General features: G+C 44.1%; 7 protein-coding genes across 24 annotated transcripts; 5 read left to right on the top strand and 2 right to left on the bottom strand.

Moving 5' to 3' along the window:
- Nucleotides 1-16,230: 16,230 nt before the first annotated feature.
- DLK2 (delta like non-canonical Notch ligand 2) lies at nt 16,231-41,028 on the top strand. The gene is made up of 6 exons (XM_035110518.2): nt 16,231-16,408; nt 21,250-21,351; nt 29,016-29,079; nt 35,782-35,912; nt 36,912-37,056; nt 37,948-41,028. Exons 2-6 carry the CDS (start codon nt 21,279-21,281, stop codon nt 38,714-38,716), a joined length of 1,182 nt encoding a protein of 393 aa, XP_034966409.2. The 5' UTR covers nt 16,231-16,408; nt 21,250-21,278; the 3' UTR covers nt 38,717-41,028.
- A 5,362-nt stretch (nt 41,029-46,390) lies between these two features.
- On the top strand, nt 46,391-86,449 carry LOC118082703 (zinc finger protein 318). Of its 5 annotated transcripts, XR_009557381.1 has the most exons (8): nt 46,391-46,747; nt 50,706-50,878; nt 60,037-60,589; nt 63,270-64,799; nt 66,226-66,325; nt 66,614-66,886; nt 84,968-85,098; nt 85,439-86,449. XR_009557381.1 is itself a non-coding variant. In XM_060272915.1 (7 exons), exons 1-6 carry the CDS (start codon nt 46,451-46,453, stop codon nt 66,859-66,861), a joined length of 2,901 nt encoding a protein of 966 aa, XP_060128898.1. In that variant the 5' UTR covers nt 46,391-46,450; the 3' UTR covers nt 66,862-66,886; nt 85,439-86,449. The 5 variants fall into 5 exon arrangements, 4 of the variants coding, with proteins under 4 accessions (XP_060128898.1, XP_060128896.1, XP_060128895.1 ...); XM_060272915.1 differs by lacking the exon at nt 84,968-85,098; XM_060272913.1 differs by having other exon boundaries at nt 84,968-86,449.
- LOC118081792 (uncharacterized) lies at nt 75,459-82,645 on the top strand. The gene is made up of 2 exons (XM_035108233.2): nt 75,459-77,962; nt 78,128-82,645. The coding sequence occupies exons 1-2, from the start codon at nt 77,320-77,322 to the stop codon at nt 78,718-78,720; spliced, it is 1,236 nt and encodes a 411-aa protein (XP_034964124.1). The 5' UTR covers nt 75,459-77,319; the 3' UTR covers nt 78,721-82,645.
- ABCC10 (ATP binding cassette subfamily C member 10) lies at nt 84,858-108,805 on the bottom strand. Of its 7 annotated transcripts, none has more exons than XM_035108227.2 (22): nt 108,691-108,805; nt 104,063-104,270; nt 102,072-103,452; nt 101,154-101,381; nt 99,759-99,915; nt 98,887-99,026; nt 98,623-98,702; nt 97,931-98,102; nt 96,903-97,001; nt 96,507-96,696; nt 95,551-95,628; nt 94,554-94,745; nt 94,040-94,172; nt 93,179-93,362; nt 91,605-91,948; nt 91,285-91,454; nt 89,806-89,966; nt 88,811-89,064; nt 88,500-88,645; nt 87,845-87,942; nt 86,448-86,560; nt 84,858-85,579 (listed from the first exon to the last, which is right to left on the bottom strand). In XM_035108227.2, exons 2-22 carry the CDS (start codon nt 104,233-104,235, stop codon nt 85,444-85,446), a joined length of 4,629 nt encoding a protein of 1,542 aa, XP_034964118.1. In that variant the 5' UTR covers nt 104,236-104,270; nt 108,691-108,805; the 3' UTR covers nt 84,858-85,443. The 7 variants fall into 7 exon arrangements, with proteins under 7 accessions (XP_034964118.1, XP_034964114.1, XP_060128894.1 ...); XM_035108223.2 differs by lacking the exon at nt 108,691-108,805 and adding an exon at nt 107,603-108,412; XM_060272911.1 differs by lacking the exon at nt 108,691-108,805 and adding an exon at nt 107,603-108,412 and having other exon boundaries at nt 104,075-104,270.
- LOC118081789 (zinc finger protein 318) lies at nt 108,485-136,500 on the top strand. 3 transcript variants are annotated; one of them, XR_009557380.1, is made up of 11 exons: nt 108,485-108,895; nt 112,951-113,180; nt 117,402-118,005; nt 118,321-119,667; nt 120,860-120,959; nt 121,263-121,561; nt 123,668-123,868; nt 124,539-124,638; nt 125,064-125,182; nt 125,832-131,692; nt 131,808-136,500. XR_009557380.1 is itself a non-coding variant. In XM_035108221.2 (11 exons), the coding sequence occupies exons 1-11, from the start codon at nt 108,680-108,682 to the stop codon at nt 131,395-131,397; spliced, it is 8,028 nt and encodes a 2,675-aa protein (XP_034964112.2). In that variant the 5' UTR covers nt 108,485-108,679; the 3' UTR covers nt 131,398-136,500. The 3 variants fall into 3 exon arrangements, 2 of the variants coding, with proteins under 2 accessions (XP_034964112.2, XP_034964111.2); XM_035108221.2 differs by having other exon boundaries at nt 125,832-130,634; nt 131,389-136,500; XM_035108220.2 differs by having other exon boundaries at nt 125,832-136,500.
- Nucleotides 136,501-141,040: 4,540 nt separating this feature from the next.
- Nucleotides 141,041-154,167, top strand: FAM98A (family with sequence similarity 98 member A). Its single transcript, XM_035108235.2, has 9 exons — nt 141,041-141,250; nt 141,609-141,716; nt 144,712-144,860; nt 145,530-145,664; nt 146,500-146,684; nt 148,267-148,347; nt 148,985-149,101; nt 149,905-150,072; nt 152,357-154,167. Exons 2-9 carry the CDS (start codon nt 141,664-141,666, stop codon nt 153,131-153,133), a joined length of 1,665 nt encoding a protein of 554 aa, XP_034964126.1. The 5' UTR covers nt 141,041-141,250; nt 141,609-141,663; the 3' UTR covers nt 153,134-154,167.
- Nucleotides 154,168-158,693: 4,526 nt separating this feature from the next.
- RASGRP3 (RAS guanyl releasing protein 3) lies at nt 158,694-213,489 on the bottom strand. 6 transcript variants are annotated; one of them, XM_035108236.2, is made up of 19 exons: nt 213,408-213,489; nt 213,185-213,326; nt 211,725-211,808; nt 185,868-186,057; nt 184,546-184,648; nt 183,640-183,702; nt 182,050-182,181; nt 180,654-180,801; nt 178,798-178,971; nt 177,309-177,425; nt 176,518-176,793; nt 170,787-170,864; nt 169,685-169,801; nt 167,186-167,301; nt 166,048-166,195; nt 164,121-164,157; nt 162,332-162,457; nt 160,697-161,061; nt 158,694-159,732 (listed from the first exon to the last, which is right to left on the bottom strand). In XM_035108236.2, the coding sequence occupies exons 4-19, from the start codon at nt 185,935-185,937 to the stop codon at nt 159,724-159,726; spliced, it is 2,079 nt and encodes a 692-aa protein (XP_034964127.1). In that variant the 5' UTR covers nt 185,938-186,057; nt 211,725-211,808; nt 213,185-213,326; nt 213,408-213,489; the 3' UTR covers nt 158,694-159,723. The 6 variants fall into 6 exon arrangements, with proteins under 6 accessions (XP_034964127.1, XP_060128889.1, XP_060128890.1 ...); XM_060272906.1 differs by lacking the exon at nt 213,408-213,489 and having other exon boundaries at nt 213,185-213,395; XM_060272907.1 differs by lacking the exons at nt 211,725-211,808; nt 213,408-213,489 and having other exon boundaries at nt 213,185-213,395.
- Nucleotides 213,490-213,826: the final 337 nt, after the last annotated feature.

The following is a 213,826-nucleotide window of genomic DNA, read 5'->3' as shown; positions in this document are numbered from 1 at the left end:
AGCACATGGAAACGCTGTTTACCTTCCCGCTGTAGCGGTTCCTATTTATCTACTTGCATTTTGACATGCTTTCGAACTGCTAGGTTGGCAGGAGCTGGGACCAAGCAACGGGAGCTCACCCCGTCACAGGGATTCGAACCGCTGACCTTTTGATCAGCAAGCCCTAGGCTGAGTGGTTTAACCACAGCGCCACCTGGGTCCCACCTTATAAATATAATACAATTATAATTTAAAACACACTAAACTCAACAATAATATAAAAATTAGATAACTGCTCAATCTAAGGATCAATAAAATCTGGTATTAAAATATCAGGGAATGTCAAAATACCAGAGTAAACCAATGAACTATCAATACTGGCTAGCTAACCTATTTCTTTCCTGCAACTGGGGATAACATTTCATGCTATTGATCAAGAAGACTGTAGTCCACAGTATATCCTGCCACAATACACAGGTTAGTCTTTTGAAATGCAATAATAAACTTCTGCCTGCATCGTTTCCGATCAAGTAATTTTTGTCTACAGCCTGAAAAGTTTTCTGAAGAAGGGTCTCTGAACAATTGCCCTGGGGGAAGATTGCCAAACCAGGACCAGATCTTTCATAATCACATCTCAGGAGCATCCTTCAGGAGAACCCACATGAATGTAATTCTGACAGAATAAAGTAATTCAGGGAGTTGTTTCAAATGACACTAAAATCACCTGCAATAACAAACTGAGCAATACTGCAATCTGACTTGGAAATTATGTGTGCCTATTCAGTCCTATTCAGGGACCCAGGTGGCGCTGTGGTTAAACCACAGAGCCTAGGGCTTGCTGATCAGAAGGTCGGCGGTTCGAATCCCTGTGACGGGGTGAGCTCCCGTTGCTTGGTCCCAGCTCCTGCCAACCTAGCAGTTCGAAAGCACGTCAAAGTGCAAGTAGATAAATAGGAACCGCTACAGCGGGAAGGTAAACGGCGTTTCCATGTGCTGCTCTGGTTCGCCAGAAGCGGCTTTGTCATGCTGGCCACATGGCCTGGAAGCTGAACGCCGGCTCCCTCGGCCAATAATGCGAGATGAGCGCGCAACCCCAGAGTCGGTCACGACTGGACCTAATGGTCAGGGGTCCCTTTACCTTTTACCTTATTCAGTCCTATGCATACCTATTCAGAAGTAAGTATAATTGAGTTCAAAAGGACAGACTCATAGGTAAGATTGCCAACGGAGTCCTGTTAAGTACAACACCCATTCAGCAAATTAGCCTGTTGAGGTCTATGAATCACTTGCAACAAAGGCTGAAATTCCAAGCATAGGCTTCTCATCAGAGTACTAAATTTCTAGGGCTTCTGCCGTAAACTCCTGGAAACTCCCTGCTTTCTCTCCAAAATCCTGAAGTGACCTCTAAGCATGCATTTTGCTAATACTCATCTTACTGCTCAACTGTTCTTACTGTCATAGCTGCCAAGTTTTCCCTTTTCCCTTTAAAAAAGGGATAACTTGGCAGCTATGCTTACTGTGAAGGGTGTCTGCATTGGACAAAGAATTGTACATTTTACCATATGTGGTGGGATTACAAGATTATTTTTTAAAAAGGGAAATGATATACAAGGAATTGAAAAAAATGTTTAAAAATTGGACACTTATGTATGCTACAACAGCAGCAATATTAATAGCACAAAAATGGAAGACTGGAGAAGTACCATCAAAAGAACAATGGCAAGAAAAGCTGATGAACTATGCAGAGTTAGCAAAGTTAACGGATAAACTGCGTTAAAAGGACAATAGTGACTTTGAAAAGGAATGGGAACCTTTTACAACTTATTTGCAGAAACAACAAAAAACATGGACTCGTTGGCAGGATTTAAATAAACATTTACAACTTTATTTACAGAGAACAATAAATATAACAGGTGACAACATAATATTATGTATAAACAGCAGAATGTAACATTTGCTGTAATAAACCAGAAATGGAAGTTGGGGGTAGGTAGGTAGGTAGATAGATAGATAGATATTGAAGTAGAGTATATGGCAGGATCTTGCAAGCAATGGTGAAAGGTAATAAATAATTAAGAAAGGGAAAACAAAAGGGGGAAAGTACTGTATATTTTATAATGAGAAGAAGAGGAGTTAATAATAATAATAATAATAATAATAATAATAATAATATAATTTATTATTTATATCCCGCCCATCTGGCTGGGTTTCCCCAGCCACTCTGGGCAGCTTCCAACAGAAAAATGAAATAAAATAATCTATTAAACATTAAAAGCCTCCCTAAACAGGGCTGCCTTCAGATGTCTTCTAAAAATCTGGTAGCTGTTTTTCTCTTTGACATCTGGTGGGAGGGCGTTCCACAGGGCGGGCGCCACTACCGAGAAGGCCCTCTGCCTGGTTCCCTGCAACTTGGCTTCTCGCAACGAGGGAACCGCCAGAAGGCCCTTGGCACTGGACCTCAGTGTCCGGGCAGAATGATGGAGGTGGAGACGCTCCTTCAGGTATACTGGACCGAGGCCATTTAGGGCTTTAAAGGTCAGCATCAACACTTTAACCTGTGCTCGGAAACGTACTGGGAGCCAATGTAGATCTTTAAAGACCGGTGTTATGTGGTCTTGGATTTGATATCCTGCTTTATCACTACCCTAAGGAGTCTCAAAGCGGCTAACATTCTCCTTTCCCTTTCCCTTCCTCTCCCACAACAAACACTCTGTGAGGTGAGTGAGGCTGAGGATGCTTGTGAATCTAGCAGCTGGTTTCGGCTCCTCCACAGTGTTCATGTACTTGTATGTACACATTGTTGGCTGGCTGCTACAAACCCCAGACTTCTTTAACAGAGTTGGGAGGGAAAGAAAAGAAGATGACCCAGTGACTCTAGGAATAAATCTTTGAAAACTTCAATATGCTCAGTAGTGAATGCCGGGGGGGGGGGAAGGAATTTTCTCCAACCCCATAGTGGTTTCTCTCACTAAAATGACCAGGCAATTATTTAGCTGTACAAATGTACTGAAAGGAGAGAGTTATGTGGATGGGGACTTTTACAGACAGGAGAATACAAGGTAGTTATTGTAAGAATGGAACTGGACCTCTTCTCCCTTATGTAACTAGTTTCCAATAACTCTCTTCTGACTCTGTACCAGCCTAGTCCTAAGTACATCCAAGCCCATTGATTTCAAAGGCACTCCTGACTTTGCATAGGATGGGGCTCTGCATATCTGAGGGCAAAGCATAACTAGTTACTATGGTAACAGGTACAGCACCACAAACAAAGGATTCTTCTAAACTGGCTGTGGGACTAGGCAGTAAGGAAAAGGTGTGGGTGGAAAATGGAATAAACCATATTAGAAAAAGACGAGAGGTTGGGTGTTTCTGAAATATAAGGTAGTATACCTTTGGTATCAAGGTCTACTGAAGGTATCTCTGGGCAACTCTGTGGAATGTTCTCAATAAAGTACAGTACTCATTATTATTTGAGTCCTATACCACAATGCAGACCATATCCTGTTTGCTGTTTATTATTACTCATTATATTTGTGTTACACCTTTCTTCCAAAATCCTCCGGACAAAGGGTTATTTTCTCCCATTTTCCCACCCTTAAAACTCTTGTGGGAAGCAGGTCAGGCTGAGATTTCACTGGCTTGAAGTCAACTGGCTTGATGGTCATCAGGGATTTGAACCCAGCTCTCTGCAGTCTAATCCCAACCCTAGCTACTGTATCCAACTGACTCTCTGTGAATTAGAATCTCCAGCATCAGAAGCATTTTGCTTCTGAATACCAGTTGCTAGCAGGAGAGTAATGTTAAACTCAGGTTTTGCTTGTGGACTTCAAATAGATAGATCTCTGCTCGGACAATTGTGAGGAAAAAAGACCAGGATGAGTTCATACTCAGACCCTGCTGGGCTCTTCTGCATTCCTATCATCAATGTACTGTACACACTTCTTTATTAAATTAATTGTACGAAAAGCAGGTAAGGTAGGTGTCTATGACGATAACTGGCTGCTTATTTAATGATGCCTAAAACTCCCAGGTGGCGCTGTGGGTTAAACCACTGAGCCTAGGGCTTGCTGATCAGAAGGTCGGTGGTTCAAATCCCTGTGATGGGGTGAGCTCCCGTTGCTTGGTCCCAGCTCCTGCCAACCTAGCAGTTCGAAAGCATGTCAAAATGCAAGTAGATAAATAGGAACCGCTACAGCGGGAAGGTAAACGGCGTTTCCATGTGCTGCTCTGGTTTGCCAGAAGCGGCTTTGTCATGCTGGCCACATGACCTGGAAGCTATACGCCGGCTCCCTCGGCCAATAATGCGAGATGAGCGCGCAACCCCAGAGTCGGTCACGACTGGACCTAATGGTCAGGGGTCCCTTTACCTTTACCTTTTAAAACTCCTTTATTTATAGAAATTGAAGAAAGATGCATGCTATCCGGATAGTATCTAAAACACATTTGCCTTAAAATCATGGTGTGTGTGTCCCCCCAAGACTCACAGCCCAGTAGCAAACATTGCACACTTAAATGTAAATGGGAAGCATGTACAGTGGGAATAGGCACTTGGCAGGGTCCCACTTGCATGACCTTGGGAACATATTGTGCAAAGGAAGAGATTACTTCATTTGTGTGACTTCTGGGGAGTTAGCAGTACATCAGTTCATACACCAGTCAGGGATATTTCAAGAAAGGCACTCAGTACTTGGCCCTCCATAAATTCTCCAAATCCTCTCTCGGCACTGGAGTCAGATAACAGGCAGAAAGACAATGGCTCCAAGAATCCAGGCTGCCCATCTGCTCTACACTTCCAGATTCTTGCCTCCCTAGCGCCAGCTGATGAAATTTTCATAGCCACAATGAGGTTTCCCATTTCCGATAGGGCCTTCTGTCTTGAAGCCTTCACAGTTGTGCCCTGTTCAGGTTTCCGAGGGTGTCTGCTGTAGGTGACAATTATAAGAGCCATTTGCTCTTTTACAGTGCTCTTAAAAGCAGGGGATTTAAAATAAAGTAACACATTATAATCTTGCAAGAGGTTGTTTTACAGGCTTTTTGAGTTCTGCTCCAGGTAGGGGCAATTAATGCTTGAGCATGTAGTGGCATCTCAGATCCAGAAATTCTTGGCATAAATTTTTGGTCCATTTCGAAATGGCTTCAGGTCTGGTTTAAGGATGGAAGCAACTTTGGTCAGCTGAGTAGATTGTCTTTTCCAAGACCTAAAAAGGACCTCACACTGGAATTCAATACCATTGAGCATAATATCTTTCTACGCTGCCTAGCAGGGGAGGGTTTGGAAAGTGCTCTTCGGTGGTGGCTCCAGTCCTCCCTTAAAGTTCAGTTCAGGAAGGTGATGTTGTAGGGTTCAATTTTTGACAATTTGGTGCCCTTCATAGGGATCCATTCTATCCTCCATATGATTCATCTACATGGAACTACTAGAAGAGGTTGTCTACTTAGGCTTTGGAATACATTGTCAGCAGTATGTTAATGACACCCAACTCTTCTTTCCCTTTCTGTACCTAATGCCGTGAAAGCTGTTGGAGTTCTAAACTGGAGGTGAAGCTCAATCCTGACAAGATGCAAGTGATCCTGGGAGGAGGAACATTTTGGATGGTATTCCCCTTCAAAAAAACAGGTACACAATTTGGGTTTGCTCTTGGATTCAGCCCTGCATCCGGATAACCAGGTGGTGGTGGTGGCCAGGAGTGCTTTTGCGTAGATTAGCCTGATGTGCCTCCTGCGCCTGTACCTGAGGAAGTTAGTCCTGACTAAGCTAATGCACAAGCCTAATACCTATCAGGACTGGATCACAGCAATGCACTTCACATGTGACTATGGTTGAAGAGCCTTTGGAAGCTGCAGTTGGTCCAAAATGCAGCAGGAAGAGTGTTAGCAGGCACATGTCCTTGGGAACACGTGATGCCTACCCTCTGCATTGGCTGCCTCTTTGCTTCTGGGAACAATTCAAAGTGTCGGTGATTAAAGCCTTAAATGGCTTGAGTCCAGGTTACTGAAGGATTGCCTCCTCCTTTACCAACCTGCCCATGTCCTAAGATCAGTAGAGGTCCTTCCCTGTACCCCTGTTAAGAGTAGACACAAGACTGGTAGTGACAAAAGACAGGGCCTTCTCAGTGACTTTCCCAATATTGCAGAACACTTTGCGCCATGGTGGACCCTTTTTGCATTGTCCATTCCTTGGCTGGTCAAGACGTTCTTATTGTAGCCAGCTTTTGTCTACCGAATGCCGAACTTTTACTGAATGCTAGGTTTTATCTATATTCTCTTCCTTCACGTCTGACTCTGTCTTTATATTTTTGTTACATCTTTAATTAATGGAATGTATTGTGTGTGCTTTTTATTACTGTTTTAAATGTTTATAAACCGCTCTAAGTGGTGCATGGATGGGCACTAGAAGGACAGGAGGACAGAAATCTCTAAATAAATAAATAAATACATACATACATACATACATACATACATACATAAAATAAAATAAATAAATCCTAACTAATGTGCTCAAAATCAAGCAGAAACTGCTGTTCCTTCAAGGCAATTTGTATTTTGGTAAACCACCCTGTGACTGTTTTTGGCAAAGGGTGGTATAGAATCTTGCACACTGTGGTTCTTTTCGGCGACATTCTACAATATGGATGGTTATTATAAACTGTTGGAACATAGGCGGCTTCTAGGCTATAGAATGGACTAGTACTTTCAAGGTGGTTTGACTGTACAAGGCCGTGTTTGCAATGCAGAGGTTTAGATTACATCAACCGTCTGCAGTCTGGTGCCCTCCACATGTTTTGGACTACATCAATCCCAGCCAGTGACCAATGGTCAGGGTTCGTAGCATAAAACATCAGGAGGTATAGCTCAACTAGTTGGCTTTTTATGTTCCTTCAAATAATTTCATGATAAATATGCAGGAAAGTGCTGGCAGCAGAATTAAAGAATTCCAGTTCCCAGCCTCTAACTCTAATCACAACAGAAAACCCCATTCCCCTCCTCCCAATTTAAATACCAAACCCAAGACTCACTGTTGAGTGTCCATCATTTTCCCTTTCCTCAGGTTTCATTAAGCAGACCAGAAAGCTCTTTGCGCAATGGATGCTACGAGGGGAACTTGACTATGCAATATTATATTTACTATTATAAACACCATTAATACCACGGTGCTGCTCCCTGCTTGAACCAGTTGCTCAGTAAATCCTCTGAAGTTCAATTAACAAGCATCAGGTAATTTAACACTTGGCTCCCAATAATCCCTATATTTCAAGGGGGCTCCGGCTGATGCTGAAGTTACCACCACAGAGCCTTGGAAATACATTTTAGATTCTATTAAATACCAGCTGAATTTATGGCCCTTGGTGAAAAGCAGAAAGTAATCTCTTCAACATACTTTCCAAGAGTCAGCACTTTATATAGACTGGCATAAGTCCATAGAATAGACCATTGGAGGGTCATGTGTCCCTCTGCAGAAAGATGAATCTCTCTGTTTAGTAAAGCACAAGACTGAGAACTGACAGAGCGGATGCCAGGAACTTGGAGCATAATGCTTCATCTACAAAGAGAATTAACAGAACCCCTGTCTTCTTAGCTTCATAGTCATCCCATGTCATAATGGGGGGCTGTGCAGATTCTTCATGGGGAACTGACCAGGTTCTGCATGTTCCTACCAAGAAAATGGGGTGCCCATTCCATGCAGCAGTGGAAGGCAGAACAAGGCAACCTGTTCCAGAGGCAGAAGCAACAGAGGTACAATTAAAATGCAGGAAACTGACAGTGTTGTTGTTGTTGTTGTTGCTGTTGTTGTTGTTGTTGTTGTTACATTCAAATGTACATGATTGACTGGACCATGAAGATCACATGAGGATTGGACCATGCCTTGCATTTCAGGGAGATACGCATTGCTTTAATTACTCCACATGAAAATCTCAATACATGTAGAGCCTGGATAGCTGGGTTGGTTAGAGCATGGTGCTAATAACAGCAAGGTTACAGGTTTGATCCCCGTATGGGACAGCTGCAGATTCCTGCATTGTAGGGGGTTGGACTAGATGATCCTCAGGGTCCCTGTGCCAACACCTGCCATGCAAACTGTTCAGCCTGTTAAGGACTTACGATCTCCATGACCAAGAATGTGGGAACTGAGGAAGATTAGGAAAGTATGAAATGGATTCAGGGGTATATGTGGATTATGGATATTGGTTCTTGTGCGAACACAAAGTATACTAATTTCCCCTCTCCTCAAGAAGCTGACTAAAATGCTTAGTGGATAGGGGTGTCAGACTTTAAGATGGAAGAAGGATAAGGATTACAATATGGGTATGCAGTTGCATAGATTGCCACCTGTAGTTATGTGGGGGGGGGGGGCTAACCTGGTTTTCTGCACCAGATGAAGCCTCCTGAGGGGCGCCATTGAGGCTCCCATCGTGTGTGTGTGTGTGTGTGTGTGTGTGTGTGTGTGTGTGTGTGTGTAGTTGTTGTGTTTGTTTGCCAAACTGGGTCTTTGACCCAGGTGAAATAAAGCCTAGTTTCACCCCTGCCTGTGGGCTTTGGGGTGAGCGTGTCGCGAGTTGTGTGTGCAGTTTCACAGTGCTCTCTCTCTCTGGGTGTGTGTGGCATCGCAAGAGGAGCTTCCACACATGAAGGGGGAGGGGGATTTTCATCCTGTGTATTTCAGCAACACTTTTATGTTGGCAATTCACCGCAATCTGTGACTGCATTTGACCCCACACTCCTGATCACTCCAAGTCCCTGCCTGGTCTGATGCACAGTTATGCAGCATGGGGTGACGGGACCGTTGGAATGTTGCTGTTTCTGCTGAACATATCCCTGCAGCATCAAGGAGAAATCTTGTGAAATCCATAACACTGCTTTCCCCTGTGGAGCCTGTTGTTTATAGGGACAGGTCCAGGCAGGTGAAGGAAGAATTACCTTACCCTACGACATGGCTGGCGCTTAGCTGACTTCATTACTGCCTGTTCACAAGAAAACTTTGTGGCCAAGGAGTCATGTAGTCTGAAATGAACCTTTGGCTGGGAAAGAATATATTCAGACATTATTGTTCTTCTGCTAAAAGGAAGATGCAATCTGGGCCAGGAATCCTGACATTTTGGTGTAACCCATCATGATTCAGGTTGTAGCAAAAGAGTCAGTAGTTCATTGATCTATTTAGTACCTTGCCAACTAGACATACATAAATACAAACCAGTCGCTGTTGAATGTTTGTTGTTGGGATCAAAAATAAAATACAGGTAAGATCACACTAATTTGAAGATAAGGTCAGTGGTTAGTATGAACTTTAAAGTCAAAGGAAATCCAGATTTTAAGGGGGTTAACTTTACCCAATTTGCTTAATTTTGACACCCCCACCCCCAAACTGAGAATCTTGAATTGAGGATCTTGGGAAGGAAGCCAATGTCTGCAGCCCACACGAAAAATTGATTGAATATATATATATATATATATATATATATATATATATATATATATATGCTTAACAGATATTCAGGAGCATTCAATGCCATCCCATCAAACACTCCTGCCTTTCTTTTGATTAAAGCAAGTTCTGATGGAAGAATATGGAATTGAGAGGGTCAATAAATACTTCTGAAGCGCAAATGTTAAAGAAGACAACACTGTTTCCTTATGGTCCACTGGCAGGGCTGGGCGGGGGGGGGAATTAAAGGACAATAAGTAGAATGTACTGTTTTGGGTCATCTTGTTACAAATTTGGAGACTCTGACATACATACAACACCCCCCAAAAAAACCCAGAAAATATTTTGCCTTATAATCACATTAGTGTCTCTATAGCACACTGAATCCATTTTAAAGTGACAGGACAAAACACTAAAGGCCAGATTATAAAAGTCACCTTTTAGACAACTGAGACTGCTCACAAGTCAGAACCTGTCTATGTAGGTGATGGGTCCTTCTCAGGGGTTAGACCTGCACTATATATTATACAGTACTTTTGCAGAAGCTCATGAACACCCACTGGATTTGCAAAATGCCCATCTTCAGTCTGGGTATCACTAAATAACATCCTTTTTTATTTTCCAGTTTAACTATTTCAAGAAGGTAGTACCCTACAGTCCACTTTATTCATTCAGGTAGGATCAAGTTAGGATGAGGATGAATGAATGAATGAATTCATATGCAACTTAATTGCACATTCTTTTATTTCCCCTGTCTCCTAAGGGGTCATCCAGCCACACACACAGACAAGTCCTGGTCTATTACCTGAGAATGCCCTACCAAATGCAAGGAAAAACAACTTATCAGGGTGTATAAGTTGTTTATCCTTGCCTTTTGTAAGGCATTCTCATATAGTAGTTCAGGACCTGTCTGTGGGTCACAGGAACCTTCTAATGGATCATGAGGCTTATCCTAAATGTGTGGGAGAGATGGTACCTGTATACTACTCTGTCAGGAAACTTCATGGCATGCAACACTACCATTTTGCTGAAGAAACATGGACAGCTGTTTAAATCTGTATAGAGATGAATACAGGCAAGCCGCATGCGTCAGCATTGTCTCTACCCACAAACTCCACATGCTCAAGGTTTTTAATCTGCCCAACATCTGCACTACATGCAAGCCTCCTATGCATACACAATCTTTACTCTCTATTTTGGCAGAGTATAGATTGTAGAACCAGAGTCTCCTTTTTGCATGGGGCTGAACACATATGAGCTCCTATGTCAAGGGGACCTCAGATGTGTGTAGGGTGGGAATGAGGTTGATATGTGACATACACATACCCTGTTACATTTTCTGCTGTACAAAAGGCTTCAATCTTATGCCACTTTTATGCTTGTTAGGTCCTGGAAGGGATCGTGGCAGTTTAACCTTGTTCTGCAGTCTTGTTTCGACAACTGAGAAGAATGCAAAGGCTTGGCTATTGGCTGCGATCAAGGTTTATTATCAACAGAGTTGATTTAATGGGCAGATTGCAGGTGCATGATTTCACTTGGTCTGATTGAATCAATGTGCGGCCACATCAGACTAATTTGTGAGCTGGCTCTCAACACTTAAGAGGGAATAAGCTAACTCGGTTTCATGTTCATCTAGAATAGCTGCCACCAGCTTTATTACTACATATTTATATCCAAGCTGGTAGTCTGAATAACATCAGCCTCTCCATTCCCCTAAGGAATATTTATTCAGTAACACAGAATCAAGTAGTAGTATGACTCATACTACTGCTGCATGACTCACTATCTGGCCAGAGTTTCAGAATAACACAAAGCAAAAGGATAAATTAAACAATAAGATTGATTTTCAAAAAAACAAAACACTGAGAGCCAGTATTGTGTAGTGGATAGTATCGAACTATGTGGAGATCTGCTTTCAAATTAATTTTCATCTATGGTTCCTAGGGGGCCATGGGTCAGCCATTATCTATCACCTTAGCCTACCTCATGGGATTCTTCTGTAGATAACATGGGAGAAATCACATACACCTGGGAGAAAGTGCAATATACAAGAGTGAGAATTATTATTTTTAAATCAGCCTGCTAACGTCAATAAAAGTCTGACTGCTCTGTCAGGAATGTAGTTTAAATTTTAACAACTAAAATTTAAGTTTAAAATAAGAAAACAGCACATTGTCTCTGTGTCTCCTCTGCCAATTCTTTGTTCTTTTTCTTTCCCTGTTTAGTTCTGTTCTCAAAATAGTTGCAGCCAAAGGCCAAGAAGCCAAACTAATCTCTGTTTTATGGATGATAAGGTTCAATGGCTACTGGCCACGGTGGCTCTGTGCTACCTTCCGTGTTGGTGGCAGCAGCATGCCAGCAGCATGCCAGTTGCAGGGGAACACAAGTGAGAGAGCGCTATGAGCCTCAAGTCCCTCGTGTGGATGTCATAGCTGCCAAGTTATCCCTTTTTTTAAGGGATTTTCCCTTATGCTGAATAGGCTTCCTCACGAGAAAAGGGAAAACTTGGCAGCTATGCAGTGGATGTTGCACAAAGGCATTTGGTCAGCCACTGTGGGAAGCAGGACCCTGGATAACATATACCTGTGGTCCGATTCAGCGGGTCTCTTCTGATGAATTCCACAGTATAGCTGCAGATTAAGACAGGAACCCATGAACTCGGCAAATGTGATGGCAACAGAAGCAGCAGCATGTGCCTACAAAGGTATATAGCAGTCGGCTACTTGACGTTTTCTACACGGTCTATGCATGGGATCCATGCCATAGAACAAACCTTCTATTATCACCCTGCCAAAGAATAAGCTATTCACAAGCAGGCTTAAGTTGGATGACCAGGGTGAAGGGCTTTCGCTGAGGAGGTACGTTGATGCAGTGTAGCTGCTCCCACGGTAGCCTGGATTGCACAGGTTGATCAGTATGGAGCTAGCAGGTGGATGGCCTTGCCGTTGGTCTCTTCTGGTCTTATGAACTGAAGGACAAAATCAAGCACACCAGTCCCATAAAGGATCATAGTACATCTCTCTCTCACTCACACACACACACATACACAATCCAAAGGAAGATTATAAACACCTCAATCCTTTCCCCTCCAGCATGGATTAACCTACATAATCCTGACCACAGTATGCCACGAAAACGAGAGCTGAAGCGTCTTTGTACTACTGCACACAGCCTGCCTCCCGCTTTCAAAGAGGGATCTAATTGCTGATTTTAGCAGGCAACATTTGCATTGGGGAGTGGGTGGGCAGGGGGAGAGCGGTGGCAAATGGCAATTTGAGAGGGCGGCTACCTCTTTCTTTGCTGCGGCATGTGTAGAACTACATCTCGACAAAGCCAGCCTCCACTGGGGGACAGATAGATGAAATGGTGGAAATTACAAATAAAGAGCCAGAAGCTGGTTCACCTTTGCCCATCCTCTCTCCCTCTCCTCCTCCTCTCCTACACACACACACACCACACACACCTACTGCCCATGGAAGCTATTTGCAAGCAATCCTGGGCATGTGGGGAATGAAGCGCTGAATACCAAAGTGTATGCATGCACATGCGCGCACACATACATATATATATACCGTATATAAACAGTGTGGCTGCAGAGTCAAATATAGCCCTCGGGGAAGGGGAAACAATGGTCGGGCATTGGGTTACATCGCAGCAGGGCCAGCAGGCTGCTTGTTTGTTGTGGGCCTGGGTGGAATGGGAAGAGCGAGAGGGAGGGTGCAGCATGGGGGTGGCAGCGAGAACATTTGTTTCAATTCATAAAGCCTAACTTGGCATTGGCTTCTGCGTATGTGTTTGCTTGAGACTGACCTACAGTGAATGCCAATTTATGAGACACTAATTTGAGTTGGCAGCTCTGTGGGGTTTGTGGTCTCTCTCCAGCTGGTTTCCGCTGTGCCCCCTCCTCCCCACTCACTCCCAGCCTCCCTATGGGGATTAAGAGTGTGGGCAGGGAGCATTTCATCAAGTTCCTGAGCAGCAAAGTGTTTCATTTTTCTCTTTGTATTGTGGAATGACACTCAATGGGGGGATGCCATAGTATCATCTTGTTCCCTCCACTCGGCATCTGTGTTGTGCCACTGGTGTCCAGCTGTCTCCAAGGAGCAAGTTGCAGCCAGCCAAAGAAAGGGAAGCGGCACCAGCTGACTTTAGCAGGTAATCTTTGTGTCCGTGTGCACATGATGGCGATGACAATTGGAGAGGGGGGCCTGCCAAGGAAGCATCAAATGGAACTGATGCAAAAACACAGCACATGCACCAAGGCACCCTCCTCACCCCCGTTTGTTTCTCACGTTACTGGGTTTTGTTAATTGCAGAATACATATTGTTTAACACGTTCTTATGCAAAGACTCCCCCCTGCATTGTGATCCAGCAGCTGATTAGTTCAAGATGCCTCTGGGGGATTCGTGGCAGTAAGCAAAACAAGATGAAATATTCAGAATATCTGTGTAAGCTCTTCTATGGGTCTCTTATTAGGAAATGCTCTCCTTAAAAAAAACCCCCAACTACTTGGCTTAGTAATATTTCACAGAGAACACAAGAGTAATGTCAGTGTAGCATATTTACCATATTTTTCTGTCTATAAGATGCCCCCATGTATAAGATGCCCCCTATTTTGGGGGATTTAAGAAAATGTGGGAAGATGGCCCCGTGTAGAAGACGCCCCATAATTTTTGACATTTTTAGGAAAAAAACCTAGTCTTATACACGGAAAAAATACGGTACATTATGAAAGATTCCCCTTCCCATCTTTTGTGTGTGTGTGTGTGTGTGTGTGTGTGTGTGTGTGTGTGGTTTTGTTAGTATAGCTTTATCCTAAGCTTTCAGGGCTAGACAATGAGGTGCAAACATTTTCCTATTGCTGTATTTTTTTCTGTCCTTGAGGCTTAATCTGAGCTGGGGGTCTGTTCTGGAGGTGGTTTTCAATAGCCGGGCTTAGTTCTGCTAAAACAGTGTTCTTATGCATTTCAGTATCCGATGAATGACTTCTAGCCCAAATCAAGCCTTGAAGAGATGCATAATGGAGAAACCACACCTTACCATTCTTTCCCATGCCTGAGAAAAGCCTCTAGCACACTGGAATATATTAATAAAACCATCTGAAATGGTAGAAAATTGCCATTGTAGCCAAGGTGAATGTTTTGTTCTGGACAAACTCTTGATTCCATAGCTAATAAAGTTTACTGATGCTTTCTGGGTTATTGCTCCATTCAGAATGGCATCTCCCCTGGCTGAAAGATTTAGGATGTCTCTGCTATGTGAGGTAAGGGGTAACACTGGGCTCTTTTGATCCATAGGAAATCGTTCTACTTTCTCTGCCAGTGCTTAGAGCATGAGATTTACAAGCTGTCAGACCAATGGTTCATGTTAGCTCAGCATGCTGTCTACAAATAGTCTTCTTCTTCTTTGGCGATCACTCGTAGCTGAGTAAGATTGTCTTCCATAAGCATGGTTTTAACAATGAGTCCGTAAGTGACTGTGGAGGCCAATTCTGGATCCACATGTCCTTCCACAATGGGGACATTGGTTTCTGGGCAGGAGTTGATCACGGTGTGGATTTTCCAAGCGTGCCTTCCTCTAGTGTCTCCAAAAATTTTTACACATCACTTGGGAAGACAGGAGAACTAATACCAGTGTACTGGAAGAAGCAAAGATCTACCAACAGTGGCTGGCAGGCAGACATCTCAGTGCAGTTTACAAGTAGGGCATGATGCTGACATCCACCATCTACTGTACTACTAAACGCCAGCAGTCTTGGAAAGCAGAAGCTGCACTTTTGGCTGTCTGTGCTACTCGTGACCAACGAATCTGTCCTCCTTTCCTTCCTCTAATCCTTGTCTAAAAGCCATATATGCTAGTTGGCATCACAAACATCCTATGGCAATGAATTCTACAAGCCAATCATGGGTGGACTTGTGTTCCCTTTTATTTGCCACAAAACAAATGCCTGTCAATTTCAACAACAACAAAAAAAATAGATTTGTTTATAAAGGAGGAAAAAACAGTTTGGCTCTCTCCATGCTACCCAGTTGTGAAGCTAGGCAACTTTAAACTGCGGATTTAATAGCCTTATGGATGACAACATGTACGTACATGTGTATTTATTTATAACATTTATACACCACCTTTTCCTCCAAGGTGCTCAAAAGTAGCTTGCAAACTTTTCCCTTCCTCACAACAACCCAGTAAGGTAGGTTAGACTGAGTGGCAGTGCCTGGCCCAAGGTCCCCAGTAAGCTTCTGGTCTGAGCAGTGATTTTGAACTGTCATATTCCAACACAACTTCTGTGTTGCTGCCCCGATGGCACCTAGGCTCCCCCCCCCCCCAGGATCTCCCACCGCTCCTCGCCACGCAAGGCACCGACCCAGCCAAAGCAGTCATTGGAGCTGGTGGGGCGGCCTGCCGTCGGGCCAGCAGGCCCAAGCCAATTCCCGCTGAGATGAGAAAGAGGGAAAGGAGCTCCTGGCCCGGGTGGGGGGGAGGCGCCAATCCTGCTCGTAGTTCACGGAGAGGCGTCTCTCCTCCTCTCCCCCCCCCCGCTCCCTCCCCCGAGTCTGGGCTGAAGGAGTCGCAGGTGAGAGGTGAGCGGGGCTGGGCGTCCGCCTGCGGTTCGAGGGGCCCTGGGCTTCCTGGCTCCTCGCTCCTTTCGCGGCACTCGGGCTGCGGGAGGCGGAATGTCCCAGGGAGGGAGCAGGGATGTGTAGCCACACGCAGCCCCTGGCAGCCGGCCTGAGCGTGCACGGCGGCGGCGGCGGCAGCAGTAGCGGCGGCGGCGGCTGCTGCAGCAGGCGGAGCAGCAGCAGCAGCAGCGCTTGCAGCGCCAGCAGGAGGAGCGGGGAGGCCAGCAGGCAGCTTGGCCGCCGCGCCTCCCGAACCCCCGGTGCCCGGGCAGCGTAGGGCATGGCAGACCCGCTTGGCCGATACCCACGTTAGTCTCCGGGCGGGGGGCAGCAGGCAGGCACGCCCCTAAGGGGAGAGAGGAAAGAGCCGCCGACGCGAGCGCCGAGGTGAGGACGAGGGGAAGTTGCGCGCGTCTAGATATGTGTGTGTTTGGAGTGGGGTGGCGGCGCCCAAAATGGGAGCGATGTGTGGTGGGGAAAAGCTAGAGGAATGAGGGAGGGGATCCCAGGGGATGTGAGGGAGGCGGGGGAAGCTGCAGAGGGTTGGGGGTGTTTGGTTGTGGGTGGTTTTTTTTGGCCGAAATGGCAGGGAAGCTGAATTTGGGAGGGAGGATCCAACAGCACGCGGGCAAGGAGAGCGCCTGCAACAGCGGCCAGCCGGGTGTGGGTGGGAGGTGGAGAGGAGAAAATGGAAGAGATGGCAGATGGAAATGCCTCCCTGATGCTGCCCCCTTCCTCGGTACCCAGATTCCCCCTTCTTTCTCTTTTCTTTCCCTTTTGCTCCCGCGGCTTGGATGGTGGCTGTTTCGGGATCCTCCCTCCGCATGTGCGCCGCTGCTGGCTGGGCTGCGAAGAGAAGCCTCTCCGAGCTGGGAAGGGGCAGCAATCCATGTGGGCGCAGGGAGGGTTTTGCCCTACCTCGGGGTGGGGCGACCTCGCCGAGAGGATGCCAGGAGGGATGTCTGCCTGCCTTCCTGCCTGGCGGTGGTTGCTGTGGGGGGGGGGGCTGCGGGGAGGAGTGATCTGGAGTGGTTCCTTCACCTCTCCGAAGTGGGGAGGCGACCCCACTCTGGGCTAGGAATCCATGGTAGGGCAGCGACATGGTAGGGATCCCGCCCTGCCCTGTCCGCCAGTAGGGTCCAAAATGCACAGCACTAGGGAGATCAGGCCAGCACGTGGGGCGGGAGGCCTTTTTGGAGACACCCCCACAAGCCAGGTTCTTATCCCGCCGCAGCCCCAAGGGGTTGATGCAAAAAAAGAGAGTCATGTTTTTGCAGTCGCCGCTTGAAGTATCCACACGTTCTAGAAAGCAGCAACATCTCTTTAGTGTTGATTGTTAGCCAGTGGACGCTGGCTAACCTGCCATCACCTGCCTGCCTTCTTCCTTAAATTCATTCATTCCGAGGGGTGGCCCTGGCTGTCAGCTTCCTCCTCCTTAATTGTAGTGCTGCCAGTGTAGGACACGGAGGGGGAGGAGGGGGATCAGGACAAAACTAGAATGAGTGAGTTGTCTCTCTCTGCCTGTCATTGGCTCTCTCTGTTGCCATTGGCTCTGTTGATCTCAGTGGGCGCCAGCCACTAATGTTCCCTAGCATTCTTCAGTCCCTGATTCATTGAGACAGTGAGACCCATTCCACAGGTTACACAGCGACAGGGCAAAACCTGGGCTTGCCATCAGATGCACAAGCCACAGGGAGCTGGAGGCAGTCGTGGCTGCTTAGCACAGCTGCCGTTTTTTGACAGAGGGCTTCACCTGTTAACCTTCTTAGGTGTGTTTTTAAAACATCTAAGGTGTACCTACTCTTAGATGTGCACCTAAAAATACATCGTATGGTACTCGGGAAGATCTATGAGCCCCTCACAGGTTTGCTGCTTGACAAAGATTTTCCATCTGCAGTTGAGCAATGCATTTCCCCCTTTTCTTGTTAAGGGAGAGATGGCTGGCCCGGCGTGAAATTAGGGGTACAGGTTTGGGGGCAAACAGTGGAAAGTTCTGGAGGAGGGAGGCAACATCTACATTTGGGGACAATTTATAGCTTCCTCCCCAGTACATTGCCTCCATACAATAATCCATTTGACCGAGCCTCTGTTGGATGTTACTGTAGCAGTTCTCCAGCATTTTCAGTTGGCTGCCTAAAGCAGAAAAGCAAACATCCTATCTCTAATTATGCCCAATCCAATAAAATCCACAGACCTTTTTGACCGTGCAGCACAGTTTGCCTGCCTATTGACCTGAAGACCAGTAATCGGAGGATTCTGTCTATGAACTCTGTTACTCAGGCCTCTGATTGTCCCCTTCCTATGACTTCCTTGCAGTTACATAGTCTAGGATGTCATCTTCCCTAAATCTTATAGACCCATCTGGCGACCTCCACTCCAGTTAACCCAAGGAAGCCTCATCCACTTGCAAACCGATATAGACATCCCAAATCCCATTTGTTGTCCCAGGAACGGTTAACTCATCGCACCCTGCTATGATCAAATAGCCCTCCACTACTTGAGAGAGAGGGAGTGAATCAATTTGTAATGTTGAGAATCTGTGGCAGTTGCTTGTGTGACACCATTCATTTTGCGAAGGATACTTCAGCATGCTTCAAGGTATTGAAATTGTTGCTTGAGGACTAAATACACAAATCTAGGGAGGGGGGTTGACAATTAGGGGGGGAAATGCTTCAGGGTAGCCTTGAACTCCAAGAGGTCATGTCTCTGCTTTGGAGGTTTTATTGGGAATGGAAAAGAGAAATGACCTTTTCAATGACATGCGGTATTCAGCTGGGGTCCTAACAGCTCAGGAGGAATTGGCTGCCAACTGTTCATCCTTAATCCATAAATTATTTTATAAGATTCACAGGAATCACTTTGCCCTCCTCTGATATGCAGCAGCTGTTCAGCAGCACAAAGCACTACACCATAACACAATACTTCAGGGTAGGAAATGAAAGAGAATCTTCTGGCCAATTGTAACAGCAATTGGCACTTGGGGGAAGTAGTAGAGTACAGTTACCCAAAGCAGAATATGACTAGAATTCTATACAGGCTAATAAAAATAACACAGGCTTTTAATAATCAAACATGACTAGAATGTTTATCTGAAAGCTCACCCGAAATATCCTTCTAACATATTCTGTGTCATTGGCAGATGTGGCACAGATGTCATTTCCCCATAATAGTGCTATTAGGTGTCACCTCAGGAGTATAAGATCTACGCTACAATCTTACATCAGTTTTATGCCAGTTTGACAAGCTTAGGTTGTCCCAAGGAATCTTGGGAATTGTGGCTTAATGAGCTCTGGTCCATGGGGTCACGAAGAGTTGGACACGACTAAATGACTAAACAACAAAGCTTAATGAGAGTACTGCATATTCTGTTGGAGACTCCTAGCCATTTACTCTCAAAACAGCAGGCCTCAGGGTGCTCAAAGGAGAGGTAATAACTGCTAAACCAATATTTCTCTAGTGTAGATAAGCATATGCTGGAGATAAGCCCTCGGTGGGTGTGCCCTGGCATTTGAAGAAGAGTAAATATGTGACAGCTGGATAGACTTTGTCTTCTATCCCAAGGACCTCATTCATGTACTACTGTGTTTCAAATATGTTGTATTTCATTGAGGTCTCTCTTTGAAGTAGGAAGGGATTTTCTGTTTCTCTCTTTTGTGCCTGGCTGGGAGAAGAAGAAAAACATTATTTCCGCTGTCTTCCTTTGGTTGGGTTTATAGCCTCAAATGTACCACTAGCCACATATATCTGAACATTGTGAACAAATTCTATGCCCATAAGGTAGATAGGCATGGTTGCTGTCTTTTAGCATATGCCTCAGTCAGTTGTTCACACTTCCTTCAATATTGTAATGGCCACAAGCTTTTACACTATAATAAGTTTGATATTCATCCATTAACATACGCCAGAGCTTTTATTTAAAATACAAAGCATAAGATTCACACATCCTGGCCAAATGGTGCCTGCCTATAACAGTCCTCCTGAGTACAGCAATACCTTCAAGAGGGCGGGACTGGGTAGTAGCTTTCTCTCAGCATAATCCACCCCCCAGGATTACTTTGAGGGTACAATAGAATTGCCCCTGTATGCTGCTTGGAGTTCTTTGGTGGAAGGTGGGAGCCGAAGCTAAGTGATAGAGCAAATGCCATGCATGCAGGAAAAATTAAGTTCCAAAGTTCAACCCCTGACATCTCCAGTTAAAAGGATTGCATATTTATCTTCACCAGCAAGTCCCAGGATGGGTAGCAGATGATGGAAAATACCCTATCAGTCCAAATAAATGCTGAGTTATATAGACCAATCATCTTACACAGCATAATGCAGCTCCAAATGTTCATAGGGTTGGATGCAAATGTGATAATCCAGTACATAAACCTTATCATTTTAAGAAATGGCAGCAATACTGCTTCAGAGAGATTGATAGCGGATGGAAACACCCAAGAGTTGTTCTAGGGGGACATGGGAAGAGCTGTAACTAAAAATCAACATTTAGCATTGTTTTAAGCATCAGATTAGTGAGCTTCCGATCCCCACCTCTAGAACTCAACCCACACAAAAGTGCTCCTTATTGTATTAACCACCTGCCAAAGGCAGAGAAGTTGATTCTCTTTTCTCCCTTCCCCCCTGATTCTTAACAGAGTAAGAAGGAGCATCATTACTTAGGCTGTAATCCTATTTTCTTTCGCTTGGAAGCAGGCCCCATTGAATTCAATGGGACCTACTTCTGGGCTGACATGCAATTTCATTTTATTTTTGTTCAGCAATTTTCACCCTATTAGCATATGTCATGTTATCAGTGCACAACTCAGCACAGCTAGAGGTTTGCATTGAGAAGAAACGCAATACCGATATCATTTCAAAATTAGAGCCTGTGCTTTGGAATATCCTTGGGATGCTTTGATGGGAGATCTCAACGTTGTACAGGTTCAGGGGTGTTTTCTGTTTCCGTGGGGGAGGCGATAGGAGTGTGAAGGTAAACAAAAGGGGGGGTCCTACAAAGAGGTTTTTTTTTTTTCACTGCATAGGGGCAGACTCAGCAAGTCCACTGTTCTTGTGCTTTCAGCCTCCAAGCCAAGGGAAACGCCAACGCAGCTGGCATTTGTTTTACAGAAGAATGGAAACTCTCAGAAATAATTGTGTTTGGAATAAGCAATAATAGTGTTTTGAAGCTCCATGATAGCACTGTGGAGGTGCCAACCTCCTGGTCTGACTTTGCCTTCATCCCCTTGTAGGTGACTATCTCGGTGGGGCCACGCTGACCATGCTCAGGAGCTTCTGTCTTCAGCTCATGTCCTTGCTTTGGATCCTGGTGGCCCATCACCATTTTACACAAGGTGAGGATGAGTTCAATGTTTGTTTGGTTTCACCTGGGCATGAAGTCTCCTACAGCAGAAAGGTAAAGGGTTCATTCTGCAGCGGGGTGCAGAAACCACCATTTAACTCCCTGTGAATGATTCCTCTTGTTCAAAGAGGTCTCCCTTTCTTCAGGTGCCAGGGAAAAACACATGAGCATAAACAGTACTTGAGTGTGTGAGTTTCATCACTTAGTTGTCCTGTAGAGGCTATAGAGGAGGGAGCCAAACTAAGGTCCACAAGGCAGGGTGGTTACGAGAACATCCCTATCTACAGGGAAATTGCCTCCTGCTTCCTGCAGGGAGTAACATGTGGCTACTTTCTTATTTCAGGAAGGGCCGTAGTTCAGTGGCAGAGCACATCCTTTGTATGCAAAAGGTCCCAGGTTTAATCTTTCATGTCTCCACTTATTTCTGGGAAAGACTCTTGTTGAAAGCCTGGAGCAAAGCGAAACTGAGTCAGACTATTGGTCCACCTAGCTTAGCTTTGTCCACACTGTTTGGCAGTGGCTCTCTAGGGTAACAGATCAGGACTCACCACCACCAGCAGCAGCTCTCCCTGGAGATGTTAGGGATTAAACCTGGGGCCTGCCCGCATGCAGAGCAGATGCTCTGTCATTGACGTGTTGACCCTGCTGAACTCCATGGACCAATAATGGGCTGACTCAGTAGAAGGCAGCTTAGTTATTACATGTAAGGAGAGGAATGGTCTAGCCTTCTTCCCTGGTTGTGATCAAATTAAAATATCACTGGTTGACCCATCTTGTGTAGCAGACTGAGCTTTGTATAGTGCTGCATGAGATTAACATAGCTAGAGGGAAGTTTTTGTCTGTGTGTGCGTTCATGTCTGACTCTATGCTTCTGTTTGAGTTTGGGTAGACAAATGGTCAGGGCTGTCTTAAGCATATCCGGCGCCGTGGTGGCGTTTCCCAAAGTTGCCGACCTTTTTTTAGGGAGGATGGCACTACAGGAGACAGGCAGAAGCTGGAGGGCGGCTCCTCCGGCGGGGAAGAGGCAGAGGCTCAGTTGGCCGCTTCGTGCCCCAGTGGCCACTGCAGTCAGAGGCTCTGGGCGTGATGCTGCTTTGGCGCGGGCGGCATGGCAGAGGCGGGCAAGGGTGGCGAGCTGATGCCGGGAGGCACCACGCCCAGCCTCCGCCTCTTCCTTGGCGCCCTCCAGAACTTGGCACCCTGCGCCACTAGACTCTATGGGTAAGACGCCCCTGCAAGTGGGACTGTACTTGTTGGGTCTCATAATATAGTGCAGCATAAGAAACTCCCGTCCCCAACACATAGGTTTTAGCCAGAGTGGTATCTGGGTTGCCAGCAAGATGGACCTTATTTGATTAAGCGTAGACTAGATAGATTACAGTGATACTGGGAATAGGACATACTTTTTTTTTTCTATGATCATAGAATCATAGAATTGTGGAGTTGGAATGGACCCCAAGTGCAGGAATCTCAATTAAAGCACCCATGAAAGATGGTCATCCAATCTCTGCTTAAAACCCTCTAAGGAAGGAGCTACTGAATGAAATTGCTAATAATTGTATAAAGTATCCAAAAGAACAATAGGAAAATGCTCCATGAGTTTCCCTGCTCGTGTCCAGGTGGTCTGTTGGATAAATCCAAAGCAGCCTCAGCAAGCAAAAGATCTGAGTGAAGGAAGGGGCTTGGGGAAGGGGCTGCTTGACCCTTCCCGCTACGACCATCATTCTGCTCAAAGCCCCCCTCTCTGCTTTTCCACCCAGAGGAGGAGGTGACCTATGACTACCCCCATGTAGTTAGAAAAGCAGCAGGAGCGTCATTAGCAGTGGGGGAACGGTCAGATGGGAAAGAGTCCAGCAGCTCTTCCTCCATGATGTTCTTTGCTCATATTTGGGATTTACTGTGGCTGCTTTGGATTGAAAAGACAGAATGAAAAGCGCAAGGGAGAGTGACATGCAACTAGTACAACACTGAACTGGCCCAAGTGTCAAAGCTTAATATGTTTGTCCCCTGGCATTTCCCTCTGCTGTCCCGGACCCAAGGTGTGCTTACTCCCCCCCCTTGGTGTTTTTAGGCATGCAGTGACACCTGCTGGACATTCCGTGAAAGGCCTTCAAACGTCCCTGGTACAAGCCAGGGGCCAAACTAGACAATACAATATTCAGTGTATGATCACAATTGTGTATCTTCTCCACATGTTGTAAAACAGAAGCTGTTGCAAAGGCCTGAACTGGATTATGACCATAGCATGGAGGAAATGTGTGTGTGCTTTTTTTAAAAAATTAAAAAACACTGCCTCCCCCCCCCCCCAACAAAAACCACACGTGTACACAAGCTGCTATTTGCCCTTGGTGGGAAGATGTTATTTGCACTCATAGTTGCTTTCCTTACAGGGCAAATAGCAGGTCTGGGAGGCAATTTTAGTTACGAGAATTATACTGGGGGAAAGACTTAATTCCCCTATCCTCCATGCCACAGTCCAGATAGGCATGGACCAATCTGGTCCTCCACAATTGCTGTTTTTATTTTTATTTTTTAAGGGGACCATACATAACACATTTAATCAGGTATGTAACATATTGTTAAGTTTAGCCCTGGGAATATGGATGTATCTACACCAGAGACTTGTACTGGGTTAAACTCACTCCTTTTCCATTGGGAATTCTGGGAACGGTAGTTCTCTGAGAGGGGCTTATGTATAGGGTTGCCATACAGTGGTACCTCTAGATACATACCTGATCCATTCCAGGGTGCCATTCGCACCCCAAAAAGTACGTATCTGGAGCGGCGCTCCCACGCACGCACGCAGCGCGCAGGACGCTTCTGCGCATGCGCACACGACAGAACCCGGAAGTAAACACTTCCTGGTCCGCCGCATACTTAACCTGAAAGTACACAACCTGAAGCATGCGTAACTAGAGGTATGACAGTATTTCAAACAGTGAAAATCCGAACGCAAAAGTTGCTGAGCTTTATTTTTCGTAAAAACACACAAAAAATGCTGTTTTCGAGCTAATTTTGTTAAAATGTAGTATAAAACCAATGTAAGTGGATAAGGCTCGGGAGCGCACATGATCCAACAAGATCACCGGGATCCTGGATCATCACTTGCGGCACAGCAGATGACAGAAGGAACAAAAAGAAAGGTGAAAGTTAGCAGGCAGAAGCAACAGAGCCTTCAGGTGCCAGGAGGGAGGAGGGAGGGAGGGAGGTGGCAGGTCCAGGGAACAAACAGCTCAGTTACAGCCTTGGAGACATTTAAATAAATAAAGAGAAATCAATCCCTTGTAAAGGGTCTGATGCTCATCTCAAGTGCTGGGCCAGAGAAGTGGAAATATTGGGGGCCTCCAAGTCAAATTTCCAGAATGCTCCTCACCTATAGTTGCTTTGAGTATATCTGTTCCTCCCTCTGTGCATTCAAGGTAGCAAGGAGTCTCCCTTCCTCAGATTATGTTTCCCCCCTTAGGCTGGGAAAACAGGTGTCCTGTGCCTTGCTGTGGCTTTCTTTAAACTGATGCTTTAGCCAGCCTTGTGCCATCCATTGCAAGCTTAGTCCTGACATCTCCCACCAGCAACAGCTACCGCGTAGGCAGCAATCTTCCTTGTAGCAATTACAGACTTTTCGTGGGTCATTCTCTCCTGTGACGCTACAAGCCATTCTGGGCAAGAAATGTAAGCTTGGGGAAAGGAGGGCACCGCTAAGGGAACCTGGCTGCCAAGGGTGCTAACATAAGCATATTTACCAGAGAGAAAGTTGCATTGAATTCAGTGAGGTCCTTGCAAGGGGGTTGGACTAGATGGCCCTTGGTGTCTCATCCAGCTCTATGATTCTGTGATTCTATGCAGGGGTGAGGAACTTGTGGCCTACCATGTTGGAATCCACCTCCCATTGTCCCCAGTCAGTACAATACAGGATGATGGGAGCTGTAGACCAAAACATCTGCAGGGCACCAGTTGGGTACTCCTGCTTTAGATGATGATTTGTATCGCTTTGCTCACTTCAGAAGGTGGCAAGCTGACTTACCGGTAGTTGAGTTTGGGGGCTCTCCGGCACATTCTGCGGTGTGGCCCTCAAGCTGTGCTTCACACTTTGATCTGATGGCACCAGTTGGTGCCAGCTTTCATTCTGCAACTGTTCTGTGGTGGTCATAGAAGTGGCATGGCATCTGTGCTGCAATGGGGGGAAATGGACTTTTATCTTTAAAGGGCAAAGAAGGAGTAGATAGGTATTGTTTCACAAAAAGGTAAGGGGTGGGGAATGAATTAAACGTTTCCCAAAACAGCATTGTTATGGGGGAGACGTGCAAGATTGTCTTGCTGACAGCAGCACAATGGGTACTATCCAGAGGGAATTTCCCATAAACTCCTCTTGATCCACGCTGTTTTGTTTGCTAGAAGTTAATAGAAGTATTTGTTATGCTTAGCTTCATTCATACTGTCGGTGCTTAATCAGAGCAGCTTCTTAAACCGGATTAAAACTTGGAGTGCTTCCATATTAGCTTTCTTTCAACAGAATGAACAGAAATTAATTAGTTAATTAATTTTAATTTAACGAATTTATTTACTGCTTAATGTATTTTTTTTAAAAAAGCCATCCAAGCTGGTTGCATAAAATAATAGAAAATATATGTAGGAAAATACAATAATACCAACAGACTTTAAAAAGAAGTAGACGTAATAAAAAGATAAAAATGCAGACAAAACACAATTAACTCACTCAGTTTACTCCTGAGAGTTCAGTTGCCACTCTTCTCAAACAGTTGTGTTGTGCAGCAGCTGTGGGGGAAAAAGGTGAATTGCATGCTAGGGATCAGTAATGGAACTGAGAATAAAACTGCTGATATCACAGTGCCGTTATGCTGTGTAGTTGGAATACTGTGTACAGCTCTGGTTGCTGTACAATATCAAACATCAAAAATGATATTGCCAAGCAAAATTGTCAAGGGGATGGAGCGACTCCTTGTAAGGAAAGGTTGAACTCACAGCTGTCCATGGAGGCGCAGGTCAATTCTGTGTCCAGGGCAGCTGCCTACCTGCTCCATCTGGTATGCCCGCAGACTGTCTCGCCAGAATGGTGCATGCTTTAGTTATCTCCAGCTTGGACTACTGCAATGTGCTCTACGTGGGGCTACCTTTGAAGGTGACTCAGAAACTACAACTAATCCGGAATGTGGCAGCTAGACTGGTGACTGGGAGTGGCCACCGGGACCATATAACACTGGTCCTAAAGGATCTTCATTGGCTCCCAGTGCATTTCCAAGCACAATTCAACGTGTTGGTGCTGACCTTTAAAGCCGTAAATGGCCTCAGCCTTGGCTCAGTATACCTGAAGGAGCGTCTCCACCCCCATCATTCAGCCTGGAGACTGAGGTCCAGCTCCAAGGGCCTTCTGGCAGTTCTCTCACTGCGAGAAGTGAGGTTATAGGGAAGCAGGCATAGGGCCCTCTTGGTAGTTGCAGCCTTCCTATGGAACACCCTCCCACCAGATGTCAAGGAAATAAACAACTATCTGACTTTTAGAATACATCAACAACAAGCACAACAACTCTGGGCAATTCCCTCCCCCCAAACAAATTTGTTGTTGTTCAATAGGGGTCGTCTTATACATAGGGGCATGTTATACACAGAAAAATACAGTATGATGTTGTTGTTGTTGTTGTTGTTGTTGTTGTTGTTGTTTTTGTTGTAATAGCAGTTGGGCCTTTTCAGTTTAGAGAAAAGGTGAGTGAGAGGAGACATGGTAGAAGTTTATAAAAATTAAGCATGGCATAGAGAAAGTGGCTAGAGAAACATTTTTCTCTCTCCCTTATAAGACCAGAACTCGTGAACATCCATTGAAGCTGATTGTTGGAAGATTCAAGACAGGTAAAAGGAAGTTAAACTATGGACCTCGTTCCCACAAGGGGCAATGATGACCATCATCTTGGGTGGCTTTAAAAGAGAATCAGACAGATTTGTGGAGGATAAGGCTATTGGTGACTGCTAGCCGTTTTGGCTATGGTCTGCCTCCATGGTTGGAGTCAGTAATGTTTCTGAATACCCGTTGCTGGAAACTGCAGGAGGAGAGAGCACTCTTGAGGTCAGGTTCTGCTTGTGGGGTCCCCCCCCCAGGCCTTTGCTTGGCCACTGTGTGAATAGGAGGCTGGGTTAGATGGGCCACTGGCCTTCTCTGCATTCAGGGCAGGTGTCTTTCTGTGTGTAGGGCAGAGACACGTCAATTTCATCACTGCTTTGCTAAGTTTTAGAATTTAAGATATTGCAGTGCTGGGGAACACAGATCCTCTCCTTAAGGTGTGTTTGTGGGGGAAGGACCTTCTCCAAGAAGTGGCAGTAGCAGTACAGATGGCGGCCCATCCAGTCCAGCATCCTGTTCTTGCAGCGGCCAACCAGATGCCTGCAATAAGCTGGTATTCAGGAGCATGAAGAGAGAGCCGGCGTGGTGTAGTGGTTAGAGTGCTGCGCTAGGACCTGGGAGACCAGAGTTCGAATCCTTACTCAGCCGTAAAGTTCACTGGGTGACCTTGGGCCAGTTGCCATATCTCAGCCTAACTTGCCTCACTGGGTTGTTTGTAGAACTGTAAAGTTGGGAGGTACCCCCCCCCAAAGGCTCATCTAAGTCAACCCCCCTGCCATGCAAGAATCTCAGCTATAGGTTGGGAGGATAAAATAGGGAGGAGGAGAACCATGTACACCATCTTGGAGGAAAAGGCAGTAAATAAATGCAATAAGTAAATAAATAAAGTAATCGTGCAAAGAACATGTTTACTTTTTGGCCCTGGCTGTGACATTTGCAAGGTGGATGCAATTAAGTACAGTTGCCACGGGACAACTACTGTAGCATGAGCCCCTCCTCCCCCAAAAGAGATGTCATTTGAAACTAAGAAGCTACCGTAGCTTCCCCTGAGTCAGGCCACTGGTCCATCTCTCCAGTATTGATTTCTTTTCTGGACCAGGAATGACTCTACAGGATTCTAGGCACATAGCTCTTCCTAAATGGTCCTTTTAGCTTGTGATAAATCGAAAGCAGGTGCTCTTAACACCTGAGCTATGGTCCACTATCCATCCTGGGGGGAAAAGAACAGTGGGTTGCTCATTTGGAAAGGTTATTGTTGCTTCAGTTTCATTTCTTTTTTGTGCTTAATTATTATCGTTTGCATCCTCTTGTCTGATGATTCACTGACCTATCTGTGTGGCGATTGTCTCCGAAAGGACAGTTCTGTTCTGTATATTGCAACATAGATCTTGATGTCATTCTGTCAATTGCATATTTAAAAATTTCAATAAAATATGTACAGTATTTAAGGGGGAGGGGGACAACAAGCAGCATATGTTCCCAGCTACAAAATATGGAGCCTTCCATAGCTAAGAAAATGTAGCACTTCTACACTCTGAAGCTTGGATGGTATGCAATAAATGGGTAGAAACTTTTTCCATTTATCGCAATAGAAACTGGTCTTGTGATATTACAGGCGGCAGGGAGAGGTCATACACAACTGGGAGAAGTATATACTGGAAAGGAAAATAGATTCTACACACTTCTGTCCCAACCCGGGAATTTGTGATGGGTTCACCACCCTATTCCTGCTGCCACAAGTTAGCCATAGCTTGCAGTCCTGACTTCCTGGTGCAATAAGTCCTGCTCTCTGCTTTGCCTTTCAGGTGATGACTGCAGTGACCACTGTAACTTGGCTCATGGAAGCTGTGACGAGGACGGCAAATGCAGGTAAAACCATACTGTACTTGGGTGAGCTTTAAAGGAGAGGGCTGCTCAAATACAGCATCACTCCAGACCCTGCACATTTTGTGCCAATCACCCCAAGATGTAGTGTCCTGTGAGCTCCTATTCTCAGAGTTGCCCAAATACATTTTGCTGCCTGGTGCAGCAAAGGGCAAGATGGTGCCCCCTCCCGTTCAATGTATAGAAGCTGACTGAACTAGCCATTGATTTTTATTTCAACACTGGTGTTGCGACAGCCGTGCCTGAGGACAGCGGGCTGGCCTAGAGGGTGCAAAGTAAGCTGTGTGGCACACACAAACGTTTTCTGCAATACAGGGCCAGCCCACCCGTGAAGCAAGGGGAGGTGACTGCCTCAGGCAGCAGGATCCGTAGGAACAGCAGCTCCAGACTCTTAAGGAATGTGTTGCCCACTTATGCTGCCACTGCTGCAACAGCTATGGCATGCTCCTTGGAGGTCGAATCTGCTGCCTCCTCAGCAGCACCCCCATGCCACCCCTATAGTGACCTCTTGGTGAATATGAGGTGCTGCTGGTCTCCCCTCACCTTTGGGGAGGAAATGGTGGGGGCTGCCCTCTGGGGTCATCTGGGTTCTGCACCCGCCTGGTGTTTCAAAGCAGGCTGCCCCTCCCCCCACCATGGCCTTTGATTCCCACTTGAACCATCAGGTAAGGTTTATTTTATTTTTAAATACATTCTATTTTTCAGGTTTACAGAGATACAAATCCAGTAATTTCCCAATAAGCATTTATATTTTGACTTCCTCCCCCATCCCTTTTGCAGTTTCTTATATATTTTTTAAAAAAACAATACCTTCATTTCCCTCATTATTCCAATTAAGGTAAGGTTGATTTTATTCCCTCCCTTTTTCCCAGTGTAGATCTTCACTCCCCCCCTTGTTCCCGATGTAAATCAAATCAGTTTATTTCAGCTTTAAGCTCATAAAAATACAGAAGCAACCAAGGCACTCGTAATAAGGTTACAATTAAAATATGGATAGAAATAAAATATTTAGGAAATCCCAATGTAAAATTTTACTCCCCTCCTGTTCTTGATATAGATCAGGCATCCCCAAACTTCGGCCCTCCAGATGTTTTGGACTACAATTCCCATCATCCCTGACCACTGGTCCTGTTAGCTAGGGATCATGGGAGTTGTAGGCCAAAACATCTGGAGGGCCACAGTTTGGGGATGCCTGATATAGATCTTCACTCACCCCTGGATGGGTGGGCGCCATTTTGTTGCTTGCCTCAGGTGTCAACCCCATGCTGCCTTTCTTCCCCACCTTCCTGCTTCTGCTGCCTGAGGCAGCTGCTTCATTACTTTATGTTAGGTCTGGCCCTGCCGGTTTTTCATCCAAAAGTCCACTTCATAGGTGACATTTTTTTCTACATTAAAAAATCTCCATGCATGCTGAAACATATGTACATTTTCCTGTGTTATGTGGGATATGTAAGTTTATCTCACCACCAATCCATAGATGAGATGGCCGCTGTGTGCAGCTGTTGTCTGCTTCATGTACAGAAGAGATCGTTTCTCCATATACATCACACTTTCCTAATAGGGAGGCTATTTCCATGTATGAAAAATGTCCCATTTGAAGCAACTTGAATGGATGCAATGAACACACTTTACATTAGCCTTATGAACAAATCAACCAACGTTACTTGCTCTCATTTAACCCCCCCCAAAAAAAAAACTAGGATGGTTGCCCAAATATACCCATACTGTTCATTTGTGAAAGAAAATTTTGTTGTTGTTGTTGCTAGCCTTTCCAGTTTAGTTAATCATAGCTAATTCTTACTCACCATAGACAACCAAGCAAGTTGCTATTTACAAGTATGAATCATGGGCTGGGTTTGCATAATCTTGTTTCATTTGCATGCTTTCAGTTTGGGAAAAGTGAGTTTATTTCCCCCACCTTCGTCTATTTCACAGCATTTTACAGTGAATGGAAGAGAGTGCCTTGTGTGGGGGATTTGAACCCACTATGTAACACTGAGGTGTGTGGATCATGTCTGAGAGGCAAGGAGGAAGCACAGATCCAGGGTGAAAGACATTGCAGCAGATAATTTTGCAGATAACCGCATATGGATTTTCTCTATAAACTTGAGGGCTAGAAATTTACTTTGAAATTTAATTAACAGTGATATTTTCAGGGATCCAAATTCTGGCCCACCCAGAATAATGGAATATTTACAGTCCTGTGTTTGGGCAGCCATTTTTAGGGTAGATGTTGACTTGTTTTGCAAAGAAATCTCCCTTGAACAGTGAACATCCTTCTTAATTTGATAGGTTGTTCTTTTGGTCCATGGAGAACAGATTATTTAAGCAATCTATTTGCATCTGGGCAGGGAGATCAGCCACCTTGCTATAGGCATAGCTGCCAAGTTTCCCCTTTTCTCGCGAGGAAGCCTATTCAGCATAAGGGAAAATCCCTGTAAAAAAGGGATAACTTGGCAGCTATGGCTATAGGATACTGCAGCCTCAAACAGCTGCTGAAGAGCAGTGTCAAAGGGCATTGCCTGTTCAGCACCTGCTTACACTACTGAGGCTTTGTATTGTTTTTATGGCATTTTACAGTGCAATAAAACATCCCACATACGACACTCCCCAGAATAGGTGGATAATAGCATTTCAAAAAGTTTTATAACTTTATATGACTGTTCTGTGTTACCAGCCAACATTGCACAAGCTTTCGGATAACATATGTTGAATCTCTAGAAGTTGCAGCTAGGAAATAACCTGAGCTGCTAGGCTGTTTTTGTCATTTATTAAATTTATTTTGAATTGCCTAAATAAAGGCCGTGTCTGGAAACCAGTGTTTTCAGCTGAAGACGGGAGAGGCTTTTGCATAGATTCTATTTTAGATCCTCCCAAATCCCAGGATTTCAAATGGGCTCATTTCCTACAGAACAGCTTAACAGTATCAAAGAAACATGGGTAAGATAACTTGCTACAACACCGCAATAAGTTTCAGACATTATTTTGAGAGTTTTACAGTTGTGATACAGTACTGTTGCCATCCCTGGGTTGCATGCTAGGAGCAGGCCTCCTTTTCCAACCCAGCGCTGGATTTGGCAGTAGGAAACACATCCACGCTGCATGTGTCTTGCCCTGGCACACCGTCACTAATACAACAATTTTCAAAGCAAAAAAAAGCAGTCATTTACGGAGCAACCCTATATGCACATTATGCTGGGGCTGGCAATTTGCCACTGCTGTGTTGGTGCTACAGCCACTTCTATCTAATGAAATGCTCAGCCCAGGAAGGGAAAACCACAGCAAATGTATGGTGTTGGTGAGAGAGGGAGAGAAAATAGGGAGTTGTGCCATCTGAGGGCTCTGCCAGGGCTCATAGCCTCTCTCTCTCCCCGCTGCCAAGCCATTCACCTTTGGGAGTTGTAGCAGAACTCTGTGTTTGCGGTGGCTGTTTGTTATTCTCCTTGCATATGAGCTATGTTGCTACAAAGCAGCTGCAATGCATGCAGAAACACACTTGACATTCTGACAACTGTCGACTGCCATCAAGCACAGGTGCTCCTCAGGGCTGCGCAACCTCCCAGATCTTTCCAGATGCCGTTGGATACCAACTCCCATCAGCCCCAGCCAGTAGCCAGAGAGGATGTAAGTTGCAGTCCAACAACATCTGGAAGGCTATAGGTCCCTCATTTCTGCATTATGAGATGTGTCCCTCTTTCTCTCGCTTACCTGTTCAGAATGCTCTCTCCCTCAATTGTTGGAGAGGAGGTTGGGTGTTTGAACATGGTTCCCTGAGGCAAGGTACCTGTTAGGGGTCTGGAAGGAGAAGTGTGAGCAAGTTCCCTCACATGCTCAGGAGATGACGTTTGTGCAAAGTGCCCCTTTTGTGGTGTACCAGCCAATTTTATCTAGCATCTGCTGGCTGTTGGGATTGTAACCAAAGAATGGCACCATAGGTGGCCCCAGCAAAGTCATTTCTTATGTTCTTTGACAAGAGCACATACTTAGGATCACAGACCAGTTGTATCATGGCTGTTAATAGATACTAGGCACACCCTTGTGCCATGCAATTTAACACACATTAGCTGATGAAAGGGTTTCTATGTTATATACATTTTTTTTAAGGTAGACCAAAAAAGACTGAAGTCAGCCCACCCCTGCCCCACCTGAAGACATCAGAGACTGGTAGAAAAAGCCTGTGATTGTGTAGTTCAAGATGTACCTCTTCTAAGAAACAAAAAATAAAAAAAATCCTTCCAGTAGCACCTTAGAGACCAACTAAGTTTGTGATTGGTATGAGCTTTCGTGTGCATGCACACTTCTTCAGATACACTGAAACAGAAGTCACCAGACCCTTATGTATAGTCAGAGTGTGGGGAGGGGTATTACTCAGAAGGGTAGTGGGAATGGGTGATTGGCTGATAGGAGTGGTAAACCTGTTGACTACTGTTAACGACTGTCAACGACTGCAATTGGTCTTGCAGGAAAAAGCAAGGGGTGAGATGGCTAAAGAAAGCTTTATCATGTATAATGAGATAAGAATCCAATGTCTTTATTCAGACCAGGTCTCTCCATGGTTTTAAGCTTAGGGATGAGTTGCAATTCAGCAACTTCTCTTTCCAGTCCGTTTCTGAATTTTTTCTGTAATAAGACAGCTACTTTGAGATCTTGTATTGAATATCCTGGGAGATTGAAGTGTTCTCCTACTGGTTTCTCTGTCTTGTGATTCCTGATGTCCGATTTATGCCCATTTATCCTTTGGCATAGGGTTTGGCCTGTTTGTCCAATATAGAGAGCTGAAGGGCACTGTTGGCATTTGATGGCATACACAATGTATGTGTATGCCATCTTTCTCCACTGCATCTGAAGGATGGGGGCAGACGTTGATCATTCCATTGGTCAACAGAGTTGTCCTGTGTAGACCAAGTTGGTTTTTTTGTGGGGGCCTCACCCTTGACTTTATGTTTTCTGATTTTTATCCCTTCGGCACACCCAAGGTGGATTTTTTAAAAATATAACACAGATACCATTTTTTAATGCTGTATTTTCCCCACTTGGTTTGTGGTTTGTGAGGGGTATACGTCTTGTTTCAGTGGTTCCTTTTTTGCAGCTATGCAAATGGGAGCCTGAGCCTGTGCCTCTGCACCACTCCTTCAGAGTGGCAGGAATGTGCAGCTGTGCATTTATCTGCCATTAAAAGAAAAGAACTCTGTAGGGGAGGCGCAGACGAGCAAAATCCCCACCCACAGGTATGGCGCGAAAAAGAAACTACGCCCACAAAACCTGGGCTCAGTCTTTTTGGCACTGACTCACTGATTGCAGAGTAAACACAGGACTTGCATCTAATTAGTTGCAAGGAACAGAGAGGCACGAGCATAGTATGAATCCCATGTCACTGCTTGATCTTTGGTAAGCTGCAGCACTGGGGAAACCCAGCCAGATGGGCGGGGTATAAATAAATTATTATGATGTTCTAGCTATAAGTGTGGTGAACAAGGCTTCTTGCCGTGAGCCATGTCTTGGCACATCCTTCCATTTTAGTTTTATCTTCCAATCTTTTCTCAATATACTTTAAAATATGGGGGGGGGTGCTTGATATGTGTGCATTTGCTTAATTTCACAAAGAAAAAGTAGTCTGCGACATGCAATTGCCAGCAGCCCAATCTTAGGCAGGTTTATTCAAAAACAGGTCGCCTTAGTTCAGGGCGATGCACTCCTGAGTAAGGGTGTATAGCAGGGGGGGGGGGCAATGTGATGCCTTTGGAAGTTGCTGGACTCCAACTCCCATCAGTTCAAGCCAGCATGGCTAGTGGACAGGGATGATGGGAGGTGTAGTCCAGCAACATCCTAAGGGCACCACATTGCCTACTCTCCTGGACCGCAGCCTTAAGGTTTGGCACCGGCGCGTTCCTATTCTCTCTGAAAACAGGTCAGGTGTTACTGGGATGGAAAAGGAACAGTGGTAGAAGCAGGGTTTCCTGCCGATCTTGCACATCTGGTGTACAGCCCAGATTGTCCCTCCTGACCTATGGCAAAACCCCAAGGCAAATACCAAGGCTAGAGATTCCTCTGCTGTGTCCACACCCACACATTTCTTAAAATCAAGATAATTTTCTCACTGTCCCCAGGCAATCATTAGACAGGCGGCAGTCTTGGCTGGTTGATGCTCTTCACCAAAACTTTGTGGTACTCATAAGCCCCACCCCTCCTCTTGCCTCCTGCCCAAAGTGCCTCCATTTTGCCTCACCCTTGGCTCCATCCTGCTGCTGCTGCTGCTTCCTTCAAGAATTCCCCTCACATTCTTGTGCGAGGTACTTGTTCCTATCATGCCATTGAGACCAAAAAGGATCCTGGATCCTGCCTCCACCCATCACCAGGAACAGAGACCATTGGTGGATCTACACAGGGGGGGGGGGGGACTGCTATAAATAAGTCAGAAATTAAATCATTAACCACACACACAAAAAACCTGCTATGTAAAAATCACATAGATTTTTGATATTTTTTTTTTGCTCTCTGGCACCATCTGGTGTTGCATCTTATAACGCATTCAAAACGTTGTTTTTTGACTAATGCAGCTGAGTCCCATGACTATTAAACGCCGGTCTAATGCCTTGCGATGTTTACTGCACATGGCTTGGTTAGTGCCTTTGCTTGGTGCCTGCGGTGGTGTTCTCCTGCTCTGACTTTATGGTTTTCCTTCTGCAGGTGTGACAAAGGCTGGGAAGGGGAATACTGTGAACAGTGCGTGAGGATGCCAGGCTGCAAGCATGGGACGTGCCACCAACCCTGGCAATGCATCTGCCAAAGTGGCTGGGCTGGCAAGCTGTGCAAGAAAGGTGCGTCACTCCACTTGGAACAGGGTGGGGACTTATTGAGGAGAAAGGAAGGCACTGGAGTAGAAGCTTATTGGGAAGCTGCCTTATACCAAGCCAGAAGACATGGGCTGGTACCAGCTCTCCAGAGTTTCAGACAATAGTTTCTGCTGCTGCCGCCTTGAAAGGCTGAAACTCGGGTCCTCTGCATGCACAACAAGTTCACTACCGACAAATGATGCCGTTTCCAAACAACAGCAATTCAGCTTTAACAGAAGAACCACACAGCCTTATTAGCAGCAGTAATTCGGGCGTTATCCCATTTTCTGCTTTGAGGCCTCCCAGGAGAAAACAACCACTTTTGCTATTGACTCCAATACTTCCCAGCTACATAAAGTTGTCCTAAGGCAGGCACCCCCAAACTGCGGCCCTCCAGATGTTTTGGCCTACAACTCCCATGATCCCTAGCTAACAGTGGTCAGGGATGATGGGAATTGTAGTCCAAAACATCTGGAGGGCCGAAGTTTGGGGATGCCTGTCCTAAGGCCTTGGAGAACCACTGCTAGTCAGAATACCTTGGAAGTCGAACAGAATCCGTTCTGGAAGTCCAAAATGTTCAGAAACCAAAGCGCGGCTTCTGATTGGCTGCAGGAAGCTCCTGCAGCCAATTGGGAGCTGCGGAAGCCCCATCAGACGTTTGGGTTCCAAAGAATGTTCACAAACCAGAACACTCACTTCCGGGTTTGCGGCATTCGGGAGCCAAAGTGTCTGAGTACCAAGGTACGACTGTACGCAGTGCTGGGCTAGGAGGAAGGAAGGCAGCTTCTTCTGCTCCGATACAGGATCCCACTTCCACCTTCAGAATCAGTGGCCACCTTTTCTTTGTACAGCCTCCAGTATCACAGTGAATTAAAAAGGAGAGGGAACTTTTGTGGGGGTGGGGTGGGGGTGTCTGGCATGAAAAACCAGCCCTGAATACTTTTGACCTGCATTTTCTCCTCCTCTTTCCCCCATCTCTTTCAGACGTACATGTCTGTGAGCACCAGACCCCGTGCCAGAATGGAGCCCAGTGCATTTATGACCGAGATGGGGAATATTCTTGCCTGTGCCTTGAAGGATTCCATGGAAAGAACTGTGAGCTGAAGACGGGGCCATGTGATAAGGCAGGGTGAGAGATCCTAGCAGAAATAGATGGGAGGAAAGGCAGGCACAAGGAGCAAAACCGTTTAAAGGCTCCAGCTCCTGCAGCCAATCGGAAGCTGCGGAAGCCCCATCAGACATTTGGGTTCCAAAGAATGTTCACAAACCAGAACACTCACTTCCGGGTTTGTGGCATTCGGGAGCCAAAGTGTCTGAGTACCAAGGTACGACTGTACGCAGTGCTGGGCTAGGAGGAAGGAAGGCAGCGTCTTCTGCTCCGATGGGAGTAAGTCCCATTAAACTCAGTAGGGCTTACCTCTGAGTGAACGCGTATAGGATCAGCTGTAAAAGGCTTTAAAATGCACCATTTCACAAACAAGGATTTCAAGTTTTATGACGACTTTTTGTTGTTATTTCTTCCTGTGCGGTTTATTTTTACATGCACCTTTTACGTGCACATAGAAACCCCCCAGAGTGGCTGGGGTACAAATAATAAAATAAAAATAATGACTGTTATTAGAAATGCTAATGGTTAAAGGTAAAGGTAAAGGTACCCTTGACTGTTAGGTCTAGTCGCGGACGACTCTGGGGTTGCAGCATTCATCTCACTCTGTAGGCCAAGGGAGCTGGCATTTGTCCGTAGACAGCTTCTGGGTCATGTGGCCAGCATGACTAAACCGCTTCTGGCGAACCAGAGCAGCGCACGGAAACGCCGTTTACCTTCCTTACCTATTCATCTACTTGCACTTCGACGTGCTTTCGAACTGCTAGGTGGGCAGAAGCTGGGACAGAGCAACGGGAGCTCACCCTGTTGTGGGGATTCGAACTGCCGACCTTCCGATCGGTAAGCCCTAGGCTCTGTGGTTTAGAAGGGCGGCACATATGGGTGTTGTGATCGGTCCCCATTCTCTCCTTTCAGGTCCCCCTGCAAGAATGGGGGAGAGTGCCTGGACCAGAATGGCTTTGCTAACAACTACACCTGCAAGTGCCTGGCAGGATTCATTGGCACCCACTGCGAGATTGATGTTGACGACTGCCTGATGCGCCCCTGTGCCAACGGTGCCACCTGCCTGGACGGCATCAACCGCTTCTCCTGCCAATGCCACACTGGCTTTGAAGGGCGTTTCTGCAGCATCAATGTTGACGACTGTGCCAGCCAACCGTGCAGAAATGGGGCAAAGTGCTACGACCGCATCAACGATTTTGATTGCCTGTGTCCCGAGGGCTTTGCCGGCAAAACCTGTGAGCTCCTTGCTCCGGAGCCGACGTGGGTCACCGCGTTTCACCCTGATCCCAAGGGGCATGGCAACGACGCCGTGAGAAGCACGGCCAGCAGCAACCCTTGGACAACCCAGTCTGAGCCCGTCCGGGTTGCGGTGACTGGGAAGCGGGTCACTAGCTACAGTGAGAAATCAAACGGGGGAGGGCTCTTGATCTCCGTGAAAGAGGTGGTGACTCAGCAGGACTCGGGGCTGAGTCAGTCGCAGCTGATATTAGTGCTGGTGTTTGGGCTGCTCACAGCCATCCTAGTCTTGGTAACTGTGTTGGTGCTGCTGAAGAACTGGCAGAGGGGGCGCCGGAGGTGCCAAAGCCCCTCGCAGTCTGCAAGGAAACTCCAGGACCAAGAGTGCCAAGTGGGCATGTTGAGTACGGTCTTGATAGAACCCAGGAAAACAACTGAGCTGTAAGGACCCCCTCGAGTCGGAGCCTGGCCGACCTCTATACACCCACCAGATGAGTCAAGGAATTCTCTGAGCCGCGTCCAGGGGGATGCTCTGGCCGTCCGCCTCCAAAGCACTGCGGGCTCTGATCGAACTCAAGGCCGTGCATCACCAGGGAAGAGGATGTCCATGAGGCAGCAAGGGCTTTGCTTGAAAGTGGAGTCCTTGAATGCATACAGCTTAAAGCCACTGGCTTGGTGGCAGCAACGTCTTAAGGGCAGCCAAGGAAGTGCTGGGTCATGATAAAGCCAGTGCTGGAAAGAGCAAGCAAGATGGGTGGATGTCATCCAACAAGCGCTCCAAGGGAGTTGCTAGAATGAGGCTAAACATGCCAGAACAGGTTGTAGTATTTGGCTAAGCCCTTAAGCATCTGGTAACTCTTGGTCAGAGTCATTGGGGGTATCCTATGGCCTGTCTGTTTACTCAAGGGGGCCCAGGAACTGCTCTATGTATGCCCCACCACCCTCTAGAACAGGTGATATGGGACCCCCACTCTGCCTAGAGGCCTTTCAGTCTGTTTTCAAATCCCATAAGCTCTCCTAAGGACCTTGTGGTGCCATGAGCCACTTTGCTGCCTACATTGACCATTCTAGATCATTGTCTTGCCCATTGTGTCCTGTACTATGTCTAGTTGTGATCTGGCTGCAAATGTTTGTTTAGAACCTCTGAAACAAAACCCTTCTCTTTCCCCCCTCCCTGAAAGGTTTATTCAGACCCTGATTTCACACATCGTGCTCCCTAGAACCTCATTTTCTCAGCTCTGGTGTCAGGAAAGGTCAAAAGCAAGCACCAAGCCAACTTCCCCTTCTCAGTCTCAGATTGTTGGCCTGAGACTCTTCACTTGCCGGAAAAGAAATGGCTGTGTATGAAGCTGGAAATATGAGGTCTGTGAGAGATCAAACTTGGGAGTGAACCAGAAGTAACCATAATAGCACTTTTCAGTAGCACATGTTGAACCATACTGGTGCCTTAAGGCAAAAAAGTATACTTCCGAGGATGTATCCCAAAACATTGGTCAATCAAGCTTGGTAGTGTCTGCACTGACTGGCAGCAGCTCTTCAGGGTTTCAAATTGGGGGTCTTTCTCAGCCCTTCCTGAAGTTGGTAATGATGGAGCCTGAGATCTTTTGCACGCAAAGGTTCTGATCTGTTACTACAAACAGTTATTCTCCTTCCCTAAGTGGAAGTAAAGGCTGTGGGTGATCTCATAAAACAATTCATATTCAGCTACATAGTGACAGCAATGAAGGCAGTACACATGTTTGGGAAAGGGTTGGAAAACTCATTCAAAGACCCATTTGCTGGAGGGCAAGATAGTCTGTATAGACACTGTCTTGGGTGCATGTTCTTGATGCACGTCAAAATGCAGGTGGCGTCTATGCACACTGTTGCTCACATCTCGATGCACCCTTATGTTTGTGTAGGTAGAGATGCTCATCTGGAGAGGGGTGCTTGGGATGCTCTGTTAGCCCTGCCTCCGACTCCCTCCTCTGACTTCCGCCATCCTAACTTCTGCAGAGAATCTGCGTACATACAGATCCAGCATTTTTAGGATCACACCACACAAAAACGGAAGGTACAAACTGCACATTCAGAGTCTATTTGCATCGAGCTGTGTGCACGCAGTCCCCTGCGCAGTATACCAACAAACAGAGGTCACAGGTAGGATCAGTAAGCAGAATAACATTTCGACCCAGGGTTGGGCTTCAGACTGGGGGTAATGCAGCTTCATAGTCACGACAGATACCAGCCTGGTTGCCAAGGCAACCGAGGCCTGTTCCTCCTGCTGCCTTAAAACGTTTCTGTTCCCTTTTGAGGGAACACTCCCTGGTTAAAACAATAACAATAAATCCTCCCAAAATGGCAGGTGCATAAAAATGATCATAGAACTTTTATTCCCACCCCCATTTTCAGCTCAGCCTTCAAATCTCCTGTTTTAGTAAGAAACACAACTGAGTCAGAAGGAGGTATGGTAAACAGTCCCCTTACCTTCAGTGGCAAAGTGCACTCTATTCAGTAGGGCCAGTTCCACTTCAGATATGCCAGAGACAGTGGTCTCTCTGTGAGGGTCGTCCCTGAGGCTGTGGCTTAGGTAAGCCATGCAGGTTTTCCTCATTGACCTCCCTTGTTCTTTCCCCTCTCACCCCAAAATAAGAATACATGAGCACCCTAGTTTCATGGTCAAGGTTGCTATAGGTTACGTGTCTGGAAATGCAATTTGAGTAAAGCAAAAAAAAGGGGGGGTTCACCAGAAATATTATTTTTGTAATACGCAGTTGATGAATGGTTGTAACTTTATAAAATAAATTCAGGAAATTGAATATATGAAGCAGCACCTTCCTGCTCCCCTCCATAGACTTCCCCTCTCTTGGATGATGTCATTCCATGCCTTGTCCCATCACGTACCACTGGGCCCATCTCCAAACCACAATGGTTACCCTCTAACCACAGGTCCTGACCTGCCAGAATTGCTATCATCTTTGGCTCACTGTCAGCCCTAAAAGAAAGAGGGTTACCTCCTTTGCAAAAGAATTCCGAAATCCCTACAGAGGGGTAACAAGTGCTTGAAAATCTCTCATGTCCAGATTTCAAGAAAGTACGGTACTGCCAATTTGAACTGCTCTAAAAAGTCCAGAGGGAGGAGGTGTCCAACCAAGAAGGTAAGAGTAGAATCATAGAATCTTTCTTGTAGCTTGAATCCATTGCTCCGTGTCCGCTTCTCTGGAGCGGCAGAAAACAACCTTTCACCCTCTTCTATATGACATCCTTTATATATTTGAACATGGCTATCATATCACCCCTTAACCTTCTCTTCTCCAGGCTAAACATACCCAGCTCCCTAAGCCGTTCCTCATAAGGCATCGTTTCCAGGCCTTTGACCATTTTGGTTGCCCTCTTCTGGACACGTTCCAGCTTGTCAGTATCCTTCTTGAACTGTGGTGCCCAGAACTGGACACGGTATTTCAGGTGAGGTCTGACCAGAGCAGAATACAGTGGTACTATTACTTCCCTTGATCTAGATGCTATATGCCTATTGATGCAGCCCAGAATTGCATTGGCTTTTTTAGCTTCTGCATCACACTGTTGACTCATGTCAAGTTTGTGGTCTACCAAGACTCCTAGATCCTAAAACTAAAAACCATATGCAGTAGAGTAATTTCCACTATACTTTTCCATGTACAACTTGCTTTAGAATTATTATTTTTAATCAACTGTATCTCTGTCATGTGCTGTAGGTTAAGCAGGGAAATGGAGTGACTTACCCAAAACTATCCAGTATGAAGCATGACTTAAATGCAGAATGTGAAACTGTGTACCTCCCACCCCTAACTGCTCAAACGCAACAAAGCTTTCATGTGTAGATGGCAAAGGGAGCAGCGAGGAAAGATCCCAGTTACAAATTGTACGGAATGAACAGCTGCTTCGTGCTGCCTGGGTGTCATATGTTCAAAGCTTGCTTCATTCAGAGGGGAGAGCAGCTATTCAGGCCCTGCGGAAACAAGCCTACTACCCATGAGCAGCAAATTTAGAAAGGTGGGGTCCCTTCATGATAGTCGCAACCACACCCCTTCTAAGATTATACAACCTAAGATTACACAATTTTATAATTTTAGAATAGTAATAATTAGGGACGTATTCCAACAATCTATACACCTAGATCTTGTTTTTTTCTGTGCACATATATGGGCAAATGATTTGGAGTCATGTTTACCATGAAGTTCCATTGTACATAACCAAACTCGCACACCATTCTCTTAAAAATGAAACACCTTGTGTTTCCAGCATTCCTAAATGCTTAAAAGCCCCCCTTTCATTCTGACTGGGTGGTGCTAAGATGCTGGAGACAGGGACCCCACTGCACACACTGAGAAAAGTAAAAGTTTGGGAATGACCAAAACAAGCACTCCCAGGCAACCGGCTTATTGAGCATTCCTTCTGATTTGTTTGTAAGGAGGTCAGAAGACACGGCATCAAAGCAAAGTGTTGTCTCACATTTTCCAGTCTGTTCTCCTGTCATTTTCCATATCGCAAAGAGTCCAGCCTTTGGGAGAAATAGTTGCGCAAGACCGCCACATCAACTCTAGCTGTGCAACCTGAATTTGCCAGTATGTGGTTGAATACCACCTGGAAATACCAACAGCCTGGAAGCGTCGCAAGTGAGAATTGCATCAAGTAACACGGTGAAGTTGAAACTGCGTCAAGAGAAAGCTGGTTTCTGTAACCTGTCCATACCCTGCAAAATTGCCTCGGCCTTTTTGCATGCTTTATTTTTCTTCTGCTAGATGTGGGACAGGCATAGAAGCTATATCAGGCAGTGTCATCCATCCTAGGAATCCTGCCCTCCCCCTGGTTTTTTGAGACTTCACCAGTTATTGCCTCCATGCTTTCAAGCTCATCCTTGCAGGTTTTACTAAAAAGCTGCTTAACACTATCCTCGCCCCTAGCTGAAGTCCTGAGCAAAGGTGCTAGAATCTGCACCCAGTACCAATGTCCTTACTTTTGCTCTGAAAGCATGTAAGAAGTGGCTTTCCTATGGAGACTGAGAACAAGTCTTTCTGAAATTGGGATTTGAGGGGAAATGTACAGAATTAAGAAGCAGACAAAGGGAGATTGTTACAAGCATAGGAAGTGGCAGAAAATAAAGTGAGACTGGAGAAGGGAAGAAAAACAGCTGATGGCAGATGGGGCAGAGCAGAGGGGAGGATGCAATGAAGCAAACAAGCAAAGCATCCTTTGAATATGCCAGTTTGCTGTAGGGCTTTGTTGTTTGCTAGCTTCAGATAATAAGTAACGCACAAAGGGAGAAGAGCTGTTGCATGCTGGTCTTGCTGGTGGGCTTCCTGTATGAACAAGGTGCTGGACTTGATAGGCTTTTGGCCTGATGCATCAAATGTCTTCCTATGTTCTTAGCCACTTTTACCTGTGGAGTACATATTTTGTGCAAATTAACTGATGAGATGCACAGTCTGCAGACAAAATGGATAGCCAATGTTTCCAGAAATCCATTTGGAAGTTGAGGGCAGCGGGGAGAGAAGTCCCGGGTTCATGGAATAGTAGGCAGTGGTGACAGAAGAGTGATGATTCTTAAGGGGGAAAGGCAAAATTTTAATGTTTTAAAAGCATAATCTTGTTACAGGAAAATATTTATTTCTTTATGCAAACACCACCATTCTCCATACACATACTATTCCCAACCCAGAAAGGAATACCCCTCTTTACAGGTCCCACCTTTTTCAACATGAGGCGTGGCATGAATCTACCTCTGCCAAGCTCTTTCCAGATTCCAGCTGCACAGCAACTTCCCTGATTATTCTGCAACACCCACTGCTGAACATGTCAGGTTACGTACACACAATCTCTTACTTGCTCTTTAAAAACGTCGTGGAATTCCAAACATTACTTCAAACGTTCCATTAAAGGGTACTTCCTGATGGTGATTTTGCAAGCGGATCTAGTGCACCTCCATTGGTTTCAGTTTGTACACAATTCCATCCCCTACTGATTCCTGCCTCTCTGCCTATTTACACTGCAGATTGCAGTGAAGATAGGATCCAGAGTGGACATCACAAGTGTGTGTGCATACACACACACAGACACACAACAATGTAAAACAAGTACAGGGAATGTGTGACCCTCCAATGTTGTTGGACTACAGTTCCCATTATTCCTGACCATTAACCAAGCTGGCTAGTGCCAATGGGAGCTGGAGTCCAACAACATCTGAAAGGCCACGTATTTCCTATCTATGATGTTTCCTATCACAAGTGTGAATTCCCCCAGTGTTTCCCGTATGTAAAATGAACTTGTTCTTTTCCACAATGTATCCATGCTTTACCCCTTAAGATTATGTTGCATATATTTGTGTTCATACATGAAACTTGGTACATGCAAGCTGCATTGGTGCTCAACTAGTTGAGTGGTGCACTTTTAGTTCTTTCTTTCTGCATGTGAAACAGCAGAAATTGAATCTGAAGCCATTTGCATGCAACACGTGTGCTCTACCGCTGTTTATAATACTGGTGTCTTTCATAAGATGATATGCTTGGGTTCCATTTCCTTCCAACAAGTTACAAAGAATCAACAGAGGGAGAATCTGCCAAAAAAGCACTTGAACATATTGCCAAGGTGTGCTTGAATGCAGCAGAAGAGTTGTCGGCCAACTTCCTGCATTACTACTCCCAAACATCATTTCACTGGAGTAGCTATCCTTTGTCAGAGGCATAAATCTTGCATTTGCATGTCACTGCAAGCCCTCCTTCTGATGTGTTTTGTTCTGACTTTGTGTAGGTCTAAATGTCTTCATAGTTATGTTAATTCATATTAATATTTGGTTTCTATAAAGTTAGCTATTCCAGGAAATGTACTCTTTAAGGGTGCATTCCTGTACAGCCAGGCGGCTTGAATTTCATCTACAAAACTACACAGCATTGCAGCTTAAGTTAATAGATCAGGGGTAAAGGTAAAGGTAAGGGACCCCTGACTATTAGGTCTAGTCGCGGACAACTCTGGGGTTGCGGCGTTCATCTTGCTTTACTGGCCAAGGGATCCGGCGTACAGCTTCCGGGTCATGTGGCCAGCATGACTAAGCCACTTCTGGCAAACCAGAGCAGCGCACGAAAACACCGTTTACCTTCCCGCCAGAGTGGTACCTATTTATCTACTTGCACTTTGACGTGATTTTGAACTGCTAGGTTGGCAAGAACAGGGACCGAGAAATGGGAGCTCACCCCTTCACGGGGATTTGAACCGCCAACCTTCTGATCGGCAAGCCCTAGGCTCTGTGGTTTAACCCCCAGCGCCACCTGCATCCCTAGATCAGGGGTACCACCCTGCATAAACTGGAGTGGTACCTCTACTTACGAATAACTCTATTTACGAATGTTTCTACTTACGAACAGAGCTCCGTCCGCCATCTTGAATGAGGTTTAGATAGGATTTTTTCTACTTACGAATTTTTAGATAGGGTTGCTTCGACTTACGAATTTTTTCTCCCAATGCATTCCTATGGGATTCGACTTACAATTTTTTTCTACTTACGAATGTGCGTTCGGAACGCATTAAATTCGTAAAGTAGAGGTACCACTGTACTGTAATTCGTGTCCTCAATTGCACTTTGCATTCCTTCTGGACAGATGGTCCGGAGAATAGGTTCAACCGTTCAACATATTTCAAGTTTAATATGGCAATGGCAGACTCAAACCAAAAGAGTACCATAATGTTTTAAATTCCTTTCTGTTTATCTACTGTATCTGTATCAGAACGGCTCAAGATAGGTAACTCCTGAGCCAACAACTGCAACAATTAAACTGCACTCATCTCATCCTACTTCTCTGTAGGAGCTTCTGCACTACTTGCAGACAAAAGTCAGGTCTAAAACTGTACAGGAACTGTACAGACCCCTGTTGAATACAGAGCACAGCAAAAGGAGAACGGGAAACTCGGGGTATATTGCTCTACACGTTTTTTCTCTCTATAAATTCTTAGTTACCAGGCCGGACGGAGCCCATTGATATTTTTTTCCCCACCAGCGGCTTCTAGCGTCTGGGAGGATGCCTTACAGCCCCGGGCGGGCGCAAAGGCCACGTGACTCGAGTTCCGCCGCCGCCATTTTATAAGGACGTCGGAAGGAAGCGTCTCCCCCGCCCGCCGACCCCGGCGCAATCAGCGTTTGCGTCCGGTGCTACATGCGCGCGCAAAGTTGATGTGTGCGCAGAGCGGGAGGGGGCGGGCGCTGGGAAAGGAGTTGGTGAGAGCGGCCTTGCGCAGCGGAGGCGCTGCTGTGATCGTGATGCCCCGCGCCAGCAGCAGCCGTTCAAGCAAGCCGTCTTCCAGCCGGTACAAAACCAGCGGATCCAGCTCCCGTTCATCTAGACGCCGCAGCTCGCACCGCTCGCGCTCGCGTTCCCGCTCCCGGTCTCCGCGGAGCCGCCGCCGGCACCGCTCGCCCTCCAGCGGACGCTCTTCGCGCCGGTCGACGCCTTCGCGACGCAGTAGTCGGGTACGCTCTCCCCGTGGCGGCGGAGGCTGAGGGAGTTGCGGGTTGGGGAATTGGCCGGGCCTGAACGAATTTAGGCCGCCTCCGCCTCCCCAACGTCCAGGGGTAACGTCCGCTCGCTTGCCTCAGTACGTTCCCCAGGGAGCATCCCCCACCTCTCGCACCTAACTGCCACTTAACGGAATAGCCGGCCGTTTTCCTGCCCCCAGCTTAGTTATATACAGGTGATATTCGGAAAATTAGAATATCGTCGAAAAGTGCATTTATTTCAGTAATGCAACTTTTTATTTTAATTTTAAGTTTTACATACGCTTTCATTTGGAAATTCCACAGTAATAAAAACAAATAGTTGCAATAATACAAAAATAAACATCGCTATTACATTTCATTAATTACATTCCATTTATAATTGACCCGCCTAATTACAATTACAACAAATAAAGGCTTGACATATCTTGCTTTGCATGTCATGCACCTATCTCATATATTGGTTTCACCTTTTAAGTTGTGTTACTGAAATAAATGCACTTTTCAACAATATTCTAATTTTCCGAGTTTCACCTGTATAACATCATGGCCCACATTTCTGGGCGTGGGCCCAGCAACCTTGAGCATCTCCAAGCAATCTTACCTGCGATCCCAGCCTTGGCTCTCTGGTAATGCGAAGGAGGTCCAAAGGCTTGGTGACAGCTGGAGGGGAAGCTTTGCCTCAAAGTAGAGAATCATGAAAGTTGCAGCAGCCCTGTGCATCCTACATCTGGGAGGAAATCCCCTTAGATTTAGTAAGACTTCTGAGTAGACCCGTCTCAGGTTGAGCTGCACGCTCCTTTCTTTCCTTCATTTCTACATTAAGGAAAATGGCTGGTGGTTTTTGTGCGCGCACAAAATAACTAAACAGGTTAAGGCAATACCTGTAGACTTGGCTTGTGGTGGGGAGGAGCTTAGGTTTATTTTTACCAAAGGTTCATGGATTGTTGAATTGTTACAGACAACTTAAAGAATTCAACAGCAACACCAATCCTACTGATTGATCCCTGGCAATTCACATAATAATAATAATAATAATAATAATAATAATAATAATTTATTATTTATACCCCGCCCATCTGGCCGGGTTCCCCCAGCCACTCACATAAACACACAAATTCACACAATCTATAGAATAAGGAACCCATAGAGAAGGACCCCGTCACACAAGCACACACCCAGTAGAAGGAACCCATAGAAGGACCCTGTAAGCAGTCACACACCCAGTAGAAGGAATCCCATAGAAGTACCCCATCACACAAGCACACACCCAGTAGAAGGAATCCATAGAGGACCCCGTCACACAAGCACACACCCAGTAGAAGGCCATCACACAAGCACACACCCAGTAGAAGGAACCTATAGAAGGACCCCGTCGCACAAGCACACACCCAGTAGAAGGCCATCATACAAGCACATACCCAGTAGAAGGAACCCATAGAAGGACCCCATCACACAAGCACACACCCAGTAGAAGGAACCCATAGAAGGACCCCGTCGCACAAGCACACACCCAGTAGAAGGCCATCACACAAGCACACACGCAGTCACACAAAAAATGTTTTAGAACTTACTGGAAGATTATTTCAAATCTCAAGTCTTTACACAGCAACAAAGTTTCAAATTCTTACTTCAGCTAAATCTAGTTAGCCCCGCAACCCTCAATTTCCCTCTTGGTTTACTATTTGGCCCACTAGCAGTACCTTACTGCCCTCTGTGACCTTTCCAAGGTGGATCAGACCTTGCTTCTCCTTTTAAAAAGGAGGTTCCCATACACCAAGAATTTCATACCTTTCTTATCTGTTGGCCGTTTGTTGCCGGGACTCCGTCTCCTCCTCAGTTAGTTGAAACGCAGGTTGGGCCTTCTTTTTCCACCACTGCTCCTCCGGGTTTTCCAGGATTCTTCCCTTGGCACGCGCTTTGAAGAAAAATCCTCCGACTCGGCCGAAGTAGTAGAAGAGAAAAATGTCCCAAATCGTCCTGCTTCAACCTTGGTACATCCGAGTCACGGCACCAAATGTTGTAAGCCAAAAATGGCTTATCTTCTGAGTTAGCCAATAAAACTCAGAGACAAGAGGAGTTAGGAGTCCATTATGTTTATTGCAAAGCAATAAGGTTACAGTCGAATCATTTCGGAATACTGGAACCCCGCCCAAAGGCCAGGCAGGGGTATTTATAACATTTCAGACAAAGGATCTCAATTTAACCAATCACATAAATCATTACATTTTATATTTAATATTCATCATCTCATTTCATATTTAATACGTACGTCATTACCTAATCTAATACGCATGCGCAATAAGCGTTGCTAACTAAACTTTGATTCTTACTGTGATCTGTTACATATTGTTAGTTTGCATGTATGGGAACCTGTGTTACGTGTGGATGTAACAATTTATGTTCTAGTTTATGAATTGCTTCTTTGTGATTTACGTATTAGCTGACCTTCTATCCCAGTAGGGACGGCTTCTTGCTGAATCATCAGTTTCTCTAAAGCAACAGGTTACCATAATTCACTAATATAAGCATATTCCAGGATTTATAGGGAATTACATTATTAACTTAATTGGGGCCCTTTGGGCCCCTGCTACAGAATGAATTTGAAAAAATAGGATGGCTGCTAAGGCATACTGGGCGCCTAAAACGTAGTTAGATTACTTGAAAATTATTTCAACTGAAATCAACACAGCTAATAATGGATAGTCATGGTTAGGATCAAACTGTGAATTTCAGAGATTAGCTTTTGGAAATGATTGTGCTTCACTTTTCTTATTTGTCAATAACCAAATACTTAAAGATCTTAAAGGCTGGGGGAGCGATGAAGAAGTAAAGAGGCTGCATTTGGATGATCAGATCTTGGCTTAATGAGCTGAGATATGCATAAATTTACTGAACCCACATGCAATTTCTTTGGTCCCTGCGCCCTTTGTTCAAGTAGGAAACATGCCAGGAAACCAGTTAACCATAGTTATTCTGTTAACGAAGAATTTGAAAGCTGGTTAATGGCTTCCAAGGAGGCTAGAAAATGAAGCCATTGAAATAAAATTTGCTTCCAGTTCCTGTCTTGTTTGGAAGCCAGTGTTTGGATGTAACAGTACACTGCTATTAGCTTTGATGCCTGGCTTGGGGAACAGGGAGCTGAGCAAGCTGCATGTGGATTTGTAACTTTGCACATATCTTGGCTTAATAAACAGAGATTTGATTCTAGATAGCAGGAGGAAGCAGAGTGAGGAGATAAAAGCTTCCAAGAGATAAGTTCACCTATCTAAAAGTGTCTATTCCAACTTGGAAGTGCCCTATTTGACTGATGGGCTTATCCCCCTGTTCAATTATTAATTAATTTTAAGAAACAACCCATTCCTAGAATTGACCGTTTTTCTGTGAAATGGTTTTTTGGTGGTCTGTATCATTGGCAATAAATCGAGAGACTTCCTATTCTTCTAAATCAGGCATCCCCAAACTTCGGCCCTCCAGATGTTTTGGACTACAATTCCCATCTTCCCCGACCACTGGTCCTGTTAGCTAGGGATCATGGGAGTTGTAGGCCAAAACATCTGGAGGGCCGCAGTTTGGGGGTGCCTGTTCTAAATGGTACAATTGTCAATTTAGCTTACATTGTCTCATTACATTCTTGGTGTACATATTATCAGATGTCTTCACTGCAGATTATAAACATTACCGGTAGATACATGTAATAATAATAATAATAATAATAATAATAATAATAATAATAATAATAATAATAATAATTTATTTATACCCCGCCCATCTGGCCGGGTTCCCCTGGGTGTTTTCAAATCCACATCAATTGAAGTAAAATTTGCATACTGCCTTAATATTGGCTTATTTATTAAATAGCATCATGAACCCCCTCCCCCATAGTAACTTACTTGGCTATGAGGATTCTGATGTCTTTTTATTTTAATTGTAGAGACGCTCTCCAGCCAAGCGCTCTCGGTCTCCAGCCAAGCGCTCTCGGTCTCCAGCCAAGCGCTCTCGGTCTCCAGCCAAGCGCTCTCGGTCTCCAGCCAAGCGCTCTCAGTCTCCAGCCAAGCGCTCTCAGTCTCTTGACAAACACTCTTCAAGTTTGAGTGATGAGAACAGGTAAGGCTTCTCTGAAGGCCAGTCTCTCATAATTATCCTTGGTTATCTTTCTTGGTTCTTGTCCCATGGGTAATGTAAAACCCCACAACCTGGTTGTAAGATGTTGTAGGAAATGTATAGGACATGCTGGGAATCTCACATATAGGACAGACATATTTAGCTCTCTTAACTGTATTTTAATTATCTCCCTTGGTATGGATTTAAAATGTTAGGAATTAAAGAGAGGTATTGAAAACATGTCTCCATTTAATTTCATACAGCCTTTTTACAAATAAGAGCAGGATGGAGATAGATAAAAAGCACATAGCTCAGTTTTGAAACCCTTTTGTTTGATTGAAATCATTAGTTTTTACATCTACTTCTTTGAATTTTTTATTTGAATGTGGCTAGTGTCCGCTCCCGGTTCCCGTCCCCAGGCTATAGGGAGTTTGTCCTTTTGCAAATTTAACAGAGTTTCTTGCAGGTTCCAATTATATATGCTTTCTTCCCTTAGTCCTGCCACTAAGGGAGGTCAAATGTTCTTTTTGAAAGTTATAAAGTTCAATCCGTGGTAATGGCTGCCGGCAAGATAGCTGCGTCATAAACCACTCGGTGAGGAAGGGACCGACCTCCGTTTTAAAATCCACTTCCTTTCGCCAAATTTATTCCAAATAAAATGATTCTTGAAATTACTTACAGGCAAATCAATGTTTTGGAGGCATCTGCTGCTCATTTACCGTCGGCACGGAGCTTTGCGACTCCGGAGGAAGCGAATCAATCCAAGGCTCCGTCCCCTCGACCTGCTCTCGGTGGCTCTAACTGGCCAACCGGGCAGTAAAGGGGACTTTAAGGGGCACTGCTGGATAACCATGCTCTCAGAAAGCCCATTCTGAGATTTTTCCGGGTAGCCACATCGCCCTTGTGGCATTACCCCCTCTCCGTAGCGCTAGGAACCTCGGAACCGAGGTGATCCTCGCCTTTCGGTAATGGCAGCAAAAGCGGAAGTGTGAATTTTTCTGCCAGTTTTGTCTTCAGTGGATTCTGAGGAAGCTGTGAGAGTAGATTTTTAAAAAAAATAATTTTTATTGGATTTTATATAAAGAAGAAAAAAGAAAAAGAAAAGCGAAAAAGAAAAAGGTACAACAATACAAAACAATATAATCACATCTTATTTCTTCATAATTCTTCACTTCCCCTTCTTGCCATCCTATTATAATTAACTCATAGCATTTCCAAATCTTAACTAAACATCATAAGATTACATCTTGACTCCCATTTCGTATTCTGTTTATAAGTAATTCTTATTCATTTTATATAACAGAGTGAAGAAAAAAATAGAAAGAAAAAACCCATAATAATAATAAAAAGACATAATCATATTTTTCAATTTCTAGTCTAAACATTTCCGGACTTCCTCATTCCCCCTTCTTGAGTTCCTTGTTATTCACTAGTTATTGCAGTTTCTAAATCTAAAATTACATTCTTTCTTCCAATTTATAACTTCTTTTTAACTAATTGCCCTTCATACTTCTCTTTACCCTTATTAACCGATATTCTCTACCCTTTTACCCAAAAATATTCAAAATTAATTTTCAAAATCTTATTTTCCCTTTTTTTATTCCCACCCTCAAAACTAAATCTACCCCCTTTCCTTGGAATCGGTGTCTCCAGAGATTTCAGCCAGCTCCTTGATACTTTCCGAGTTCAAACCATGCTTTATCGACCTGTAAAAATTACCTCAATTTCCCCTCACCCCACTCCTGCTCTGTCCCAATCTAAATTCTGCTCAACCCTTCCCCCCCTGCTGTATTCCCAACACTTTATTTTCAATCTCATTCTCTTTCTGCCCCCCTCCTGCTTCCTTCTCCCCCTCTCTCACTGGGGTAACAACCTTTTTGTTTTTCCCCTTTTTGGGGGGCTTCCGAATCAAGACCCTTCCCTGTTCCACCCCTCCCACCGGTGGAACAGTGATTTCTTCTTCGTCCTCTTCTGTCTCAAAAATCAGTTCTGTTGGTTCAGCAGACTGCTCTCCCATGATTGTTGCGTTTCCTTCAGGATTACGATTTGCCTCTGCCATTTCCAGGGTTTCCCCTAAAGTCATATCACAGTTTGCGTCGTCTTCTAGTCCTTCCTCTTCTCCCTTTTCTTCCTCTCTAGATTCGTGTAGATCGTCTGTTTCAAAATTCAGTTCTATTAGTTCATCAGCCCTCTCATCCGTGCTTTTTAGGACACCTTTAGGGTTACAAATCTCTGTCATTTCCAAAAATCAAGTTCCATAGTGTACCATTCTTCTCACAGTCCAAAACCTTCTCTTCCTTCCTAATGGTGCTCTCTGCCTCCATAATTATGGCGGAGCAGGAAATGGTGTTATTGTTGTCCATGTTTTATATTTTCCAAATATTAAAACAAATAGTGTCCCGTCTGAACTGGATCCAACCTCTAATTTTTAACTTTCTATTATTCTGTCTTAGATTCAACGCTGAGTAGCCTTTAAGTCTGTTTTTTTTAAAGCTACCTCGTTTACTTATCTACAGCTCTCAGTCTCAGAATTCACATTCTTTTCCATTATGACGTCACAAAGACGGCTAGCCGATCCTTCCTTTGACCCGACTCCAAATTCCCGGGGGGTTTCCCCTTGTCAGATCAGTCTTTTGCAGAGATTTATATACATTTTGTCTTTTTCCCTTACTCTGCATCAGGAAAAAGTTCTCAAAAGAGAAATTTCTGGGCTTTCCCCAGCTGCACTGCATCGTCCATACTCAAGTGGGGGGGGCAACTTCCTTTTTAAGCCTCCTCCCAGCGCGAGGAGCCCGAGGTTTCTGCGCCTGAAGCTGTGAGAGTAGATGTGGAACTGAAACAGCTTCTTTTCTAAAAATGAACCCCAGTTGAAAAACAAAATGATGAAATGCCCTTTTAGTAAATTTCTTTTTTTTAATAATAATAATTTTTATTAGTTTTATACAAACAATACACACAAAACATATAATATAACACTGTCCCTTCAATTTCCCTCCACCCACCCGTCCACTTCTGCCACCAGTAGGACCCGTGGGCATTGAGAATCAAAGGGGGTCCATTATAAGTTGGGTTTGACCTCCCCCCTCCCTCCTCCCCCCTATCCCCCCCCCTGCCACTGAAAGGACAAGGATGGAGGAGCTCTGAGAGTTGGTTTCCCCCCCAACTTTTTCAAAAAGAAAAACACCTTTAAACAAACACACACAACAGTAGGGAAAACATAAATTCCCAAATTCTTATTGTCTTAACATTGTAATTGTGACTTCCTCGATACTCTTCCTCCTGGTTTTCCTAACTTCTCAAATTAATTGTGGCGGATTTTCTATTCCAATTCAAAATCTTATTCTTATAATAATGACTCAATCCTCCTCCTTTTCCATGCTGCCCTCCCACAGGCCCCCCTCTGCCACAGGAGGGACCTGCAGGGCACAGCACTTCCAAGGTTCCATTTTTTGTGTCTGGGTTTCCTTCCACCCCCTCCTCTCCCCTCCGAGCACCCCCTGCCACTGGGTGTCTCCAAGTACAAAGAGAAGGGTAGGCAGCTCTCTGCCCAGACACCTATCCTCACAAAAATTAATATTAAACTACAAAATTAAATTCTTTCCTCAGCCATTCTTCTAACTCCCTCCAGAAAACTCAGGTTGTTTTTTTTTACCCTTAACATCAAATCTCTACACTAAATCTTAACCATATACTTTATTACACTCTCCTTCCCCCCTCCCTATGTCTTTTCCCCCAATTGGTTCAGCATTTCCGTTAACAAGCCAAGATTTCGAAGACCGTCGTTCTAAGCAAGAAAAAACCTTTTAACTAAAATTTTCACCCCACACCAGTTCTTTCCCAATTCCATCTCCAGGCCTTTATTCCCCCCTGCCCCTGTCCTTCCCATCCCTGAGTAACACCAATCCGCGTATTAACTCCTCCAGGATCTTCAATTCCATTAATCTTCATGTCCCTTTGCTTCTCATTTTCTTGTTTTTCTTGTTTTTCTTTCTTTTGAAATCCAAGCTTTGCTACATCCAAAATATATTTTTTGTAGTCCAAGTCGCCTTCAAAATTCTCCTCAGGTTGTTTCTCCTCGCACACAGTCTCAGAGTCAAAGATCTCAAAATCCAAATTGTCCTCTAAATCCTGAACTTGGACTTCAGCCTCTACTGATGGTAAATTAGGATGTTGCCGTTCCTTGTAAATGTCCTCCCATATTTGTAGATAGTTCAGCACAGCCTCCTGGAAGGCTCGAGAATGCTTTGTTTTCATAGTTCTCTTAACCACAGACGAACAGGAGATAGGGAGCAAAGGGTGCTGGAAATTTCCTTCCTATTTGGACGATCGACTCCATCTTGGTTGGTCTTTCCCTTTGTCTTTAACTCCATCACAAATCCATTCTTAATTTCAATTTAAATAATTCTACCTCATTTTCAATTGATTTTTACTATTCACAGCGATGTAATAAATCCACCCGGTCTTTTAACAGTTTGACAGCTTTGACAGCTGTCAAAGCACTCTTCCCCTCCACGGTGCTGTACCTCAAGGGGTGCCGGACACGGGAGCTGAGAAGGTTCCGAAAAGTCTTTCTTTCTCTCGGGTCTACCGTCCCTGAAACTTTTTCGTCTTTCGGCTTGGGTTTATTTAAGCGCCTCCCAATTTGCCATTAGGAAGAGATCGACTTCCGTTTCTTTAGAATCTCTCTTATTTTTCCAATTGATGATTTTAAAGTCCAAATAAAAATTCCACTTACTTTATGGAAATCTTTTATTTTGTTTGGAAGAACCCGCCGCTTGCCGGGTCAGGACTCGGAGCTTCACTTCTTGGAGGTAAGATGTAGCCCAAAATGGCTCCCGCGGTTCCACCCCGCCGGCTCTCGATCGCTCTACTGAGCTCTCGGGCAGCGGGGGATCCGCAAAACGGAGCAGCCGCTGGGCGCGTGAGTCACCGGGACTCTCTACCCGGTGTTTTTACGGGGAGTCCGCTCGCTCTGCGGACTCCCCCCCCCCCCCGCGAAGCCAGGGACTTCGGCACGCGAAGTCCCTGCGTCCTTCTCTCCGCCGCGACGGACCGGAAGCCCCCCTTTTAGTAAATTTCTTGTCACCCCATGACAATTTAGCTGCTGTTTTAAACTCTCATGTTCCTGCAGGTGCAGAAACAGTGTGAAGATCTATATTATAATTTGCTTTCACTGTCCAAACATCCTGTTTCCCTAATCCATTTTTAGGGGTGACTTTCTTCTGCAGATCCCCAACAGCAGGTTTCTGTTTAGAATAGGGAGATATATACAGGCATGTACATGAAAAAGGGTATATTTAGGAAAGATAATTGCATGAGTGACAGAAGTTGTAAAACACTTTCACACTGAGCAATGAAACTTCCCTGTTGCTTTTACTTCTAGAGCCGCTTCTAGAGGTAGAAGCAACGGGGAGGTTTAATTGTTCAGTGTGAAAGTGTTAAAGCTATATCAACACTAGAATAAGGAAGATCCAAATTGGACCCACAAGAAAATGTTGCCACATAGAATGTTGCTGATCAGGGTTCTCTCAGTTATTCTATTCCATTCCTCTTTGCTCCCCTACCAGTGTCCTGTGTTTTTGTCCCCAGCACACCCAATATTCCATAGTTGGAATATTACCTAGTTTCCCTTGGGCTGGTTATTTCCTTATGTCTCTCCTTATAGTTTTTGAAAATATTTTTTGTGCATATGCAAATCTTGGGATTTCCCTGAGCCAAAATATAGCCCCCCCCCCTAATGTTTGGGTGGTCATTTTGGCTACAGAAGGATCCATTATTAGTTTGTTGTTAGTACAGTGGTACCTCGGGTTACAAACGCTTCAGGTTACAGACTCCGCTAATCCAGAAATAGTACCTCAGGTTAAGAACTTTGCTTCAGGATGAGAACAGAAATTGTGCTCCGGCGGCGCAGCAGCAGCAGGAGGCCCCATTAGCTAAAGTGGTGCTTCAGGTTAAGAACAGTTTCAGGTTAAGAACGGACCTCCGGAACGAATTAAGTTCTTAACCAGAGATACCACTGTATGTAGAACAGGGGCCTCCAAACTTACCGGGCTTCGGGCCGGTGCCTGCAGCGCTGATTGCGCGGCGGTATGGGGGAGCGCACGCCCATACGCGCGCACACACGCTATTTACGGCGCAATTTCAGGTTGCAGGAGCTTGTGCGCATGCAGACGGGCCTCCTCCGACCCGGAAGTGTGCTGGAAATGACACTTGTGCATGCGCGCAAGCTATTTCCAGTGCTCTTGCGACTCAGAAGTGGGCAGCTGCACTGCGCCAGTAAGAGCGGGCGGCGGGGGGGTGCCACGGGCCATATAAATGAGTCCTTTGGGCCGTATCCGGCCCACGGACCGTAGTCTGGGATCCCTGATGTTGAACATGGAAGTATAACAGCAGAGATCATTCAGTGTGTAATTATGTTGTCAGTACGTCATCTAAACAAGAGGGGGTAAGTTGCGACCAGGGAGGGTGGCATGATCTTTACTGAGATAGTAGCTGCTTTGGTAAGCTGCTTTAGAAAGCTGTCTAGCTGTGAGTGAATTTTCTTGTGGCTGTTTCATTGAATCTAAGACTGCTGTCAACAAGGCCTGTCAAAAGGAGTGCTGTGCTGGAGTTGGTTTGTTCGATAAACTTTGGCCAGTATTTTATTGCTGGGCACATTGCACAGTGTCTCTGCTAAGAGTGGTTTTAAAGATAATACAACTCTATCATGGTGATAAGAACAATGCAAATTATAACTTTTTTCCAACTGATAGCTTGATCCTATGAACTCCCCTTTTTAAAAGCTTCTAATAGCTTGAGCTGGTATAGCCCTGTGTCTTGATGGACAATTTTTTTCAGTTGAATCCAGTTTGCCATTATCTATCTTATTCTCCTGCAGTGTTCGAAAATTAGATATATAAGCTAGGCTCCCAAATGGTTCCTTAAACCAAGGTTGCTGTCGTCAAAATGGAATGCCTATTTCCATTTTGGGGCAAGACAGCTCCAGTCTTAGTTTTCAAATGATGGACTGTCCATGATAGATTAAGAGCTTTGAGAACTGAAAGAAGAAAAGCCACTTGATCCAGGGATAGTCCACATACATATATATTGACCTAAACTGACCTCTTTTTCTTAATGGTGACTGTTCTTGCTCAGGCTGCACAGAAAAAGCAATAAGGTTCCAGAAATTCATTCCGATTGTGCAGATAAAATGTAACTGATATAATTTTACAGGATGGGGTATTAGTGCGTGAAAACAGTTCAGATCTAATGATCCCCAGATGGTGATGTCAGGTGCCATCCTGGTGCCCAGGCATCTTCACTTGGTTGCAAGTAGTCAAAAGCCAGGGGCAAAATGCGCCTGGTGCATGGCTAATTTTGAACACTGCTTTGAACTGATAAGGAAGGTGTCTTCCATATTTTGATATTTTGCTTCATACTGTTTTTGAAATATTAGGTACATGAAGATCTCTTCAAAATTATTGTTGGGAAAGCGTTCAGCAGCCTGAGTGTGATGCAAACATGTACAGTGGTGCCTCGCTTTACGAATGCCTCGCACAACGAAAAACTCGCTAGACGAAAGAGTTTTGTGTTGCGAGAGGCATTCGTAAGACGACAAAATTTTCTATGACTGCCACTTCGTCTTACGCAGCGCGGCCATAGAAAGCGGCAAAGGAAAATCAGCTGTCAGCGCGGGAAGCTGACAGCTAATCTTCCTTTGCCGGGGGGACGGAGCCGAAACGCCCCTGCCTGTCTTAAGCAGCGCCCGCTGCAATTCGGCTCCGTCCCCCGGAGCCACCGCCCCGCCCCACACCACCGGGGAAGACAAGCGGGAGGCGGCGGGGGGGGGGAGAAGCGCTTCTCTCCCCCGCCGCCACACCGCGCACCAGTGGCATGAGACGGCGCTTTGGAGAAGGTCTCCGAAGCGCCGTCTCATGTCGGGGAGGCAGGCGGGAGAAGCTCCTCCCCCGCCGCAGCCTCTCGCCGCGCACATCCGGCACGGAGCGCAACTTCGGAGACCTCCGAAGTTGTGCTCCGTGTCGGGGGAGGCGGCGGCAGGAGAAGCTCTTCCCCCGCCGCAGCCTCTCGCTGCGCACATCCGGCACAGAGTGCAACTTCGGAGACCTCTGAAGTTGCGCTCTGTGTCGGGGGAGGCAGGCGGGAGGCGGCGGCGGGGGAAGAGCTTATCCCGCCGCCGCCTCTTGCCGTGCACAGCCGGCACGGAGCGTATTTAGGTTCAGTGCTTTCAGCAATCCTCATTTAAAACATGCATGAAAGTTATTTTCAGTAGTAATTCTGAGGTTGGTTTTTTTTTTGCTAAAGTAACATGCAGAAAACAGTATGTGAAGGAAATTATTTGAGGAGTAGAGGGTGAGAAACTGCTGAATTTGGAACTACAATATTGTTGCTGATGAAAGGGGGAATTCTACTACAGTCGTCCCTCGACTTACGAACTTAATCCGTTCCGAACGCACATTCACAGGTCGAAAAGTTTGGAAGTCGAAACGCGGCTTCCCATAGGAAAAAAAAATTCGGAAAAATTCGAAAGTAAAAAAAACCCCGCATGTAAAACTTTGTAAGTCGAAAAAACTGCATTTAAAGCCGCCAACGGTTTCCGTTCGGATGTAGGAAAATTCGTAAGTGTGCAGCCATTTGTCTCGTTCGTAAGTAAAAACCTATGGATGTTGAGTAATTCGTAAGTCGAGGAACCACTGTACTGTAAAAAATACCAAAACGTTCTGTTGCTCACTTTCCCCCTAGATAGCCAGCAAGACATTTGTGTTCTTGTTTTTCATGAGACCATCTAAAAAAGCTAAACACAACCCTAAATGTATGTTTTTCAAATCCACAGTTGAAGTATGCAGGCCTTCTGTGTAAGATAAATAGACAAACTGGAACCTGAGTGCTCTCAAGTTTGGGCTATCTCCTTCTGTTCCTGTTGCATGTCTCCTATGCTCATAAATAACAAGTCTTCTGAAATGAATTATTTCACTCACTGCAGCCTAGTTTGGACTGTTGAGGGGTGAAGTTATTGCTGAGTATATAAAATCTTCAGAACCAGCCAACTTGGGTTCAAGGCAAGAAGTATTCAGTTGTCATATGTAGGGCACTTTATGCCAGTTGGAGTTCAGGGGGGGGGGTTGTTCCAAGTTGCTGATTTTGTTCTGCACCTCTTTTATTAGGGATGACTTGGCTGATGGTCCAATATTTAGCAGTGACCTTCCACGCCCTCGAAGCATTGAGCGATATTCCTTGAGCAAGGAAACTCCTTCTAGTCCTTCCAATACAGGACAAAATGAGGATTATCTCTTTAGAGACAATTTTCTCCATCAGTCAAACTATAGCACGAGCTATAACCATCTACAATATCTCCCAAGCGAAACGGAAAGGTATAATATGCTACTTGGGAAGCCATCAGAGGATACAGGGCAAGACCTAGAACTTCCTAAGCATGACACAGACGACAGACTGCTTGAGATAGGCATAGAGCCTGAGGGTTTCTTGCCTGGGTCGTGGAACTTCTGCAAACAAGATCCTAGTAGGAGCCCAAGCCTGCCATTCCACGATGTGGATTTACGTGTACTTGAATATGCTGGGACAAAAAGCAAAGAGGAGGAGCTGAGCAGAAATTTCAGTCAAGAACCTGAACTTAAATATCTGTGTAGACCTAATGAAATACCAGCAATGCCCAAAAAATCTATCCTGAAGAAACCCAGGGATAATCCTTCTGTGCAGGTTTGGCATGTATTTCTCTCTCTGGTTAAACTGTCCTTTACACTTTTTACTGCTCTTTTATTGAATCTTAAATTTTATTATATAACTTAATCTCTGTTAATTCTGAAACAAATACCCTCAGAATAATATCCAGGCTCCCCTCACAGTTGTGGAGTTTGCTTGATATAACTTGTAGGATAATTGGCATATTAGATCCCATTTTTCTTGGAATGAGGATATTTTACTAATTTTGGTATTTAGAGCATCCCACTTCATGAGCAATTCTACCTTTCAAAAGTTTTCATTCAGCTTATTCATATAGCTTTAAAATTCACACATTATCAAAATTCTTACTTATTTTTTAAAAAAGCCCAAAGTTTTCCAGAAACAGATTTCCAGGTAGTATACATAGAAATTTAAATACAGGTGATTCCCCGTTAGTGTGGAATTTGCATTCCAGGTCATTGCACATGTCAGCAATTGTGCGTAAGCCCTTTTTGCCCCGTTCCAAAGCTGAAAGTGGCGCATGAAGTGGCGCATGTCTTGGTGGTCATATGTCAGGTGGACAGGTGCAAGGTGATCGCCGGTTGAACTACAATCTAAAACATAACCAAGAATACAATAAAGTTGAGAATAGCAGCACTATTCAGCTAGATAATATAATTTGGGGTGCCTGGGTGACAAAAATATTTTTACCTGGTTCGAGCACCAGATTCACCATCCTTGGCAGTGCATTCTGTAGCTGCAATGCTACCACACAGAAGAGCCTCCAATTTGTATATGTGTAATGTTTTTCTCCTATAGATAGAACCTACGGGAAGGTGCCAGAAATGTTTTAACACCTTGACATGTGAAGGCAGCTCTGTACAGTATAGGGAAGCTCTTTAAAGTTTAACGTTTTACTATGTTTCTATATATATGCTGGAAGATGCCCAGAGTGGCTGAGGTACAAATAAATTATTATTATTATTATTAATCTGGGCATGATGGGCGGTTTTCTACAGTAGAAAAATCAGAATAGTCAAGAGCACCAAATTAAGGTGGTTCTTGGAATGGTACATCTGGGATTTGTTTTGAACTATTTAATGGTACTTGCACTGGGTTGAATGTAAACAAAACAAGGGTACTATTATTCACATCTGTGTGTAGGCTGGATTTGAAGAGTTGGCATTTTATGCAGCACATTTACCATGTTGTGCATTTTTTTAACCTGCTTGAACCTAATACAAGGATCTTAATACTAGAATTACCTAGTTGGATTGGACTGCAAACATTCTCTCAAATTGGTATGGAATGCTCTGAACAGGTGACATTTCATACTATCATGACTGGATTGTTTTTCTGTTATGTAGCTGTGGAGACTATGATGTGGCAAGTACCTTTTTGGCATCCCACTATCTCGGGGTTTCAGCATATGAAAAAATCAGTTCATTTCTGATAATAGTAACAATATGCCTGTGGGAATTTTCTTTTTGAAGCTGCCATAACCAGAGCTGCACATAATGCTTGCTTGTGAATGTTTTTGGTGCAAAAACACTTTGGGTTGGGTGGAAAATGTTGATCTCAAATCTCCAAAGGTATTGTTTTACATATGTTTGTCCCTGTCCACAGCCACTGTGTTGGGTCTCAGTTACTCATTTGACATTGTTAATCTAAGCAAATCAGGTACCACAGAATGATTCTGATGGTACTGCATAGCCCATCAGCTTTGGCTAAATGACAGTGTTATTGAGGGCAAACAATGTCCTCTCACTGCCCTCACTCTGAATGAGGGTTGGCTTGAGTAGGGGCAGGAATTGCACAGCTCTTACCAAGGTATCAAGCTGACAAACCTTACCTCGCTGTACTGGCAGTTTTATGGCTCATTAGAGCAGTGTTGCAAGCCAGGGTTGGCCTTTAGTGGGGGATAATCCGTCACTTTCTCTTCCAGTGCCCTATTAAAGACGATCAAGCAGGAGTGTTGATTGTAGGCAGTGAAAGTGACAACATGGCAAAAGTGTATAAAATTATGCACAGCATGGAGAAAGTAGCTAGAGAAAAGTTTTCTCTGTCTCATAATACTAGAATTTGTGGACATTCAAGGAAGCTGAATGTTGGAAGATTCAAGACAGACAAAAGGAAGTACTTCTTCACACTGCACATAGTTTAACTGCGGAATTCCTGCCCACAAGAGGCAGTAATAGCTGCTAACTTGGGTTGCTTTAAAAGAGGATTGACAAATTCACAGAGGTTATGGCTATGAGTGGCTACTAACCCTGATGGATATGCTCTGCCTTCACTGTTGTGTTGGAGGTGGTATGCTTCAGAATACCAGTTGCTGGAAAGTGCAGCTGGGCATAGGGCTGTTGCGCTCAGCTCTTCCTTGTGGGCTTCCCTTGGACTTCTAGTTGGCCACTATGAGAACAGGATTCTGGGCTAGGTGGGCCACTGGCTGGGTCCAGCATTCTGTTCTCACGTTCTTAAAGTATGGCCCAGCCCTAATCAAAATGGCCATCTTATGCAGAAATAACTGTGTGGTATTTTGGAACTATTTTGTCTCTTTCAATCCCACTTTTATCTTTGTCTTAACAGTTTTCTGTTAGTGTTCTGAACTACTGACTATAAACCCTTTATATTAAAATTATGTCTGTCTGAATAGATTGGGAAAGTGATTAGCCTCCTTGCAAAATGTAATAACAAATGGCAATTTCTTTCTTTTTAGCCTGAAGTCTTTTCTAGCAATTCTGCCTCTCTCAAAGAGCCCTCTCTTCTTTTAGATCATCCTCCTTTTCCCCAGAGAACCAACAGCATTGCTCCTTTTTCAACTGAGGTGGTGAAATTCCTCAAACTGTTCAATAAAAATGTAGCTGTAGAACCTGCAAATATGACTTCTGAAGGCAATGTGCATAATTGGAAGCTGTATTCTGGCCAAAAAGAAAACATTTCCCATTATAAACAGAATTTTGGGAGCTTTTTGAATCAGAGAGAGTGTCATGAGTCCACATCAGAGCCTGAAGACCAGCACAGTGACTTCTTGCTTCCTCATGAAAGAGCCAGCCAGGATGGGAACGGCTTTTCATGCATTCTGGGTATGAAAACAGATTCTACCAGTGCTCAAGAAAAGAGAAGGAACAGCTTCCTTGATGATGTTGAGGATGAAGAGAAGTTTCTTTATGGTGATAATGGGGATGACTCATTTTTTATTCAAAGGATAACATTGAGTGGTGATAAAGAACATGGAAGAAAGACAATAAACTCTCCTCCTGCTAGTCCACCTGTAAAATCAGACACTTTAGAAGAATCCAGACCAGAGCATGAGAAAATTTTTGACTTGCTCAAAACTATTGGTCTTGACATTGGGGTGGCTGAAATTGGTAGGCTTGCTGCCCGCACTCAGGAACGACTCCATGGGAAGAAAGTATCTCGTTCTCCTGATCGTCATTCAGTGGCTTCTCGTAAACCTAGGAAAGAATCTAGGGAGTCTAAGGAAAGGCACTGCAGTCAAAGTGACACTCATTCTCCAGAGTCAAGGCGGAACCACTCTCCCTCTCCTCCTGATTCTTTCCCACCATCTAAAGAGATGTCTCCTGCTTCACATTCTAAGGACACTAAAAGCAAAACTGCATCACAAGATTATTTCCCACAAGAGCCTGTTCCCATGGCATCTCCAATTCCGTCTGCCCCACCTTGTCTTCCTCATATGTTTCCTTCTCCTATAAATCCCCAGTATAGCGTTCCATCCTTCTTACCATTTGGTGCAACTCATCTGCCACAAAACTATCCACAAAACTATCCACAAAACTATCCACAGAACTATCCACAAAACTATCTACAAAACTATCCACAAAATTATCCACAAAACTATCCACAAAACTATCCACCTAACTATCCACCTCCCACAATGCCCCCTCCTAACTATAATCCATATGGACAGTATTTCACTTATGCAGCTTCTGGCTGGTCCGTGTATGCTCCTCCCCAGCAGGCTGCTCCTCCCCAGCAGGCTGCTCCTGAATTTCCAAATGAACTTGGGTGTGGTATTCCAACAGTGCCACCAGATCCTTCACTTTCCAACCTCGGAGTTATTCCAACAGTTACCACAATACGAAGGAAAAATAAATCTACGGTTGTTCAAATCCCTCATTCCAAATTGCCTCCTCAGCCTACCCACACATTGCCTCCTCAGCCTACCCTCAAAGGTGCTAAGGAAAAAATATATGATGAAAGAAAGCGAGCTATTCAGAAACAAAAGGTGAGAATGTTTATCTTACAAGCAAACTTATCTCTCCCCCCTTCTACCACATTTCCTTTTCCTATTGAGAAGTGGGTAGTATCCTTATAGACTTACTTGTGAATGCCTTACAGCAGGCACCCCCAAATTGTGGCCCTCCAGATGTTTTGGCCTACAACTCCCATGATCCCTAGCTAACAGGACCAGTGGTCGGAGAAGATGGGAATTGTAGTCCAAAACATCTGGAGGGCCGAAGTTTGGGGATGCCTGCCTTATGGTTTAAAAATATATAATACTTTTTCTACTGCACATATTTTCCTAACACATAATGAAATGTGAAACCAAGTGCAGAATTGATTCCTTATTTAAGATTATATTCTTGGATTTAATGTCTGTTGTTTTACAGAAGTTCAAAGCACATAAATTTTATTAAGTTTTTTTCTGCACTTTTTATTTGACATTGGATGGATTATAGGTTTTTTTTAAACAGGATGTACCTCTAATGTCTTGGGCTATCTAACGGCTGTTTTTATGGTACTGTGGCAAGACATACCTTGTTAATTGTTTTTGTTGTTTATTACCTGCCCTTCACCCTAAGGTCTTAAACAGTCTCTCTTTAAGGATGCAATCTACATGCAGGTTCTGCTATTGGAACACTTGGTAACTGAAATCTCAGCCAAACATGAGCAGCAGATTCAGATACCCAAACAGATGGGGTTTGCCTTCTTCATCTTTTGCTGGTCAGCAGCAGCCATTTTGGGCAGAAACCAGGGAGGGAGGGGGAGAGATCAAACAAATTACGAAATAGAAGTGTTCCCATAGGAAATAATGGAAATCTAAGCTCATTATGTGAACATACTCCTAACAAACAATTTCCTGGGAACACCTTTTGTTCAGAAAGCAGGAGCTGCACGCATTTAAACTATTAAGCTTTAGTAAGTTTTGGTATGTTTCATGTTTAGTGGCATTTAGTATGTTAGGAACTAGGTGCAATGAATCACAGGCTGAGTTAGCAAGCATTCCACTTCTCCCCCCTCTTCCCGTGCTACAGCCCTTTGTGTTCTGCCGGTTGCCCCTCACCGGCAGAGACCAGCGGAACACAAAGGGGAACCAGCTGCAGCGCAGGAAGAAGCCAAAGGAAGATCAGCTGATCTTCCTTTGTCTACTTCCCTTGCTACAGCTGGTTCCCCTTTTGCTAGGTTTTGTGATCGGAGGTTTTTATGGCCACGCTTCGCAAGACGAAGCGGCGGCCATAGAAAACCTTGTTGTCTTGCGAGGCTACCTCCAATCGCAAAACCTATTCGTATAGCGGAAAATTCGTCTTACAGGGCATTTGTCTAGTGAGGCACCACTGTACTTCCTTTCAATGATTGTTGTCGTTTTAGTTTGGTTGTAATCCATGAAAGAGGGATTTTTAATACCTTCCTTCCCTTCACAAACTTTCCAGGTATTGGAGGAAATAGGGAAATTGAAGGCTGAACAAGAACCACGACAGAAGAAACTGCATTATATGACAGTTGAGTTAAACAGACTTACAAAACTGGAAGGTACTGCACTCATTTTATGCTTCCTTTTCCCCCCACAATCCTCTTTAGTGGTGATGCTGGACATTGCATAATTTGTTTTTATCTCTCGGTATTATCTTAAACATGGAATTAATTAGGGTGCAACCCAAATCATTGCAAGGTACTGTCAGTTCTTCATACAGTAATGCAAACACTGCTTCTGGCTTTTGGGTACACCAAAACGGTACCTTATAATTGATTACCCAAAATAATTTTGCATGTATTAATGATTTTCTTATGCTTCCCACTCCACCACTTTGACTGGCTTAGGGGAAATGTCGCGGAAGATGCGTAAGGCAGAAGATCCCTTGCTGGCGGAAGTGAGCCAACTACGACAGAAGATAGCAAATGAAGTTGTTGAGCTGGAGATACTTTCTGATTTGGCAGAGAAAAAACAATCTGAGCTTGACAAGGTAGCTCTGATCCTGGGGATTGACATTTTTGAGAAAGCTGGGAAGCAGTCTTCTGAAAATAAAGACAAGTCAGAAAAATCCAAGTCAGAAAATGGAAAAAAATAAGGAGAAAACTTGCAACTCAATCCAGGTAAAATAACCAGGCGAGCTCATATAATAATTACTTAATTAGCCTGGATATAAACGAGCCTTTTGCCCACGCATGTATCACCTTCGCTTCTCCCTTTTTACAAGCTAATAAACAAACCAGGAAGTCTTCAATTAACTTCCTATTTTTTGAGTCCTATGTTGTGAATTACTGTTTTATGTCTAAAGGAAAGTAAAATAGTTGTTAAGAAGTTTTGTCTCTTGGGTTTGGTTTAAGTTAAATGCCGAAACAATATAAAACAATATAATAACTCCACCAAATAGAAGGTAAGATATCTCTAAATTTTCTAAGCCGCTCAAGGTTAATCCTAAATCATTATCTACAGTTCCTCCCCTCCTTAATGGCTCTGTTTTCAGACTACAATGATGGGAGAAACTTTTTTCACTCCCAGCACTGGGCTGTCAAAACTCAGAAGTCTTTCAGAGGTAGGAGACTTTCACATGTAAAAGGTAGCAACAGAGAGTTCTCTCCCCCGCACCACCCCTTTTTATAAATAGTTTTTACTGTCATTGCAAATCAACAGTGATGTTTTGTTTTGTTTATTAAATTTGCATACTGCCCTAAATCTATAGATCTCAGGGTTGTTCACAACATAAAAACTTGACTAGGGGATGGGAGAGAAATTTGATCAGTTCTCATTGAATGCTGAATCTATCAAATTCTCACTTTTCAAAACAATATGAGAACTGAAACACAGCCATCCTTTAAAGTTCATCCTTACCCAGATTTTGCATTGCAGTTCTCCAGCCAAACAACCAAATGCATATATTTACAAAAATGCCTCTGTTGGGGGAAAGTGCATAAAAATTAATATATTAGTAAAAATAGCATACACATGATATTAGAGGAAATTGCAAAAATGTGTCCATTAGTCAGAACTGCATACAAAAATCTCTTAATTAGAAGAAATTCACACTAAAGTGCTGGTGTATTTTTATTATTTTTATAATTTTATTTTAATAGCAAATCTTTGTAGAAACTGCATTTCAGATTAGAAAAATGGGAACAGAGAGAACCAAAATGGATAGATCCTTCTATCCCAACTCTTCTCTCTAGGGCTATATCACTTACATGCATCTGAGAAAGGATGTTATGTTATGATGTAGCATCCCTCAATAAACATTGTGAGGAGAAAACATGGCTTCCTACTTCACCCTCCCCTCCAGTGCACTTGGAAGGATTATAAGTTGTACTGTAACTTTATTGTAGGGTGGTATAGCCCCATAGAGGATTCAGAGTACCAGCGCTGCTTTGCTTTGCTCTGGCTTTGCTATAGCAGCAAATACAGTGGTGCCTCGCTTAACGAATGCCCTGCTTAACGAAATTTCCGCTTAACGAAAGGATTTTTTGAGCGGAGGTTGCCTCGCTAGACGAATTCGTTTTATGAAAAATTCGTCTAGCGAATTGCGGTTTCCCATAGGAATGCATTGAAATTCAATTAATGCGTTCCTATTGGCAAAAAAAAAATCAATGCATTCCTATGGGATTCGCTAGACGAATTTTTCGTTATAAGAAAAGACCCGTGGAACGAATTAAATTCGTCTAGCGAGCCACCACTGTACTTTAAAAAGAAAAAGCCCTCTGCTGCAAACCTTTATCCAATTATGTCCCCACTACTGAAAGATCTCAGAAAGACTTGTCAACCCAGATGTAATTCTGTCACCTTCTTTCCCATTTCCTCTTTGACCTCTTCAGTGCTTAAGGCTCATATTAATTCTACTAAATTGGACTTCTATTCAGAATAGCAATGTATATGCGTGTGCACAATGTATATGTGTGTGACCAGGAGGATGGCACCTATTATGGGTAGGATGGAAACGATCATGGCAGTTTCAAGTACAATAGTTGCTATAAAATAAATGGTAATAATATATAAATTGTACATGGCAGTACTAGAACATTTAGACCATTCTCATATATCTATAAAGAAGTTGGGAGGCGGATTCTTTAAAAGAAAAATATCGAAACTCCACTGGTTTGTGTTTCAGTTGCCCTTTGGATATTCAAGAACTGACTAATAACAAACTGATCATTCAACATTAATAGAATGCAAAAGACAGATTAAGAAAAGTCTTATTGCAAAGCACAGTTTTTACAAGTGTTATGAGAACCAAATGACAGTGAGACATCATTCACATTGTTACGAGGAATTTGCATCATAGAAGGCAAAAGCAATAAAATGTGACTCTTGCAGCCATTCCAAGTATTCAGACAATTGTTAATTACAAGTGGCGCTGTGGTCTAAACCACTGAGCCTCTTGGGCTTGCTGATCAAAAGGTCAGCGGTTTGAATCCGCCTGACGGGGTGAGCTCCCATTGCTCTGTCCCAGCTTTTGCCAACCTAGCACTTGGAAAGCACACCAGTGCAAGTAGATAAATAGTTACCGCTGCGGCGGGAAGGTAAATGGTGGTTCCATGCGCTCTGGCTTCCATCATGGTGTTCCGTTGCACCAGAAGTAGTTTAATCATGCTGGCCACATGATCTGGAAACCTGTCTGTGAACAAATGCCGGCTCCCTCGGCTTGAAGTGAGATGAGTGTCACAACCCCATAGTCACCTTTGAGTGGACTTAACCATCCAAGGGTACTTTACCTTACCATTCTCAGTAAGGTGTTTGGGGCTGCAGTCTTAATTGTGCTGTTAGTAAAAATAAACATTATTCTAGAAGCTTTTTGTGGCTGAATATCAGTAAAAATGCTTAAAATATAAACAAGCATCATAAATATACCAATAAAAAGGACTCGATTTTGCAATCAGCAAATTGTATTACGGTATATCAAAATGCTTGGTACAGAAAGCCTTTTATAATCTGATTTCAGCTGTTAATGATTCTGCCATTGTGCATTCTAGGGCTCTAAATGTATAATTAGAAGTACATGTATAGATTACTCAAATTGCTACATTATATATTCAGAAAGATACAATTGCAGAAAGATACAATTTAATACACCAGTGTGGTGTAGTGGTTAAGAGCGTTAGACTTGTAATCTGGTGAACCGGGTTCACGTCTCCACTCCTCCACATGCAGCTGCTGGGTGACCTTGGGCTAGTCACACTTTGAAGTCTCTCAGCCCCACTCACCTCACAGAGTGTCTGTTGTGGGGGGAGGAAGGGAAAGGAGAGTGTTAGCCGCTTTGAGACTCCTTCGGGTAGTGATAAAGCGGGATATCAAATCCAAACTCTTCTTCCTCTTCTTCTAACATTTGCTTAGCCAACAACTGAAATTTTCTAAAACAAATTATTGTGCATAGTGAATTTTGCAATCCGAAAAAGTATGTATAGATTTGTGTTTTTGAAAAGATACATTTTATAGAGGATTTTGTGTACAAACAATCTGTTTTTCTACTGATCAGTAACAACCTGGTCACAGAAAAATCCGTATCTTGACAGTGAGTTACAGTGGTGCCTCGCTTTACGAATGCCTTGCACAACGAAAAACTCGCTAGACAAAAGAGTTTTGCGTTGTGCGAGGCATTCGTAAGATGACAAAATTTTATATGACCGCCGCTTCGTCTTACGAAGCACGGCCTTAGAAAGCGGCAAAGGAAGATCAGCTGTCAGCGCGGGAAGCTGACAGCTAATCTTCCTTTGCCGGGGGGATGGAGCCGAAACGCGGTGGTGCGGCAGCTGCCCCTGCCTGTCTTCTCCTTGGCTCGGGGAAAACAGGCGGGGGCAAGGAGCCACCGCACTGCTCCACACCCCGACACGGAGCACAACTTCGGAGGTCTCCGAAGTTGTGCTCCGTGCCGGGGGTGCGGAGCGAGAGGCGGGGGCAGGGGAAGACCTTCTCCCACCGCCGCCTCTCGCCTGCCTCCCCCGACATGGAGCGCAACTTCGGAGACTTCCGAAGTTGCGCTCCATGCCGGGGGTGCAGGGCGAGAGGCAGGGGCAGGGGAAGACCTCCCGCCGCCGCCTCTTGCCTGTCTCCCTTGACACGGAACACAACTTCCGAGGTCTCCGAAGTTGCGCTCCGTGTCGGGGGAGGCAGGCAAGGCGGTGGCTGGGAGAAGAGAGAGCCTCTCCCCCCGCCGCCTTGCACACAGCCGGCATCGGACGGGGCTTCGGAGACCTTCTCCAAAGCCCCGTTGCGTGGCGCTGCCAGTCCCCCGGAGCCTATAGGAATGCATTAAGTTTCAATGCATTCCTATGGGAAACTGGGACTCGCTAGTCGAAAAATTCATTACACGAATTGACCCGTGAAACGAATTTATTCCGTCTAGCAAGGCACCACTGTACTCTTAAAGGCATCTGTTTTCCACTTTGTCTAACATAATTATGACTATCACATGATTTCCTGTGCATACAATGTGTACCTATTTGAAACTTACCAATTGGATACTGTCAATGTCCACCTAGGAAACTGGCTTCTTCTGGCAACAGGTGTACTGCTGCCAGGCTCAGCCTGCCTAGAGGAGCAGCTCAGAAGACAAGAGAGCAGGCAACTGGAACAGCTGAGGAGCAAGTTTTTAAAATCCATTTAGCTTCTGCTTCTACTTACCTGCCAGGCCAATGGAAGCAGTGGAGAGTAGACCTATAGTATAAAAATGTTTGGAGGTTAGCTATAGCTGAGGAAATAACCTATACTGAAAGGAAAGTAAAAAACAGATGCCTTTTGTGCCATCTGATGGCCATGTATTTCATATACATGCAGATCCTGCTTTCCCAGTGCAATGCCGTCCTCTAAACAAGAAAATCATTTGTTACATCAGCATCCACATGACAAAGCTGATGATTTCCATTACTTCCTATGGAACATTTTTAATTTGTGATTTGTCCAATCTCGAGCCTTCCCTGGTTTTTTGCCTGAAACTCCCACAGCCAATCAGCAAAACCAAACAAAAGAAAAGCTGATTTGTTCAATTTCTCTTGCTCCCTGATTTGTCTGATCTTTCTCTGTCCCTCCATGGTTTCTGCTCAAAATGGTTGCTGGCAACAAGCAGAACATGAAAAAGTAAGGAAGTGGGCGAACTCCACAAGTGTTCCAGTAGTGGACCTGCGTGTACTAGTGAAAGGGGTCTATAAAATATGTTATCTGCATCATTACAAATCTAGATGTTGTGACCATGTATCCTTCTTGATAGTTGGATACTTCAGTTGGAGAAGATGACCTCTTTGTGGACGGATGCTGGCCTACAACCCTGAAAGAATAACGTCGGAGAATTCTGCAGAAAAACGAAAAGAGGGACAAATAGTATAGGGACATGAATACTTACCAGATATCTGGAGAGATTGCCGGGACGGTGTTACAGTTATGTTTATTTGTCTAGTTATATTTTGTTATACGTATATGAAAACCAATAAAAAGTAGTTATAGAAAAAGCAGTGGAGAAAGAGGCATTTGATAGAGTAGAATGGAGATTTTTCTTTTATGAACTGAAAGTATTTGGTATAATACCCCAATTCTTAACTTGGATTTGCTGGAAGTTGGGGAAGTGTGACCCTGTTGATTATATTGATGTGCTTCCAGAGGCAAGGCTTTTTGTGAACAAGGACATTGTTATTCCTTTTGAGACTGTGGAACTAAAAGTTACTATCCATACCATGTCAAACTTTTGTTTTCATTTTATTTGATCACACTATTTCCAGTCTATACCAGTGAGTGGATCATGCTAAGATATGTTTGGAACAAAACATTTCACCCTTTGCAACATATCCATCATCATTCCTATCATTTCCCTTTTCCACTCTTGTTTCCTGACCATGAATGCATGTATTTCATAGACCTGCATGTGCTTAAAAAAATTAAGTTGGAATGCTGGTATTTCAGAACTTTGACGTTCTGTTTGGCCATAGTCAGTTCTCCTTTTCCTACTGTACTTCATTTCTAATCACAATGTAATTTGTATAATGTGATTGAAAAACAGCCTATGTCTTCTGTACAATGACACATGCACACAATGTAACTGGCAAATACCTCTTTTTACTAAAAGTTGGAACATTTATTATGATCATTCATTATAAATTGCTAACAATTGCTGGAAACCTTAAATTGCAATTTTGCAAAAAATAAATAATAAAGCTGCAGGAATTTGTCCATATACACTGTGCGAAGGTCTTCAATAAAGAGATCTCTGGAACATTATAAAAGTAATAACATGCCTGGTAGTAATGGAAAGAAACAAAATTGCATGGATGGTGTGATCAGGTGAGAGCAGAAGAGAAGAGCTGTGATTATAGGATTGCTTTCTGGAATTTTCATTTGTTGTTGTTGTTTAGTCGTGTCCGACTCTTCGTGACCCCATTTACCCAAATCCAAACCATAGCCAAATAACCGTAAAGGGTAAAAGAGCAAAGAGGCATCCATACATAAAGTTTTTTGTGGATGAAAGGAAGAAACATCGTGGGATGTTTGCACAAGGATGACAAGATGGTGTGGATGCCCGGGGGGGGGGCACAGGAAACTGAGGAAAACTGCACAATGTCTGTCTCAAACACCGTTGATGTTTCAGGGGCTTTCAACCATGGCAGCCTTCTGGTTAGGCCCTCTTGAGTTGGAGCTGACTCCAGATGGTGGTGTTAGTTGATGATTGCTTGATCCCTTGCCAAACGTGCTTTGGGGTCCTACAGCATTCTCTCATTTCTCCAGTACCATTATACATTTAAACAAAAATGCTGGAAAAGGGTTTTGTAATTACGGAGTGAAACAGTTTAATAATTAGTCTGTAAATGGAAACTGCAAAGTTTAAAGTACCATAGTCATGAATGATTCTGGCAAGTATATGTAGAATAGATAGAAGACAGAAACATATGGTGTGCCTGGTAATTGAGATGTAACCCATGGATGTGAAACTTGTAGCCTTCCAGGTGACGTTAGCCTTGCCATCAGCCCCAGCCACCATGGGCAATGATCAGAGATTATGGCAGTTGTAGTTCAACATCATCTGGAGGGCTAAATGTTCGGTTTGGGGGTAGCAGTTGTGCATGGGTTCCATGTTTGAAGGTATAGGAGACAGGATGGATCGCAGTAAGGAGAAATGTGATTGAGAGGAGAGAGCTACTAGCAATTCAAAGAAGGAGTTCAGATTCTAATGTTTTGTTGAGAGTCCATACACAAGTAAGAGAGGTCAATGCCCATGTTCTCAAACAACCAAAAGAAGGACTTCTCTTTTCTGGCAATCTAGGATGAAGGCACTTCTAAAGGTGATTCTTTTGAACCCCAAGATTGCTCTTCTCTCCATTTTTGCTGCGGATGCCCAGGACCTTACTCAAATGGATCTTCTTATCTGCCTTATCGTGGCAGCACAGCTTACCCATTGCTAGACACTGGATAACTTTAAATGCTGACCTGTTTGAAGTGTGGTTAATGCAAGCTTGGGACTTAATTTTAATAGAAAAGGTGGCAACAATTTCAAGACCGGAGGAACAATGCTAAATCAAATATACGACATGGTTTTGGTTTTTTTGTATGCTTTGACAACAGAACAAGGCTACAGACCGCTTACAGCTCATGAAGATTTATGGAAGGACACTTTAATTTGACTTGGGAAATATTTACATGATACTGAATTACTTTGAAATGAGACCGTGCTCTGGTGAGTCTTTATATCCTTTCTTACGTTGCTCAAATGGAGAAAAAAACAAGTCATTTTTAAAAACCCAGAACTTTTTGCATCTTTACCCTGCTCCCAGCATTGACCATGGCAATCAGTCTCACTAGAGTCGATTTTCAGTCTTTATCTCTACTGGCCAGTCGGCTGCAAGGTGTATGCGCATGATTCAATCAGCAATCACTGTGCTGCTAGGTTCCACCTTGATCTCCAGCTCACACTTTTTTTCAAGCAATTCCTTCTCTTGGAGAATGAGCTTTTAGCAATTTCCATTGAATATAGCCTGAGAGGACATTCATCCCTCACCCGGAGTTTCCTTGTGATTGGCAACATTAGCCAATAAGAAGTCATCAGGACACAGCCATTTGCATGGAAGACAGGTGTTTCTAACTGATGCCCCCAACCAATCCTGTACTTGCTGTGAAACTCCAGGTTTATCCAGTTCTTGTGTGCTGCCCACTAACTGGGTCCTGACTCAGTCACACCTCCTTGGGCTAGGGTTCAGTTTGTGGTGGAGTGAGAACAAAGCAAGAGCAAAGCTGGATTGCTCAGCTACCTCCAGAGAAGCAGGCAGCAAAGGGGAAATCCCTCTTGCTTTTACAGTCCTCATTGTAGTTACAGGTAAGTAGCCGTGTTGGTCTGAGTCGAAGCAAAATAAAAAAATTCCTTCAGTAGCACCTTAAAGACCAACTAAGTTTATATTTTGGTATGAGCTTTCGTGTGCATGCACACTTCTTCAGATATCTTCAGGTATCTGAAGAAGTGTGCATGCACACGAAAGCTCATACCAAAATATAAACTTAGTTGGTCTTTAGTCCTCATTGTAGTAAACCTTTTAAGTTCTCAGTCAGGCTGGATGTTACATAAAAAGCGAGGGGACGCCGATGAAAAAACAACAATAGTACGTTGCTACTTTCTGATGTGTCATTGGATATTTAGTTAAAGTATTACATGCGTTTAAGAGTTCTCAAAGGAGGGGACATTGGTTTCTTGATCCTCTCCTTGATATGAATATGTTGGCAGGCACATAATTTGCTGAGCTATTCCTCATTTCTGTAATGGATGTGTATATTTTGATTCGGTGTTCTCAATAAACATAATTTCTATCTTGCAAAAGACCTGTGTGAGTCACTGGGTAAATCTGCCAAGATGCATTGATAACATAATTTAATCCTAATACATGGGACTCTTGGAATATGTGTTTAGTAAAAGCATGGTTCTACTCAGGAGGTGCATCAAATATGGTAGGAGATTTTACATCCATGCCGACACAACCTGACAAGGGGCCGCTCGGGACATCGTGCAAAGCATGGCCTCCATGGGGCTGTCCCTAAATATGGTTGGCCCAACTCATAGTCACGGACATGCCTTAGACCTGGTGTTCACCTCTAGTGACATGGGTGATCTGACACTAAGTAAAAGTGAAACAAAAGAAGTGCCATGGTCAGATCATTTCCTGGTGCAACTGGACTTCTCCCCAACCCTTCCCCTCTGCAGGGAGGTGGGACCAATTCGGATGGTCCACCCCCGCCACTTAATGGATCCAAATAGTTTCCAGAGAGCGGTAGGGGATGCTTTATCCCATGTTGATGGCCTTTCAGCTGATTCCCTGGTGACCCATTGGAAGTAGGAGTTAACCAGGGCTATCAACTGTCTGGCTCCGAAGCACCTTCTCCAATTGCATGGAGCTCGGACAGCCCCATGGTTTTCCTCTGAGCTGAGGGTGATGAAACAATCGCTGAGACAGGTAGATCACCGGTGGAGGAAAACTCATTCTGAATCGGACCAGACATGGGCTAGAGCTCAACGTCGAGCCTACCAAGTGGTGATGGCGAAGAAGACTTTCTTCACCGCCTCTATTGCATCTGCAGAAAACAGCAGCAGGAGACTCTTTCAGGTGGTTCGCAATTAAACAGAACCACCTTTACCATCGGGGCCTTGTAAAGACCCCAAGATCTCCTGCAACAATTTTGCAAAGTTTTTTGCAGATAAAGTCGCTCAGATTTGAGAAGAGGTAGACTCCACCTACCTATTCCAAACCCTCCCAATCAGGATTCCCCCAACCCAACTTCACAGATGGCAGAGAAAACCACTTTTTTATCTTCTCACATAAAAAACCAAGAATAAGCACCAAATATCTGCATCTCCCCACCTCACAAGGATGATGGGGAATCCCCAACATAGAAACATATTAAAGAGCCAGCCAAATATGACATATAATCCCATATATACTGGAAGATGAGACAAAACACCTAGAGAGGGACTCAATTGAAAATATCTGCACCACAGCATACCTGTTCCTCCCAAACAAACAAAGAAAAATTCCCACAATACTTAATAGGTACACAGAAACCATGTTCAAAGCATGGAAAACAAAAATGGGCAAACTATCCTCAACCCCATCCCCACTAACCCCCCTGGCTTGCCACCCATTATTCTACCATATAGGTGATATGCCCAGTTCTTTATAGCATTGCCTTGTCAGAACCATTGATAGTTTCAGGGTGGTTGGGACGGCTTTAAAGAGTTCACAGTCTGAGAAGCTACAGAAGGGGGAGAGATTTAAAAGCCCTTCCAGCAACTCCCAGAATCTTTTGCTGATAAGACTGCAGGTTAATAATATTTCCTGAACTGAGTCTCTTCTTAGTCTCTTTATCATCGTGTTTTTGTTATAAAGGCTCTTACGTAGACGAGGCTTAGAGGGAGCTTGCCTTGACGCCATTATCCCGGAAGTCCTCGCCATGCAGCATTAATAATATTAGTTATAATTAATTGTAATTAATAATAAATAAATAAAAAGTGCTAATTTGGCCTGTGCATGGTTGTTAGCATGGTTAGCATCCAAAGGATATTGCTGACAACAGTGTAATGGCTTCTAAAAGGAAACAACAGGCACCATCTTCTGCCCCTCCCCCAAAATGCCCCAGTTCTAGCGGGTCTCATGTTCAAGATGGGGCAGGGAGGTCTGGTGCGTCTTGCAATCCTAGAGCCTTGTCTCAATTTTTCTCTGCTTTTGAAATTTTTTATCAGCAGTTTAGGCTCATGGTCACTGGAGCAGCTTCTCCCATTGAGGATACCCCTGACTGCATACCAGATACGGCATCAAGCAGTGAGGAACTTCCTCGTTTTTCTGCCACCTTATCCAGCGATTCTTGGGGGGGGGGTAACAATCTTTCTCAGCGCCCCCAAACACATTCACAGGCATCGCATTCCCGATTTGCCAATCCCCGATCCTCTGGTAGTGGGGCTCGTTCTTCCAAGTCTAACCCTTTGCCTTCTCAGTCTACCCCTGACTTTCCTAGTATTCTGGAGGACTCACAACGCCCTTCTCAGGCTCTACCCATGGAAGCTGGCTCAGAAACATCATTGGAGGACAAGACTCAGGAGCAGCCGGCGGTTGCAGGACAACATCTAGTGATTATTGAAGTACAGGATAAGAGGAAAAAGTCAAAGAAGCATTCATCTAAGAAGAACCAGAGGAGTAAGCCTTCAGATACTGAAGAGGATTCAGGTACTTCTTCCTCAGATTCTGATATTGATGCCCCCTTGGAAGGGTATTGGGGAATTGGGGAGGATGTATCTGGGCTTTCCCTATGGGCTCATGAGAGAAGGGCAAACTCTCACCATGACATTCAATGGCTAGAGGAGGTAAAGACGCCCACTAATGTTTCCACAGATATCATCCTTGGGAATCACCTGTCCCGAAGGAAAAGGGCAAAAATATTGAATGGGGATTATGTGGACATCTCTCTGCTTCCACTGGCTAGGATCTCAGGAAAAGGGGAGAAGAAGCAATCCCATGGCAGGTGCAGGTACAGGGCTTCTCATGCTGACAGGACGTTCGAGAACTGGTTAGATAGGTTCCAGGTTTCTATGGGGGTGGTCGTTGCTGCTTACCCCAAACGTGCTATGCATCTCATGGCTTATATGTCCCATGTGAGGAGGGCCTTTGCTTTGGCAGGGGAGTCAGCGGTTCTAACGTATCATGAGGATTTTCATAGAAACGCTTCTCTGCTGCCCACCACACATTGGGACCTGAGGGACCAGAACTACTGGATGGAGCATGTGGGTCCTTATGTCGAGAAGCAGCAGCCTGATGCCACAAAATTTGGGAAATTCAAGGCAAAGAGAGATCCTTGCCGTAGGGTTTGTTGGGAGTATAACAAGGGTGTGTGCCAGAGGCCAAACTGTAAGTACGCACTCGAATGTGAGAGGTGCTTAGTTAACCACCCGGCATCCTCATACTTTCAAGGAAAACAGCCTTTTTGAGGCAGTAGGGGGCATTTCCACCAGGGGTCAAGAAATGCTCCCAGCCCCTTTCAAGGATCCTCCTCAAACCATTATTAATATGTCCCTTGGTCTGGCATTCTCTCCTGTTAAGCTCCCACCCTTGAGAATCCTTCTTGACAAATACCGTAATAAAGAGGTGGCAAAATACCTTTGGGATGGGTTTTCTTATGAATTTAGGATCCCTGTCTCGTACCCCCCCTAATTCTGGGGACCCCCCCAAGCCAAACATCTGTTAGGGAAATGCCAGCTATTGCAAAAAAGAAAATAAACAAGGAAATTTCAGCTGGCAGGTTGGCCGGCCCCTTCCGGGAGCCACCTATATTAGGTTTACACATTTCTCCTTTGGGTATTGTTCCCAAAAAGACCCCAGGAGAGTATCACATGATTCACAACCTATCGTATCCTAAAGGCGGCTCGGTCAATGATGCAATACCACAGGAACTTTGTTCCGTGAAATATGCCTCCTTTGACCAGGCAATAAAGCTTATTCGCAGGTTCGGCATTGAGACATTGTGACATTGAGTCGGCCTTCCGTCTCCTACTGGTTCACCCAGAGGACTTTTGGTGGCTAGGTTTTAAGTTTGAGGGTGCTTATTTCATAGACAAAGCCATGCCGAAGGGCTGCTCTGTAGCATGTGCAGCATTTGAGACTTTTGGTCCCTTCGCTTTAGAACTGGTTCTGAGGGGGTGACCCATTATCTTGATGATTTTCTTCTCGTCGCTAGTGCTAATAGCCCTGACTGTGCTTCTCTTTTAGAGGCTTTCACATCTCTTGCTGAGGAGCTCGGAGTACCTTTGGTGGCAGACAAGATGGAGGGTCCAGTTTCAACCATGACCTACTTGGGCATTGAGTTGGACATGATCACACAGACATCTCCGCTACCAAGGGAGAAGTTAACAGCCCTTAAGGAAATAATTCTGCAACTTCTTCCTCTCAGGAAGGTCACCCACATGCAGATTCAATGCCTCCTGGGTCACCTCAGCTTTGCTTGCCGGGTAGTGTGCATGATTGGCTAAGCTTTCCGCTGGACTGCGTGCTCCTCAACACAGGGTGTGCCTCTCTAAGGTGGTCAAGTCAGACCTTGAAGTTTGGTTAAAGTTTCTGAATAAGTATAATGTGGCAGGACAATTTGAAACTGTGTTCAGATTTTCAGGTACAGTCTGATGCAGCAGGTTCTTTGGGGTTCGGTGTTTACTTTAGGGGGCGATGGTGTGCTCATCGCTGGCCTACTGGCTGGCAGGGGAAATCTATTACGCGTGACCTCACCTTAAAAATCTTTCCAATCGTAGTTGCGGTACACCTGTGGGCAGATGACTTCAGGAATCACCGGGTATGCTTCTGGACCAACAACCAAGCGGTCGTCAGTATCCTGTCGAAACAATCATTGCGCTCCCTTAGGGTGGCAAGCCTGCTCCGCTCCTTTGTGCTGTTATGCTTAGAGTTGAACATCTATTTTTCAGCAAAATTTATACCTGGGGTTAACAATGATATTGCGGATGCTCTATCTTGTTTTCAGATGGACCGCTTCCGCTTATTAGCACCAGAGGCACAGCAATTGCCGGAGCCATTCCCGGAGGACCTTTGGAGCCTTGGGAACGTGACGTCTTGAAAGGAGTGTTGGCATCAGTGGCCCCGTCCGTCCACACTTAGGTCCTATAAAAAGGTGTGGTTGGATTTTATGGAATTCTGGTGCAAATCCACTAAGGCTAGGCCGGACACCCCCCCTAATAGGGAGGAGGTTCTGCAATACTTGGTGCATTTGAGGGAGTTGGGGTGCGCTGCAAATACGCTTAACATTCAGGCTGCCGTGATTGATTTCTTTCTTTTGTAAGTCTGTTTACTCTATAGACCAGGCATCCCCAAACTGCGGCCCTCCAGATGTTTTGGCCTACAACTCCCATGATCCCTAGTTAACAGGACCAGTGGTTGGGGAAGATGGGAATTGTAGTCCAAAACATCTGGAGGGCCGAAGTTTGGGGATGCCTGCTATAGACCCTTGTGTGGACTTCTTAGTCCGCAGGTCACTTGCGGGCTGGCGCAGGCTACAGCCTCCCAGCGGCGATGGTAGAAGGCCCATAACTCCCAGCGGCGATGGTAGAAGGCCCATATACTATGCCAAATCCATAAAAAATTACGGCGTATCTGTTGGTCCAAGTATGAGGCTCAACTGTTTTCAGCTGCATACTCCATCGCCTTCTTTGGTGCTCTCCGTGTAGGTGAAGTGGTTTGTGAGGGTCAACCTGATTCAGCTACTCGTGGAATTAAAAGATTTAACCTTGTCCAGAGCTAATCTTGTTTGTTCATGTCCGACATTCCAAAACTGACCAGCAAGGAAAGGGGACCATTATTCAGCTTCAGGCAACTGGTCGCAAGAGACCATGTCCGGTAAAAGACACTAGGCTTTTTTTGTACTTGAGACCAACCATTTCAGGCCCATTCCTGATACATCTGAATGGCTCCTGCCTTGCACGGCATCAGTTCATGCGGGTTATGCGAAGGGTGATTGTGGCTTGTGGCCTCCCCCCAGCTGAATTTGCTGCTCATTCCGTTTGAATCTGTGCTGCCACCACGGCGGTGCATTTGGGACTCTCAGCTGAAAGGATAAAGGACTTGGGGCAGTGGAAGTCTGATGCCTTCAGGGGGTATATTCGTAAGACCTTGTGATTTATCTAGATGCACCTGACTCGGCTTTGTTATCTTCTTTTGCTTCCAAGAGAATTTAGGGTGCACATTTGGATCATAGTCCAGAGCATCGTTCACTGGGCTTGAGCTCGCGCCTTCGATCATGGCCTGGGGTGCAGATTGGATCTACCTCCGAATGTTAAGTTTCCTGGATCGCTCAGAGGGGAATGCACTGGGCGGAATTCCTGCCAGCAGAGAAAGCCTGATGTCCTTGTTATTCAGCTGGGAGAAAATGACTTGGCCTATTGAAAAGGCGTGGACTTGATGTGGAACATCTACAGTGACTTTGACAAGCTGATTGCCTCTTTTCCAAATTTAACCCTACTTTGGTCATCGCTGCTGGAGAGGCGTGTGTGGAGGGACTGTGGGTGTCCTATTGTGATAAACAAAGCCAGGAAACTATTGGACCGTTCAGTGGTTTGTAGAGTGGCAGTGCTGGGGGGTCAGGTAATCGACCACCCCACCATTCAGTTCAGCAAGGTGGCCCTCTACCACGAAGATGGCATGCATCTTTCCAATGTGGGAAATGATGTGTGGTTGAATGATATAATTACAGGCATTAGGGATTGGTTGCAGGTGTTGAGGGTATTGGCAGCGAGGCTTTTTGGCTCGGGTGGCGGTTAAGCATTGGAATAGTTCTGTAGATGGAAAGAGGGGAGGCAGTGCCATCACCTGTCTGGCACATTGAAGGGTAGTCTGTTAAAGGATTCCGGGGGGCGTGGCCCTGTCCAAAGCCTAGGGAGGTGAGGGCCTAAGGCACGCCCTCTATCAGTGACCCTGGGGGAGCTCCTAGTTGATGTGCATCAGCAGGACTCTCTCTACTGGTGGTTAACCCTTCCCGGACTTCCAGCACATGGGCTGGAATCAGATATAGTCGGTTAGATCCAATGCCTAAGCCAATACTGCTCATCACCTGTAAACAATAAAGTTGTGGCCTGTTTTAGCCCATTAACCTTAAATAATTGTGTCATGTGTCATTTCTACCTGGGAGGGTCGGGAACTCACCACACAAATGACACCTTTGCTTCCATACTGAAAAAAGTACCAGAGCTCTGAAATGCTTATGTACCAAGTTTAGGTTAGCCAAGGATAAAATACAAGACACCTTCCTAGGGAAATGATCTCCCTTTGTTTCATACATGAACACTAACAGTGTTCTGCAGAGCAGGGGCATACCCAGGATCAAAACTAGGGGGGGGCAAGCCATGGTCGTTCAGGGGCGGGGCCAAGGCATGGGAGGGGAGGGGCCACAAAGTGGGAATGTGGGCAGGGCTACAGGGCCAGCGGGCCCGATGACTCTGCGGCGGCTGCAGCTGCTAAATGAACCCCCTAAACTCTCACACGAAATCCCCCTGCTCTGAAGCAGGGCCGTCTCTAGGCCAGGGTCCAGTGGTGCGGGGCGCCGCTGCGCCCGCTGAGAGGCGCGGCGGAGGCCACTCCAGGCGCACCTCTCAGCTGTTCAGCGGCTTCAGGCTGCTTTCCGGAGGTGCGTGGGCCTGGGGCCGCCCCCGCCGTGCGCAGGGGCGTCGCAACGGGGCGGGCAGCACCCCCTGGCCCAGGGCTGGCCCTACGGCCAGGCTGGGTTGCGCAGGGCTCCGGCCCTCCAGGCGGCAGCTGCGCAGTGAGCTGCGCCCGCTGTGCCGGGAAACGGGGCGGGGTGGGGGCACCAGAGGGATCCGTCACACCACGGTGCCAGGGCGCCAGGTATGCTTAAAACGGCCCTGCTCTGAAAACACCGCTCCCATCCATTTACGGCTACCCACCCCCCTGAAAAACCCCTTTGGGCCCCGCTTTCCCTCCTCCAGTTCTCCCCGAAGACTTGCCAGTTCCCACCCTATATATCTGGGATGGGGAAGGAGCTCAGAGGTCTGCTAGTCCTGGGGGGGCCATCCCCCCGTGGCCTGGGAGGATAATGGGGACCCTCCCGCCAAGCTGAGATCCTCAAAGAAGAAGAAGCTGCCACCGCCGCCTCCCCATCGCAAGGGAGCAAAATATGGGAAAGGTGGGGTGGCGCAGCGCAGGCGAGCGAGCCCCCCCAGCTGCGACCCTACGGCAGCTGCGGCGGCTCCCCCGCCCTCAACGCCCCTCTCTCGGCAGGGGCAGCAAGGGAGAGCGGCTGGGTGGGCATTGCAAAGAAGGAAACAGCAGCCAATGCCCGGAGAGGGCAATGCACGCAGGGGGAGCAGAGAGCTGTGCCGCCCCCCAAGGCAGCTCCTTTCCTATTGCCGGGGCGGGGGCGGCGAGGAAGGGTCACTGCCGCTGGGCTACTCCTGCCGCCGGCAATCCGGCGCAAACGCCCGCACGCAGCTTCCTTGCAGCAGCCACGACCACCGCCTTCGGACGCCGCCCCCCACTCCTCCTTTGCGGGCTTCTGCCCACCGAGGCTGAACTGGCTCCTGTCAGTGCACTTCCTCTCCCGGCCCAGGAGGAGTCTCAGTAGCAACTCCTAACTCAGGGGGGTAGGGGGTGCGGAGGGGGGAAGGGGGCGATTCCCAGCCCGCGGCGCCGATGATCGCAGTGCAGCCTACCGGGAGGCAGAGCGCGGCAGCGGCTGCAACCAATGCAGGGAGCCACTTCTCCTTCGCTTGCCAGCCCAGCAGAACTCTTAGGCAGGAGAGGTTGCCGCCCGGCAGGGCTTTCCATTGGGAGGCGCGAAGGCTTTAGTGGGCGGGAATTGGTGCAAATGTAGGCAGGGCGGGTTGAGAGGAGGAGCCGCAGCCGAGGAGCCGCGGCACCAGCAGTGTTTCCTCCCCCCCTCCCTTCCCGTGTCAACAAGCGGGGCGCCTGCGCAGGGTATTTGCTTCCCTAGTCGGGCCCGCGGTTTGGTCTTTTAGGGGGGCAGCTGCACCCCCCTGCCCCATGCTGGGTACACCTATGCTGCAGAGGGGTTTTTTCTCTTTAGAGAGAGGTTAGATTAGAGAGAGATTTCTCTCTGATGACAACAGGAACAGAGAGTGCAGTAGAATTTGGTATGGTTGATTTTATGTACTATTGCATGAAGGAAAGGAGGTGGACATTGTAACCCAAGTTTTGAATATTGTTTATTGAGTTTGTACTTCCATTGAAGAAGTTCATTAAAAAATCTTATTTTTATTTAAAAACAACAGGACTGTGCTTCCCTGTAAACCCCTCCCCCCAATCCCTGCTGTGCTTCTATCCACATATCTATTCAGTGGATATGCCTTTCTCACTGCCCCCAGGCAAGAATTAGACAGGCATTCCCAGTTGTTTGATGCGCAAAAGCCCCACACCAAATTCTGCCTCTTCCCCACAGCTCCCTTTTGCCCCATGCTTGGCTCCATCTACTTAAACGCTTCTCACCTGCCTGCTATTGCTTTCTGCAAGAACTCTAGCATTCTTATGAGAGGCGCTTATCTACATTATGCAAGAGAAACTCCCTCCACCCCCAGCATCGTCAATAATTGAGACTGTGACTGTTAGTGCAAAGCTAATTCCCTATGGCACTGCCCACCCCTTTTCCTATTTTTGCTACTTGTGATATGGTTGTTTTCTTGTTCTGACCCTCCTGTATTCTTTTTGTAGGTGTGACACAGGCTGGGGAAAGGAATACTGCAAACAATGTGTGAGGATGCCAGACTGTAGCCATGGGACTTGCTGCCAACCCTGGTAATTCAGTTGCCAAAGTGGCTGGCCAAGCAAGTTCTGTGACTAAGGTAGGCCACACCACTTGGGACAGGGTGGGGACGTCTTGAATAAAGTCGGGAAAGGGCACAGTGTTAAATGCTCAGCTGCCTTATACTGCCCACATGGCCTTGTAGCAAGCTCTCCAGGGTCTCACACAGCGTTCTTGATGCCGAGTGATCCAACTGCAACCCTTGGTAATCCTGGACAGAGAATGTTCTGTCACCTGTTCTCAATTCGTAAGCTGGACTCTCAGCTGTGTGTGGAGTGCATATTTAGTTAAGCTGCAGATATCAGGAAAGGGGCCCACATTGCAGAGGGCAACGTTCCCAGTCGTGAGGTACCAATTGTCCAGTGTTTGTGTCTCTGCAGGGACGTCACTGCTGCCCACTGTGCAGAAGATGCTGAAACAGGGAGTCTGGCTTCTGACTGAGAACGGCAGGGGAATCAAGCTCCGCCACCTTCCCAGCATGCATCACCAGCACTCGGTCCGAGTCCAGGATAGTGTTCAACCTGAAATAAACACAGCAGCAGGGTAAGCTCTTATTTTGGAAAGAGCAGAGAACTGAAAAGTGCTGCCCTCTCTTTTATTACAGTACCTCAAAGTGGGCAAAAGGGCACTCCCTTTCAGCTTCTGCTGTAAATCTATAGGCACCTAACCACTATTAGGTGGCCATCCAGCCTCTTCCTATAAGGCAGGCATCCCCAAACTGCGGCCCTCCAGATGTTTCGGCCTACAACTCCCATGATACCTAGCTAACAGGACCAGTGGTCGGGGAGGATGGGAATTGTAGTCCAAAACATCTGGAGGGCCGAAGTTTGGGGGTGCCTGCTATAAGGGATGCTGTAGAAGTGATATTCTCTGCCTTGACTTTCTGACCGTTGAGGTCCCTTGCAACTGTGTGGCTCTCTGCATCTCTCAGGTGTCAAAGAATTTATATATTTTTTGGATGCAGAAGCCTTCAAGCATGTGAGTAACAAAGCAATTTTGAAACAGCTTTGCTAGCTTGCTTGTTGTGTGTAAGAACTAGACCTAAGCCTCAGGTTTCTTATTTGTTACTCACTATTGAAGGCCTGCAAGATATAGGCTGCAACGCTGTGCAATCTCTTACTAACATGAAAAGCAGAGCTGCTCTTCTGGGGGTATTTTGCAACATTCGTATAGAAGAGGTCAGGTTGCATACACACCACCACTGTTTGCTGTCTTACAAGTGATTGCTGTAAGTCACTCTGGGAGCCCTGTCGGCTAAATAACAGGAAAACGCTCCCAGTAAATAATACATTGATACCCATGTTAAGTGATAATTATCTTTGACTACTACGAAGTCTGTTGCTGCTTGGAAGTTGGAGAACAGAGGCTAAAGGAGAAACAAAAAGGCACCTGTGAGCTATAGTCAGTACAGTTTTGTCTGCAAATCGCTGGCGGATAGTCTGTTGGAGTAATCTGTCTGTTTTCTGATCCACACTTGCTGTGGCTTCATCAATGCACAGAACCTGTCAATGAGACGAAATAAAAACACTTAGAAGAGTGTCGCTGATGAACACAACTCTTAGTCCTGCTTATTCATACTACAAATTTAATTTAACCAGGCACTGTGGAATCTAACCGTTGTAAGAACTTGAGAGCCATGCTGGGAATCCCACAAACAGGGCATGAATGCAAGAGGCCTTTCCACTGTAGCTTGGCCCCCAGCAACTGGTATTCAGTGTCATACTGAAAAAGGACATTGTCCACTGTTGCCCCTAGACTCTGCAATGCTGTATCTTTTTGCACAAGATTTCCCTGATCCATAAGGCTGAATGCTGTACCATTGGTATGTTTGTATAGCATTTTTAGCTCTGTGTAATTATATTGTTCTGGTTTTGTACCTTTGTACTCCTCCTAGAAGTATGACAGTGCTTCTTTAGATTCTAAAAATATTAAGCAATTTAGAAATACTTTTAAATAAAGAAATAAAACACTGCCTCTGAACCTGGAGGTGCCATTTAGTTAATAAATTGTTAGCCACTAACTGTCCTGTCCTACACTGATTTGTCTAAATTGAATAAAATTGTTTTTTTCAACACAGTGTGAGCACCTTCTCACTGCTTCAGTAAACATTTGGGGAATGACTTTTGTAGCCAGCTATCCTGGGGGCCACCACCACATACTGTGGTAGAAAATTCCATAAATTAATTCTGTACAGTGTGGAGAAATATGGTCTTTTGTCTGTCTATCTCAATAGGTGACTCTGAGTTCTAGAGTTTTAAGAAAAAGCCTAACCTTTCTCTATCCACTTCCCCCAACCATACAGTGGTACCTTGGTTCTTGAACTTAATACTTTCTGGGAGTCCATTCGACTCCCGAAACCATTCAAAAACCAAGGCGCGGCTTCCGATTGACTTCAGGAGCTTCATGCACACAAGCGGAAGCTGTGGAAGCCCCGTCAGACGTTCAGCTTCCAAAAATTGGAAGGTTTGCAGAATTCGGGAGCTGATTTGTTCAACAACTAAGTCGTTCGGGAACCAAGGTACCACTCTACATACTGTTATGGTCCTCCATAGTGTTCCCCCTTAGTCACCTTTTCTCTCTGCTCAAAAGACCTGAACAATGTCACCTTTCCTCACAGGGAGAATACTCTCATTTTTTATCCAGCTTTTTCCCTTTTTGTGATTGAGCTAATACATCCTCCTCACACCTTCCAAGTCTTGCAGTATGATACTTTCCCACAGTTGTCCCAAACAAACAAAAAATATCTGGCATCTTTGTGGAACCCACTTTGAGAAGACATCACTCACCTTGGCCTGGGTCAAGAGAGCCCTTGCTAAACAAACCAGCTGCCTCTGTCCTACGGAGAGACTCTTTCCTCTCTCCCCCAGTTCACAATCCAACCCACCTGCATGGAGCAAGAGAGTGGAGGAGTTAATGTAAGTTTCAAAACTTTGCCTCTACTTAACTCTAGTTCAGATGAACAAGAAAGGAAAGACCTGAATGTAGGCAAGAAGGGCTGAGATTGGAACAAGAAACAAAGATCACAAACCCTCTAACCTTTGCACTGCTATGAAATCTCCCTTCAAAGTACCACCCCCAGTCTTGGGTGCCCAGACTTAGTTGCCTTATAACCCCTTTCACCCCTGGCCATTGGCCTGCTGGCTCAAATGATGAGAGTTGTAGTCTAACGACATCTGGTGACCCAAAGATGAGGGAAACTGCTTTTAAGGGTTTTACTGAGGCCATTTTATTTATTTATTTTTAAATCACAACAGCTTCCACTGGTCCCCAGCAACCTCCAGCCCATAGGTGTTTAGTGAATTTTCCTTCCACTTACTACTCTAACCAGTATTCAAGACCAATAGGTCCTGGCCGAATCTTTTCTAGGCTCTTAATATTTTCATTTCCCTCCCAGCAAGCATAACAAGCAGTTCATTTCTGTTCTCCAAACAATGCACTCACCCATCTCTGTAATCACTGCCTGCAGATGGCATTGCTCTAGGACTTGCAGCAAGTCGGCATCTGTGTGTTGCCCCTGAGGGTCCAAGTTCTCACGGATTGTCCCACTGAACAAAAAGGGATCCTGGGGGATTATGGCTAACTTAGACCTAAGAGGAAGGACAGAGGAAGGCTCACGACTGCACAGCTTAGAGGCAAACAGGGCTAATGGGAACCTGACATTCTGAGACAGCCCCTCCCCATCACATTAAATTGAGTTTTCAAGATGCTGCAACAGCGACACTGCTGCCATTGTGGCTTACTCCTTGACCTACCTCAGTGCTTTCAAGCCTACAGAATGGCTGTCAATGTTGTCCAGGAGGATCCGGCCAGCTCTCAGCTCCACCATACGGAAAAGGGCCAAGAAGAGGGTGGACTTGCCGGATCCAGTCCGCCCAACTATCCCCACTTTCTCCCCAGAGTAGATTGTGAAAGTCACCCCATCCAAGGCATTGGGTAGGTCAGGCCGATAGGCCAGCACTACTTGCTGGAACTCTATGTGTCCCCGACTTGGCCAATCAGGTGAAACCTTGAAAGAAAAGAAAATGTGTAAGCAATAATGAAGCAGCAATACTTCCTTATCCTAAATCTTTTTTGATTTGCCATCACCATGATCAACAGTGGGAGCAGCATAGATCCAAGTGCCCCAATGTGACAATGCTTACTGTTGTCCCAGTTGCAAAGGTGACAGTGGCTGCCATTTTGAATCTATTGGTGTCCAGGTCTGGAAGTGAGATGAAAGATGACTAAGCTTCCCTGTGCCCTTGTCTGATGAGCTTTTGGGCTTGCTGTTGACTTCAGTAGGACTCTACTGTGCATACCATTGGCCACAGTGAAACTAGGGGAGGTTTACCAATCCAAATCAATAAAACAAGCTGCCATTGCATCAGATTAGCGGAAGGTCTGTCCCCTTCTGGTCCTTTTTTGCTAGGCTTTTAAAAATATCTCCTCCTCCTCTGCCTTAATCCCTGCTGACAAGCTGAATGAGGAGCGAAGAGGGAAATTCTTTGAAGGCCAGATACCTCCAAAAACCCTTGTTGTTCTGCTGAAGCAGAATAAATATGGGAGGGGAACTCTCTCACCAAAAGGGGCAGGAAGTTTGTTGACAGTAGTTACCCTCTCCAGGATGCCTACCTTCTCTAAAGAAGAATGCTCAACAGATGGAGAAATAATGCAGACCAAACAGCCTGTGCATATGGACTGTGTGGAATCAGATGTTCTGCAAGAGCACCTCCAATCATTCACATGAGACTCAGCAAGGAACCCTTACCTGGAGCAGCTCCTCTTGAGGCTCCACGGGAATCTCTGTTGCATATTCCTCGGTACGCTCCACACTCACCATCATGGTCTCTGCCTGGGTGAAGCTGTTGATGAGTCCAGACAACAAGTTTGTGACCGAAAGGGCATAGGAAAGGGCCAGGCCCACAAGTCCTGTGGGGACAAAAAGGGCTTTGTCAAAAGGCACAACAACTCTGAAACAAGGAAAACAACAGATAAGGGCCAGTGGCCCAGTTCCAATATGGGTAAGTAGAGGAGAAAGAGAGACGTCAGCATGTCAAGAAGGTGTCCCTTGAAAAGAATTGATGGGGTGGATTTTTCTTGCACATTCAAAACCTAACTGGTATCCTAAATGATTTTTAGGGTATGTAAGACTGGATTTCAATTCTTTTCTCTGCCCCTTGATGTCTGCACCAGCTCACTTGCTTCAGCTATCTGGATCGATCTAATTATCCCATACGTACACTGGGCAAGGTGAACATTGCTTCTCTTTCCTTCAGTGTGCTTCTGTCTGCTTTTTATGGCCTAACACATTTGGGAACAGAGAACCCTGTCAAACTATAGGGGAGTTCAGCTGGATCATTGGCTTTCAACTGGGCTGGGTTGTAAACTTAGGAAGGCTGCAGTATCCCCACCCCACCCCTTTTTCTTTTTTAAAAGAGAAAGATGGGAGAGAGAGATATGAAAATAGAGTGTATGCAGTGGGGGGAAATAAAAATGATCCACCACTGGATAATTGCTGAAGAGAGGCTGGATCTTAGAAAAGATTTTGCTGTGTATTGAGTGCCGAGAAAGAACTAGGGGAATTTAATGGCAGATGTCTGGAAAGTTCACTCTGTGAGATATTGATGGCTGCAGTTCGCATGATAGCTTGATAAGAGCAGAATGAAACAGAACATGACCTTGTACCACTCAGATAAACACTGCAAAGAATTGAACAATGAGAGAAAGAACTAAACACTTTCAACACTCCAGGTCTGGAAGGGCTACATACATGAAATGGATGCTATATCTACAAGATGAAATTGAGGTGAAGGTGGAAAAAGCAGGCAGCTGGAAGAATGGTTAAATGGCAAGTGAAGGACTTCAGCTGGAGACTAAATAAGAAATAAAGCAGCTATGGGGGAAATCTTGGACATATGATTGAAACGGGAGTGGGAAACCTGATTTTAAGAAATTGTATTAAATTAACTTGGTTTGATTTGTAATAATTTAGAAAATCTATAAAAAATGGGGGGGAATGAAAATAAAGTATAAAAAATGACAAATGAGTCCCATAGTACATGCTGGTATAAAGGTAGGTCCTGGGTGGATCAAACTACTATTTAGCTGCTTTCTAGCCCTCCCAAGAGCAGAAATCCAGGATCCATGCCAGAGAGTGGTGAAAAGAAGAAGCATTCTGAGATGTCAATGGTAAAAGATGACCACCGATGAAGATGCCTCCTTCAGAGGTCATAATCAAGTGGCTCACCAGGGTTTCCCATTTTTTTCTGGTGCTGGATGATGGCGATTCCTGCAATAGCAGTGACTACAGCAACTCCAATCATCTGCAGCCGAATGTCCAACCACTGCATTGCGGTGTTACTGGCAAAACGGCAGCGCTGATTCAGTTCAAGTCGCAGCTGGTTCTCTGTCTCAAACCTAGACTGGATACAACCCAGAGGTTAATAGGAGGAAGAGATCTATTGCAGTTCTCAGTACCTCTTTTTCCCAGCGGTCACAGGACCAGTTCCTCAAGTCAGCCCTTTCTGTGCATATTTAGACCTTCCCTGCCTGAAGAGCAAAACCCACCTGCCTGTGGCCCTGGTTGCTCGGATTGTGCTGAGGCCTGTCAGGGTCTCTGAGAAGTGAGTGTAGATGGGGGACAGGGTGAGACTGTAGAGGCGTTTGAGTTCGCGGGAGGTGCGCCGATAATAGCGCTGAATTGAGTAATAGATGGCAGCCAGGGGCAGCAGAACGAGGCCGATCCAAGGCAAGCCATAGGTAATCATCACAAGCATGCCCAGCAGCCCAAAGATGTTGGCCAGGAAGATGTTGAGAATGAATGGCAAGGTGTCATCCACACAGTACAGATCTGAGGAGAAGCGATTAAGGATGCGGCCTGTTGGCGTGGTGTCAAAGAAGGTCACTGTGGCCTGGCAATGGAAGAAAGAGAGTGCAGTGAACCATTGTGTGCTGTTTCACACTTTTAGAGATTCATCTGTGTCCAAAAAAGAAACTGTGTGCAGAGGCTGTTTTCTGTGGCAGCTAAGTAGTTTAGAGATTATGGCACACATCAGCTGCTTAGTTCTTGTACTCAAGACAATACACTTGTGCCGCTTCTCATACAATACACACTTTTCCCCAATGTGATGATGATTTGCCTTTTACATCCGTCTCAAGGAAATTACAGGCATGGCATAACCAACGCACCCCTTTAAAAGGTAGGTTTTTTTAATTTTAAAAAATACAAAACTCCTAGGGCAGAGAGGTTTTCTACAAGCTGGAAAAGCTTGTAGAAACAAAAAAATGCCATCAGTTGTTTCAGAAAAGTACAGATAGTGGACATATCTCAACAAGGAATGCTGTTCCAGTAAACCAGGGGCAGCCAAATTATATTCCATGATATAAAAAAACCTATCACATGAAACAGTTTTCAAGTGATAACATCACTAAACAAAACCAAGGGTTTGTTATAAAGGATTAGAACCAGTTTGCTTGATGAAATATAAAGCCTTTAGCCTAATTTTGTTTCTATCTCTGGGGCAAACCTCGCCATAAGCATTTTGATGGGCCATTGCAAGGACCTGCACCGAGGTGAGTGGACCAAAGCCCAAGAGGGAAGGAGGCTAATCAGATTTTCTTGCCACATAAACTATGGAGGAGAAACAGGGGAGAGTGCTAGTTTGGGCTTGCCCAATGGGATAAAATGCTGGCTCTTTTCCCTCCTCTTTACACAACAAGCCCTTAACAAGCTCAGTACAAAGTCACCTTCAAGATCCAGCCATGAGACTTGCTGTGGGAAAGAGGAGCATCCTATCTCACCCTAACCTTGGTTTGTGTGATTATTTTTAAGACAGAGATAAGGACTGTACAACACGTTCTAAACAAAGAGGAAAAATTGTGTTTCCAAACCATAGTGATGATTATTTTCTTGAGCCGTTTCTCTCAAGAGAACTCTGGGGTTTGTGGTCAACACTTCAGCAAAGGAGTAATACCTTCTACAACTTTCAGTTAAAATTAAATAGGGTCTGGACATATGAACCCCAAAGAAAAGAAAAGCAGGAAGGTGGGCTTTAAGAGCAGCTTCCCCTTCTTCTCCTGCTTGTTCCTGTCCCCAAGCAGAGCTTCCAGGACCCAGAGCTGTCCTGTCTGACAGACTTTACCTTCATCACCCTTTTGAGCAGCCTGTCGTGAATGACAATTGCAGCGTGAATGGTGCCATAGGCAAAGAGGAAGGCTCTCAGCATCGTGAAGACAGAATTGGCCCCAGCAATGCAGCCGTACACAGTCAGGTAAAAGTTCACGTCCAAAGTGCCATTTGAAGGAATGGAGGCAAAGATTGGAGAGCTGAGGAGAATGACAAGATCAGTCAGGAATGGCAGCTCATATGATGTCCAGCTCTTTTCCCAGGTCTTGAGCAAAGTCAATAGGACCGCTCTCAAAGTGTGAGAGGAAGAGATATTGCTGCTGGTCCCTCCCATTATGCTTAGGCCTGGGTGTGGCATCTGAGGCAAAGAGGCAACCCAGCGTCTCCCTGACAACACCCCAGTGAGTATGGGGAAAATGTCAGGCAGTGGCAGATCAAAGGGGCAGGGAGCTGAAGCAGCCAGCCTGCCAGCCCACTTGCCTGGTAGTCCTCCCTTAATGGCCAAACCCTTGAAATGGAAAAAAAAGTTGTGCCAGCCTGGGTGGGATTATCACCCCACCTCCACGCTTGATAAGCTTGCCAAGGAGACCCAGGCATGGGCCAGAAGTTCCCCAATCCTTCCCTGCACCCAGGTGCCCATTTCCTCTCAGCAACCCATCTGGTAGTTGATGTTTTTTTTAGATCTTTCCACCTCTTTTTCTGCCAAGCTTCTCTTTTGTTTCCCTAAGTTTTGTTGGCTCTATCAGTAGTGTTCAGCTTTCCACTCATGCCAAGGCAAGCCTTCACAAAGGGGCTGCCAAAACAAAGCCCACGTGTTTCTGCATATTCACTGACAGACTTAGTCCTCAGACTCAGTTCATAGCTTAGACCAACATACATGAGTCCCCCATGGGAGAAGAGCAGCAACTGCGAGGAAGGCAAAGCTGACAGGTTGCTGACAGAGGTGTTTTCTGGATGGGGTAGGCTGGAAATCCAGTGTGACAACCACCAATCGGAGACATTCCTAGAAGCTGTAAGAATGCACAAGTGAGATTTAACTTTACCCAATTCAAAAGTTAGCAGCTAGTTAAGAGGCCTTTCATGTGAGTTTTGAGTTGTAAAAGTTGCCACAAGGTGAATTTATCTGTCCATTTTAACTGTCCAAACTGTTAGGGTGCGATTCACCTCACGGGTCCTGTCAAAACAAGCCCTGTGCAAGGGCTTTGGCTTGTGCAATAGGCCTCCCCTCCTTCCCCACCCCTTGGTACTCCCTGAAATTGTTTGGGAGGACCACAGAGAACAGCATGTGGTGGGGGGTGGAGAGGGAGGATAGCTCCATCTGAAGAGGATGCAGAATTTATGGGAGACAGCAAGAAACCAAGACCAGAGGAGGAAGAAAGTGAAATCCTTACCTTGCATCAGCAGCAGTGAGAGAAGGATGAACAATGCCATGCAGCTGCCCACAGCCAGCCAATATGCTTGGTAGACCTGGAAAGCCACAGCCCCTTCTTTCTTCTCTTCCTCTCGCTTGAGGAGACAATTTGCTTCATTTGGCTCATTTTCCTCAGGCTGTACCTCTTCTTCTTGGCTATATTCAGTGGGTACTTAGGAGGCAGAAAACAACGACAGGTTATGGCGTGCAGGAAGGGTTCCTTGTTGGGCAACCAGGTACCCTTGAGTTTAAAGACTTCCCGTTTTGTGAAATATTTTCAGTTAAATTAAAATACCTGGCAAACCCACACTTCTATCAGCTGCATCCTACTTTGGTCTGTAAACCTGGCTGTTTAGTTTATAACTGGGAGCTGTAATCTTTTCCTTTTCAGGACAGACATGTCACTCCCAAATTTGCTTAAAGCAGAGGATAAGATCTACTGTGTCTCCCCCCCCCCCTTTACATGGAGACAAAATAAAGCTTCTGAAGAAACCTCATGCTAAGGCTAAAATGCAGTGTGTGTGTGTGTGTGTGTGTGTGTGTGTGTGTGTGTGTGTGTGTGTGTGTAAGGCCCTTATACTAAGAATATCTGGCCCCTGGTGTCTATTTTACTGCCTGTAGTAGGTTTAGGCAATTATTTTAACTTGATTTGACTCATTTATAGACCACCTTACACCAGCTTAGGATTCCAGGACAGTTCACAAGATAATGAAGAATAATCATGCATTAAATAAAACCAGGAGCTTATAACTCTTTGCTCAAAGTGAAACAAGGAGGCCTACATGCTCAACTGGGGAGTAAGCAATGTTCCTTCTTTGCATTAGATTTCCAAACTAGTTCACTCCTCAACCTGACCAACTAGTCCCAATGGGAGGTCTAAAAGGTCACAAACAAAAAGATTCATAAATGTTTTTGCTCAGTTACCATGTATCTGGCAGAAACATACTAAAATCCTCCTGAAAACACCCAGAACTTACTTTTATCCTTCTTTGTCTTGTCCATCTTCCTGAGTTGAGGGGCAGCTTGCACTAGTGGCAGGATCTCATTTGGAGTTCCTAGAAAAAAATATCAATAGGGTTGCATTCGGCAGAAACTTAACTTTGTATATGTTAAGCGTGATATCATCTGCCCGAGGCTCCTCTCTTTGGTCCTGAGTTGCCTTTCTGCATAAGAAAGAGGTACTACATGGAATATTCTCTAATCCAGCGTGGTCTCCTGTTGGCTAAAGGTGTGTGTGTTTTCGGGGAGTTTCACCAGTTGGCCTTTCTTTCTGCAATCCCCACAACCACTTTCCACTCTATTCTGGGGGGTTTACCATTCCTCCACAGCAGATCCTCAGGAGCACTGAAGGGGGAATTGGCAACAATGCAAAGAATGGCCTTCCCTCTTTTTCTGCAGGTAGGAACATCCTGTGAGTGGAGGTCTGTCTCTCCACATAGAGCAGCATGCCTAGAAAGATTTCTGCTCACTCTAGCTCTGTAATCTATTTGGAAACCTCATTTGCATCCCTTAACAATTCCCTTCTCCCTAATCTCATCTGCTCACCTGCATTGTTGCACTTTCCCCTATTTTGGATATTTTAGTAATACAACATATTCTTTGCAAATTCAGTTATTTGCTCACATTGTGGAAGTTTCTATTTAATTATTTGATTTAGCGTCCGATAAAACTTTCAGGTAGCTTACAAGATACCAAATGAACAAAACCACCTTTAAAAAAAACCATAGAACAACAATAAATGAAACAATTGAATCAATAATGAAAACGTATTTAAAAGTGCAGAAAAACCACAAACTGCACAGGGACAACTAAAACACTACCTGTTTGATTTCAAAAACACTGTGTGACTCACCCTCCGAATTCCCACTTTGAGGAGGGCAGCTCAGAACCTAGGCATAGAGAAACAAAAGTAGTAGAAAACACCAGGCTATACCTGTCTTGAGTATTCTGCCGTTGTCCATTAGCAATAAGATGTCAGCCTTTTCCAAAAACTCTGTTCTGTGTGTGCAAAGAATCCTGGTCTTACATTTGAGAATTCCCAGAATGCACTTCTGCATAAGGTGTTTGGCTACATCTGCATCCACAGCTGCCAGTGGGTCATCGAGAAGGTACAAGTCTTTATCCTAAGGAAAACAGCAATATAAATCTTAAGGCTTTCTGACTTTGAAATACTAAGGGTGGTTAAAAAAAATAGAAAACAACTGAAAATGAGCTTCATTTGTTTGTTTGTTTGTTTGTTTCACCCTAGTTCTTCTTTAGGGCAGGACCTGTCACCACTTCTGTTTCAAGTTAGTGCCATCTGATACTGGTTACCCAGCCCTTTATCTACCTGGTAAACAGCTCTTGCAAGCGCAACTCGAGCTTTCTGTCCCCCGCTGAGTGTAACTCCATTCTCCCCCACCTCTGTCTGATCGCCTGATGGCAAAATCTGAAAGTTAAACAGAGAGATGATAAGTAATTTAAGAAGTGTTAAATAGATGCACTGAGCTATAGGACCTCTGACTTTGGTTCACAGCTCTAGTGCGAAGTCCTTCTGGACAAGCAACCAGGTGCCAAAATGTCTGCACAGAAACCAAGGAGATTAAATGGCAGTTGGCAGCCACTGCCAAAATCAGACCACCTGCCGGTTCTGTTAATTTTGATCTGAATCCATTGAAAGGAAGGAAAGCAGAACCTTCCTAACGCATTGTGCTTGGGACACGGTTATATCATTGGCGTGAGCACAAAGTGGCAATTGTTGACAAGAGAATATGACAAACTTGAAGTAGAAAAATGCTGTTCCAGTTCTTTTCAGTCCAAAGGCAGAGTGAATATAAGAATACACCAAAAACAGAAGCTTACCCCTCAATATTTATGACTCCCAAAAGAAACATATAATTAATAACAGTACATTGACCATAATCCTAGGGAAGTCAGTTGCACTTAAGCCATTTGAAACCATGGGCCAGGTTAATCGTTTTAAATGGGGCTTTCACTGATTTTAGTGGAAAGTAAGCATGACTAACTTTTCCTACATAGGGACAACTGTATACAAAAAAATCATATTAAGAAAATGCAACACAAGATTCAAAAAGGAGGGCTCTTGGTAATGTTGCCAATTTGACTCGGTTTTGTTTACCATTGAAACAAGAAGCTAGGAAACAGCTCTGGAACTCCACATTACTAAGACTTGCATTACTAAGCTTTAGGTGGTCTTCTTAATATATTCAATTTGAGACTACACGGTTCCATATCCAGCTTTTACATCGTGCACTGGGAATTCACAAGGGCAAGTCATACATCAGATTGTTGAATGCACATAGAGCACCAATGGTCCCTAGGGAGCCAACCTATTTTTTTCCCTCATAGAACACTCACATTCAAGTCATCAGAGAGAGCACAGGCCTCAATGACTTCCTGGTAAAACCTGGCATCATATTCCTTCCCAAAGAGGATGTTTTCACGGATGCTGGTAAATTGGATCCAGGGCTCTTGTGTGGCCAAGCCAAATCCTTTTTCCAGATCCCAGACGTAAACTTGCTCACCTCGACTGTATGCATTCCAGAGATGGGCAGGAGAAACAGACATTTAAAAAAGGAGGAATTTTAAATTGCCATTAGAGTAGGTATGGAAAACAGGCCTTTTCAGTCATTAATTTCTATTAAGTTTGATGCTGGACCTCTGTGTGCTTAGGAGTTTTCTAATCAAGAATCCTTGTCATTATTACCTAATGATGAGGGGTAAACACTTTGAACGGGCCCAGTGAACAGTGTTGGAGAACCTGATACTGCAAGTATTGCTGAAGCTTAGAAATTGTGGACCTTGAATGGGAGACCACTAATAATTCCATATTTAAGAGGAGGATATAAGTATAATGAACACATCAATACTAAAGAAAATCACTGCAAATAATCAGAAGCACTCTTTTATTATTACCTTGTATGCCCTGGCAGTGAAACAGGTTTTGTGGCTACACTCTGGTGAGACCAGATTCAAATTAAGCCTTAAGTCTTGCAGGTAAAATCATGGGTTCTTAAGACACAAGAAGCAAAGCAGTATCAATTATTTACCTACTGAGTTCTCCAGTGATGGCTGCCAACAAAGAGCTTTTTCCACACCCAACTTTCCCGACGACTCCCACCAGTGTGCCCTGCAGAGGGAAAGAGGCACCAGCTGTTTCGGAGTTCATTCTGCAACCTTGCTGAAGCACTTCACAAACATTCATTCATTCAGAACACATCCTTGTTCTCCCTGCAGAATGGAAGTACAAAGACTCCCATATCACACGGCTGACCCAGCGGCATTTCCCTGGACCGTTGCTCCTTGCTGCTCACCTTTGCCACCACCAGATCTTGAATAAAGAGCTGCAAACTTCCTCTGGGCATGTGGGATTCAGCGTTTTCTTTGCTTGCTGGTGACCATGAAAAGGTGGTGTGGCGCATTTCCAGGACAGAAGATGGGTCAGAAGGGCCATCTGCAATGGAAAAGCAGCAGCACAGCTATAGGTAAATAGGACAGGATTTAACACAATGTTGTTACATGCATGGAATGAGATCTACTCACCCAGTGGTACTTCCCCTCCTCCCTCTGTGCGGCCCCTAAATCTACTCTGGTGAGTTGGGGAGAACAGGTTTAGCAGGTATGCGATTGGAGGAGAGGAGGGAAAGTCCTGCTGTGTGAATGAACCTAGTTCCTCACATGCACACCACACTCAGTGCCGTGCTGACTTCCACCCATATTCAAGAGGTACATATGGGAACTATGAAGTTTTGCAAGCTTTTGCAGGAAACTGTCTTGGACCATCAGCTGCCTCCTTAAGATGATCCAAAATAAAGAAGGTATCCATCTTTCCATAAAACTTGCTTATTCCTTCACCTGCCCATGGGTTTCACAACCTTGGGTGTTGAGAGAAATCTAGAGTGTTACCACTGGAGCTCCCTGCCTCTCAAAAGGTGGAAGTAACAAGATAGGAACTCTAGATTAGCAAATGAGAGGAAACTGGCATCCAGAAAAGGAGCACTGCCATCAGGATACACTTGAACACCAAATTTTGTGGTTGAGTCCGTACTCAAGCAGAATACCCAAAGAAACAAGCATCCCCCTTGCTCTTTTCACATCTATTCCAAACGATTCAAAAGCACTTATTTCCCTACTCTGGTAATCTTACCCAACACCACCTGTTCTCCAGTTTCCCCAGTCACCATACCTCTGCTATAGTAAGCATCCAGATCCTGATCTGTGAGCTCGAGGAAGTGCTGGACTCGATCCAGAGATACTTTGGCTTCTAAAATCCCATTCAGCACCCAGGGGAAATTATTGAGAGGTAGAATGAGCATCCCAACAAGTGCCAAAGCTGTAAACACCTATGGGGAGAGAGAATATTTCATGGGATGAAAAAGCTCAGAGGGTTGCCCACCATGTATCTAGCCATTTAAGCAAAGAACTGAAGTATCCAAAGAGAGCCAGAGAAAAGCTATTTTATTACAGTAGTTGTGAACAGTGTGATGTGTGCTCAAATGTTCAAGGGTGTGTTTTAGGTGGACTTCCATTAGGGAGCATTATCTTAGAGTCTATGTTTGAGAAACATCGGCTCAGATTTAACCTTGCTGGGCAAGCTTTAATTCCTGAACTGTGATAGGAGCCAAGGCTACAAAAGCCTAAGAGGAGGGTAGAGATGGGAAGGAGGAAACCATCACTCTGTTTAGTTAATATTTAATACTTTAATATTGTCTGCTTTCATATTATGACTTTACTAGAGAGTAATTTTTTTATAATAGTGGACAATTGCTTCTTTATTCATCTTGACTTCTAACCGATTCTGCTTTTATATATCGATATTTGTAACAAAAGAGTAAAGCTTGAAAGACAATTAACCTTGCTTTGTCTAGGAAATGCTCTGTATAGAGTCTGTCTCACTTGTGAAGCCACTTACTGTACTTCTCACATTCCAGGGAAAGCTATCACTCAGGTAGGAAGCCCTTACCTCTGACACTAAAAGCAATGTTATTTCCCCCTTTTTATTGCTCTTCAATAACAGCAATGTTGAAAATTGCTGGAAGTTTGCCTGAGCAGCGATACTTTCTGAAGCCTTCTCATACACCATGACAGTTTATTCATCTGTTCATTTATTTATATAAAATAAACCTTTCTATCCCATGACAATGAACATTCATCACTAAAAAAACAAAAAGAAACATAAGAAATGTAAAACGAACAATAAAAGCAAAATAACTTAAAACAAACACATAGCAGTGGAGGGGGAAATACCGGAAGTATGCTGGAACAAAGTTGCCTTCAACTAGCTAATTGTTAGGAAAGAGATACAAATCTCCTGGGGTATCGCAATGGAAAATGCCCTTTTGTGCATCCCAACCAACTTCTTCTCTGACAGTGGCAGGACATACAAATGGACCTCCCCAGTTGATGCCATTGGGTTGTTTAAGTATCCTGGCCCCAAACAGTGTAACACTTTAAAGGTAAATGACCAGTACTTTGAATTGAACCTGGAAATGAATGGGTAGTCAATGAAGCTGGAATAACAAAAGGAGTCAGCTGCGTATCCCAGGTAGAGGGATCGTCAAGGAATGGGCACAGCTCTTACCTTGGTAGCAGAGAGCTGGTGTCCAAGTAGAACATAAGTGATGAAGATGACAATGGAGACAACCACAGGCAATGCTGCCCAGAGGTAGACACACACAGCATCCAGGTATTTGATTGCTCGAAGGCTCTTCAACTCCTTGGCTCTGCAAGTATACACTCTGCTGGCAAAATGCTGCTCCCAGGTGTAGAACTTGATCACTCGTATGCCACACAAGAACTCCGTCATCAGCTGCAGGTAAAGGGAGATGCAACACAACAATCACTGGCATCTCTCACAAGCACAATGCCTTCTATTTCAGCTAGAGCCTGTTAGCTATATGAGACACAGCACAGAATCAAAGTCATGTTCTCTTCTTGCTTGGTGATTTATTGGGGAAACAAACTGCAACACAAATACTGGGATGATCCATTTAAAGTACTGTAGCCAGAAACCCAAATTCCTTCAGTGAAACAGTATACAAAGGGAAACATCTCCCAAGGAGGGCTAGAGCACATGCAAGAGGTTACAGCTTCAACTCCTTGTATCTTGTTAAAGGACCTCTGACACCAGAGCTGGGTAATATCTCTGCCTGAGACCTGGATGTACACTGTCCATTACAATGTGCAGTGAAAATGTGCTTGCTCTGGATTTCCTGCATCAAGGAGGACTAGGTGGCCTTCAAAGCTCTCATTTCATGGTAGGTCAGTTTCTGGAACTTGGTGACATATCGTCTCTTGGATTTGTGTGTGTGTTTGTTGGTTAACCTATACTGCTGGTTATTTATTTCCTGATAAATCATTGAAACATCCAGTTATTATTTCTGCTACTCAACGTTTTTAACATGAATACCTAAATAAGTCAACAACTTTAAGCCTAAATCACAAGATCGAGAGACAAGCAGTACGGCAAGCCTTCAAATACCACATATCCCTGTCTCACCTTGACACGTTCATCTTTGTGCTTCAGCATTTCCTTGTTGTTTTGCATGATGCGATTGGCAACCACTTTATTGATGGGCACAAGAAGCAGAGCCAGAGCCAGGCCTCCCAGGAAAGCTATGCCTACTTGCTGGTACAGGAGGTAGAGGGTGATGGCAAATTGGAAGGGAAGACTCCACAGCTCATGGAAACTGAGGCAGAAATTGATCAAGCGGTCAGTGTCAGTGCTCATGAAGTTGACAATCTCACCAGTGGTGAAGCCAGCCAGGCTGCTGCCACTCACCCGGAGGGCTTTCTGGTATATGGCAGAGACGACTGCAGTGCGCACCATAAGCATCATCTTGTTTATCTGGTAACTGAACTGGTTACGCAATAGGGCACCCAGTAAGGTACCAGCAAAGAGTCCCAGTGCATACATTATCCCATTGCCGAGAGGTTCTTGGCGTGACTCCATGAAACTGACCAGCAGGTTCAGAAGCAGGGGCCCAGAGAATGCCAAAAGACTGCCAGCCAGTTTGAGTAGGCCCAGGGAGTAATAGCGTAGCCCAAAGGCAGCATGCAACACTGACAGGAGATGTACACGCTTTTGGGTATCACAAGGATGTGCTGGAGATGAGAATTCATCAATTCTCACGTTACTTTTGGCAAATGATCTGTCCATTGAAGATGCAGTCTCTTTATCCTCTTGGCTGAGAGCTGCTTTTTTCCGCCAGCAGGAGTAGAAGTGTTCACAGACTGCATTGGCCTGGAGTTGTCGAGGGAGCTGAAAGACATCCTGTGGCCGATTCAGCATCCACAGGTAGCCACGCTTCATCAGAGGGTTCATCCAAGCATAGGAGAAACGAGAGAGCCAGCTCTCTCCATCCTCTGCCACTCCCTGCCAAGAAGGTGCGGGGATCCCGGAGTCTGTGACCAGGGGCTCTTGCTGCCAGGAATCATTGAGAGAGCAATAGTCTAGCCTGCTGGCTGTAGGAATGATATACCCAACTACATAGAGAAGCAGAGAAGCTAACTTCAGGCAGAGGATAGACAGTCGGAAAACAGTGTCAGGTTGAAGCTGCTGACCACCCATCTCAGTCTGGCAGCGCCACACCAAGGTTATAATAAGTGATGGGATTGGAAAGAAGGCAAGGATTAGTAGGATGGTAGGGCCACAATTGAAGCTGTATGGAGACTTGTAGAGAGCAAGTAGTGCCAGGCTGTGAGTAAGCCATGCCAATGTGCCTGTGGCACTTGCTAATACTTCCAGGTACAAGGGGTCCAATTTCTGTCGCCAAATGGCTGCTGGAATTATGTCAAGGATGGACAAACCAGCAAAGATAAAGGACGCAGCAATTCTGCATTTCCACCCAGTTCTGTACACAGTCCGAGAACCTAAAGACCTAGTAAAGACAGAGGAGAAAGTATTATGAAATGATCTTATCCCTTTTTCTAATGCCCTCTCACTATTTGTTCATCATTCTTGGAAGTCTGCACGCCTCGTTGCCTGGCCTCTCAAGCATCATTCAGTACACAAGAATTGCTATACTGATTCAGGCAAAATAATTGTGCTGTCCGACACACTATTTGCGATTATGTTTTCATTAGAAGAAAAAAAGATTCAACCCTCTGAACATTCACATTTACAATTATTCCTGTGACCTCTCGCAACAATTAAACTGGCTCTGTCTGGTCTTTCTTATGTATGTTTCAGTGGGACTAACTCTCCGGTTGTGGCTTTAATTGCCTTGTTTGTAAGAAAACCAAGTAAGTTTCTCACTACATAAAGAGGGTGGCAAGGATTTCACACACACACACACACACACACACACACATATATATATATATATATATATATATATATATATATATATATATATATATATATAAAATGGCTGAGGAATGTCCCATCACTTTAATTTTAACAGTCCACACACACACACAAAACACACACAGAGCTTAGGCACACAATATACATATTTTGTGTGGGAATAAGCCAGATGTTGCTCACACCTGTTGCTATACCTTGGTGTTCCTATGTAGCAGGCACTTATTACGGCAAGGACCATGTGAGGTATAGTGTTCAAAATCAGCTGGTTAAAACAGTGCCCGACATTGCTGTGGACCCAGACAGGGAGTGGATTTACGGGACTGGTCCCACACAGATTGGCTAGGATCTCCTCCATCCTCTGTCAGGAACAAGTACAATGGTCAATAGTTTCTAAAGGAAAAGACAGGAAAACAATGAATGAAGCATTTAAAAAAGTAATTCATGCCACAACCTGAACATTCTTGCAATAATGAATAAAACCATTTTACCACTATATTTCCCTCTTCTTTGTACAAGCATTGCAAAATGAGATACACCAATTAATTCCACCTACCATTTTTCCAGCTGTCAGGAAAAGTAATAAAATTCATAATTAATCTCATCAAATACAAAATATTGTATGTTGGAACTTTTGAGAGGGAGATATTCTGCTAAAGTTTCCAACATGACTGGTGACGTTAAAGAGGTATCCAGGACGGTCTAATCTGCATAACCCCACCCCACCCCAATCCCAGGATGCAGGAGTGGTGGCTGTAGTCATTCCTCCAAGTCCTTTGTGAGAGAAATGCATTTCCACAGAATCTTCTCCATTACTGCAGGTTTCATTGAAACTGTCAATGAGTACTGAAAAGAGGGGGCGGTGGTGGTTTGCCAACACTTCAGATCTTGTATGGCAGGTCCATACAAGGTCAGGATCCTAAATGCAATCAATTGTTTTACAACCCAAACAGCCAAGTAGATGTTTCTCCTTTAAGACCTAAAGCTTCCAAAGTGCTGCTTCTTCATACAGGCACTAACCTCCACCCTCTATCAAAGTCAAAGCCATGCTCCCCGCCCGCCCCCATTATTCTTATATGGAAAGCAGAAGGAAGGTCCTCTTTTCCCTTTCCACTCTGCAAACAACCACAAACTACGGATTTCCTCAGAGATCACACAGATCTTTCTGGTGCCACCTTAAAATGAAGAGAACGCGAACAGCAACTGTTTGCCGGGCAGCCAGGCAAGAGCAGAATTGCTTGGGCAGCTGATTTTTTTAAAGGATGGGGTAAAACCTTAAAAAGAGGCAGGGGCAGGGCGCCTCCAATTGAGGGCAACCTCATGTGAACGATGCCTAGAAATCATGGCCTCGGCCTCAAACTCACGGTAAAGCCCGGTGTGGGGAAGGCCTTCGCCTTCGCACGAGAGACTTAGCATGGACAGATGGATGATGACATGAAGGCTTGGAGTTTATCGTTACCGTCTGTTCTGAAACGTGACCATAAAATTTCCGTTGCACGTTGCAAATGCCTTTTCCTCCGTAGGAGCAACGGAGCAGTGCAAAAGAGCCTCCAGGAAGCTGTGAATGCACATAGGAGAGGCGGAAGCCTACTCTACCAAGCAGAGCGAGAGGGTGCGAGAAGCCCAGCGGCTCCACTCAGCCTCCTCTCCGGCGCTCTCCTCCAGTCGTTCCCCAGCCTCACGGAGGCTTCGGTCGACCCACCCAGAGACGGGATGGTTCACCCACCGAAGCCCTTTCTTTCCCAGGCAGTACCTTGACTCGGCGGCAGAACCGGAACTCCAAAGCCGGCTCCACCAAATAAATAAATAAATACAACGCTGCGCTTCCTGGTTATTTTTGCCACCATGCTTTGCTTTGCTTTTTCATACTTCGGAAACGTGAAAGTGACAGTTGCTAAATAGGAAACAACAGGGCAATCCGTGATTGTATCATAGCCGTGCTTTCTCCTCTCTCCCCTCGCCAACTGAGCAAACTAAAGTAGAACCGAAAGCAAGAAATAACCCAAGTGGGATCTGCAACGACACCAACACGTGTGCGTGTTGTGCTAGGTTGGTTTTAAAATTTAAGCAGGAGCGGGGAGGCTGGGATTTATTGTGCTCGTACTGCGGGTTAGCTCCTGTTAAATACTCCTAGTGCAAGGTCGAGTGGCCGAGAGTGATCTATAGCAGTTTTGCAATACCTTGTCTCCTTGTTGCAAGTGGTGAAACGGGCAGTGTGTGGCTTACAGCACCCTGTTATGTAGACCAAGGCTGTATCCAACTTTATACGTTTTGCTCAGAGGAAACCCACTGAAATTAATGCGCCTGCCCTTTGTCATGCCTGCTCATTTCAACGGGTCTAGTCTGAGTGTGACTAACGTTGGATGCAACGTTTGTTATCCTCGGACTCGGGAGGTATTTTGATCGCCACATTGCACACGAGACTGAGGTTCCTCGTGTTTCATAGACAGCTTTGAGAACTTATCACCTGTTACTCAGCCTTTTGGCAAAATGCAACATCAGGGATGCAATCGTCGGCCGAGCAAAGAGATAGGAGAGCAACAGCATTACAGTACAGGTATTTCAGGTGAAAGCGGCCGCGCTGGTGTTCTATGTCAACTGCAATGCTCCACACAATTGTATGAAAAACAGAATGCAGAACAGAAAAAGACAACCCATTCAAAACATACCTCGCGTAAAAGCAAATGTCAGTTGAGTGATCACTTACATCGCCCCCTTCAAACCCCAGCCCACTTTGACCCGCGCTTCCCTGAATGAGGACGCTGTTTTCATTGTAAAATGGAATCCCCCCCTCCAAAAACAGGAAGCTACGGGTATGTTGCTCTATCCCTTTTTTCGTCTATGGGCATTTCGTTCCCCTGCTGCAACCAACTTACTTTCCCTCTAGCGTCCTCTAGAGGGTGGGAGGGTGTCCCGGCATGTTGGCAGGGCGAGCAGAAGCTGGCAGCAGGTGAACTAATCGCGTTGCTGGTTATGTAATGTTGAGATCCCTTCCCATAGTTTGACTTTACAACCTTCTGGGCTGGGCAGAGGGAGTCCACCAACCACCCCACCCACCCCTCCAGGGCAGTGGATCATGAGAGTTAGAGTGTACACAAAATTATTGAAATAGAGCAGAACATAAATCACAGCTCTAGTGTTCGGCAGCACCACCAAAAAAAATTGGTCCAAGGCAAGAATCCTCATGATTTTTACATATATTGACAAAAAAGCCACCAAGAAATCACAGAACATAATGTATGCGGCAGTCTATGATTTGATGGTGGTTTTGAGGGGATCCTTTCTAAGTACTATGATGATCCATACGGATCTCTTTTATAATAACTGTGGCTTGGTTTTTTTTTAAAAATGCCCAAAGGCAAAATGTCAAGTAGGATTCAGAGAGGAAAGGAAGCTGCCTGATACCGACTCAGACTATTGGTCCAGTTAACTTAGTACTATCAACACTTGACAGGCAATGGCTTTCCAAAATTTCAGACAGAACACCTTCCCAGCTCTACCTCAAGATTCCCAGGATCGCATGCAAAGTGCTACAGCTCTGGCAGCCCCTGGGCCAAATTTGCTTAGTTGGTGGGCATTATCTGCCTGCCATCCCAGCAGAGTAGACAACAAATCAGTTGGCTGGTGAAACTTGCCTGTCATTCCTCACTGCCTTCTAATTCCTAATAAAAAGGTCAGAAGACCTCTCAACTGAAAATTCAACACAAAAAGTAATTGACACTTACCTAAAATCTTCACTGCATTTTAATGATCTATAGTAACCTCCGAACAGGTGGTTAAACACTACTAGAGATTCGCCATTTACCAATGACTTCCTATGTACCGTAAGTGCCCTCAGCCTTTGAATTATGGTACTGTAACTCCTTTCACATTCGACTTTGTTATACCTTATCTTGTTTTCGCGATATTACTGAAGATAAAGATACATTTTATGATCAAACTTTCTCCGTGACCAACGGCATTAAGAATGTTTATTCAGAAGCATTTTGTTTATTTACTCAAAACATCTATGCCCTTAACTGCCCGTGAATGGCCCCCAGAGCAGCTTGCATACGATATTAAAACAATTCAAGAGAACACAAACCTAAAATCAGCAATGAGAACAACATCACCATGAACAACAGTTAAAAACTGATCAGAAATCCTTCACAAGAATTGAATCCATGCATCTAAATTGATATCCCGAATGAAGCGTGTAACAGGTATGCATTCAACAGGTGCCGCTTCTCCTCGTTGCTAAGAGCTAAACCTCTCCTTAGTTTACTAAACTTTTCCCAACAGACATATTAAGCCCTCAGAGGACGTTGGCAGGGGGAGAGTTAGGGCACACATGGGAGGCGGAGATTGGACTGGGATCCTAATAAGGCGGACGGCGCTAAGCAGCAGTGCACACTGCAGTTTACACTGGGGACCACCTCTCGTGGCGCTTCTCTTCCTCCCCTATCACGTGACTCAAGGCCCGCCCCCCGCCATTTCGTCTGTCCGTGCGCCGTTCGCAGGGCTCGCTGATGGTCTCGCGACGCATCTTCCCCCCCCCAACCTCGCCTCTTCCCTCGCCCTCGCACGCGACACGTGACCCGCGTTCCGTATTCGCCATTTTGTCGGGGCGGCCAGAGGAAGCTTTTTATAACCTCGGGCTCGACGCTCTTGCGTTTGCATCCGGTGCGCGCGCGCAGGCACGCATGGAGCGTGCTGGGGGAGGATGGTCAGCAGGGAGGAGCGGGCTCGGCAAGGAGTGAGGGCGGGCGGCCTCCGGGGCTCCTTGAGCCGCCGCCGCCACTACTACCACCGACGGCAGCGCCATGTACCGTACCAGTAGCGTGTCTTCCTCCAGCCGGTCCAAAGAGAGCAGTAGCTCGGGTTCGCGCAGTTCCCGCTCCGGTGCCTCCGCTTCGACGCGAGGCCGGAGCCCGCGCCGCTCACGTTCGCGCTCGCCTTCCCCGCGAGGCCGCCGGAACCGTTCGCCGTCCAGCAGCCGCTCTTCTCGCCGCTCGCCGTCCCCGCGCCGCAGTAGTCGGGTACGGTCTCCGTCCCTGGGGAGCCGGAGCCTCGCCGGCTCAGAGCAGACTTGCCCGGCTTAGCGACCTTCTTGAGGACCGGGCCTTGGGAATATTAGTCTGCCCTCCCCTTTATTTCCCCCCCTCCCACGGCCATGGCAACGGCTCCCTGCCCGGTCGCTCGCTTGCTCGCCTGAGCCACACACCGAAGTGGTGACGAACGGAGTACTGTATATCCCCTTTGATCTCTTCCTGTAGTCACCTTTCCTGCAGGTTTCTGGAAATGCGACCCTTCCTTTCGCGCCCCCGAAGTGCACAAAGACCTCTCACCTCTCTGTGCCAGGGCCTAGCAACCTCTTGCATCCCCCAGCAGTTGTACCTGCAAGCACAGTTTTGGTTCGGGGAGGACTACCACAAAGGCATAGTTCAGCCAAAGTTGCCCCCCCCCACAAAAAAGTCACGGAGGACGCAATCCTATGCACACTTACTTGGGAGTAATTTAATTTAGTAAGACGTCTCAGTAAGTTTAGAGCTGGCCTAAGACGTTGCCTAAGGTGGAGGAGCAAGTGGGTACACCTGCCCTCCGTTTATGGTTCATGGTATCCAAGGCTGGTTCAGGGATTTTGGTATCCAATGCTGTTCAGGGGTTTTGGCACATGAAACAGAAAAGCCAGAAAAACCTCTTCCACCCCACTCGCTGGCAGTAGGAAGATAATAACAACAACAACAGACTGTACTTAAAATTCGCTGCCCTTCCATTACCCTTAAAAGCAGTTGCCTAAGGCACACTCTTCACTTCCTAATGGTAGGGTTGCCCAACATGTTTTTGGGAATTTATCTTCAGGTTCCTTGGTCATTATTCTTTTTTTAGAAAAGCAGAGAATGTGGGTTGTGGCAGTTGAGTTATTTGCGGATTGAATAGGAATGTAGGACTATACTGTACTAAGTTTGAAACTAAACATAGTATAGGTCAGGCATCCCCAAACTTCGGCCCTCCATATGTTTTGGACTACAATTCCCATCTTCCCCGACCACTGGTCCTGTTAGCTAGGGATCATGGGAGTTGTAGGCCAAAACATCTGGAGGGCCGCAGTTTGGGGGCAATATGTAGAGGAATGAAAAGTAGTTAAGCAGTTGTCCATATATAAGGCTGCAAATTACCTAACTAGGAAGCAAGTCCCACTAAACATAGTGGAGTCATTCTGAGTAAATACGCACATGATGATAGTGATTGCAAGTGTAATTGCTTTGGTTCCCAAAGTACTTGACTGATCTTTCGGCTTTTGATTTTCAGAAATTCTGCTAGTTTGAAAATTATTTCAGCTAAGCATCTGAGGAACAGTTTCTTAGATGGGGATATTAAAATTAAATAGATTATTTAGGAAGTATAAATGTTTTATAATTGATTTTGAACGTTGTTCTGATTGTTTATAGGTATGAAACCCAAATAAATTTTAAATACTTATGTCTATTAGCCTTTGGCTTACTTCACAATTCATCATCTTTTAATTTCTGCTCTACTGCTTTGCAGTTGTAACCTTAGAAGAGTTTTAGTATATTTGTTTTGATTTAAAATCTTCCAATGCTTGTTGGGGATAGCAGAATATAACACAATCCTAAGTATTACTGACTCAAAAATAAGTCTACCGTATGTTCAATGGGATTTCATTTCTAATAACTGTGTTTTTATGATTGCTATTACCGGTAGACAAATTAAGTTTATATAATGAAAATATATAAACTAGAAAATACTTATGCTCTGACTGAGGGAAATAAATCAGTGTTTTTTTTAGCCTAGCACGTAGATGGTACAGGCAATTCCTCGGAAATTAGAGGTGGCAGTCTCCAGTGTTTTTCAAACTTGGATCCACAGTTGTTGCTGAACTACGACTCACATCATCCTGACCACTGGTTCTGCTAACTAAGGTGATGGGAGTTGTAGTCCAACAACAGCTGGGGACCCAAGTTTGAGAAAAACTGCCGTAAGCAGTGTGGGGGCCAAACCCTTTCCCATCATTACAGATGAATTTAATGGTAGGGTAGCATTTAATGGTAGGGTAGCACTTTTTTTTTTAAACCCATGAGCCTTTAACCAGACCTTCAGGGACCTCATGCCTGTGGCCACCCCACACTTCCATACCCACACTCACATGTGCACACTGGGCACATAGGCCCTGGCCCTTAGCTGTTCCCCAAGCTGGCCCTCACATTCCCCACTCCAGCAGGGACCTCCCTGCTCATCAAGTTATCAGAATGATGGCTGAGTATGGATTGATTGGGTCGCCATCAGGGCACTGGACAGTGTGTGTGGTTTTTTTTTTTACTTCACCCACCCCAATATTATGTCTGTTTATTTGCTCCCAAAATTGGTAGGTTCTTTAGAGGGCCAGGGAAATGGTTTGGGAGGCTTGATTCAGCTTCCAGGCCCAGGGGCTAGCTACTTCTGCTCTAAGGAAAATAGTGCTGGGGGCACAGCACTGATGTTAATATGTAGGTCAAGAAAACTGAACAGAATTGTGGGGACCTTTCATTGAAGATCCTAGAGTATGAGTAAGGACCTGCTACTGGTCATTTTGATCTTCTGGCTTAGAATGAGCAGAGCTGCTTGTGATCAACCCAACCAAGTGAGCAGGAGCTTTCCCCAAATATTCAGCAGCATAAAAAAGGTGAAATTGACTCAGGCCATTTATAAAGTAATTGTACTATACTCAGACAAGAGTCCTTGAACTTAATAGTACTGTACAGTGGTACCTTGGTTTAAGTACACAATTGGTTCCGGAAGTCTGTACTTAACCTGAAGCGAACTTTCCCATTTAAAGTAATGGAAAGTGGATTAATCCGTTCCAGACGGGTCCGCGGAGTACTTAAACTGAAAGTTCTCAAACCGAGGCTTACTTAAACCGAGGTATGACTGTATAAAGATTTTCCTGAAGATCCAGACTGCTGACTTGCTGCCCAGTGTTATGAAAAGGAAAGGTTGAAAACTTGTGATAGCTGGGGAGTTGAAACCCAACTTAGAGGTGAACAGTAGCCTACTTGAGAGGGGCACAAGTCACTTCCAGGTTAGATGAAGGAGCCCCAAACTGCAATTATGGTTTCATATCTGCTCATGGCATAAGTGATACATTGTTGGAGTTTATAAAACTCTACCCATATTAAATTGCATATTTCTAAACATGAATTCACTGGTAGTCATTTACTGTGGCGAAGCAGTTATGTTAGTTTTCTGGATAATTTTGAATCAGAATTTTTCAGTGCCTTAAATTGATTCAGATTGGATTTAGTTTATTTGGATTACAGTGGTACCTCTGGTTGCACACGGGATCTGTTCTGGAGCTCTGGTCGGATCCCGAGGAATTTGCAACCGAAGATTCTGCCATGCGCGCAGCACGGGAGAGCGCTTCTGCGCATGCGCACGACGAAACCTGGGAAAATACTTACTGGTTTGCCACGTGTGTAACCCAAAGGATACACAATCAAAGGTGTGTGTATCCAGAGGTACCACTGTATTTGGTCTTGGGGATTTAATTAAGCGTTGTTTATACATGCATGCTTGAGCACACAAATCTACAAATCAGTAGTTCTCATGTGAGAGAGAAGATGCTTTCTAGAGACAGTCATCTAACTAAAAAAAGTGTTGTTGAAACTTTGAAATGCCCCCAAATTGACTATTCTTTCCATACATTTTATTACTAATTAATTTTATGAAACAATATATTCCAAGAAAGTGAGAATATTCTGTGGAAACAAACATCACTGGGATATTTTCTGCCCTACATCACTGGCTGCAATTGTTCTTAATGGTAAAGTTGTCAATCTAGTTCCATTGCCTACGCATGTGTTCACAGATGCCTTCAGTGCAGATGAGTGCAAGTTTGATGTGCACTATCTGATTTGAGTTGGCGTTGACACTGTTTAAATTGCTTAATTTCACAATGTTTTTGGCTTGTTCCTTGAATTTAATTTGATTAGTTTTCATTTCAAAGCAACAAAGGTGATGTCAAAGCAGCTCACAACAATAACATAATCTATCCTAATAACTAGCATGATGGAACTGTATTTTTCTCCAATTGCAGAGACGTTCCCCAGGCCGGCGCTCACGTTCCCCAGGCCGGCGCTCACGTTCCCCAGGCCAGCGCTCACGTTCCTCAGGCCGGCATTCTCCAAGTCGACATTCTGAGTCTTCAGTGGAACAGAATTTACGGATCACAGTTGGCAATGACCGTTACGGCATTGACACACCTGAGAGAAAGAGAATATCTGATAGACTAGGCTCACCAGTTGATAGTCTGAGTGATTTGGACAGGTATGCCTCTGAAGAATAGCCTTTCAGAATTACACCTTTTAGTTCTTGTATCATAGGTGATATAAATGATCACCAACTTGCTGTCAGATGGTATGGAAATTGTATTGGATGGAATATATCAAGAATCCAATATCTAAGAGATGTTTAGCTTTCTTCACTTTTACGTTGTAGTATATTGGTACTCTCAAGTAGTTGCCAAAACCCAGGGGTAGTTCTTAAACTAAAATTGTGCAGTAAGATTAGATTCTGAAGAACTGCATGCATACAAGTTTAGGAATAATATGAATGTATGATTATTGTTGCTGTAATGTTAAACATGTTGTTGATAGTGATGGAATATATTAGAAGATAAAAAAACATAAATTAGGAAGTTAACAGCTAGTTGACTAGGCTGAAGGCAACATAAGATTCTCACTAGATCAACACTTTTGAGTTTTTATGAGAATTTATTTCAGTGGTGAACTACTGTGGATAAAGTTTTTGTGTGTCTCAGTTGCTGGTAACAGTGGACTGTCCTTTATAACTGAATTGCTAACAATCTCAGAAAATATTTTGATAGATTAATTAACCATTGCTTAAATTTGTGAGATTCTGAAATTAAAACATTTGTCATATGTACCATTGCTGCTGATATTACTTCAGTTAGCATGCCATATCTATATCAGTTCTTAGACACTATGATTGCAGCAATCCACTTTGTACAGCTTGTATTTTGTAGTCAAGTTTGGTAAACTTATACTGCAAGCCTATTAGAAGTAAATCCCATTGAGTTCACTGGGCTAGGTAACTGTCTCAGGTTCCAGCTACTGTTTAACCTATATCATCTTAAAAGCAAATTGCATAGTATAAACTAGGCTTAAAATTAAGTGAATAGGTGTCAATTTACAGCTTGCATTTAGTCCCAAACAGTCCTTTTTGCAGTTTGTGTTCTCTTGTTAGAATCTTGTGAAGCATAATTTATTTTTATTTTTTATTTTTATTTTTTTTATTTTTTAATTATTTGACTGGAGGGGTACATTTAAATTTTGTTCTTCCCTGCTGTATGGTGATATTCCCCAGTATATATAAATATATAGGAGAGTGTATTTTATGAAATCTGCTGAATACTTTTTCTCCTTCCTGTCATACTGGCTTTTGTGAAGGCAGATGCTGCATTATTAAGAGTGGAAAATGACTAATTATTTTACTTGAATATAGGGGAGGAATCATTTAGAGACAGTTAACATATAATGTTATCCTTCAGAGAAGTTTACAACAACATTGATTGCAGTGACTGCAGTGGCAGGAAATAAAGTTGCTTTCATCCAGGAATTGTCAAGGAGTGGATCATTTACAGTTTAGTGAGATTGTAATCATAAGAAATTGCTGAGTGCTTGTTCACATGTAGTACTATATAGGATGGGGGGGGTCATTTATTTATGCGCCGCCTCTATATGTAGGACATGTAGTGTGAATTGTGGCCTGTTGGTATATGTTTGTAACAAGTGTGTTTCATTCAGTCTGTGCACTCTTCATAGCAAACATCACTTTAGCAGGGCCTAGTTGGTATGAATATTTAGTAAACACCCAGGACAAGCTACCGGAATACCACTCTTGCAGAATGTACACAATATTGCCCACAAAATGGAAAACAATAGATTTAAAACAGCATCTTCTGCTAGCATCGATGGTAGTATTATGAGAGGTTTTGAAAATATGTCTGCATCTGAGGAGTGTGGTGCATGCAAATAATTTCACACAACCTTTTCTGAAGAAGAATGGTGGGAGATAGACAAAAAGTACAAAGCTAGTTTTGAATAATTTTTCCTTAATTGAAATCATGAGTTTTTAATTGTTCAATCTACAGTACTACTTGTTTTTTCTGTTCATTTTATTTATAGTGGACTCTGATCTAAGAGGTTAGCAATAACAGCAAATTTGGAACTGAAATATTTGCTTTCTGAAAATGAATCGGAAGTTTAAAAGAGAATGAAGCACCCATTTAGTAAATTTACTAATTAGTGCTTATTGGGGGAATTACTATTTCTAGGATGAAACTGCTTTCATTTTCTTTATTTTTTCTGATATTTCTTGTGAAACGGAAAAGTCTTTGAGACATAAAAAGCAACAGCAAAATCATAAGGATGGTGCAAGTTGAGCCTGTAGTTGAGTGCCCATGCTTAGGGTGCTAGTTGTCTATACTTGTTTTCAGGATTTTCCTTCTCTGTCCATGCCCCTCAAAAGGGGTTCAGTATTTGTTGTCTACAGCAGGGATGTCCCAACTCCCAAGAGACTGCGATCTACTCACAGAAAAAAAATATGGCAGTGATATACCCCATTTGGGGCAGGGCGGGGTCAGGTCATTTTTTTAAGGGAGGGAAGTCAAAGTTGTTGACCTTTGGGGGTTCAGGTCAAAGTTGTTGAGCTTTGGGGGAGAAAAGTCAAAGTTGTTGAGCTTTTTTAAGAGGGGCGGGTCTAAAATGTTGAGCTTTTGCTTACCAAAAGATTGATCAGGAAACAAACTCCGCCTTCTGTTCTAGTGATCATAAGCAATAGGGGGACGGGGCAAGGGGCTGGGTCCAGGTCCTCTTTATCCCCCGCAAAGGAAAAATCGACCACAATTGACTCAAACCTCCCGGGGATCGACCAGTCGATCACGGTCGACCGGTTGGACATCCCTGGTCTACAGGATATACTCAATTGTCATTTGGATTCTTTTCCCTTAAGTCTTCTGTGTATTTCTACAAATCTTGGGGTTTTCCTGAGCCTGCTGACAGTTGCCTCGTGTGCATCAGTGCTGCTCTTTTGACTAAGTAAATTTCTATGCTGGAGAATTGAATTCACTATTTGTAATAGGATACTTGCACTGTCCATTGTTTGTAGCTAGTTCAGAGTGACAACTTAATCTTGGTAACAAACATAATTTTGATTGAAACTCTCTTCCAATTGATATCCTGATCCTATGGAGTTGGTTTAGGTGTAATTGGGTCTATAGTGGCTTAAGTGCTATAGCTAAACCAGAGCACTGTGTTTGATAACTGAGTTCATCAGTTGAGTCCCATTTGCCATTATCTACCTTATTCTCCTGGGAACTAACTACCTTTTGGTTGCAGATGCACACAATAGATTGTGAAAGACCTTAGAATGTAATTCTGTATTATTTGCTCCTGTCAAAGTGGCATTGCTGTTCTGTTTTAAAGGCAGTTCATATTTGAGGTTGGGACACTTTGGTCTGATTAGTTGAGCAGTTTCTGTGATGAGCTGCTCATAATGTCAGACCACAAGAAATCAGCAAAACCACATTTCACTGTTTATTCACAAATTACATTACAGTACATGCATATAGTATATAATTGACTGTTTTTCTTGAAAAATCTTTGAATTGTTAAGGACAGTGATATTTTGTCTTCTAAATGCTGGGTGCATTGGGGAGGGGGGGGAGAATATCAGAAAGCAGGTTTTGAAAATACTAGCAGGGAAAATGCTTATGTTCTCTTCTATAATATTGTTGCTGATGATGGAGGAATCATAATGGCCATGGTGTAAAAATACTTATAAGTAATGTTATGTTGCTCACTGATGATGCTAGTGCTTCCCTAGATGGTCAGTCAGACATAAGAATGAATGAATGAATGAATGAATAAATAAATAAATAAATAACTTTAAATGTATGTAGTCCAAACTAAAATAAAACAATTAAGGTGTGTGTATATATTGGAAATAATTTTACAAAAATTACTAGCCTGCAGGGCAAAGGAGGGACAGAGAACTGTGTTTCTGTGCTGGGCGCAGAGGAGGAGGCTTTCCTCTGGCAGCCTCTGGGTTGGACTCTGTTGGACTCAGAAGTAACAGAACGCTATGTTCCTCCTCTGCCAGCCTACTCACTCACCTGCATGCAGCCCGTTGTTGCCTGTGGCTGCCAGGCTAATGCTTAAAAGCTGTATAAAATAAAGATACTGGGTTGGATCCAGAGTTCTGTGGGCAAACTTTCACTCATGGGACAAGGTTCTCTCAGGTTTGGATCTCCCCTTCTGTTTACGTTGCATGTCTCATGGTCATAAATATAAAGACCTCAAAAAAGAGTGGTAAAGGTATTGCTGAATATGCAGCATCTCCAGAACCAGCAATCTTGGCTTCATGCATTTTACACCTTTGGAATCATGCATTTTACACCTTTCTGAGTTTAGGGGATGCTATTCCAAGTTGCTGACTTTGTTGTAACTTATGTGCCTCTCTTATCAGGGATGACTTGGCTGATGGTCCAATATTTAACAGAGGCCTTTCACGTCCTCGAAGCCTTGAGCGATATCCCTCCTGTGAGGAAAATGCTTCTAGTCCTTTCAGTATGAGACATAATGAGGACTCTCACAGTAGGGATGTTTTCCTCCACCAATCAGACTATAGCATGAACTATGACCATCTACAGGATCTCCCAAGGGAAACTGATAGGGATGGTATACCACTTAGGAAATCCTTGTATTCATCAGAGGATAGAGGGCGAGAGCCCAAACGTCCTCGATATGACAGAGACGACAGACTAATTGATATGAGCATAGAGCCTCAGGGTTTCTTGCCAGGGACACGGAACTACCGTAAGCGAAGTCCTAGTAGGAGCCCAAGGCCGCCAGATCTGGATTTCCGCGAGCTTGAAAGTGCTAGGAGAAAAAGAGAAGAGGAGCTGAGCAGAAATTTGAGTCGGGAATTGCCTGGACATGGTTATATGATCCCTGACAGGAGCAACCCACTGCAGTCTTCTGAACCTCGGTATCTCTATAGACCGGATGAAGCACCAGCAATGCCCAAAAAGTCCATCTTGAAGAAACGCGTGGACGATCCTTCTGTGCAGGTTTGGCCTATTTTCTTTTCTCGCCTTACTAAACTATCAGCTCCACTTTGTTGCTTTTTAGTAAATCTTATTTTACTTAATCTCTGGAGTAGATACCCTCAGAACAATACCCAGGTCACCCTTGCTGTTGTGGAATATTAAATGCCAAAATAACAGCATAATTAGGAACTGCTGTTTCTCTTTCACACCTTCCTACAGTTGACTGTTACTGTTCTAAGCCACTGGCTACGATCCTGGTGTATCAAAGTTTTGTCTGTCTTATTGGTTAGCACTGAATGTATTCACAAATGATAGTTCATTTCTTTTTTCTTTTAGCCTGAAGTCTTTTCCAGCAGTTCTGCCTCTGTCAAAGAGCCTCCCCTTATTACTGATCATCCTCCTTCGCAGAAGCGTAGCAGCATTGCTCCCTTTTCATCTGAGGTAGAGAATTTCCTCAAACAGTTCAACAAAAGTGCAGAGTCTCAAGGCAGTATGCATAATTGGAAACTAAATTCTGGCCAACAGCAAAACACTTCCCCCTTCGAACAGAATTTCGGCAGTTTTTTGAAACAGAAAGACTATCATGAGCCCATATCAGAGCCTGAAGACCGGCACAATGACTTCTTACTTCCTCATGAAAGAGCCAGTCAGGACGGGAGTGGCTTTTCACGCATTCTTGGTATGATGGCAGATTCTACCAGTGCTCAGGAAAAGAGAAGGCGTGGCTTCCCTAACATTGAGGATGAAGAGAAGTTTCTTTATGGTGATGATGAAGATGACTCTACCATTAATTTCCCCCCTACTCAAAAGCCAACACTTAGTATTGGTAAAGAACCTGAAAGCCTGAAAGAAAGCTCTCCACCTCCTGCTAATCCTTCTGTAAAACCTGAAAAATCCAGACCAGAGTATGAGAAAATTCATAACTTGCTGAAAACTATTGGTCTTGACATTGGGGTGGCTGAAATTGGTAAGCTTGCTGCCCGCACTCAGGAACGACTCCATGGGAAGAAAACATCTCATTCTCCTGATCGTCATTCAGTAACGTCTCATAAATTGGAATCTAGGGAGAGGAGTCGCAGTCGTAGTGACACTTACTCTCCAGAATCGAGGCATCACTCTCTCTCACCCTCTGGTTCTGAGCACACAAAAAGCGTAACTGTAGGGCGAAATAATCCCACTCCCATACCAGAACAGTCTGTTCCCCCAATATCTCTAATGCCGTCGGCTCCACCTCTTCCTAATTTGTCTTCTACTTCCACTTCGGTTTCCCGGTATAGAGTTTCTCGCTTTTCACCATTCACTGCAACTCAACTGCCACAAAACTATCCATCTCCCACAATGCCCCCTCCTGGTTATGATGCATATGGACACTATATGGCATATGCAGCATCTGGCTGGCCCATGTATGCGTCTCCTCAGCAGGCTGACCCCACACTTTCAGATGTACAGGGGCTTGTCACACTGACAGTACCACCAAAACCCGCGCGACCCAACCTCCGAGTAATTGAGACGGTTTCCACAGACAAAGGGACTCCTGATACCAAGAGAGATGACTCTGTGCTTGTACAAATCCCTGGTGCTACGACTTACTCAAAATTATCCCCTCAGTTTTCTCAGCATTTTCTTCAAAGTGTTAAAGAAAGAATATCTGATGAAAGAAATCGGGCTTCTCAGAAGCTAAAGGTAAGTATTTTTAATGTTATTGATAATTTTGTTTCTTACAACACACAATCTAAAGGCACAAGAATGCTGAGTATCTGTGTTTATTTTTCAGTCTTGACACTTTAGCACTCTCCACATGTCAGAATTTCCAGTGTTTAAAAATATTAGACTGTTCAATTAATTTGTGGCAGGAGATGTATTATAAACAATTGAAACAAGGGCACAGTTTATTACTGAGTTGAGTTTCTTAGTGTTTCAAGTACCATTTAAAATTCTTGAAACAAAGTGAAACAGATCACAGATTCTAGAATAGTAACTAGTATAAGATTAAATTCACCAGGAAAACAGGCAAATATTTCCAAAAATGGATCCTTAAATATTATTACATTGCAGTAGATTATGGCTACGTTCCAACAGAGTTAATATGTGCTGCAGCCCATTGATTTCAGTGGGCTTTTTTTTTTGTACCCCTGACCATTAGGTCCAGTCGTGACCAACTCTGGGGTTGTGGCACTCATCTTACGTTATTGGCCGAGGGAGCCGGCGTACAGCTTCCAGGTCATGTGGCCAGCATGACAAAGCCGCTTCTGGCAAACCAGAGCAGTAGCCCGGAAACGCCGTTTACCTTCCCGCTGTAGCGGTACCTATTTATCTACTTGCACTTTGACATGCTTTCAAACTGCTAGGTTGGCAGGAGCTGGGACTGAGCAACGGGAGCTCACCCTGTCACAGGGATTTGAACCGCCAACCTTCTGATCGGCAAGCCCTAGGCTCAGTGGTTTAGCCCACAGCGCCACCTGCGTAAACATCCAGTTGTGTCCCTCCTTTGACTGAAGATTTTTTCAGACTGTGGAGGCTTCTGTGGGCAGAAAGGGGTGTGTATGATACTTTTAAAATAACATTTTCCATCTGCTGCCCCTTCCCTCAGTTCAAAGAAGTTCCTTTGTAGTTGAGAGGAAAGCAAAATTATTTAACTTTTATTTTGATTGAAAAATCAACATAGATACAGCATAGAATAAATGAGCTGCAACCTCTGAGCAGAGATGCATTTGCATCAGATACTAATCCACAAGCCTACTTTAACATGATTATTGGAATTTCTCAAATTCAAGAAAAAGCATTGGTAGTCATCCCAGTGGTCTTTGCAGTGTTTCTTTGACTGGTCCATGAAAGAGGGTATTTTTATACCTTTGCTTCTTCGTTAACTTTCTAGGTAATGGAGGAAAGAGAGAAGTTGAGGTCTGAACAGGAAGCACGACAGAAGAAACTGCACTATCTCAGGACTGAATTAGATCGACTTTCAAAACAGCAAGGTACTGCTTTCTCTCATTTTATGCCTCATTTTCCCCTGTGATTCTCTATAGTGGCGATACCAAGTGTAGGATTTTTTTTACTACTACTGACTTAGGCACCCCTAAATATTATCCTAAACAGGAATTAATTTTTGTGGATCCTGTATTGATTATTGCCAGTTCTGCATTCAGTAATGTGGACAGAACTTTCTGGCATTTGGGCCCAACAAAATGGTGTGGGATACCTTTAAGTACATAAAATAATTTTGCATGTGTTAACATGATTTTCATATGCTTCCTACTCCACTACTTTGACCGACTCAGGAGAGATGCTGCGGAAAAAACGTAGGGAGAAGGATGGACACAAAGACCCTTTGCTAATAGAAGTGAACAGACTACAGGAGAACATTGTGAAAGAGATTTCTCAGCTGAAGTTACATGCAGAGGCTGCAGAGAAGAAACAATCTGAGCTTGACAAAGTAGCTCAGATCCTGGGTATTCATATATTTGAGAAGTCCCGGAAGCAATCTTCAGAAATTAAGGACTCATCAGAAAAAAACTCATCAGAAAAAAACAAGTCAGAAAATGCAAAAGGTCAGGAGAAAACTTCCAACTCAGTCAAGGTAAAATTCTAATTGCTGATTCTAACTGATGTTCTCATGTTTGGTAAAAACGGTGTTTGGAAGAATTTCTTGCCACCCGCAAACTTTGTTAAGCTGTCGCTTTTATTTGACATAATTTTTAGTTATTATTACTATCCTGACTTTGGGGGTCAGAAATTCTTACCATGTGACTTAAAAGTAACATTAAATTTGTAAAAAACACAATAAACAATATCAACATAGAAAAAAATAATCAAGATCCTTCCCACAGGGAAGTTGGTGATAGAAAGGCCTAAGACAGGGAGGTAATAGTATTTCCTGAATCCTTTCCACTGGTCCAGGAGTGGAGGGAATGATTTTAAGAGGTGGCTGGTGTTAGAATAATCTGATGACATTCTACAGAGTAGGGAAAAAAATAAGATAACAGTTATCAAGTAATTTCTGAAGGACCATGATTGTTGAGTTTTTCATGGAGCTTGTAATTTTAATTTCAAATAGCTTTCTGTGTGGTCCAGTTTTGAAAAACTTGCATAAATTGAATTAAATATAATGTTGATTTTTTTTCTCCCCTTCAGCCTGAGGAAGTGCATAAAGAGAGAAATCTATGTGGTGCTGAATATGATTCATTCCTGTTTTTTTCTTTAAAAAATTCTGTCTTAAATAATGCTATGATTATCTTCTGACTTGAAATTCTCTACCTCAGGCAGATTTTTCATGTTTCTGCAATAGCCTTCATTTTCTTTAATAAACATTTCAAAAAGGGAAGAAATCATTGTGGCATTTTCTGGTTTGATGTAAAGAATCTGATAATTATTATGGAAGGAGACAGTGTGCATGTTTTTTCTTGTTGATCACAAGTGTGGAGTAACACAGTCTCTGCAAAAATGACAGAAAAAACCCAAGAAAATTTAGTGGGAATGGGATTCTAATTTGGGTTGCCTTCCAAAACCTAACAGCCTGCTTGCATCAGGATGGATTTTCCCTTCTGCTACTCATTAACTTGGAAACTATGAGAGAAACATTTCCAGCTCTTCTGAAAGTGAAACACTATGGAAAACACTGGATATGTGATCTCCTTAAGTCTGCTTTGCCGACCAGATCCTGCTTGTAGGCTTCCCACAGATAGGATGCTAGACTAGATGGGCCATTGGCTTGATCACAGCATAGCGGCTCTTATAATCATGTAAAGACAACTCAGTTGTTAGAGCTCACAGCCCATTATTTGTGGGAGCAAGCAGATCAGTGGAAGACGAGGGGGATGTCTATATAATGCCAAAACATTTTTTATGATCCTCAAGGAAGAGAGCTAAAGGATATGAGCACACAACATTAAACATAATGCTTTTCTTCACTGATCTAAACATTTTTGGAAGAAAAAACTATCTTGATTGGTACACAAGGGTACCCTGGTCTCCTGATCCAGTCAGTTCTTACAATAGGTTGGAAGAGCAATTTATGTTTCCCTTGCAATTCTTTACAACTCGTTTAGGGAGGCTTTCCTAGGGATGTGGAGTTTTATCACATATATTACACTTCTAGGGGATCAAAGAGTCAAACAGCATAACATAATAGACCCTATTTCTCATGTATGTTAAATGCAGAGTCAGTAATTCAAGATTTGAGACAGACCAGATTCTTCTGCTGCAAGCTTTCTTCAGTGACAGCTTAGAATCTGAGCACTTGCGTTTTGCTACAATATAGAGTGTATCATATAAAGTAGAGAGAGTATGCAAAGTGACTGGCTTTTTCAAAGACTTTTAAATGCTTTTGAGAACTTACAAATACTCATTGGGAGTTGCTAGTTATTTTGTACTTAAGTATTTTGTACTTAAGTAAGCATACTGCACACATGCACCTTGTACTCCATGGGATGTCACCCCTTGATTGCTTAGTACCTGCAACCTTGGCAACATGCTTGATTCTCGTTGGAAGTTCTTTCCTGTTGAGTGAACAACATCTGAGTCAGCAGTGCCAGCTCACTGAAATGGTGGAATTATCCTGGGCATTGACTAGCAGGTGATATATAGTTGCATATATGTATATTTTGTGTGGTCTCTACTAAAGGCTAGTTTTGAGGCGCTGGCTGTTATTCCACAGTTAGTAATGTTTCATTTTTTTTCAATTTAGGATTTAAAAACTAATGACAAACCTGAGTGCAGGAGCCCCAAGTCTACAGAATCTCATTTTCAGCCATCCAAACAGCATTCCCAGGAAATCAATATTTATGACTATTATGACACGGGAAACCACTGGTGCAAGGACTGCAATACCATCTGTGGGACCATGTTTGATTTCTTCACACATATGCATAATAAGAAGCACAGGCAGGTATGTGCTATCAGGTTTTCATTAAGTAGTTTTAATTTGCTCTTACAAGTTGTAAAATAATGTTTTGTAGAAAGCAAAGAACTACATGTCAATCAACTTTCCTTTAAAAAAAAACAGTTTGGAATAAGTTCTCATTCCTAATCTTTTTGGGATGGTTTGTCACTTAGCGTGGTGTAGTGGTTAAGAGCGGTAGACTCGTAATCTGGGGAACCGGGTTCGTGTCTCTGCTCCTCCACATGCAGCTGCTGGATGACCTTGGGCTAGTCACACTTCTTTGAAGTCTCTCAGCCCCACTCACCTCACAGTGGGGGAGGAAGGGAAAGGAGAATGTTAGCTGCTTTGAGATTCCTTCGGGTAGTGATAAAGTGGGATATCAAATCCAAACTCCTCCTCTTCTTACTGTATTTTTCCATGTATAAGACATCCTCCTTTTTTGAACCCAAAATTAAGAAATCAATATTTTAAACATCAAACAGAAAAACATATATTTTCTTAAATATTCAATGTCTGAGGGTAACTATTTGAATCACAGCTTCATTTTGAGTGTCAATATGTGAAACTGTTCGGTACATGCCTACTTGGTATGTATAGTTCTGTGTTTCCTCAGTGCTTTTAGCATTTGGCAGGAAAGCAGACCTCATTTTAATATTTCTTTTGTCATTGTAAATAGACCTTGGATCCATATAACAGACCTTGGGCTTTGAAGACTGAAACTGAAACAAAGCAAAACCTTACAAAACGCATTGACAAGATACCAGTTCCTGCCAAAGGTAAGTTGCTTTTTATAGTTTGAGGTTAAGTGTTGTTTAGTAGGGCCAGACTGTTCACCCTACTACCAAGAAATGTTTTGTTTTATTAGTGTCAACAAAAGATTGCCACTTCTAAGTAAACTTCTGATAGCTATTTTGTCTGCATTAATTGCTCTGTTACTGAATTAGGTGGGGATTGAAAAGCAACATAAATTTGTATTTGAATGATAAACAAAGTCTATAGTGATAAGAATTGTTCAACAAGTGTAGGTTTCCATTCTTTAAATCAGTTTGTTTCAAGTAGAATCTATGGTTAACTGGCTCATTTCAATTGTAGGGCTTTTTTTGTCTACTTTTAGTGTTTCGTTTGGTTTTTTTGGTTGTTCAGAGCTGTAGTGTGTCTTCCTATCAATTTCTGTGATTGATTGTTTTGGGTGGCATTTCAGGTTCTGAATTTCTAATCCCAGTCACTGGATATTACTGTCAGCTGTGCCAAGAATTTTTTGGAGATCAGATATCAGCAGAACAACATGTGAAAAATTACCCACATAATGAGAAATATAAGGTCAGTGTATTTGTTTTGAATAAAAATGTTTAAAAGTCATCTTAGTGAAATGTCTTCTGTTGTAAAATTGAGGAGAAGCTATAGATAAGTGGCATGACATGCACTTAATATGCAAAAGGTTCTGAATTCTGTGCCTGGCATCTCCAGGTAGAGCTGGGAATGACTTTTTATGTTTCTGAGTCTCTGTAGATAGTATTGTTTGACTGTATTCCCAGTTGACATTTTGGTTGTGTGTTACTAAAATTTTACTGTACTGTACTAGATTTGTTTTATGCTGAGGTTTTGTCACCTCATTGGAATAAAGCTTTTCTCATATTACTTTATATAATCATAAAATTGTAGAGTTGGAAGAGACAACAAGGGCCATCTAGTTCAGCCCCCTGCAATGCAGGAATCTTTTGCCCAGTGGGGCATGAACCTATGATCCTGAGAGTGTTTCATGCTATACTGATTGAGCTTTGCTAATGTAGATATTCTGAATAATAATTGTCTAGGAAAACCACTCTTTCTCCTCCCTCTTGCATTTCTCAGCAAGTACAATTAGTAGTGGGGTGGTGATGAGGAAGATAAAATATTAAGGAAGATAAACCTGTATCACTACTGAAATTTCATATTAAGTAACAGCGCTGAAACTTCCTTGTCTTCACAGAAATATGTGGATGAAAATCCACTCTATGAAGAGAGAAGGAACATTGACCGTCAGGCAGGATTGTCTGTGATTCAAGAAACAGAACGCCGGTTGAAACGGAAGTTGTGTGAAAAGCAAAAAGAAGAAAGAGATGAAAAAGCAGTGAAAGTGGCAAGGAAAGAGGAACCAAAAAGTAATGAGGAACCAAAGAATTCCAAAGAACAAGGAGATGGGGATAATGAAAATGAGTCTAATAAAAGGAAAGGAGTTTCTAATGACCAGAAATATGGGACAAAGCTTAAATTGAAAAAAGATGACAAAGAGGTTGAAAAGAAGGAAGGGAAAAAAGAAGAACCACCAAAGGAGTCAAGAATGTCATCTTTTGGAAAGTTCAGCTGGAGGAAGACTGAAAGAGATGAAAAAAATCAAGGCAAAGATGTAACTGTCTCTAAGGAGGAGAGTATTGAGGAAAGTAAAGATAAAGAAAGCAAGTCACAATCTGGAAAACAAAATTCAAAGCCAATTGCAATTAAATTGTCTGGGAAAACTGTTATCCCACACACTAGTCCCTGGACACCAGTTGTTTCAACATCATCACAAGCAAAAATCAGGCCCAATTTACCAGCCCCCATGATGGTTCTCAGAAAGTCTGCAACAGCAACAGTAAGCAAGCCTGCACCTTTGAATACTTTCTTGTCTATAAAATCCTCTGGTGCTAGCACCAAGCCACTTCCTGTTGTAAAAGAGGGTAATCCAGAACTTGTTCTGCCTCCTGATATTATTTCAAAAGCATTTGGGGGAGAAGTAGTAGTTTTAAAGAGTTCACAGGAGAATGCAATGGTACCAGAACAAACAGAGGAACCTGAACATGAAGATGTGTCCCGGGTTGTAGAACATGCAAAAGCTGTGGAACATGCAAAGGCAACTGCAGCAGTAGAGGATCAAGCAAATGTTATGGCAAAAGTACAAGCAAAGGCACGGGAACTTGCTGCTGTGATAAAGGAGCAAGTTACAAGATTGGGCATTTTTGAGAGACCTAATCGGCATCCTCTACATCCACCACCACCAGGACCACCGCTGTCAGTAGCACTGCCAGTACCACCAGTAGTGGTATTCCCACCTCCACCTGCAGTGCCACCAAAACAAGCAACCATCCTTGCAGATGACATGGCTCCTGGTGTGTCTGAGGATGATAAAAACATACTGGCAGTGCCCATGTGCCCCCATCCTTTGCCACCACCAACTATTTTCAGCGACCATGTTAAAAAACTGGAGAAAAAGAACTCTTGCCTAGCAGCAGGTAATGCCAAAGATCTATACAATATTTTCTACAACTGCAGTGGGAGGAGTCCAGCTGATAGCAAGTCTGTGAACTCTGCAACTTCAGATAAAATCAAATCAAATCCTGTTGAGAGACAGAAAAAAACAGACCTGCTGACAGATCCCAAACCAAGCAGCAAGCCTGTCACACAAGAAACTCTACAAAACATACACAGTACTTCAGGTGTTAGCAAAATCCCTTTAAGTAACAAGACCCCAGAAACAGATGATGCTGAAGTTGAGAAACTTTTGGCAGCCTATGAAGAAAACTTTAAAACTAATGTTCAGAGGGAATCAAAGAAAATCTCTCTTTCAAATGCACAGTCAATATTAAAATATGAATCCAATGATTTTTCAGTAAATGCCCCTGTTTCCCTTCAGAACAAAGTAGAAATGGAAACTGCTGATCCAATTGAATTTAGTAAGAAATCACCAGACTTTGAGAAAACAGAGTTGGCAATACAGATACCTAAAAAGAGCCTTCTTTCTTTGGATAACCTTACCAAGAAACCCACAGGCATTGAGACAACAGATTTTAAATCTGATGATAAAGAATTAGCAATGCAGTTGTCAATAGATCATGTTGCTCTTTTAGAAGATGTTAGCAATAAACCATCTGAACTTGAAACAATAGAATTAGCTATGCAGTTGCCAGAAAGCAATGCTTCTCATTTGGAAGAACTTTATAAGAATTCCTCAGTATGTGAAGCAACAGAGGTTAAATCTCATGATGATGATGAATTAACAATGCAATTGTCACTGGAACCTGGTACTAAGCATCCATCGGAGCTGGGGACAGCAGAATTTGTGCTGCAGTTGCCAGAAAGCAGTGTTCCTTCTTTGGATGACTTTAGCAACAAACACACAGATCTTGTGACAACAGATTTTAAATCTGATGATGATAAAGAATTGGCAATGAAATTGTCAGAAAACCATGTTGATCTCTTAGAATCTGTTAGCAAGAAGCCATCAGAGCCAGAGACTGCAGAATTAGCCATGCAGTTGCCAGAAAGCAATGCTTCTCCTTTGGAAGAACTTCACAAGAATCCATCTGTGTGTGAGGAAGCAGTGTTTAAATCTCTTGATGATAAAGAATCAGCAATGCAGTTGTCACAGGAACATGATAACAATAAGTCATCGGAACTGGAGACAGGAGAATTTGCTATGCAGTTGCCAGAGAACAGTGTTCCTCCTTTGGATGATCTTACCAAGAAATCCACAGGCCTTAAGACAACAGACGTTAAATCTGACGATAAAGAACTAACAGTGCAGTTGTCAGAAAGTAGTGTTTTTCCTTTGGATGATTTTAGCAACAAACCTGCAGACCTTGAGACAACAGACTTTAAATTTCCAGATGATAAGGAATTAGGCTTACATATGTCAGAAGACCATGTTGCTCTTTTAAAAGAGCAGGATGTTAGCAAGAAACTATCTGAATTTAAGACAGCAGGATTAGCCATGCAGTTGCCAGAAAGCAATACTACTTTGGAAGAATTTTGTCAGAATTCATTGGAGTGCAGGACAGCAGAGTATAAATCTCCTGATTATAAAGAATTAGCACTGCAATTGTCAGAAGACCAGGAGGCTCTTCTAAAAGATGTTAGCAATAATCCTCTGGGGCATGAGATGACAGAGTTTAAATTTCCTGGTAAGAAAGAGCTAATAATGCAAATGGCAGAAAATGAGACTGACTTTACTGCTGAAGATGTTGGTATGGCAAGTGGCACAGACATCAGTGATGAGTCACAAGACCAGCAGAAAATGGATAAATCCAAATCAAACAAGATCAGTAAAAGTTTGGAGATGAAAGCATATTTGACAAGTTTAGGTGAGAGAGATGTAGGAGGGGAACATTCAGAATTTGCAGGACATCAGCTTGTTGTTAGTCAGGAACATGAGTCTCGGTTATTTGATACCCCTATGGGAGAAGGCCATACTATAACAGAAGATAAGCAAGTTGTTGAATCTGAATCAACAATTTCTATGTGGGTTTCAGAGGTGCGTGTTCAGAGTCCGCTGGCATGGGAGCCAGCCTCATCTTCAAAAGTGAATAAGGAAAAGCCTCAAATAGCAATGATAGATCAGAGTTCCAATAAAGAACCATTACTGGATCTAAAACGGGGAAATGTGGGCCTTGATAGGCTTGAATCAGCAATCAGTGATGAAATTCCGCAGACTTCAGAGGTCCAGAAGATAGATCCTGGATTGAAGCCTTTAAATACAGATGAATTTAATAATTCCTGTATAAATAATGAACAAAAATTGTTGACTAGCTCTCAACCAAACGATGGTGAAAATTGTAATGTAGTTGGTGCTCCAGTATCAGAACAGATGTCAAATGAGTGCCTTGCTAACGTAACAATGATAAGCAGTACACTAGGGAAACATGAAGAAATTAGCCAACATCCATTAAGCTGTGAAACCAAGGATTCCCAAGCTAAGGGAGCTGAAACTTTGGGCAGTATGTCTTCTGCAAATGATGAACTTAGTTCCAGTGCAGAATTAATGTTTATAAAAAATAATGGGTGTGGGTCTTCTGAATCTGATCTCAATTTAAATAACAATGCAGAGAGAGGTTCTGTAGAAACATATAGCACTCACTTTTCCAGTGTTCAGCCAGAGATGGTTCAAGAACCACTAGGTGCTCTTCCAACAGAAATCAGTGTTGAGCATCTTGGAGAGGTAGCCCTTACATTCACAGACATGAACACTGAGATCTTGGATACCTCAGCAGCTGATGACTTGGACTTGAATAGCACTTATTCAGAACTTAACTTTGATCATTCTACAACCCCTTCTCCAAAGTCTGGAGAAATAAAGCCTAATGATTCTCTTAGATTGAAACCAAGCCTGGAAATAGAATCCATAAATTTTAGTCTAGGAGATATTGAGGTAGAACGTGAACATCTCGGCATCCTACCACCTGAAATTCTGAATGAGGATATTGTAGGGAGTCCAAAGTTAGAAACCATTCCATCCATTTCTTTAGGGTCCAACGAAACTAGAGAATTGGGCATTGAGCAACCTACAGTTGAACCAGAAATGATTGCTTTTGTTGAGTTAGCATCTGGTGACGAAGAAGATAAATTTTGCTCCTTGGTTTCTGATGTAATTGTCCCAGACATAGTGTCTCCTGCATCAAATGGCAGCACTGCTGGACCAAGCATGTCACTCATCGAAATGCAGGACATGCCTCCAATTTCCATGGTATTGCAATCAGATGTTAGCAGAGGCAGCACTTCTGATATACTACCATTGAGTAGCGATGAAAAAAATGTACAATGCCAAGCAACTGAGTGCAAGGAGTCCTTCCTTCTAGATCTACAGAAAACATCTGTAGAAGTGGGGGGCTCAGGTGACAACGAATTGCACATTGTCAAGAATGATATGCAGGCATCTGCAAGGGAGTTAAACAAGACAGAGGAAGTGGAAAATAATGATAGTATATGTGAGATTAACAGTAAGTTGACTTCAGAAGTAACTGAAAGCTCTGCAGAGTACCTGGTAAGTTCAGATAATATTGATACTGATGTTTGAGTAGCTTTTGTGTAGATTTTGTAAATATTCTGTTTGAGTTTGACATGTTAGATATTTTGAAGCTTGCAGTAGATATTTGCGAAAGCCTGAACTTCATTTGCCCTGAAAAATATACACCTTTGTACATATTGGATTGTATAAAAATTTTTTTGTTGAACTTAGAACATTTCATTTCTATTCCTTGCAGTTAAAATGCAATTACTCATCTATAACTGACCTTCACATATAATACAAAAGCGTGGTTTAGCATTATCAGGATGCATAACAGTGAACCTTTAGCTTGCACACTTAATTTTACCTCTCCTCTGGTGTGACTGTGAAGAAATTGAACGTTGCATTAATCACAGTTTCACATTATGTCTGAAACACAAACTGTGGTTAATCTTAAGCTTCATAAATAAACTATGATATGAAGTTGGCTTGTTTCCACCAACCATAGTTAGGACTAGCTGAATTTTCTCTGGATATGGACAGCAAGACAAGCTAAGCTACAGTTGGTCTAAAATGTAAGTGAAAATTTCCAAACGCCATGACTGTACTGGAGGAAAAGGGTAGCAAGTGAGCACAAGGCTTGCTGCAGATTTTCCTTGTTTGGCATTTTGTGGGAATGCAGCCAGTGTGTATGTGGGCATTTGGAGGGTTTATTGCTGTTGGGGGGATATATGGGTTTGTTTGTTTTGCATTTTTCTTTGACTATTTTAATGGTTTCTGATTTACACAGCTTTTGTAAATAACATTCCAAGTGCAACAGTGACAAGCGCAAGAACACCTGTTCAGAACTTGAAGAAAAAAGAAGGCTCTTGCTGAAACATTTGAATAGAAAGTTTATTTGAAATGTTATGCATGTTTTGTTGCACAAAATGTAAAATCCATAAAGATTGTTCTGCATTTTTGACTTGTAATTACGTTGTTGAATTGCATCTGTAATCCAGACTGTAATGCCATGTTACTGTATGTGTGGATATCATCTCGCTGAGCAAAGGAGAAAAATCTACCAACTCACTTTTGGAGACGGAAACTATTTGGTAAGGCTGTGGCCCAACAACTGGACTCTGCATATTGAGGTCACTTACTTGATTTGAAATCACATTTCATTTAATTGTATTGTAATGCAGTAACTGTTTGTGTTGAATTGTTTAGCAGCTGCCCAGCACAGAAGAAATAGAAGATCTCAACTTTGCTCTCAGGATTGGATTCACTTCACATACCCAGACATTACATGCCTGAATGAACCCCTGAGCCGCAAAATACTGTTTTGTGAAGGTTTTTCACTTATTCAGCTTGTCAAGATATGAAGTAAACGTTTGCATGGATCTATATAAAAGGTTTATCTGTAAATCTAAAATAAACCCAATATGATCAAAGATATTGCCGTTTTCCCGTTTGTTCTTTAAATAAGTGGTTCTACAAGTTGTTGTTTTTTGTGAACATTCAGACAACGGGTTCTTCAGTTAATTTCCCATTTTCACCACTCTGGAAATTAAATCGAGCCATGAATTATGCAGCATTATGAGAAAACTTTGCTTAAATATTCAGCAAGTTAAACATTGCGTGTAACTTGCGTTCTTTCAATTTTAAAAGAAAATAGTATGGTAAAAATGCTTTGAAAACTTCTGGTTTCTTTTCCATTATGTTTTAAAAGATCCAGGCCCAGGATCCACAAATAAAGTTAGTGTTTGTAAAGTGGGATATGAGTGAACTGTTAAAAAACAGGAAAAGGGTTTATGCTAATTTAAAATGCAGTTGAATAAATAAGTATTTATGGTGGAGATACAATTAACTTGTATTATCAGTTGTTCAGCCTACACTGTTGCACTAGCACTTCTATGCTGACCCAGAACATTACACAGGTACAAAAGTAGGAATTGCTGCTAGCAACCACCATTACCAATATCAGAAGCAAGATAGCATAAAGGAAGAGGTGGAATTGTGGTTGCTTTGCCTGTCTTTATCCATAGGTTACTGACAACTCGGAAGCCAACTTTGCTGCTACAGTTCTATAGACTGCTTGATGATACAGTATATATAAACAGGATTTCAGGTGGTGGGGCAGCACAAGACATGATACTTACTTTGCTTGTAATATCAACAGGTGCAGTAGAGGTCACACTGCTGTTGCAGCTGCACACATCTCTGGATTCGTGGTTTTGATCAAAGAAGTAAGTTTAGTAAACATTTTCTGCCTCTCATAACTTATTCCAGTGAATCCAATAAACTGGTTTCATCTGATATTTCTTCCAATTTTATCCTTCCTTCAAGGAATTATAGGTACTCTTTTCTGTTCATTTTATAATAAACAACAGTTTTTTGAGGTATATTGAGCTAAGAAATAGTGACTGGATTAAGGCTACCCAACGAGCTTCAGAGCTAAGGAGGTATCTCTTCCACAGTGGTGTTATCCAATGTCTCCCAGATGTTGGATTACAGTTCCCATAATCCCTAACCAAAAGCCATGCTTTCTGGGGCTGATGGGAGTTTTAGTCCAACAGTGTCTGGAGGGTGTACCACATTGGCTATCCCTGTATTACACCACAATCTCTTGTTATTTTCTTATCCATATTGCCTACCATGACTATGCTTTTTCCCTCACAAACTTGGATTGAAACTCCTACTACATGTATAAGAAAGCTCCAAAAGGGAGGGGAAAGAATCTTTTTTTATTCTAAATGCCTTCATTTTATTGATAGAATTATAGTTTAAAAATGTAACAGGTAACTTAATTGATGTTAATTCATGTTGAGAGAAGTTATTTTAGTTCAGACAGAAATATGTGAAAACTGCATTACAGTATAAAATGATACTGAATAGCAAGATAGTAAGAGTTTGCCTATGCATATGAATTGACAATGTGGTGAAACGGAAACAAATTGCAATGACAAAGGATTGCCCTTATTAACAAAAATTAACTAATCACAGGGTCTGGGTGGCATTCATCTGGCATTTCTTAAAAGATTTCAAATGTGAAAATGCCGATCTTTTAACAAAAATATATTTCCTAAGATCAGACACTCTCTGAGGACTATAAAGTAGCCAATTTTGGGGGGGGGGGCGGAGGGAAATAACAGGCCAGTTAGCTTAAGATCTGTTCTACGGTAGGAAAGTTGGTGGAAAGCATTATTAAAGATAGAATTGTGAGGTATATAAAAGTACAAAACCAGCATGATTTCTGCAAGGGTAAGTCCTGTCTCAACTTTCTAGAGTTCTCTGAGAGTGTCAACAAGCATATCGGTTGAGGTGACCCAGTTGATACTTCTAAAAAGCTTTTGATAAAGTATCTCACCAAAGACTCCCAAGTAAGCTTAACAGACACGAAATGAGAGGTCCTCTTATGGATCAGGAATTTGTTAAGTAGCAAGAAGCACAGAGTAAGAATAAATGAACCGTTCTCCCAATGGAGGACTCCCAAGGATCAGTATGGGACCTGTACTTCTTTATTCATTAATATTCATTAATTATCTAGAGTTTGGGTTGAGCAGGGAGGTAGCAAAGTTTGCTGCTGATAGCAAATTGTTCAATGTGGATAAAAGGAATTGCAGGCAGTTCCAAAAGGATCTCCAAACTGGGTGAATGGGCAGTAAAATGGCAAATGCAATTCAAAGTAAGGTGCAGAGACATCCTACTTTTAAGTGTTCTATATGCTAATGGGACCTGAATTTTCAGTGACAGGCCAGGAATATGAGACTGCGGGTCATAGAGGATAAGTGTGGACCAAATGGCAAAAGTGATGTCCACGTTCAGGATCTTTAAAACTGCCAATAAAATGTTATACATAGCTGGTGATACCACACTTGAAATACTGTGTGCAGTTTTGGTCACCTCAAGCTGGAAAAGGTTCAGAAAAAGGCAACCAAATTGGATCAAGGGACTGGAACAACTGCATGAGGAAAGGTTAACAACATTCAGGGCTCTTTATTTTAGAAGAGAGGTGAGTACACTTGATCTTATCCAAAAGGCCAAGAAGTGATGATAAGGATGTATAGAATGATGTATGGTAGGAAGAAAAACTCCATTCTAGAATTTCAACCATCAGAGTGAAGCTGAATGCTGTAAGTTTCAGGACAAACTTTTTCTGGTCCTAGAAAAAGGGATAGAAATGGTGTAGTATACAGGACGGCTGGTTGTGTACAGGTGTAGTGACACATGTTGATTTCTCTTGTCAAATACAATTTAATTTTCTTGTAAGCACTAGAAAATATATCTGTGGTCACCAGCTACCTTAGTAAACAAAGATCACTGAGGTAGTTTTCTGTAACTTGAATGAAGGTTAATGTTTAAAGTTTATGCAAGCTGAATTAAGTTCTAGGAATTCAGAATAAATTGTTTCAGGTTATTAACATGTGCATGCATCTACAGTGTTGTCTTTTTTGTTACGGATTTGGGATTCTTCCTGTTAGTTGGGGAGACAATGGCATAGTTGCATTGAGGCATATAAGTAGCCTCTTGAATACTGTGGGTATAGTTCTCTGGCACATTTCTTATTCTCATCTGAATAAGAGGATTCTCATAGAATGTGACTGCATAATACATGTGCATTAGTGTGTTGCTACATTTGATTTAAGTCAGGGGTAGGCAACCTAAGCCCCGGGGGCTAGATGCGGCCCAATCGCCTTCTCAATCTGGCCCACGGACGGTCCGGGAATCAGCGTGTTTTTACATAAGTAGAATGTGTCTTTTTATTTAAAATGCATCTAGGTTATTTGTGGGGGCTGTCTGGTGTTGTTACATGAGTAGAATATGTGCTTTTATTTAAAATGCATCTCTGGGTTATTTGTGGGGCATAGGAATTCATTCATCCCCCCCCAAAAAAATAGTCCGGCCCACCACATGGTCTGAGGGACAGTGGACCGGCCCACAGCTGAAAAAGGTTGCTGACCCCTGATTTAAGTGGTCATATGCCACTTTACTAACGCCAAGCATTTGCTTAGATTTGAGACTTAAATTTTAAATACTTGGGGGCAAATAAATATTGGTATGGATACATTTCAGGGCACTTAGGTGAAATCTACACAAATATTAAAATTCTGAAAATGCTTTTTTTTTAAAAAAATTTAATACATTGAATTTTCCATAAGGCTCACTATCGCTATCTAATGTCACATTGTATATTGCACTTAAAACACACTTAATATGTTTTATTTGCAGCTATATAGCTGAGTCCTTAGATTAAAAAGTACAGGTAGTTAAAGTGCAAATAAGCTATTTTAATTCATTTTTTTCAGTGAGTCTTATGGCTAACGTTGGATAGCAGTCGAATTCTTTCTAGACAAGGAGTTGTTTATCACATTAGAGTGATTTAGACTTGTGTACACACACCATTTCAAGTATCCTGGGAACTGTAGTTTGCACCTCATGGAGCTACAATTCCCAGCACTCTTATCAAACTATTCTTCAGGTGTGTGCTTTAAATGTATGGTACATATGCAGTCAGTGATTTGTGTCACATCCTGATGTTTCGCAACTTGTTGAATCATTCCTGGGATCTTGCCCGTTAGCTGCTGAATTAGTGTGTCTTCCCGTCTCTCACTGCTCTAATTGCAGGGGAGCCTGTTGGTTACTGCATGGAGATCCAATGTAGTGCTTTCCAGGTGTTTTGAACTGTAGCTCTCAGCCAGCATGGCCTGTACTTAGGAGTGATGGTAGTTGTAAACACCATTTGGAGGGCACTGCATTGACTACCCCTTGATTAGTGTCTCTTGAGAGCACTTAAAGAACAACACATTCTTCCTCCTGCTGGTGTCTGACATTTACATTTACAGTTTTAAAAGTTAGGGGCGGGGATTGCATTCTTCCATGGATAGGGATTTTGCATCTCCACCCTCACTGCAACTTAAAATATATATATATACCTGGAAAAGCTACTGGCAGTCTCCATGCATAAAAGTTATATTTTCCCTCCACCCCAGCAAACAAAACAAAACAAAACACCATCAGAACAAGCAAAGCACAATGCTGATTCTCAAGTTTTTAGCTTTAACACTGGGAGGAAGTTCTCTGAATCTTGTTTAACATTTAGTTGAAAAGTCAGCAGCTGAACATAGGTTTGTGGAACAGAAATAAGACTGGTTGCCAAAATACCTGGCAATATTAGAATGGGGGGAGGGGAAAAATATTTTAAGTAACTTCCAAGCTGCTGTTTTTAAAAGCATGGAAACAGGGCAATCCAGGATGCATTTCAGGCCTCGGGAGCAGAGTAATTTTTATGTTGTGACCAGCCAGTACTTTGCAAGAGACCTTGGCATTCCATTCTAGAGAAGCCTTGGAGAGGGTTGCACAGCAGAAGCCTCTAGCATAGACAAAAGATTCCACCTAAACATTAGGAAGAACTTCCTGACAGTAAGAGCTGTTCGACAGTGGAATTTGCTGCCAAGAAGTGTGGTGGAGTCTCCTCCTTTGGAGGTCTTTAAGCAGAGGCTTGACAGCCATATGTCAAGAATGCTTTGATGGTGTTTCCTGCTTGGCAGGGGGTTGGACTGGATGGCCCTTGTGGTCTCTTCCAGCTCTATGATTCTATGAAAAAAACAAGGGTAATGACAGGGCAAAAAGAAATGGTTTGATATGCAAAGTGTTTACTCTTGATGACCACCTTCTTATTTCTAGTTTGAGCAATTCTGATACTTCCTGAAAATATTTGAACAGATCCAACAATAACAAGGTTGGTATTTATTTGCATGAACTTTGTCCCCCCCCCTTTTTTTTGGCTGGTGGCAGTTTTCCTGCCCAGTTCTTCCTGTCCTGAAGGTATACTGGAGTGGAATATTTCAGGTGAGCTTCAGAATGTAAAAGAAAAAGAGGTAGATAACAAAAATTAAGGTTAATTATCCATAGTTACCTGTTACTATAAAATTTCTGATATTATCACTGAAATGTGTCAAATCACTGTATTTTAAACAAATACATTAAAATGCTTATTGTAAAATTACTCTGGTGTCTGGGTTTTCTTTTTGGACTATGACATTATTTCAGCAACTTTTTTTAGTAACTACATCAGTGTGGCGTACCTGCAGCCTCAAATGTTGGGACTCCCGTACATCAGTCCTGGCCAACATGGCCAATGTTTGTAAGAGACTATGGGAGTGGTAGTTCAGCAACTTCTGGAGAGCAATTCCCCCAGCCCTGAACTACATAATTAACTTTATTTCAGTGCAAAGCACAAGTGTCTTATTCCTTATCTCAATGTGAAAACTGATTAATAATCCAAATGTTAAATGAGGACCTGATTGATACAGTGCTTCCAGTCACTATTTCATGAAGCCTGTCTAGCAATTGTTTTAAAAATGATGCCTTGGATCCAGGGAAGCATGGGGCTGCTGAAGCATGCCATGCATGGTGCTGTAGAAAAGGTGGGTGGGTCTCCCATAATACTAGACTCTGGGTTCAACCATTAAAGTTGAATAGTGAGAGATTCAGGACAGACAAGAGGAAGTACTTCTTCAAACAGCATTCCGTTTAACAATGGAATTCACTGCCAGTGTATCTAGTCTGATGCTTCTGAAAATTAATTGCTGGGAAGCATGAGTAGGAGAGAAGGGTGCATGCTGCTGTGCTCATTCCTTGCTTGTGGGCTTCCCATAGGCTGGCTACTAAACAGAATAGGCTTGGATAGGCCTTTGGTGTGATCCAGCCAGGGCAGGGAGGCAACATATCTCTCACGAATCTCCTCCAACACAATTATGTTTCAGGAAGCTTGCCCAGAAAATGCTAGATCACACAGGCCTTTGGTCTGAGCCAGCAGGGCTTTTTTCTTAGGTCATGACTTCCCCAACCTCTTGCTGCCAACAGTTTTCCTACTTTCTCAAAAAAAACATCCTGAGGGTGGGGAAACACTCCTGGATGGGTGAAGAATGGTTCATGGAAAGTTATGGTGATTCTTTTTCCTATTCAGGAGGGTCACTCAAGAGAGGATTCTTGGATAGCTGGGAAAGTCACCCTCCAACAGCCTCTCACCAGTGCTTTGATTGCTCCAAAATGACATCATGCTAAATAAGAGAGGTTCTGATTCTGCTAGCTGATGTAACAGATCTTGGATAAAATTATCTTCCACAATCTAAATCTGAAAATATGGCAAGGCAGTACCTCTACAAGTGGCATCATTCTGCATTTTGGGATGGCCAACTGCAGCCATATAAACCTGAGGTCTTCTGGTTCAATGCCAAATCATATCTAGATCACTTGGTTGTTTAGGTCTCTGGTGTGAGTCCAGCCTCATCCTACCCATGTGGTAGATTTACTGTATTGTCCAGAAAATTGGCTGCACTACCCCACCCCACCCCCAGGTTGGTATTTTGCATAAAACCTTTGGAGCAGGCCAGTTCTTCATGGCTACAAATTATTTGCCCACTATATCTTTTCACCCAAGATGTGTCTCAAGCATGTAAATTACTTGTAGCACATTTTGTTTGAGCTCAAAGTGGCATTTTACAGTTTATCTTAGAACATTTGTGAACTTACGGTTCCTTTTCAAACATACTGTATACCATGAAGCACCTTTTCAGCTAGTCTCCCAGGGCCCAACTAGATAGGATTTGCTCTTTCCTAAAGAACACCCTTGACATTGATAGCTTTGGGTTGCCTCGTTTCTGCTGTAGCTGCTTTCTTACCTGGGATCAACACTTTGATCTGTGCAAACCCTATTTTTCCGTTTTCTTGCTATAAACAAATGAAGTATTCACACACACACCTCCGCCTATGTTATTTAGCAAACTCACATAAAACATGTTACAGGTAGGTAGCCGTGTTGGTCTGACGTAGTCAAAACAAAAAATAAAAAAAATCCTTCCAGTAGCACCTTAGAGACCAACTAAGTTTGTCATAGGTATGAGCTTTCGTGTGCATGCACACTTCAGTGTATCTGAAGAAGTGTGCATGCACACGAAAGCTCATACCTATGACAAACTTAGTTGGTCTTTAAGGTGCTACTGGAAGGATTTTTTTTCCACATAAAACAATTATCATTTGACAGTTCTCACTTTATAAACCATGACAGGAGGAAGATGGGTGAAGTTGGCAGAATGAGAGAAAGTGGTCATGGTGGGGGCAGGGAGTAATAGTGCTAAGAAATAAAGCACTAAAACTGCTACTGGACTATGCAAGGCAGATATACTTTGCAGTTATAGCCTGACTTTGTTCCAAGGAGTTCATGGTTGTGTACATGGTTCTTCACCTATCCTCACAACAACCCTTTGAGGTAGGTTGAATTACGTTGGGGGTGGGATTTATACCGGTACATAGAATCCAACATGGAGCAAAGACTGGTTGTTGGGCTCCCATCATCCCTGACCTTTGCCTTAGCTGGCTGGGGCTGATGGAAGTCTGAAAAGTCACAGGTTCCCTCTTTGCATGTTAAAGAAATGGCTAGCTGTTCTCCTTAACCTTGATCTATATTACAATCCTGTTTTCATAAGATGTGTGACTAGCAAAAGAAAAATAAAATACAGCGGATGGAAACGGGCCTTGCCATCTCTTCTTTCAGCATCCTACAGACTGGCTGGGTATAAATGGAAGGCTTAGGCAGGCTGCAATCCTATACTTGCTTACCTGGGAATAAGACTGCTAGAAGGCAGTGTGGCTTATTTCTGAGTGGAGATAACATTGCAGTGTGTCTCCACTCAGGGAGGTCAGTGAGCAAGGTCTTCCTCTCTTTCCTGATTATCACACCTGCAATCTGAAGTGGTACAGTCCTGGAACAGTTTTACCTGCTCATCTACTTTTTTGTGCTCCTGAAAAGGCCCCCGTGTCATACTTTTATTCCCCCGTTTGCAAAAGTGGTAATAGCTACTGCAAAATTACCACTTTTCGGGGCTGAAAGTGGTAATTTGCAATAGCTATTGTTGGCCCGCCACTCTGTACTATTTTCATCATGCTTCAGCAACCCTCAATAACTAGAAGAGATTCCATTTCTCACGAGGGCGCCAATATTTGCTCCTTCAGTGCAGCTTCCATAAACGCTCTACGGCTACAGGTAGGTAGCCGTGTTGGTCTGGGTCGAAGTAAAATAAAAAAATTCCTTCAGTGGCACCTTAAAGACCAACTAAGTTTTTATTTTGGTATGAGCTTTCGTGTGCATGCACACTTCTTCAGATGCTCTACGGCTAGGAGAGTAGCGAAAGGCGAACCTTTGCATGCTGGTTCGTGTACTTTCACAAAGCGGAAAAGCCCGTCTCTTGAAGTAGTTTGTCCCTTCTCCCACAACGTCCACTCCTCCTTTCAGGCCCAGGGTTTTTTCCCCCCCAACGTGGTTCCTTTATATAGAGATAGGAAAGGGAAAGCGAGAACGTCCTCTTAGGGCTGTCCAACAGTTGTGCCTGAAGAAAATATTTATTGACGCTCTGAAATATAACTTCCTGCGTTAAGGGATAAAAAGAGAGGCTTTCTTAGACCAATATGAACCGTTAGAGGCAGAGTGTGAAGAAACAAGAGGGTTTTCAAGGCGCAGAGCGGAGCATTTTTTTCAATCAGGCGAGATTGGTGGCGCCCCCCTCGTGAGGTGAAAGGTCAGGCAAAGGGGGCCTTCCCCCTCTCCTCGCCCTTCCCCCACCTCCTGACATGCCAACCCAGCAGTCGGCGGCGGAGCAGCTGCGCAAAAGGTAGGTTGCGGGGTAGGAGATTTGGGGCGCTGCTGGGCGGGATGGAACGGCGCCCCTCAGTGGGGCGGGGAGGTGGGGGCCAGGCAGGCCAGAGCCAGTTCTTAACGTAAGCAGAAGCCCCTGGCCGCCTGCCCTCCTCTGGGTCAGTGTCGCCTGGAAAGGGAGGGGGTCGGTGGTCGGGCATTCAGTGGGGCTGTTCCTGGTGGGGGGGCAGGTCTGTGAGGTGCGACCTCGATATCCCCCTCTCCAGGCGAACCGTGAGGCGAGCAGGGCATTCAAGCCACTCTGCGCCAGTCATTATGGTGACCGCTGCATTCTCTCAGGCGTTGCTAACCGAGTCTTGGTTTGCTAATTGCAGGTTCTAGGTTTTTCCAACCCCCTTTTTCTTTTGTGCTCATTCTGAAGCCCCGGAAATGGAGTTTGAGCTCATGGAGAATGACATCCTAGAGTCGCTGGAAGACCTCGGGTATGTATGAGAGCAAATATGTGTAAATAACTTCGGTTTTTTTTTAAAAAAACTTTTTTTTGTTATGTGTCCTCACCCCCGTGCTCCGTGTTTTGTGGGGCAAGTAAACAGTCTCGAACCATATGATTCATTTCTGAAATAAAGCAGGTGTGGAGATGAACTGGATTGGAAACCATTATGAGCTTTATTTTGGAGGAGGGTTTTGATTTGGACCATTTAGTGAAATAAGCTGATATTTTACCAAAAGCGCCTATCATTTGCATCAAGATGGGTATACTAGTCTGAGGTTCCGAAATGAACAAAAGTATATCATCTGCAAATGAAACTAACTTATGTTCAGCTGAATTATGAACTGCTCTGTGAATCTCACAATGTTGTCTAATAGCACTAAAAATGGTTGAATACAAATCAACAATCTGCCTCCACCACCCTTCAAGGCATCACAAGATCACATATTATTTGGTGTTACTGCCCTGTGCTCTGCATTAAGGCAGGGCCACATCCATTCAGCAGACTTAAAAAAATAAAATCTGGCAGTCCAGCATCATTTTTAAAAAAACCCCACACAGAAATTTCTACAACTTCTACAATGTTGACCCCCACCACCACCTCAGTGCTCTTCCTCCATAATATTTACTGTTATTTCCTATAAATATATTCTACAATATAAATCGGTTGCCATTCATCCTTCCCTTTTAGCACAAAGTATTTCTCATGCTGCAGCCCTACACATATGTAAAAGTAAGCTGAAATGAACACAGTGAGACATAGTACCAAGGAAACCTGCCTAGACTAATGTTAATCATGCTTTAACCTTTTCTATGAGGCAAGTGTGTTGCTCCATTTGTGTGGTGTGGAGACTAGTAATGCTATTTCTCTCCTGTACCCACACCATTAAAAGCATACTGTACAAAAGGTTCTCATTGCTTTTGGAACATTTCTCTAGCTTTTTTTTTTTTTGAAGATGACACAAATTCTTGTAGCTTTTGTTTTGATTTGTTTGGTTTTTCAGGAAAAAAAGATGATAAGCTAGCGAGTATTTTAGAAATAGCTGCTGCAGAAAATTTTAAAATGCCTGCAACAGAGGATTTTGCTTACTGTTGCAAATCTTCTGAGTTTTCTGTAAATAGTAAAGGTAAAGGTACCCCTGACTGTTAGGTCCAGTCGCGGATGACTCTGGGGTTGCGGCGCTCATCTCGCTCTATAGGCCGAGGGACCCGGCATACAGCTTCCGGGTCATGTGGCCAGCATGACTAAGCCGCTTCTGGCGAACCAGAGCAGCACACAGAAATGGCGTTTACCTTCCCGCCGGAAGGTACTTTGCACTTTTACGTGCTTTCAAACTGCTAGGTTGGCAGGAGCTGGGTCTGAGCAACGGGAGCTCACATCGTTGCAGGGATTCGAACCACCGACCTTCTGATCAGCAAGCCCTAGGCTCTGTGGTTTAGACCACAGCGCCACCCACATCCGTTTGTAAATAGTAGTAATAGATAATACACTATGAACAGTAAGGAATTTGGTCATGTGTGTTCTCAAAAACAAATTTGTTTGTGTTACAGGTAGGTAGCTGTGTTGGTTTGCTGTAGTCAAAGCAAAATTAAAAAATTCCTTCCAGTAGCACCTTAGAGACCAACTAGGTTTGTTATTGGTATGAGCTTTTGTATCTGAAGAAGTGTGCATGCACACGAAAGCTTTGCTGCTCCAGAGAAGCGGACACGGAGCAATGGATTCAAACTACAAGAAAGAAGATTCCACCTAAACATTAGGAAGAACCTTCTGACACTAAGAGCTGTTCGGCAGTGGAATTTGCTGCCAAGGAGTGTGGTGGAGTCTCCTTCTTTGGAGGTCTTTAAGAAGAGGCTTGACAGCCATATGTCAAGAATGCTTTGATGGTGTTTCCTGCTTGGCAGGGGGTTGGACTGGATGGCCCTTGTGGTCGCCTCCAACTGTATGATTCTATGATTCATACCAATGACAAACTTAGTTGGTTTCTAAGGTGCTACCAGAAGGAATTTTTAAAAATTTGTTTGCATTATTCAGTAAAGGCCTGGATTGGGATCCAAATAAGTGCTGAAAATGCATGCATGGGGTAGTACTGTGAGTACAGTGGTTCTCAGTTTGAAAGAGAAAAGCTGCTTTTAAAGCAGAACAGGGGCTTATCTCTTTGGCATTGTTCTGGCTGGCTGGGCAGTTGTCCCAAAACATCTGCATCAGTTCTTTGAATTCTCTCCTTGGGTCTCTTGTTAAGGGTCAAGGCAGTGGAGAGAAGTAGCATGCCAGTGCAGCCAAAAAGAATGTATATTTCCCCCTTATCTTCACTACTATACTTTTATTGTTGTTTAGATGTATCTTACATCTCCAGTCTAAATGCAATCCAGAAGCTGACAAAAAGAGGATAGGTCCTTGCTCCAAGGAGCTTATAATTTAAATTTTGCAAGGGCAAGGAGCAGTAGATGAAGGACCAAAGGGAGAAAGAGGCAAGGGCATCAAACATTAGGGAGAAGAAGGAATAAGAGAGTTAATTATAACAAGGGAAGATTGTGAGCAAAAAAAATAAAGATGCTGATGAGGATATAGACTTCAATTCAAAGCATGCTAATTTGAAGGAAGTACCTTTGAAATCACTGGTGTTCCAGATAAATATATTGAAGTGTTAGTGGTGTTATCACCAAATACCCTGTTTTCCCGAAAATAAGACATACCCATAAAATAAGCCGTAGCAGAATTTCTAAGCATTTGCACAATATAAGCCATATCCTGAAAATAAGACATAGTGATAGGCACAGTTCCGGAGGGCGCCAAAGAAGAGGCGAGGCTGGATGCGTAATAAAAAATAAGACATCCCCTGAAAATAAGCCATAGTGTGTTTTCTTGAGGAAAAATCAATATAAGACAGTGTCTTATTTTCAGGGAAACAAGGTATGCATCGATTGCATACCTCAGAAAATGTACAGTAGCTTTTAATAACATGTTCTTATTTTTGTTTGTTTGCCAGTTACAAAGGCCCATTGTTAGAAGACGGTGCTCTGACCCAGGCAGCTTCTGGTGGGGCCAGTTCCCCTGAATATACTAAACTCTGTGCTTGGCTAGTGTCAGAGTTAAGGTTATTTTGCAAACTAGAAGAAAATGTGCAAGCAACTAACAGTGAGTAATCATGAGTCTGACACCATTGATTTATTTGTGTCTTTCATATTAACTCTGAAAACTTGTGGTGGTATAGATGCTTCCAACACTGATGTGATAGTGTGCCCAATGCCACATTCTGTTTTTTTGCCTATGTACCCATGGAATCAATTTTACTACTACAGTGATACCTTTACTTACAAATAACTTACTTACGAATGTGTCTACTTACGAATGGAGCTCCGTCCGCCATCTTGGTTGTAGTTTAGATAGGGTTGCTTCGACTTACGAATTTTTTCTCCCAATGCATTCCTATGGGATTCGACTTACAATTTTTTTCTACTTACGAATGTGTGTTCGGAACGCATTAAATTCATAAGTAGAAGTACCACTGTACTTGTCTTCCACTATATTTTGTACAAGTAAGCTTTTTTTAAGTGTTCATTTGAAGACACTATTTTTGCCATTCTGTATCACCTGAGTTCTTAATTTTGTTTGAAATGTTAATCATATTTTTGGGGTTTTAAAAATAGGAAAATAGGCTATTTTAATCTTCAACCTTGAATCTTGATAACATGTCTTGATAACATGATAACATGGAAGCAGTCTCTTCATAATGTAACTTTGTCTTAACTCGTGGCAAAGAGTTACTAGTTGAACCTCTTAAATGAAAATAATCTGTGTCTTAAGGTCCCACCGAAGCAGATGAGTTCCAGCTTGAAATGAGTGGGTTACTGGGTGAAATGAACTGCCCATATACAACATTAGTATCAGGAGACGTCACCAAGCGCCTTCTCAATCAGAAGAACTGCCTGCTGCTGCTCAGTAAGTTGAAAATAACAAAATACTTTTGTTCCTTTTTGTGCCACTGTGGAGATAATTAGGACACTTGTCCATTCCCTGATGCTTCTTGAGAACTTACGATACTATGATACTTAGAAAGAGAATATAGTCTGATCCGTTGAAGCTTTGGATTCATATCGTCTGTATCATATTGGAAACTGTCCAAGTAAAAAGAAAACCCAAGCATTTTTCTCTTTGCTTGTTATGAACAAACTTTGTCAACCTTTGAAAGTGAAAAGACATCTCATTCAGAAGTGATGTAGTGAACATGAAGGAATAGCAACTCTCCCCAGCTACTTAAGAACCATCCTGCTCTTGGGAGAGATCTAGCTTCTCCCCACCCCTACTTGTGCTTTGTCTGTGCTTAGTATAGAGTTTTAATTGATATTTATATTAATAGAATCAGAGAATTGTAGAATTGGAAGGGACCACGAGAGTCTAGTCCAATCCCTTGCAATGCAGGAATATTTTGCCCAGCATTGGGCTCACACCCATAACCCTGAGATTAAAAGTCTCACTCTATACCATATTCTTATGAAAAACAACATTGTGAGGTTTGCTTGAAAAACAATGTCTAAATATCTAAATTAATAATTCACATTCTGCAAAGGCATGCCATGCTTGCTTGAACACTGTTACCCTTAGCAGACCTGCCACTTGGTATTCAGTTTTTTAGATCCTTGTCTCATCTGAACCTCACCTCTCATTCAGTTAATATAAATATGTTATGGAATCCAGAATAGTTTCCTTTATGTTCACAGCTAACTAAGGCAGATATTTGTTAAAAGGTGCTAAATTGTCGCTTTTCTTCCTTCAGCATACCTCATCTCAGAACTGGAAGCTGCCAGAATGCTCTGTGTGAATGCTCCTCCCAAAAAAGCCCAGGAGGGGGGTGGTAGTGAAGTCTTTCAGGAGCTGAAAGGCATATGTATTGCTTTAGGCATGTCCAAGCCTCCTGCCAACATAACTATGTTCCAGTTCTTCAGTGGAATAGAAAAAAAGGTAAGAACCGAGGGTTTTGAGGTACATAGGCTTGGATCCATGATTTGCAGTGGAATGGCATTCTGAAGAGAGCCTGGCACTCAGAAGTGACTTTTCTGGGAGTGTGATGGACTATGGCAAGAATAGATAGGTGGGAAAGCTTGAATGTGTATGCAACGTAATGAATCTCTTAATTGCTGACAAATGAGCAATGCCACATACAATGCACTTTTGACCTAAGATGGATCTAGAGCGGCCCTCCAGATGTTTTGGCCTACAACTCCCATGATCCCTAGCTAGCAGGACCAGTGGTCAGGGAAGATGGGAATTGTAGTCCAAAACATCTGGAGGGCCGAAGTTTGGGGATGCCTGGTTTAAAGCAATGAATTTGAAATACTGCAGATAAAGTAGCATAAAATGTACAATAGGTAAAATTAGAGAGTGAAAAGCCCAGGAAAGGAAAGGTGCTGAAAAGACATTGGACTAGGCACCAAGCAAGCCACCTTGGAGAGAGCATTCCACTAATGTAGCACCACCGCTGAGAGTGCACTTTTCTTCCATCTCCCCCACCGTGCTGCATTTAGTGGGGACCCTTGGAGAAGGGCTTCCAAAGATGATCTTAGTATACAGGGTAGGCTCATTCTTAAGGACAACCTCCAGCATTTATAACTTGAGAGTGAAAAGTTTTTTTTTTTTTTTTTTTTTTTGGTGTGTGTTATGGCACTACCCACTGGATAGAAGCCTGTCCTTTGGTATCATTATTTCTAATAGCAATGCAAGTTTTCCTGTGCTTGTGTCCAAAATTGTACCACCCATGCACACAAGACAGTACCAGCAGATTTAGGATTAGGCTAAGGTTTGCAGATACTCACTTTCTTTAGAGGGGAAATCCAATTTTGGGGCGGGGCAGGGAAACAAGTCTTCTAAGTGGCATGGAATGTTGAGAGACTAAGAGGGGGCAGGGAAAAACTCAGTGGAATAGGATGGCTAGAAATGAAAGCTTATAAAGCACTATCTCATTGTGTGAATAGGTCACTTCCTAGTTCACACTGAGAAGCTATTTTAAATGGTCTCCCAAGGATGTGGAAGTGAGGCCTGCCCATAGATATTAATGGAGTGATCAGAAATTTTAATGTAGCTAGGGTTGGGCACAAGAACGTCCCCATTGCAAAACAAACAACTGGCCAGTGAGAATTAAGCATGCTCAGTGGGCAAAGAATGTTCACTGGCGGGAATGGAATGCAGCACCTGGAACCCTGAGCAGAAGCACTCACTGCAACCTATTTTCCCCGAGACGTACGGTTAAGAGGCTTTCATTCTTGAATTGAGATTTTTTTTTAAGTTGTCTGTCCTTCCCACATTAATAAGAGGTCGTTTACTTACTGATGTCATAATGATGTTATTAAAGAATTGCAGAATATTCTTATTTTAAACCACCACAATTTTCTGAAAATTTTAGGAATGTATTCTTTTGTGTAGCTTCTACTATGTATGAAGCATTCAAATTCCCCTTCCAAATCCATACGTTTGGTGGGGAAGAGAGCAAGCATTCACTATATGATACTGTGCTATTCTATACTAACATAGTATATTTTTGTTACAGTTAAAAGAAACATTAGCAAAGGTTCCTGCAAATCATGTAGGAAAACCGTTACTGTCAAAACCAATGGGTCCAGTTCATTGGGTAAGTTGTATGTCTGTAAAACTCTCTTTATTCTATCCTTGACTCTCTTTGTTAGTATTTATATATTTTCTTTCGTGTACATTAATAGTGCTGGAGGATACAATGCTGTCTTCCACTGAAAAACCACATGGGACTTTTCCCTCTTCTGTTATTTGCATGTCAAGTAAATGTGAATTGAATGGTGGATTAACCACCAAAGTCTGGTCTGCATGTAACACTTGTGGCTTCATAAACCATAGTTGATCAAGCCAGGAAAAATTGTTGACTCTTGTACTCTCCCTTAGCTTCTCCTTCTTGCTCAGTGACTTTTACCGTTCAATCCTGACCTCTTTAAAGTATTGTTTTCTGTTACATCCAAAATGGGGAGCAGTCATTTGATGTTGGTTTACTTGCCAGGAATCAGACCTTGCTTTAAAATTGTAGCTAGTAAACTAACATTAAACCGCAAATCCCCATTACAGTGGAGCCAGGGAACTATGGTCTTACAAGACTGGGATTGAAACCCCCAGATTAGCACATGATTGGGGAGCATATGGGCCTGAGATGTTGTTTCTTGGCTTAGTATGCTAATACATTGCACACTAGGAATGCCATGGCTGAGAGCCAGCGTAATAAGTGATATGCATTTTTATTTCAGGAAAAAATTGAAGGTATTAATCAAGCCATAGCCAATGAATATGAAGTCCGGAGGAAATTGTTAGTGAAGCGTCTGGATGTGACTGTCCAGTCGTTTGGCTGGTCAGATCGAGCAAAGGTACAGTTTGCATTCTGCAACTTCCTTTGGCCTTGCAAAGAGCGCTTTTTTCTTTTTGCTGTCTGCCCAAAAAACTGTCTGGTGGCGCTAATGGGAGTGGAAGTATCCCATAATTTAATTGACTTTTGTCTCTGAATGTACTAAGCACTTTTGTTTAAAGCTTATATTTCATTTGGCAACCCTTTTGTTGACACTTAGGACTAAATTTAATCATCAGCTGTGTAGTTGCGCTAGGGGCAAGTGAAAACCTCAGTGTAGCTCACTGCGTACCTGCATTTCACATGTGTTGCCAGTAAAAGAATGTCATTGCGAACGGATTATTACCACTTTGTACTTTTCTGCTTCTAATTGAACAGTTACCCCATAGCATTACTAATCATTTGCTTCACAAAATGTACCCAAATCACTATATTATGGTGCCTCATAAGTATTTATTTTGAACCATTTTTTCTCAGGTGAGCTGTAAATGGGGGAAACTACAGTTTTAAAATGCAGTCTGAACAAGTTTCAGAAATGCAGAATGAGATACAGACTTGGAAAATGGTTGGCGAAATAGGTAGCGGAAAAACAAAATAACATTGGGGAAGGCTCTGAAGCTGGATTTACACCTTATTTATATAAGGTGGTATATTGTCCCATTAGTCACTTTCCCTTGAGCTCACACAGCATTTCTCATGACTTGTTAGTTGCCTGCCATGTAGGCCTTAATCTGTCCTTGGAGCTGTTGTTTAAAATGGCAAATAATTAATTTTTAGCTGAATGTTTGTTTACATCTGTTGACTCTCTTCTTTTTTGGATTACAGAGCCAAACAGAGAAATTGGCTAAAGTCTACCAGCCGAAGCGTGCCACCCTTACTACCAAATGTGCTATATCTGTCGCTCACCTCTTGGCAGCTCGGCAAGACTTGTCAAAGATTATGAGGACGAGCAGCGGGTCCATCAGAGAAAAGACTGCATGTGCTATTAATAAGGTACCTTTGTTACATTGATATAATTTAGTTCTTTTTTATCTTTATAAGATAAGATAAGATATCTTTATTGTCATTGTCCCCTTGCGGGTTGCTACATCCACTCAGATAAAGCATTCCACATAATCCAAAATTACAAAACCTAATTAAAAACAGTAAATATAATACAAATAACAAGTAAAATAAGATGACTTCAAAGTCCAGGCTTTCCATTTAAGGCCAAAATTGCTCTAGAGAAGAAACTGTTCCTGAGACGGCTCGTTCTTGCCTGCATAGTTCTATATCTCCGTCCCGATGGCAGGAGCTGAAAGAAATGGTGACCAGGGTGCGTTGGATCTCTTGATATGTCTAGTGCTTTTTTATGGCACCTGGTGTTATAGATTTGTTCTAAGGTGGAGAGTGAGCAGCCAATAATGCTCTCTGCTGTTTTAATAATTCTACACAGCCCTGCTGTGTCCTGAGAAGTACAGCTTCCGTACCACAACTTCCTACTGTGCTGTGGATATTAACTAACTGGATGGGGAATTTTTTTGTATGCTTTCAGCACATACAATGCACACTCTGTTTTGCCTCTCCCTTCCCATGGTTTCTTCTACCAGGTTTACAAAATGGCATTGGGGGCGGGGGGCAGGGGGACTGGTTTCAATGCCAACAGTTCAACCTGGTACATTGCACAGGAGTTGTTAACTGTTCTGTGTCACATGTTGATATAGCACAGAGCAGGGGTCTTCCACCATGGGGCCCCAGTTTTGTTGGACTGCACCTCCTGTCCTCCCTGACCATTGGTTAAGGTGGCTGGGATGGTGGGAGTTGTAGTCCAGCAACACCAGGGACCTAAGGTTGAAGAGCTCTGGCAGAGAGGATCAGCCTTCCTGAGTTAAAAACAGCCCTATATTTGAGAATGACTTCCTTGTTTACTTAAAGTATTTTTAGTTATTATTTGCACAAAGTACAGTAAGAGAGTCATACTGGTTTGCAGTATTACAAGGTAGTCATGTAGCAAGAGGATGCACTATTGTAGTCGTGAAAATCCTCTATTGTAGCTGTGCTTATCTGTGGAAGCATATTTTGACTTTCAACGAAGTTAGCAAAACCTTGTGGAAGCCATATGGGACTGGATGGCTGTGGATGCAAATTCTATGTCAGCCATGAATTTTCTCAATTATGTTTGATAGTCATACTCTTGCCCTATTCCATAATTAGGGCTTGAGGGGGTCCCTACACTGGCCGCTCTCCCCACTTTCTCTCCCACACACCCCCGGCCGTCTGGGGAAATAGAGATTATCTAGTGTCCATTGCCAGCGCTTGCCAGAGCAGTACACCCAGCAGAACACTTTTTAAAGTTGTTTTTTTTTTTAGTTGGTGACCAGTGTATGCTAGCCCCGAAGTACCCATGAGAAGTGTTGGTGCTGTGCCTGTTTTCTAATGCACTGCCACTCCCCTATATCTTGTGCTGCCACTGTGTAGTCTTTTAGGCATCCCGAACAAAGGGCCCACTATAAAAGGACCAACACTACCTCTTCAAGACTAATTATTTTCAGAAATGAAAAAATACAGTCAAAGCTTCCTTAGATTTAAAGCAAAAGAGCAATATATCGCTGAGTCCCAAAATTGTAAAATCTATCTGGAAGACACCTTATGTCAATAAGAGAAAATATATAACAGAAAATTTAAAAATGAAACGTAATGGGCAAGGAAGCCCATTCTTTCTGCATTCCAGCTGTGGATCACCTCCATCCCCAAGCACTGCTATAATAAATGATTACATCTTGATCTGCTGAATGACCCTTCCCGCCCTCCTTCTTCAGTACTTCACCTCTGTACACTTCCCATTTCAACTCATTTTTTAAAGTACAGTGTTTTCAGATTGTTAAATAGTCAGTGTTAGAAATTAGTCAGGTACCAGACATGCTTTGTGACTGGCGTGGGTCCAGTTGCTATCACATGGAGATCTCTGGATGCCAGGTTGGCGACTGGGAAAAGCAAAATGTCACTTAGACTCAGGTTCTTAGTTTGAATTAGTTTTATTCTGCATTGCTTTATTTGATGTGCTGTAAACCACTTTTAGATTTGTTCTTTAAAATATAAAGTGGTATAGAAATGAAATGAATAATAACATCAATTGCAAAAAAGCACCTACTGGTAGATATTCCATTGTGGCACCCATAACCTAGGTTTAAGGTGCCATTTGGCGATTAGCTTAGATATCAGAGTTTTTAACACTGTAAGTAGCGCAGTTTTTCCCCTATGTTAATTCTTCCAACACATTGGTTTCTTTTGCTTTTAGGTATTAATGGGCCGAGTGCCTGACAGAGGTGGCAGACCCAACGAAATTGAACCTCCTCCTCCCGAAATGCCACCGTGGCAAAAAAGGCAAGATGGCCCTCAGCAGCAAAGTGGTGGAGGCAGGGGTGGCAGAGGTGGCTATGAGTCGTCCTACGGAGGTCGTGGAGGTTATGAGCAAGGGGGCCATGACCGAGGAGGCCGCGGAGGATATGACCAAGGAGGCTACGACCGTGGCAACCGCGGAGGGTACGACTCATCCTACGGAGGCCGTGGAGGCCATGAACACGGGGGTCACGAGCGAGGAGGACGAGGACGTGGTGGCTATGACTATGGAGCCAGAGGGGGAGGCAGAGGAGGCAAACCCCAAGGAGGCTGGACTGATGGTGGAGGAAGTGGCTATCAAGATGTCAACTATAGGGATAGTAACTACAGAGACGCAAGCTTTCAAACTGGGGGTTATCACGGTGGTGGCGGCTATCAAGGAGGTGGCTATGGTGGTTATCAATCTTCATATTCAGGAAGCGGATATCAAGGTGGTGGTGGCAGCTACCAGCAAGACAACAGATATCAAGATGGGCACTCCAATGATCGAGGTGGAGGCCGTGGAGGAGGCCGAGGCCGTGGTCGTGGCGGCCGTGGCGGGCAAGGAGGTGGTTGGGGGGGAGCAAGAGGTGCACAGAACTTTAATCAAGGGGGGCAATTTGAGCAGCACTTCCAACATGGGGGATATCAGTACAATCAGTCTGGATTTGGACAAGGAAGACACTTCACAAGCTGAGGCTGCAAAAGCTTCCATTTGGGCAGAGCTCATGTAATAGATTTTCTATGGTTTTCTTTCTGAATTAGTACCAGGCCATGTCAGGCTGCTTCCGGAAAATGATCTTTGCTTTTGAGCACCTGTGAAAGGTGCGCATGAGTCTGATGCTGCCTAAAATGCAGCATTTCAACTCCAGGAAGCTCAGAACTTTAAGACAGCAGCCCTGGTTCTGTTCACTAAAGGAAAATTGAGTACATGTCTGTCGCACCTTTAATATGCAAACTAGTATGTCTGTTGGTTTTTACATGAGCTCATTCTTCCTTTAAGAATCTTCCACTCTTCAAGCCACTTTGAATATTGCTCTTCACCCTGATTTTCTGTAGACAACAAGCTGACTTCAAACCTGTATTGTAAAGCTGCAGGTGTGTCTAGTTAGTTGTGCGCAAGACCCTTTGAAGTGGGTTGGATTTATGCATTTGTAACTGCACAGAACTGCAGCCTACTTCATGGGGTCCATGTCTATTATATGAGCTCTACTGCTGATGACTTGTTCAATAGCCTTATCTCTCATTGATCAAAACCACACTCATGTCCCCATCAGAGACCCAACCACTGTCATGCCACGCAAAGGTCATATAACAAACCGAGCTAAGTTGTGAACAGATAGTATATGTAGCCTTGTGCTTTAGCATAATTCAGATTCATTTCACACACCAGAAAACAGTTGATCCCCTGACCAGCCTAATTTTTACTTGAAATTAGCTAGCAGTAATGGCAAGCTGAAACTTGTTTTGTGCACGAGTTAATACCACTGATCAGCAATTATAGGATGATTTCAATTTTTGGCATCTAACGCAAGACAAAATGCCCTTCAGGTGGGATTGTTACAGTTTTCCTTACTAAAAGTCACATCAGTGCGCCTTGCCTGGGGTTTTTTTTTGTGTATGAGTGTGAGTGTGCGTGTGTGTACAGAAACATTGTCAAGCTGTGAAAGAAAAATGGCTGAAGGTGTGCTATTGTATAAAAGGTGAGCAATAAAAGTATCTGTTCTCCTACTGGTTTGATTCTCTTTAACTTTCAGTTGGTGCATGGGTTACCAATATTTTTGAACTAGCAGGCACAGCTTGACTTTAGAGAAAATGCTGTGGATGCTAGCCGCAAAATGGCTGCCATGGGGCATGGACAAAGTTTGGAGAGAGTAGACAGTGTCAGGCTTACCATGGGAAGTAAGCTTTTGTCCTGAGTGTGGTCGTCACACCACAGTTATTACATGGTTGTTGGCTCATAAGAACAGGAAGCATTCCCCAGTTCCCCAAAAAATACACAACGTGGCCACACACTCATGCACACTGCACACACACAACACCACAAACGCATCTGCCACTCGTGCGTACACCACATTTCTCCCTCTTGGGGAGACAACACAATATTCATCCTGCCTTTCCTTCCTCACCTCTTTCACAGAGGCCACACATCCGTGCATCTGACCCACACGCACAGACCCCATGTACTCTCCCTAGTGCACATTTCCCTCTTGCATGCACAAAGGGGGTGGCAGGAATAGTTAAACACTAGACAGGTGGAACAGGCTGTCTCACCTATGTTTTGCCTCCTAGATTTTAAGAATGCTAGACATTTGATGGCTTCCACGGGAGGTCAAAAAGCTCCTTACAAATAGGAATGGGGCTTCTCACCTGGCTGCCTGTTTCTTGGTTGTAGCAAGTAGAACAGCTACCTTAGCAGTGGGAGGGAAATGGAAGGTGGTGGTTCTGCCCCTTCAGATGTATTGATTGCAAGGAATATTTGATCCTAGATGCTATTATAGGTCAAGGAGTATAAATGTTAGGTTTCCCTGCAAAAACATTCATAGCCAAGTTGCTAATTCTCATGGATGTAGAAAACGTCTTGAGCAAGTGTTGGCAAGTGTTTTTAAACTGCTTTAAAAATGAGAGGAGATTGGGTTTTCATTCTATTGTATGTGTATCTAGAAATCAGGTTTTAGCTTTGTACTTGTTCCTCTTCCCTGACCTTGGGACTCAGTTTCAGTTTCCTTATATGGTATTCTCCTTTGCCTTTTGCCACCAAAGTATTTAACCAAAAAGGACACCCTAAATTCACCATAAACCTGAATTTTGTAAACATACAAAGATATGGAAACAAGTAAATACATGCAATTTTACTCAGTATGTGTATTTTATACTTTGATTGGAAGGTCAACTGCATTTAATTGCTTTGCATAGCTTAGTAAAGATAAAAGTAAAGGTACCCCTGACCATTAGGTCCAGTCGCGGACGACTCTGGGGTTGCGCGCTCATCTCACTTTACTGGCCAAGGGAGCTGGCATTTGTCCGCAAACAGCTTCCGGGTCATGTGGCATAGCTTATTAGCAGTACATTAAGTCTTATTTATGTGTAAGGTATAGATTACTTGTAAACCGTAACCCATTAGCATTAGGTGTGAAGCTTGGAAATCAATAGACTTAACACAGAGTAAGTAAGATTGTGGGCACAGAATTCTGGAGCCCAGTGTACCTCTGACTTGGCAAAAATTCCAAAAATGTCACAGTATACTGGCATCACAATGGTCAATCAAGTTGTCAAGATTTTTATGACCACTAGGTGTTGCTCCTGATCCACAAGTAAAAAAAAAAGCAAAACAAAGAAAGGTGGTTCTCGATGCCTACTAATAGATTGAAGTGGCTTGTGTTCCATGTCCTAGAAAATGATGCATCCTTGTCTCCACGTGGTGTTAAATTACTGCATGTCTTTGCAGATGGGGTTTGGTCTCCGAAAGCATTGGGTTTTTAATGCACTCTTTTTATGCCATACCGCAAAAAGATAATGAAAGTACAGTGGTGCCTCGACTTATGAATTTAATCCATTCCGAAGGGACCTTCATAGGTCGAAAAATTCGTTAGTCGAAAAACGCCATTGGAAATGCGATTTCCCATAGGAATGCATTGGAAACGGAAAAATTCGTAAGTCGAAGTCGAGACATTCGTAAGCGCGCAGCCATTAGCCCCATTTGTAAGTTGAAAAATTTGGTTGTTGAGTCGTTTGTAAGTTGAGGTACCACTGTAATAAAAGGGCTCAGTGTGAGTATAAATATTGCTGATTCAGTGCAAGGAACTAGGGTGAGATTTTCAAGTAGCTTGGTATCTCTGAATTTCTTGTTACTGTTTGCTGGGATACAGCAGTGCTTAGGATAGGCTGTGAGACTAGTTTTCAGAGATCTTTGAATAAGTTACACATACCCATGAAAATGCAAAAGAACTGTTATAGAACGTGAAATGTGCAGTAGTGCCATTCAATTTTCCACGTTAATTGAACAATGAGTTAACACCAGTGAACATAATTGTGCTTGAATAAAATGCTTCTTGCTCCTTAGTAGCATGAGATTCGATCCGGAACAAAATTGCCTGTCTTAAGAGTGCCTGTCTGAAGTGGCTATGGAATTGGGATGGATGTGTAGGTACCAGACTCAAATGGGGACTTTCTCAAGTTACCTCTGGCTCCTTATCAATAACTTGCTTTGTTGTCAACAGACGCAGACTGGAATTATGTGGGCAAGGCCAAATAGGCTGGTCATTCTCCTTCCTGGTGATTATCTGTGGTTAGCCCTGTTTGCATGTTGCTGGCTATCATTTCCAGCTGGGAAATGATTGTACAAGAGAAAGAGGCTGACCAGCAGATGGGAAAATATTTATGTGAGTGGCTGTCATCATATGGTTCCAGGATACATCTAACTGACATACGGGAAGCTGCCTTGTACTGAGTCACAGCACTGATCCATCTAGTTCAGCATTCTCCATGTTGATTGGCAGTGCCTCTCCAGGTTTTCAGGCATTTTGGTTCTGACAGAATTTGTGTAATACTGCCACTTATTTTTGTAGTCTCAATAGTTCAGGGAAACCCTCGGCACAAGGTCCTGTATGCATCATTTATCAAACGCTATTGTTGCTGGTGCATCCTTGGACAGTTCCAAAAATCCGTCAGGAACTGTTTAACCAGTTAAGTAAGGTAACTGTTGACTAGAGGGGATGCCTATTCTCTAGCATAGCATAAATATAAATACTACAGAATTCATTTATATATGCATCTAGCTTTCTCTGGCTTTTAGTAGTGTAGTAACACGGAAGAGACCTCTAACCCAACGATCTTTGTGCAAGATAGATTGCCGGTAAATTGCGGAATAAAACATTCTGACACAGTGTTATGGGGACAGGGATTTTTCCTCATTTTCTAGCCAGGAAAGCTTAGCTCAGGCAGGCAATAGCTTACCCATGTAATTTGGTTTCATAAATGATTTCTGCATAAGGACACACTACTTCGGTATATTCTTGAGTTGCATTAAACATTCTGTACTACCCAAATATCCTGGTTAGCACAACACCAACTTTTGTTGTTGTTGTTTAGTCATTTAGTCGTGTCTGACTCTTCGTGACCCCATGGACCATAGCACGCCAGGCACTCCTGTCTTCCTCAGTTTGGTCAAACTCATGTTCGTAGCTTCGAGAACACTGTCCAACCATCTCATCCTCTGTCGTCCGCTTCTCCTTGTGCCCTCAATCTTTCCCAAGGAGTCTTCTCTTCTCATGAGGTGGCCAAAGTATTGGAGCCTCAGCTTCAGGATCTGTCCTTCCAGTGAGCACTCAGGGCTGATTTCCTTCAGAATGGATAGGTTTGATCTTCTTGCAGTTCATGGGACTCTCAAGAATCTCCTCCAGGACCATAATTCAAAAGCAACAATTCAACTACATGCCCTCTTAAACAACCCAGCAGTAAAATCAGCAGCAACCAGACCCCTGACAACCTTTGAAAACCTCGCTCTGAAAATCACTCTGAAAATCATCTACAGGTGGTACCTAACACCGCAAAAACTAGCGATAATACACTCAGGAACCTCATCAAAATGCTGGGGAGGGTACACCTCAACAGGCACATATTTCCACATGTGATGAGAGTGCCCCAAAATCCAACTATTCTGGACAACAACCATAAGAGAAATAGGTAAAATAACCCAACAAACATTAGAATTTACCCCAGAATTGGCCTTGCTAAACATCTTCCAGGACAATAATGCCCACCTGCATCACAAAGAACTCATAACCCACTTACTCTCAGCAACCAGAAGCACCATAACCAGACACTGGAAAGACCTGTCAGGAGTAAGCATGGACCAATGGTACCAAATAGTATGGGAAATAGCCTTACTCAAAAAATTAACCAATAAGTTGAAACTGACACGGGGATAAATAGAAGACGGCTTCACCCCGGTATGGTTCCCCTTTATCACATACACAGCCCAACAAGACAATAACAAAAACCCACCAACAGCATACGAATCAATATGGTTAACCTGACCCAAAACACTCACCCACCCCACTCACACACAAAACAAAGACCACCACAAAGGAACAACCATATCCTAGGCCAACCCCAACATCTCTCACCATCAAAGGAACACAAGTGAACAGCAGAGAACCTACACAAGCGACGCTGACAACCCCCCCCCCACTTATTAAGCTAAATAGAAACATTGTCACCCCACCCCCTACCCCACCTACTTTCCTTCTCCTCTCCTCACCAATGTCTCAACAAATGAAACTGATTTGTAAAAATGCTAAGAGAGACATTGCACATATCTTTGTAAACCAAGAAAACCCTTAATAATAATAACATTCTGTACTACATTTTATGAAATCAAGTGTTTTATTTAGGTAACTTCTAGTGTGCTGAAAAGAGTAAAAACAAAACACCAGTAACCATTAACCTAAAATGTGTACTACCTGATCCTTCAGCATAAGGCATAGCACTTGAAAGGTCTTTCTCTCTCTCTCTCTCCAGTTCCTTCAATGACTCATCATAGCACCTGAATTCCATAAGCCTTTCCACACCTGGTATATGTTGATGGTGACATCCTCCAGTGAACTATTGCTGGGAGACTGTGTAGCACACACAGCAGTAGTTTGTTACAAATTTAATGGGGGGAAATGTAAACCTCTTCCAAACTTTGTTGGTGGGGGGGGGGGGGACAAAACAAAACACTGGCAAAATCTGGAAATGAAATGACTGTGCAGAGGTACTCTTTGTGATGAGAGAATCTCTAGGCTGTGCAAGTCTTCAAGTGCCACCCATTTATGACGTAGCTGTCTAGTGCCAGACAAAGAATGCAGTCTCAAACAACAGAATAGGGGAAAGCACATGGTCCATATCAGAACGTGTGACATTAACATATACCAAAATAATAACATGTGCCAGGCAGGTTTACACAACTGTGATTGATGCAGATGCCAAGGTGTCCTTGGTAGTGAAATAGTCTGGAACCACAGTTGCCCAAGAAATAGAAACAAATACTGTAATGACACGCTGGAGCTATAACACTCCTTTGTTTTCTGTCTGTGCAAGACTGATCAAACTACTTAACATATGTGAACAAAAATAAATACGGTAACTCTGTCATTAAATTTCTTTCACAGGTGATTTTGAAAAAAAAACCCAAACTGCTGAATTTGACAATGGAATGATGTTCAACCAAATCTGGCAATTTATGGAATATCACATTGTGCTTCCTTGAACTATCTTCACCTTTGCAGCAGCAGCAGCAGCAGCTCAACTATCCTGTAACAAACAAAAATGACATTATATATATATTAGATCTTAATATTCTGGTTAGATATTCTAAGGACCAAGTTATATAACCAGCAGGGTTACATAGCTGGACCATACTGCTTAATGTAAGGAGAGATGGATCAGGCCAAGGGCCCATCTAGTCCAGCATCCTATTCTCACAGTGTTCAACCAGACACCTATGGGATGTGCAACAGCACCTCCCGCTTGAAACCCCCATCTAGCATTCAGAAGCAGATGGCCTCCAATAGCAGACACAGCACATAATAGTCTTTTCACGCATGAATTTGTCTAAACCCTGTTAAAAGCCATCCAAGGTGATGGCCATCACTTCATCTTGTGGTAGTCAATTCCATAGCTATATGTGGTGCAAAGAGGTCCATATTTTAACCCACCGGTATGTTTCAGGGTTTGCAGGTGATTAATGGATTTAGTTTATTTATATGACATTTCCCCCCAATGAGCTGTGCCCAAGGTAACATATGCTGGATTACAAATTAATCATGCGACCTGATGTTAAAAAGTAATAGCAAAAATCCATCCCCAACTCTGGGGAGCGAAATAACCTAGGCCAGGCACTCCCAAACTTCGGCCCTCCAGATGTTTTGGACTACAATTCCCATCTTCCCCGACCACTGGTCCTGTTAGCTAGGGATCATGGGAGTTGTAGGCCAAAACATCTAGAGGGCCGCAGTTTGGGGGTGCCTGATCTAGGCTCATACAATGCTATGAGCAGAAACGATTTTTATATATAAAGTGAGCATGCAGTCTGAACCAGCAAAAGCTGCACCATGTGACTTTAGGTTGTACAAATTAACTCTTAAGCTAGTATTCCAATTGCCATGCTTTAATTTGATATATTGTATTTAAGAAAATTCTTAGGCACGACTTGAATTATAGCACTTCAGGGAAAACACAGAAACCTTTAAACATTTAATGACCTCCTATAACCCACCTCCATTTCCTGTCTTTCTAGGAGCATTTCTGTTCCATTGTGGTCCAACACATGTGCTGTAGTTCCTACTGCGGTGTCCATATTGGCCTGATTGTTCGATTTTTCATTCTCCCACTTTGCAAAGCCTTTATTCTTTCCCGACTTCCCATGGAGTTTGGACTTCATTTTGGGGAAGGTATGTGGTCCTGAATCTCCCCAACCAGACTCATGCCACAGTGGCTCTGTCTGGGTTGCTTGGCTGGTGGTTACCCGCTGTAGATGGACCGAAATCTTTCGAGAATTGCCAGTGACGAGTGTGATTGCTCTGCTATCTAGATCCTGATTTTGTGGAGTTACACTAGGAAAGTTAAATACTTCGCCTTGCACTACAAAGGGGAAGAAAGAAGTAGAGATTAATTTTACTAATAACACTGTCTCCTTCAAACCTTCGCCTTTTTCTAGCAGGGGTGGGGAACCCATGGCCTTCCAGCTGTTCTCCACCAGCCCCAGCCAGAATGGCAAATGATTCCATGTAGACCACAAGGTTAACTTGAGTCAACAGTGTGATGCAGCAGCAAAAAAAACCCTCATGCTATTCTAGGCTGCATCAACAGAAATATAGGGTCCTGATCAAGGGCAGCCCTTTAAGAAGGATACTGAACATGTGCAGAAGACGGCAACCAATATTATCAAAGGTCTGGAGAACGAGCCTTATGAGGAACAATTGAGGGAGTTATGTATGTTTAGCATGATAATAGAGGAGACTGAAAGGAGATATGATAGCAGTCTTAAAATATCTAAAGGGCCGTGACATGGAAGATGCAGCAAGTTTGTTTTCTCCTGCTCCAGAGTATAGGACTCGAAGCAATGCATTCAAGTTACAAGAACGGAGATTCCAACTAACATTCAGAAGCACTTCTGATGGTAAGGAGCACTCTCCCTTCCTGTGGTTTCTAGCAACTGATATTCAGAATCACTGCTGCCTCCCACTGTGGAGGCAGAGCATAGCCATTATGGCTAGTAACCATCAATGGTCCACTCCTCCATGAATTTGTCTAATCTTCTTTTAAAGTCATCCAGTTGGTGGCCATTGCTGCTTCTTGTGGGAGGGAGTTCCATAGATTAGCTTAGTGCTGCCTAAAGAAGTACAGGCTGAGACCGTTTTAGGCACGTTCAATATGTGCATGTCCGCACACAAGCACATCGTACCGAACTCAGAAGTGACCTGACGTGAAAACGTCCCCAAATGGGCGGAACGGGGTGTCTGCAGGCTCTCTCAACACTGTTTCAAATACAGTATTCACAATTTCACTTCAAGGATTAGGGCAGTGCTGATCATGTGATTTGAGCAAGGTGTGTGGTTTCACAGGCAAAGGTCACTACTCTGGTATGGAGCCTCACATGCGGACACATGGAAGTGAGGTTTTGGGATCAGCTGTGCAAATTGGGCCACATACATCTCACTGGAGAGGATACTCCATCAATCTCACTTCAGGGCTATTTATTGTGGGAGAGAGGGTATTGAGGATATCCTTGTGAATAAAAGAAGCTCCTTGCTTTATCAAAGCAATGGCTACTGCATTCTTGAAAACTGGTGTGATAAATTGTTGCGCAACAAAGGAAACTGTTCAACAACCCATTGTTGTCTTCTCTTACCTGCTGGCAATGATGGACTATTAGGCAGAGAACCATGACTGCTACCCAGTGACATCCCTCTGGCAAACTTCCTGCAGGCTAGAACTAGCAGATCTCTGCATTGCTTATGACAGTTGGCACCACAATCTGGAATAAATTGCCAGGGAAAAGAAAATTGGTTCTGACAAACTACAGTTTCCAAAGAGATGCAAACAGCGACAAAAAAATTCAACTCTGTAAAAGCTTTCAAAAGTCTGTCTGAGGAATTTCTACGTAAGTGGCATGATGCGGGTGGAAGCCAAGCATGAAATGTCACACTAGAATAGAATCTAGGGCTGCATGCAAATTATTATTTCTGTGAAGCAATGAGAATGCTCTTTATCACTAGTATTAACTATGATTGGCACTGACAGGTACAAACATGACAGACATAAAAGGAAGGGGAAAGTTGTTGGAGAACCCTTTCCAAAGAATTTTGGGGGGGAAGCAGCTGATACGCTTCTAATTTGAAACTGGAAGGTTGCAGGCAGAAGAGAAAACCCTTCCTTCACTGTTTCTCCACTCCAAAAGTGGTGTTTCCTAATAAAACCTATTTGTCAGGCTTTTTGTAACATGCAGTTCCAGTCTTGGAAGTTAGTGATTACTTAATACGGTCACAAAAGGCCAACCCAGCATCCTTCCAATGTGCTAGAATTAGTTGCTTTTCATTGCACACACCATTACTGGAGATGTTACAACAGGGTACAAGGTCTAAGCACTTTGAAATGCCAGATTTTTCACTGCAGCTTAATTTCAGCTGGAACATGCCGTTAATTACAAACAAGCAAGAGCTGCAACAAAATGTGACAATGCATGTTTTATTGTGTGGGCCAGCAATACATGCCATTCACAGGTATACACTATTCCATCCCACACCCCACCCCAATTTTCTGTTTGGATTTCTTTCTTCCGACTGATATTTATCAGCTTGTGGCTACTGCAAATGGTCTGTCCTCGCTGGGCTGTTTCAGGGAGGTTTTTCTTCCCAAAACCTTGTTGTTTTTGAAGGCTTATTTTGTACATTTGCAAACTTCACAACTCCCCAAACATGCTTCCCTCTTGTTTCTCAGCTGCCTCTTATTGGCCACATAGGTTTTGGCATGCACTGTCTGAATTCACCAATAGCAAGTACAACAGTCAGTGGCACAGTGTCTGACAAGGTGAACAGCTTCTAAACCAGGCATCCCCAAACTTCGGCCCTCCAGATGTTTTGGACTACAATTCCCATCATCCCTGACCACTGGTCCTGTTAGCTAGGGATCATGGGAGTTGTAGGCCAAAACATCTGGAGGGCCGCAGTTTGGGGATGCCTGTTCTAAACGAAGCTGGGTGTTAAAATGAATTGAAGAGCTGAAGTACGAAAATAGTTTTTCAGCCTGCGAGTGATTATGGCTGCAGTGCTATGCCTACTTACCTTGGAGTAAGCACCACTGACCACAGTGGGACTTACTTCTCTGTAAATATGCATAGGACTGCACTGCACCTAACTCTCTAGATCAGGCATCCCCAAACTTTGGCCCTCCAGATGTTTTGGACTACAATTCCCATCATCCCTGAAAACTGGTCCTGTTAGCTAGGGATCATGGGAGTTGTAGGCCAAAACATCTGGAGGGCCGCAGTTTGGGGATGGCTGCTCTAGATCCATCTGAGGTCAAAAGTGCATTGTATGTGGCATTGCTCATTTGTCAGCAATTAAGAGATTCATTAGGTTACAAACTGGAGGGACTACCGGTATGTCTTGCAATCAGCAGCCACGAATTATTTACAGTACCTTTGCATTTGTATCCTTGCTTGATTATACCCCACAACTGCAATTAAAAGACAAAAGGTATAAAAAGGTATAAAAAAGAAAGCCGGAAAGAAAACAACCTCATTATGAAGGCAGGAACAAAAGGCTACAAAAGTGCAAACAGGAAATTACTGCTCTCAACACCCTTCCTGTTAGAAAGAGCTCTCCATTTGTCTGTGAGGCTCAAGGCAGCACACTGGCCCTCGCCATTTCCAGGACCAACAAGTGAAGCAGCAGGACCAACAAGTGAAGGAGAACTGACTCAACAGATTACCATAAGGACTCTGGGCTGGATACACAATCCTGTTTACTCTGCATCCGGCACACTCTCTCTGTGGTCTGGAAAGTGGTGTACACATAACAGTTGCTACAATTCATATCTTATAAAATACTGCATTTTGATGTGGTTTCCTCACCAAACCATTTTTGATTCAAATTGAGAAAAAGAATTACCTAGCTACGTTTTAAGCTGTTAACATATAGGTCACAGTTTATTTCTACATTTTTAATTCATTCAATTTTGGCATACAGTTGAACCTCCATTTATGTAACCCTCTGGTTATGTAAACTTTGGGGTGTGCGCGGCAAACCTGGAAGTATTTTACCGGGTTTCGCCACATGCGCATGCGCAGAAGCGGTCCTCAGGTTGCGGAAACCTCGGGACCCCGTCCACAACCGAAGGTACCACTGTATTGGGATTAAAAAATGTTGAGATTTTTTTTAAAAAAAACAGTCAAGTTGCAATTTTGTGCACCAAAATTGAATAACTTCCAGCCCACAGTCCAAATTAGGCCTCGCAAGCATCCCAATTTGTCCCATGAGGCCAAGTTTCTTCAAACCACACCCACCTGCCCTGCACCTGACATCATATGTGACATCAGGTGAGGGACAGGTGGAGATGCTATTGCCAATGCGTAACTGGGAGCCCTAAAGGGAGCCTTAAAGGGCATTGACAAGGGAGGCTTCCTGTCACAACCAATCAGCTGATTGACAGCAACAGCAAGCCAGCAGGAATCAGCTGCACTACTGAGTTTCTCATAGGAACTCAGTAGTGCAGCCAACCCGTGCAGAAAAGCAGGGCTTGAACTGAGTGCCTACCAGCAGACAGGCATTTGATTCAAGCTCACTGGGATCAGCCATGCTATTTGCAGTTGACCCCTGCAGAAAAGTGGAGCTTCAACTGAGTGCCCTATTAGCTAATGGGAGCTCAGTTCAAGCCCTGCTATTATGCGGGAGCCAACTGTAAATAGACACACTCAGCTCTCTGAAGGTCAGCTGATTGGTACCTCAAAGCACCAGGGGACTTGAAAGCACCTTATCACCTGATGTCACTGTAAGATCAGGTAAGTAGCAGGCAGGTGGTTCAGCCCACCTGACAAATTTGACCTATTTCATACAATTGCCAGATTTGATTCCCCACCTCTGCTCTTCACATTTGCCTGGGGACCGAGTCCCATGAGCTCGGTGGGACTTATTTCTAAGTAGGCATGTATGAGACAGACAGAGGAAGTGCTGTACTGTAGGTCAGAGTGCATAAATGCATGCCAAGTGCCCCAAGTTCAATTCCTGATATCTCCAGGGAGGACCTGAAATATTCCTGTCTGAAGCCCTGAGCTAGATGGGCTCATGTTCTGACTTAGTGGAAGGTAGTTTCCTATGTTCCTAGAACTGCACTGTAGGGCTCAATTTCAGACTCCAGTGCCTTCAGTTACAGGCATCCTTGCTTTTGATACCATTCTCATATGGTCTATTTTAGACGCTCCTACAAAACAAATGTGTGCACGGTTGATTTTTTTAATAACATTTATTCAAGCCTTTGAAACAGAGCAGGATAGTGTATTATAAAAAATGAAGAAACAAATACGTCTTAGCCAACAAGTACATTAGAACTGCACTAACCCATACTTACAAATCCAGCACAATGCTCACAGAAGGTTGGCTTAAGATAGGTCATCTCCTGAAAGTTATGTATAAAACCTGGTCCCATTTTACACTGTAGCTGTGATTTGGCCCTCAGAAAATAAGCCATCATTTCTCCTTTGCTGATAAGGCCATCCCTGTTTCAAAAGAAAAAGGGGAGGAGGGGAGGTGGAGAGATCTGTTAGTTCTAAACCACAGATCGGGTTGATTCCAACTCCCATTATCCCTGACTACTGGCCAGGTTGGCTAGGGCTTATGGGAGTTGGAGTCCAATGACGTTTGGAGGGCACCTCATTGGCAACCTCTACAACAGATAAGCAGAGCACCCTGTACCTTCTCCACGGGCATAGTCTCTCTTGTTTTAGAAAACGTTGATATTGAACAACAGAACTTTTCACATGCAATCCTCATAGCCACTGACCAATGAATCATCAGTTCCATGCAACTTATGTATGATGCAAAGTTTCATGAAATAATCAGAGGGTTATATCCAATGCTGCCTAAGTACTTTCACGAGCACAATGGGACTTTCGCTTCCCTCCTGCAGTCTCTCAATCTACTCCACAGGGTTCCCAAATTCTTGCCGGGGGTGAAAAAGGAGGGGAAAGCCCACTTGTATGAGTGGAAATCTGTTCCACTTGGAATGGCAGGGTAGGATACAACCCACGTTTAATAACAGGCATTCTGCAAGTATCATTATAGTATTACTCATCCTTTTTCCTTTCTATTTATGATAAATTCTACCTATGTGGCCACAATCCCTTAAGCACTTCTGATTCACCTATGTGCATCAGAACCTGAGTTTGGACCCTGAACTAAACAGCTTACACTGTGTGGTCACTCTCGCATGTAAAATGGGAATATTAATCACTTGTTCCATGGGCTGTTTAGATTATGAGTGAGAGAAGGAAATGCCAACACCCACCTGGTCATTCTGGATACGGCTGGGTATAAATTAAAACAAATTTAAGTAATTTCTGTTTGTTTCTTGACACTTCTAAATTAAGGCTTCCATTCTATGCACACTTATTTGATAGTAATCTCCACTGAACACGGTAGGGAGCTACCTCTGTGTAAACTTGCAGAAGGTTGCACTGCAAAACCACAACAGGAGCAAGACCACTTACTGATCTTTGTCTAATACGCAGAACGAATCCAGAAAAGGGAAATTAGCTGCAATGCTTTCAAAGTCTTCTTGAGAGATGTAGCCATCATGGTCGTGGTCATAGTTCCTAAAAACAGACTGAAAAATGCAAGAAAATTATACAGTGGGAAGTAAGGGGCAATAGATTATGACAACACAATTTCCCTTAAAATCAAAGCTAAGTATAATGATTACAACCATTAAATGAAGAACATTACCGAAGGTCAGGTACTATATGCCCAATATCTTAAAGCAAAAACCAGCTTCTAACAACTGATTCATATCAAGAACTGATATGGCTGTATCATACTGAAAGATGATTCAACTAACCACTAAATGAAAACACACCTCCCCCCTTCCCCAGTATATACTCTCCTGTGCACTTCATTCATCAATCTAAGGTCCTACTCTGGGTGTCCTCGCTGACTTAAGTTTAGCAGGCGTCTACCAGGAGCAGGGCCTTATCAGAGGTGACACCAACTCTGTGGCATTCTGTGTGATCGAGGATGAAAGAGAAACCTTCACATTTACTCAGAGGTCATTTGGACCTGATCCCTGGATCCTATTGGTGCGGACTCTGTAGGTCAGCTGCGGAGTAAGTGAACTTCAGCTTAAAGGCCCACCAACAGAAAGGTAAATACATTTATATATTCATTATGGATCTTAAATACTGTGCTTTCCAACCCCACAGGCTGGTTGGGGGTTGTTAATGCTGGGGGTTTGTAATAAAGGAGCTGCAGTTCATATATGCTGCCAGGGATACTGCTAGATCCTTAAAGAATTTGGGGCCCAGGTCCAGATTTGCAAAAAAATGCACATGCCAATTTATATGTATAGATGCTTCTGGGCAAATTAAGAGGTCAGGGGCTGGGATCTCACCTAGAGCACCAAGCCACCCTATAAGGTAGGGAGCCTGTGGTCCTCTGGTAGGTGTTGGATCCAATTCCCAGCAGCCCCAGAAAGCATGACCAAAGGCTAGCGATGATGGAGTTGTAGTTTAACTACATCGGAAGGACCACAGGTTCATCACCCCTGTGAGAGGTAAAAACAAAAACAAAAACAAAAATACTTAAGCTTCTAGATTTGGGGAAAGGGGAGGAGATCTGGATCTCAGCACAGAAGTCCTGGAACTCCTTCCTGCCAACAATGCTTCTGGCCAGCTGCCTAGAAGTTTAACCAGAGGGCACCTTGGCACCTCAGTACAGATGGAATTACCACCTGAAATTGACTCCTCTTTGACAATGTTTGTAGCCAATTAGACCCCCTGTAGAGTGATAATTACAGGGTGCTTTGGTTCTCACTCCTACAATGTGCTTTAGGCACGATTTCCCACATGAATTTAGATTCTGTCTAAGAAGAACTTTATGTTTATCGTGCACACCATCACATATGATGAGCTTGCACACACATCTGTTTTGTCATGAGTGCATATGATGGGAAGATATAATTGTATAGTAGTGGCAGCATCTATAGGCTGAAGGCATATGATGCAGTTCTGTCAGTATATGGGATGTGGTATGTGTCACACCCACATACACTGCCTGCAAAAGCAGTATACATTGCCTCTGATTTATGGCGAGAGAGGAGTAGATACCACATGCGCTGAAGTGAACCTATGCGCAACAGCACATGCCCATGGTTTCTATATGGCTTTCTACCTATGTAGCATATTCTTGCTTTTGAAGCAGCCCTAAAGAACATGCACATCCCATGACCTACCTGTTTCTCATATTTTAAGACATACCCATAAAATAAGACATAGCAGGGTTTTTAAGCATCCAAGGAATATAAGCCATGCCCCGAAAATAAGACATAGTGATAGGCGCAGCAGCAATGCCGGCCGCGGCAGGAGGAGGAGGAAAAAAATAAGACATCCCTTGAAAATCAGCCATAGTGTGTTTTTTTGAGGAAAGAATAAATATAAGACATGTCTTATAATATGAGAAACACGGTATTTGCCAGTCATAACTCATACCACTGGAATTGAATGGTTTTCAAATATAACAGGAAATAAGTTTTTCTACTTGTAAAACTTGTGAAGCTGTGCTACGTTTTAAGCCTGCACTAGCACATTCACATAGCTATACAATCCTATGCATGTTGAGGGACTGCTTCACTAATCCTTCACTGACGCCAGGAGTGGGGAACCTTTGGCCCTCTAGGTGCTGCTCAACTACAACTCTCATCAGCCCTAGTAAGCCTCGCCAGGGCGCCAGGGATGACAGGAGTTGTAGTTCAGCAACATCTAGAGCAGGCATGTCAAACATGTGGCCCTCCAGATGTTTTGGACTACAATTCCCATCTTCCCCAACCACTGGTCCTGCTAGCTAGGGATCATGGGAGTTGTAGGCCAAAACATCTGGAGGGCCGCATGTTTGACATGCCTGATCTAGAGGGCCAAAGGTTTCCCGCACCTGACTGACACCCATGTATTTCATGAACAGCCACGTAAGTCAATCTGAACACTCTCTCAAATACTTACATCAACTAGTTTTTGGATGTGTTTGTTAATAAGGTTCGGGTCAGGTTTCGGGATGACTCCGGACGCCCATTCAAGTGGCACCACTGTCTTGTTAGGGGTTGTTGGAGAGGTAGGCTGCTAAAAAATAAAATAAAAAAGCATTTTTAGGACTCGCTGTGAATGAAGTTAAGGGTGACTTCTTAAAGCATGCGCAGCTTGCTGCAGAGTGAGTCCAAAGTTGCGTTTCAACCTTCACATGAGATATAGGCTAAAAGTTCTTAACCCCTTAGAGTAGTGCGATACCTAAGCTCTGTGAAATAGATCAAGTGAAGATAATACAGTATTGCACCAGAAGGAATGGCTGCAGTGAAGGTACAACATCACACTAATATGATTGTTCCATCAGCACAAGTGTTTCTGCTTGCCTGATCTCCCCACCCCCACCGCGTGTGCTCTCCTGGGTCCCCCCTCCAACTGGCAATGGGGGCAGGGGGGAGGAGAGGCGGGAAAGCCTCTGCTGCACTACAGAAACCGCTTGGTTGAATCCCGCCCCGTGTCTGTTTTTTAACAATGTGACTCTGTTTCCTTCTCTTTCCAATTCCTTTGCATATTACTACAATGGAAGAATGAAACGGCAACAAGCAGTGACCTTCAACAATGCCATCACTGTCCTGGGTGCCTGGTAATCAATGAATAATCAGTGACATTCTACTCTAGAGTGTTAGGGACAGGTGAATATGCAACCAATAAATAAAAAGTATCAACAATCAAAAATGGAAAAACTTCTGAAGCAGGACTTCTGAAGCAGGAATGTGTTTCTGAAGCAGGAAGCACATTTCATTTTTCAATTGCGTATGCAGCAATGCAATTTCACTTCCAACATTTCCCCTTCCCCAATTTCTCAAACAAAAGTAAGGTAAGGTCACTTCAGAGCATTTTGCATTCCCTCCCATCCTGCTGTGAATATTAATAATGGGGGGGGTGGAGTAGTGCTGGATCTTCCTGACAGATAAGCACTTCTTAAATAAAGAAGAGGGTAAATATTACTAAAAAAACCAAGTATATTACAAAGTTATAACACAGTGGAATTCCTTTTACTCCTAAACCGGAAAAAGTTACATACTGATTTTGAAGTCCTTGGCTCGAGCACCAGTGAGAGCTTATAAATATCATCTTCTGTGTGGTAGAGATCCAGGGAAAGCTAAGAGTCAAACCAGAATAAATAATAATAATAATATAATAATAAAGCATTATTTTAATAATTGGGGTGGAACTAAGGAAGTGTAACAAAGTAAGAGTAACGTAACTCCAACAGCTTCAGAAGATTACAATTTTTCAACAGACACAGTTGTGGGGGAAGGGCCTGGGCAATGGCGGAGGAAGCCTCTCTGGCACGCGGGGCAGGGTGCCAAGAGGCATGACAAACCACCCACAGGGGCGGGGCGAATTACCCAGCTGCGCGTGCACCCTTGGCTGCCCTACAGCTGGGGGGGGGGAGGCAGTGGGCGGACAGCGTGAAACCTGTGGACACCCGAGATGTGTGGCTCGAGTGTGGTGCAGGCCCCGCGGTGAGTGCCTCCCACCATTTTGTCACCCCCCCTCAGGGCGACACCCGGGGTAGGCTGCACCCTCCGCACCTCCCTTCCTACGCCCCTGGGACTGGGGTGCTTGATCCTTTCCCCATGATCTTTCTGCTGCAAAGTGTATGTCTGCAACTGCAAACATGAGAAGAAACAGAGGCTGTTTTGTACAGAAACTGCACTGAATGCCACAGTTTTTGGTGGAGATAACACCAAGGTTGCTATGTCCTGAACATAGTCCAAGTCGGGCTACTTTTCTTCCTGCTTGCTTTTTGCCCCAATGCAAAAGTTTACGTTTGCAAACAAATCTCAATTCTCATAAACAGTGCTTTTTTCCTTAATTTTTTTTAGGGGCACTCTCATTTTCCTGCTCATATTGAAATACTGCCCCTCAATGAGGCCAAACTTAGACTCACAAAATTTTTAGGGGTATGCATACCCCTGCGTCCCCCCAGAAAAAAGCACTGTTCATAAACAATCACGACACAGAACAGAAACTGACCAACACATCTGCTTCAGCATCAGGTAATATTCAAAGCATAAAATCATGATGATCATATCGAAAGGAGGGTGGGGATCTGCTATCTTTGACAGTTGTGTAGCAGAAGGAATTTTGGTGGGACAGATTGACAAGGGAGGGGTGCAAAGGGCTGCACCTGCAGAAATTCCCTCTTCCACACAACTGTTAAAAGTCAGAAGATTCGGGTCTCCCTTTCACTGACCACAGGGCCATTCCTCAAAATGAACTGTGCAATAAGAACACGAGAGCTGTGTAGGCTGGATCATAACATGGCACTGCCTTTGGGTCTGATCCAGAACCTCCAGCTATAGCAGAATGCTGCCGCTAGACTATTGATGGGGATAGACTAACAGGAACACATGACACCCACCTGCTACTAGGTCAGGTTCAAGGTTCTTGTACAGAGCCCTGAATAACTTAGGTCAAGATACCCCTTGAATGAATTTACTCTATTCGGTCACAGACCAGCATAAGCAAAACATTTAAATAAATAGCATAACAATATGAATCTAAGCAAATAATTATTAAATAAATGGGAGCAAAAACCAAACGTAGATTAAAACATATTAATAGATTAAAGATTAGATTAAAACATATACATAAAATACTTGATTAAGCAAGTTATGCTTTCAGTTCTGTGGTCCCAACTCTGTCAAGCACTTTTCCTGAGTTCCAGGTGCCTGGTTAACATTGTTTTATTTCAGGAGGACTTTGCATCATGAATGCTTTTCTGATGTTTTAAAATGTTCTATGTTCTTTGTTTAAACCCCTGAAGTTTTAAATTTTTGAGGTTTCATTTATATTTTCATCATTGTAAGCTGCGAATGAGTCCTAGATGTTGAAAAGGGGGAGGTATCTGTAAAAAATAAATACAGTATCTGCCTTCACCAGTCTGGTGTCCTCTAGATCAGTGTTTCCCAACCTTGTGCCTCCAGATGTTTTGTGACTACAATTCCCATCATTCCTGACCACTGGTCTTGCTAGCTAGGGATGATGGGAGTTGTAGTCCAAAAACATCTGGAGGCACAAGGTTGGGAAACACTGCTCTAGATGTTTTGAGATACAATGTCTCTTCAGCCCCAACCAGCAAGGAAAGAAAGCACCCTTTATCTTTTCTGCCCTCAGCTGAATATCTTGGATCAGCCCTAAAGCTGATCATGTGACTCCTGGGGCTATTGCTGTGCTGCATAAATTGCATTTCCCCCTCTTTTGCTCACCGTGGTTTTTCTTCGCATTAGATAAAAACAAATAATTGAGCCAATCTTCAAAGCTGCCTTTGTTGGAAAAGGAGAGGGAGGCTGGCTTTCCAGCTTCCAGAGCAGCCTCTCTGAGCACTGTTCTAGCAAGGCTACCACACAAAAAGGTACCACTAATCAGAAAATGGGTAGGAAGAAGGGGCAGGTCACTGAATTTTGCAATAGGGAAGCTGAGCACACAATGGCCTGAGTACTACATGATTTTGTGGGTCTGGTATTTCCACCTATTGTCATTCTGTGGAGAAGTGCGTCCCTTTTCTAGCTGATGTTCTAGCACCTCCAACATGCCCTACTCCAGGCATAGGCAACCTTGGCTCTCCAGATGTTTTGGAACTACAACTCCCATGATCCCTAGTTAACAGGGCCAGTGGTCAGAGATCATGGGAATTGTAGTTCCAAAACATCTGGAGAGCCAAGGTTGCCTATGCCTGCCCTACTCTGTCCTTTCTACAGATTTTATAACCAGGGATAGCCATTTCCAACTAATTGTCTTTGTTCTCCTAAGACCTATTTCTCATTATTATCTACAGTACTGTGAGTCCACCTGAAACCTAGAGCTTTGGGTTTAATCTTGTTAACCTCTTCCCTTCCCCTTTTTAAATTTGATGTTTTCAAATTTTATATTTAAAAGTGACTTCTCTGAGTTAGTTTCAGTCTGATTAAAAAGAACGCATTCACCACAGTTTTAGCAGACTGTAAAAACATCTGGGACTTTCCAGATATTTGCATAGTTTCAGAGTTGGTTAGTTAAGAGGTACAGACCACAGCATACAAACTATTGTTCTGTGCTTCAGTGTACCTCCACTTCCTACACTAATTATAACTGTTAATTCATTTATTGGCTGTATAGCGCACAGCCTAAGCAAAACAATATGGGGCCCTGCCTCAAGCTGCTTTCAATCACACGTTTGACAGCGGCGATGGAACAAGGGAAGGGGAAGGGTAGAAAGTGCTAGGAGAACAAGAGATGAATGTGAGAAAGAAAACATATTTACATCTTTGTTTCTGATTTAGGGCCAAAGGACAACAGCCTTAAAGCCACTTATTCTAAATAATACTGTTCTGAGTTTGGGGTGGGGAGTAGGCAGCAAGCCAAGACCCTTCTAATTTCTGGATATGGCAAGTGTTGAAATCTAAGCAAGGATTCAAATTCCTGGAATAGCCAGGCTAGCTTCCTGGTTTGATAATGGGTCTTGAAATATGGGTCATGAAGGCAGAAAAGGGAAATATGCTAATCCTAAAGTTCCAAGTCAGATCCATTTCAGATTACAGGTAGGTAGCCGTGTTGGTCTGGATCGAAGTAAAATAAAAAAATTCCTTCAGTAGCACCTTAAAGACCAACTAAGTTTTTATTTTGGTATGAGCTTTCGTGTGCATGCACACTTCTTCAGATACAGTGAAGAGTGCTTTCATTTCAAAGGTGGTTGAATAAAGATCCCACTGCACAACCCTGATTCCCTGAAGTGTTTCTTTGAATCCCAGGCTATGTATTTAAACACTGTAAGTTTTGAAGTAGCCCACATTGATCTGAACCCACAGCCCCACTAGACACAGGGATGGAAGCCTGCATGTTGTACCAGCTGCAGTGGACATTAATTCTGCAATGCTGCCACAATGCTAAAACTGATTAGTTTTGATTATAGGAAAGAAGGCGACAGTTTTGTAATGAGTCTTTGAAAGAATGGCCTTGAGTGTCTTCTATTATTATTATTATTATTATTATTATTATTATTATTATTATTATTATTATTGCAGTCCTGAAAATGTAAACAATAACTGCACCAAATTATCAGCGCAGGAATCCTCCAGGGAAGCTTCTCTGTATTTTGCTACAGGAGACACGAGGTTCGCTCTCACTAATGCTTTAGCAAAGCTGAAAGAAGCCCATTTTGCACTTCAGCTCCTTATACAGATTGAATTATATAAAATTCAGCAAAGTGCACGTCAACACCCACAGCTGCTGCCAATGTTCAGACTGCTGCAGTGACGTGAACTGCATGCAATCTTCCTGCAGCCCACTTTTCCCTTCGGCCGCCTTAATTTTGCTGCAGCCGTATCTATCAGGGCGGGGAAAAGTTTCAATGTATTTATTTGAGCAAAGAATAGAGAGAATGGAAGAATTCCAAATATCCAGATATAAAACTGGATCAAGGATCCCAGTGGAAACAAGAGTGTAAAACACAGCGCTCCTTGTAATCTGAATCGACCCCATTTGGGCAAGCTGCAGAAGGCTGCTTCTGAACTGTTGTTTATAATGTACTGTAATGTGAGAGCAGAGGTGGAAATGTTACAAAGATGATAATCTGTTCTTTTGATGGCAACTGACATTCAGATGCTGAACATAAATTAATTTATTCATTTTAATATGGAAAGTGTTCTGTTGGCTTCCAGCTATAACAGCCACATGGGCACCCTCCCTGTTAAAACAGGATTATCTCTGGCTATCCAACTATGAAAAGTAACTGCATGGGATGGATATCACAATTGTATCTTCATGCTTATGAATCTTTCTGGTCAGCCATTGCTGGAGAAAGAATGCTGAGAATGTGAATGCTGAGTCACAGGACAAGTTGAAGAGAGGACATGATGCCGGGTGGCCAGACCCTTTAAAAGGGCCATGTGAGCTTGTGAGACCCCACAAGATCCCAGGGAGGATCAGACCCTCTCCTGGCCATGGAGGCTGCCTCGCTGCCCCGCAAGTCTGCCCATGAGTTGTATTAATACAACCATGAGTTAGCTTCAGCTAACATTGTGGTTCAGAAGTGAAAATGTGTGCCTGCAAAAATAATTGTAAGTGAAAGAAAACAGAGAGTGTACACCCAAAATTTGTGCATTGTTCTGTTCTGTAGCATTCAATATTCATTCCCTGCCCTGCCCCATTGCTGTGACACACAAATTAAGACTTTAAAAAAAAGGCTGAAAGAATTTTAATAAGCAGGCCATGCAGCAGTGCTACTACTTGTGTGCATGTGTGTGGAGGGGTATATGGAGGGATGCCAACTTGAATAAAATACTGAGGGGCAGTTAAGCTTTGGCTTAGTGTGTGGCCCAAACCCAGGCTTGTGATTCAGTTCTCTCCTTACTAACCATGAACTGGAAGCCATAGTTCGGTTTACCATGTTGTTACAAACCAGGCCAATATCAGTGCACATTCAGCAGAGGGTGTGAATTTATTTTATCATATGACAAGGATAAATTATTTGTGCAAATTGCTCAATCTATAATGTAAAATAAAGTATTTGAAACTTAAAGATATGAAGTAAGGCTCCTTGCGGGTTAATTCCCACCTAGCTGGTATCTTAATATTCTCACGTCTTTATCATTTTTATCTCTCCCTAATTTATTTGGTCTCTCCCCCCCCCCAGAAAATGTGCAATCTGTTCAATTAGCAAGTCTACCAAATTCACCCCTGCCTTTTACATCTCCTCCTTGCCCTCAAAGGAGACAGTGATGGAAGGGAAAAGGAATGTTTTCAAATTCAAATTTAACAGAACTTACTGTTAGCAGGTTAATTAAATCCATGTTTGGCTCAAGATGGTGAGAAGCAGTCTGCAGGGAAACCAGCTCACTCAAGGTGACTGAAAGCTGCTGCATTTTTACTATGTTGACTTTGTTCTCATTGATCCAGTCTGGAAAGACGACATGGACAGCTATCAGGTCCTTCAGGTGAACTCCTAAGATTGGGATTTTGAAGCCAACACAATCAGCAAAAGCTTTGCGGTAGCTGCAGTAGTTTCCATTGGAAGAGACTAGCTCGGTCATTTCATTCCAGTCCTGCAAACAAGGTACAGAAGAAGCAAAACTCCGCAAAAGCATTCTTAACATAGCTTTGATTTATCTTAAAGAGGCAGAGCTTAAGGAAATCATACTGGGAGGAACTGGAAACCTTTTCTTGAGGGGAACGGCGGTGAGGGGCATGATCCAATAACAGAAGCAACTCACACGATTTCTTCCAGCACATTTTTGATGAAAGATCATAGCTCAGAAGGAGTTCACATAGTTTGCATGCAGGAAGTCCAAGTTCAATCACCAGAACCTCCAGTTAAAAAAGAGATAGTGGGGTTGGAAAGAATTCTGCCCAAGATGTTGGTGAGATGCTGCTAATAAACAGACTGGGCTAGATGGGCCAATGGCCTGACTCAGTATGGGGCACCTTCACTTGCTCTCATTCTCCCTTATTCCAGTAAGAAAGGACATCTTTTTTGAAAGATTACATTTGGGTATGCTCAAGTTCCTCTATATAATATTTACACAGATGTGAGTCCATTACAAGAGAGGTGCTCTCATACCTTTGAAACTTCTGAGGAAAGATGAGAATGAGTTTCTTTGAGACGTGAAATGGAGCTATGGCTTAGTCCTCCTACAACAGCCATCAGGGTATTGAAATTTTGAAGATGAAGAAGTTTCTGTAGAGAAATTAGACACATTGCTTACTTGCTGATAAAAATGTTACCTGTTTCATTATTCATTACATACTAGATAATCAAATTGATAATAACAAGCAAAGGTCCTGCCAACCTAGCAGTTCAAAAGCATTGCCAGTGCAAGTAAATAAATAGGTACTGCTGTGGCAGGAAGGTAAACGGCGTTTCCGTGCGCTCTGGCATTCGTAACAGTCCTCCGTGCACCAGTAGCAGTTTAGTCATGCTGGCCACATGACCTGGAAAACTGTTTGTGGACAAATGCCGTCTCCCTTGGCCTGAAAGCGAGATGAGCGCCACAACCCCATAGTCGCCTTTGACTGGACTTAACCATCCAGGGGTCCTTTACCTTTTACCTTATAGTTATTTGTTCCAATGTGCAAGGTCTAGAATAATAGCTCGTGACTGTTGGCATGGTGCCTGATGAGAACGATGTTAAAAATGAAAGGCAAAAAATTGTTTGCCAAACTGAATTTAATTTTTCCCTCTTCAAACTATCCTAGTAGAGATATTAATAAATGAACTTTACTGGGATATCCCCAAACCCACCTAAATGTGTAAATGATGAATTCTTAGCTGGAATAATATTATCAAAAGCCTCTAATCTTGAATCAAATATTTTAGAAGTTCCTATCAAGAAGCAAACAAAACTAATATAAACCTTAAGAAAAATAATTCACCCAGGACAGTAGGATTTACCACTGTATTTTATAAGAAGAATGCATAGTTCAACAATTAACATATATAATAATTATATAACTACAATTAAGTTGTTACAAAAGGCACGAGCAGAAGCTGAAATGGTAATTATAGCCAAGTTACAGATCTCTTACTCAAAGGCTCAAAGCACCCAAAACTGGTCAGCTATCATAGCAAAAAGGCTTAACAATTTGATAATAATGCATATTGATAAGGACCAAAGAGATTTCATTAAGAATTAAAATATAAAAAGACTGGTGGACTGTATGGAAGCATCACAGTTAAATCAAATACAGGCAGGACTTATTTTCTCGATGCAGAGAAAACATTTGATTGGCTAGAGTGGAAGTTTGTGCACTGGAAAATTTTAATGCAGGAGCACAATATATTTGATATACAACAAATCTACAGCAAGAATTTACACCAGCAAATCCCTTTCACAGTCAGTAATTTACAGAGATACAAGAAAAGGATGTCCTTTGCCACCAGCACTGTTTGTTGCCTTCCCCACCCCTTCCCAACTAGGAACAATATCAAGATACCTGGAGTAACACTGGGATAAACAGAATGTAAACATTATCCTTACTATGAACACTAGTATCTGGGCTCTTATTTTGGACCTCCATACCACAGTATTTCATTCCAAGGTCATTATTACCTGTGCAACATTGATGAATTTTGTTATTACTTCTGCCCTTTGCTGAGGGGTTGGTTTGCTAAGGACCATCAACTGGACCCACTTGGAAATGCCATTAAATAAAGCGATTGATCTTTCCAGAGTTGGGTTGTTGTCCAGGCAACCATGGATCACATAGCTTTGATAATCTGTAAACTAGACAAATTCATTGTTATATTGTTTTTCTAAACCACAAACAGGACATATACTGGAGTAGACCAACATTCCCTGAGAAGACCTATAACTTAGGAAACCTGACCTTAAAAAAAAAAAAATTCCTCAGTGCACATAATTTTTTAAATTATTGTTTGTTGAACACTGCACATCCTTGAAGGATAGGGAGCACTACTAGCTTTCGTTTCTGTTTGGATGAGAGAACACAGTGGAGCCTTGTGGTATCTTTGCAACATTTCTTTTTAAAAATGTAACCTGAGCATAAGCAGAAGTCATTAGCTGAATCCCACCCAAGGATCTGAAGCTTGCCAGCAGCAAGCAGCACTAACACCTTGATCCAAGACATTAGATCCTCATGGAACTTCCCAATTTGTTTACAAAGGATGCCAACAAAACCACCAATGAAATACACAAAACTTCTGTGGACACAAAGGTGCCTGATGATTTGATGGTGGTTCTGAGCAGTTCCCTTGCAAAAACTATGCAGATTTTTAAGGATCTGTGTTTTGGATCCATATATATATATATCACAGTAGTGCTGGAAACCATCTGATCCATTATTTTTATGGCTCAGTTAATGGGACACATGTGACCTGTGATTTGTAGGTAATTTGGAGGGGGGAAACTCATTAAAAATAAGCAATTTCAACAGGATCTATTTTACTGGACCCAGTTTGTGTGTTTGTGCCTGCACATGCATATGCACACCTCCTCTCTCATAGACACAATATTCCCCAACTCTTATAGCACCCCAATTTCTGGCAGCTGTCTCACAATCATTCTATTTTCCCTCCCCTTGTCTCCTACATCACATCACTGAGAGCCAGTGTGGTGTAGTGGTTAAGAGTGGTAGACTCGTAATCTGGGGAACCGGGTTCGCATCTCCGCTCCTCCACATGCAGCTGCTGGGTGACCTTGGGATAGTTACACTTCTCTGAAGTCTCTCAGCCCCACCCACCTCACAGGGTGTCTGTTGTGGGGGAGGAGGGGAAAGGAGATTGTTAGCCGCTTTGAGACTCCTTCGGGTAGTGATAAAGCGGGATATCAAATCCAAACTCTTCTACTCTTCTTCTCTTCTTCCATCTTACACTCTCAGTCATTCCCGTTTCTGTTCAGCGCATCAGGTGCCCAACTAAACCTTGAAAAGTGCATCAAGCCGAAAGAAGAAGTAGAAAAGAGCACTGCTGTTCTTACTTCCTCTTTCACCTTTAGGTGCTTTTCAAGGTGAGGGTAGTGGTAAGATCTTTCCACATCACGATGAAGGGAGAAGTAAGCATGGGGGCAGGGAAGGTGTAGAGGTTTTGTGGGTGGAAGGAAAAATAAGGGTGCCTACGGGCACTGAACTGATGACCCCAGAATGCAACAGTCAACAAGCAATGAGTAGACATGGATCAGCCAGCACTGAGGCTGCATATAAACCATTCATTTAAAGCACATTTAAAGATCTTGACTTCGCTCAAAGAATCCCAGGGAGTGTAATTTGTTAAAGGTGCTGGGAATTGAGGCTCTACAGCTACAGTTGCCAGAATTCATTGGGGGAAGTAATGCACTTTAAATGTATGGTGTTACGTGGTTTGAGATTTGATGTAATGTATATCCAGATTCACGGATGGGCAATATGAGCCGTAAAGCCCAGGTGCCATAAGAAATTGTAGGTTTCTTACAGAGATCCTTCTGAAAGATTTATGCTCCAGAAAAGTGAGGTGCTCGGCAAGCTCAATGGGTTCCAGGTGATCAAACAGCAGGCAAGCTTTCCCCTTCTTAGAAGGTTTTTTCCTTTGCGTGACTCTCCTCATCCAGTCATAAGAGGGACTGCAAGAGAGAATGATGAAGCCACTTTCAGGATCTGACACCCAATAATGCAAACATGGAACTAGAACCCAGCGATGGCAGTGCCAAGAACCCCTGCATTTTGTTTGTGTGAAGTCAAACAGTGATATCTCCTTCAATTTAGATGTTCCACAGAAAAGGAAATGAAAACCAATTTAGCTATGTCTTACCTAAACAGAGAGCTGTTTTGAAACATTCTGAAGATAAGTCTGTAAGGATAGCTCTGTTGGATCAGAACAAGGGCCCATTACATCCAGCACCTGAGTTTCTAATGGTGGTTGATGTCAGTAGCAGCCAGTGAGGCAGTGTGTGTATGGGGGGGGCACCATTGCTCTCCAGACTTTCCAACATAGTGAGTGAATACATAGTGAGAAAGTGGAGGGGCGAGGAGCTTTGGCCCATGCCATGCATGGTGGCGAGTGTCAGGCTGGCTCCTTTACAATTTCCTGCAGTGGGCCCACTGGCGGAGGAAGAGGAGTGTGGGGGGAGCGCACCGCCCCCGGCAGCGCAATCCTGGTGGGGTTCCGTTGCGGCTGCCCCCCTGCCCGTGCTGGGTGCCCCACCCCCAGAACGAGTGCCACACCCCTGCGGGTGGCGCACCCCGCCCCTGCCTGCTCTCCGCCCCCCGGTGCCGGAGCATGAAGTTCCGCCACTGAGTGGGCCAAGTTCCCCACAACTCACTCCACCCCTCTCCCTCTCGGTAAGTGCCAGTGGCTCATTGTGTTGGGAAGACAGGAGAGCAATGGTGTCTCTCCTGTGCCACCTCAACAGCTGCTGCTGCTGGCTCGCCTGGTCCTTCCTCCAGGTGATGCACAAATCCAGGGTATGAAGGCTTCCTTTCTTGTTTGTCCCCAGCAACTAGCATTCAGACATATATTACTTCTGAACCTGGTGAGTCAATTTATTTATCATTGCTACCGGTAATAGCAGTCAACTGAGGTAGCAAACACAGAGTTCTACTTCATTACACATCAGAGAGACACATCCCAAAATTCATATTTACTTTAACTAGTGGATTTTTTCTAATAAAAAAATTAACACCACAAAGAACAAGAAGAGGAATTTTAAAAATGTTACAGTGATCAGTACTGGGGTGACAAGTTACCTAATTATTGTTCTCTCCCACCTCCTTTACCCTTTTTGCTGTTTTGCCACGGCTGTCAATATCAACATTCAATCTTACTAGAAGTCCTGGCTGAATAATCAGTCCTCACAGGTGGTAATCCTTACATGCTAGAGATATCAATAAGGTGGATGTGCTCTTCGTAACCTAGGTGGCTGGCTAGTTCTTGAAACTCCTCAGTCAGACGAACCAAACCAAGGTCCAGATTGAATTCTGCAGGAAATTCCATAATCCAGTATCTGAAATCATGACAGCAGTGTTATTCAGATATCAAGCCATGGAGCAACTATGTGCTAAAAGCCTAACTTACTCCACCTTTTGGGAAATGAGCCTCCCTTAAATCAAATGAATCGACAGCTTGGTTGAAGAGAACTTTGGGTCTTGAATTGCATTGGTGGCAGCTGTCCTTTGGGTGTGGGTCCATCCATCACACAGTGGTGTAATGATGGGATGATCCCCAACCATTAAAGCAGGGGTGTCAAACTCAAATTCATCGGGGGGCCGCATCAGCAGTGTGGTCACCCTCAAAGGGCCGGTTGTATCTGTAGGACTATGTGTCCACTCTTTATTATCATAAATTATTGTCACTGCATTCAATTATTACTGTTTTTTGTAATAATGTAAGTAATAACTAACATAGTCAGAATAATGGCAAGTAGATATTCAAATGTACAATTATTGTACAATTTATTGAAAAATGATTTTTGGTAACTGCACTGGGTGGTGGAGGCTCGCTAGGGTTTCATGCAGGAGCTTTGCAGAGCTACTGGTACCTGGAGATGCTGGGGTCCTTCTGCATGCAGGACAGATGTTCTGCCAGTGAGCCACCACCCTTCACCAAAGTGACTGGCTGAGGTTGACTCACTGGAGCTGTTCTCCTGGTTCCAGGGTTTAAGGGCCAGGAGTACCGGTATAAAGCAGCATCCTATGTTTCTGAGGAGAGGGAGAGGGAGGGGCGGGGAGCACTTTGAATCCTCCTGCTCCTCCACGTCTCGCTGCTGGGTGCTTTGTCTGTGTTTCAGCAGCAGCAGCCATTTCCAGACGCCGAGCCGTGGCAGGAGGAGGAGGATTCAAAGTGCTACAGAGCACTGCTGCGTCGCAGAGGCTCGGGACTCTCCGTGCGGCGCTGCTGGGCGCTGACCTGGCAAGCTGCCTCCTCCTTCTCCTGCTGTGGCTCGGGGTGCTCCATGCAGCGCTGCTCCGGCCGCCTTTCTACTCCCCCCAGGCCCCAGATGTTTGTCGGCGCTTTGTCGGTGCGGCACTTCAGCAGCAAGGTCCCGCTGCTGGGTCCCGCTGGCTGGGGCACTCGGCGGGCCACATGACGAGGTCTGGCGGGCCGGACTTGGCCCGCGGGCCTTGTGTTTGACACCCGTGCATTAAAGCTTTCCCTGCCATGCAAACATTTATAATCTCTCAAAACATTTCTATACCACCTAGCACAGGAATCTTGGGGTGGTGTACACAAGTAGGGGGAAAAAGCACATCCATATTAAAATCAGCAGAATTATGAGTTGTTCTCCTCTAAATTCTACTGATTTTAATAATATGTGAAGTGCTGATAAAGTGTATCTACTGGAATTAAGCACCACAAAGGCATGGGAGCAAAAGCAGGTTTTCAAAAGATGACAAAAAGTGTTTTGTTTTTTTAATTATTCAGAAAACATACAAACTTCCAAGTGGAGCAAAATTGCATTTACCTCATGAAGTAGCAGATTTTTAAGCGAATTTCACTGCAGTTTTCCCCACTAGCATCTCTATATGTAGCTTAGTTAAAGAAAAAGCCATGCCTGTTGGTTTCAGTGGCTTTCTAAGGTTCCATTTTCTTGTTCAATTAAGCAGTTGATAAAATGATAAACACTATGTTCAACACTGCACTTGGTTTTGCAAGGATATTATATTTTTATTATACCCTGTCCTGGTGCCATATTGTGATGAAGTATGGACAGGAGTATTTTAAATAAGATAAACTAAACGGTATAATGAACAAGTCACCAAGAAAATGTCTAGAATACAGGAGGCCAATTAATTCGACCCACTGATAACATTGGCCATTAGTCTCTAGCAATACAGCAAGTCTTTCCAAAATAGCCATTCTATAATGTATAGAATGTATACAATGGTTTATACACCATTCCTTCCAATGATGACAGGTTTGAAGTCAAAGGAGAAAATCCAAGATTATTCAAGTTCATTGCTAAAAAGCTATCTACACTGAAATCATACAACTACCTACTACAGTCATACCTCGGTTTAAGTACGCTTCGGTTTGAGTACTTTCAGTTTAAGTACTCTGTGGACCCGTCTGGAACGGATTAATCCACTTTCCATTACTTTCAATGGGAAAGTTTGCTTCAGGTTAAGTATGGTTCAGGTTAAGTACGGATTTCCAGAACCAATTACACTCATACTTCGGGTTAAGTACGCTTCAGGTTGAGTACTCTGCGGACCCGTCTGGAACAGATTAATCCACTTTCCATTACTTTCAGTGGGAAAGTTCGCTTCAGGTTTAGTACACTTCAGGTTAAGTACAGACTTCCAGAACCAATTGTATATTTAAACCGAGGTACCACTGTATTCAATAAATAGAGTATCTGAAAGGATATAGGGAGAGAAGTTTTCCTGCCAGTTCTGTGGATGGTAGATACCAGCGGTGCATTAAAAGGAAGGTTCGTGGCAGATGACTGTTGCTCAGTTCCCCTCTGTGATCTGCAAAAACAAACAGATATATAACATTCCAAAGTGGATAACATGTATTAAATGAATTGTACCATGTAAAAATAGGCACATTAAAAAGTCAACTGGACACCTCTCTCATACACACACCCTTTCTAGAGTGATATTAGCAAAGGTAAAAAAATATAGCTTACTATCATTAGCAGTGAGATGAGCACATTTATAAAGAAAGAATAACTCACCCATGAGATCAGTATAAGGATGTGTGTACACCAGCAGTTTTTCCAAGGTGACACCATCTTAACCTCAGGAGCAATTTGTGCCTTCATGTCTTGAAGGTTGCTTCACACATTACATTTTCCCTACACAGTAGTAATATTTGTGTAAGAAACAGTATGTTCTGCATCATTTCAACTGAGGTGAGAGTATCCTTTTTACCACAGCAGTTGATCAAGCCAGTATCCTTCTCAGCAAACAAGCAACAAAGAAAACACTACAAATGATACAAAGAAGTTTCCTTTATGCAGGAAGAATGAAATGTGTGAAAAGGCTCAAGATACAGTGGTACCTCGGTTTACAAATACAATTGGTTCCGGAAGTCTGTACTTAACCTAAAGCGAACTTTCCCAATGGAAAGTGGATTAATCCGTTCCAGACAGGTCCGCGGAGTACTTAAACTGAAAATACTCAAACCAAGGCGTACTTAAACCGAGGTATGACTGTAATAACAGTTCTACAAACCCTCAATTAGTCTTGCTAAATATTTTATAATGTCTCTCTTCCAATCCATGGTCCAAACCAACTTCTTTTATTATCTTAACTTTTTTCTTAAAAAAAAAACAAACTCAGCTGACTTTGCAGCATTCAACCCATTCACATCCAGCCCCAAGCAGCATCTTCTTAATTTCTTCCCCCCTTTTCTTGGCAGTGGGTTGACTTTCAGGATTTCCCATCTCCGCCCCCCCCCAAAAAACCCCACATCCAGGTTACAGTATTATGATTATACATGTGGCAATAGCACACATGCAGCGTTATTTTAGGGGAGGGCAAACCCACCTACTCAAGAGACCAAAGTCTCTAATAGGATGAAGTACATTTTTACTAGACCATCAAAGGGTCTCTTGTGGCACCTGAGAAGACTAAGCAATTTTTTATGGCACAGGCTTCATGGACTCTAGGCCCTTTTGTCAGATCAGACAGAGTGAGTTCACAAAAGCTTATGGTGGACTTGGGAGGAAAGGAAGACTCATACCGAACATTTTAATGCAGGTGCTTAAAAGTTCATCCAATGTTGCAGCTTTCCCGAGTGTATTGGACCCCATCGTCCTTTAACTGTTAAAAGAACGGATACACTTTCACCACATCAGAGAAGGGCAGCAGCGGCAGCAGAGGCTCCATTAGATGTCCGTCAGTAACATTATCTGTACCACTTCACCAGAAAACTGGAAAAAGAAATGGGGTGGGGTGGGAGAGAGAACCAGACTACAGTTTTATATGTGGGTCAAATGTTTACGGTTCAGCCCATCTTTTTAAAGATAATAACAATAACATGCCCATACAAGAAGTGAAATGCAACTTCTCAGCAGAACCAGCTCTTATTGTTTAAATATTTACACCAGGAGCGAGGAACCTTTTTCAGACTGAGGGCTATATTCTCTCGTAGGCAACTTTCCAGAGGCCACATGCCAATCACAGGCAAAAGTCAGTGTGGCAACAAATATGACTTGTACCTTTTGAGAGTAGCCTCCATTATGGCTTCAAATCTCCCTCTCCATCTAGGTAAGCAAGAGGCATTATCACAGTTCGTGAGCATATTCCAGTCAGGCAAAAGCACTTGCGGAGGGTACAGAGCAGGGCTGGGGAGCACAGTGGCTGCAGGGAGGGAGAGGGCCAGGGGAAGTGATACCCTTCCCCAACGAATCTTAATCTCAGTATTTTAAAAAAGCTCTTCTTTCTTTCTTTCTTTCTTTCTTTCTTTCTTTCTTTCTTTCTTTCTTTCTTTCTTTCTTTCTTTCTTTCTGAGTAAGTTGCTAGCATTTGTAGAACCTGACATCAAGCAAAATGTGCAGGCACTATCCTTCTAATTTCGTTTCATTTGCAAGAAACTAGACTGCTCCTCCTTTCAATGTTTTAGTTTTCCCTCCCCCAAGAGTCCATGCAGATGCCCATATGGGGCTTGGGGAGAGTGGCCATGGCCTGAGGAGAATCCTGAGGGCCACGGGTCCATGGGGCAGAGGTTCCCCACACCTGAGCTATACCATTCAGTTAGGATTGCCAGCTTCCCCCACCCTGGCAGGACTGTGACTTTAACAGCTGCGTGATGGGAGAACCAGAAATTTAGTAAGCAAAACTTCTGATAGTGTAACAGACAGGAGAAGCTATGCCTCCTATATTTTTGCTCATTAAGCAGCTGTTAAAAGTTGTGGGATCCCATGCAGGAGAAAAGTTGGCAACCTTCAGGTTGTTCTGTCTGACACACATAAAAGAGTACCAAAAGGAGAGCCAGGAATTTCCACCTGTAAGATTGTTTCTGGCCTTGGGACTGGCTTAGTTCTTGGGGACGGGAGGCCTACATTGTTCCGGTACATATTCAGTGCCTCGACTTTGCATGGCACCTTTTCCAGCAATCTAGCAGGACTGTGTTATTTTGCTTTATGTCTTGATCTTTGCCTATAGTGTTTTGTTCCTGGTGCTCAGGAGTGTTTTCTTTCTACTACCCCTTCATCTCCCCAATTGCAGCAAAGACATTATCAGCCTCCAGCTGAATGGAAAATCCGTGTGTTGTTTCTAGCAACTCCTAAGTGGGAGCTGCCACTTCACACATTCCTGGCCTGCTGCTGCTGCTGCTGCTGGGTTGTCCATTCTCCCTCTCTCATGGAATTCCATTTACTCAGTAAAAATAATAATACATGTACAAATCACAGAGGAGCTCATACATTGTAGAGACAGCATCGAATAAAGGGAAAGGCCAAAAACCACAGAAAAATAAGTAGTGATGGCGAGATAACACATTTTAATATGCCCTTGCTAAGGACTGCCATCTTAGATCTATCCTTAGTAACTGGCAAAAGGGAAGAAGATGCTAATGGTTAGAGCACTCCTCTGTTTTGGGCAAAATCAACCAAGCCCGGCTCCTTTCCTTTCATTTAATCTTTGCTAAGTGCTGCTTTAGAAGCCAGGGTCAGAAATGTACAAAATCAGATCCTCTATTTTACAACAGTTAAAGATGCAGGGCGGCTCAATGTAGCAAGCTGCCTTATATACAGTATACAGTATGTAATGCCAGCTTTATTGGTGTTAGGGTTGCCATTTTTTGAAGAGCAAAAAAAGAGGGTGCATTTGCCAGCCTTTAAGTATGGATCTCCTATGACAACTTTCATTTTACATACCCATGAAAAAGAGCACTTATCCTGGAAAAAGAGGACATATGGCAACCCTCTAATGGCCCATCTAGCTCAGTTACACTGACTGGCAGCAGCTCTCCAGGGTTTCAAGGCAAGGGTCTCTCCCAACCCTATCTAGCAATGCTTGGGATTGAACCTTGAACCTTCTACATATGAAGGAGATGTTCTACCACTAAGGAATGTCTATTTTCAGAAGAGTGGCAGAGGGCATGCTTTGGTTGCAGATGGTCCCAGCATGAATCCTGAGCATCATCAGCTCAAAGGATCTGAGGGCCAAACTAGACACGACAAAAGAGATATATGACTACATCTCCACTCACAAACGTTTGCAAAGAGCAGCTGTTGGTGGGATGGGTTGATCTGGATTGGGACTGTGGCACAGAGTAGGGGAATTGACCCTTTCCTCCTTGATGCTTTCCCCAATGAAAACTGCCCCCCAAAGCTGTTGTTTGCTATGATATATTTCCCCAAAGTGTGCAGATATATTTTTCCTATCTGGGCTACTGGAAGCTGTGTGGAGGGGAGGATATTTACATTAAAATGGAACAAAAGGAATAGTTCACGCAAACACACACATTAAGGCAGGCATCCCGAAACTGCGGCCCTCCAGATGCTTTGGCCTACAACTCCCATGATCCCTAGCTAACAGGACCAGTGGTCGGGGAAGATGGGAATTGTAGTCCAAAACATCTGGAGGGCCGAAGTTTGGGGATGCCTGCATTAAGGTCTCAATCCAGAACACTCAACTACAAAAAATTAGTGAAAATCATTTGTTTGCAACTCGTATGCAATAGATTTTTGCTGTTCTTCAGATTGTTAGGAGGGTACAAAAGTACTCCAGCTGCAATGGAATAGTGAGAAATACTCAGCTGCTAAAAACAAGGAAAACATAGCCCAAGTTTAAGCAGTAACTTTTTTATTTTTTTAAAAAAAAACTTTTTTAAAAAATGTTTTCGAAGTGATGCAGACATGTGGAGGAAACAGAGCATCAGGCAATAGTTCCTCATAATGTAATCAACACTACTGACAGCAATAGCTCTCCAGGGGCAGCCCTACTGTTAGACAGGGTAGGGCAGTTGCCTTTTGCATCAGGTGCTGAGTGGTGGTGATGTGCTTGAGGGCAGAGCTGCCATTGTGCCACCCACCCTACCCTACCCTACCCTTTCTTAGCTAGCCTATTTTCCTCAGGTGTGATAGAAAACACTGCTCCTCCGCTACCAGTGTTGAGGTACAATTCTGCTTACAGTCTGGGAATTATTATATACGCTGCCCAATCTGGGCGGATTCCAGCAAAATATTAAAATACAATAATTCATCAAATATTAAAAGCTACCCTAAATGGGGCTGCCTTCAGATGTCTTCTAAAAGTCAGATAGAGGTTTATTTCTTCGACATCTGATGGAAGGGAGTGTTCCACAGGGCGGGCGCCACTACCAAGAAGGCCCTCGGCCTGGTTCCCTGTAACTTCGCTTCTCACCATAGCTGCCAAGTTATCCCTTTTTTAAAGGGATTTTCCCTTATGCTGAATAGGCTTCCTCGCGAGAAAAGGGAAAACTTGGCAACTATGCTTCTCACAGTGAGGGAACCGCCAGAAGGCAAAGTTCCTGTATGTGGTACAGGGCAGGAAAGGAAAAAAACGCCTTTGTCATGGGCAACAACGCTTTTTGAGCCAAGCCTTGCACTTGGATGAAGGATGCATTTACCCAGCAACTCAACACTGCAGTTTGAATGGTAGGAAAATGCAATTCTCTTACAATAATCTGGGGCAACTTTGCCTGGATTGTGCAAAAGGTCTGTTACTATTTGATGTTACTTCTAGGAAAAAGACATGGTGTGAAAATGTTCTTGGAAAGGGTTTATTATGTATTGCTACTAATACTGCTAAACAGATTTCTATTGTCTTCTAGGGCGCATACCAGGACGGTGGAACTTGCAGCCCTCCAGATGTGTTGAAGTCCCATCATCCCTGGCCATTGGCTCTGCAGGTTTGGGCAGATGGGATTTGGAGCTCAATAAACATATGGAAGGCCACAGGTTCCCTACCCCTAGCATATACCCTCCGAAGGCACTTCACGCTAAATTAATACGACAAAACATTCCAAAATCTGGAACAGCTGCAAAAAAACCAACACGTGTTAAAATTGTATAAGGGAGGTCTGCCCTATTCAGAACCAGACTCCAAGAAGATACACTCAGGGCCCATTTTCATCACTGTCTGGTTTTACTTCCCATGACTGTGACACTATATTAATGAACTGAAAGGTCTATAATTTTCTGCCAATCATTTAACACTTCAATGTAATTTTGGAACAAACTGAATGGAAAGGTTACTGGTTTTTACACTGTTATGATGCTAGTACTTTGGGAACAGTCTTTAAGGTAAAGGTAAAGGTACCCCTGACTGTTAGATCCAGTCGCGGACGACTCTGGGGCTGCGGCGTCATCTCGCTCTATAGGCTGAGGGAGCCGGTGTTTGTCTGCAGACAGATTCTGGGTCATGTGGCCAGCATGACTAAGCCGCTTCTGGCGAACCAGTGCAGCGCACGGAAATGCCGTTTACCTTCCCGCCGGAGCAGTACCTATTTATCTACTTGCACTTTGACGACCAAACAACGGGAGCTCACCCCGTCACGGGTATTTGAACAGTCTTTAGATAAGACCAATTCAAGGGACGTGGCCAATGGGTCATTTCCAGAAAGTTCTCAAGCAGGGCACACAGGCAATCACCCTCCCATGCAATCTGCCAGCCCCCCGCTACGAGCATGATGGTAACACCACATTCACCCACCCAAAATATAAGCAAATACATGGCAGTAAACCTGGTGTCTGTTGCAAGCCAGATTTCCCTTCTCTGTATACTAGTTATGCAAAGATGACAAATGTTTCCTGAAGTGCTCTCAAGCACAGTTGATGAAATATGGCATTTCTGCTCATTTCATTTTTATTAACCAAAAGTCAGTACCCTTCCAACTGCTTCCCCACCACCACCACCACAATTAACAGCTCCCGAGACTGTGCTGCTTTGAATGAATTCCTTTGTAAACAGCAGCAGGACAGCTAAAGTGAAATACAAAGACGACATTACATTGTGACCCACTTCGTAACGTGACAGGGAAACAAAATCATCAGACCATTAACAGGGCACACACACCCTTCCGAAATAAGACAGGTTTTTTTATACCTGTAATTGTTTTGCAGAAGGGAGAACTTTCCAAAGCGCAGCTTCTCCATCACTGCAACACTACTCTCTGTCCTCTCCTGAACCTGGCAAGCCAAACCGTCAACTATTTGATTCAACTTTACCTTTTCCTCCTTCAAGCAAAACACAGCAAGGCAGGTCCCCATTGTATAACACAAAGGAGAGTCTTGCTAATAATGGGTCCTATAAAAAAGACTGCTGTTTTTGGAACTGGATCAGTGAAGTGGTGACAAGCTGCATCTCAGCTGTACGGGGATTTTGCAAGGCGCTTGAAGAGAAAGTAGGAAGCATTCCTGGCTTTATAAAAATGCAAACACACGCCCAGCCTAACGACAACAAGGAAAATTACTTACTGTAGTACTTCGTTCTGCGGAGGTATTCAACACAAACATCTCCCTTCTTTGTCCAGCTGCCAAGTGTTAAAGCATAAATGAGCAGCTGTTTCCTTCAAGCTGGGGTTGTGTGTCTTAACTAGTCACATGCCCCCTCTGATAAATCTCTCTGTTGTGCCAAGAGGTCAGACTCTCTGAAGATCATTATTCCCCCCTCCCTGCCACCCTGCATTAAAAAAAACACCACCACCACCAAAACACAATTCTTTTCTTAACATCAGACTTTGCTAAAACATTTGAGTGGAACGTGGGCCAAATCCCACAATTAGGATATTAAATCACCCATTAAAAATAATAAAATAAAACTGATAACCCTCATCAGAGGGCAGGACCCGTTAGGATGGAAAGTTAAACATTCTACTGTAGTTTGACTTGTGTATTTTGTTTTTCCATCTGGTACTAAAGCATTATTGCATCATTGGCTGGGTGGTAGCCAAACTTCAGAAGGACTTTTCTGGGTGTTCCCCACCTTTAGGAGGGTAAGGACTTCACAGCATGGCACATTAAACTTGTGCTGCCTTTTCTTGTGTCATTTGCTTCGAAGTGGGACATTCCGCTCCACACTTTCCCAATGCAAGTGAGAAACAATGCCTGTTTCTCCACTGGGGAACTTATGAATTAAGAGATCCTGTGTAATCCTGTTTCCAGTTCCTTATTTATCTATTTACAGTGGTACCTCGGGTTGAGTACACAATCCATTCCGGGATGCCGTTTGCACCCCAAAAAGTACTTAACCTGAGTGGCGCTTTAGCACATAGAGCGCCGATAGAGCGCTTCTGCGCATGTGGCAAAACGCGGAAGTAAACACTTCCAGGTCCATCGAGTACTTAATTCGAAAATACGCAACCCACAGCAAATACAACCCGAGGTATGACTGTATCTATTTAAATTTGTTAGTCGCTTTATCTTGCTCAGGGCACCACAAAGCAACTTACAACCAACCAACCAAAACCCTCACACAGAATTTATTCTCCATCCCCAGCTCAAGACACAGGTACAGAAAACCCCACACAATTTAAGGTTCTAGGGAACACTACAGTCTCCAAGCTAGAGCCACAAGGAGAAACAGGGCAGCTCCATCTGGTACACAGGCTGAGACCCTACCTGCCCGCGGACTGTCTCGCCAGAGTGGTGCATGCTCTAGTTATCTCCCGCTTGGACTACTGCAATATGCTCTACGTGGGGCTACCTTTGAAGGTGACTCAGAAACTACAACTAATCCAGAATGCGGCAGCTAGACTAGTGACTGGGAGCGGCCACCAAGACCACATAAAACACCAGTCCTGAAAGACCTACATTGGCTCCCAGTACGTTTCCGAGCACAATATCCGCCCTCACCCCTCCCCTCAGGTGGGCGGGCTTTGCGACACCGTGCGGGGCTTACCACCTGAGCGACTTGGCCTATGACCCGACACCTGGCCAAGTAGGACAAAGGACGACTGGCCAGAGGGGGCGGAGTAAGGCCAAAGAAAAGAGGCCAAGCACACTGGAGAAGCCTCTTTGTTCCTTCTTCCTTCTGCAGTCAGGAGCACTCAAGGAGCTTGAGGATCTTCAGTGTGCAGGTAAGCTATCTTAACCTGGGCCCACCCCACCCCCAGCTAGGCCTCAAGTCTGAGGCTTTTTTCTTTATTTAATTTTAATTTAATTTTAACTGGGAGGCCATCCACCGGCCCTCTTTTAGTAGTATTCGGTGGGGAGGGCTGACACTGGGGCGGCGTGGGGGCCCCCCGGTACGCTCTGTTGGGCCCAATCTGGCCTGTTGCGCTGGCGGTGGCGCGTGGGGGTGGCCTGGATGGCCCTCTCACGGCCACCGCTGTGCAGGAATGCTCCGCTTGGCCCAGCTGGGCAGCGGGGCGCATGGGGGAAAAGGCCGCGATCCAGCCGATTTTGTGGCGGCAGCGGCGTGGAAGGTGCCTGGATGGCCCTCCCATCGCCGCCGTGCTTCGCACGGGCGCTCCGCTTGGCCCAGCTGGGCAGCGGGGCGCCCGGAAGAGGCCGCAATTCGGCCGATTTCGGTGGCGGCGCCACATGGGGGGGCCTGGATGGCCCGCCCACAGCCGCCCCACCTCGCACAGGCGCTCCGCTTGGCCCAGCTGGGCAGCGGGGCGCAGAGAAAAGGCCACAATTCGGCCGATTTCGGCGGTGGCGGCACGTGGGGGGGCGGGATGGCCCTCCCATGGCTGCTGCGCTTCGCACAGGCGCTCCGCTTGGCCCGGCTGGGCAGCGGGGCGCCCGGAAAAAGGCCGCTGTCGGGCCGATTTTGGTGGCGGCGGCGCGTGGGGGGGGCTGGATGGTCCTCCCAAGGCCGCCCCGCCTCACACAGGCGCCCCGCTTGGCCCAGCTGGGCAGCGGGGCGCAGGAAGGGCAGCGGGGCGCCTGGAATAGGGCCGCTGTCTGCCCGATTTCGGCGGCGGTGGCGCGTGGGGGGGCCTGGATGGTCCTCCCACGGCCGCCCCGCTTCGCACAGGTGCTCCGCTTGGCCCAGCTGGGCAGCGGGGCGCATGGAAAAGTGTTCAAACAATTCAAAGTGTTGGTGCTGATCTTTAAAGCCCTAAACAGCCTTGGTCCAGTATACCTGCAGGAGCGTCTCCACCCCCATCATTCTGCCCGGACACTGAGGTCCAGCACCGAGGGCCTTCTGGTGGTTCCCTCACTGCGAGAAGCAAAGCTACAGGGAACCAGGCAGAGGGCCTTCTCAGCAGTGGCGTCCGCCCTGTGGAATGCCCTCCCATCAGATGTCAAAGAGATAAACCTGACAGTTAGAAAACATCTGAAGGCAGCCCTGTTTAGGGAAGTTTTTTATGCGTGACATTTTAATGTATTTTAATCTTTGTTGGAAGCCGCCCAGAGTGGCTGGGGAAACCCAGCTGAATGGGCGGGGTACAAATTAATTAATTAATTAATAATAATAATAATAATATATTATTATTATTATTATTATTATTATTATTATTATTATTAACATCCACACCCAAATAGGAAGGGAGTGGCGTAATGCCTAAGCTTGTCTTATCAAGCTTAGGAAGCCTCCATGACAGTTGGAGTGGGGTGGGGAACTTTTTGCAGCCTGAGAGCCACATTCCATTGTAGGTCACCTTCTGGGGCAGCTGCATACCAATGATGGGGATGACCAGACACACATCACTCCATCTGGGTATCATCACAGTTCAAGGATACATTCCAGCTATGCAAAAGCACACCAGGAAGGCACAGAGAGAGGTATGACCTAATCTATGGGCATGGCCTGGGCAGAGTCCCAAGAGATGTGCGGAAAAGCTTGCATTGAGCCCCCAAAGGCCTCAGGTTCCCAACCTCTGTGCTAAAGTAAGCAAAGGGCCTTTATGCAGTCTGTACAGTTCTGTATTTGAAGCCATTTTCTCCTTGAAGGCCTGCCGGATGCAAATGCTCTGGATTTAACGATACAGAATCCTATGAGGGCAGAGCAGGGACCTCAAAACTGTTCAGCAACAGTCAACACCTGGTTAGCTGACAGAGCAAGACACACAGGTCACCTGATCACCATCTTCCCCCCTGTTGTAGAAAGCAGCATTTGCAACTGGTATGCAAATCTGTGTCCTCCTTCGTCCTCTTTTTCAGGATGTATTTTGTTATGTACTGAGCTGAATCCTAGAACAATAGGATTCAGAATCAGCGGGAGCTACCCAATCCAACTCCAGGTGGAAGTGAATCCGCAACCTGATTGGCCTGCTGGAGCAGCCAATCAGGCGGCTGGCAGAAGTGAATCTGCTACCTGATTGGCCTGTAGGAGCAGCCAATCAGGCTGCAGGCAGAAGTCAATCCACAATATAATTGGCCCACAGGTGTAGCCCTGAAGTAGCCAATCACGCAAGGCCCATTGTGTAAATAATGTATATAAGCAGATGGTTTTGGGAAAAGAGCGATTCGTCTTCTCTTCTTCTCCTTGATGAATATGAGCTGAATAAAGAGCATGAAATTCACTCTCGACTCCGAGTATATTTCACTGGCGACGAGGGTGGGATCCTGCTGAGCTGACCGCCACCACGCACTGCACCGCAGCACCGCCACCTGCTGCACCGCTGCATCGCACCGTGCATCCAGGCTTCAGCTCCAGGACCCAAGGAACCCAGAATGGCAACCGACAGCAGCTTCTTGCCATTCAAACCAGCATCAGGAGACTGGGAAGGGTACGCCGCCCGTTTCAACTTCCTCCTGCAAGCGAAAGAAGTCACCAACGATGCCATGAAGAGGGCGACATTCTTCAGCGTCTGTGGAGAGGAGACGTTTGAAATCGCCCGGGCTCTCCTTGCACCTAGAGATGTCGCTACCGTCTCTTACAAAACAATAATGGAACGGCTGAAGGAGCACTTTTCACCACAGCCCTCGGTGGTAGCTTGCCGAAATGCCTTCTACGCAAAGCGGCAAGCCCCAGGGGAAACCATAACTGGGTTTGTGACCTCCCTCCGCCAAGCCGCCCGGTTATGCAACTTCTCAGAGTTGGAGAACATGCTTCGTGACCGCCTCGTCGGTGGCCTGAGGGACGAGATGTTGCAACGACGCCTCTACGCCAAAAAAGACCTCACGTTCCAGATTGCTCTGGAGGAAGCCCTGGCAACCGAAGCCGCCGAGAGGTCAACGCAAGAGGCACGACCGGCCCCGCCATCCCAACCGAGGGTCTACCACGAAGACCTCACCGACGAATCCGAATCTGACAGGGAGGAAGTACACCGAGTACAGCGGCGCACTCAAGCAGCACACACACCACAGCAGCCTCGACGAGAAGGAGGGAACTGTGCAAGCTGCGGGGAGAACCACGAGAGGAGGACCTGTCGTTTCCGCAACGCAGAGTGCAGGCAGTGCAGAAAATTGGGACACATCGCCCGGGTGTGTCGGGCTCGACTCACCCGTCGACAAGCATCAGATGACCGATCCAGGAGCCCCAGGTCACACGGCACCATGCACCAAGGCAACTCGACGGAGATCACGGACTACCAGGTATTCCAGTTGCCCCATCCCAGCACAGAGAAAATTTATATAGAGGTACAGATAGAGGGAGCCCCATGCCGCATGGAGCTGGACACGGGTTCAACTCTATCCATAATCTCGGCCCGAACATTAAGGGAACTGTGCCCTAATGGGGGTCCCAAACTAAGGCCGGCCCCATTCACCCTCCGGGACTTCCAGAAACGTAAGGTCCCTACAATGGGGGTGGGGACCTTCAGGGTGCAATATCGAGGGCGAAAGCAACAATTGGACTTGCTGGTAGTTAAGGGCCCCTACGTTAGCTTACTGGGACTGGCATGGTTTGGACCTCTGGGGCTAGCCGTTACCGGGGTGAACCGCACTAGCTTACAAGTGGACGTGGACGCCATATGCAAAGAGTTTCCAGGGGTTTTCGATGGGGCATTGGGACGATATACAGGACCCCCCATTGCCCTACAGCTAGACCCCGCTGTACGACCCATCAGGCACAAGGCCCGCCGGGTCCCGTTCGCCCTGAAACCCCGCATAGACGAGGAATTGGACCGGCTCGTGGAGCAAGGAGTGCTGGAGCCGGTGCCCAACGCCCCCTGGGAAACTCCAATTGTCACACCCGTCAAGCCTAACGGTTCGGTCCGCATCTGTGCAGACTACAAATGCACCATAAACAAGGCTCTCACGGCCCATGCATACCCAGTGCCAGTGGTCAGCCATGTCCTCGCCACCCTGGCTGGGTCAAAAATCTTTGGCAAACTGGACTTGGCCCAAGCGTATCAACAGTTGCCTGTGGACGAAGCCACAGCAGAGGCTCAGACGATTGTGACGCACAGAGGGGCATTCAGAGTAAAGCGGCTGCAATTTGGCGTTAGCGTGGCACCAGGCATATTCCAGAATCTAATGGACTCTCTCCTTAAAGGGATTCCTGGCGTCACCCCCTTCTTCGATGATGTACTGATCGCCGGGCCCACACCAGAGGAATTTGAGGACCGCCTCCGCTCCGTCCTGCACCGTTTCCAGACGGCGGGCCTCAAGGTGAAGCGGGAAAAGTGTTTACTGGGAGTGCCGCAGGTGGACTTTCTGGGATTTAAGGTGGACGCAGAAGGGGTCCATCCAACCGGTGACAAGGTACGGGCCATTTGTGAGGCCCCAGCGCCCAAGAGCAAGCCCGAACTTCAGTCATTCTTGGGACTATTGAACTTTTACCATGCCTTCCTTCCCCATAAGGCAGCGGTAGCGGAGCCCCTACACAGACTCCTAGATAAAAGGGCCCCTTGGGTGTGGGGCCAGCGACAAAGGGCCGCATTCCAGGCAGTCAAGGACTTGCTCGTCTCGAACTCGGTCTTGGCACACTTCGACGAGAGGCTGCCAGTGGTGCTGGCATGCGACGCCTCTCCCTATGGCATCGGCGCTGTCCTGGGACACCAACTCCCGGATGGAAGAGAGGTGCCGGTGGCATACTTCTCCCAGACGCTTGCTGCAGCCGAACGAAACTACTCACAGATTGACAAGGAGGGTCTGGCAATCGTGAAGGGCGTAAAAAAATTCCATGATTTCTTGTACGGGCGGCCCTTTACCATAGTGACTGACCACAAGCCGTTGCTTGGCCTGTTTGCCCCCGAGAAGCAGACCCCCCAAGTGTTGTCTCCACGTGTCCTCAGGTGGTCAATTTTCCTTGCCGGCTACCAGTATGCACTAATCCACCGCCCTGGGAAGGCGATGGGCCACGCAGACGCACTCAGCAGGCTACCACTACCAGAAACAGGCCCCGACCCAGCGCCTGCGCAAGAGGTTATGACCCTGGAGCTGCTTCCCGACCGACCCATTCAGGCACAAGAAGTTGCGCACCATTCCACAAAAGATAGGGTCATCTCCCGGGTCCTGGACTGGGTGTGGCGAGGATGGCCCAGCAGCAGCCCCGGGCCAGAATTCGCTGGCTACACAAACCGCAAACATGAACTGTCGGCCCACAAGGGGTGCCTGTTATGGGGAAGCAGGGTCGTTGTTCCCCAGCCCCTCCGCAAAAGGGTCCTCACAGCCCTACACGAGACACACCCAGGGGTAGTGAGGATGAAGGCCCTTGCCAGGAGTTATGTGTGGTGGCCGGGGATTGACAGAGAGATAGAGGCCTGGGTCCAACACTGCCAGACCTGCCAAGAATCCCGCCCGGATCCCCCAAGGGCCCCAGTCCAGCCCTGGGAGTCCGCCCGACATCCATGGTCACGCTTGCACGTGGACTTCGCTGGCCCCTTCCAGGGAAAAACATTCTTCATAGTGGTGGATTCCTACACCAAATGGCTGGAGGTCGCACTGGTACCGTCCACTTCTACGGCGGCAGCCATCCGGGTACTACGTAAGCTGTTTGCAACCCACGGGCTCCCTGACACCCTCGTCTCGGACAATGGAACCGCATTCACGTCAGAGGAGTTCCAGACCTTCACAGCGCAGAACGCCATCCGCCACATCCGCTCAGCACCATTCCACCCTGCCACCAATGGCCAAGCGGAGCGCATGGTGCGGACCACCAAGGACAGCCTCCGCCGCATAACACAAGGGGACTGGGAATACCGCCTTGCCGCATTTCTTCTAGCACAGCACAGCACCCCAAGCACAACGACGGGCCGGAGCCCAGCTGAACTACTCATGGGCCGGCGCCTTGCAACTAGACTGGACCGACTTCACCCCGACAGAGCTCAGGATGAGGTAGTGGTGGGGAAAGGCAGGAACCCCCGGACATTTGTGGCCCAGGACCCAGTGTATGCAAAGAATTTTGGGGCAGGCCCAGCATGGGTACCCGCCACAGTCACCAAGGTGACCGGTCCCGTGTCGTACGAGGTACTAACGGAAGGGGGACAATGTTGGCGCCGCCACTGCGACCAGCTACGGCGACGATTCCCAGGAGGAACCCAGGAGGAGAGCGGGACAGAGGGGTCCCAAGGGGACAGCAGGGCAGTGAGGCCTGTAGAGCGAGAGGGGTGGGCAGGGGAAGCAGAAGCAGTAGGCACAGAGGGGCGCCCCGAGGCTGGAAGGACACCGGAACCAGAGTCACAACCTAGTGGTTCAGTGGCGCCAGACCAGACAGCCCCGGCACAGCCAGCAGCCTCGGAACACGAGCCAGAACCAGAACCCCTGACCAAGGAACACCCCAGGCCACAACGCACACGGAGGCGGCCAGCAGACCTTGGGGACTACGAATGCAACTTCCCGGGCAGGACTGGAACTTAGAGGGGAGGGGTGTTATGTACTGAGCTGAATCCTAGAACAATAGGATTCAGAATCAGCGGGAGCTACCCAATCCAACTCCAGGTGGAAGTGAATCCGCAACCTGATTGGCCTGCTGGAGCAGCCAATCAGGCGGCTGGCAGAAGTGAATCTGCTACCTGATTGGCCTGTAGGAGCAGCCAATCAGGCTGCAGGCAGAAGTCAATCCACAATATAATTGGCCCACAGGTGTAGCCCTGAAGTAGCCAATCACGCAAGGCCCATTGTGTAAATAATGTATATAAGCAGATGGTTTTGGGAAAAGAGCGATTCGTCTTCTCTTCTTCTCCTTGATGAATATGAGCTGAATAAAGAGCATGAAATTCACTCTCGACTCCGAGTATATTTCATATTTCCTCTTTTTGGGCAATGCATAAATGACTATTCTAAGAGCAGGCAAAAGGACTCTGCCTAGGTTTTAGCTGATTCTGGTTGAGAAGTTTCCCTGAGCTGTGTAAGGCAAGCTTCAGCTTTGTTCAGCAACCTTGCTTCTAACTCCAACCTGTGGACTTTCAGATGTTGGTGAACTAAAGCTACATCATCCCTGACCATGGGCTGTGGCTAATGGTCACAGACAGCCCAAGGGCCACAGGTTCTCCATGCCTGATGCCTCATCAACTAGGCTCTGGGGGCTTTTCTGCACAGCTGTGTCTGGAGCGTGGTTAGGTCAAACAGCAAAAGGTGACAATTGACATTTTGGCATGATAAGCTTAGCTGGTCACCAAAACACTGTCTTTCTTGGGACATGCATATTGAAAAATATAGCTGAACCCTAAACATGGATGCTCCCTTCTCACAATTAAGAGATGAGCTTTTAATTCATTACATTCTAAATCATTTTGTACTTTCTACCTTTCATAATGTGTCAGTTTGTTTGAATTATTCAGTCAATTCAGGTGAAGACGTTTCAGTTGATTAATTGAACAATTATATACCACTTGATAAAACTTCTTAGCTGTTTACAAGAGATAGTAAAAGTTACCGGTAGGTAGCCGTGTTGGTCTGATGCAGTCAAAACAAAATAAAAAAATCCTTCCAGCAGCACCTTAGAGACCAACTAAGTTTGTCATAGGTATGAGCTTTCGTGTGCATGCACACTTCTTCAGATACACTGAAACAGAAGTCACCAGACCCTTATGTATAGTCAGAGGGTGGGGAGGGGTATTGCTCAGAAGGGTGGTGGGAATGGGTGATTGGCTGATAGGAGTGGTAAGAGATAGTAAAATTATTTTAAAGACAGTTAAAAAACAACTAAAACATTTAAAATTAATTAAAACTAGCAGTAAAAGATTAAAACAAAACAACATCTAGATAGGACTGACTAAACAAAAATGTTTAAAGCAGACACTGAAAAAATAAAGCGAATGCACTAGCCAGGGAGTTTCAAAGTGTGGGTGCTGCCACACTAAACATCAATTTCTTAAACTGTGGAACAAGAAGTATGTGGCCAGTTCTGCAAATTGAGGCAGTTGATTTGGCACATATGGGGTAAGGCGATTACAAGAAAACTGGTCCATGAATCAGTGGATGACCAACCCCATTATCAGACCATTATTTCCAGAGATTTATGGACTTTGGCTGGATCTAGACACATCAAAAAAAGTTTTGGGAAAACACGTTGTAAAGCTCATAATAGGAAATCGTGTTGCTGAAGGATCAAACTCTACAGCACCATCTAGTGTCACAGTGTTATAATGCATTTTAAATGCTTTTTTTTTTACTAGTGTGGCTGAGTTCTTCAATATATTTCTGAATGCTCTGATTTTCCAGTGCACAGAACTAGCCTTCCTGCTGAAGCCCTCATCTTGCTATGGAACAGTGACATGTGGAGGACCAAAGATATAGTGAGGAGTTGGTGCTGAAGCAAATTAGTTATGTATTAAATAAAGCACCTATTCTTGTACTGTAACACCGAGACCATGTAGGCGAAATTGACAAGTCTTTACACCATTAACCCATTCAGCTTCCATTTCAAAGCAAAATCAGATGAAGTGGACAACTTCCTGGATGATTCCACCTCAAATCTCCTTTTAAGTGTTACCCTAGCATGGTGGGAGCTTTTCCATGGGTTCATCCCATGGCATTAATGCAATTTGTAATACGTTGTAGGCAATACTGGTACAGCCTATCACATGGTTTTTCTGATGTGATCAGCTGTCTGCAAGGAAAGAGTGTGCCTGTTCCATAAGAAAGATACACATAATGAACCCATCCCCACACAGCTGTGGGCCATTGGGGTTTTTTGAATCTACCAAGAAATACTTCCTATGCTATCAGTGAAATGTGGGCTTAAAGGGCACCACATTTTGTTTGAGAAATGCAGCAAGAATCAGCAAAGTTTCCAATTGAGGAACTCCACAATACGGTTTTAGAACAGGTAGGTGTAGTAACGGAGGCAGGTAACAGAGAGGTCACCATCGAATGTGTAACCAATTCCTCCAAACTAAATGAGATAGTTCAGACCTCAAAGCTTGCACTGCACTTTTGCTGCAAGATCAACAAGTCACTAAGAATAGCAATAAAAAAACCACTTTGATCCTACACTGGGTGTAAGTGTAGGAAACTAGGAATACTGTATAACTCATTTAGATAAAGGTCACTTTAGGAATAAATGAGTGAATGAATGGAGTCACAACTGGGGGAAAGGACTAATGCGGGAATGCTCCTGGATCAGACCCGGTATGCTCATTCATTCAGCAGAGACCCAAATTAGATGCAACATACAATTGTGCACAACATTCCCACAATGATGACAATCAAAAGCAGCCTCAGGGGTGTCAGTCTGAGCGAAGGAATGGGGTGGTAAGAGACTTTCCTTTCTGGCTATTTTGCCTGCTTAATAACCCGTCCCATAAAAACTTGAGGAGGAAGGTTTGGGAGGAAAGATAAGAAGCACCATCTTGGACAGAGTTAAGATGTTCTAAACAGAACAAGGTGAACTACAACTGCTCTGTTTGTGTTTCAGTTTATACCAAAACATGAAGGCAATCATGCAGACAATTAAGAAAAAACGTCCATAATAGCTAAGTGCTTATCTGTTTTCATTTTTGTGTTGTTCTTAATTGTATTATAATTGTTGTAAATTGTTGCTTTGATTTTTTTAAAAAAATGAAACTGCATTATGCAATTATTATTTTTGTAAATGAATAAAAATAAACAAACTGCCCAGTGTATTCTTGGGTATTTAAGAAAGGCAGTATAGCCAAATAAGCTATAAACAATTATTGTGTGTGACACACAACATTGACAGTTAGTTTAATTGTACCCAAAAGAGACAGAAGGCGTGGGAAAAGTAACTGAAGACTTTTAAAATCACTTTTGTATCATATCTATCTTCTTAAAAGCTCAGGACAATAGCATGGATTTATCTCATCTTAACCCTGACAACAGTGACTTGAGCTTCATGGCTAAAACAGGAATTTGAATTCCCACATCCAAAGCCAACGCATTCCATCTATTGCACCCGACTATAGAGGAGAATCCCATCTGCATGGCTCCAATCTGTAGCACCGTCTGCCGTGTTATCACTTACGCCCGACTCCTTGACTCTTCTTTCACAGAATTGCAACATATTATAAAAGCTCTCATACACACTGATGATTACAAATCCACACAGTAACACCAGGAACAATCTTTCTAAGCATGGGTCAAGGTTGAAGAGTCCTGGAATCTGCTATGATCATTCTTGCCAGCAGAAGGGCGATTGAAGGGGGGGGGCGCATTTCCCCTTTTAATTGCCTAAGCAAATACCAAGAACTGCTCAGGGAGCTTAGCTTGTTTTGACGCCAATTGCTTCAGTCCATCCATTTATCCAAATTCAATAACTTGGCAATAAGTACACAAATGGTGCATTCAAGGGACGTGTGCTTAGATTTGCTCCACCTGCAAAAATAATGATCACAGACCAATTACCAGACTTGGCCTATGAGCTGATATATTCATACAGCACATAGTTATCTACATACATCTGCATAACACATAGAATCAAATGCCATTGTTTGACTGCCAAGAGAAACCAAAGGTAATGGCCCAATTCCAGAACAGGAAGCTCCAGCAGCCATAGGTACCGCTGTGCAGTTTATTTGCCCTCTTGCCCCATCTCAAAGGCTTGCACCTAGAACTTGACTTGATAAAAGTCGATTTACACAGCATTTAGGGCAGCACAACCTAACCTGATGTTGGTAAAAGGCTGGAGGGAAGGTTTTCTGAGCAGAGCTAGCATGACCATACAGGTAGAATAGAAAGGTGCTCGGGGAACCATAATTCAAGGGATGTTGGTAGAAGTTTACGAGTGTGCCCCTAGAAGCCTCTGCATCATTGTGGAAGGGCGGGGTTTGAGGTTCACTCACCCCAACTCATCTGCATTGCAGGGGGTTGGACTACATGACCCTTGGGGTCCCTTCCAACACTACAGTTCTAAGATGGAAAGAAATCTCAAGTCTGCCCCAGAATGGGTGGAGGAAAGCTATTACCATTCCTCGGGACATTTCCACAATGGCCTCAAGGCACATCCACACTTTACACTTAATGTGTGTTGAATGTACTTTAAAAATACGGTGTGGATCTGCCCTTAGTTATGCTCTCAGGTTCTGGAAAGGAACTGTCTTGGTGAACCCCAAAGAGTAGAAACCTTTCACGAGAATGAGACAAAGAAAAACCTACTAATTTGTTACAGGTAGGTAGCCGTGTTGGTCTGAGTCGAAACAAAATAAAAAAAATCCTTCAGTAGCACCTTAAAGACCAACTAAGTTTTTATTTTGGTATGAGCTTTCGTGTGCATGCACACAAGGTGTATCTGATGAAGTGTGCATGCACACGAAAGCTCATACCAAAATAAAAACTTAGTTGGTCTTTAAGGTGCTACTGAAAGAATTTTTCTACTAATTTGTGATGCTGTCATCTCTGGCTCTAGCACTATATTATGTTCTGCTGACCCTATTTTTTTCTGCCTATTTCTTGAAGGTATCTGTTTAGGCTAGACACCACCTGGTAAGAATTATAGATATACATTCCTTACAAGACTAAGGCTACTCAAGCTTACATAATTAAACTATGTTCTTAAAAGGGAACTTTGCAATGAGACTTCTTTATACAATTGCTTCATCCATGCAATTATTGGAATACCTATTCCTCTAGCTAACTTGACTAGCAATGAGTGCTACCTATACATTGTAGGTACCTATACATTTGCAGGTTTGGGAAGGGTACTCACTGTGTTCGGAAACCTTGCTCTGGGTCTGCCCTAGAGCCAGGAAGCAGCAGGTCAGGAAAACCTCAATAGCTGTTTTTATTTGTGAACAACAAATCAACAACTTGGCAGAGCAGCTGGGACTTACTACATAGGTTAGCCTTAGGGCCCAGCTATAAGCTATGGAGGGAACCACACCCAGGGACAGGAGTTTCTATTACTGATCAGGCATGTCTCTTAAAGAGACACACACTAGATACATGGGATTATATATAAACTGTGCGTGTCAAGCACATTAATTTCTTAGCCTTGAGGGTTAATAGGAGGAGATCAAATGTTTTGGGCTAGCAGAGCTACTGCTTTTATGATACAAGAAATGATATTAAAATACTCCGGTTTCTTGCAGCTTAACCTTGACTGAGTGGGCCTTAGACCTTGACAAACCTTTCCTTTCCTGAAATTGCACCTCTCCTCCCATCCAGAGATATCTGAAAACTAGCACCCCTTTAAAGTGCTTAAAGCCATCTAAGTCTTTTAGCACTTTTAGTTGAAGTGGTTGGCACTAGAGAGTCTCAGGAGGTTTCTTGAGAAAAACTGCTCCCCTTAACATTTTCCCACATAGTCCTATATATGTGGGCTATATTAAAGAATACTATAAAGATGCTGGCTTGGATCCTAAGAAATTCATGGAATAAAAGCTTTCCATTTTCTCCTCTGTCTTCTTTGAAAGATAAGGGGGCTTCTTAAACCAGAGCTGGCATTTTCACCTGGCACCCTTGGGTAACTACCAGGGCCCCAAAACCTGGCAGATCCAGCTGATGCCTGCCCCTTGGGGTGGGGTATGAGAGGTGGCTCTATCAGCAGCACCAGGCAGCTAGATCTGGCCACCCTTTTAATTTCCCCACAATGCCCCCTGAGCAAGCATTGCTCTGGGGTGTCGTGAGAAGTTAACAGGGCGGCTAGACCCAGCTTCCCACCACTGCTTGGAGCAGTGCAACCACAGTCAAATGAGCCCACCGCAGCCCAGTCCCCTCCATGAAAGGACCTATTGCCCAAGGCCCCTTCAGACCTGGAGCTGGCTCTGCCCTGAACAATGTGCTGTGAACTGCCCTGAGATGTATGGATGAAAAGTGGCATACAAATTTAGTAAATATTAACAATTGTGATTGGGCACAGAGGACTTACTTTAAGATCCAAACCCAATGCAGAAAAGCAATTACGTCCTCTCCTCTGGAGGGCCCTTCCCCAGTTATTCATATGAATTCATAACAGCCATCAACCATCAAAAAGGGCTTTTTAAGGATGTTAATGTATATTTGGGTTACTATGAACTCATCCACCATGAGTCCTGCAACCAAAGTGCACATTGTGCTTAACCCAGAAAGTGTCCTTAAGGAGCGTGACTTTTTTTTTTTTGAAAACTTGGTCCTTGTGCTCTACTCCCACCCAACAGTGTTTTTGTTTGTTTACTTTTTTGTTTTAAATTATATTAGCTCAAAGGAAAAGCTGCTGCCAGATTGGCTGATCTACCTCACTGGTCCATACACCACGCAATAGGGCTTTGATGGAAATAAGAGTTAATGAAAGCAGCTCCAGTATCACCAGGCAGGACGTTTTAAAAATATCCAAGTGTGATTAAGATGCCAGCTATAAATAAATCAGCAGTTCTCACATTAAGTGGCTGAGCTTAAAGGCATCTGGAGGACATGATGGAAAGTAAAACTTTCTGCAGATATGGCAGCCCTGGGGCACTAAACTCAGGCAGCATGAAATGTCTGCTACCATCATATGCAGGGTCTGGTGATAAAGTCTGAATTCAACAAAACAAAGGCTTTTGCTCTAGGCTAGGGGATGGCCAAGGGCTTCACATGCCTTTTCCCCATTTACCTCTTTGGGGAATTATTATTATTATTATTATTATTATTATTATTATTATTATTATTTATTACTACATTTTCTTATCTGTCCTTCACCATGAGGTTCCAGAGCACATTACAACAGTGTGAAGAGGCAATGCTAAAGGACAGCATGAGACCTAAAAATAAATCTCAGTTGTTTGCTCATCAAGAAGTATAAGCTAAAACCCAGAGGTTTCCTTTGCTCTATTGCTCTTCCACACACCCAGATTTAAGTGAATGCTGAAAGCCGGCTTGAAATCTCCAGCAGGATTGTGTTCTTTCAGAGAGCTTTCATTCTTGGAAGTCCATGCTCACAGTCTGCTGCAGTCACCAATATGTGTAACCGGTCAGGTCATCCTGGTAGACTAGGAGCAGAGCCAGATTTATGTATAAGCTAAACAAGCTATAGCTTAGGGCCCCACTCTCTTGCCCCCCCAAAAAATTTTTCTACAGGAAAACAACAACTGGATTTACATTTCCAAAATAGGATAAAAAAACAAATAAAAACAAATAAAATAAAACCTACATATGGCAACACCATTTAGGTTCATAAATTACCATATAGCATATAGGTAAAGGTAAAGGGACCCCTGACCATCAGGTCCAGTCGTGACCGACTCTGGGGTTGCGCGCTCATCTCGCATTATTGGCCGAGGGAGCCGACGTACAGCTTCCAGGTCATGTGGCCAGCATGACAAAGCCGCTTCTGGCAAACCAGAGCAGCACACAGAAACGCCGTTTACCTTCCCGCTGTAGCGGTTCCTATTTATCTACTTGCATTTTGACGTGCTTTCGAACTGCTAGGTTGGCAGGAGCTGGGACCAAGCAACGGGAGCTCACCCCGTCACAGGGTTTCGAACCGCCAACCTTCTGATCAGCAAGCCCTAGGCTCAGTGGTTTAACCACAGCGCCACCTGGGTCCCAATATAGCATATATTCAACACAAAAAACAGCAACAATTTGTTGTTGACAAAGGAGAGCTGGACATATAAAGGGCCCCATTACCTTCAGTAAGCTTAGGGCCTCATCAAACCTAAATCCGGCCCTGACTAGGGGTGCAGAAAAGGATCAGGCTGGTGGGCCAAACTGCAAGGCCTAGATCCAGCACTTAAGTTAGGCTTGATGTTCACAATGGGTTTGCCACGAGAAAGCTGCCTAAGACCACTATATTCCATTATTATTAATAATTACTGCCATCACCACCATCACCTGATGCAAAAAGGGCCTTTGAATATATTTGCATACTGTTACAAAATGCAACAGTTGGATATAATCCAAGGTTTTTTTTCTTTTTCTTTTTTAAAAAATACAGCAGAGGCTCTGCATAGCAATTTATTTCATGTGAATCGACTCCCAATACGAATAATCTGGAGTGTCCTTTAGGTGGGCTTCAGGCTACATGCAATTATTCCTCAGGAGCCTTTCTTTCTCTGGTTATTGTGCTATATACACATTAACTACAACAAACATTTTTAACACTGGTTTTGGAATGCAGTGTTGAATATATCCAAGTATTAAGCCTTGTTGTGAAAGACAAACTTGGAAAGAGAGGCATTTTTTTTTTAAAAAAAGAGAGCGTTAAAAGAGGCCCTCCCATGTGGCTTGTCCTCCTGTCCCTAGACTTTTATGGTGATGAGGACTAGGTGATATGGAGTGTTCACAGATGCTTCTGCATGGAATCACTGCCCCACTAAGGCCTTTCCACAAGCACCCATGTCACACACAGCCACATTGCACAGGACAGCCCAGCATTACAAAGGAACATGTAAACACATGCATACACACACCACCACAGACCCTGCAGTCTTGTGACAGGCAAGCACCCTTCGATCCACAACTGGAGGTATTTTCTAACCACACCATGCAGTGTAAGTCCTTGGTGTTTAAGTGGAAAAGAGGTTTAATATATTACTAGTCTGCTCAACCAACATGGAAAAAGAGCTCATGTCATTTCCTAAGTCAGGTGGGTCCCACAGTTCATCAAGTGTAGCATGATTAAAATTCCACATAAACAATGTCAGACCGTTAGAAGAAAGGGCCTTTTATTCCTGCCTTGCTCCCATTCCCAGTCCAATTCATAATCTATTGTCATGAGACATTTATGTATGGATACAGCCAAGAAACCTTTTCCACCACTCTTAAAGATAAACATGTTTATTTCCTTTCGCATTAAGCCCTTTTGCTGTTTCTGAATTTGTAAATCTATGTATTACTGTTGCCAGCTACAGCATAAAAGGACCTTTTTCATCCTGAGAGACCAGAACAGGGGTAGTTAGTGCTGTCTGAAAAATGATATTGTAGCACTACAAAAGGTACAGAAAAGAGTATCTAAAATGGCCAAAGGGCAGAAGCAAATCCCCAGAAGGACCTGCTACAATAAAAAAAGACAACACGAGAGGGGTTTCTAAAAGAACACATGGGTATAGAAAGTAGATCAGGGTCATTTCCTTCTCTCTCAGGTTGATAAAATGAAACTGATTTAGCAGAATATTCAGGATGGACAAACGAAATGACTTTTTCACACAGTGAGTAATTAATACGTGGAACAAGCCATGGCGATGACCACTAGCTTAAAGGTAAAGGGGCCCCTGACCATTAGGTCCAGTCGTGACCGACTCTGGGGTTGCGGCGCTCATCTCGCGTTATTGGCTGAGGGTTATGTGGCCAGCATGACAAAGCCGCTTCTGGCGAACCAGAGCAGCACACGGAAACACCGTTTACCTTCCCGCTTGGAGCGATACCTATTTATCTACTTGCACTTTGACGTGCTTTCGAACTGCTAGGTTGGCAGGAGCTGGGACCGAGCAACGGGAGCTCACCCCATCACGGGGATTCGAACCGCCGACCTTCTGATCGGCAAGCCCTAGGCTCTGTGGTTTAACCCACAGCGCCACCCGCATCCCATTGACCACTAGCTTAGCTGACTTTAAAGGGGATTAGGCAAATTGATGGAGGTGTCTATCAAAGGTGGCTACTCCCCTCCAGGCTCAGATGCTATTTGCTGTATGCTGTCTCTGTTACCAATGCCATAATTAACACTCATGCTTTCAAATCACAGCTTTTTTGCCTTAGTGGCTTAGGGCACTATATGTGCTATACACATAAATTAGTAGGACATTTAGGAATAGTACATTGACTCTAAAAATGCCCAAGATTACAGGGCTTGAATAAATGTTGGCGTATTTATATTAGCAGGAAAACATTTTAGAACAAGTGCTTTCCTACGGTATCTGTGCATAGCCATCCTGAGAGCACTTGTGCAAGTTTTCCAAAGGAAAAACAGGATTCAACTGTAATAAATAAGCGAAGTGACCTAAAACCAAGACAGGTTAAAAACAATATCCTCATCATTTCATTATAAGACTTCCAATCTACAATTAGCTCATAATGCAACCTCAGGCCTAAGTCATCCAGAAGGGGCCAGAGGCCAGGCAGCCTGAGGCCTTATTGTATTCAAGGCTCAGAACCTCCCAGGACCAACTCGAAAGCATTACCATCCTATACCTTGGCCTCAGCTTTCCACTGACAGAGGCCAGGACAGAAGGCCAATTCCCAAAGCGTTGCCTTGACAACAGCAGACTTCAAGCAGGCCAATATCCCACTAGGACAGGTCAGAGCAGCACCCCTATTTTCCGTTCTTTATCTGCCACCAGGCATATATTGCAACAGGCAACTAATGTGTAGCAGTACAACGGTAAGCCCAAAACTCACCAATGTGTGTGTGTGTGTGTAAAAAAAAGACACCATCTGCTACTTTAGCAAAACCATATTAGTCACATGATTCAGTAAAAAAAAAAGGCAAACAGTCATAATATTTGCCATAGCATGGGGATGGCACTGAATCTTTTTATTGTTCAACTCCCTATGTAATCCCCTCTTTAAAGTCATGAGACTACCTCCTAGTCAGGCACAAGACGAGATACGCATCTGGAATGAAGAAACCAAACAGTTCTACTTTGCTGTCAGCTGAAACTCACAGGCTGGGATCCAAGGAGCTGTCTGAGATGCAGCCAAGAGTGGAAGCCTCCCCAGTGAGTTTCTCCCCTTTCTCCTCTTTTCCCCCCTTAAAAAACCCTCATTCACTTTGAATGACAGAACCGCTACCATATCTTAAAGGGCTTTGAAGAACCTCTCAGTTTCAAAACCTTGCCGTGCAACTCAGGGAGCTGCTGTTTAAGAACAACTAACCCAAACAAATGCCTTGAGCATATGGAACTGATGTGGTTCTTTCGGTCCTGGCCAATATGTGTGCATGCTGGTTTCCATTAAAAAGCTTCATGTTTTCTTCTTCAGAAACCTGCCTGAGAGACTGGCATGTGAGGCTGTAATTGGCCTGATCTTCCTTTAGCTATATGAAACATTGCCTCGCAATGCATTGAGGTAGCTCTGGCACTGGTTATAATCCATGTTGGATAAATGAGGCATCCATGTTCAGAAGTGGCTTCTGAACTCCAGATGCTGAGAACAAACAACAGGGGAAGGATTTCACTTTCATGCCTCGTCAGTGAGCTTTCCAAAAGCTCCCAGCTATTATTATATCACTTACAACCAGTGGCTCTGTCACTGGCTCCTGCTTCTGCCCTACCACCGGTTCTTACAATCTACCAGATGACCTCATGTCCCATTCATAAACACTCATTTTTGCTACTAGACGCCACAGTTACCATCATGTGATGGTACAAAACCTGAGGTGGGGGTGGGGGGAAACCACACCTTTAAATTGTGACATTACAGCTGGGTAGCACAGCTCCAGTTCGTGCGTGTCCCTCTCTTTTTAATGCGTACTCAGTAATATGAAATAAATTTCCTACCTTCAACTTCAAGAGATGGTTTCTCAGAGGGAAAAGCAAACCTCCACCCAAAAGTGCATCATGATTAAACAGAGAATGCGAAGCCTAACAAGAAGAATAAGAATGAAAACAGATGAGCTATCTTGCTAAGGGGCTGCCTGGTAAGGACCATTTCGCATGCCAGAGATGGGCCGCCACATTTTATGCAGCACCAGACACCTCCTGAAGTTGCTCATTTCTTCCTGTTTACTTCCTCCTTGTTTTTCCTGGCTTTTAAAAACGCTTCCCTTCCCTCTCTAGTTTCAGAACTATTGAAAGGGGTAGTAACTTATTTGAGACAGCTTTTTTTCCCTAATTGTATGGCTTGGGGAAATAGAAGTTATTTCCCTGCTCTCTGAGAACTAATTGGTGGACTCCTGTTCTGTGTGTGTAGCAGAGGGGTGGCCTGGGGGCTGAATGTGGCTTTCCAGGCCTCTCTATCAGGTCCTCAGAAATCTCTCCTCACCACAAACCCTCTTCTCAGGCTGCATCCCTCACTGGCTCTGCTCCATACCCCAAATATTTTGTCTTTGAACCCTGATAATGCCTCTTTTTGCTTGCCTGGATGGAGGATAGAGATGAGGAAGTGAGTGTGAGTAGAAACTAAACCAATGTACACAGGTAAAATTGACATTTGTTCCACTCACATTTGCCTCTTAGCTCACCAACCACCATAAAGTGGCCCTCAGAAAATTGCCCAGACAGGAATCCAGCCTTCAGGCTGAAAAAAAGGTTCCCTATCCCTGCACAGTCTGTAGCACACAAATGTCAGAAAGGATTTGCTCCTGAGTAGGGCTGCATAATCTTGGGGATTTTATTCATGGTGGAAAATGAAGCACTCCTAGATTTAACTAGAGATCTCAGGAGGGAAATGTAAAAGAAAGAAATCTAGAGCAATTGTGGTGAGGGGTAGACTGATGACCCCCAAAAATAATCACCAAGAAGTAAAATAGGGACAAATCATTGACTAACCAGGGTCATGCACCACAAATAAAAAGAGAGCTGGAGTATATCTGTTGTTAATTTAGAGGCATCAGTGCCCTTCAGAGAGGACAGTAGATGATTTCCTCATTGCAGATGTGTGATTCTTTCACAGGAGCAGCTGTATTTCTGACTGACCAATGTTATCGATTGATTTATGGTTATAAACAATTAAATGGGCCCTCTCACTCTAAACTTAATTGATCTGTGTTGATAATATTTCTGTAGTTATTGTGAGGTACACAACAATGGTCTTACAACACACTTACTTTTTTAATGATGTTTAGGCTTGACTGTAACCAAGAGCAAATACCCTTCTACAATCTCTCTTCCCCTTTAAAAAATGGTATACTATGACCTTATTTAGTAATTAGTTATCCAGACCTTAGAGTTACTTGCATCTCTCTGTTAAGCCAACAAACAAACAAACAAAACTCTGAAATGCAGGTGCGGACACTTACCTCTGTGTGTGTGTAATTGATGTGGAGGTCTTTCGGGTCTGACCAGTTTCTCCTCCTTTCTGCTCTCTATAACGTTGAACAGCTAAGGGGTTTCTTCTTCATTCCATCACCCTTCTCATTCAAGGCCCTCTTTTGAATATTTCTGAAGGACAAACAAAAGAATTGTGCTCAGATCACATTCTCTGCAACAATGGCAAAGCTTGCAAGTTTGGAGGCTCAATACCTTCCAAAATGTTTGGCGAAATGGCAGCCACACTTCCTCCTATTCTTTCCTGACTTGGTTTTCCTGCCTCCAAAGAGCTTTTTCCTCTTCTTGTACTATTAATAGGGCTTCCCTAGCACAACCTATAGCAGCAGCAAAGGCAGGCAGGAAATGCAGGACAAGCTGAGGAGAGACCTCCCCCAGGCTTGCCATAATATGAAATGAAACTTGCAAACAACTCATATTACACGCTTGTATTTTACACAACCAAAACAACATTCATGGGTTTTGTGCGGAGCTTCCAATTATAATCAAAAGTTATTTATATGCTGCTTTTCCAAGATACGCTCAAAGTGGATGCCAATAAGAGCAAGAAATAACTACCCTGTTTCTCATATTTTAAGACATACCCATAAAATAAGCCATAGCAGGATTTTTAA

The sequence above is a fragment of the Zootoca vivipara genome, chromosome 3 (assembly GCF_963506605.1).
Source record: "Zootoca vivipara chromosome 3, rZooViv1.1, whole genome shotgun sequence".
Lineage (NCBI taxonomy): Eukaryota > Metazoa > Chordata > Lepidosauria > Squamata > Lacertidae > Zootoca > Zootoca vivipara.
The sequence above is the reverse complement of the archived record's forward strand: the minus strand, read 5'-3'. Positions and strand labels throughout refer to the sequence as shown.

Excerpts from the sequence above, each read along its gene's own strand:
- DLK2 (XM_035110518.2), top strand. The coding sequence starts at position 21,279 with ATGCTCAGGAGCTTCTGTCTTCAGCTCATGTCCTTGCTTTGGATCCTG. Across the intron at positions 21,352-29,015 it reads CCATCACCATTTTACACAAG|GTGATGACTGCAGTGACCAC; the intron begins GTGAGGATGAGT and ends TTTGCCTTTCAG. Across the intron at positions 29,080-35,781 it reads GACGAGGACGGCAAATGCAG|GTGTGACAAAGGCTGGGAAG; the intron begins GTAAAACCATAC and ends TTCCTTCTGCAG.
- LOC118082703 (XM_060272915.1), top strand. The coding sequence starts at position 46,451 with ATGTGTGCGCAGAGCGGGAGGGGGCGGGCGCTGGGAAAGGAGTTGGTG. Across the intron at positions 46,748-50,705 it reads CTTCGCGACGCAGTAGTCGG|AGACGCTCTCCAGCCAAGCG; the intron begins GTACGCTCTCCC and ends TTTTAATTGTAG. Across the intron at positions 60,590-63,269 it reads GGGATAATCCTTCTGTGCAG|CCTGAAGTCTTTTCTAGCAA; the intron begins GTTTGGCATGTA and ends CTTTCTTTTTAG.
- LOC118081792 (XM_035108233.2), top strand. The coding sequence starts at position 77,320 with ATGGCTTCTAAAAGGAAACAACAGGCACCATCTTCTGCCCCTCCCCCA. Across the intron at positions 77,963-78,127 it reads AGATACTGAAGAGGATTCAG|ATATCATCCTTGGGAATCAC; the intron begins GTACTTCTTCCT and ends ATGTTTCCACAG.
- ABCC10 (XM_035108227.2), bottom strand. The coding sequence starts at position 104,235 with ATGGAGGAGATCCTAGCCAATCTGTGTGGGACCAGTCCCGTAAATCCA. Across the intron at positions 96,697-96,902 it reads TTGCAAGAGCTGTTTACCAG|GATAAAGACTTGTACCTTCT; the intron begins GTAGATAAAGGG and ends TGTTTTCCTTAG. Across the intron at positions 89,065-89,805 it reads CTCAAGAGGAGCTGCTCCAG|GTTTCACCTGATTGGCCAAG; the intron begins GTAAGGGTTCCT and ends TTTTCTTTCAAG.
- LOC118081789 (XM_035108220.2), top strand. The coding sequence starts at position 108,680 with ATGTACCGTACCAGTAGCGTGTCTTCCTCCAGCCGGTCCAAAGAGAGC. Across the intron at positions 119,668-120,859 it reads GGGCTTCTCAGAAGCTAAAG|GTAATGGAGGAAAGAGAGAA; the intron begins GTAAGTATTTTT and ends TTAACTTTCTAG. Across the intron at positions 123,869-124,538 it reads ATAATAAGAAGCACAGGCAG|ACCTTGGATCCATATAACAG; the intron begins GTATGTGCTATC and ends CATTGTAAATAG.
- FAM98A (XM_035108235.2), top strand. The coding sequence starts at position 141,664 with ATGGAGTTTGAGCTCATGGAGAATGACATCCTAGAGTCGCTGGAAGAC. Across the intron at positions 141,717-144,711 it reads GAGTCGCTGGAAGACCTCGG|TTACAAAGGCCCATTGTTAG; the intron begins GTATGTATGAGA and ends TTTGTTTGCCAG. Across the intron at positions 146,685-148,266 it reads TCAGTGGAATAGAAAAAAAG|TTAAAAGAAACATTAGCAAA; the intron begins GTAAGAACCGAG and ends TTTTTGTTACAG.
- RASGRP3 (XM_035108236.2), bottom strand. The coding sequence starts at position 185,937 with ATGGGGTCCAATACACTCGGGAAAGCTGCAACATTGGATGAACTTTTA. Across the intron at positions 177,426-178,797 it reads AATTCATCAATGTTGCACAG|AAACTTCTTCATCTTCAAAA; the intron begins GTAATAATGACC and ends ATTTCTCTACAG. Across the intron at positions 166,196-167,185 it reads TGCGTATTAGACAAAGATCA|GGATGGCCTTATCAGCAAAG; the intron begins GTAAGTGGTCTT and ends CTTTTGAAACAG.